Here is a 288,358-nt window from a genome sequence, read left to right on the forward strand (position 1 = left end):
TTGTAATTACCAGCCACAGGAAACCAGGGAGTCAAGAAAACTGGCCACTCTTGGGCTGGGGTATCCCTTGCTTCCAGGAATGAACATGTGTTTGTTTTCTACTTTTTAATACAAAATTACAGATGGCACAATTGTTATCATCAATTTCAACTTTGCTACTTTGTGGAAATAAAATTCTAGTTAGATCCAACCAGCTGATTTAGTTGGAAACTCAGTGGGATTTGTCTCTGCTGCCCTTTCTTTCTTTTGAAGATCCCTGCGTCTCTGAAAACATGAATTGACTTACATCTCCTTGAGTGATACTTCTCACAGACACTATGGAAATACTTCCTTGTATAACTATTAACTTTGAAATGATGCGTGATGTAATACTTATAATCCTTCAAACAGTTATTTCTTCAAATTCCTCTGCACTCTAAATGCTGAGACACTGGGGCGTAACTACTGATTTGAGCTGTTCACTGTCGTCTTTGGAAGCATGCTGCTGTGGGCTGCCATTATGTGGTAACAAATACAGTAGGACTAATTTTTATTCCACTTGAAAAAAAACCCCATAAAAGCGGGTACAGAAAGCTCATGGGCGATGCACAAACGCTTTGTAAAAATTGAGGTATAGCGCTTTTGCTGAAGATGCTCTTTAAGAGCAGATCCGTACTATTCTGATCTGAATGTGGTGAGGCTGGATTTGCATTGTTTTGGGTTTTTTTTTTTTTTTGAAAGCTCAAATCTAGAAGTATTTAGTGGCTGGGTATCTTACCTTGAATATGTAACATTATGGCTACTGTAGTTCTTCAGAGTTAACAAAATTGAGAAGGAAAAGAAACAAGTCTAATTATGTTAGTCTATGGTAACATTATTGCATAAATTAGTGGACATAATACAGCCAGTAAACAACATTGAAAAGAATAAACGTGATGGGAAAGACCATTCTGGACCACTTGTCTATCGAGTTAACATCAGTCAAATCAGGGATTTTGACTTTGATCTGGGACGCCCTTCTTCGTAAGCGTCCTTTGTTATGAAGCCTGTGCCTGTCCAGAGCACTCCTGCTGTAGAGGTCTCTGCTGGAAGTGGCTCTTCTGTACTGCAGGTTGGCACTGTCGTATGTGTACGTGGTGGCTCGGGGGTCGCGGGGACTCGGGAACACGTCTGAGCTGCTGACGTCATTTCGTATTTCAAGTGGGCTAAGCAGCATGTTTCCCTGGGGGTCAACCTGTATGCAGGAAGGAATGGGAATGAGATGAGTTCCTCAGCCAACCCAAGGTGTCTCCCAGATGGATGAATACCTTCTGGCTCTGCTGCTGAGGTGCTCCTGGGGCTGCAGTGACAGCCACATCTTGTACAGTGTTGACAAAAGTGAAAAGATACTGAATACGATTTCCTGACTAGCATGAAATTAGCTATTAAGCATCTAAGTACCGTCCATCCTGACCCGGCTCCTTTGTTTGGGACCTTTTAATTCAGTTAGTTATCTCATCAAGACTTCCCTAATTTTATCTCTAACTTAGATCATGGTCTTTATGAAATACTGATTTTTAATGTCTGGTGACCTTTCACCCCAAGATTTCACATACTCAAGGTGAAAATAAAATGTTGCTGTCTTTGCCCATTTTATACAGTTTTATACCGTAAATAGTGCTGCAGGTTAGTGTCAAAACCAGTTTTGTAACAATGCGTTCATCATATGAAGAGCATGTAGGTACATGCGCATTTTATCAGTTATTGTAGAATGCTTGTGTGAGAATTAATTTTGGAGAATTACTATAGGAGATGGAAATCCCTACTCCCCGCAGCATACCATTAACTTGCTCATGTGCAGACAGAATAATCCATTTCACTCCATGAAACCTTGAAAACTTCGGTTGCGTTTTTACACGTTGGTACCAGAAGCAGTTGTTTCAAATATGTTTATCACTTACTTTTTTTGCACTGTTAGTCAGGACACTGTTTTAAGTACCTAAGCAAAGAACTAGAAGCTGCAACCGATATGTATGTGTCTGGCACAAGCAATTATATATATATATATATATAAAAATATATATATATTTTAATATCATTTGCCTTTTTTATGTATGAATGTAATTAACCCCGAAAGGCTGCATTACTTCAAAGTGTTTACATATTCATTTATCTTTAGTTTTCTACATGTTTGTAGCAAAACCTCTTTTAGGAAAAGTTTTTTGGTATTTCCAGGATGACTCCTGACTTCTCCATAAAGAATTCCTGTTTCAAATTCCCAGATATTTAAACACCCACTGTAACTCGTATGAGGGAAATACACATCAGGAACACAGACCTCTTAAATGAAACTTTAAAGACTTCACCTTGAGGCTTGAGTATTAAAATTGTTTTTTGTAAACTGTGGCTTTGGAGTTACCCCAAATATATTACAATCCATACCATGGCTGTCTGGGGATGCCTTTATATCAAATAAAAAAAAAATAAGTTACTTATTGACAATATCTAGTCTTGTGAAGCACCAATAATATGCAATGCTTTGTTTGCACTCTGAGCTTTACATTTTTAGCAAGACATAGCAGAGCTAGGAAATGGTATAATAATCTACAGCAGGTTTGAAATGCGTTCAAGATAAAACTCCCAGCAGAGCACACGGGGAAACCCAGGCCCTGGGGGTTGTCGCAGAGGGAAGCTGGGAGCCCGAGAAAAGCCTCGGGTCCGCCTGGCAGTGTGGAAGATGTTCCTTCCCATTGCTGGAAGGAGAAAATGTTGGGTGGTGACTGATGGTGTATCTACACTGTGCCAGACTAAGCGCTTACTAAGGGAAAACAAAGAAGCGAAGGGGCTATTTGTACAAAACCCTCCCAGGAGAACTGTGGGGAAAAAAGTCTTCTCAATGGAGTAATAAGTCACCACAGATAGCAAATGCTCTAGTCAGGTCTAGTAACTGATTCTGTCCACGTTGGAATGAGCGTTCAGTGGGAACGCTCCAGTTCCCACCACTGTTTTGGTGGGAAAAGCTCACATATTCTGGGTTAAAGAGGCCCGCTGGTCACAAACCAGCATGGTGTTTGCAATCTTTCCTACTCTCCAGAGGACTGCCGTAACTATGGGAATATTCATTACTCCTAAGTTCTGACATTTGCTGTGGAACAAGCAGCGATCACAGCGTTGTCTCCGTGTAAAATGAGGTTGGTTTTTTTTTTTTATTTCTCAGAAGTTTTGGTAGTTTTCTTCCCAGTTTTATGGAATAGCCCTTTGAGCTGTCTTTGATTACGTAATCTAACATTGAAGCTAATTGACTTTAGTGTTATAATAATAGTAACAGTAGTGCAGGCATCATTAACCAGTTATTATGGCTTCTTTTTTGTGAAGACAACTCATAACTGCCTACGATCTAAGGTGATTCATAGGGATGTTTCTTAAACTAATATACCTTGTCAGTTTATTATAAGCCAAGCAGTGTATGAATTCCTGCTTTAAGGGTTATGAATGAACCTGTTATATCTTAAAATGAGTTTTGTTTAAATCATTTTAAGCGCGATGATTTGTATATGTCACGAAGCAATTCAGTCTTTGAATTACAGCCTTCGCAATTCAGAGCAAAGGACCTTACACTGATCTTGAATAAATTAGCTCAGAGAAGTATAAAAGCTCTTCTTAAGTACCTGGGTCAAATTTGCTGCTTGTGCAACATGAAGCTGGACCAATAGTTCCCACATAATTTAAAACCCTTTCAGAATTTGTTGAAGTTCACTCCAAAATATTCTTAAAATTTGTGCAGCTGAGGTTTTGTTATTGAAGCACAGAAATTCTACACGTTCCCATAGGAATCTGGAAAATGTGCAAATTGTTAAAGGATCCCCAAAAGAGACTTGTTATTGGTTTTGTTAATGTTAAAATGGATTAACAGCAAATGTACGCACAGTAAAAGCTGTAAATTTTCTGTGTTAAAATCTTTTCTCTCTCAGTTAATACAAGGCTACCTGGGGCTTGCTCTTGGCCCTGTGCTGGAGGAAGCCTGAAGGATCAGAAACAGCCAGCAGGCTTCAACTCATGCCACCCCGTGTCGCAGTGATGAGGCGCTTTCCCCACATCAGGTACGGTTGCGCGCAGTCTTTGACACGTTTGCGTTGGATGGCATGACAACAAATGGGGATGGAAGGGACAAGGCTCTGTCTACTCAGTTTTCTGGCCCGCCAGCTGGCTGCCTGCTTAGTCCCCTCCTGAGGTATGAAAGATGAGCTATATCAAATCCAGAGCAAGTTCTTCCTTGTTTGGATATAATGTGTTTATTCTTTCAAATACCACTTTGTTGTTTTTTAACTGTAATGCCCTAAATTTTACTACATAAACCGACCATTGCTCAGATGAAAACAGGATTTCCTGCTTAACAGATATTCTGAGCCTAAATGTGTGTTTGCATGAACATACGCACTCTGCCTTCTTTGTACAACACATGCATTTTGCCTGAAGTTGTAGAAAGCTGAAGAATTTTTTTTTTGTCTTTTGAGCATATCATGAAGAATATGTAAGGAGGATGTCAAAGCATCTAGAGCTGACATTGTGTTAATCATCTGGTATAATTATCAAAGTTTAAATATTCTTCAGATGCAGGTATGCGGTGACGCTTCTTATAATGACATTTGTAACTATATTTGGTCTGTATCTATATTGAGTTTATAGATTTTTTTAAATTTTTTGTTTGCACTGGAACTACCTAAAGCCTAAATCAGCACAGGTACATACATACGAATCTTCATCAGTGATGGAAAAGTCTTGATGTGTGCTCAGGAATCATCATAACAAGAAATAATAATCTGGTTTATGTGTTTACTTAGAAAATGAGTTCCCTGCTTAGGAGCATCAAATGATATTTTAAGTGTAAAATAGTTAAAGTGATAAAAAAAAAATCTCCAAAACAACAGTCCTGTGTTGACCACATAAAACCAGTCAGCTTTAGGGGAAGAGCGTGTTGGCATTCCTTGACAGAAGATGAGTCTCAAATGCTTAGTGCTGTCTGGAATGGGGTTTTACCTACCTACTTTTTTTTTTGTGTGTGTTAACTGTTGGGAGATAAAAGGTAGGAACTTTTGTTTTTTCTCAGTACAAAAACATCTTCTCTTTCTCTTAAGATGAAAGATTCGGGGCCATGTTAGTCATGCAAGCTGTCTTGTCGGAACAAATGCAGTAGTGTTATCACAAGCTGATCTTCAAAGAAACAGGTCATGCTCGGTGGGGATACACTCATTCAGGTGTGGATTTACTTGAAGGTTGAGCTAGTCGTGTGGTTACGTGATCCCTCCTTTTTCTCCTTCCAGTAGCTGCTGGAAGCTGGAAAAAAGTATGTTTTCCTTGGAGCCTGTGGCTGGTCTCTGTTTTTCCATCCGAAGCGTTTCGTGGTGCACAGAAGGTTTCAAAGGAAGGTGTGATGCTGTGCAGAACTAGGGAGCAAGACACCATTTGTCACCTGCCTTGTGTTGCCCTTAATGAACCCCTTGATGGCTCAGCCCCATTCCCACTCACCTTATGGTCACATCCTACCTCTTTCTCATGCTTAAGAGACAACTTCTTTGTAATGATTATTCACGTTTTAGTTGTCTGGGGAAACAGAAGCAGTTGCATGCAAGGACTATCTAAATATTTTCTTGCCGGGTGGTTTGTCCTGTTTATCCATAATTATGGTGGTTTCCTTAGTGACATCTAGCTTTGACAAATAGACAAGGAAATATAAATAGTCTTTATGTTTTATTTAGAGAAACAGTAAGATTTTTTACTACAAATTAATAGTTTTTTGCATACTAAAGAATGAAACAGTATAAATTGTGAAGCTGGAGAGGTTTTATTTCCACCTTCTTCAGCCTGTAGAGCCAGGAACAGCCATGTATGAAATGGTTTTATTTTCCATCTGGTCTTCTCTATCCTGTGTTATTATTGCAGTCAGTTTGCTGAGTGTCGCCATACGTCTAACGCTTTTGTTATCTGGTGAAGGAATTTGAACACTTTTAGTCATGGGAGTTGTATGTCAGAAGAGAAGGAGCAATATCTTCACCTGGCACAAAGAGAGGAAGCACTGTTACATATCTTCTGTTGGCTATATAGGTCCCCGTACGGGCGAGTGGTATGGATCAAGATTAAAAGGGGAAAAAAATATCCTATAGCTGTATATACTTACAGTTGTACTTCTTTTGTGCTCTAAAAAAAAATTTCCCCTGCTGAGGTACAGACATCATCATACCAGTGAAAAATCTCAAAACATGATGGAGAGGGGCTGGGAGATGTCTTCGCTAGAGATCACATAACCTTCCTGTGTCCCACTGCTCCGGTCGCGTGCATTCTTCCTGCCGAAGACAGAAATACGGCTGTTGGACATCAGCATTTCCGTGCTGAGTAAAACAAATGCTTGCAAGGTTTCACATCAGTGTATCTCCAGTAGGATAACAAAAACAAAAACCATCGATATCCGTACACATGTGTGTGTCTATGTGTTTATATATATATATATATATATGTATGTATGTATCTAAAATCACAACCCTGCACTGTACAGGCAGAAAGCAGCCTGTTCACTTAAAGCATTCTCAATCTCAGAACGGAATTGCAGTCTGAAGTGTGAACACTTACAAATCCTGGCACAATGCCTTCCATTTTCTGTCAGAAAAATGCCAGTTCTATGCATGTGGTGCCCTGAAAAGTTCAGGTGTGGTTGTAAATACTTTCCATCCCACTCTGAATACTGGTCTCAGCGTAATCTTTGCCAGCATAACATTTAGACAAAAGCTTTTAGTCATGAGTTAGGGCTTTTTGTTAGTTAAACAAACTCTCCAAATATGTAGGAAAAAGAGCTTACCTGCACTCTTATCCTTTACACTTTCTCATCCTCTACTCAGTTCAGTGTACTGGGGCCCATGTAGCCAAGGCTGACCTCTGAAGAAGTGTTGCTTCCCTCTTTGTCATGAACCTTTGCTGTGTTCCTTCTCACCTAGGCCAGGTTATCTCAGGAGCTGTTGAGGTGGCTGGTCAGAGTTTTTGGGTTTTGTTGTTTTTTTCCCTTCCTTATCTTCCACGGATAGACAGTGTCTGTGCACCACAATCTGTAACGGCGTGGCTTACCTCCTCTGCTCTGTGGAGGACAATACTTTGTGGGATCTTGGAGACTGCTGCAAACCTGGACTGAATTTGTGCACCCACTGTCATAAAGTATCTCCTACACATTGGGACAGGAGGCAAACGTGGGTAAGGACTTTTAACGGGCTCACGAGTTCACGGAAACTGCAGACGTGACGACTCTGTTAATGATATTTAGCTGCAGCGGTGTGGCTGCTGGGACACAAGACACACAACTCTAGGACTAATAAAATACCAGAGTTTCTGAAATCCACGTCCTGACATGTATATGAAATCGCTACCATCCGTCAAGCTGAAGTCTTACCTGTTAAGAGTTCTATGTGTCAGTCTCATTCTTCAAGCTGAACAGAGGGTTTAAATTAGTTTTGTCCAAATGTTATCACCTCAGGCCACAACAGTACAGAAGTTTATAGGACAGCCTGCGTAGGATCTCATTAATACTTGGATGTAATGTATTGTAAGAAAAGCAGAGAACAGAAGAACATTTTTGTCTCATTAGGGTAAGTATTTTCTTCTGAGTCACACTGGGCTAAATACACCTGAGGGAAGTGTTTATTTCTGAAAAACTGGGAAAAAACAGAATAGATTTATGTAAGTTTGCAAGTGCTCAGTGATGTACTGCTAAATTAAACTTTTCCCTGTTAAAAAATTGTCCATAGTATTTTTTTCCCGGAGTTTGTCTGGCTTGTTTTTTATGAGGGGGTAGCTGTGGTCTGCTTGAATTTAGCCTGAGGGAAAAATCCTGACATCTGTGAAAGCTGTTCTAGCCTAGCAGCATCCTCCTCGTGTTCCTGGAAGCTCAGTGGTGTTGGGCTTCATTCAAGACTCACTGAAGCAACAGCGTCTGTCTTTGTTTTCTATTTTTGGTGAAGTTTCTGTGGGTAAAGAGGAACTATATAATAAATATTTGTTCTATACCACCTTCTATAGCAAAGAAATATACAGTTGAAATGGTAAATATTTAACTTCCTTGTATTCGTTGTATTTCTTCTGCGCTGCAAAGAAATGCTTGTTCTGAATATTCATTTGCATTTTCTGTAGTTTCTTACTCTGTTTTCAGTTGAAGACGAAACAAACCATATGTTGCTGTAATCTCCTTAAAATATGACTTTCCCCTAGACAATCTTAAAGGCTTTTGCATATATGTTCAAGCTGCATTTGTCTCTGTCATCATGTACATCAACACTGTCACAGGAGAAATAATGCTTGAAAAGTTAACTTGAACATTTTACCTGGACTCTATTTGTTTCCAGTCTGCTCTTCTCGCCTGTAGCGTGTCCCGCCCTGCCTCCTGCCTTTTTTTGACGTTGGGGTCCTTTCCCAAAGAATATGTAGTTTACAAAGGCGTATTCCAGCAAGGCCAGGAACACAAACACAAAGCATCCCATCAGGTAAATATCTATTGCCTTGACGTAGGGGATCTTTGGCAAGGTCTCTCTGAGGTGGGTGCTGATGGTGGTCATGGTCAACACAGTGGTGATTCCTGTGAAAGGAAGAAAAAGACATGGACTAACAAGACTGGGAAGGAGGTTTGAGCATGAAAGGTGGCAGCATTGCCTAGCTACCACGCACTTCTCCTGTAGGTGGATTAATTATGGGATCAGGTTCTTAGCAGCCAAGGGAATGCTTTTTTGCAGGACTGGAAAGGAAGATATCCTTACAAGCCTGCTGTTGGCACCTTCCTTGGCTTTCCACGCAATGGAGGGTGAACAAAATAGCCTTCAAAAACCAATGCTATCTTCCCTTAATTTTTACAATAACTCTGTTAGGGAACGTGGTGTTAGCTGACCTGGGCAGCAAAGAGTTGATCACTGCTCTTTCTATGTAAGGAAATGCTTCTCTATTTACAGCAGTAGCCCTGCTTGACCCCATAGGGTGGCTTGCATTGCTCTGGGGAACTGGAATAAGTATCTAGCTTTTGAACTGAAAACAGAGGATTGAAAGGGAAATGGGAAGCTTTATGATGGTGTGCTGGTTTTTGATGAAGAGAAAGCGTTTGTACTAAACCAGCTTTTCCTGGTAATGGGGTGCTGGCAAGTAAAGCGTTTCCATCTCATCATGTTATCCATCACTGCATGATTATTTCTTTTTTTGTGTGTGTGTGTATGTGTTTTGTTTTAGCTGGATGAAATTATTTTTTAGTCTGCTTTAATCACAGGTCATTAACGCATCTAGAGAATAGCTCTAGGCACAGGTGTAATGAGCTGAATTTACAGAGAGGTGGGACAAAATGGCTTTCTGGCATTAGCATTCGAAAAGCATATCTGCACTAAGGCGCAGGCGGTGGCAGAAGGTCTTGGTTGTTATGGAAAGTTGTAGGAAGGAACATGGTACAGGAAATTACCAACTAAACAGGTAAAACAGGCTTATTTGGTGTAAGCTGGTTTATCTCCACTTGATGTCAGTAGGATCTTGTGTATTCATTCCAGCCACACACCTGGCCTGAGAGGATGCTTTTTAACATCAGTGAAATGTTGATGCAGCACAGTGTAGATACCCTTAGATACCTGAATTAGGCTTTTACACTTCAGTTTGGAAGCAAGATACTTTTGGCCTGATTCAAAGGCCATTATGGCAATTGGAAGCTGGGTTCCCAACCTAACTGTGGTGCAAGAACTTCAGACGTGGGCAAGGTGACACCTGCCTGGCTCCCTGACAGTGAAGACCCTATGCTGCATGAGTAAGATCACAATTAATGCTGCTGTCATCAGCCATTTGGATTTGGTGCTACTGTATTCAAAGGCAACAAGTATATACGTAGTTCAGTGATTTTGAAAAGAAGTTACCTAGAGCAACTCTGGCTGCAGAGGCATCGTAATTGATCCAAAAAGACACCCAGGAGAGAATTGTGATCAGCGTGGAAGGCATATAGGTTTGCAAAATGAAGTATCCAATATTTCTTTTAAGCCGGAAGCTAAGCGATAATCGGGGATATGCTCCTGAAAGAAAGAAGTCATTATATGACTAATGCCTAACAAAAATTAGACACTGATATTTCTGGGTTGAGGAAGAGAGGGGAGATTTTTTTAACTAGCTAGTACTTACCTGTTGTAAATTCCACTCTCTTTGATACCATCTTGTAATCAACGATAGAAAATTGTGGGAGCTCGATGTTATTAACTCCCGTTACTGCCGACTCTCCTCCGTTCCAGTAAAATTCAATATCATCAGTGGTGTATCCATCTGAAACAGAGGCGCAATTTGATTATTGATTTTTCTTTTTGTTGTATTATTTGACTCAAGTAGTTGTGGTTAAAGTGGAAGGAGCTGCTGTTAGTCAGGAATTCAGCCTTCTGTTGTGTGACATTTTGTTGCACAGAAGCCACGCAGCCTCCTCTGTACCCAGGGGAAGCTTCTCAATGTGGAAAGGGAGAAGACAGAAAACAAGGATGGTATTTAAGATTAAAGATCAATTTTTAGCGAGCTCTAATACTACTACTTTTCGTTCAGGCTGGAGTTGCTCAGTTCACCAACAGACTGATATAACACCAGTGAAACTTTTAAACTCTCTAAGAGGAGCTCTGACAGTAAAAACAGGTTCAGCTCCCAGCTTTGCATTTGATTTCCTATGCAGACTGTGACAAAATACAGAGTTTGGAGCCAATGGAGACAAAGACGATCCTAGAAGAATTCAGGTGGCTGTGCTATTACCTGACAATGTCTGTCGGAGCTGTAGGTATCCCTTTGATATTCATGCAGCATTTTATATTTTAATTAGACCATGCCATCTTTGATCTTCTGTTATCACAGAACTATTTCCTATCGACTTCAAAACTAGCACATTTCTTCTCTTTCCTTTTAACAGCGATGTTGCTTATTTATCATTTAATTAAAAATTAATTTTTCATTCTACCACTGGGAATTAACATTATTGTTACCATTTTGATTAAACTCAAAAGTGACTGAGTTTCAAAAAACATCTCACAACTGATGATATTTTTGAACTAATATTTAAACTGGTTCCAATTTATTGCATTTTACTACTTTCTCCAGAGATCTACCAAAGGAGAGCGCAAGATCTCATCTATTTTTAAACTTTTCCTCCAGGTGTTAGATTTAATCAGGTTTAAAATCATATAACACAGATCAAATAAAAACACATGTTTGAATGCAAAGCTTTAGAAAACCCGACAGTAGTTTTGCCAGCTGAGCCAACTGTAGAAGCCTCTACAGAGTTAGGAACTTATCCCTTCGTATCCACCAGTAATGCGATCTCTAGCTAGGGAAATTAGTCCTGAGGTGTCTTTTCCTGTGATAGTGCCTGGTAATCGCCTCATGTCTGGAAGGCTGACCCCATGCAGAACGGGTCCGTAGTTTCCCTGGTGACCATCGGAGAAGCTCTCACAATTCGCTGCCGGGCCCAAGGGACTGCTTGGAAAGTCTGCAGGTATTGAGCTGTTGTTTGATGCAAACACACAGCGACGGGCTGAACAAGGTGAAGTGTTCGCCTATCTTATTTGTGAACTGCTCAGTGCCATGGTTTGCTGTCTGAATTGCTCCCGAAACTGTACTAACCTGTGTAATATGGATCGCTGCTGTTCGCCTAAAAGCTGTGCTTCCCATTAATTATGCTAATGTTTTGGAAATGAACCATCCCGGGGCTGTCACGCAAGGCTCTCTGCATGCCTGGTTTTCATTCCTTCCAGGTAGAATCCAAAAGGTTTTCACTGCAAAAGGTCAAGGTAGCTGCTTGGTAGTGGGGCTTCAGTGGCTGCTTTAAAGGCGTTGCACACAAGCCGTGGGGCCAACATGAGCCACGCGTGGGGTGTCAAACAGAATGACTGAAGGAGGGGATGAAGACTGCTAAGTCTGTTTAAAAGGCCAAGACTAAGATTGCCAAGGAAGTGTTAACTTTGTTTTCTTGCAAATCTCTATTATTAAAAAACCCTCTCTTGAATGTTTTCCCTTTTTAAAAAGGATACAGGAAAATAGAAGAAATGGTAAACTGTCGTCTCATTCTGAAAGGGTGTTGATTATGTGTAGACTTGCCACCACACAGACATCCTCTACATGAGGTAGCAGTCATAGCTATTTCTTTATCATTAGGGGCTAGAATTAGAAAGAAGGAAGGTGCAGCACTACCCAGAAGTTTCACCAGTACTTGGTGCAAAGAAGGTTTAGATGTGGGAATCCTGGATTATGCTTCAGGGTTTGGAAGAGAATGGTGAACCTGATTCTTCTGTTCTCTGACGTCGTCACCTGGGGCCCTTTTCACACCCCTCCCTTCAGTTCTGCTCCAGTTGTGCTGCTTCCTTGGCTGGTGCGTGCTGGGACCCAGGGCAGAGAGAGGAGCCACATCCAGCGCTCAACAAGTCTTGACTTCATTTGTGGTCTCCTCAGGCAGCCTCTGCCAGCCTCTCTGCAGTTCCTCTGCCTTCTTGACAGAAGAGGGAATGGTTATTGCAGATAAAATTCCCTTCCTCAAAGGTGAATTATTCTAGATTTAGTTGTTAAAACCATAACAGTCCCAAATAAACCCCTGTGATATCACAGGCCAGATTTCAACAGGAAAACAGGCACACCTTCCTACAGAAGGATCGTACCGTGTTATTGGTACAGTGTGTGGTGATGCTGGACCTTTGCAAAACCAGATTATGGGAGTTTTTTAAAGTAGGCAAATGTGCTTGTCACTAGTCTTGGAAAGGTTTCCATGACTTTGGCTTCTAGATAAAAAGTAGAGCCACAAAGTTATAAAGTCAATTGACCAAAAGCAAGAAACTTGCATGGAAACTTTCAGCTGATGACAAGCCATGACCGCTGGCAGGCCATGTCTTTATCCTTTGCAAACTCAAAAAAGATTTCCAAATACTGCAAAAAATGGATCTAGCGTGAGGTACCGCTGTTTCTAATATGCTGATTTGTTCCTTGAATTTACTCTAGACAAAGCTGGGGGAAATTCTGAGAAAGGGATAGTGATGCCTTTCAATCAGGAGCATTCACATTTGTTAGCTCTCTTTTTAGAAGAGTAATTGAGCAGGACCATCTTCCTGTGGTTTTATATAGAGGGAACCTCAGCACAATCATGACTTCCTTGACAGTCATTGTAATAACTCTGCTAGACACTAACAAGGTGTAAACTCTCCCCAGGCTGTCCATTCCCTGGCGTGACATGATTTTTGTTGTGTGATGTCCTTCATTACATGCTTCGCACGTTGTGTGAGAGGCATTGCTTTCATGGCTGACGATGGTTCACAGGAGCAGGACTTGGAGGCCCTCATGTCCCACAGGCGTTGACAGTGCTTTTTGCTTTCCAAACTGGCAAACTCGAGAGGAACACAGTTGGCTGCAGTTTAAAGACTGGAACCAATCTCAGCTCTGCACAGGGTTAGCAGAGGACAGATCACTCCCTCCTTTTTGAAGTGGATGGTGCCTTCCAGTGAGGAGCTGTAGTGATGTAAATTAAGAAACGTTCAGTGTGGAGCAGCAGTAGCTTCTGGCTAGCAGGCAACGATAAACCCTCATTTCTGGCAGCGTGTGCCTTTAACACTTACAATAGAAGAAAAGCTATTTCAATGACAGAATAAGTGGGTCTAGTCTGTGCAGTGGCCAGCTCTAACATGCTGAGTTGTTCACTGGACTTATCTGTACTGCTTAGGAATTCCCTCAGCAGCTTTTTTTCCCATGTGATCCTTTTCTCTCTGGGTACATACCCATGTCACCGCTTTAAAGGGATGCCTCTGCTTTTGTGACAGAGAAAGCAATTCTTACAACTGGATGGTGATGTGTGAACACAAATTTCATAGAAGTCAAATATTGGGAGCCTGAAATATTTCAATTATGTTCATAATAGCTGTCCAGCGTGGTTGTAACTTTAACTACATGTCATAGTTTTGGCTGGGATGGAATTAACTTTCTTTTTAGCAGCTGGTGTAGTGCTGTGTTTTGGATTTGGGAGGTGAATAGTGTTGGTAGCGCACTGATGGTTTTGGCTGTTGCTGAGCAGTCAAGGCCTTTTCTGCTCCTCACACCATCCTGGCCAGCGGGTGGGCTGTGAGGGTACAAAAAGCTGGGAGGAGACACAGCCGGGACAGCTGACCCCAACTGACCAAAGGGAAATGGCCTCAAGTTGCATCAGGGGAGGTTTAGATTGGCTATTAGGAAAAATTTCTTCACCAGAAGTGTTATCAAGCATTGGAACAGGCTGCCCAGGGAAGTGGTTGAGTCACCGTCCCTGGAGGTATTTAAGAGACTGGTAGACATGGTGCTGAGGGACATGGTTTAGTGGTAACTTGGCAGTGCTGGGTTAACGGTTGGACTTGATGATCTTAAAGGTCTCTTCCAACCAAAATGATACTATGATTCCATACCATGTGACGTCATGCTCAGTATATAAAGCTGGGGGAAGAAGAAGGAAGGGGGAGACATTTGTAGTGATGGTGTTTGTCTTCCCCAGTAACGGTTACGCGTGATGGAGCCCTGCTGTCCTGGGGGATGGCTGGACACCTGCCTGCCCATGGGAAGTAGCGAGTGAATTCCTTGTTTGGCTTTGCTTGTGTGCGCAGCTTTTGCTTTACTTATTAAACTGTCTTTATCTTAACCCACGGGTTTTTTCCTCACATTTACTCTTCCGATTCTCTCCCCCATCCCAAGTGCGGGGAGCGAGCGAGGGGCTGCATGGTCCTAGCTGCCAGCAGGGGTTAAACCACCACGCTGCAGAAGTCTAGAATTATTTCCCTAAATATATAAGACACGAAATAAATAACATTTATCTGATTTAATAGCACGAGTTGATCTAATTCGGTTGTGCCCGTTCCCTGAAAACCAGAACCAGCTTCTCGGGGTGGCCGAGCTCCGGCGTGGCTCTCTCCCCGCTCCCGGTGGCCACCGGGGGTCGCCCACGCTCCGCGGCGGGGCTGGTCCCGAGCATCGCTCCCCGCGGGGCAACCCCGCTCGGAACCTGCTAGCCCCGCCGCCGGATTTGGCCAGGACACGGCAATTAGAACGCGTTAGAGGAGAGCCGGGTTTCGGGGTGGTGGTGTCCCTCATGTCAGGGGCTGCGTTGGATGGCTGGGCATCGTGCGGAGGAGGGGGCCTTGGGATTTAAACACATTTTCCCAGTATTTCTGGAGAAAAAGTGGCCTGGTTTCTGGGCTGACATCCCCAGCAGTCTACCCCAATTATCAAACAAATTCCCTAGGATTTCTGTGTGTGCTTTTCTTGACCTAAATTATAAGTGATTGCAAAGATTATTTTTTTTGTTATTAATAAAGCTCCCATGAAAATTATTTGAGCTATTTAAGCCTTTGTTTGCTTGCTAGATTTTTTCCAGCTTCAAAACCATTAAAATATGCTTAATTGCCCCTTGAGATATTAAACTTCTGCTTCCTAGAAAATAACGTCTAGAAATGATAATACAGTCCTTGATGTGCCAACACTGCTTTTTTTCACTTCTAGACCAGCAGCTGAGAGTTTAAGTGAGAACACTTAAGCAGAAATACCACAGATCTAAAAAGTAACTGGATTCAAGCATGGCAAGAAATAGGTTATGTATAAATCTTGCTCTTCACAGGCAAAAATACTTTAGAAATGTTGCTGACATTGTGATATAGCCGCGGTTAACAGCATATTAGATGCTAATGTCACCAGGCTGTTTTATTTTCCACCGCAGCATTTACCATCTCAAATACCTCTGGGATAAACAAAGAGCTGTATTACATTACCTCAAGAAATAGAGTCGTGGTTCTACTACTACTAACAATTCCACAGAGATGTCCAAACGGAGCCCCATTTTCCTTCTGATTCCCCAGGGCAGGCAGCTCCAAAACACCCAGCCAACAGGGTCTCTGCCTTAGCGATCTGAGTCTGAATTGGGCATTTCAAAAGAATATTTCCACTCTGTGTCCCCCAAAGAATTTGGCTTTGTGTAAAGACATGAGGCTGGAACCCAACCCTCTTCCACCACTACTGGATCATCCCTTTCCTAACAACTTAGCCTTTGTTGCCGGATATATTCTTACAATATCATTTTTCTTATTTCACCCAGTTATTATTCCTATGACTGTATTCAAACAGGAAGATAAAGCGTTTCTTCCACACACCACTGAGGCGGTCCATTTACTGGAGTGGAAAATTTGAATTTCCACTTCCATATGAGTGGAAAATTTATTGTATTATTTCGGCTTAAACCCAACATGTGAACGGGGCACCGCAGATCTGAAGATGTGTTTTGGAAAGCAATGTCACTAATTAACTAGTTAAGGTGACAGAATTGCTTGAAAAGGCTCCCTGCCACCTGTGTTCGAGTGGGTGTTTGGAGCTATAAGTGACTTTTTTTTTTTTTTTTTCACTGAGAAATACTTTCTATAGGCAGATGGCAGATTGTAACTGGGGATAGGATTCAGAATTTAGCCTAAGCAATAGTGACCCAAATGAAAACTTGGTTAGAGTGCTGGAGTACTACAAATTGTCAGTTATTTAAAAAGGTTTCTCAAATAAAAATAAATTTAACATATGGGGCAATCTGTTCCATCCCAGTTGGAGACATCACTTCCTATCCATTAGAAGCAGAAAAATAAATGTCATTACAGCATAAAGTCACTTTTGCAACAGCATAATCTAGTTCAGAGAGTGAGTTATAACCTTGCCTTACTCTGCAACACCTTTAATATTGGTTCATTGTTATCTGTTATCATTTTTTGCCCCTCTTAACTTCCTAAATCTCATTTGCCAGTGATACAAGGTTGAAAGTCCTTTGGGAGAGGAGTTGTTTGGTTTTGCTTAATAACTTTTTAATGGCTAACACAGCAGGATTTCTCAGTATCACTGTAGCTTCACTAGATGGAAACATTAAAGGTTTCTGGATAAGTAATCAGACTTGTACCGACAATGCCTTACTGGTTTATTTGTCTCCTTCTACTGGATTATGCCAGTGATGTCAAAGGACCTACTGAGCCTAAAATAAATATAACGCAGTGCACAATCAGAAATACACATTAATATGTTTTATCTAGTATGGCTTTCATGTGCAAGAGTACCTCTTATAAGGCATACCGGTATTTTTATGTTTTCTTATTCACTAGTAAGAGTTTAAATCTCATCAGCTGTAAAAAAACAAATGAGGAATTACTAGGAAAGGAAAGTAAATGCAAAATTCTTTGTTTGCATATTTATATGCTTTCCAACTCATGTTGTGCTATTTCTTGACTGTTATATGCAGTTTTCTTTCTTTCCCCAAAATAGCTGTGCTAACTTGGCTACAAAGAAGGGCCACGGTGATGGTTAAGGATAGACCTGCTTCCATTGAAGGAAGAACTGACCGAGTCATGTCTCTTCAGCCTGGAAGAGGTAAGGTGGCTGAGGGAACGTTATGACAGAAGTCTGTAAGATCCTAAGTTAGCACGGTGAGCTTGAACAGGACATGATTATTCACAAGCCCTCATACTTCCAGGCCAAGAAAGCAACAACGTGTTTGTCTAGTGGCTATCTTGGAAGAAATAAAGGGAAGTACAATGTACAGATAACTGCAGAACTCATTGCACGGCATGATGCGAGTGTCAGAAGTTTGCACTTGTTCAGAAGCTGTCATATATTCACAGAATAAAAATCTATCCAGGTTATTAAACACAATGATACCATTTCTGACTTGAGGTAGCAAAGGGCAGAACACTTACTTGAGGATATTACATGGGAAATATCAGCATAGGAAATATCCTATGCTCTGTTCTAGCTTCATAGACATGTGCTGCTGGCCACTGTTAGAGACAAGATGATGGGTGAGACAGATGTTCGATCAGAGGCAGTACAGCAGTTCAGGGTCTGAGATGTTCCACTACAGCCTGATTTGCCCAACTTGTGTCTTTCACCTTCACAACTCATATTTTTACTTCATCACTGGAGTGATGATTTTTGGCCTGATGTTGAGAGCCTCTGACTTTACACATCTTTGTGTAATTAGTGTAAATTAAATTGCGATTAGAAAACCCTGTTCATGCCCACGCATTTTCTGTAGCAATAAGCAACCTGCCCATAGTAACTCAGTGGCCAAAACGTCACTGAAAACTCAGAGGTTTCTTATATGCAAATGTTTAGCGAGCAGTGCCAGTGATTTAACTTCGGACTTGAGACATTTTGATGACCTGTTGTGTCAAAATTAGGAGCAATGAGATTGCTTTTTAAACTTTTTTAACAAAGCAAGTGTGCAGTATGTGCTCCTGACTCGTGTCTTCTTGTGTAAACTAGATACTTGTGTAATTGTAGGTGTAACGTACAGATGGACAACTGCCTTTAACGGATCAGCCCTGGGAAGTACAGCCATCATACATCAGTTTCTACAGACCTTTAGGTAGTTTCTCAGCTTATAATCTAATTTGAGGGGCTCAGAAGCATGAAGTTTTAAAATGTCACTTTAGTTACTTCGGTAGTTACAGCTGCTGAGGATCTGTTTGTCCAACTGCTTCCATGTTTCTCGCTTCTTTGCCTGAATCTTCTTCTGTGGGGTTGAAATCAGTAAAGTTCTGAAGTCACACCGTCGTGTTCTTGTCTAAAGGTTAGTCAGCAGTGATCAGGGCAGAAGCTATGCATGAGATTAACCCCCAGAGTTTCCTTGCCTTGCATCCAAGTTTACTTCTGCTGGTACCAGACTGTCCTTGAAGTTTGGAGTTGGGAAGAGGGGGGTTGTTTCTTTCCAGTAGCAAGTGTCAGAAATCCCAGTCATCTTCTCTTGCTTTCATTCTGCAATACCTTTTTCCTGTTTTAAGCCTTCTCCTTGTCCCTTTCTTCTTCTCCTTTTGAATGGACATTTACACTGGATACTGTCTATATCTCAACCTGCAGAAAGTTGAACTAAAGCTCCTGACTTCTTCTGGTGGGGTTTGCTTTGGTTGTTTTTTCCTCTTTCTTTTTATCTCCTACCCTTCATTCCCCCCTTGTTTGATGAGGAGGGATAAAAACCCCATCTTTGGGAACAGCAACACGCAGATCACAAATTGTTTCTGCTCCGGTTCTGGCAGTGCAGGCTGGGAGTCCCTGACTCGGGATGTCGAGAGGGACCTGACCTCTCCTGGAAGCCCAGTGGTGCAGTCCCTCACCTCTTTCGCTAACTCAAAGGACTTCCACACCTTCATGAACCAGACTAAGGTAACCTGCTTGCAGTACTGTCAGGAGCACATTTTATGTAGAGTTTTTAAGTCTGATGCAAATCACCCTTCCATTTCCTCCTCCTCCTTTGCCATCTAGAAGTGCCGTACAATAGATGGCTATCCCAGTCTGAGCTGTAATCCTGGAAGTTTTTTCTGACTTGAGTTGCTTTACAAAGTTAAAAAGAGAACAGCACTATTTATAAGTACATTATGTAAACACTAGCAACAGAGGTCCAGCTGCTTAGCATTCAATTAATTTAGTTCAGTCAATATTGCATGGTACATAGTTTTGTTTGCTCGTATTGTAAACACATCTTGCCCTTGAGCACTTATCTCATTTGACTAATTAAGATCTACTTCTAAGTGCTCCCATTTTGTTGCCAGGCAGGCTCCCTCAATTTCAGATACAGCTGTTGTACTCGGCGAAAAAGACATTTGAAATCCAGGTCCATCTGGTTTGTGCTCCATCGTGTCAGGCCAAAACCTGCTCCTGTTTAAGGCAGCAGGGCTGCTGCTTTCAGCAGGACTCGGACTGCAGATAAATGAGGATGTGTTGCGTTTCCTACTTATGCCAGCACGGCTTATGCAAGTACACCTTATATTCCTATGCAATATTGTGTTCTCCTTTTAAAATTGTAATTACTTAATTCAGGTGCTTAAATTTTTCAGAGGGGTTAACACAGATCTAAGCACAAGGCCAGTGTACTCGGGCTTTTTAGATAAACAATCATAGAATCATAGGGTTGGGATGAAATTTTCATGGTGGTCTGGGTCACTGTTCTGATGATGTAAGTAGCTGAATTTTCAATTCGTCAACAATTGTAGAATGATTTAAAGTTATACTGAGCCACACGAAAATTTTTCTTCAGACAAAATTAAGAGTAATTGCATGAAATAAAGTACTTTTCTAAACAATATTAATTTCAAATAAAAATGCCAACTATTTTGACTTTTGAAAACGAAATATTGACTCTTTTTAGAAAATATATTTTACAATGCACATGTACTGTGCATGTATTACGCTTTTTCTACGTGCATATTTCGCTAAAATAGTTACACATTACTGAATCGATACACTTCACTGGGGAAAAATCCTTGCCTGAAAAATACCATGTTGTTCTTTTTCACGTTGTCACAAGACCATGAAAGGAAATTTAGATTTGACTGTTGTTTTAAAACTTTGTCACCGATCCTCTTTACTTCTGTAACCATAGGTAAATGCTAATTCTGTACTGCCAAGAAACAGGAGCAAGAAAGTCCTATAAAGAACAAAAACTTAGGGAAAAGTACATCCATATCTGTACTTGGTAACAGATTTAGAGCTGTAACAGGAAAGAAAAAGGAGCTTCAGGCTGAATTCTAGTCTTGGTTCTACAGAAATGACTCCCATTGGTTATGAAGGTGGGATGGCGTTGGCTTCTGTGGGGGAATTTACCTCCACTAAGGCACTGAGATAAGCCACCATCATTTTCAACACCTTGACATACACTGCGGTTCACAGCTGGGCTAAGCAGTGCAAGCTCCCAGCATTTTTTGGGCTGCCTGTGCTGCTGAGGCTGATTTTGTGCTAGCAATGACTAGGAAGGAAATAGCAAAACTACAGTAGAAAATAGCAAAATTCTCTTACTGCTAAGCAAATATACACCACTTTTCATCTCTAGGCTTTAATGCTGTACAAAAACAATCCATCTCCATTTTGTAGGGAGACGTGAAGTGCCTAAAGGGGAAGTATAGAAGGAATATATCACAGTTTACCGACGTTGCATTATTAATTTTGCCCTATGTAGGGTATGCAGAGAAATGTTAGACCTTACTAGTGTGGTATGACTGTACAACTCTGGCCAATAATCAGAATTAAAAGGTTGCACGTTCCCTTGGGCGAAGAACAGGCTGGGTTCAGGAGCGGGATACAGTCCTGCACCGAGGAGTTGACTGGCTTCTTGGACACCAAGGTGTCCGTGATACTGCTATGGCTGCTGTTTTTCTTTAACCACTAAAGAATGAGCAGGGGATTTCGGCGGCTAAAAGCACAGGCTAAAGTCAAGGAAGAGGCTTTTTAGGTGGTTGATGTACAAAGTCTGCTTAGCGTCTGCAGCTTTGCGCGGAGGCAGGCATGCGGCACACACTCATTAGTGGACTAATATGAGGTGTTAACGGAAAAGCAGGTGCTCCACAGAGAGAGAAGGTCCAAGGTCTTACAATCAAAGGACACTGAATAATTTTCTGTGTGCCTCATCCTGTTGATACAAATTCCTGCCCATAGTAAGCGTGTGAAATGTTTGAATTACAGGTTCTGTTGCTTTGACCCTAACCGTGAATTCAAATAAGGCAGTCATGCTCTGTGTGGTTTGAATTAGAAATGGTAATATGTTAAATAACCATGTGTTTTCTCAGGAAGAACTCTCCGTAGGTAATTTAGCGTACATAGGCACTTATGGCATATAAATGAATGAGAATGGAGATAGATTGCAGAGGAGATTAGCCATACATTCCGAGTTAAAAGTAAGTCATTGAGAGTATGAGCCAAAATTGCGCCTCACCAGCAGGAACAGATATACTGGATAGCAATCTAGCAACCTTTAGATGCTGCTTCATTAGCTGGGATCTGTACATAGAGTTACTGTGCAGCCTTTCCATTTTCCCTGGCCATGAACACTCTGGCTATGCAGCCCTGATCCTGCCGCCCAGTGTGAAATGAATCGTCTAACTCAGTTTCCGCCCACATGCTGATGGAGAGTTGTCCCTTGTACAAAACAGGCTTGCACTCCAGCGGTAGCAGGTATTTGAAAGACAGAGGGAGGCAAACATGCACCTCTCTGCACGGATGGCTCCTGCGTGGCCAGGGAGGTCTGGGCCGGCAGTCTGGGAAACTTGGTGCTGCAATTTGGAAACCTGATGAACTGAGGACTGCCATTCACCGGAAAGGATAAATTCAGTGAAAAATCATATCAGTATGAATGAACTCTTTGAACACAACCGAAATGCTCAGTGTTTTCTTCTTGAAGTTTCCCACACACTGTGGTCTGCTCATAATGACCGTTTCTTTGTACAGGCTACTTAATGCTTGTTGCTTTAAGTTTATGAGGATGATAAATACATAAATAAAGCTGTTAGAAGTGGTAGCAGAAAGCCGATGGAGGAAGCATTAAGAATTTTTTCTGAAGGGATTCCATTCCATTCCCAGTTCTGCAGAGTAGATTCCTGAGGGCCGGAGGACTCATATGTAAGAATACTGCTGCTTAATAAAACTACTTCATGCTCATGTGGTGCCAGGTCAGGTAAGCAGTCTTTCCACACAGAGACTCGAGGCATTGTGTTTTGTCTATTTGTATTATTGCAATGCCAAGGAGCCATAGGTATAGATCAAGACACAGAATGGGCGTATATCATAGGCACTGAACAGAAAATTTCTGAAGATTTACAATATCTGTAAACGTGTATGTATCTGGGGCAAGGCTTCATTCTCACAAATTGAAATGGATCCACGAGTACCAGAATCTTCCGATTTGTTCTGGGTTTTGTTTGTTTTATACGGCAATTCGCACCTTGGCAGAAGACAAGTAAATACATAAAGTGTACTTATGGCTGTAACATCCTAGGACAATTGCATTATCTCAATGAACAATATGCCAGCTCTTCCAAAAATGGGATATGACCAGGTGCAGAGATTATTCTTCCTGCTGCTCTGACTGCAGAAATACAGACTTATTTAAGAGCACAGCTGTTTCCTAAGAAATCAACCCGTCCTCTAAACTCTTATTTTTAATAAGCAAGCCCAGCTTTTCCTTTTGCCATTCCCCTGGCCGGGGGCTGTCAGAGGCTGAGACCTGGTGAGGCTGTGCTGGAAAATGACTTGGCCCCAGCTTTCCTGTCCTCTGCAGTCACCAGGGCACAGCCTGGGCCTTGTATTGGTACCTCTGAGGCTCCTGAGATGGCAATAAAATGAGAAGAGCCGTTGGTGAGAATGACTCTGCGTACCTCTGTGTGCAACCAGATAGGTGACTTGGCTAATTTCATGTGGTCATGCACTGAAATTGAGTGTCAAGTATGTGCTATTAAAATCTACGCATCCATATGGAGGCAAGCCATCCATCTTTTTGAAATTAAAAAGGGAAAGTCATATAGTCTATACTATCAGCATCTGAGTAACTTCTAAATTTGTGTGCAGTGTAAAAATACATTGTGAAAGTAAAGTAACTGGTTTATAGTCCTCTGGGGAAAGGAATCTTTCCAAAGTGTGGAAACAGAGCAGTCACTGTGGCTTAACACTAGTGTAGTGTGAAGAATGAATTATTTTAGCTCAGTGACTGACTTAAAAGATGAGCAGTAAGGAATGACTTAAATTGAGCCAAAAATACATTTTCAATTTTGATGTGAAAAAAATGAAACATACAGTCCTATTTGGCTGATTTCTCAGTTTCAGTATCAACAAGCTATTTGTGAATCTGCCGCCCAGAGTATCTGAAACACAACTTGCTCAGCTCCACAGCTCTGTGCTAGTCCTTCTGTCCCCATCATGTTGAAATCTGCTGCTGTGGCTGCTTCTGCTGTAATTTTAAAACCACTCCTGTTTTGCTGTCCTCTGCAGCTCAAAAGGGTGGCATTTCGGCTCTGTCAGAAGTTAATGTGGATCTACAGATCGCTGTGTGCATGCAGAGTCTCCACGGGCGATCCTTCTGCGAGTGAATTTGCAGTGATACAAGCTCAGCATGTGTATTCTGCATAGGGTATACGGAGTGCCCTGGGGTGTATTATCTGAATGTCTTTAGAAATGATTGAAGTGTGTTTCAAATTGCAAAACGTGTTGCCCAGAGAGCAGTCACTTTGCTGTCCCAACGGGCAGTATATGGGATTACGCCAGCAGCCTGTGTGTGCTGATCTCCATTCCTGCTCTTGCTGGGATATTTCCTATGGTACTGTCTTGCTTGCTTTATGAGTGTGCTGCGATAAAGTGTGCTTTTCTGTTCTTCTAGTGTTAACTCTTCTTTTGCTAGGTTTTGCGGGAGCTAATTGCTTGAATATGGCATGTGATCCATGGCAGAGCCCTTGTGAAATAAGACGTTTTGTGTATGTCACAGAGCAAGCAGCAATGGGAGTACAGAAGAAGGCATGGATGGAGACCCAAATGGATGAATTGTGAATGCTGTGAATTGGATGAACTGCTACGAACCTCGTATCACTTATGGCTGACAGATTAAGTCAAGATGGGCAGGCAGGAACTCTTCTGTCTTTTGCATTCAGATAATCTCAGCCAGATCCCACTGTTTGAGTGATCTGAGTTTTGGAATGGATACCTCACGCTCTCTCTTCATAGTCCACCAAGTTTGAATGAAATTTAAGGCTGAGTATGTATTTCAGAGCAGTTAAAGGAATTGGCCAGAAGCAGAAGAGAGCTCTTATTCCCAGGGTTATGACGTAATAACCAGGGACAAGTCAAAGTGGAGAAAATGAGTTCCCCACCCCACCTGCAACGGTTTTCAGGGCCTGCGGGAAGCAACACATGTCGGGACAGGGGTTTATGGCTGACACGTCTTGTAGGAGAGCAGGGGAGCCCAACAGGCTCTTCATTTACAGATGTGGCAGAACCCAAGCAACTGTGGGGAGTGGGACCTGCCCTCATTAGAAACATCAGAAAGATGGAATCTCTTAAAAAAGGCATAGAGTTGAGCATCCTTTCAGCCTTTTTTTTTTAACAGGGAAGGGGCCCTGAAACTAGTTTTTAGAGTACTCTGAACAATGAGCTCCTTTGGGAGGGAAGAAACTGTGCCTTCTGTGGAAGCAATTTGATATGCTTGGTGAGAAGAAGCAGGATGAGACCAGGTGCCCTTTCAGTGGTTTTGGATACTGTAAGGAAAAGACATGAGTGGATCCAGCTCAAAGCTCCTGCTGCCTCAGGTACCAGCACAGTCATATTCATTAGTGAATTTTTATTGCCAGGCATGAATAAATTACTGGATATCTGGTGCCTGCAGACAGGCAAAGGAAAAGCTGTCTGGGAAAGCTTGGATTTAAGACAGGTTTTTCATCTCTAATAAAAATAGCCCTTTTCGTTTGAGGTGCAGGTTCTTACATCCTTGGTAGTTCAAATGCAATCATACCCTGGATCAATGCAATCTTGTCTCAAGCAGGGAGCTGTGATAAATCTGTTCAAATCTCATTCTGTCAGACCACTCTGTGCCAACACAGGTGATAATGAATGTTTAGGTCTGAACACAGTTGTTTTTTTTCTGGCAACAAACTATGTAGAGGTTCAAGCGGAGTATTTTATTGATTCACTTTAAGTTGGTTGCGCTTTCATCAAAGCATTACATATATTTAGTGTTAGGTCTATTTCTATGTGAAGCAGGGACAGCCATAAAAACAACAGAGTCAGTGCAGCATTGCCATTCTCTATACTGTAGCCAAATAAATGAATCTTCCTCTTTTCCCCAACTCGCTCTGTTCAGCTTTTTGTGGGCTTGTTCAGTTCTCTCCCAGACATGTGAAGTGGTTTCTAAAAGTGCTGCTGACAAGGCTAACGCATGGTTCGGTGTTGCAGCGTCGATCCCTGAATCATGCTGCAGCACCACAGTTGTCATAGAGACACAGACTTTTGAGACCAAAGGGACAGCTCGGATAATCTGCTCAGACCTGTTGTAAAACACATAGTAGCTTGGCAATGAGTAAATAACTTTGCCAAATTGGAGCGCAGCTGTGCCCTCCCTCTCCTGTGACAGTGGAACACATTTCACCTAGGTTTGGGGGATGCTGGAAGAAAAACCCCAAATGGGGATGTAATTTATTGTCAGAGTGGTGCTGTCAGCACATCTTTTTTCTGCTGAGTGAAAGCCAGGTGCAAGCATAGTCCACAAGGTCACACTGTGAGTGTGATACTGGTGACTTCAAAGGGACAAAGAGTATTAAAGTAACAACAGTGTCCCGTCTTATCTCCTAGGTGGTATGGCGCCGTCAGCACTGGTATTTGCAACGAGGGATGCTGGAGGGGGCAGCTGCGTGAGGTCAGAAGTCTCTGACAGACAAGTGCTGGGTGACTCAGCTGCAGCAGTTTGATGCTACTGTCCCCTGTTGTTTGCCTCCTCCTTTTGTCTGCTCTGTTATCAGCTGAGAGGCGTGTCTGCATCTCACCCATCGCCAGTCCAGAGCCTGCCACAGCTGCTGCCAGGGACAGTGGGCTTGTGCCAAGGCACTGGGTTGTGAATTGCCATAGCAGTTGTAGCCCTTGCCAGAGGCTACCTGGTACAGCTGAAATAACAGCTGGGGGATTTAACATTTTAAATTGCCAAGCTGATATCCATCAGAGCTCACGTGAGAGTGCCAAGCAGCCCGGGTAACCTCCAGCCAAGTATTAAGTCTCCTCTGTCCCAGAATATGCTAATCTGTGAGAAATGGATTGTTACAGATCCCAGCTCCACTGATGAAGCGGTTCCAGTTACAAAATCCCTTGATTTTATACACAGAAGTTTCCAGTGGCCATCACAGTATTAGAGACTGAAACAGGTGTAAAGCCTCTGATATGGCCTCCCCATCTGCCACTGCAGAATTTGGAATAAGGTGAACTGCTTGAGCAAAGCCATGAAAATGCGTGTGAAGGAACATGTGCAACCAAAATGCTCTCCTCCTCCTAAACGTATACATTTCTCTGGTTGTCAGCTATGCAGACACAGCTTCTGCAGTCCTGTAAGATAGCTCTGGGAAAGCTGGAAATGTAATTTTTTAATGAAAATAATCTGCTGGCTCAATATAAGCACATATTATCCCTGCATTGACTGCTCTGCTGGAGGGGTTTGATAATAGGGCAGCATTTGATTCTTTGTGCTCCTTTCCCATTCCTGTGTAGCACAGTAGTTTTGCTGCTATTTGCAGTGCCTAAAATTACTCACTGGTAAGTATTATTAAGGAATAACTCCTACCACTTTAGATTTTCAGGGATTGTCTTTGGCTAATTTCCACAGCATCCCTGTGAGGTGTAATGACTCACTGCCTTTCTGCTCATGAATACTGCTATGTTCATCTCTTCTTTGAGTAGCTTAAGAGCAATTCATCCGTGGGACTGCTTGGTTCCTCTGGAGTGTGCTCCTTCTGCAGTAGGAGTGAGTCTCCCTTTTTAAGGGAACTCAAGGGAGGGCCAGGTTGTGTGTGTGACAGTACTGGTGTGCTCTGCCACAGCTGTTGTGGATGCTCTGGGGAGCGCTGAGCTTGTGGAGGGGCAAATCTGTATCCAGCTTCCTGGGTTTAGGGCAGGACAGGGAGAGGACTCACCCACATGCCACCTTCCTACCACCTTTTAGGGATGAAGGAGATCCTGCAGCTCTCACATTGAGGGGGAGCACGGAAGGAAGGGGGGCAGTTTGCAGCAGCTTTCTGATCCACCCAGGGGCCAGCTACAGTCTGACCCTGGATGAATACGTGAGACTGAATTAAGGCAGAAGCAGACAGTACTTCAAACACAAGGAGACAGCATGGTGCAGCATGTAATGCTTATGAATCTGAGTGTAAAATCGTTAAACAACATGCTTTCCAAAGGATGCTGTTGAGGAAACCACTCGGCAGCCCTAGTGCCCTTGTACATGGAATTAGAACAGGTAGCAATCCTGATTTGCTCAGAAACTTCAAGGGTTTTTTAAAGGGGTTTTTAACAATGGTTTAAGGAACATGCAATCCATCTTGGCCACAGTCTAGTGTCTCAGCATTAGTTTATCTGTTAGGCTTTTGCTTGCTGTTTCTATTGCACAGTCATACTGCTTGCAACTGCACCTCCAGGTATGTGCCTCCCTGCGATCCATGCATTTATGTCTGCAGGAAAGTAGATCAATAACTACTGCTGCTTAAATGCACAATAGATGTTTTACATGCCCATGCAGACCTTTGACTTGGTATATTATTCAGCCTTTGCCTTTTTGCTTAAACTCCTAATTGTCATGTGCATTTTCTACAGGCATTAAACTCTCCCCATAAACATTTATCTTCATTTCTGAGTTAATTTACAGTGTTTCTGCTGATCAGCTCTAATTTAAAGGGTGGGGCTGATGAATGGGCCATCCACTTGGAACAAACATTTGAAACCACTAATAAAAAAGCAGACCGTGCGAGTTGCGGTGGTTTAATTGACAAAAATGGAGCCGTGCCAGTTTTCAGTAGCTGAAGATCAGACATGTTACTCCTATGTCAGATGACACGCTGCTGAGAGCTACTAGATTTAGGGCTATTAGTATTGCATAGATTTACACATCCATACAGGTCTTTTTGCTGTCTGTGTGTCCAGTTTAGTTTATTTCTTTCTGCATGCCTCAAGCTTGCAGCATTACTGGCAGCACCAAGTATAAAAATGCTGTTAAGGAACAAAGTTAGGATTAAAAGAAGGTCAGTGTTACTGTTATTATATCCCTGCTGAAGCCAAGAAGGCTGTAGGTAGCAGAAGAAGAAATTCAGTGGCAATGGCAACTTAGAGCACATCTCCTCAAAGTAGCGATTATCATTCAGTGCTGGTTTCCATGAACCGTACTGCTCTGGAAGCTGGTGCCACACGGGTTACACAGTATAAAAATGAACAAACCCACTGTCCAGTGCTTTGGAAATGGTCTGGCAGTGCACATAGCGCACAGTATCTCTCTAGCGGTGAGAGATGCTGCTTGCTGTTACACAGGCAGTTCCAGGATTGCTTAGTGATTACAGCACCACCTTCCCTCGTCCGTTTATTTAAGGAACACTTCTGCCCTGGGGTTTATTTAATTCCCGTCTCTCCCAAAATTGAGGTAGATAAGCCTTTCTTTAAAAGGAATATTTTTTAACCAAGAAAATGTTAACGACTTGATTTTCATCCTAGCTCTTTGAAGATTTGTATACTGGCACAACAGAAAGCTGAATCGCTGAAGTGCGATGCAGGAGCTGGAAGGAGAGGCTGAGGGTGGGAATCTCATAAACTGGTCCCATCATGGAAGTAAACGTCACATGCCGAATGCATGTGGGACTAACAGAGAGGCAGTAGTCACGGTTATCACCTCTTTATTCACCCTCTCCACTCTGCCCCCTGGTAGCTTTCAAGGGGATTAACAGGTACTACTAAGTGCTGAGGAGAATTGGCTCACTTGTACTCAAATGCCTAAGGGAGAAGTAGGCAGCTCTTCAGAACCCTGTTCTTCTGCCAGGTACATGAACAGCAACTTTCAAGGGTTTTAGACATGCAGGGAAGAAAAGCTGTGGTGCATTAGAAGGTATATTTTAGGTGGAGAGTAATCAAAGATGCCAGTGCTCCTGAGACATCTACTACCTGTGGGCTTTTGGTAGCTGGTAAGCATGTTTGTGCTTTTGGGAAGTCGCGCAGTTGTTAGGAGAACTCACCTAAATACTCATGAGAAGTAATGCACTCTGCCAATTTTTGGCCTGTTTGCAAATTGTGAATAAAGATTTTGTTGATTTCTTTGGATCAGCTCAACAAGTATTAACAAATCAACATACATATATTTGGAGACATGAATCATTTATAGCGAGTGTTCAAAAGGTCTGAAAAGCAATTTTCTTTTGGGGATGTGTAACTGGCCACACGGGTGATATGGTATTCTCTCATCCCTGATTGTGTTAGCATTTTAATTGCTTATTCCTTCTGATGTTCATTTTGATTCGTGATGAGGTCTCAGTGGTAGTATCTCAGTCCATTCTCACTGAGCATTCATCCCTGCAAAGCTTTGTTTATGTGAAAGCCTGGGAATAAAGAGGTATGAGCCGGCCAAGTACCAGCCTAGTTTCATTATTTGGGCTGCTAGCTGACAAATGCTCACGTAGGTTGATCAGCTTTAGTCATGATTGGGCTGGAGACTTCAAATCAACTATCTCCCACCAAATAAATTCCAGCATGAATTCAGTATGAAGGCAATTTCAGTTTAAAGTCACCCATTTTGATTGCTGTGGTACTGTGTATATATATATCCATTTCCTCTGCTGATCAGGTAGAAAAGTTACTGAAGAGATGTGTTATGCACTTTATTTTGAAAATTAAGAAATGAGTCCTTCTCCAAATGCATCCATTCTATGTCCTGTTAAGTTTAAGCTGGAAGATGAGCAGAGCAGCAGCAAGCAACATCAAGAAAACCGTTTTGTGCCAGATAAGGCAGGGAACTGCAAGGCACAAGGATGAGCATGACAACTATGTGGCTTAAGGAGCGGCTCTGGAGGTCCCGTAAGGTGGTGGATTATGAGACTTGGCCAGAGTTTGCACTAGCAGAAAGTAACTGGGGAGATCAGTAGGGTGGTGGGAAGCGCTGGAAAAGAGGTTACGATTCCCTACAGCCTCTGCTTCTCAGGAATGAGAAGAAAATGTCTGTATGTGTGTGCCTATACAGGGGTGTGGGTTTGTGGTGCTTCAGTCAGCTTAGAGCAATGTAGGTACGGATGGGGCTGACTGAAAGCAGATGTACAGGGAAAGTTAATGCATATTGGTCTAACATAAATATTCTTGTGTTACGTGGACCTGGCCCAGCTTGCCACGCTACTGCGCCTGTTGTGGGGTGTTTATTATGGTGCATAACCAGTATGTCCTTCCAGAGACTTGTACATGTCCAACAGGGAACAGAAAATAAGCTATTGCGGTGACTCGGGATGGCAGCTACTGAGGTGCTTCACGGGGAGCCTTGGCAACACTATCTCCCCGCTTCTCTTTCTGAGATGTCTGCCTGCAGTGGCAAAACGCTAGGATCTTAAAAATAATAAACACCATTTTTGAGTCTCTGAAGAAATAAATGAGCAGGTTCTGCTCAGACAATGCTCTCTAGTAAAAATAATTTTCATGAAGCCTACTGTGAGTGTTTACTTGATTGAAATCTTTTGCTGGTGAAATAAAGGTTTGTTGTTTTCAACCTGGCAGAGAATTTCTAAAATCACTATAAAATGACATTCCATGAAAAGGAGCAAAAGCAAATAATTCTTGGGGAAACATTTCAAGATTCTTACCAAACAATTTAAAATCTAAATGAAAAGCTGCACCTCCAGCGACTTATATTAAGGCTGATATTGATTATGCACTTACAAAGAAAGAAAATACTTCATTATGGAGAGTAATTTTGAAGGTATGTGCCCATTTCAATGCTTTAAATAAAGCAACTTTCTGGTGCCATCAAGTAGAAATTATAAACAAGTATAAACATTGGGCTGAGAGCCCATCGTGTCTCTCATCAGTGCTCTAGAGTGACTATGCTTTTTTCAGTGCCTGACAATCGCCACCTCACAGATATGTTGAGATATATTACATTTATGCGTATACAACTGAGGAAAACCTCCTCAGTTCAGAATAAATTGAAATCTTTCCCAGCAACACTTCCTAAGGCTCAAAGTGATTTTGTCTTCTTTGGTTTAGACTCATTTATTTTATATTTGTGTTACAATACTATTAAACTATTTATACATGAATATTCCATTGTTTTGACACTGTGAAAAGTTTTTATTTGTCAAATCTAAGCAACTGAAGACTAAGGGAATCCTTTTGGAAACTGTGAGGTTTTGGGGAGTTTAACCTCTTTTCAGTCCACAGAAGAATCTTGTATCATGAGTTTCTGCACAATGAACATTGTACTTTCAGGACTTCTGAGAAACTTTTATTTCCTTGAATGTGATGTGCTACAAACAATGAAAATGTTGCTTTTGCTGATGACATAGGTATTAGGAAATTATTTTTCTTAATCCTGCATCAGCTTGTGTCTCTGTTTGTTTAGCACTTCAAACTATCCATCAAAGCAGAAGTTCAAGTGCTAAAATTGTTCTTTCCCTGCAGCAAACTGAACAGTGTGTGGGGAAATCTGCTGGTCCTTTCTAGAACCTCATACTTGAGAGAGAAGTATTATTAAAAAAAAAAAAAGATCGCTTAACTCTAGCAATGCAAGAGTGGTAATGTGAAAAATGGAAATTCTTCTAAAACTGTCTCCTGGTTTGGGGTGAGCAAAGCCAACCCTCGGTTCAGTGACAGGCCCTTGCGCACACTTGTTGCTATGGCAACCGGGGGTCAGCTGACTCGGGTGTTTACCCTGTGGAGGGGTCACACCTGTGGACAGGTCAGGTGACCCCAACTGACCAATCAGGTGTTCCATCCCGGCTGCCTGCTCAGTATAAAAGCTGAGGGACGCGAGGGGTCGGGTTGGCTCCTCTCCTGGGATTCTGGCCTGAGGGCTCTCCTCCTTTGGATCTCCTCCAGTGGGCTTTTCTCCCATGGGCTGGTTTTGTTTAATTTCTTTATCAATGATCTGGATGAGGGGATTGAGTGCACCCTCAGTAAGTTTGCAGATGACACCAAACTAGGTGGGAGAGTTGATCTGCTTGAGGGTAGGAAGGCTCTACAGAGGGACCTGGACAGGCTGGATTGATGGGCCAAGGCCAACTGTATGAGGTTTAATAAGGCCAAGTGCTGGGCCCTGCATTTCAGTCACAACAACCCCAAGCAATGCTACAGCTTGGGGAAGAGTGGCTGGAAAGCTGCCCAGCAGAAAAGGACCTGGGGGTGGTGGTGGATGGCCAGCTTAACATGAGCCAGCAGTGTGCCCAGGTGGCGGAGAAGGTCAACCGCATCCTGGCTTGCATCAGGAATAGCGTGGCCAGCAGGAGCAGGGAAGTGATTGTGCCTCTGTACTCGGCACTGGTGGGGCCTCACCTCGAGTACCGTGTTCAGTTCTGGGCCCCTGTGTACAAGAGGGACATTGAAGTGCTGGAGCATGTCCAGAGGAGAGCTGCCAGGCTGGTGAGGGGTCTGGAGACCAGGTCATATGAGGAGAGGCTGAGGGAGCTGGGCATGTTTAGCTTGGAGAAGAGGAGGCTGAGGGGAGACCTCATGGCCCTCTACAACTACCTGAAAGGAGGTTGGAGAGAGGTGGGTGTTGGCCCCTTCTCCCAGGTGAATAATGACAGGACCAGAGGAAATGGTCTGAAGCTGCGGCAGGGGAGGTTTAGATTAGATATTAGGAGGAATTACTTTACTGCAAGAGTGGTCAGGCACTGGAACAGCCTGCCCAGGGAGGTGGTTGAGTCACCATCCCTGGGAGGTGTTTAAGAAACGTCTAGATGTGGCACTTCAGGGCATGCTCTAGTGACAGAGATTGTAGGGGTTTGGTTTTTGGTTTTTTTGTGTGTGTATGGTTGGACTTGATGATCTCAAAGGTCCTTTCCAACCATGAAGATTCTATTACTGCTTCTTCGGTGGCTCTCTGTCTTCAATGACTGAAATCTGAGGAGGATCCCGTCAGCTCACCTGCCTTTTGATCCTGATCAGTGTGTTCCAGTTCCCATTTGTCACTGAGTCCAATCTGGAACTTCCCCAGTGCCTGCCAGTGACATTTCCCTGGGAGCTTGGTGCAGTTTTTGTATATTTATGTATATTGTATCTATTTCATTATTTCCTTTTTATATTTTATTATTAATATTTCATTAAAGTAGTTTAGTTTTTTTCTAAACTCACAAATCTCTTTATCTCTCTTCTTTCTCTCCTTGGAGCGAGAGGTGGAGGAGAGCATCTGTTGTCTTGTCATTGGCCAACCCAGCCCAAACCACGACAAACTGCTGCATTATTTTGCCTTGGACTCTATGTAGTCTTAACCAGTTTGTTTAGACAGACTGCTCTGTGGTCAGTGGCAGCAGCTGGTTTCACCAATGACAGAATAAAAATCCTTTTAAAAAACCTTGATAGGATTTCTTGGAAGACTAGCATCATAAAAAGTATAAAGACTATGTTAATGACAAAAATTTGCAAGGGCACACCTCGATCCTGTCCTTGTGGAAGACGACGGCAAAGCTCTCATTAACCTTGGTGCAGAAGGATCGAGTTGTTTTCTTTTATAACCTACAAGTGTTTTCGTAAGAGTAATTGATCAATCCTCCCACAACCATGTAGGGCAGATGTTAATCTTGATGTTAGAGATGAATGCACTGAGGTAAAGTAATTCATTCAGGTTCTGCAGTGATTAGGCACTGAAGATGGACAGTGCTCCGCTGTCCTCTGGTCTAATCATCAAGAAATGCTTTTCTCCCTTCCTCAACAAGAGATTTTGAAAGACATCTTACAAGCTTGGATCAACCAATATTCTGAATTAAACACATTTTGACTTATGTATTATAGAAATATATTGGGTATATTCAGTGTGCAAGCTCACTGGACAGAGTTTTGAACAACTTGCTCCTGTTTTATCTAACCTGTGAATGTCTTTCAATCCACAGCTGTCATTTGGCCAACCCTCTCCCTCCAGTAACTTACAACTTTCAATTTCTAGTGTGCAATTTTGTTCATCCAGAGGATATCTGCGTAGATCCATCATGCAAGCAGCTGTTGTTGTGATCCTGTAAGAGAAAAGTGAAAAAAATGATGAGGTTTTCCTTGTTTGAGAAGGCAAGATTTTCTACAGTGGCTTTTCTGTTTGTTTAAATACAGAATGGTTATGCACATGGATTCCTGGCATACAGGCTTTGCATAGCTTGTGAAGCGTGATTAAATAATTTATACAGCAGAATATACTGGTTACAGTATAAAGCATCATAACATATGCTGAATATTGTAGAGCAGCATTTTGACTGAAATCTTTACGTGCAAAAGCATACAGTGTTCTGAAGAACATTTAGTGAGATTTCTACTTGGACATCTTATTTTTAATGTTCTTAATTGTTTTGGAAATTGTTTTGCAAATTGTTTTATTTATAATTCGTACTGCTGATAGCTTCCTTTTTTCATTTTGTTGTCACCTACTGCTGTTTTAATTTTGTCTGATAGATATGTGCATTTTCATCCTTGCTGTGGAAATATTGGTAATATCTGATTCATTATTTTAATGGTTTTGTAATCAGTTTATCATTAACTATGATAATTGAAAATCATCTCTTAAAAATGGCATGATGCATTCCAGCACTTGTGAAATATAATATTGCACGGTGGTTACTTAATGAACAATGAGAGTAGCTATGATGTAGGCTGGATCTTCCAGATCATTGCTCCTTCAGGAGGGCATGTGAGTTGATATTTGGTATTCTGCTGAAGGTATTCTCCAAAGCCTAAGCTCTTTGGCAAGGCAGTTCCTCTCCTTTTGTTAGACCATAAATTAGAGAGCATCTAAGCAAATATTTGCTGATAAGCCTGTGACACTTGGGAGGAAGGATGAGTGACTGTGTGAGGATAGGGGTCAAATTATAGCTTCTTTTAAAGTTTCCTTTAAGACAGACACTCATAGTGGTACTTTCAAACTCACAGAAGTGAGTTATCACCTGCATTTGCCTTTTTTTTGTGATTGATGGGTTCTTAAATACTTATAAAACTTCTGAAGTTGTGAATGGGCAAACTTGGCTTGTAATCTTATTGGTGTCTCTCTCCCTCTCTCAAAAAATTCCTGAGAAAGGCAGATAACCTCTTTTTTTGATATGGATTGTTAATTAATGTCACAGGAACACATCTGGAGATTTTATTTTTGATGTGCTGAAAGTCAAGCACACGAACCTGCTGTATTGGGATGATAATTCTTGCTGTCACAGAACTGACAGAATTAAAAGAAAAAAAATCCACATGCTCATGCCTTTACTGTGACATGCTTCAAATTATCCTAAGTCTACAAAATCCATCTGTCTACCTGTGTATAAGGGCCATCTAGCAAGTGCTGTTGTGAGAACTACTCTAGAATATTGTGTAAAGTACTATGGAAATGGTATATTTATGCTTTTCCTCAGGCCGATTTTTGTCATGTTAAATTGAATTGCATGTGTCTTAACGGGTTTTGCATTTGTCATAGAAAAGGTTAAGGGCTTTAGCAGAGTTAGGACTTCATTTAGTTTAGCCATGTACCAAATATACCTTACTGAGAGGCAGTAATCATTTGTCAGGTGCCTACTTAATAACGCTTAAGATCATACATAAAAAGATGCTAATATTAGTCACAGTGAAATGATTTTTAATGAAGGTTTCATAGGGTAATGCTTTGTTCCCAATTCATAAGTCAGCCTCTATGGTAATTTAGTTTACCTATATCAACCAGATTTATTTCAGTCTGTACAGAAGTAGAAGCTGACATAGTGTTTCCTGGACCACAGAGTTACAGTGGGCAGCTATTTCCTAACAGCCAGTGTATCTGCACTGCTGACTTCTGCAGTTTTGCATATCCTACATAAGCTACATAAGCAGTAGCAATTTGTTATTCTTTATAACATCAATACAAAATAACTGTGCAGTAGTAAATAATGCAGTCGTCGTATACCTGAGATTTAAAGATTCCACATAATTATTTTTTTCCTAACATTGTAATTCTGACACCTGTATTGTCTTCTCGCTCTTTGTACAGTTTTTGGTGCGCTGGTTGGTTTGGTGTGTCTGATCACTGCTACAATCCGAGAACAAAAATGAATGTATGTTGTGTTATGACACTGCACTTGTAATTGCAGGTATGGTCAGGAATTAAATACTTGGATCATGCAGAAGAAAGATAATAAACCCTTAGTACTGGTTTCTGTTAGCAGTAAGTGATCCAAATCATAGAATCATAGAATGGTTTGGGTTGGAAGGGACCCCAAAGATCATCTAGTTCCAACCCCCTGCCATGGGCAGGGACACCTCCCACTAGACCAGGCTGCTCAAAGCCCCATCCAGCCTGGCCTGGAACACCTCCAGGGATGGGGCATCCACAGTTTCCCTGGGAAGCCTGTTCCAGTGTCTCACCACCCTCATAGTGAAAAATTTCTTCCTGATATCTAATCTAAATCTGCCCTCTTCCAGTTTGTCCTGTCAATCTGCCTAGCCTGTCTATTGGTAATTTTTTATCCTTCATCCTTGTTAAATCACTCCTTGTGTCTATGCTACAGGGAAAGGTAAACCAGAAGCACTTAATCTATGTTCTCTGCTTCCCTCAGCTCTGTTTTGCATTCCCTGTAGGTCCTGTAAGGCAGTCTCCGTACTTTGGGGAAAGTCAAAGGTGGTGGTGGGGAGCAGCTCCCCCCGCCCTGACTCTTTTAACCCTGCTAAAGGTTAGCCCTAAGGCTGCTGCAGCTCTCGGGTGCAACAGCAAGCAGTTGCTTCCAGGGAAGAGGGGAGTGACAGGGTTTTAGCTGAAGCTTGCAGAGACAAGATCTGCACAACATGAGATGGGAAGGACAACTGGAGACTATTGTCAAGCAGGTAGTGGAGGGCAGCTGCCAAGAAGCCTGAAGCTTGTGGTTTCCAGCAGCAGAAGAAAGGATCCTGCTTCATCTGTAGATCCGCAGCTTTGGAAGTGGTACAGAGCCCTGGGCAGGGGGAATGACGAACAAGGATTCGTCCAAGGATTTTTCAGAGCCAGCTGAGCCTGGGCTGCCCGTGTGAATGGGAAAAGGCAGGCGGTACCTGCTGGAGGCTGCTCGCTGAAGGGGAGGGAGGCACCAACCTGCCAATACAAGGTGGTGCCTCCTAAAGCTGGAGGTGCTTGAACTTTATTGGGAATCTCAGGCTTCCTTGAAAACAGCTGCTTGTAATTGCTTCAGGATCCAGCAACATTCATTACGGGTAGTTCATAAATCTACCTTTCAAGCATTGCTTTCTCCCTCATGATAGATCTTAGCTGTGTAAAATTTTTAATGGCACTATGCTCTTGATAACCATGAAACTTGTTTGAGGAGATAAATTAAACCCAGATGCAATCATGATAATTGCTGTCTCGATTAAAAAAATAAAATCTGTTATTATAAATAAAGTAAAATCCCAAACCTGTTACTGGCAGCACTTCCTCAGTGGAGAGAGTAACTGATGGCTTGCACATGCACCAGAAGCTTAAAAATGAAGACATTCAAATGCAGAATACAAGGGTGTAATGGCAGGAAGGGGAATGCAATAGTCTGAAGATAGGGCAAAGCTGCAATAAATCTGTGTTCAAGAGGATTAGTCCTGAAAATCCCTGGGCACAAGCAGTTTGTGGCAATGGTGGAATGTCATGAGGCTCTGTAAAAGTTTAAGTGGAGGGCTAATCCTACCCTTGAAGCAGAGCTATTTATATCTGAGTAAGATATGTGCTTCTAGGCTTTCCATTTTTATATGTTTTAAGTTATGTATTTTTCTGGTGTTGGGGCTAATTTTTTTGTTTGTACAGTGTTTTTTACCCTATTATCCTTACACTCTTTAGATTCTTTTGAATACAAATGATAAAAATGGCATTATGCAAAGAAGACAAGTAGTTAGGTGGAGATACGTCATTATGCAACTTAATTTCATTGATGTCAGTACTCAGACATTCTCAGATGAAGTGAAGTCTGAACTGTTAACAGGTAAGATAAATAACATTTGCAAAAAAGCAAAATTATATTGTGGTTTTTTTCCCCTTAGTTGTGGCTTGGGGCTCAAGTTATCTGATCCCCTGCTTAGCTTTTATTTTGATGTCTGACTCGCTGAATACTGTATTCTTACTACATAATCAAGTGGTTTTTTGACAAAAAAAAAAATACATGAAAGAAAATACTGATGTCCAGTATCTGCAGAACTGATTTCCTTAAGTATCACTGTCAGAGGATTCCCTGCAAGGCAGCAGGTCTTGTAGGAACAAACAGTGAAGTCTAATATTTTGGGTTAAGTCAGCAGGGGGCAGTTAAAGTAAGTTCAGAATGAGTGCAGGAAGTGGAGCTTTGGTTCAGTACTTAGAGAATGTCATCAAAATGCTGTCAAAAAACTGTTGCTCAATTCTTGAAGAAGAAATAGAAGCAGTGTTTAAAACAGCAATGACAACTAAATGTGGAGATGATCAGAGCTAAACAATGCAAATTCTGTTGTGAAATGTTTCCTCCATTTGGAGGACAGGTATCAAATTTTAATATGCTCGTTCTTTTTCTCTCAGTCAACACACCATAAATTATAAATGTATATGAATATATGAACTGGGGTGGACTAATTTTTTTCCCCTTAAAAGCAAAATAAAATCTTCAAATCAAATAAAGAATAACCATGCTTCTCTTAACCACTGCAGAGCTGGGGATCTAGTACACACTGGGAGTAGACTTTCATATGCTAGGTAAAACATTGCTTTTATTAAATCAGTGTTAATTTAACTTCAGTTGTATCAGGGAACTAAATCCCATAGCAACTGTTTGACATCAGAACCTGGTCCCATATCCCTGGTGTAATTGGCCTAATTTTTATGAAACTTGGAAGAATCTTGATGTTTAAGATTTAATGGGATGCTTTGTAGGGAGAGTTATTGAAGGAGTAGTGGAAGGCAGAGAAAACGTACACTTGAAGGCAGAAAAATGTACATTAAATCTGCAGGATTTTTTCTCTGTCCATGCCTGTCCATGTAAAAGCTTGTCCATGTACAAGGTCTACAGTTGTCATGCCTGCTGATGCTGTAAATTTCCAAGCAAAGCCCGAGTGCTTGTCCCCGGGAGAAAATGTCACTGAACCTGCAAACATGCCCAGCTTCTAGTGCTTGGAAGAGCCCTATTTACAGGAGGTATATTTGAGCGTTAGCATTATTTGGGTTGGTATAATGTATTTCATATAATGTAGTGTGTACATGAGAAATCTGTGCTCAACAGTCTTGCTTGTCTGGTCAAATTCTGTTAAAAGACAAGTTACACATGTTAGTAAAATTGGGAAGGGCTAATAGGTGATAAAATAATAACGCTTTCACAGATCTCATTAGAAATTGAGAGAAAATTGGAATATTGGGTCCTGAGCCAGATGCAGTAAAAGATTTTGATACTTAGTTTTGGATTTGAGTACATTATCATATAGAAACCATATTTTTTAAGGTTGGAAAATGATTATAATTTGGCTATATATTTTTTCCTTTTTTTTGGTTGTTGTTTTGTTGTTTCTTTTTACCCCCCACAAAATCAGTAAGAAATATATCTTTGACTCTAGGGAGAAAAGCTGTCAACTGCTGGGTCACTGCTGTAGACTACGTACATTGAGATAACACTCAAGCTTATAAGGAAAGATTTTGTATGGATTTAGGTTAGCAAGTGCAACACACATTTTCTTCTCATCTTGCTCAGAGAAACAGAGTTGCATAAACATGGAAAAAATAAAAAGAATCTTGAGGAACAAGTGTGAAGAGAAATATACAGCTCAAAGAGTTAAAGCTGTAAGCAAGATGGGAGCAGGGTCTAGCATGAGAAGGGACCAACAACCTTTGTTATACCAGTGACTTGTTATAAAGTGACTTGTTCTACTTAAGTCATACAAAGATGAGGCCAGGAAAGATGTGTCAGACTGTAGGCTTTCTACTGTGTTTTATTGATACCCCGAACTGGTGTTTTCTTGATTTGCTTCTCTCTGGTCTTTGTTATTCATTGAGAAAAAAGAATCAAAAAATGGATTAAAATTCACAAAGAAGAGAAAATGTTGGTTTTTTTTTTTTTAATGTGGAAATCCTGTGATGTGCCTTTCTGAAAAAGGTGTATATTTATATATGCATGTAGGTATATGTGTAAATAAAGATGCTATTTATATTTTGGATTAAGCAGAGGGATTTGGATTTAACACACTGTAGTTAAATAAGCATTAGGTCAAACCTTTCTCCCAAGATGGTATTAGAACTTTGTTTTAATTATTTTAGGCAGAACTGCCCAGCCAGCCAGTGGTGCTATGGCGATCGGTCACCATAACCTACAGTGCAGCCAGCTTCTGGCTGGGCAGGAGCTGACCTGACATATAGTCTGTGTCCTGGCTGTGGCTCCCACTGTCCTGCCAAATTATTGCTTCTTCCTCCCCTGCCACCATGTTCCTTTCATAGAATCATAGAATTGCCTAGGTTGGAAGGGATCTTTCAGATCACAGAGTCCAACCATCAACCTAACTCTGACGAAAACCATCACTAAACCATATCTCTAAGCACTACGTCTACCCATCTTTTAAATACCTCCAGGGATGGTGCCTCAACCACTTCCCTGGGCAGCCTGTTCCAATGGTGATAACCCTTTCAGTGTAAAAATTTTTCCTAATACCCAATCTAAACCTCCCCTGGCACAACTTGAGGCAGTTTCCTCCAAGTCTGCCCCTTTAGTTGCCCACACTGAATCTCAGATGAAATCCAAGCAGTGCAGCCGTAAGTTTAGGAACCTCAGGTACCAAAGCGATGAGCAACCAGGGCAATAATATCTTGAGCTAGCATAGCTGCAGCCAGAAAGGGACACGTGGTCGAATTCTGCAATGCCTTTCAAGGGCTGAAGCATTGTTTTCAAGATGAAAAAAGCTGCAGTGGTCAGGAAAAAAACAACCAACCTACTGAAAAAATCAGAAGAATTAACTATAATAGTACTGCTGGCTGGTGCTGTAGTACAGTAAAGGACTGGGATTCATGCTGAGACCTGGAGGAATCATTCTGAATTCGTTGTCTATCCCTGTGTATCCAGTAGCATTCCTGAGAGTGAATACACTTGTCAAATGTAGAGGAGGAATATTCAGTTTTCTCTGAGGTACAAATACAAATGTATGTTTCCAGGCAAAAGACAGGCACGAAAAGTTAATCTACAGGGTGGCAAATCAATCAACTGCATTGGCTTGAAATAATGTTAAAAAAAACCCCAAAACCCCTAATAAAAACATTACTGTCCCTACTCTCTTTCCATTTGTGTATGCTCGTCTCCCCAGAAGCTTCCGAGCTGCCTGCTTGGGCTGCCATGCTGTCATGTAGCTCTCCTGAGACACTCCTTATCCTGTTCCTTTTACCCCTCAGTCATATCAATGTAACAGCAGAATTTGCCTGAGTTCATTATCGTTCTCGTTAGGTTGGTGTAACATGGATCAGTTCATTGGTTGGGCTCACTGCTGGTCCCCAAAAGTGGTTAAATGGCATTGTCTTTGAAGAGAGTATTGATGATGAAGAACTGATGAAGGCAGTGCTGGCACACAATGAATTTTGTCTATTCTGTTGTCAGTGCTATGCAGCAGCGGATTGTGAGGTCAGCCTGTTGACGGTAAGCTGCTTGAGCTTTGTCTCAGACAGAAGTCTGGAAGAGTCAGAATGCAATTCTTAAATAATGTTTCCTGTCCATCTCGGCAGTAGAGCCTAATCCTGTGGGATGCATTCAGTACGTCTTAGGCAGGGGCAAGCCACTGATTTACCGCACAGTGTGACATCCATCTAAGAGAGAAAAAATGGTTTGTGTGTATCTTTATGTGTCCAAATGGTTACCAGGTCTGATGCAGGAGATGCTGGTTTGCAGTAAGCGTGTACCTGGTCTTATTGTTGTGGTCATTTCTGATGTGGAAGAGTTGGGGAAGGCAGGTAGTGGGAGAAAATGCCGGTAAGAAAGTATTTTGCTTTGACTGAATTAGAAACTTCTAAAATCAAACCCTTAAGCCAGATACGTACTTTTAATAGATAAAGATTTTTTTTCGGTTTAATACAGTGTCTCAGAAGTAATTCAGAGTAGAGTAAAGATGAATGACTTGCTAGAAAAGATCTAGAAATACTAAAACCCAAAAATCACTAAAATGTTACAATGTAACTTTTTAAATATTAGCAGGAAGCTCTCTCTCTTTGATGCTTGTAAGCCACATTTCAGTGCAATGAGAATTTTTACCACACAGCTAGCTATAAACCCATGAAAATAAATTTCATAATATAAATCCCAAGAGAACTATAACTATACCAGGGCAAACAAGATACTTCAATAAAAAGTGCCTGAGAGTTGGCGCTGAAATTTACTGCAGAAAGTAATTTAGTTTGACAGCGCAAGTATGTTGCAAGCCAAAAAGAAAAAGAGAGTGAGCCAGATGGGAAGTGCTTAGGATAAAGGAAGGTCCAAGAGGGAAGTAAAGTCTGATAGCTGGTTTTCAATATGGTTTTAATAAAAAAAAGTGGTGCTAAATCTGTAACTTTTTCAGTGTCTCTATACAAACCTTCTAAAAGTGACTAAATGCAAGAAGAGTGATGTTACTACTGAAATTCCTAGATGCAGGTAATATCCACAGACTGAAATACCTTGCTCAGGAGGGAATAGAGGTCTGCTAGATGGCAGCAGTGATGTTAGTGTCATCTGGTATCTTCATTTTTGTTTTGTTGTTGTTTATTCCCAAATAAAACCAAAGCAGACACCAAGATGTGTATTGTGTGCGCGTGAAAGAAAGACATGCACACGTTCAGATGTCTCCCCTTCTTTGGCAGAAGAGGAATCTAGGCAACTTCTTCCACGCCCAGCTTGGTTTGTAGTTGGAAGGCTTCAGGATGTGTTTGGTCAAAATGACTGGCAAAAACCACATTGTTTCTGGGATCAGGCATGCTCCTTATTGACCCATTGCTATCTAACTTGTCACTAAGGAAGCTCTTCCTGGATTTTGGAAGAAGGGGTGGGGGCTGGAAGAGAATGCTATCATTTCCCTGTAGGTGCCGTGGGACTCTTCAGGAGCTGTGACTTCTCGTGTAGCTTCTACACGTCAATATTACCGGTATCAGTGCATCTCAAGCAGAAACCTGCACTCAGTGGGGGTAAGGTACAGAAGCAAGGATCAAAACAATTTCTTGCTTTCATATTTCTTGCCTTCATCTGATGCTGGCGTGTTGGATTTTCCAAGATAGGAGAGTCTGCTCCTTTTACAGCAGTTGTAGCTTTACCAATGCGCTGGAAAAATGGGCTAAAACCAGTGGCTTCAGTACTAAACAAACTTGGCTGAGAGACATAGAGATCTAGCGGTTTTAAATGAAGAGAAATGAGGTATTACAAGCTTTCATGTGTGGCATAGAAACTCCTTCATAGTTGAGAAGCTTAATCCTTTCTTGATTTTTGTGAAACACAGGTGAGAAACAGAATGATTTTAAATGTGGTGTGTCCTCTGACTCTCTGTTATGCAGTTACTATTACTAAAACCGCAGGTTTTCAGCCCTTATTGTTGGTTCACAGCACCTGTGTGGGCCAGCAGAACGGGCAGGGCTCTGAGAGAGTAACTGGGAGCACCTGGGGAGGTACCAGCCTCTTTTCGTTGGTTGTGTCTGGCTCAACATCTAGCAGCTTCTGGAAATGTGAACTGAATGAGGAGCTGCTTTGGAAAAAAATGGTAGAAAATACAAGTGAGTGCTATGCTTCTGTGTTTTTTGTGGAAATGGGTGCCTGACCAGGCTAAGTGTCCGTTTAAGATGTGAAATCCTAGGCTTTTTGCTGAAGGTAGGTGAGCCCTGCTTTTTTTTTGTTTATGAGGAAGAGGGAATTAGTAACTAATCAATTGCAGAGAAATTTGATTTTAGATTTTTAGGACTTCGTGGTCCTGTGTTGTTTGAAACTACAGTCCCTGCTCTTAGGAGAGTGCAACAGGGAGGGAATGCAGCCTTTTCTATAGAGTTCTGTGGAGAAAAGAGGGTAAGAGGCAGGAGGAACCCTGATGCAAAGGAAAAGAGGCTTCCACTTGAATCTGTAGTTAGTTTTATGGCTGCACTTCTTTATAATGAGCTCACCTATGAAATCTATTAATGACATGTATCACCTAGGAGAGATTGCAATAGCAGCAGTAAGCGGCTTCCTACAGCATGACATTGTGCTGCTCTATGCTTGTAACTTCCTGCCAGACCTAATACTCATTAAAACATACTTTTGCCGCTCATAGCAAAGATCTCAAATTATCAAGCCTTTACAGATCACCTGAGCAATTCTTAATATAAAGTGTGATTGATTTCTGAAGGTTTTTCTCATGTCTTTGGTATTCACTGTTTTCCCATGTTCTCCCATCCTGACCAGACAGTAAGTACACCTCATTTGTTCTAGATAGGTAGCTGAATGTGGAAACTAATAATTCTAGTCAGCGAAGCTGGCAGCGTAATTATGTCTTGATACATATGTTGTAAGGAAGCTCGAGTGCATCTGAAGAAGCTGAGCTGCTGCTGTTAATCAGTGTGGTGACTAATTTCGTTGGAGAACTGAAAGTGAAATGAAAATCTGACACTAGAACCTTAATGAAAGGATCTTTGCATTTGCCAAAATACTGACCCCGCTGGCACTGTAAAGTGTGAACAAAGGAATTGGATTGCCATTTTGTACACCTCTGACATAGGAGGAACTCTGATGTGATTTTTGTCTAGAAAACTGATTGATGATCCTAATTGGAAAACAAGATAGATCAGAGAAGAAATTAATGTTTTCATTGCATGTGGCCCAAGACTGATTCTGTGATGGTGAATCAGTTAAAGGCATGTATTACTTCAAAGAGATTTCTAGTTACAACAGTTTACTAATTCTCATAACTTTTTGAATGAGCATAAATTAATTATAACGTTGAAACAAACTTGGGACAGTAAGGTGTTTCTGTTATTCCAGTACAACTTTTCTGTAGTTCTTACGCCTTATTTTTCTTTGTGAATTGTGCTGTTGTGTCAGGTATAACAAACATAGGAATAAAAATTGTACCCTGCCATTCATTTTAATTTGAAAACAAGATTTGGGACACAGCAGGAAGGGAAAGATCTTTGGGTCGTTGTTTGTACTACTGCAAGTACCATCTCATGATATTTCTTTCATAACCTGATCAACATCTCCTCTCGGTATGTCTTTTGCTGGGTTGTCCTTGTTAAGCAGATGTATGTCCTTTCCCAGCTGCAGCAGCACTAGACAAAGAGGTTACCATCCTCTAATTTATCCCCCCCTTCCCTGGAAATTAAAATCCATTATTATCTACTGGCAGAGCTACTGATGTGAAAACACCTGGAATAGTCTTTGTGAATCTGTATTTTGTTGACTGGTAGTTAAATTGGGTAAGGCGATAACTAGCTCGTAGTTACTGAAATAGGTTAGGAGGTGTTCACTAAAGCAACCTTAGTTAGCATCTGTAAGAGAGCTGTCATCTGTAGCAGAGAAATGGTGATGGGTAACTTGGGGTAGGCTGGGAGACGCCTTTTTAAACCAGCACAGTGTGAATTAGGAGGGAGTTTACATATGTGTGAATGTTCTGTCTGAGCTTGTCCTTTTCACCCAGTTCTTCATCTGAGCTTGCATAAAATGCAGCAGGTTAACAAGCCCCAGAGGGCGAGTGGCTTAGTTATACTTAGAGCATTTAGTTTCTCCTGGCTGCCAACACTGATGAGTCATGTGCAGATTTCGTCTGAGTGGGTCACATCTTTGAAAAGAAGATTGGGTTTGTGCCAATGAGATATTTTTATCCTAAAAGATCTGTTAACTAAACCCAATATTGGTAACTTCGAACTGGTAGGGGGTGGATATTTTGTATTTGAATGTTTTGGGGGCAATATTTTCACCGTTTCTGTCTTTTAGTAGTGCTAATTGTTTTACAAGGCGTGCAGCAGTTGTTGATAACAAAAAATGTCTTATGGGGAAGAAAAAGGTACAAAAATTGCAAGTAGATCTAAAGCATAATATGTTTGTTTATTTAACTTCACTTATATTTTAATAGGGGTGAGAACAACTTGCTCCAATGTTGGAGCTTTGTCTACTTTACTTGGTTTTAGACTTTCTTTATATTAAAAATGTAATTTCTTTTTACTTTTAAACAATGATATCCTTAGTGCTCTCTTATATTCACAGAATACTACATGCACCAGTGATCCAGCAGACTGATACGTAGCTGTGTAGCATCTTGAATGTACAAAATCTGTCACCGCTTCTCTGTAAACTGAAGATCCTCCATAAACAGAGCATACAGGCTTGTTATAAACAGTGTTATTTCAGGAATTAAATATATATTTCATAATTTAAAGAAGTGTGTATGTCCTATGGGTAATATACTTGTATAAAGGCTTTCCCCATGATATTTTGGAAGACTTTATTTTGTCTATTTGCTTTCTTTTCAAATTTTTTTTAAGTTTTTTTTTTTTTAATTCCAAAACATACACATTGCTTTCAAAAGTGTCATAAAAAGATTGCCTGTTTATCCGAGTTAGGCATTGAAAATCTGCTAACTATTCTAATTTCTTCTTGGCACAGAACACTCTTCAAATGGATGAAATACAGGACAGACAGAGAGGTGGATCTGTTCAAGTTAGGAGAGGAGAAGGTCCAACTAAGTACTTAAAGTTCAGGTTGTCCACTCCGTGCCTCATTATGCGGTATAAACGTACTTTTTGATAATTAGCATTTCATAGGGCTGGCAGGTTGTAATTAAAACGGTGCCAATTTGTATGTGAAATCCAAGAAGCGGTTTCAATGGAATCTCATGGTACCTTTATACATATACATTTTGACTGTAGAGCTGCGTTTAGGGTACTCGCATAGAAAGGCTGGCTAGAGAATACTTGATTTATGACTAAAATCATGAAGCTTAGCTCCCTTCTGAATGGTGGTGTGAATATATTTGGCAAGACGACATGCACTTATGAAATGTGAGGAAGCTGGATGGTATGGGAACGTGAGGATGTATTAACTATTGGCTCTTCCGGCAGAGAGAATCAAAGCCTTGATAAAAGAAATAGAATGAGCGGGTTTTACAAACCAAAGCCATGAGCTGAATGAGGGCAAGGCTTGTCTTCCTCAGCCCCTTAAACATGAGGACAGATGTTTCATGTACTTTTGAGTTTCCTGGCTCAGGCTCTGGTGTTGCCCTGTATCAGGCCGCCTTCTCACCTTTCTCCTCCTGCCTCGAGTAAGCTTTAATTTTTTGCAAGCTTGGACTTTGCAGGCTTTTGTTCTCTCTTAGAAACACATCTGCATTTGATTTTTACAAATAGCTGAGAGATAATTCCTCACGGTCAGTATCTATTGTTGTGCCTGTTTCTTCCATCTTTAGCTTTAAGAGCACAGTATGATAGACTCTGTTTAATGCTGCTGCACCTTTTATTCATGACACATTCACAAGGGCAGAATAATAAGCAAAAAATCTCCATAGACGATAGAGATGCGCTTTACCGTAATGTTAAAATACTGAATTAAGACTGAAGCTTATATGAACAGACAAATTCTTTTCCACTTAAGTTTTCTGATTAATTAAGGACAATTTTCAGATAAAATCAGGTTGTTTATGGCGTTTAATTCTCACTTTGTGTTGTTTTGTCACAACCTTGCTGTGTTGCATGGGTTCTTGGAGCCCCAAGAGGTTGTTGGGTAATTTTACTTGTTTTTTTTTCTCCTAGGACAAGAGAGAAATACAGTAAGATACTGCTGCTTGACTATCGTATTTTATTCTGGATTTCATAGTTAAGCAGTTTTTCCCTGAGATGTTCTATTGGGGGTAGCCATAATAAATTACATGGGTATTCTTTCATCAAGGTAGCTAATGAAAATGTAGGAAAGTATGAAAGACATCATGCCAACCTGTATTGTTTTGAAACTCCTCCTTCTGCTTTCCATCCTGTATAACTTTTTTTGCTATTATTCTCATGTTTAGTAGCTAAATAACATGTTATTGCTAAGACTCAGTGTTCGGGTAAGCCTAAAGAAGTCTGCTCAGTGGATTATCATGAACTCCAGATTTTCAAAGAGCAAGATGGCTTATCGCAAGATAAGCAAAGAGACAGTTCCTCTCTTACCCCCAGCAGATCAAGAATGCAAAAGGAATATGTAATTTGTAGGGAATGATTTACACTTTGGGTTTAGTCCCCCCTTTTTTTTTTTCTGTTTCAAAATTGTCTGAGAAAGCATGGGTTCCTTGGGTGAAGAGGCTTAATGTTGCTTGCCTTTTTTTTTTTTTTTTTTTTTTTTTGCCTTCTGTTATGTGCTGCAAGTGGTGTTCTATAAGGAGCTGTTACACTGTGCTCAAATTCTGTACCAGTTATGCTGTGGTTTCACAGATTGATTTCTTTCCCTTGAATGGGCACCTTCTTTTTATATTGAAGGAAGGAGTTGGGAAGCTTTGCAGGAGAGGGGTCTAAAAACAGGTTTGGAAATGTTATATTTTAAACTTTATATATTGAAGTATCTACTAGTTTAATACATTCTTCCTGGGTCTAATTTAAGGCTTCTTAAGAAGGCTTCTTTGGAAGGAGGAATATTTACATATAAATTTTAATTCCTGTTACATTTACACCAAATAAGTGCATGCCTGGCATAGTGGGAAGAACTATGATAAGGTTTGTTGTTTTTTTTTTTTTTCATTTGCACATTTAACTCCCCTTGCTATGGCCAGGGCTGTCTCTTTTGAGTATGCTAATAGCTCTTCAATTTGGCAAATAATACCTCACTTATACTGATAAAATTTCTGACTTGTACTCACTTATACTGATAAAAATGGCAGAAGATTGAGTTATTCCCCATGTGAGTGAAAATTCATGGACCGTGCTATGCAGTATTCACGCAGCTTTACTTATCTTGTGGCCGTGCAGGCCTTTGAATATTTTTCAAGAAAATGCTTTGATATTTTCACTGGCATCTTAAAAATAAGCCTGACATTTTGCCACTAAGAAATAATAGAAAAAAAGGAATTAGAAATGGAATAAAAGATCACTAGTGAATGAAAGCTCATATACATATCAAACAGCCATCATTTCATTGCTCATAAAAGACAGATGCTCCCATTGCCATTGAGAAAACATTTCCAGTGAAGCCAGCTCTCCACCATCAACGTCCTGAGCTCATAGGGACACCTACAAAACATCCTCAAAGATGAATCTGGAAACTAAGCTTTGTGATTGTACCCCTTGTAACCAGAAGAGTGAAATGATATGGGTACAAAATACTTGTGGAAAAAGCTGTGGGTAGTTTAATTGCACAGCGCTCTGAACAGCCGTACGTGGTGGAATGGAGGAGGTAGCGACTGCAGTATGGGTTGAAATATTTTACATGAGTTTTGTCAGGAAATAAAATACTGATGGATCTGTGAGTTCAGAGCAATTGTTCTAAACTGTATTTAACCTGAAATTTGTTGCTTTGGCTTGACCTAAAGAGCAGTTTGTGTGCCTGAAAACTTTCCTGAAAACTTGTCTATTTTTTTGTAGTTAAATCAGGTGGTGTAAATAAAAAACCTATTCTTCCATAAAAGACAAAGACGAATTTTGGAATTTTTCTTTTCCTGCAGTCCTAAAAATATTTTAGTAGGTTATTTTTTTTGTTGTGGCTGCTTGTAGGGTTGGTTTTCTGTGGGTTTTTTTTTGTCTTTGTTGTTGCTAAACAAACTGAATAAGCCTAATTCTGTTTATGGCATCTTTCATGATAACCACACAGATCATCCACCAGTTTGGGTCCTTTACACCTAGCACACAGGCTGTCCATTTGAATCTTCGTGCCTTTCCCAGAAGTAGGAATATTTTAAAATATTTTACGTATTTAACTAATACCAACCAAATGCATTTGTTATGCAGAGAAAAATTATTTCTTTTTCTCCTGTGTAGTCATTTGCTTATGAGAAATTAAGCATTCGGTGACTCTAAGGTTGATAGTATACCATATGTAGAGTAATTAAATATTACTGAAACATCTGTGCCATACCTTCAGAACAAAACTCTTCTTTTTGCTTGTTTTCTGAAGGCAGAGTCCCAGCAGGGGGCTCCCAGGTAACACTGAGAAATCTTTAGTAGTCTTAACGCACGCTAGTTGCCCACATGTGGATGATAGCTGTGTATTTGAAAACTTTCTAGAATTTGAGTTAAATTACTATTTAGCGTCTTTATTAAATTTTTTTTAAAGCATTTTACCTAAGGAAGGTTTTGGTTGCTAAACTCTTCTGGCTCATCTTAAAGTGTTTCAGGGGAAATTGCTGTTCTGTGGATCCAAAAGTAGATGGTGAATAGCTGAAATTTTTGCCTTAGATCTTTTAAAAACCTGGCTGGTACATGTCTTGTGCCAATTTAGACTTAACACCATCTAGAATCCCAGAGTTTGGAATTCTTATACATTTTAGTAATTTTCTGCAAACAGAATATATGTTCTGTTTCTTCTGTATATATATTCTGTATATATATCTTCTGTATATGAAGAAGAGGCAGCATTAATTCTATTGAGCACAATTATCAGTCACATGTAAAAAAATAATTTAAAAAATGAAAACGTGATATATCATACTAGAATCCTGCCCGCTCCCCCCGAAGTGCTAATTTTATATCTGTTTCACTTCTTTCAGCCAAAGACTCAACAGTTGGAGACCTTGTAACAAGACAAGTAGTCTGGTAACTAACTGTATTTCAAATGATGCCAGTTGGGGTCAGTGGAATAATTCTTAGGAAATAATTTGACATTTTTTTCTTCTCTCCCCTCCCTTCACTTGCAAAATGTCTGACTAGAGGTTCGTGAAATGCATTTATTCAGATTAATTTCTTCAGATATTGAAATATCTCTTGTAGCATAGTTTATGAGCTAATAAAATAGAAATGGAGGTTGTTTGTTTTTTTTTTTATTGGACTCCAAAGGTGTGTTCCACAGATGTTTTCTGACAGAAGGAAATAATGGGAAATGGTTTAAGACATTATTTGAGCTAAATCCTTACCAATAAAATAAATCAGTGCAACGTTGTTCTTTCCCTTGATCAGTTAGAACATACTAAAACTAATAAATACAGCATTGGTGACATATAGGTGATTTACTTGGATAACTCTTAGGTCTGTTAAAAACTCTTAAGTATTATCTCCCATTTTACCAAAAAATACATAGCCTTAAGAGATATAGCCTTTCCTTTGTAAAAAGGTTTCTCATCAAACCTAAGAACAAGTTTGAGATAACCCACCTCAGCTAATAAAACCAAAAATACTAAGATTTCCACCCCAGATTTACTTTCCAGGTTCTTCATTTACACAAATATATTGAGAACAGGAATGGAAGTAGATTTATGCTTCCAATATAACCACTTGATCACACTGTCTTACGTGGTTTACAAATCCATCTATCTAAAGATTATGAAAAATGCTGTATTTGCAGTCCCTTGTGAGGTGGCTAGAGCGGCTCTGCTAAAAGAGATGTCAGCAGCACGCATCGGAGCATCAGATAGTTAAATTTCCCAGGCCTGAGAAGTGCCAAGGGGTCTAAACTCCCCCAGATTTCTTCTGCTTGTGCCATGATGCATGGGAGATGTCAGCTTACCCTTTACATGTAACTTATCTTCTTGGATGATAAACTTTTCTGTCCGATCTGTAGAAATGGTGGTAATATAAGAGGGTCTGTGTGTATATATCTTTTTGGAAGATGATTGGTGTCTTGTTGGACCAAGCCTGTTTTAGGCACACAGCTTTGAAAAATCGGTCCTTGGCATTTTTTTTTCATGAACGTGAAGAACTGGACACTTTTCATGTGTGGAAAATACACAGTTTTGCAAAAAATTAGCACAAATAACTTGTACTGGTTCTGTTTTGCTTTTAGCTGTTCTTTCCAAAGAGAAGCTAAAGTATATCCTCTTACTAGCCTGAAAGGACCTGTGTGTGGTTTTTTTTGTTTGTGTGTATGTGTTTTGTTTGGTTGTTTCAGGGTTTGGGGTTTTTTTTGGTTTTGAGAGTTCTATTTGTTTGGGTTTTTTTAATGGAACTTCAAGAATTGGAGCCAATTCCTTCTGTCAGTGGAACATGTTGTTGGTAGCATGTCCAGAGAGGGGCAACGAAGCTGGTGAGGGGTCTGGAGCACAAGCCTTATGAGGAGCAGCTGAGGGAGCTGGGGGTGTTCAGCCTGGAGAAAAGGAGGCTGAGGGGAGACCTTATCGCTCTCTACAGCTCCCTGAAAGGAGGGTGTAGCCAGGTGGGGGTCGGTCTCTTCTCCCAAGTAACAGGAGATGGGACAAGAGGAAATGGCCTCAAGTTGCACCAGGGGAGGTTTAGATTGGATATTAGGAAAAATTTCTTCACTGAAAGGGTTATTAAGCATTGGAACAGGCTGCCCAGGGAAGCGGTGGAGTCGCCATCCCTGGAGGTATTTAAAAATCAGGTAGATGTGGTGCCGAGGGTCATGGTTTAGTGGTGGCTTTGGCAGTGTTAGGTTAATGGTTGGACTTGGTGATCTTAAAGGTCCCTTCTGACCTAGATGATTCCATAGTACTGAGGTTGGTGGCCGTGACTGCTGTGTTACTCTGGCTTGTGAGCAGGTACCTCAGCTAAGGTGAAACCAGCCACACTAGGTGTAGACAACACTGTACCTGGGCTGGAGGAGCTGAGGCTGATATTGCTGCCTGGTGATGTACCCAGAGATCAAGAAATAGTCTGCAGTCAGCTCTGACTCTAGGGTAGGTCACTCCTATGTAAACGTACCTATTGTAGGTTTAACTGCTGAGTGAGTTTCAAGTTGCTTTGTCCATGCTTTTGACTCTTGCTTTAGACTCCGAGTAGCTCCAGTACTTCTGATACTTCTAGATTTTTCCCTGAAAGTTTATGTCTAATTGTATTTGTAACGCAATCAAATATGTCATCCAAAGCTACATAAATTGCATTTGCAGTACCTACCTCCTCGTGTCTGCTCAGGTTGACTTCTCAGTCTAACAAAAAGAGGTCAGACTTGCAGTTTAAGGTGGGATAGTATTTATTACTAATGCTATAGTAGTACTTGGTAATCTCACCTTATTAATGGCCTAATAAGTTAAAACATTCTAGTTGTCACACATTCTGCCTCCTAAAATGAGCACATTTTGGCCTGGCAGTTATGAGACCATGTATGTTTATGCTACAGCAAAAGTGCCGAATAGAGGAATGTACTATTGTATTTTATAGAGTAATTCATTTTACATTTTATTCTGCTCAAGGGTTGGCCATTTTCTAGATTGTAAATTCTCTTGTAGCTACTTCTACATTAGGCCAATGATATTTGAGAAGAAAGGCTAATCCTCTTTTTCTTTTAAGTGGAGATATTTGTAGAAGAGTGAAGGTTAAGGAGAAAATATATTGCTTGAAAACATTATTTTTTTTTTAATGCATGATTATTTGCATTTTAGCATGGTACTCTAAAAAACAGTTCTTAATCTGTGTTAAAATTACTTAAAACTGCTGTGTTTAATTGCCTTAGTGAATTAATCGAGGCAGGGTTGCTCTCAATGCTGACACCTTTAAACTCTTGACATGGTACAAGCCAACCTTCTGGGTGGTGCAGCACAGAGCAGGAATGGCCTGACAGCTGCGAGCTTTGTGAGCAAAGGGGATGTCGCTGGGAAGCCGCAGCCCCCACAACGTGGCACCTTTTATTAATTTTCCATTTTCACCTTGTGTGTCGTTAGCGAATGGGCTGTCCCAGGCACTTGTTCAGGATTTAGGCAGCTTTAGGATAGTGTTTGTTAGGACGGCTCTTGTCTCTTAGAGAGAATGCCTAAACGAAGACTTGTCGCTCTTGTGGATCTCTGTGCATTCATCGATCTGGTGCAGGTCTGGTAAAATATTTGCTGCCTCCCCTAGGACCTTAATTTACCTGCCTGATACTTTTATTGCTTAGAAGAGGTACAGATTTACCCCACATTCCTCGCCCCTCTGATTTTGGTTGAACTGGTGCTTCACTGGTTTCACTGATCGATATAAATGAAATCAGAGTGGGGTTGGTTTTGAGCAGCTAAGAACTTAAGTTTTCTCCTTAAATAATAATTGTTTTCAGCACGCTTGAAATGAATAGCATGCAAATTGGGAATCTGCAGCAAAGTACAACTTTAATTACTGTCCCCTTTTTTTATTATTAGAGGGGAATGGATTTGGTTTTTAGCAAATGTCTTTTTAATGAACTTCAAGATGTGGAAAACATACATGCTGTGGTATGTATCAAATGTATGTTTATATGCAATGTACTACTAACATATGTTAGCATATTAGGATTCAGCACAGATCTCTATTGTTATGTACTTTTAGACAGCATTATATAAAAACATATAGTAAAAAATCTGTACGGCTAACAATACATACCAGCTCTGTAAGTGAAATTGCAGTGGTTTTTAGAAAAGCTTTTTCCTTTTTCTTTCAAAAATACAAGTAAGTGGTGTAACTGTATATGTCCGTTCAGTGTTGCAAAGTATCTGCAGCAAGAAATGTATTCAAAATCTATTATTTCAGGGAAAAAGCAAATATTATAAAGTTATGCAAACTTAAGTGCTAACTTCCATAGAATCATTTAGGTTGGAAAAGACCCTTGGGATCATCGAGTCCAACCATCATCTCCACTCTACAAAGTTCTCCCTTACACCATATCCCTTAACACCACATCTAAACGACTCTTAAACACATCCAGGGATGGTGACTCCACCACCTTCCTGGGCAGCCTATTCCAGTGTCTGACCACTCTTTCTGTGAAGAATTTTTTCCTAATGTCCAGCCTAAACCTACCCTGCTGCAGCTTGAACCCATTCCCTCTTGTTCTATCGCTAATTACCTGTGAGAAGAGACCAGCACCAACCTCTCTACAGTGTCCTTTCAAGTAGTTGTAGAGAGCGATGAGGTCTCCCCTCATCCTCCTCTTCCTCAAGCTAAACAGTCCCAGCTCCTTCAATTGCTACTCATAAGATTTATTCTCCAGGCCCTTCACCAGCTTCGTTGCCCTCCTCTGCACTCGCTCCAGCACCTCGATATCTCTCTGGTATTGAGGTGCCCAGAACTGGACACAATACTCAAGGTGTGGCCTCACCAGTGCTGAGTACAGGGGGACAATCACCTCCCTCCTTCTGCTGGCCACACTGTTTCTAATACAAGCCAGGGTGCCATTGGCCCTCTTGGCCACCTGGGCACACTGCTGGCTCATGTTCAGCCACTTGTCAGTCAGAACCCCCAGGTCCTTTTCTGCCAGGCAGCTCTCCAGCCACACTGCCCCAAGCCTGTAGCGATGCGTGGGGTTGTTGTGGCCCAAGTGCAGCACCCGGCACTTGTCCTTGTTGAAGCTCATTCCGTTAGCGTTGGCCCATCGGTCCAATCTATCCACGTCTCTCTGTAGAGCCTCCCTATCCTCATGTAGATCAACACTCCCGCTTAGCTTCGTGTCATCTGCAAACTTGCTGATGATACCCTCTATGTCCAGGGTATGAAGATGAAATATGTGCTGCTGCAACTGCCCACGCTGATACAGTAAGAGTTACACGGTTCACTTGAGAAAACCTTGTGGGGATTTTCTTTCTGGTTGCTCAGTTATAAGATATCTGTGCACTTAACAGGTTATCAGGCGTGAGCTTTTGTAGCTTGTGAGAGGAGAAAGCTGAGATGGTAAATATACAAAAGCTCTTTTCTCATCTGATACCTAACCCCTAAAAGCAAGTAAAGAAAGAAATACTCGTAAAAAATTACCTGTAAAAAATTACCTATGCTATTATTGAATGAAGTGATTCTTAGAGTGTATATAAATTTACTTCAAATTCTTCTTGATCAAAGGTACTTCAATCTTAATCTCTGCCATTAAATTTATTTTGACTTAATTTCTGTCTCCCAATGTGTTTGGGACAACTATAAGTAATAGCATTATTTACACACACTAGAAATGAGCTTTGCTGTGAATGCAGTTCTTTTAAAAATAAATAAATGTTAAAAAAAAAAAAGACTATTATATTTATAAGTGCAATTTTGACGCAGATTCTGTTGACAGTGTCAGAGTAATAATTCCAAAGTATTGGAAGACGTTTGCCCTTCTGATGTGAGAGAAAGGGAGGACTTGCTCAGATTTAGTAGGCAGAACATAGTCTCTAAAATAGAGGATAAGAAAATCATCCAAAACCAATTTATTCCAAGACAGCAAGAGATGATTACATAGAAAATATGTAATCCATACTTTGCAGTGCTCTTCAACTTTAAAACGAAACATTTGTTAAATGTTGTCTTATTATTTTTTAATTGCTCTTTGGATAGTATCAATGTGGTTAAATAGTATTTTAACAACATTAATGTATTTAAATAGGTGACATAATTTCAGGAATCTGAGTTTGATCTGGACTCTGCTTGAATCAGGTGGTCTTTGAATAAAGCCTAGTGGGCTTTAGTTCTACAAAATGCTTATAATTCAGTTCTTCAAAGTGCTGTACTTGATAGCCACAATCAATTACAGCATCTAAAGCTTGGGTTTAAATTCAAGCCTGTGAAGCCAGTTGTGGCTCCACCAGATTGCTTATGTACTGAACTACTGATTACAAGAGCCACTGCTCACATATTTAACGTTGAGTCTGTGTTAAGTATTTGTGGTTTGTGGTTCTTTTGTTGGTGTTTTGGTTTTTTTTGTTTTTTTTTTTTACATACTCTATAGGACTCATTCCATCTCAAGTATTTCCCCACCTTCCCCAGGTTATTTTCACGTTAAAAAAATGCTACATTAAAATGTAATAAAAATTAATTTGGATGAAATTGTTCCAAATCAAACACATACACTTATTTGACGGTTTGGTTGGAGTTTATGAACAGTCGCTCCCCACAGAGCTGCATGTTTTTGCCACATCTGCTATTCACTGGGGATAACAGAGTGGTGAGATTTGCCTTGCGCGCTGCTGGAGGGGTTTCCGTCCATGTGCTCTCGGTGGTGAGGGGTTTTGGGATTGGTGCGACCAGTGGTGACTCCTTGCTGTTTGTGAGGCCATTTGTGCTAAAGGAAGACAGCAAGGATGTATCTCAGTTACGCCTGGGGCTTCCTACCCTGCTGGGACCCTTATAGTTTTCAGTCTTCTATTTCCATTTGTCCTATTTATTAACTACCAATTTACCACTTAATTTTACCAAGCCTGCGGGCTACATTTTGTGCTTGACACTGAATAAAACCTCAGTGTTTGGGAAATGGTATTTTTGGTTTGCACATAGAAGCCCATTAGCGGTTACAGGTTTTCTGCTTTGCCTGCAGTAGTAAAGGTTTATATAAATCACGCCTCATACGCTTTAAGGGCTGTGTTCACTTTTGTCTTAAATTTCATCGGTTTGGCCTGTGTCATTTCAGTTATAAACTATTAACAGTGATCTTGGTCTCAGGTATTCTTCATCAAACAGTGTTAAAAAATTAACAAAACCCTATGTTGATTGGTATCTTATATTACATATAACAAATTTGTGAGTAAAGTAGTAGTGAGATTGCATTTCACTGTGTGCATTACATGGACATAGCATAAAAGTCACAAATCTAACCGCTCCAGAGCAAAGAGGTGCCTGAACTGAGGTTGTCTCTCTGATTTCCAGCCATGGCATTAAGCAGTAAAGAGCAGAGCAGCCTCCAGGGATGGGTATAGAGCAACATGGTACGTAAGAGTTTCCCACCAGTGCCCAACTAAATGCTGGAGAAGTAAAACAATGATGAATTAAGCGTCATGCAGGGAATGGACTAAATGTGCTGGTCCCCCACTGATTTATCATCCTTATCATCCTGTAGCACTCCGTCCTTTCCAATCTTTGTACATTAAGTAGGGGGATAAGAAACCGCAGGCTGGGCACGAGGAGCGCTAGGAGCAGCTGGAGGCGGCAGGTTTGGGGAGAAGCACTCACCCCTGGGGAGGAGAGTGCAGTTAAGCTGGCAGGGAGTTGTAAATGCGGATTTCAGCACCTAAACCGGAGAAAAGGCTGGCTGGACCTGAAAAAATGTTTCTGAAATGCGACAGGCCCAGTGGGGAAGCAGAGCTTTGTGCTGCCCCTGCCGCGTTGCCAGCTACTGGCAAGTTAGAGGGATGCAGGGGACACCCAGCCTGGGGAGGAGACAACCATTAAGAAAACCAAAATCGAAAAGTGCTTTTTATTTGAATTAGGGTAACACAGTGGTTGGTTGTGGGGCTAGGTTACAGTTACTTTATTCTTGCTATTTTTTGTTTGGTGTCTGAATATAATTACATCTCTCTTTGCATCTTAAAAACAAAGCGAGCAAATACAATTTCTGCAGGATTCGCTTGTTCTGTTCCACATTTTTTTTCCCTCAACTAGAACACGTAACTGTTCTTCAGTTAGATTTGCTCACTGAAAATGAGTAATGCTGAAGTGTCTCGTTCCCTGGCGCTCCTTCACCACTCTTGCCTAGAGCTATGAGACAGGCTACACCTGTACTGCCTCCTCGTGCTTTCGGCAGGATTTAGACAAGCACATCCCTCAGCGTCTGTGTGAGAAATAAGCTATATTTTAGTATGCCGGTGCCTGCTTGTGTGCTACCGTGCTTCATGCAGTAAATTGTAGGCTGTAGCTGTATTGAAAAGATAATATATACGTTTGGGTTTTTTTCCCCCTCAGAATGTGTTATACAAACCAGTTTACAATCTCTATCAAATTAACTGCAGTGACCCAGAACAGACTGTGTCAAATTAACCAGTTTTGCACGTGATAAAAACAATCCTGAAAATATATTTTTAGCTTACGGCAACATCACATATTGGTGGTGCTGCAGCTCCCAGGCAAATACAGATGTTTTCTGTCATGACTTCATAAACATGCAGGCTGGAGGAGTCCTTGCCTAAGCATGAGAGAGCATAAGAGAACTTCGGTGCTTTTTTCCCCTCTGGTCACTGCCGAGGGTAAGGAGTAGCTCTTTCTCCTACAGCTACTGAAGCCTGGTTAATAACGGCAGCTGTACTCCATGCATGGACTGTTGGTGCCAACTGCTTTCTCCCCATGGGTTTAGGGACTGGTCATTGCTCACCCATCTCCTTACACCAGCCACACCATGCACAAGGGCTGGGTTATGGACAGAGGAGAGGACAGTAGGTTTGACAGAGGAGCACAGACAATTCAAACAGTCTTCAAGCAGCGGGAGGGACAAAGAGAAAAATCCATCTGTTTAGGATCAACCTGCTGTGTCCTCTTCCTCTCCTTTTTTCCTTCTGAGTTAAATAAATGCTCCTAGCAGTGCATCTCCTGCGATTAGGGGCCATGCTGGCTGCCCATCAGGCACGTTTGCTCGTTGTAGTCTGTTGGAAGAAAGTTTGCAGCAGGTCCAGCATGACCTGTGGCAGCCTGAACCGGCATCCTCAAGGCACATGTGAACTGCCCCCCTCGCCCCAACCCCTTCCTAATAGCTCTACATTGAGGAATACATTAATTTGCCTGTGAAAACTGAAAACTGACCCTCGGAGATGGAAAAATTTTGGGAGGTGGAAGAAATGATAAATCTTTGATTGACTTATTTTTGCAAAGTTCCTGTATATGTTCAGATTTCAAAAATATAAAAGAAGTCCCAATTGGTTCTTGTGAACTTTAATACCAGGTAACCACATATGAAAGCTCTAAGTAGGAGAAAGTAAAGTTTCCTGTGTCAGCTGTGATCTAATGTTTTGCTCTTCCTTGGATTCTTTATTCCAGCATAACACTCTTTTTAAAAGATGCCTGGTGCTAAATCTTTTGGCATTGATACATGGAAGAAATAGCTGTTTGTATCATTTTCAAAACTACTCTATCACCTGATAAAAAAATGCCTTATAAGTTGTTCTGCATTTTTCTGTAGAGTGAAATAAAAAGTAGCTTTTCAGTTAGATGACAGCAGTTTTTATCATTTAGAATGACTGCAGTCTCTTTTTTGGCTGCGGCTGTTCAGTAACACAGGTGAGGACAATCTATTGAGTACCAGCATAAGTAGGCTGCTTGTTGTTATGATGGGATGTCCTCAAAAGGACCCAATAACCGACTCTTTAATAAAATCCATGAAGGTGTGCGGAGAAAAAACAGAACTCCTTAGCCCCAAATCATGGCAATACAATACCGATCCACAAAGCAGTGAAATTTCACTGTACTAAAAGATGAAATCCTGGCTAGCAAGTTTCTTTAGCAACACTCTCAGATATATCACCAAAATAGAGACAGTCAAGAAGGGAAATTTACACTCGGTTTTACTTTAAAGATTGTATTTAAAACCAAAGCATTCTGCATTTAAATAGAGCTTTTCTTGCACTCAACCTTTAGGATATGCTGGATGGGCTTCCATGGATATTGCATGAATAAGTTGTTAGTAAATCCAACGTTACGTGGGTCAATTCACATTTGTGAACTGGGGGGAGGTAGATGGATGTGTCTGACAGCGTTTACTTCACAGATGGCCTTATTTGTGCAAGAAGTGGTGAAATAAGTCCTTACATTGAAGGCAAAGATCATCCTTCTGCCCTGCCCTGCTGCAGCTGTAACGGTGCCTGGCCAAGGGGCATCCCCTGCTGCTGCTGTATAAAAATGCATGGTCTCACTAAAACCAAAGGTTGTCGGTGGTCCAAGCCAGACCTCCACATACTTGTCGCAATATGCTCAGTTCCCCTGCCTTGAAATAAAGACCTGCTCTAACGAAAGATGGGTTTGTGTCTGAACATCCGAAGGGAGGGAAATCTGTGTAAAGGTATCGCTGAAGGTATGCTGCACTTCTTGACAACGAATATTTTGGAAAGATACGCTTCTTTCACCACACCAGACGAAATTCTGCTGATGCTTGTTTTGAGGCAACGTCATGATAAGAGAACAGATGTCTTGGGAGCAATAAGATGTCATTGTTCTGCTAATGAAATGCTGAGAAGAATTAAGAGGTGGCATAAAAATACTAGGAAAGGACGATTTAAATCAGACTTCCATTCTTGACATGATGACATAAGAATTTGAATATGGAATTCAGTACAATAAATTAGTAATGTTTCCTTAAATATCTTAAAGGCAGACTACACCTCGATCTTACCCGGGAAAGGGAGAGAAAGGGCAAACAAAGGAGATAACAGCATGTGGTGGCTCGAGAATGGAGAGCTTGGGGAGAGATTTCTAGAGAATCTTGCCTGAAAGGGCAATAAAAGTAATGAGGGATACTGCTAGTGCCAAAAGGGTTATAGCTAATGGGACCCGATGACCTATTAAAAATGGGAAAAAAAAAAAAAAAAAGAATCCAGTATTTTACCAGCTGTACTGGGTACAGGCTAGAGCCGTCTCAGACGTGAGCCTCACAGTGCTGCAGGTTTGCACATTGACTCACAGGGATTTTTTTTCTTTCTCTTCAGAAGCAGGTGGCTACACCACCGAAAGTAATAATAGCTGCCGGTGGGAGTACTTGATAGAAACTGAAGAATCATGCACTTCAGGTACATAATACTTAACAGTGACACTCAGCACCCCTGGTATATTTGAAATGGCATTCAGTGGCAGTATTAACGTGGAGTTAAATATATTTATGTGTGTTTACTTGCTTGGGCAGTAGGATGAAAGAGTTATTGGGTTAGCAATGGTATGCATTATTCACTACTGTGAGTAATTAACAGAAGTAGCATTTGCAGTAAGAGACATAGCAACAATGCACAATTTTAGAGGGCGGAAGGTTTAGGAGTATTTTGTGTCCGTACAAGTTTATGTGCACACATTGTTCTTTAAACTGTGGGGATATAGCAGCGGAAAGTTATTGGAAAAAATAGCTAAAGGGACTGTTTGTTTCATCATAGAAATAATACTATAATGGAGACACACTGAAGTGATAATCCCTTGCTATATGATCTAAAACCAGTCCAGTGCGTTCGGTGCATATTTCCCTTGTTTATTCATCTGTAAAGCCAGACCTTGTTTTATTTTTCCTCAACTCTGTTGAGACTGAACATTGCATCAGTGCCAAACTGCCGAGTACATGGATGCGAGTAAAGCAGGTTATTTAGAGCTCTTTTGATTGTTCCAATTCCTGTTTAAGGAAGCCAGTAAAATTTCATATCTGAGGCCGCAAAGAAACATTTAACTCTGGACTGAAAATAGGAAATTTGTGTGGGGAATAAGAGGCATTGGGGGAAAGCAAGCATTTTAATCATCCTTGAGAGATGGTTTAATGCCCTGCCTAATTTGCTGGGAGCTCAGACCCTGGTCTGCAGTGTAATTGGTGTTGTCTGTCTTGTTCAAGTCACGCCAGGCCAATGCTCCATCTTCTGTAATGAAAGTAAAACTCCCAGGTCACAGCTTCTCTGGGAGAGGTTTGGTGATATCGTCTTCACACACTCTACTGCGTAGAAGTTAGATGCGAGATAATAGGTTGCAAAGTTTCTTCTCTACCTGTGAGACTAAGATTGGAGCTGTGCTCAATTTTCTAACAAGCGATGTTGAATTTTACCTAAGAACATCTTCTGCAACATTCTCTCTTGTTTTATTTCTTATGAGGCATGTGTCATCTGCTGTATGAAGAAATTGGTTTGTGTGATCTAAAGGTAATCGATAGGCTGACAGAAGCGTATTTATTACCATGAGAAGACTGACCGCTAATAGATGCAAACAGTGCGGTAATTGCCATCTGTTGTGTGAAACCCGTTTCAGTGTCTCTTAACTTCATTCTTTCTTCTGCTCGTTTGTTTTCTCTGTCTTGGATCAGATCTTTCTTGTGGGATGGGGACATTACACGTGTTTTCGCTGGCAGCTGGCAGACCCAAATCTGCTCACCACATATGTCTAAGTAGCTGCCTCGTCCTTGGAGGAAACATGGCACATCAGCTTGAGCTGCGAAAAAGACCCGACAGCTGAGCATCTCTTTCTGCGTGTGGTTGGTGATGACAATGCTGTTGGTGGATATAGGGACATCTGGCAATGCCTGGTCCTGCTGCACCCTGAGCCCCTGCTGCCTTCTCTGGGGTGAGAAGGTGGGGGAGCCCAGAAACCTGGGAGAGACCCAGGTTACCCCTCTGCCAGCGTGTGTTAAGGGCATGAGTCAGGGATGAGGGAGAAGGGAATCGCCCAGTGTGTGGAATATAGGTTGCCCTTCATATTAGTGCAGCTTTTTTTTCCTGTTTATTTGGTTTTTTGCTTCCGTTTGGTTGTCCTACTGAGAGCAGTGGTATTGGAGGTATTGGATGGGGTATTAAGTGGCGGAGCTGCTGCTGCACAGTTCAGAGCTTCTGCCTAATTCCAATTCCCCAATCCAATGTTGACGGGTATTTAATCATATGAGCCAGCAACCTCGTTGTGTGAAGGTGACCATCTCTGCTGTTGCGCTGGGGGTCTGCCTGAGCACCTCTGAGGGGAGGAGCACAGGCCTTATGTTCAGGCAAGGTCACAGCTCCTCGGCCAGGCTGGTGGATGAAGCACGTGAGAGCACTTGCAGCAGGTTGACCAGATGTCACAGCTTCTTTTCCTATTTCTGCTGAAGACAGGTATTGATACCAGACGTATGGCATGCGTGTGGAAGTACGTGCATGGCATACGTTTCTAGGTGCAGTTTATATTGTATACAACCTGTATACAACTGCCTGTGAGGGACTACTTGGCTCTAATGCACGTTCTTGCCACTGTGCAAATCCTGGAATGTACATAAATTTAGTTCCTGGCCTTAAAAATCAAAAAAAGAAATGTTTTGAAAAGTTCTCAGGCCGAAAAGTCCTCTGATGATAACTGCCCTGCTACACGGATTTTTCAGGAGTCAGTTTGATTGAAAAGAACTGCAGGAGGTCTGAATGCAATGGGAGAGATGTATTTTTCAAATGCTCCGTTTAGCAGGCAATAACGACAGCCTGTAGTCTATCACTATTTCCTCATGGGTTCCTTGTTTTCTCGTTCACAACTGAAGTGGCAGTTTTTCTGTACCAGAACAGATCTGGCTGTATCAAAGTGCCTGTGTTGTCGTTAGTAGCGACTGATGCACTGCCTGCAAATCTGACAAGTTCAAAAGAAAACTTATGATGAACCAAAATAATAATTTTTAAATTATTTTTTTGTTTCTTGTGAAGCTTCAATTGATGGGTTGGAAGGCTTTCTCTGAGTGCATGAGTAGTGTTTTCTTTTAAAAGGTTAAGTTTTTATAAGCTAAGAGGTTGTTTCCCCAAATATTATTTTCATTTTGAATTGCTGAAGCAGTTTGGTTTTTTTTTTCCCCAGTCCTATCTTAGGTACAATTTTGAGGTATTTCAGCTAGGTTTTATGCTTTATGGCTTTTTTTTTTTCTGATTAACTGAAGTATGCTTTAAGCTTTATGTTTTCCGGATGTTATTTTCACTGTTGAATGATAACGGCGATCAAAGGTTGTTTCAAGCAGGCAATAGTTTGGTGGTGTTTTTTTTTTGTGTGTGTGTGTTGTTTTTAAAGCAAAAATAATGCAAAGCCTACTCAGGCTCTGCAGCAATCTCAACATAACAAATAACTTGGTTTAGTTTTAATTTTTCACTTGTGTGCCTTATTACAGTGTGTCTGTTCAGATTTTAGAATATATTTTTATCTACAGGTGGGAATATAGGTTGCACTCTAGGAAGAAGCAGTTGTGGTGTGAAGAGGCAGCGATAAACCAAGGCAGGTTAAAGGTATACAGACATACTCAGATGTATGTATAATCCTTAAATAATTCATGTAAATTTACAAATGTTCTCTTTTTATTCCCTACCAAATGCTGGTCGCATTTCTTCAGATGACTCCAAGTTTATATTTTACATTGTCCTAAAGAACTGCTGGAGAAACTTGAGGAGGAGGGAAGTGTTTATCTAAGCTGTGATTGATTATTAGGTGAGAACCATAATAAGAACTCATCAGTAATGTTAATATGCTCAGAAGAGCTGAAAGACACAGAGGTGTTAGGCTTTGTTAGTTATGGTTATAACTTTTAAGGTAGTTTTGATGCCTTGTGGAAAATACTTGGCTGTATTGTGGTGGTCTAGATGGAGTATATGCTGACTCATAAAGCTGCACTGAGAAACCAAGAAAATGGAGAGGAAAGCAGCGTTGGTACTACCTGCACTTACCAATCTCACCTGGCGTTCTGCCAGGACAGCTATATATCCAATTAAAAAACCCAACGTACCGTAGGCCATAAAGGACTGTCCCATCTGGATGGAGTCGAATCATTCGGTTTTTCACCGTCACCCCATGGACAAATGACTTCTTGTCGTTTTGGAAATACGTGTCCGGCACCCAGAGCTGGTCAGCCACCCTGTTGTCCAGAGTTAGGTTCAAAGGTATTCCAGAATAAGAGAGCCTTTTATCCCGCCAGGACTGCTGGAAGTACATGGTCAGGGTGTAGTCCTAGGGAAGTAATAAGACGACATTTTTGTATTTTGCATACTGATTAACTTAACAGAAGTTTATCTTTAGATAACTCTCAGTAACTGAGTATCAATAGCAATAGGAAGTTTAAGGATCCTTAAGACATTGTCATTAACCATGATCATAAGTCTTGGCCTGTTCGTGTTAATGTCGAATTTCACACTACTTGCCAATGGCAGTGACCACCACCAGTCACGGGTTTCAAAACCCCCCCAGGAGAGAGAGAATACAAAGTGCATTTGGGTCTCCAGCCTGTGGCTCACACTTGTGTGGTTTTTGACAGGTTTTCTTTATTGTGAAAAAAGCAGGGTTTAGCTGACCTCAGCCAAACAGCATTGTGTACTGTTGAGGATGCTCTTTTGATATTCCCTGTCTTTGCCCCAAAAGATTATTCCCCCACAATCTAAAAAATCCCTAGACCTCCTAGGAAAGAGCAAATATGGCCTCAGAACGTATAATGGACAACTTCTCATTCTGTCTGATGAATTTCCCAGATGCAGTGACCTTAGATAGCTGGGCACGTCTCAGCTCAGCCTGGGGAATCAAATATTACAGCATAGAAAATGAACATCGTCTCTTGACTGTCACATTGTACCTTAGTTGAAACGCCATTTATGCAGTCCTTCAGCTTTCACTTAGTCTGAAAAGAAATTGTTCTAGATGGCTTCTGGTCTGATTTACTCTCTCTTACCTGTCTCTGAGAATTTGGTGATTTTAAAGGCAGTCAAATTTTAAAAGTGGAAAAGACCATGTACTTTGTATCCGGTAGAGTTCTTAAAAGATGACTGGAACGACACTATGTGGACTATTAGTTTTCTCTTCCTCATCTCCTCCCCCAGGCCCCTTTTCAGGTGGCAGGCCATTTTGTGACACATTTTTATCGCAGAAGTGCAGCAAAATTATAGATATTATTGAAAAAATGGTCAGGGGTAAGATTTTCTTTTATGTGAGGGAAAGCTTTAGTTCTGTCATTTTCACAAGTCCTAGCCTGGACTGTAATTTTTGAAGAAACAGAGAGCATAAAAGCTGTCTGCTGTGATTTGCTCACTTCATCTTCAGTCGCTTCTTAAAACTGTATCATTGCCATGAAATCAAAGCAGAGCTGTTACCTTTCAAGAAGCCTTTCTGCCTGAAATGTTGCATTTAGCAGAGCTATAAACTACAGACTTATCAGTAAAAGAAGTTAATGAAAATACTGTTCTTGCTTGCCCTGGGCTAGTAGTAGTTGTTTTGTATGGAGGAAATGTCATGATTTGGTGATCAGTGGTTGTGCGCAATAGGATGATTGCATCCATTCTGAGCACCGATTTGCAAGGATTTCATAGGTAACAGTTGAGAGTGCTGCCTAGGTGATGGTTCTCAAAGCTTAACCAAGAGAGACGAATAGCCAGGAGAAGCTACAAGAGATCTTAAAGGATGTGATTAAGTGAAAAAAAAAATAAATTAAAATTCTATCTTGTGGCTATGGCTACTAGAAGAAAATGAGTCGCTATTTTTAGCATCACAGTCTGCTTTAGAAATTTTATTTCATCCAGCTGTGCTACATACAGAATGCTGCTGTTGGTAACACTACAGTCGAGAGAGTGATCCTCTGCCCTGCAACTGCGCTATGCTATGTAGAAATACATGGCAAGCCAATGTTAATGGGGAGAAAAAAATCTGAGCTTCATCCTAAAGGAATCTCAGTGTTTCTTAACTCAGAAAGAATGATCTATTTTTTCCATTCCCCAGAACGTGGGGGTGTTACTCATTGAATATTTTAATGAAGAAAATGAAGAGTCATATGTCGTGGTTTTGAGAGTCCCTGTTGCTCTAACTGCTTACTTTAAAAAGCATAAGTCCAGGTTAATTTAATGAAAAGCAAATTATTTTCTGAGCTATAATAAACCAAATTATACAGTTATACATTCTCTATTTTTTTTAAAATGCAACATAGCCTTACCTTTCTCATATTTCATCAGTGAAGAATGAAATGCTAGCAAACCATATGGCTAGCCACATCTTGGAGGTTTTTGTATTTTTTTTTGTTTTTATTTTACAGTGGTGTGAGTGAAGTGAGAATTTAATGACTACTTGCCTTCAACACTGTAAAATTTGCTGGGGATTTTTTGGTTGCAAGATCCAGAGTGTATGAATAATTTCTGATTCTTTCATATCTATAGTGGTGACTGGTTGCAGAATTTTTTTTTTAGCTTTTTATGACAGCTTCCCAAGATCTCAAGCATCAGTCTAGATAGGAAAATAAATCAGACTATGTTTGACTTTTGTATTTAAGAATTTCTAATCATGAGTTAAAAAAGCAGGGCCCAATGTAAAATTAAAAAAGAGAATCTGTTTCTGTAGATAACTGTTCTTTTAAATGATTTAAAAAAAATCTTTTTTTTTTTTTTAGAAGCACACTGAATATTTTTTTGCCTAACTGTACTTCCTATAATAAAAGAAAAAGCTGTAATGCTGACAAAAAATCACGATATTTCAGTAGACTTAATTGAGCTGTCTGTGCTTTCCACAAGCGTGTCCCTGCTTTCCCAGGGCACTGTCAACCTTCCTAGTGGTAAATGTCTAAGCACCAGTGATAAAGTTCTCTTGATGTGTATTGATTATTTTTTTTATTATTAATTTTTTAACGTGATGAATGCTGATTTGTTAGAATGAGATAGATTATTTTTTTTTCTTCCTTCCTTAGTAATTATGGGAATTTCTTATTTCTTTGTATCAAACTGGCAATGAGTAAGTGAGCATGTATAGACGTGTGTATACATATATTAGTAAACATGTAAGTCAATCTGCATATTAAACGTTATTTTAATAAGGTGCATTAAGTAACTAAGACAAATACTTACATGCTTGTCCTAGGTAAGACAGATTCTGTGAAAAAGTAAGAGAAACTAGCCTATTTTACTCAAAATGGCAAATTATTTCTTAATCTGAATTTAAGCAGCCTCATAAATAAATATTGGCACCAAGCATCACAGTTTGCTTGGGTAATATACATTTTTTGTGGTAAAGAAAATGGACGGATCACTGATCCATATTGTGCTTGAAGTTAAAAGAAAAATTCCAGTAAGTAATAGACTGGAGAGTTTTCATATGATACTAAATTTACTTTTTATTTCTATTTTTTTGGTTCCCTAATCTTTTTTTGTGCAACATGCATAGATGATGTAAGGGCAATAATGGAACTTTTCCTTCCCGAGAAACCTCTGTAGCTCTCTGAAACCGGTAGAGACGCACTAAAATAGCTGGGTAATTTGAACGTGCTGGTAATTTCCATGGTGTGCTTCACCAGTTCAGCACAGCAGAATATAACGTGGAGTACATTGTTATGTTATAATCTAACCGTCTGGGAGACAAAGAACTGCTCCTTCACCATGCTCAGCACTTGAATTAGGGACTCTGGTGGAGTAAAAGATGAGCTTACGTGTCTGCTCTACTGGCAGTTGCTTCATCTTTCACAGATTCCAAACATGTATGTTTTAAGGGGAAAATACGGATTCTTTTAACTAGTAGTGTTCAGCTTTGTGATCTAAAACACCTTTTGAGTTTGTTTTTTCTTTTTCTACATGTGTTTCATGTAATGAAAAAGAGCTTAGCACATTGTGATATGTTTAAGTAATAACCGAATATCAAAGCACCCACCAAAATTCTTACCAGCTAAAAATTAAAAATATGGATGCAGTTCTTAGCAAAAGTTAGTAAATGGAAGAATATTTTGTGACTATTTAGGCGTTCTCGGTCAATTCAATATCAAATGTTAAATCTCCAGATGAATTTGCATACGAAGGCACTGTGCAGCAAAACAAATACATGAAATGCATCTGTGTCATACTTTTAATAGATAACAGTGTATATTGATAGTTGGGGGATGCATACTTGTACACTCAAATGATCTTACATTTAAATGATATTCTCGGGAACCATCCAATAATTAAATACCTGGCAGCATCACAGAAAATGAGAAGCAATGCAATTCAAATATAGTGTAACTTAATCAAGACAAACATAACTGAAATTGCAATTCCAAATTAAATATGAAGCGATGATCAGAATACTAATATTGACTGCAATAAGGCCATAAATGTAGAACAGCAATATAAGTAAAATCTGCTGTGACTGCAAGCTGTTATTAACTGGAGAAGACTATTTTCTGTGTTTATCTGATACCAACAAGAATGGGAAGGGCAGAGTTTTGAGACAAAGGTTAAGTGCTGAATTTGTGAATTGGAAAAAAGGCATAATCATTCATATGTTGTAAGCTTGCTAATACATCAGAAGAAGCTGTTAGCATTTGTTTAGCAACAGTTAGCTGTCTTGTCTTGGAGCTCCTAGGGAAGACCTACACCCTCACCTGCAAAGGAGTTGTTTAAGATAAGGGAATGCAAATGGTGTGATGTGGTTTTTTTTGTGGTGTGGGGTTGGTGTTTTTTTTTTTTATTATTTATTTTAAAATCCTGTATGATTTCCCATATATACCTAGTGCTCAATTCCAGAAACGGCACATAAGTTAGGGAAAAATATTTTAACCCAAATTATGGAGGAAGAAAATACTGATTCTACTCATGCTCTTCTCTAAAAACGTCAGGGCAGCTACGTCTCTTTATTAAGTCTGCAGTCCAGCCAAGCAAGGAAGCCAGGGAGTTAGGGATGTGCACGCTAGTGGATCAATTGTATTTGCCTTCCTTTAGAATCATAGAATCATTTAGGGTGGAAAAGACCCTTGGGATCATCGAGTCCAACCATCAACTCCATCTACAAAGGTCTCCCTTACACCATATCCCTTAACACCGCATCTAAACGACTCTTAAACACATCCAGGGATGGTGACTCCACCACCTCCCTGGGCAGCCTATTCCAGTGTCTGACCACTCTTTCTGTGAAGAATTCTTTCCTAATGTCCAGCCGAAACCTACCCTGCTATCCTTTCTAAGGACATAGTTCAGTGTTCCTTTTGGTTTTGTTTTCAATGAGGACTGATGCAGCATATATTACCCAGCTCCCCTCTTCCGCCCAATGCAGCATTGGGAGGGGGAAGCAGCATGTACTCAAATTATTCAGTGCACTGGCCTGGCTCACAGGAGGCTGTGGTTCTTGTGAGCTAGACTTCTGTCAGGGGAAACAAGATGGGAAGCTCCATTGACTCCAGGACTATAAATAAAATCCTTCTATTTTCCTGAGAGAAGGTGTTTGTTTTTTTTCACAGGATCAGAATTTTGCCACAGTGAGTTTCGGTTTTGCAGAAATCACGTTTTCAGAAAATTGCAAATCATTTGTAGATGTGAGACTTCTGTAGGAGGAAAACGGTGTGCAAGGTATTGTTATTTTGTTTGAACCAATTGGTAGCTCTAGTTTCTAGTGAAGTGCCTGGCATTTTTGTTTTTTTTCAAATGTGCCGATAATTACCCAGAGAAACGTTTCATAAACCTTGTTGGCATTTATAACCTCACAATTAAATTAAGTACGTGGCATCACAGTTGTGTCTTACAGAAAGAAGCAGAGATCTGGCAGGAGTCCGCATAGCTGTAATAATGGTGCTCTTTATTGCTCAAAGCACAGCCAGGAACAAGATTAGACTCATTATAGGAGCAGCACGTTGGAAATGAAGGCGCTCATCATTACTGTATTGGGATCCAATATTACTCTTTGCAGTCAAGGCGGAAGTCCCCTTAACTGCAGCGGGATTGGAATGACCTCCAATGTCTTCAATCATTACTCAAAAAGCAAACCGAAAGGCAAAACATTTCTTCTGTGTGGTGGGTTGACCTTGGCTGGATGCCAGGTACCCAGCGAAGCTGCTCTATCACTCCCCTCCTCAGCTGGACAGAGGAGAGGAAATATCACAAAAGGCTCGTGGGTGGGGATAAAGACAGGGAGATCAATTGGCAATTACTGTCATGGGCAAAACAGACTCGACTAGGGAAATGAATTTAATTTATTGCCAATTAGAAGTTAGAGTAGGGTAATGAGTAATAAAAACTAAATCTTAAAACACCTTCCCCACACATCTCCCTTCTTTCTGGGCTCAACTTCACTCCCAATTTTCTCTGCCACCCCCTGCTGAGTGGCGCAGGGGGATGGGGAATGGGGATTGCTGTTAGTCCACCACAGGTTCTCTCTGCTGCTTCTTTCTCCTCATGGGGAGAACTCCTCACACTCTTCCCCTGCTCCAGCATGGGATCCCTCCCATGGGAGACAGTTCTCCATGAACTTCTTCAACGTGGGTCCTTCCCAGGGGCGGCAGTTCTTCATGACCTGCTCCAGTGTGGGTCCCTTCCATGGGCTGCAGTCCTTTGGGAACAGACTGCTCCAGCGTGGGTCCCCCATGGGGTCACAGGTCCTGCCAGCAAACCTGCTTCACTGTGGGCTCCTTTTTCCACAGGGCCACAGGTCCTGCCAGGAGCCTGCTCCAGCGCAGGCTTCCCATGGGGTCATAGCCTCCTTCAGGCATCCACCTGCTCTGGTGTGGGTTTCTCCATGGGCTGCAGGTGGACATCTGCTCCACCGTGGACCTTCATGGGTTGCAGAGGGACAGCCTGCCTCACCATGGTCTTCACCACGGGCTGCAGGGGAATCTCTGCTCTGGCACCTGGAGCACCTCCTCCCCTTCTTCACTGACTTGGCTGCCTGTGGAGTTGCTTCTCTCATTCCCCTCTCCTGGTTGCTGTTGCGCAGGTTTTTCCTCCTTTTTTGATTATGTTATCCCAGAGGTGCTAGCACCATTGTGGATGCCTTGGCCAGTGGCAGGTCCATCTTGGAGCCAGCTGGTATTGGCTCTATAGGGGAAGCTTCTAGTAGCTTCTCACAGAGGCCACCCCTCTACGTCCCCTGCTACCAAAACCTGGCCATGCAAGCCCAATACACCCAGTTACAACAGCAGACTATGTATTTTGTTGCATTTGGTTCAGTGTTTTAGTAATAGTACTTAGCAGAAGTATTTATTACTGCTTCTGGCATTTAAATGGGTCGTTGGGATGGTTGTATTCCAATGGCTTGGCATTATTTAACATAGAAGAGGGTAAATTCCCGATTTTATCTTGTGTCTTCTACTTTGCCTCTTGGGGAGAAGAGGAGTAAGGACTTCTGTACTTTGGATCAATATCCCATTGCCTTGCCCTCTGCTTTTTGTCTCTTATTTGAGCTTTGCTAACCTGGGAGGCCTGAATGTGCTACTTGTTCTTTGTATAGAAAGAAAAGAGATGATATACTAAATACTAATATGAGTTGCTTTGATTAGGAGTGGACTTGGCTAAACTTAACAGGAAAGTAAGGTAGCAGGTAAAGCAGGCTTACAGATATGTGGCCAGCAGGTCAAGGGAGGTGATTCTGCCCCTCCATGCGCTCCAAGGAAAAGAAGTTTCAAGCTTTAACTTACGCTACAAAACATTTCACACAGCTTGGACTGGAAGCACCAGCATGCAGGAGTGATACTGGGCATTTGGGAGGAAATTGTACTTGGCAGGTTCTTGTGTGGACTACGTGGAGAGGGCTCCTTACTGACTGGAGGGCTGAATCCTAATGAGGTGGGCACAGATCAGCTCTGAGGGTCTGCAAGATGGAACGTGGCGTGAGAAGTAAAGCAAATGAAGAAAAAGATATGTTGGAAGGATGCGGCACTTTATAACGTTCCCATAACGGCAAAACATTGTGGAAGAGTGAAGAATTAATTAAACCACACTTCCCTTGCTACTATTAGCAAGATAATTGGGAAAGCAGACTTTTTTCCTCACAATAGTTGTTTCTGAAGCACTTGATTTTTTTTTTTTTTTTCTTTGTAATTTCCAGCCAGCTCAGCAGGGGAGAACTATGAAACCCTCATGAAGTGCACTGAATGTCTAAAGAGGATGGCACAGTGCTAAGAGCTCAGAAGAATTCCTCGTGGTCTCAGTGCACAGCGCTGCAGGCGAAGCTGAACCGATTGCTCGCTGAGGAGCAGATGGGGGAGGTTTGCTGAATTTTGTCTTGAACGTTACTGTGTAAGCGATAACAGTACCAGACATCATAAGCACTGGACAGAAAGTTGAAGAGAACAAAAGCACAAGAATATCAGCAATGTCAAAAACGAATCACAGGATGAAGCAGCTGAGCATGTACAGTGAAAGAAAAAGCCCCACAACCCTTAATTCTGTGTTGTGCAGGGACTTACGTTAAGCAAAGCTTACGCGTTAGGAATCAGTAGTGAAGACAGCAAACCATGGCCAGACTCCTTAGCTCCAGAAGATGGTGAAGAACATAGGAGGAAAGTCACCTGTATCTTAATGAGTTTGGGCTACCTTTGTAACAACAGCTACTGATTTTCTTTTCTTTTTTCTTTAATGCCTTAACATACATATATATGTAATATATTTTTTTTACCAATTTATTTCTATACTAATTAGGTAGGAGTTATTTCTAATTCTGTGGGTCTGGTGATTGAAATCTATTTGATTCTTCCTGCCTGGTTCTCAGTTGTCATTCTACTGTATCAATTTTCTTTAGTTTCGAGAGAAGCAGATGGAGGTTGAAGTGACGTGCTGTGAGTCAGTGGCTCTACCTGGAATAGAAACAGTAATCATTAGCTGCCAGATCTTTAGACTTGTATATACATCACTGTGGTTTTTTGCTGTTTTTCTTCCTTGTTTTGTTTGGTTCATTGTTTTTTTTGCTTTGTATGTAACTATTGTTTCAGGTTTGGGTTTGTTTTTTTGTTGGTTGGTTGTGAGTTTCGGGTTTTGGTTTTTTTTTTGTTCTAAATTGCTCGGAGCTACTTTGTTTCATTGTTCATAATGCTTATGCTTGAATCGCATTGCGTAAAATGGTGATGATAATGAAGACCGTTATGTGGCTGGAGAGATTTTTCTGTATGTTGTTGGCATCCTGACTGCTGTACGGAATTCTAACGCATAAATCATAAGGTCAGACTATCTCCCTGATACGTTCGAATGAAGGACGGTAACATTTTGTGCTATGTCTGGAAACTGGAGATAGAGGAGCATCGTGATATTTCTGCTTTATGATATCTCTCAAAGTTGAAGGTATTTTGCACTTGGATTTGATAACATTAAGGGTATTAATGACACTGTCATAGCATGATAAAACTGCAGACGTGCTGGTTGGAAGGTGCTCTGGGAATTTGTAATCCAATCTCCTGTTTGAAGCAGGACCATCACCAGCCCTGTCTCGGGTCAAACATCACTTTCTCTTGCAAACCCTGAAGACCCCCAAGGATGGGAATTCCACAACCTCTCTGGGCAGCCTCCTCCAGCACTGCCTTTCTGGTGAAAAAAGCTTTCCACCCTGAACCTCCCAATGTGCAATTAGTAGCTGTTGCCTTTCATTATATCATTTGCCCCTACTCGGAGTGGTTTGATTGTCATTTTCCCTTCAGGCAGTAGTAGGCTGCAATGAAATATTCCCCTGGCTCTTCTTCTGCCAGGCTAAGCAAGCCCAGCTCCCCTGCCTCTCCTGATAGGTTATGTACTCTAGGCCTCGACTACGTTGATAGCCCTCCACTGGACCCTTTCCAGTTTCTCATAATCCCTGAGGGGAGGGAAGATACGGGGCACACTGTGGGCTTTGAAGCGATGCTTTTAGGTTGGAAGGACTTGTCTGAGACATGAAAGTCAGAGGCAGCCTTAGGTGCTGTCCTGAAATCCAGGGCTGAACCCCACCATAGCACAGTCACTGCAACTAAGGCTGCCTCTGACTTTCACTTCTCAGACAAGTTCTTCCTTGCTTCTAACTATGAAGTTCAGCAGAGCACCTTTTCTTGTTGGCTTCTTAGTTGCCTGTGCTAGGGAGCTGTCATTAATGTGTTCAAGAATTCTCCTAGATTACCTGAACCACGCTGATATCTGGCAGGTTATCAGATATTGGTTAAGGTCTGCCATGAAGACCAGGACCTGTGAACATGAGGCTTCTTCCAGTTGGTAGAAGGCAGCCTCATCTACATCTTCCTGGTCAGGAGTTCTGCAGCAGATGACAGCATCCATGTTGGTCTGACTGCTAATCCTGATCCATAAACTCTTGGTTGATTCCTGACCCATCCCAAGGCTGAGCTCCATGCATTCCAGCTGCCTTCTCACATAGAGGACAACTCCCCCTGCTCACCTTCCCAGCCTGTTCAACAACAAATAATTCTTAATTGTTGATTTTCTTGCCAGTTCTGTTGCCTTGCTTCCATCTCCTGTACACTCTCTTCTGTGTTTTAGTTCACTGAGAAGCTCCTGTCTTATCCAGGCCTTCTGCTGAAATTCTGGCCTCCCCACACGGATGGAGTGGATTGTTCCTGCTTTTCTTTAAAAATCAGCCTTCATCCTTTCCACTTGATGACTGCTTGCTGGGAAATTTTACTTAGCAATTAGCCGAACAAACAAAATTAGATCTACTGTCCTAAAGCCCAGAGTCCTAGCTCTGCTGCTCTTGTGGTCCATCTTGTGGTCACTGCAAACCAAGCGTGCTGTAAATATTTGCTTTGCATCTGGGATGTTTCTACAAAAGGAAGCTTGAGAAAAAACTTCCCTATGTGATTTCTCATGAGGGGCATAATTTAAATATTAATCTACTTACACGATAATCTAACATCATCGTTGATGAGTTTACAACACTTATGTAAATTTTCTGTGGAAAAACTTGCTTTTGGCTTTTGCAGGGAATCGGTGTGCCTTTGGACACATGTATCATTGACAATAAATCCTCACAGCAGAATCCAGAGTATTTTTAGAGTGTTGATAATAAAGGACCTTGTTTTATTTTTATCTTACTAATAGTATAACCAATTGGATAACTAATTTAGTTGGCCGATTTAATATGATTAATCTGATTTAAACCCTACAAATCCAGTGCCGTTGCTCGTTTCACGGGAATCCACATTTCAAAACATTTTATAGTACGTGTAGGTGTTTTAGGAGAGAGAAAAACAAGCAAGAGCAAATAATAACGCATCAGTCGGTTTGAAGGCATGCGGATAATACTCCTGAGTACTGACTGGGATATGCAAGTGCAGCCTCTCTTTCCTGCAAAATAAGTAACTAGGGAAAACACAGGAATAGTAATTATTTGGAGAATTGAGTAGCTTAGTGCAGAAAGTTGGGATTGGTGCCAATATACTGAAAATTTTGGAAAGCGTGTTCTTGCAAATTACATTATGAATAAAGCAAAACCAAAAATCGGTTTCCTTTAATGCTTATGGCAATAAAACCTCTCTCTGACACCAAAGTTTCAGAAGGCTTTCACCTCACTGAAGCCCAAGACAACAACTGTTCCCATCCCTTCTCGTGGGTCAGCACATATTTGAATAGTGAGTTAGGAAGCAGACGGAAACGATGCAACTTAGAAACCAACTTTGTCATTATTCTGTGTGATGCTTTTTTTAGTTAGACAAACTCTCTCATCCTGTCCCCACCGTGGCTACCCAAGCACTAATGCTGGGGCAGGAAAGGGCAGCTAGGAGCAAAGGGGAAAGGCAGAGCAGCTCAGAGCAGTTGTGAAACTACAGTTCTGGAGTGGGTTTTACAGCCTCAAAAATGAGGCAAGAAAAACTCAGGGACTTGTGAAAGACCATAAAGCACACCTACCCACGTTCCCAACCAAGGCAAACGCCATTGCATTTTTCATGTTTGCTGGTCAGAGGAGGCCAGGAGGAATGAATCAGCAATGTGGTGTCACGCATGGGGCTACAGCAGAGCCCAGGTTTATTAGCTGTGGAAAGCTGTTCTACAGCTTCAGGTCAGAGCAAGAGAAGAAGCTCAGCCCTACTGCCAGGGCTGCACAACACCAGTGAAATGGCACTTAAGGTGTGCGTGTTGGTATCTGGTGGCCTACCTCTTGTCTTACGTTGTCTGTGTAAGTCATTAGTGTTTCCACAGCATTAAAGTATCATAGGAACTCAGTGGTCAGTTGGCTGTTTTGGTAGTATCTTGCCTTTGTTTGTTGTTACTTATTAGCAGGAAAAAAAAATAAATTGGTATCCAAACCATTTGCTGAAGCCAGAAAAGCCAGGCTGATCCTTTAGCTTTTCCTTGCTTGGTAAGGCCCATTACTGAATGTCGAGGTACTGTTGTAAAGCTTGTCCTGCGTGGTGACCTCTGAGAGGGACAGACTGGATGCCTTGCTGAGAGAAGTCCAGTGTTGCTTTGGATTTTTTGTTTTCTCCCCCACCTCTTTCTGAAATATTCATTTTCTTGGTCCAAAAAGTCAGCAGAAGTACACGTAGCAGTGCTCTTGCACACAGCTTCACTTCCCTCAGTGCTTTTTAGGGACAGCTGTGTCACAGTATGAAGGGTGAAGTTTAAACTCCTCACAGGGACTTAAGTGTGATGATCACTGACACAGAAGGCATAGATTATTTGTGTTCTTAATTTATTGTGCTTGACATTATATAGGCCAGAGGGGGTATTGGGGGCTGAGGGATCCTGAATCCATGAATTGTTGGCCAGGCAATGTTTACTTCTGTGACTTTAATTTCTGGTGTCATTGCGGTGCCTTAACCACATCAACTACAAGCCCTCGTGAATTTTTTTCCATTTCAAAACAAGAAAAAACCTGCTTGTTACTGCTAAGTTTTCACTGCTTTGCAAATTAGACAATTTCCATCCCATAGAAGAATGGAAATCCAGTGTGTTTTCAGGAGTGAAAATTGTGCCTATGCTTTTATTCCTCCTACAAATACGACCGCTTTTCTGTTTCTTTTCCTTAATGCTTCTACTGAGGAGAAGGACTCATTTTCCACTAAAATCCACTTGTTTTCAGCCAGAAAAGTTCTACATGCAGATGGCCAATCTATGTGAAGCCTAGTTTAAAGCTAAAATGGAATGTTTTCCCAACTACTGCTTTTTGCAGGACTGGCTGAGCTTATTACAGAGCCAATCAAAGGTGCTGGTGTCAGAGGTGTATGGAACAGAGGTCCAGAAGGCTTGGCATTTCTGGAGATAACGCTGATAAATGGGTTATTTGTGGACATGAATGGAAACCAATGTCAGTGAAGCAGCCTGGCTACAGAGCAGTAAGTTATGGGACAGCTGTAGCTCTTCTGCACCTGCAAAGCTGGTCTGTGGCAAGGAGCAAGAACTGAAGCTGGGGCAGGAAACCAGCTGCTTGGCAGTTCTGGTGTATGGCAGAGATGACTAAGTCATGCTGTTGTCCATGACGTGAGTAATGACGGAGATGATGGGGAGGTTTTTCTTCTTTGTGGTAACGGTAGTGAGTCTCACTATCCTTCAGTATGATAAAATGGCTCTGCCTGGTGACTTCTAGACAGAGATAAAGGTGGTCAGGTAAGTGATGCTCCAGCTCAAAGTAGGACACAACACCATGCCATGCAGCAACAGAAGCTTTGAAGCAATATGGCAAATGACTGCAATTACGGTTCCTGGTTATATGGTGTCGATGTAGTCAAGTATGGCTTCAGTGGAATGAACCTTTTCCATATATTGCCTGTTATTTGCCTTACCCAACTGCATAAAGCTTGTCTGAATAGTTAGAGAATTAGTGAGTTTGCATCAGTAGACACTGAATGCTTAGAGAGAAACATTCTGTCTAGTCACAGGACCTTCCAGATGGATCTGTTGTATCTGGGTGGATGTTCAGTTTTTCATTTATTTATAGCAGGAATGGCTTTTGTATTACAGTACAATAATAAATTTCCTGAACTACCAAATAATATATTTTCCTGCCTGCTTTCAGCTGATCATAACATCTCTAGGTATCTCAGGATAATATGAACATCTGTTCCCTGGAGATTGACTCTTCACAGACAATAATCATAAAGCTAATGAATGGAGTAGAGAATGGTGTTTAGGAAACAACTAGGGACAGCTCTGCCTCTCTTTGCTAACTCTCACCCTAATTTTTCATTCCTTTCACCAGATTGGCTTTCCGAAACTCCCTACAGCAAGTTTGCCATATGCAGTAGTCCGTTCTCTTCAGAGCGGGATAGAAAATCAGATAGTGACTCTGGGACTCGAACAGCTTGCTCTAACGATTTATGTTAGCAGATCATCGGAAGCGGATAGTCCTGCCTCCTTTCCCACCCGCTCTGAACCCTAGAGCACAAGTCCAGAAGCTGGTCTCACTCACCAGTGTTCTCAGGGAGAGATCTTCTCCCGTAATTTCTCATAATTTAAGGCTAGTGACATAGATTGCTTTCCTGGTACGCTTTTCAGTTTGCTATTTTTAATAATAGAAGTGAATCTGACACCTAATTTGCCCTCGTTAAAACAGGCCTAGGAAAATGGGTTGTAAATAAACTTTGGGACAAATATAAATTAACATGGTTCAGGGTAAAATAACACCGTGGCAGGGTTATTCTACTTCTGTGTGCTGGAGGATTCTTGTATTATTTTTTTAGTAGCGTTTGATGTTGGTCATCGCTGGAGACAGGACTTGAAATGGACCTGAAGTCCTAGGCAGCACGACAGCCCTGTTGTTCTAAGGCAGCCAGGTGAATGTGAACTCTTGGGTCTCTCCTGGATTACAGACCGTGGTAAAACAGGCAAACAAATGTCTGTGTATCAAGCAGTGAAACAGCTTCAGATGAGTGAGAGCTCGGTAGCTTCTGTAAGAAACATGGATATAGTTAATTCGGCATATATAATCTTACTGAGAATGTACAGGGCGCAGGATGGGAGAATAGCTTTGTTTTGGCTGTAGCAAAATGAAATTCAGTATGCCTGGCAAAATATTGTACGTCGTCTGCTGTAATGGTAGCTGCAGCAGTTTTGTGACATGGATAATACTCTTTCGACATGTCTCATCCCAGGGGGCAGCTAAGAAAGCTTAGTCACTGCCCAGCAGTTGTTCTTTGTAATTTTTTTTTTTTTTTTTAATACCCTCTCCTGTGTCACCAACCTGATGTTTGGGGAAGAGCTTTTCTGTGATGGGGAATCTGTTAGGTGGAAGATAAGTGTTCTGCGTGGGAACAGTGTTTTTATTTCTCCCTTTTTTGTATTTACAGGAACAATTCCAGTTCTTTAATCCTGTTCTTAGGCAGTTTTAAACTGTATTCCTTCTTCAAATTCTGTATGCAAAGATTGCTTGTCATAAATAGACTTATTTTCTACAGCATCAACATAGGTTCAGCGGTAGGTGTCTGTTCAATATTGGGTGAACTGTTTAAATCTCTCTCCAAACCTTTTCCTTCTCCATTTCATGGCAAGTCAAAGTCTAGCAACTGAAAGGAAATCACTATGGTTACAGCACCCGGTTCTACCAATGAGTCTAAGATTTAAGTCTTACCGCTTGTAGCAAAATATATATATTTGAGACACCCCCAGACACTTGGGATCGTGTTTGCAAGTGTTAAAACAGACATTGACAGTTTTAGATAATTCCATTGCAACGCTTTGCCTGCAAGACAGTGGTCTGCTATTATAAACGGGCTGCTTACATAAGAGGCGAAAGAATAACACTAGCTTAAAACACAGCTTGAAGCAGAGTTGAGTTTTTAAAGTCAGAAACCTGAGATTTAATCACCACCTGGTTAGCAGTGTGTGTCAACACTGTCAGCCAAAAAAAATGAATGATGGAAACTTGGTTCCATCCCAGCTGCAAATATTACCCAAGACATCACTGTGGGCCATTTTTAGTCATTACGAGAGCAATGAACATTATGAAGCACCAGAGTTTTCAGAAACCTACATCAGATGACTTTATGGCCCAGGTGGGTTGGTACTTCCTATGTTGAGGTCTCTCACCCCAAGTATTTCAATCCAATTGCTTACAGATGGTGGAAAATCACTGGCCTACCACTGCTCTCTCTAGTAGACAGGTATCCATTCATAAACCAAATTAACAACCCAAGACCAGGATCAGATAGAGAGATTTGCATAGCATCACGTGTGTAAATTGACTTCAGGGTGGCTTGTGCATGCAAAGTCAGACTTGGGCTTAAATTTCTTATGGAACTGAAATTAGAACACAGATCTGTGCTTTTGATCTTCAGTTGTTTTAATCTGCCGAACCTCTGCAGGGATGGAAACTACGTTTGTTTGTACTGGTGCTGCCTTGATTGGTAATTCATTTAATGAATTCAAGCGCTCCAGTGTCCTCACTGAAACAGAAGCTGCTTAAAGGAACATAAATGCCTGGGTGCTGTCAGAGCAGTACCTGGGGGCTCTGCTTAGGGCCAAGCCTAATGATAAGATCTGAACAAATAATGCTTTTACACTGGCAAGTGTCTCTTCTGGCTGCGGTTCTGGTATAGGAGTTAATCTGGATGGGGAATGTCTAATCTGGACCGTTCTGTTCTTCAGGTCAATAAAGGATTGTACAGGGTTGTCTTTATACTTAATGGATGGGAAAAGAAGGCTTAGAGTTACCCAAGAAGTGAATTTCAAACATGAGTACAATAACTAGCGTAGATCAAGTGACTCTATATCATAAAATGTGACAATGTGTTTTTTATAGCTTTCTCACAATGGCACTAATTGTTAATCTTGAAGGGCTCGTAATCCTATATCTATTCTCTAGATTTTTTTTTTCTTAATGAAGTGGAGAGCTAATTACAATCTCTAAGCAAATCCCACATATAACGTTTTTCTACATTACAGTTGTCAATGGCACACACCATTTTTCCATTTGATATGATTTTTTTTTTTTTACTTTATGATATTAATTTTTGGAGTCTTTGAAATATTATATCATGTTTTACCATAAGTAATCTTTTCCATTTAGTGACTCATCATAATTGTGGTGGGTTTTGTCCTGAATCTGTTAAGTATAATATTGGATGTAGAATTTTCTCCAGACAGCAAGTCTTTGAACTTTATAACTGTCAACTGTATCTCAAGCAGCTAGTACATATTTACCATGTTTTTTTTTTTATTTTTTATTTTTTTTTTGTATATGAATTAGGAGGCAACTGCTGCTGCTATCATTTGACTTTTTAGATTGAAGATGTTTGAAAGATGCGTTATTTCAGATTAAGCTTCACTTGTATATGAGGCCTGAGATGAGTAATTGCTAAGTCTCTTTGCCCTGGAGTTTTTTAGTTTTGCTTTGCTAAGAGGAACCTTAAGAATGACATTAAGTTGTTGGTTTTGTTTCTTTTTTTTTTTAATACCACAAGGGACAAAAGTAGAAACAGCTGGTGATGGAGTAAAATGCAATATGTGCTCAGCAATTGTAGATCATGTCATTGCTTGTTTATTCTCTGATAACTGGTTTCCTAGATAAAAGAAATGTGGTAGATTGCCACTAATCTGATGTTCAGCAAAAATCTTTGATTGTGTGATTTAAATTGGAGAAGATAGGAATCAGTACAAGAAGAGTAGAATGGTTAAGATACTGGGTAAAAGGGGATGTGCCAGTAACATGCGCTGAACATAGAAGAAACATGCCAAGGTAGATTACAGGTGGAAATGCTCAAGGATGAGATTTGGGACTAATTCTTATCTTCTTTTGTATTTTCTCTGTCACACACACAAAAAAAAAATGTGTCAATGAAACTTGCAGCTGATATTAAAGTAAGCAGCCACTGTCAAGATCACGGAGTGTCACAATGATCATTTGGAATGTTGGAGGAATAGAAGTGGGATTATGTTCAACACTGAAAAGTCACAGAGTAGGAGACTAATGATAAGAATTTACTTTATAAGCCAAGATTTTGTTGGGGAATGGGATGAAAAAAACAAGAAAGATGAATATTTATCAATCTGATGTGATACCCTTATGCCGATGGGATAGAAGAAACAGGATCCTACTGTGCACTAAGCGATGTATGCCGGATAAGTCAGGGACAAGCTAACCTTGCTGTCCATGAGCAAGCGGGGCTGGTGATGCTGCGAGTTGTCCCCATCATTCCCAGAAGGACCAGTTAATCACTGAGGAGATGAATTCAGGCTGGGGCAGTTGCAGAGAAGGGCTGTGGCAGTGGTCAGATGAAGGGAAAGGGGGGTCCTGAACTCCAGGTCCAACCTGGCATGACAGCAGCAGGCTTGGTGAGCTGGAGCTTGAGAAATCTGCCTGCTACCATACGGGGATCCTGACTTCCTCTGACCTGAGCTGCTTGCTCTGCCAGGTTGTGGTGGGCTGTAAAACCTGGACTGACTGCCATGCAGGCAGTCAGAGCACACTTCCGAGACACCCTGTGGGCTTGAGCCTCTCAATCTGCTATCACTAGCTGAGACCCGGCTGAAAAATTCTCTGAAAGGTGTGGGAAATGCACATCACCAGCCGTGGCTTTTAAAGGGTGAGCAGTTCCTCCCTCCTCCAGCTTCTACAGTATCCTGATAATGCTAAGGATGCCTACAAGCTCTAGCGAGGCTGGGAGGCGACGGCAGGAGAAGACAATTTAGGAGAAAGCAAGTTCAGTTTAAGTTGGATGGCAAAGATCGGGGTGTGGGGAGGCATCCTTTGGTAAGGTGTCAACAGTAGGGTTGTCTGTAGCTGTTTGATTGGAACTGTCATTCAGATCTTAATCAGGGTTTTCTGGGGAAGGTGGTGGCTGAAAAATAGAATAAAGGCAGGAAGGTAAATGTGGAGAGGAGGTGGAGGGAGTGTGAAGTACCAGGGCAGGAAAAAGGAGTCAGCGAGGGCTTGGGCAGAGGCTAGCTCTTCAGAGATCAGAAAAGTGATCTGGAGGGAGCAGAAGGCAGTTCAGGAAATCAATTTTCTGAATAATATTTTAAGTGAAGTCAGGGAAATGCATTTCCTTCTACAAAGCTTTCGCTTCTAAGGAACAGGAAAAAAAACAAAGGCAACATAAGGAGTTTAAGCAGCAATTTACTGGGGAATCCTGGGAAAGAGCCAAATTTATACACTTGTGCATCAGGGAATAGTAGCATCAGAAGGAGGAATGGGGTGTTTATGGCTTGTTGTGTTCTGTTGGTTTGGGTGTTTTGTTTTTTTTAGGTCAGCAGACAAATGGAAAAATAAAATCAAAATAATTCTGGATCACCCAAAGCTAAAAACTTCAATTTCCTTGCTGAAATGAAAATTCCTCTAAAAAAAAACCCCCACCAAATGTTGCTTAAAAACATTTTAAACAACTTTATAATAACTAATTAAGTATAGATGAATATACTGCAAAAATATAGTCTTGAAAATCAATATATCAGGCAGTTGATACAGTACTTTTATGCTAGAGAGGTTGAAAGCCTTCAGAAAAAGGTAAGAAGAATTAATGAACAGTTTTTTAAAAATATTTCTGTTCTGAGACCTTTCCAGAGTTCCATCCAAATGACTCGAAGCGTGTGCGTGTTCAGTCTGTTTCTAAGCTATACCTACAAGTTTATACGTGAATTATGGAATCATGCAGGTTGGAGGAAACCTCCAGAAAACCTCCTCCAGCTCGAGATGAGATCAGGCTTTTTGGGGCCTCGTCCAGTTGAGTTTTGAATATCTCTGAGGATGGAAACTCCACAACCTCCCTGGGCAACCTCTTCTGGTGTTTCATTACCCTCATGGGGGGAAAACTTTGTCCTTATGTTCAGTCACAATTTCTCACGTGCCGAGTTGTGCCCCTTGTCTCTGATCCTATCCCTATGATGTGTGTACGGTTAAATACAAAGCAGCTCATGCTTATGTACTGAACTGAAAATTTGTTTAGAGCTGATTGTTAAAGATATTACATGATGATATTGACTTTTGGTTTCTTCTTATATATTCATACATGATGTTTTAACATTATTTTTTGAACAGGAAATTTCTCAGCCTTTAAAATCACATTAAAATACAATTACATGTGACTGTGTAAGACAACCTGTGGTTAAAAGCTTCAAGTGTCGTGTAATTATCTCTAAAATATCTTTTGTTCCACTGAGTTTATATTTGAAATTTTGGCTGCAATGCTTAGCTTTAAATATGCAGAACAGAAAATGAAGTAGATCAAAGCCCTATTTGTAATTTCCTAAATCTTCACCTACAGGTGAAGGGAAAGTTCTCACAGACATGGGTTGGGTCAGTGATTTTAAACCCTCAGCTGGTGGGGAACGTCTATCTCTCATTTACGTGAAGGTAAGCCAGAAAATTATTTTCACTCACACAAGGTATTGATCTGATCTCCTGCACTATTTTACCTGTGATGTTGTAGTGATAGCATGCGTGTACTTTTATGATATTTTACTTTCCTAATTAAAATGTGTCAGGAAATAATACTGAGGAATAATTTTTTAACCATGAAATGTTGTCATGCCTCAGCATGACAGAAAAATGACAGAAACAGAACTCAGAAAGAATTAGTCTAGAATATTTTACTGTGATTAAGTTCTTATTAGTAAAGAGGAAGAAAATAATAGTGAAAGGTTTGATTCACTTTGAGTAATAGCTATTGAAATTCAGGTGTGTTTTAATTTGTTTTAGATTCTTGTCATGTTCTCAAGTGTGAAGATAACTGAGGGAAAAAAAGGAAAGAAAAGCGTCCTTTGCTAGTAAGCTTCTAGCAAAGATATGTTGGGAATCAAGTTTTGTAGCTGCTTAGAGATGCACAGGTGATTTGAGAACGCATTCAACGTTTTCTTTAGCTGGTATGTGCAAATAATATTTCTTTCTGGCCAATGTATTTTGATGTTTAAGTATCTACCGTAGAAATAAGAGTGTAGCTCACGTAATGAGTCTGTAGAAATGCTTTGGTGTATATCCTGGTGTAAGAATTGGCTTCTAGCTAATCTTTTCATAATCATCTGCAAGCTTAGACAGGGGTGGTTCTGACATTTGATTTTAGAACACTAGCTCATTTCCCTTCCTTTTCTCTGCCAAATGCAGATCATATTTCTTTAATAAAGAAGACACATTTCCCTAGTAGAAGACACTCTTGACGTTATGATAAAGGAGCATAATGGAAACTGTAGGGACTAAGACAGCGCTTGCATTACTTTCTCATCTGTTTGTAAATATTCTTTAATATCAATTTTTACTTTGATGTGGCTGTTTTTTGTGTGGCTATGAATAATAGGATACGTCCTATTCAAGCCGGGGTGTTCTATATTCTCGGTTCTCCTCATCTCCTGAACATATGCTGTAAAGCCACTGAAGGAATCGGAGTAAAACTGGAGCCTCTACAAATTCTGGAGGCGGTGCTTCCTGCCTCTTGAATTGGCCAACAAACACTGCTTTGGTTAGGTCAACAGGCAGCCTGGCTTTTGCACAGGCTTACAGAGCTTTTACAATCAGATTGTGAAGGCTACAGAAGAGTTCGCTGGTTAAGGGAAGTACAACACTTGTAGGGGGACAGAGAGAGAAAACTCAAATTAAATTGGAAGTAAAATTGCCAGTGGAGATGCTGGGAAAGAGGAAGATGGTATTTCAGAAAAAAGGGAAGACCTTGTTTCAGTCCTGGGAAAATCTGGCAGAAGAAATTAAAGGAGAAACACCATAAGATTTATTGTAAATTTAGGAAGGTGTGTCTTACAAGAATTGTTTCTGAGCCTTTTGATTTTTATGTGTTGTTAGTCTAAAATACTGAATTGCTCTGTTAGAGCTTCACAAGTGCTAATATACACTTCAGGGCTGTTCACATGAACACATAATTTGATCTACTGAACTTTAACACTAGTTTTCTCAGGTACTTTCTGTAACTTTTTCTTTTTGATTACACTCTCCTGTCACGAGGAATATTCAGCCTTGATTTAAAACAAAACTTTTGTCTGCCACCACTCAAACACAAGCCACTGAGCAAGGTGTTTCTTCGTTTCCTTGACGGAATTTAGAAGCAATGGGACCTGGGTCCAGGTCCTTTTCTCGAAAGGAGTTACTGTTCCCGATGAGCGAGTCGGCCTGGAGAAGAGAAGGCTCCAGGGAGACCTTATAGCCCCTTCCAGTACCTAAAGGGGCTACAGGAGAGATGGGGAGGGACTCTTGATCAGGGAGTGGAGTGATAGGATGAGGGGTAACAGTTTTAAACTGAAAGAGGGGAGATTTAGATTAGATATCAGGAAGAAATTATTTACTGTGAGGGTGGTGAGACGCTGGATCAGGTTGCCCAGAGAAGTTGTGGATGCCCCATCCCTGGAAGTGTTCAAGGCCAGGCTGGATGGGGCTTTGAGCAGCCTGGTCTAGTGGGAGGTGTCCCTGCCCAGGGCAGGGGGGTGGAACTAGGTGATCTTTGAAAGGTCCCTTCCAACTCTCACCACTCTATGATTCATGAACTTTGTCATGTCCAGCAGAACTGGGCTAGAGCGCTCTGTCTTATCCACTCTATGAAGGTTTGTAAACATCTGAAATACAGTGGAGAGATGTATATAATACAGCCAGCAGCAAAACCAGAAAATTTACTATAAGAAACTTAACGCGGCATTCACAGAGCTCCTTAAGCAATGAAAAGTATAGTAGGCTTACAGAGAAAAATTGGTAAGGGCAGGTGGTGATGGCCTTTGGAAATCGATGCTCTTTTCTGACAAACACATTAGTATGTAATGGCTGGTAGCATCAGCTGTGGGCAACCTCCCTGATCTAATAAAGACAACTCTACATCTTGGTGTCTGTGAAATGTAAAATTTGGCTTTTGATGCCAGACTGGATCAATGTTTTAATTAAAGGAACCTATAATCCTTCCTTTAGCTGCCACTTGCCACTGCGTGTGGCCACATAAAGCTTTTTGTCCTACAGTGAAGAGGTAATTTCCAGAATGCTTGCTGAGAGACGAATAAGTAGACTTTTTAGGATATTGTTGGAGAATCCAGTGCTGAACCCCGTGTTCATGCATACTAGCCACTTGATCTGTGTTGTGAGGTTTCTTTCTGTGCTTCTATTGCTAACTCTACGAAGTTAAGCAATTTTTATGTTTATTTGCTATTCCTGTTTATACGCATTCAATTCTGAGAACTTTCAAAACCCTACTTTGCAGTTGAAGCAGAGTTAATTAGCCCACCCTAAAGTTCAAACACCCTCATCAATATCAGCAGTCTGGGTTAACTAGTTACCAAGGATTACTGAATAATGATCACACCAAGGAAAGTTAGAATTTGTATGCATGGACTATGCAAAGTGAAAGAGGCAGAATTTGCTGAATGTTTTGTTCACAAGAAACTACACGTTAATTAAGGATGGACCTATGCCTGACAAGGCCTTTTAAAGGAAACAGGAGAATCATATTAAATTCAGAGATATGCTCTTGCTGTCTGTTTAGCTGTATTTCTGGTAAATTGAAAGGTCTGTGAATACTGCTTTGACTATTCTAATAACCTGAATTTTGAAGCAATTGGCCTGAATTTCTGGGAGTGTTTCAGCTTCTGTTATTTGCTTATTGTGTAACATGCAAGTGGGTTTTGTTTCTTCGTACTATTGATACCTGCCTTGTAACAAAGGTCACTTATGAACTGACTAGTTTTGAACAGAACAGAAGGAGCTTCCACTATCTTAGAAAGGAAGATTTCGAATTATCTTCCATCATGGGAATGTGTTTACAAAGACAGTATCCAAGAGGCTTTGTTTTGGAGTACCCCCTCCGCCAACAGCCCACCTTATCAGTTCCACTACAATATAGTATTTTATCCTAAAGCATGCCACAAATACTAAAAATCTCCCTCTTTAAGAGCACATCACACATGAAGGAAAAGAGAATTCTCAACATTTTCTCAATACATCAAATATGTACTTGCCACAGATATTTCTGCAATAAGGAGGAGTAGGATTACTATCAAGATAAAGATTCTTTATCCTTTTTCATCCAAAGAATTTTCTTTCTTCTGAATTCCTTTTTTCTTTAACTTTTTTTCCAAATTCCTCTCTTACAGGATAGTATTATTCTTCCATTTTCAGCCTTTTGCTATGTTGATGTAGAAATACTCCTATGTCATAGACATTACTGTCTAGTGACTACAGAAATTACCAGTATGAAACTCCAGGCTGTGACAAGTTCATTTATATAATTTGTTTTGTAACAAACTTGATAAAAGCTGTTTTAGATGGTGAAGGGAGAAGTAACACTACAGAGAAGTGATAGGTCAAGGTTAATTTCATTTAAAATGAATCTATAAGGAACATTATTTCTTTCCATAGAGCAGAAGGGCAAGTTTTTTACTATTTGACTAATCCTTCCCTGAGGAAAGCTTCACTGATCCTGAAAACTACTCTATTGGCTTTCCGAAGGATTTCTCTTTCCCATCAATGACATACGTCTGGACCTTTAAAGCATGAGGATTACTTCAGCATATTGTTTTAGTTTTCTTAATGCACATTGCGATATGTTCCTCATGTAAAATTTCAGGAGTTAAATTGTAGAAATAAATACTTATGATTTAGATTAAAAAGGGCAAGATTATTTTTTTTTAAACCTGGATTTATTTCTATCCTGTGTGCAAATTTTCATTGACAGGTCCTTATTCAGAAATCTTCCCATACTTTTCAGCACGTTCGGGCTAGCGTGTGTGTATTTTTTTTTCCTTCCCCTAGATAAGAAAAGTCTAAAATCCACAATCTGCTAGATATATGCTTTAACACGTAGCTTGCTTGTAAGAGCCTCGTACTTTTCACAGAAGTTGGAAGACGCTGCATGGAAAGGGTACCTGTAGCAGTTATTTTCCACTTGCAGAAGGAACTACAACAGGCTGTGGAATTCAAGGGAATGAGGTTTCCATTGTATGTTCCTAACTCGCTTTCCTCCACTGCATCTAACATACTTTAGCAGTCAGTGTTAGCTTTAGTGGATAACAGTAATTTCTCTTGAGTATGAAAGTAGAAAATGTTTACATTTCCACCAGTTTTGCCTTAAGTCTAATTTATGTGATGCTCAAACAGCTAGCTCTTCTTCCTGCTTCTTATGTCCTCCTAATTTAATTCCAGCGTCATCTTAATGGGAAGCATTACTATGGGTAAGTATAATGGAGTCCACACTGTGTCCTGGCCCACAGTGGACTTCCAGGTGAAACTGAAGGAACAAGTACTAATGTCTAGAGCTCTAATGGGCAGGGATCTGAAATTTTGCCTTCTTGTGCCATATTGTCACTGGTTCAATCTACATGGAGCAGGTGTGCTCTGCTGTACTCCCATTACTCCTGGTCTACCAGTCATCTCCATTGGAGGATCCAGTGAAACAGCCAGTAGCTTTCATCTACCCGCATCCATAAGTTTCTTTGGGAGGAAGCCCAGATGAGCTGGAGAAATGCTGGGTCAGCACGATCTTCTTGCAGCATTAGCAGGTGGCAAAGGCCATTTGTGGCCTGGAAAGCAGGGTGAGCTACGGGGTGCCCATGCCCCTCAGGCAGGTCTGTGCAGCTCTGCTGATGACAGTGGACATGCTGGTACATCTGTGATTTGTTGGAGAGCCTGCTATAGGAAGGGTTACTCTGTGAAAGGTCCTTGGTACAGGGACATCACCCCAGCCTGCTTTGCTAGCCTTCTACCACACCACGAAGTATGTCTCCTCTTCATCACGCTGAGGGTAGTGGCTTCAGGCTTGGAGTTCATTTTTGTGAGTAGTCTTCAGAATTTTTGTATGTTTTGATCAGCAGAGGATGGGCAAACATATCTATATTTCATGAATGCCATAAATAATGGAAGCAGATTATTTGAACTGAGCAGCTTTGTGGTTTCCTGGAGGAAGTGAGTCACTGCTTTCATGCTTTTTACGTCCTCATATGGCATTTGGGGAGTCCCAATCGCTTGTTTGTTTTGTAATATTTCAGAGCTTTTGGTAAGGGTTCTACTTTGCTTTGACAACACACAAATTACTTTGTGGGCAAAATTTTCTTTTGATTTATGACTGGGCTTTTTCTTAAATAGCAGTGTTGTTTAAAAAAAAAAAAGTAAATGTTTGACTTTTTTTTTCTCCTGTTGTGCTTTTGCTGCTTTTGCATCTGCCAATTTATTCTTCCTCTTTGGTTGTTTCTAGCTGGATGCAATAAATACATGCCCAAGATATCTATCTCTGTACCGTGTTTCTCACAGTTGGTCTTTCTGAGTTTATACCAAGTTATTTCTTAGTGTGTTCCTTCAGGGACTTCTTGGTCAGCTGCCTGAGAGCCACAGGGATGCTATGGGAGTTGCTTCTCCACTTTGTTCGATACTAATGAATGCTCTGGTGGTGCTGGGTAAGAAATGCTTTCTGAGACTCAGGGACAGGAATACACACTTTTAAAAGAAGTTTAGAACATTAAATTTTATATTTAAGTCTAAGAGTATAATAAGGCTTACCATGGTGTTCAGTACATACCAGCTTGATTTATTGTCCTTAGTTTGCATTTAGTTAACATCAGCCCCTGGTGTTGGTAGGACAAATTGCCTCTTCAACTATGTGGCATGAGAGTTCTGTGTTTTCATGTTTTCCTGTCTTGATGTATATTTTCAACAACCCACCAAAGGAAAGACCGGTTTTGCTCACTCACTTGTCCACAGTAAGTAGACCATAAAGAGTCTGATTAAAATCCTGTAGCTATGTAGATGGGGGAAGCAGCCCTGAAATAGAACAGAGTTATGTAGCCATCTGAGATGAAGCATGTCTGTAAGAAACTGCTACACCTCAGACAGATAAGTAGAAGCCCTGGCTGTTATTGAGTCCCTGTTAGAACAATGATTACTACTGTGTCTGTATGAGACTCAGCAAATTATCCCTACATGTCAGTTCTGGTCCAAGGACTGGTATGGAAGGAGAAAGAAGCTTATTGTCTCTCTGGGGTTTCTTACAGCTCCAGGAGAACTGGGAGAAATGACTGTTAATCTACAGGTGGTCCTTTCCCCCTTCACTCAGAAGTGGTAAGATATTTTGTGCCCGCTTCTCGATCCTGTCCAGGTCTCTCTGGATGGCATCCTGTCCCTCAGGCGTGTCAACTGTGCCACTCAGCTTGGTGTCATCTGCAAACTTGCTGGGGGTGCTCTCAATCCCAATGTCTATGTCATTGATGAAGATATTGAACAATACTGGTCCCAGTACAGACCCCTGAGGGACACCACTTGTCACCGATCTCCATCTGGACATTGATGGTCACTCTGGATGCGACCATCCAACCAGTTTCTCATTCATGGAACAGTCCACCCATCAAATCTATCTCTCTCCAATTTATAGAGAGGGATGTTGTGGGGGACTGGGTCTAAGGCTTTACAGAAGTCCAGATAGACAACATCCATAGCTCTGCCCTTGTAGTCACTCCATCATAGAAGGCCACTAGTTTGGTCAGGCAGGACTTGCCCTTGGTGAAGCCATGCTGGCTACCTCGAATCCCCTCCCTGTCCTCCATGTGCCTTAACCTAGCTTCAAGGAGGACCTGTTCCATGACCTTCCCAGGCACAGAGGTGAAGCTGACAGGTCAGTAGCTCCCAGGGTCCTCCTTTCTACCCTTTTTAAAAATGGGTGCAATGTTTCTCTTTTTCCAGTCCCCGGGGACTTGACCTGATTGCCATGGCTTTTCAAACATCATGGAGAGTGGCTTGGCAACTACATGAGCCAATTCCTTCAGGACTCTGGGATGCATCTCGTCAGGTCCCATTGACTTCTGTATGTTCAGGTTCCTTAGGTGGTCACGGACCTGATATTCTCTTATAGTGGGAGGGACTTTGCTCCCCCAGTCCCCATCTTGCAGTCCATCCTCTCAAGAGGTGTGGGGAGAGAGGTTTCCAGAGAAGACTGAGGCAAAAAATTTGTTGAGTACCTCAGCCTTCTCCTCGTCCCTTGTTACCAGTTTGTCATTCTTGCTCATCATGGGGGGGTGCGCTTTCTTTGACCTTCCTTTTCTGTCTGACATACCTGTAGAAACCCTTCTTATTATTCTTGTGTCTCTTGCCAAGTTCAGCTCCAGCTGCACCTTGGCCTTCCTGACTCCATTCCTATACTACCGGACAGCGTCCTATACTTATCCCAGGATACCTGTCCCTGTTTCTACTGCCTGTGCATCACTTTCATGCCCTTTAGTTTGACCAGCAGGTCTCAACTCAGCCATGCTGGTCTCTTGTCCTCCTTTCCTGATTTCTTACACCTGAGAATTGAGAGCTCTTGCATTCTATGGAAAGTGTCCTTAAAGATCTGCCAGCTCTGTTCTGCTCCCTTGGGGTTTCCAAGGGGGTCCTACTGACCAACTCCTTGAAGAGCTGGAATTTTGCTTTCCTAAAATTCAAGGTCCTGAATTTACTCTTCTCTTGACCCATAGCCACCAGGACTGTGAACTCCACCAGCACATAATTGCTGCAGCCCAGGCTGCCTCCAATCTTGACATCACCAATTAGCTCACTTGCACTGGTGACCAACAGGTCCAGTATCACGTCTCCTCTGGTGGGGCTGTCTATTACTTGGCTTAAGTTATCTTTGATGCATTCTGGGAGTCTCCTGGATTGCCTACAGCTCACCATGCTACTTTTCCAGCACATGTTGGGGTGGTTGCAGTCCCAGAAGGATGAGAACCTGTGAGTGCAATGCCTGAATCTGTAGCTGGAGTAAGAAGGCTTTGTTGGTTGATTGGGCGGCCTGTAGTAGGCACCAACCACAAGGCTCCCTTTATTGCCTGGGTCTCTTATTCTTCCCCATAGGCTTTCATGACCACATGTCTACTGGAAGGAAAACTAGACTTGCCAAGTATTTGATTAGTGAGGTCTCAGCGAGGGTTAACTGATTTAGGGGATGTTTTCTCTTAACTAAGTCTTGGGTTTGTACTTGTGCTGGCCAAACTCCCAGTAGCTTCATTGAAAGTATGAATTTCAACACTTGAATGAACAAGCACACAAAAAGGAAAGAGTTTAGAAAGGACCATCTATAGAACCAGATGACAAAGTCTAAAGGACTACATGGCACTGTGAGACTTTTACAAAAGCCTTATGTAAATAGGTCATCTGCCCTGCTGAGTGGTGGCAGATGTTAAAACAACTGTTTTGTAACTGAACTCTGCTCTACGCTAAGAGCTGTCTACTGAGATTTGAGTCAAATCCCTGTGATAAATATCTTTGGAATGGGCTCATAAACATTGTGCCAAGCAAATGGGAAAATAATTTTCAGAAAAATAGGAAATTAAAAAGATACAAAAAAATTAAATTGGCACACATGTGAATGAACGCTATTAATTTGGCTGTTTTGCAGAATATGATGTTGCTAATGCTTTGATTAGCATATGACTGAGACAGGCATTTTTACTTTAGGTTGTCAGCCCAGTTATACTAAGGCTATTATTTCTTTCTCCAAAGGACAGTTTTCTGAACAAAACTCTCTGGGCAATCACATCAGGAATCTGACGTGTGATACCAGCAGTCTCTTTTGCAATAAACTCTCTAAGGCTTCCATCGTTTGGAATGTGAAAGTTGAAAAATAATCCCTGAAAAATGTCCTGGTAGAGATTTGTTTTCTTTAAGTGTCTTCTCTCTGACATACTATGGAGCTTCATGTAGACTTTTACCATGGTGTCAACTATTTTTGCCTTAACTCACTGGACTATTAACATGTATTCTGCAATTACACCCAGGACTTTGAGTCAGATGAAAACCTCACATATATGTCAGATGCTGAAACAGTCCCACAGAGTAGATCTCTGGGTTCTATCCCTTTTTAAAAAAATCAGGCCATTTATTCGAATTCTTCTTAGTTAAGTCTTTAGAAACAAGGAGTGAGACTGTGTGAAGGGGGAGAGACGCCTTTTATTTCTACCCTTTTCTATGGTTTCAGACTTGGTTGGAAGTCTCCAGCTGTAGTCACGCTGTCCCTCCCAAACATACTTGTACAGGTGATAATGAGAGATGGTAGGCAGCTGGTGACACCACGCTGTGCACATTCAGCGGGGACTTGTGTCAGATGTCACTGAGTCAAGTTGCTGGTGACGGATTCCCCAACACTTGTGAGCTGGGCTGGACGGGTAGTGATGAGTCTCCCTGGAGTCTCCCTGTTTGTAGGTGGATTAAAACTATGCAAGGGTTGTTACATCCAACAGAAAACCTGTCTGGTTGTGCCTTAGTAAATCAGGAAGAGAAAGGCCGGTCTCTCATCTCAGTTGGCATGAAGATGAATTAAACATGAGGGTTAATAGGGACAAAAGACGAGAGGAGCAAGGATGCAGCGTCTAGATCGGGGAGACTGTTATCTGTTTCTAGAGAGGACATAATGGAACTAAATTTTATCATTTGTTATGTTTTATATGTTACAAACTGACTCCTTATGCATGACTATGTATGGTGCCACAGTATTAGGGAAACAAAAATAATTATTATAAGTTTTAAATCAGACTTGGCTAGCATGGATTTCTGTGTTTGCATAAGGAAAAATCCTAGAAGGTGCTCACACACTGTACAACTGCAAGGATCAATGCTGCGTTATTCTGCGAGTTTAATAAAGGAAGAGAGTGAAACATAAGCTTGGTTGTACTTTATGACTGAACATAAAAATAATTAGAAAAGGCAAAAAGACAATCAGCCAGCCAGCAGAAGGTTCCTGAGCTGTGCTCACAGGGGTTGTTATAGGAGGTGAATGAAACTGCTGACAGGTGAGCAGGTAGCTGGTTGAATGGAAGAGAGAAGAAAGGCTATAGGGCTGCTGGTTGCCATTAGAGCAACAGGCTACCAATTCTAGAATCTAAGTCAAAACTCGAAAGGCCAATTTTAGGGTCCAGAGTTTTGACATCTGAGACCTCTTTTGAACCTGAACACAGCCTTGTCCATACATGAGGACACACTGTATCGTTGATGCTAAAATTACTGGGAAGAAATAAGCATGTTATGATGTGTTTACACAGTGCTTCATTGAGGGTGCTAGGAGGAGTGCCGCTTGTCACTGGTCTCCACTGGGACATCGAGCTGTTGACCTCAACTCTTTGAGTGCAGCCATCCAGCCAATTCCTTATCCACCGAGTGGTCCTTCCATCAAATCCACGTCTCTCCAATTTAGAGACAAGGATGCCAGGCAGGACAGTGCCAAATGCTTTGCACAAGTCCAGGCAGATAACGTCAGTTGCTCTTCCCTTATCCACCAAGGCTGTAATGCTGTTGTAGAAGGCCACCAAATGTGTCAGGAATGATTTGCGCTTGGTGAAGCCATGTTGGCTGTCATCGATCTCTTTCTTATTTTCCATGTGCCTTAGAGTAGTTTTTATAATCTCTGTGCTAGAGAGCTACAATGCTAAGATTGAGCTCTGTTAAGAATAAGGAGTGTATATAATGGAGGACTGGGGACAGAGGATTTAATGAGCTTGCAGAGAGCCCACAGACAGCCTCCTCTGTACCTTCTTATTAAGTCATCTTATTATGTCCTCTGAGGCCAATGTGAGCGATGATGGAGGCCTCTGCATCATGAGCTGTGGATCTGGTAGCTGTCTCTCCATTGCTGTACTGAGGTAGCCTCGAAGCTAAATCGCCTGCCTGTTCCACCTCACCTGTTGGGCAGCCCTTAGAGCCTGTTTCTGGAACAACCTGCCTAGCATTTTTTGGGATGTGCAAAGGCCTTTAGTTTGCGTGCAAGCACACACACACTTGCTGATGGTCATTTCATATACTAAAGGCTTGATTCAGTTTCCTGCTTTCAAGATGTCAGAGAGCTTCATATGCCACCTGAACTTTCGAAATCATGGGGGACATCTTGACCACAGGCATGGGATGACAACCAATGAGGCACTTGACAGCCTAACGATAGCATTTGAATAGTAGCAAAATTTTGGGCACTCGCTAGTGAAAATATTGGTACCTATTGGCTCACTTAAGGAAATTTCTTGAATAACTCAGCTGAAAGCAGGCTAGTGGTTTTATTTCCCTAAAATTTTACGGTTCTGGTAATTTATTGTTTCTAAAAACTACTTTTTCCTGGCTCTAGTTGAGTGTCTTTGTACTGGTCCCACTATATTTTGAAAATTTTTGTAGCTTACCCTTATTTTTAAGAAGTAAGTATGCACTGAGTCTTCCTAACAGGTTCAGATAGGAAGCCCCAAAGTATTGTGTATGAGAGGGTTAGTTCAGAGAGGCTTCAAAAGAGGTGACCAGCATTTCCTGACGCTGGTCTTCAGGAGATAAGTCATTTCTCTGATAGTAATCTGTTATACCTACTATCAGTGTGACATGCTGAAAATACTTATTCTTTGTTTTGAGTATGATGGCCTCTTTCTTGTAGTACTTGCTAATCTCCGTTATTGGTCAGTTCATGTATTTTTGCGCAATGCGGTGATCGTTTCTGCCTCTCAACTCTGATATGTTTCTGCTGTTGAGGCTTTCTCATTCTTTGCCTGAGTTGACTGGTTAGGAGAGACTGGAGGCACTGGCACAGGTGAATACCTGCTTCCAAACTATGGGCTGTCTGTTGAAAAATTCAGCAAGCCCTTTATAAAATGAGCTGTCAAACAGATCACCTGGAGAGAGTCTGAGATGCTGCAGCAGAGCAACACCACATGATAAATGCAGAACTTAACAAGTGAGGGCTACTTAAGTTAGTGGCCTTTGAACTCAGTGATAGTGGCCCTGGACTCATGAGTTGAAGCTGCAGGCTGTGTAAAATAAATGGGATCTGTGGTCACCACCTTCCTTAAAATCCAACCTTGTTTTCACGCTTCCTATATTATGCTGTTGCCAAGTAATAAAAATTCAGTTCCTTGTGACATGAAAAGCACTCTAGCCCTAACATACTGTTGGAATTTTAAAGAATACGGTTTATTGGCAGCTGCATCCACTGTGCTATCTTTTACTGTTCTACTTTATATGTGCTATTTAGACATACCGGGGGTTTCTTTACTATTTTACTTATTTATAACATAATGATTCCTTTCATGCTTTCAGTGGCTTGTTTTGCAAGACATAGGTTAGCCTTAGTATAGATTTATTGCTGCTAAAATATGTCATAAGAATAATCGGATTAACTGTACAGGTGACAGGCTGATTAATCTATCATCCTTCGCCTTAAGCAGTTTCAGAAGTTCATTATTTTTATTTTCTGAATGACCTTCATAAGCTGTCTTATGACTGGTGTCTTCAGATGCTGAAAATCCAGACCTTCAAGCCATATGCTACACCCTGGAGGGAGGGGGGAAATAAAAGCGGGAGGGGATTATAACAGACTATTCAAGACCAGTATAAAGCAATTATCAAACAATTTTGAATGTTGTCTTGCAATTAATAAGCTGTTGAAGCCAAGTAGTGGAAACCTACAGTATCTGTGCAAGAATGATTGTGGTGAGTTCATACTAAGTATTTCTTATGTTTCTTGTTGGTTCTCTATGCCTCAGTTCACTCACCTGTAAAATAATAAATCTCAGCTATTTCACAGAGCTGTTCTGAGGCTTAATTAATTGTACTCTTTAAAGAACTATAGTTATTATACTGTGATATAAAAAATGTCACACTGTAATTGGTGTAAGAAATGAAATGTCCAAATAGCTATATGTGAGGAGAAGGGGTATGCCTCTTGAAGGCGCTTTTACCTTTCTTTTTGAGGAGGAGAAAGGAATGGAAATGAAACAACAAATCAGTAGAATGCTTCCTGTGATGCCAATTTTGCAAGATCTGTTTAAAGTGGGAATGTGTAGACTTTGGAAACCAGAGACAAACCAAAAGACTGCACAGTGTCCTCAGCCTAGAAATGAGAGACTGGAACTCAAATACTGAAGGCATTTTGCTAATCCACCACCTACTACGATATACCGGCGGAATCCTTTGGAAAGCTATGACTAGAAATGGTGTCTTTGTCGCATCTTTTCTGAGACCTTTTTTTTTTTTTTCTTTTTTCTTCAGAACCAAGGCAAAGTCTATTTGTCTTTGCCTGGGGAACTGCAAGCACATGGCTTCTCAGAAGGCCCACAGGGTTTTACTACATTTCAGCTTGGATTTTTGGTAGACTTGCAATCCCAAGCGAATTTTGGATTACTTAGGAAGGAAACTGCCTTTTTGTCCTTTAAAGTAGTTTGGATATAGCAGCTACTCACAACTCAATTAGAATATATTACTTAAAACACTCCCTGCAGCTACCCTAGAGTAGACAATTAACATTTGGTTAAGAAATATGCAATTCCTTGATGCAAATCACAGAGGGAAATACACATACACACACACACATCCATATATATACACACACGCGTATATAGAAAGAGTGGGTTTTGATACCTTACAATGACACCCTTTGGTTTAAATTGATGAATGCCCCTCTAGAAGGAGGAGGTGTTGGAAAAGGTCTGAAAAAGCCCGGGTGCTCATTGTTCCATTGGGACAACAAGAACAAGGTGCCAGGAATCCTAATCATGCATAGGTACCATATTGGTCTGTAACAAAAGGAAAATATAGACAAGGATATTGGAAGATTGTGGTCAGGTAGACCTCCCAGGTGATGACTTCAATGTTATTTATATTGGATCTGTGCTATAGGTATGCTGTAACTGAGGGGGATAGTCTATGCTTTGCCCTCAGACTGGCATAGAAGGAATCGGAAACATGGGGAATACAAGGGGAGAGCAGTGGATATGGCCTACCTGGACTTCAGTAAGACTTTTGATGTTCTTCCTTAAGATCGTCATAGAGAAGGTGATGAAATATGGGCTGATGAGCAGACAGTGAAGTGGACTGAAAAGTGGCTGAACAGCCAGGCCCAGAGGGTGGTGATGATTGGCACAAAGACTAGTTAGAGGCCCGTAACTAGTGCTGTACCCCAGGGGTCAATACTGGGTCATGTCCTGTTCATCTTTGTCATTAATGACCTGGATGATGGGGCAGAGTGTACCCTCAGCAAGTTTGCTGATGACAACAAACTGGGCGGAGTGGCTGATATGCCAGAGGGTCATGCTGCCATTCAGAGAGACCTCAACAGGCTGCAGAACCTCATGAACTTCAATCAGGAGAAGTACAAAGTTCTGCATCTCTGAAGGAACAAATCCCTGCACCTGTATATGCTGGGGGCCACCCAGCTGGAAAGCAGCTTGGCCGAAAAGGACCTGGGGGTCCCGGTAGACACCAGTTGAACATGAGCTGGCAACGTGCCCTTGCCGCAAAGAAGGTGAATGGTATCTTGGGCTGTGTTAGACAAAGAATTGCCAGCAGATCGAGGGAGGTGATTCTTCTCTACTCAGCACTGGTGAGGCCACACCTGCAGTACTGTGTCCTTTTCCGGACTCCTCAGTACAAGAGAGACCTGGACATACTGGAGAGAGTCCAGCAAAGGGCCACAAAGATGATGAGGGGACTGGACTATCTCTCCTATGAGGAAAGGCTGAGGGAGCTGGGACTGTTTAGCCTGGAGAAGAGAAGGGTCAGGGGGGATCTCATCAATGTATATAAATACCAGAGGGGAGGGCGCAAAGAGGACAGAGCCAGGCTATTTCCAGTGGTGGCCAGTGACAGGACAAGAGTCAATGGGCACAAACTGAAACATAGGAGGTTCCTCCTGAACATCAGGAAATGCTTTTTTTACTGTGAGGGTGACTGAGCACTTGCACAGATTGCCGAGACACGTCATGGAGTCTCCATCCTTGGAGATACTCAAAAGTGCTCTGGACATGGTCCTGCGCAGTGTGCTGTCGGTGGCCCTGCTCGAGCAGAGGGGTTGTAACAGATGGCCTCCAGAGGTGCCTTTCAACCTCAATGATTCTGTGGTTTTTATCAATGTATAGTCTGTTAGAACTTTGCAGTTTTTAAGTGGTTTAAATCCTGGACATTTGTGCACAATATCCACTGAGGAGAATTTGGCCTTTCTGATTTACGTTATCACCCTTCACCAATACATGTTTATGCAATAGATGGAACTGTTTACTGAGATCACCCAAAAGGTGAATTAGGTTTGAATGAGTTTATCTAAGCTGTAATGCTTCACACATTCTGCTAACACATTGCATGCCACATTAGCTGCTTTCTGCCTTATTACCCTATAAAGCTCTAAATGTTTTGGGACTTCGTTATTGCAGAGAATTGGCTTTCCACATCTGATACCTCTGCTGCTGCAATTAGCGGTAATGTGTGAAGTAACAACCAGTTTTAAATAGAGGGATAAAGCAGAAACATTTCATGAACAGTATTAACTCACATACCTTTTTCCTTCCGTATCACAGCAAGCTGGGAAGTGAGAAATGCAGGCAAACAAAGAATGTGACCCGCTCTGGGGCCTTTGAGCTGACATATGGTATTAAGAGCTGTTTATTATAAGCAAGGGAAATTTCCAGGAATGCTTTAGGAAGAAATGGAAAATCTTGAAACCTTATCTTGCAAGTGGTTTTGTTCATTTAAATTCTCAGTGAAATTTCTGGGTACATGACTTGTCTCCTTCCCCCCGCTTTTGCACTTTATGAAGTCTGTAGCTCAAAAGTTCAGTGGAAGAGATGTTCACTGGAGGGGTACGCTGGGCATGCAGTGAGCTTAACTAGCTAAAACAGTTCCTAGGGTCCCAAGCAACTTCCTTTGACCTCTAATATATAGAGGTTTGGTGTTTGTTGTTTTTTTGGTTTTTTTCCTACCCAAATTTCTGTGGTTTGGGTAGAACGATGGCAATCTGCATAGTCATTTTTGTTTCTGGTACTGATGTCTATTGAAAATGATGCTAGCTCTGTTCCTGTGCCTTATAACACAGGCTGTTAAAACCAAGCATCCACGTATGTGTCTAGGAAGCCTTTATAAGACCCATTCTGAAGCGGATTTGATATAGAGACGACCAGCTCCAAACACTAGTATGATAAGAATGGAACTCACTCACACTGAAAGGGAGCTTAATTAGATTTTTGTATTTACTTTGAAATTGTAGACATCAAATTTATTTCAAACCAGTTTAAAAGTTTTTTAAGTTTTTAAGGCCGGGCTGGATGGGGCTCTGAGCAACCTCATCTAGTGGCAGGTGTCCCTACCCATGGCAGGGGGTTGGAACTAGATGATCTTTAAGGTCCCTTCCAACCCTAACAATTCTATGATAAAAATAATGGAATGAGCGGATTTTTTTTTCACGTGGAATATGTTGATACACAAGGCGGATGACTTTATATTCTGAAGCGTTGGTTTTGTGGTGCTTTCTTGCACGGTTAATGAGTAAAGATCTGTGGTAATAAAGAACTGTACTGAGTAGTCTGATACTGAAATGAGTACAAGGAAGAAGAAATCTAGTGCTAATCAGGTAAGACATATCAAAACGATGTTCCCTAATCACCTGTTGTTTTACTATGAGCAAAGTCTAGAGAAGCCAGTAGTGATCACTGAAGAAGACTTTAATGTGTAATATCTATCCAACAGTAGGAAAACTGGGAATTTTGTTTTAGGATTTGAAATGTGTGCAAAACTTTTTTCAAAAGAGAAATGGGGAGTACAGTACCTAGTTGCCCAGGACAGTGTGCAGTTGTGTCAAGTGAAATCTCTGCTTACAGGCAGGGTACTTCAAGACTAGCGTCTCAAATAGCTCACAGCAGAACCTACCCCAAGAGTGGCAGCTGATGAGGGACCATGTAATACAACAATGAAAAAAGAGCACTATGGCAGCAGCGAGCATCAGAAGAAATCTACAGCTGTGATGGATAAGAGAAGTCTCTGGTTTCTTTGAACTCTTCCTTTTGTCTCCAACTTCACCTCTGAAAAAGCTTCAGAGAAAAAAAATCCGTTAAGAGTATTCTTTCAGTTACAACAGTAGCCTTCGTAGTTAGAAGGAACAAATTCACACCTTCCCCCAGAGGACAGAAGATTTCTAAACCATGTCACAACAGCCTTTAAAAAATAATGCATTTCCTCTAGGAGGAAAAGGTGTGGTTGGTATGCAAATGCTTGGTGGACTAAGTTGGTGACTAAGGAATTGGGCACTGGAATGGGGGAATGTGTGTGTGCAGGTTCAGGGCGGCACTATAATGTAGTGAAGGAACATCCCAGTATGTCCTGAAGGACTCTGACTGGGTGCTACTGGTTATAAAGGTGTGACAGCCAAGGACGCTGCATGTGGTAAGTTGAAAAGTCAGGTGTACTCTGAAGAACTGGAAAGATCCCATGGCAAAGAAAGTCTTTGTGTGTTGAGAAAGATGCTGAAATTAACTGCACTGAAAAGGGAATTTGCAGGGGGGAAGGGGCTAGTCAGTCCCTGAATCCATTTCATGCCTGCAAGAAGTTGAACTTAACAAAAATTTCAAGGAAATATTATGGTTTCGCAGTGGCCTGATGCACCATTGCCTTCTACTTCATTTACTATGTACCTCTCTTATGAAGAAATTTTAATAAACCAGGTTCTCAAAGAGCAAACACCGGTGGCAGTAGGATGCAATGAATTACCTGAGCAGGACAACCCTGGCAGAGTTGCGAGGCTCTGCCTTGGGAGGTGCAGACACAGCGTGTCCTGGGTGGAGGAGGGCTTCTGTGAAGGGCTTACTCTACACCCTGGCCTGAAATCATGGCATCTAATGACTGCGAAGCTTTTATCTTGGTGAAAAGCAGGTCCCTGGTCTACTTGGAAAGAGCACCTGAAACACAAGTGAGGGAGGTTTGAGATTCACTGGAACTGTGGCACTTGTTGCAAAGGGTGTAAGGCAACCTTGAAAACCCTTGTTCGCCTTTGGAGAGTCTTTAAGATGGAGTCATTACTTCTAGATGGTACAAAGAATGCTTATGGCAATACACTGAAAAAATAAGAAAACGGCCAGAAAATTATGATGATTACTTCCAAAAAGCTGTGGTTTTGAGAATTTTTGGCTTCTAGCTGAACAGAATTTATTAAGCTAATAACTCTTCTCCTGGCTGGAACAGATTGAAACAGCCACAAGCAGGACACTGACACCAGTGTCAGGAAGTCTGGGATCACTCTGTATCAACCTGATACAGTTTTGTTTCCTGCTATAATGGATCTGACCGAAGGTACGTGGCCTGTAAGAGCCCTCTGCATAGTAAGATGGGGCTATTTCTTTTCCTCTGGCTCTTGCAGCCAGGTTTCTGTGGCTTTTGCCTGCCCCGCTGGGAAATAAAGCATCACAGTGAACAGATGGGGCAGCCGAGCTGCTCCTTCAGAGACCTTGTGTCCACCTCGGACACGAGACCCTTGGGAGCTGCTGTACCAGCCTGCTCCTCGGAAGGCGACTTTTTAGCCTTGAAATTCTAACTCAGGAAGATGATGATCTATAATGCGTTGCTTACGCTACTTTTGAAAACCACAGGAAGGACAGAATGCCACAGTGAAATGAAACAAGGGAATGGGTAAGCCATGTTAACGGGCTTGCAAAAAAATAAAGCCCAAGAAAAGCCATTGTCAGTGTCAGAGTTCTTTGGCTGTCATAGTCAATCGTACAAATCCCAGTGATGTTATGTCTGCAGCAGATGTTTTTTATTATTTACGATGGGCTGTGGGGAATTTGCCTTTAGTTAGATTTGTTTTGGTGCTACCATGTTTTTTCCCTTAGGCTGTTTCAGGTCTTCTGAGAGCCCTATTGCAGAGTGAGTCTTTTCTCAGATGGTCCATAAACTTAAAATTCACGTTCCTGTATCTGCTGTGATAATGCTTATTTCGATCGGGAGCTGAAATCAGACCAAACGTATACATTGAATGCAATACTGTATGTCATGTTTTCTGTTAATGAAGTCGGGCAGAGGGGTGAGCCTTCTGTTGTAAAATTTCCTTATTGGTCTTCCAGAAAAAGTGGGCATTCAGAAACAGGCTGTGATTTCCCAGAAATACGAAGAGCTGTGTTTGGTGTAAGAGTGATGGATTAGGCAGACTATTAGAAAACTGGCAAAGGAAACATTCTGTAAATTAGAGAGATCAGCTCAGATCTGTATTCATTTAAAAATCTCCGTACGCAGAACTTTTGAGCAAGGACATCAGGCTGCAGTGTCGCATCATGAGAACAGATCATCACCGCTCAGCGGTTGTGAGGACAAGACACTGTTACCTAGCAACTTCTCAGGGCTGTCTTTTATAAATCTATCCTGTCATGGATGTCACGTATATGCCACAGTTGGTCTTTACAAATTTTGTGCCGGGTAGTACTGCAAAATATATCTTCTGAGCAGTAGTATCCTTGGCAGGTATTAAATCACAACAGCCCAGGTTGTTCTTGCTCTCCCTGCTTGCACAGCAAGGCAAGGGCTGTGGATTAGTTCTTTGCATAAGTCACCAGCCTGCCTGGATTCCGAGATGGAGCAGCCTCTGTGGGAGCTGTTACTCAACTCCCCTCCTTTCTTGGACAGATTGAGAAAGAACGGACAATGATCTGTGTTGATTCCTGTGCCTATAAGCTGTTCTCCACCCTTTGTTGCAGGAGGTGATTATGAGCTGTAACTTAGTCTTCTGGAGGTGAAGAACCCTTACTCTGGCTCAGTATTAAAATCTGAAATGAATAAGTAGAGATACTCTGAATTTTGGCCAAGTGCTGCCTTCCCATACCTCTATACGGTTCTCAGACATAGAGGATTTGGTGTTGGATAGAGATTTTGGATGTTACTGGATTACAGATATTCAGCAAGACTGATTTAAGGCCTTAACTTTTCTTTCTAATCTGTGCCTACTCATCACATTTATTTTGAGATAATGCAAGTACACTATTGTTTCCACTGGCATTTGAAGTTGGAATGTGGAAATTCCAATCTTCGTTGTATATTTTACTCCTTGGGGTATTTTGATGTGTATGCTGTAGCGCTGTAAAAAGGGGTTCCTAAATATTACATGGAAAAAATAGTGTGCTGATTCCTGCGTTACCATTTTTAATTGCTTTCCGTTCATTCTGTTATGAGCAGATGGAGTTCAGCATCTCTTGCTTCAATAAGTAGTTGCCTTTAATTTGATGTTATGAACTTTCTCCTTCCCTTGGATTCTGTTTCTCTTTCTCATGGATTCTGTGATAGTAAAAGTAGTTCAACAAGCTAGGCTTTCTCTGTAGCTCCTAGAAGCTGGCAGACATCACATCTCAAATGAAGACGGCATTCAAAAAAGAATTTCAAGTTTTGAAGTGACCAACAGTAGTTGTAAAATATTCCGGCCTGTGACTTCCTCACGGTTACTTGAGTTACATGGTTACAAGTGACTTGACAGTAACTGGAACTTGTAAACTCAGTATCAGAGACACTGAGAAGAATGAGGTCCCATTCTGGCTTTTTTATTTTTTGTGGCTTCTCAGCGTTCTTTCTATGGGAGAAAATTTCACTGGAAAGTGTCACCTTCTGTAAGAACCTTGTATGGAGAGAATAAGACACAGATTCACACAACAGTCATGAGTTCTACCTTAAACATGTTTTGTGATGAGGAATCATTATCTTTATCTTATTTTTTTCCAGATTTTTGTCTGTAATAGTAGCAGTGATGACTGTAAGGACAGGAAAGATACTATTAATGCATTTTGCAGGCTGCCCATTGACTGGGACACTTCAAACAAACCAGTGTTTTTTGTATTGCACACGAATCTACATTCTTGACCCCGCGTGATAGGAAACAACTATTATGTTAGTTTTCCTTCCCAAAACAGATGACCTGGACAGTTACGATGAGATACCTTTCTCAGTTCCATGCAGATTTCAGCCCATGTTTCAAGCAGCTCAAGCTACGGAAGCCAGTAAAAGGCTTTTCAAACCTATTTTGACAGGTACATGTTATATATTTTCTTCCTCCCAATTTAATTGATGGGATTATTCAGAGTATGTTAGCTTTGAGTACAGGTGCTCCTGTTTTATTTGAGTAGAAAATGGGTGGGTAAACACCCTGACAAAGCAATGTTGAAAGTATCTCACTTCAAGGAAAGTGATTTCTGCTCTGTTTTCTTCCTGTAGCTGTCTTGTCTTTGTGTCAAGACCTTGATAAACTCAAGAGACAGTCTGAAAAAGTGGGATGTGATTCAGTTAAGGATGCATTCAAATCCCTGTTTACACCCAACAGGAATATCGAATGTGCAAATACAGGACAGGGAATAGGTAACAGCTCTGAACAAAAGGATCTGTGGCTCACAAGATGAACGTGGACTAATGTCAGGCTGTTGCAGAAAGGAAAAAGGCATATGCTGTAGTGGGATGTGTAAAGAGAAAGAGAACCTGCAACATCTTGTGTTTAACACAGAGAAGACATAGAGGGGATGTGATATCAGTCTTCAAATACATGAAAGGCCGCTGCCAACTTCAGTGGCTAAGTCAAGACATGATGGATTTAAAATGCAGCAAGGTGGATTTCAGTTAGTAAGGGGAAAAAATTCTAGTACCAAGGATACATTTTGCATCAGTTGCTTCAGGATGTTACAGGGAATCAGTCACTGGCAGTTTCTAAGTGCTTATTAGCCAAATGTGTGATACAGGTACTGTACCACCACTAACCCTGCCTTGGAGCATCCAAAGAAATGGACTGTGTGACCTTCTTAGGCTTCACAGAATCATCATGGTTGGAAAGGACCCTTAAGATCATCGAGTCCAACCGAACAACCTACACTCTCTGCCACTAGAGCATGCCCTGAAGTGCCACATCTAGACGTTTCTTAAACACCTCTAGGGATGGTGACTCAACCACCTCCTTGGGCAGGCTGTTCCAGTGCCTGACCACTCTTGCAGTACAGTAATTCTTCCTAATACCTAATCTAAACCTCCCCTGCCACAACTTCAGACCATTTCCTCTGGTCCTGTCATTATTCACCTGGGAGAAGAGGCCAACACCCACCTCTCTCCAACCTCCTTTCAGGTAGTTGTAGAGGGCCATGAGGTCTCCCCTCAGCCTCCTCTTCTCCAAGCTAAACATGCCCAGCTCCCTCAGCCTCTCCTCATATGACCTGGTCTCCAGACCCCTCACCAGCCTGGTATTCTCTGGGATTATGCCAATATATATAACAGTTTTATCTCATTATCAGGATAGTACTTGATAAGAGGCAGGAAGAAACAATTATTTTATTTTACAATTACCCAAATATCTATTTATGCTAATTCCTAACATCCCAGTATTAAAAGCTTACAATAACATGTAAAGAAAGGGTCCTAAATACACACAGAGTGATCTCCGTGATACAAATCGGCCTCTGTTACCAGAGCTGCAGGACCACCCCTCAACACCTTTATTCTCTTATTACCTCTTAACTGTGGAAAACTTCCTACAGACAATTCCTTCAGCCTCCTTTACCATGACACACACACAGTCTTTCAGTCTGGCCATGGCACACAGTAAGTTTCCATCAGGGCCACTCGTAAATCGTGTACCCAGGGTGATCGATGGTGAGTGGAGAGAAAAAAAATTTGCTCTTTAATATAAACTGGATTCCTACACATTTTTCTTTTGGCTCGCTTGCTTTATCCAAATATTAAGTCTTGTGATTTAAAGCCTTTGAGTCAGAGCTTCCACCTACTGTTTGATTAATGTCTTGCACGTGGGTTTTTCCTCTGAGTAAAGATGGCTGCGGTCCCTCTTTGGTACTTCCTCCTTCACCCTTCACTTGCTCAGAGTCCCTGAGACAGTGGATCAGCTTAATAACCAGAACGATTCCAGGTCAAGTAATTGCCAGAAATGTGAGTAGGGCACTCATTCTCGAAACGGCCCTAAACAGCAGAGCTTAGTTAATTGATTAACGTCTGATTTCCAGTTAAAGATTTAATAAATCTTATCTCTTACGCTATGTTCTGCACAATACGTGGCATATGAAAGCGGCCAGCTGGTTCAGATGCACATTGTGCATATTGGCCAGCCAGCCAGCCAGTCTGCAAATGAAGCGAGCTGCCAAGCTGTCTGGGAGGATGGGATACCACAGGGGGAAAAAACCATAGGGCATGTCAGAAAAAGAAGGTAGAGGGGAACTAGTAATGATGGAAGAGAAGGGAAGTGTTTTAGGAGCCAGGGGAGGGGGCTGCAGCCGTTGCTTATCAGGTGAAGCCTTTAAACATTGAATCCATTTTTTCTGAGTCGATTACTCCTGGTTTACCATCCTGGTTTAATGCATCATATATTAGCTGTTGGTGCTCTATGTGAAGACAGAGGCTGAAGCCAAGATGAAACAGTTTTGCTCACCAGTTAGCTGCTGGGCAAAGTGAACTGAGCGCTAGCGAAGGGTTAGATCACAGCATATGATCATCTTGGGGAAGCTGCTCTCATCCACAGTAGAGGATTAATTAATTAGAAATGCTTCTTTCGGTCCAGTGAACTATACTGGAAGAAAGCAAAAATTTTAAAAGGTGATTCAGAAACAGTAGTTATTGAGCAACCAGAGGGTCTCAGCAGGAAAAGCAGTGAGATCTGTCAGAGGTACGGACCTAAAGAAGATTCTTGGAATAATATTAGTCCTTGTAAAATCCATTATGAAGTACTCAGTAACATAACAGAAAAACAAGCTCAGAGCAAATGGTATGTTTCCTACGCGGAACATTTATCATTATTCTCTCTCTGGCAACTGCTTTATGCATTGATCAAACTATTTTAAAGAAACCCCTTGTGATAACACATACACACACAGTCTATTCAGTCCAGCCAGGAACCAGACTTGGAGAATCTGGCATTTTCAAGCAGAAATGCACATACCTCCCTGTTTTGAAACTTTATCAACAGAAATGAAGTGCTGCCACTTGCACCATTAACAATTACTTAAGTATAGAGAGCAGCAAGGTGCAACATTTTTTCCTGTCAAATATAACTTCATTAATATAGTCCTTTTTTATATTTTTGTGTTTGCTTGACATAGGCACTTTTTTTTTTTCCTCTCACAGAAAGTTGTAGTTTTTGCCTTTCTATAATTGGTATGTTGTGATGGGTCTCTCAACTGCCACCCTTCCTTCAAATTTCAGCCTCTTAAGCCTTGACTGATGTTTTCTTCATCTGAAAGTAATTGTAATTTGAAACACCCACAGAAAAACAGTATTTTATTTTTTTTTTTTAAACTCAGCAGTGCAAGTCTGACAGCACCGGCTGCCCCTAAGACCTAGTGCTTCTATGACTTAATTACACAAATAAAGTCTAGAAATTAAGCATGACAACATCTGAAATGAGTGGGAGTTGTTCCATCTTCCCTCGACTGTTTCCACGCTTGGGAAATCAAGTGCGTGGGCAGGGAGCAGCCGCACTGTGCTCCTGTTCATCCCCTGGATGCAGTGATGGGGACGCAGGGGCTTGAGGCCACGGCATGAAACGCCCCATCCCAGCACAGGGATGGGGCCTGCTGGGAACATCGAGGCTGGGGCTGCAAGAAGGGGGTGTGAGGGATGGGTGTAAATAGGAGACGTGGGTGCTAAAGATGCTAATAATGAATGGCAAAATTTAAAATGGGATGATGGCTGGGGAGTTTTGGATACAGTGTTCATGAATTGTTCAGTCCTCCTCCCTTTTTCTATAGGTACCTTTCAGAAAACGCTGTTCACTGAAATCCTAAGTAGGCTCCAAGATGTTGTAACGGATTGATGTCTGTTGAAAACAATCTGGAAATAATTCTTTTGTGCTCGTTGTAGCAGCACTAATAAGAGTTACTTCATTGGCTTTTACGTGGATGGTGCAAGTACTTCACCTTGCAAGCATCAGCACGGATGAGAAAAGCCCTTGAAGGTCATTCACAGATCTCCCCTCTTTATACCACCTATGTTCTTACAGGAATACTTCTAAAGTTCATGTTGTCTATTTTAATTGTATTCAGATGAACATATTTTAAACTCCACAAGAAAGATGGCTTTAGTGATGCTTTACTGACGTGCACAAGGAGGCATGAAATTAGCTGCGATACAGAACACTATTTCTTTCCAAGAGGCTTTAATTGTTTTATACTTTTACACGACTGGGACCCCTCTGCGTGTGGGTGTGTGTTTAAGTGCACATCACTGTGTTTCTGTCATGCCATTTCCAGATGACAAATACGGAATGGGAGAGGATCTCCAAGCAGCCTTCGCTACAGCCACTCACGTTGCTTTAAATTGGGAGTGGGGAAAAACGTCACGTAACATTTGAGACTGATTCAATTACCCTAGCTTGTTGAAACATTTCATTGTTAATTCTTGATTTAATTTTCTTTCCCTTGCTCATTATCTCATGTAAATCACATGTAAATCACCCCTTCCCCCCCCCCCCCCTTTACTAAACCACTTTTTATTTTATGTGAACTGTCATTTCACTTGCAGCAGAAGAACCTCATCACAACTTTGACAGACATCTTAGACATCTTAGAATGGGGATGAACTGATCGATAACCTGCTGGGCAGGCACGTCTTTGATGACAGTAGAAACGAGCTCACATGACTGATTTGGACCAGATCCCTAACACCTAGGGGGCTGTGCTTTGGCCTGGAAATTTCCATCTTGGTAGAACACAAATAAGGCTCGAAGAAGGTGAGTAGTTTTGTTTATACATCTTGGGCCTTCATAATTGCTCTTCGATAATCTGAAAGGGTTTTGGCAGGTAGCAGAAAAATGAAGAAGAGCCTATGTAAAAAGTTAAATTAGTTTTAAATCATTAATAGTTGCAGCACATTCTCTTCTTGAAACCAAGCCTAAGCCTGTAGGGAGACGCTGCTTTCCTGGGATCGCAGATGGTGGGATCAGTTCAGGCTCTTGGTTCTCTTGCAACCTTCTCTTTGGGAGACTGAAGTGATTTTTCAAGGATGGGTTTGAGAATATTTGTACAGGCTTCTTGTTCCTTCAGGGCTAACCAGTCAAAACCAGTGAGTGAGAAGACCTCTGAAGTTAGAGGGTAGGTTTTAGGGAAATTTAAGCATAGGAAATTTAAGTATATTTGATACGTAACTGCTCCTTGGTCCTTATAGATTCATCACAGTGAAGTCACATCTTGTTAATTATGGAGGACACGTTCAATGATAGCAAACAGATTCTCCTTGTGGCAAAGCATGCTGTGTCAAGATCTGTAGCCTTCTGCTGTGAAGAGTACATGGAAGATGCATCATGAGCTGTTTTGCATCTGCCCACATAGTGAGCTGGCTGCAGCCTGCGTATCAGCGCAAACGCAATTAAATATTACTGCCTTGAGGATGAAGATAAAATAACGTCCTCATTTTGACAAAATTCAGTTTCACAGCCACAAGAGAGTGGCTCTGCCAGGCACCATCTACCTACGTGGGCTGGGAGCAAAGGCTGAATGAGCTCCCTCTCCTGACTCTCGTGTCTGTTCCTGTATTCAGTTATATCTGAAGCTGCTGCTGCTTCCCCTGCTGGTGCTCGGGCTGATGCCCAGCCCTTGCCCTGTTGTCTGGAGGAAGGTGAGAAGGTGGCCAGCTGCCCACCAAGGCAGCTTTACCTCTGCAGCCTTTTCCCTCCGCACTGGCAAGCAGAGCATGGAGTCTGGTGTGTTGCCATTCAGAGATGCATGGGGAGAGGGCACTTGAACGAGCTGCTCCTGCCAGACAGCTTGAACCCGGTGCAGGGCTGGGCTTGCTGCCCTGAGACCTACAGGATTTCCTTCCTGTGCTTATCCCTACAAATTTGCTGTGTCCAGCACTCGGTTGTTTTAGGTCACCGCTTATTTGGCTCATGCCTTCACCATCGTTCACTGTAGCCTTCTGTACTGTCTGGGAACTGCAAGCCAGTAGGGAATAACTGCTGTGCTCCGGAATCGTTTGGTGATGCAGTCCCTAAGGAGTCCCGACCTGGTGGGACCTATCGATTTCCTGCTTTCCACCCCTTCTTAACACATGCAGCCACAAAAGAGCAGGATGCTGCACATGCTCCAGCCTCTAATTCCCAGTACTGACAGCTCCCGTGGAATTCCCAAGTGTGTATTTCAGTTACAGATGCTGTGTATTTTGATGATGAATCTGCTACAAGACTGGAGAAAGGTAAGAAATTAGTTATCGCCAGATGCATTCCTGTTTACAGTCCTTGTGGCTACTGCTGTATTGCTGTTAGATTTTAGCACTTTGAGCAACCTGGTCTAGCGGGAGGTGTCCCTGCCCACGGCAGGGGGGTTGGAACTTGATGGTCTTGAGGCCCCTTCCAACCTAAACCATTCTATGATTAGGAAACCTGTTGCCTGAAAAACAAAGTCTGTCTGCGTGCATTTGGTACAGAGGGATTTCAGACGTACAAGCAATCTTCTAAGCAGGCTTCTTTTCTCTTTCTAGGGAGGTTTTAGAACTTCACTGTAAGGAGATTCCTGAAGAATAACATATTACTTCTTAAAAAAAATAGTCTTTATTACTTAGCTCCTTTGTTATTCTTACATCTACTGAAAATGTTGCCATGTAAATGCTGTGCACTGGAAGTTAGTAATTTGGGTTCTTGCATAGACCTACAGAGATTTCGAGATGGGGGGAAGAAGCCTCAGCCCAGTCCTTGTTCCTTGCTGAGGCAAAGAAAGAACTTTTTAATTCTGAGTTTTCATACATTCCTATTTTGTAACTTTGCTGGATTTCTGCTTAGTCCTGGGGAAAGAGAATCCCCACTAGAGCTGCATAAGCAAACATTTTTGTCTGAAATTAGTGTGTATTTAGTATGAGGCATTTACTCTGATAGGGCTATACCTCAGATATGTTTCCTCTCATGTTTTCTTACTCAAAAACATGCTATAGCTTCTACAGGAGCAACTCAGCCCTGCACCAGAATGACTTTGTTCAGACTGTTCCTCAAGGAGGTGTGAAATTGGTTACTCTAGAACAGGGAAATTGTACTTGGTGTGACTGCTCGAGCCTGTAGGCAGCCAAGCGAAAGGGAAACAGTACTGTACCTTCCTCCTCTGTGAAAACGCCTGCCTTGGATGCTGACACCACGAGCATTCAGAGTTAGGAAGAGGACTTCTATCTGGCTAGGTTAGGCTGATCTCTTCTTAGTGAGCTGACCTCATGCTTTGATTCAGTGCACATGTGTCATCTGCTGGGGTCTTGGTACAGGCAACCTAAACTGCTTCTGACCCATGTCTGTTCTGAAATAGAAACAGTGCAGCTACGTTTGTGGACGCCAAGGCCAAATTAATCGTTCCTACTGAGTCTGGACTAATTATTTTGGCCACAGTGCTGCAAGACCTGGCTTCCCTGCTTCCAGACTTAAACTGGTATCTTCATGTTATCCGGCATGATGTGAAAATACAAGCCAGGAAGGGTATTAGCTTGATGATCAGCTTTCACTCCATCACAGGATGAGCCATTGTCTTGGACACCTCGTGTTCTCCACGTATGGTGTAGAACATGTCATTGAGGAGCGCAGGTGCCATCCACCTACTCAATCGTGCCATTGCAAATGAGAGACAAAGCACTGCTATTCAGACTTGGTCTCGCGAAATAACGTGGAAAGAGCAGAGAACGAGGCTCTAAATTTAGTCTGTTTAGAATGACACACCACTGACTGTTCCCATCTATTTTCAAAGACGCAATAAAACAGCATGGCAATACTAGTAAATGTCATTAGCTCTTTGAATTAATAGAATTACTGTTGGCAGCCAACGGTAATAGATTAGAGCAATTCTCATCTACTACATTAGAGTAATTCTTGGCAATGTGAACATAATGAATCTGAGGAGTTTACAATACAACCCTCCAACTAAAACTTGGAATATAAATTCTCAGCCTGTAATCACTTCCTTTTTTGCCTCTTTTCTCTTTATTCAAGGCAGTGTGATTTTTCCTTTCAGTCAGAGTCATAAAATTTCTGTTTAAAGTTTTTACTCGTTTTCAAAGATGCAGTTGATTGGTTAATGTGGTTTAAAAAAAGAGTCCTTCTCTTTTTAACAGAGGACACTTTCAAGCTTTAAGAAATTTACCTGAAATCACAGGGTTTTTTTAGGCAGACAGATTATAAATTTTCATTACACAAATATTAAAGTACCGATCCTGTTCTATAGCTTCTTCAGTAAAAGAAAAACTGCGTCCCAAGCTTATCAAATGTGTAGTATATTCATTTTTTCACAGTGTTTAATAGCTGTATTGATAAAACAGCATCAGAATAGCATCAGCACTAGGTAAACCCTTGAGACACTACAGTCCGTATATTGCTTGAAAGCCAATATTTTGTCACTATAGTTCTTAAGCCTGATACCAATTTCTCTGTTGTTGGTATAACCCCCTCGTATAAGTGGCGTTATTGTTGATTTGTGTGGAAGAAATATATCCTGCTGAGGTTGTTATTGCTGGAATGGGATTGGGAATGGGATTATGGTTCCTTCTGTTTGTGAACTGGTCTTTGCTGTCTGGGCTACAGTCCAAACACTACGTGAGCGACAGAGCTAAATCTGAAGGGATTCAGAAACTCTGAAGCGGTTGAGAAAATAGTGTGCTTTGATTCTTCAACTATCTGTGCTAAATTTTGAATAATTTTTAAATAGCTATACTGAAAAGATAGAAGACAGTGGCTCCTTCTACTTGCCTCCAAAGAGATGCTGGTAAAACAGTGAGCAAACGCTCCCTGCCGCCTTTTAACAAACGAGTTCAACTGCTGAAGAGGACCATTGCCACCTTTTAATAACCACATCTTTGGTTATCAGAGGCACTGAAATATGCTGATGGCTCTAATGTAGAACAGCACCTATGTGTTGCTTGCCAGAAGAATTGATGTATGTGGGTTACAGGTTATCAGATCTGTACAGATACTGAAAAATACGTTCTGTGCTCTTTCCCCAGTGGCAGATTCATGGGCAGCTAGCAATTTCCTCAGATTCGAACACAGAGCAAGTGTTGAACCTAATGGCTGCACTCTGGAATGATTACTGACAGACGATATCCCGCACAAGAAAGGAGAACCACCAGTCACAGGCAAACACGCCCGAGACCATGATGTGTGTGGAGAACCTGTCAGTTGGCTCCTTACGCTAAGTGGTGAAAACCAGGCTTTTTTTATGGAAAGTTGAATCTCTCCATATAATCTTAAAAACATGCTTATCATAGGCTGAGCACCATTTTTTTTAAAAATTTATTTAATTTTCCTTGCTGAGCTATGTATTTTTGTTTGTCTAATACTTCACCTTGACGGCCATCACTAAAGGAATGCCCATGAAGAACTGAACTTAGAGCAGTATTTATGCATTTAGAGTAGTACTGAAGCGTTAAACGTGCATTCTGTTTCTTCTTTACAACTAACCTTCAATACCACTGTAATGGAGAAGCAGAGTTTATTGTAAGCTGAGCAAAAGGAGTGCATGAAACTTTCTCCACTGTTTGACCAAGAACCAAGGTAAAAGGAAAAGGGAAAAAAAAAAGATGTACAGCAATGTAGAGATAGGGAAGCCTGGTGTTTCTGAAATGACCAAAATTATGCAAATGATAAGCAATTCTGAATCTCTTTCATGCCCTTCCCTCCAGTTTTCATCATTATACTGTTTTCCGTATTATCCGATATTCTGAAGCAACCAAATAGCAGTCTACACCGGGAGAACTTGCTAAGGAAAACGACCTACTAAAAGTAAAGGCAAGACAACACTGTGACTAAGTGTTGTACCAACAGATCTTGCCCTTCTCTGTCTACATCGGACAGCCTTCCCTTGGCTTAATTCAGGAAGGATTTTGACTGTTATTGCTTCCAGTTGTTTTCATTCTGGAATGGATAGTGAATGGAAAAAGAAAGTAAAAACCAATTATCTCTCTGCAGTCCACCATAAAAGCAAATGATATCACTGGTTTGACAAATGTGCCAGACTCACTCAGTAAAACCAAAAAAACCTATTTTATTCTTGCTGTTCTGTAATAGGTTTATAGATTCCAGAAACTTATAGAAAAAGACAAACATTCAGACTCGAAGGCTCCCTAAAAACGACAAATTTTTTTTGTGATGTGTGTAAGTCCAGTAAATACTGTTAATTTAATTCTCTTAGGCTTATAATCAACAGGACAGAAGAAAGTTTGTATGGAAAACTGCATCTTTGTAGGCATTTTCTTTCATAAAATAATCCTCTTAACCAATTTTTTTTCCCAACTGTTTGAGCAAAAATGAATTCTCAAGTGATTACTAACTTGAATTATGAGCATTCAAAGAAACTCCTCCATGATCTGAAAATGTTGGAAGCAAATCATAGTCACCTAACAAAATATAAAAATACACAGAGGCAGAAATATATCACACAGGGAAATAAATAATTCTTTGTGACTAATTCTTATGCTGTGAAATTAATTTAGATAACTCTGCTTTTAAAATGAAATCAGAGATATCCTAAAATATCATAGTGAATTAATAACCCAGAATTTTAGTAATATATCTGTTGGATGTTGTCCTAGCGGGTCATGTTGGAAAGCTCAGATCTTCAGCAAAAGGAAGTAACATAGGTAAAACGTAATTGCAACTCTGCAGCGGATTTAGGAATTGAATTAGGCTATCTAGAATCTTAGCCAAAACCCAGCTTTCCTTTCTAATCCTGGTTCAGGGAAGAACAAAACTGACTTTTACAAGATCCCCAACGACCTCACAGATAATGTCCTTGATCGCCGTCCCGTGCAGTTTCTTCTTCTCACCTAACGTTTCTCTGCCTGACACATCATTTTGTCAAAGCAAATGTTTAAATAACTGTGACCAGCCACTCTTCTCTCTCTTAGGAGTGGTTTTTTTTTTTTCCCAACACCTTTTTTTCAGAGGTTGTGTTGCTTGGGGGAGCTCTGTGCAATACACACAGTGTTCTGTGACTGTTGTATTCTTACAGTTACAAACAGCTGTTGTGGAAGGCAAGGGATAGATTCTTGGGTTTTGGAGTGTTTTTTGCAACGGATTTTTGTACACTGACAATTTTTCAGCAGGAAATGCCAAGTGAAGAAAGCTCCAGAGGATCCTAAAAGAGAACCAATTATACCCATTTCAGAACATCGTTTGGCACGCTAAAGAAACAATGGCTGACACAGGTATAGGAAGAGCGGTTTACAAAACCTACAGGATAAAACTTGGGTATCTGCACTGCATTATGTTTCGTTTACGATTTAGTCCACAGTGGGAATCCATTGTTTTTTGCCACAGAACACTGCAAAGGGAGACAGAAACTGAGTCATAGTATTTTGATTAGATAGAAACTGAATCACAGTATTTTGATTACAGTTACTCTTACATTTTTAAAATCTTGTATCTGTATGTAGAAATAGTAGCAAAGCAAAGAATAAATTTTAGAACACTCCGCTTAATATCATGCTCTGTTGTTGGTACTGTCTGGTTTACGAAACAAGAAGTTGGCACTGTCTGTTTACAAAACATTTTCTAGAGCAAGGCAGCTCTAGAGTAGAGTTGTGAATTTGTTTCAGTTCCAAAGCTAATACCTTCTGTTCACAGTCATGGTGGAGCACTACAGTTTTGGTTTTCATCTTTGGGAAGATTTTGGCAAATTTTGCTTTTGCAGTACCTATTTAGCAGTAGAGAGTATAGTGAAGCTTTAGATTATCCCATTCCATTCTCCAATGCTAATGCCAAGTCCCCAGCGTAACCTAAGCCTTTTGCTGACCTTTATGTTAACACTAATCACTAAATAAATAAAGGAATTTATGAAGCACTCTTCAGGATGGTGTTTTCCCCATCATACTTCTGCCAAAATCCTCCTGCTCAGACTCCGAACTATGCAGCTACCTGGGCTGAAGACCTCAGCACCAGTTTTTGAAACACAGGTTCTGGCTTTTTATCATTTGCTGATACAGCAAGGAAGGGATGGGGGTGGGAGATGGGAGCCATGGGACAGCAGAGTGCAGAGAGCTCTATTTTGAAGCGAAGTCTTCTTGGCCATCCTTTCCCATTCAGCTAAACACAGACAGTAAAACATTTCATAAAGTAAAAACAACTTGAAGTGAGGCGGAAAATCAATTTAAATTAGAATTATTTTTTTTTTAACAGGAGTTGAATCCTACATTTTGTATTCCTCTTCAGATTATATTGTGCTTACAGATGTCCAGGTAACAGAGATTTAATCTGTTAACAGAGATGGATGACAAAGCAATTGGTTTGTATTTCATTTTAAACGTTGGATCTTCTGAGAGATATCTTTCCTCAGAAACCATCTTTCACTTTAATGAAAAATGTAATTTGTTTTTTAAAATTTGATTGTACTATGATAGATTGTATACAATACACTGTCTAGTATTTGTATCCTGTTCTGGCATGCTCTAGGTATATTATTTTATTATTTACATACAGTTTTTGTTGATCATTTCTGAAATACATTTCACTGATCCTCTGATATGCTTTTATCATTTGACTCTGTGAATGCAATTGTCAATAAGACTGTCTGGGTGTATCAAGACTACAAGGAAACTGAGAAATTGCCTACATCTGCTATCAAGGTATTACATCCCCCCTTGCTAAGGTGAGAAACATATTCTTGCTTGATGCTTATACTCCACTTCAGAGGAACATACCTTCCACCCTCACAAAAATCAGAAATGTGCTGGAGAGAAGATGTTTTTTGGTTTGTTTGGGGTTTTTTTTGTTTTTTAAGCGCTGTTGTTGATCCGGGTCTAAGCTATGCCTCGCTGTCTGGACTGAAGGCTCACTCATCATTTGCTTTTCTTGCTTCCAGTGTCATTTTAAAATGTCATAATTTTCTACCTGGAACTAGATAAAAACTATCGAATGCCATCCAAAGTGACTCTCAAAGTGCAGGCCAATTTCAGCAAGTGCATAACTAAACTCCAGCTGGGTATCTTCCTGCTGTCTGCCAGAAGTCTCCCTTCTCATCTGCCAAGCAGGTGTTCGATTTGCTCACCTCTATGATAACGAATCAGACACCCGGTGTGCCCTCAGCTTGCCTCCCCATCATGCATATCTCGTGTGTCAGAAGATATTGAATCTGAAAAAAAGGTTATTTGGTGACTGCCTACTGCTGCACGTTCAATGGAAAACCCAACTCTAAGAAAATGAGCCGGATTGCCGACATCAGAAAATGGGTGTTTATTTATCTTCTTGTAACATATTTTCACTCAGCCTCGCATGAAAATTCATTTGTGGCACTGATGTGGAAAGCAATATAGAAGTTGCCTATCTACTAGAAGTCATACTGTGGAAAATACACTGCCTCTCCAGGAATTTGTTTGTTCCAGGTCTGCAATAATGCCCAGGTTGAATGGTCAAAGCATTTTATCTCCGGCCTTATCTCAAAGACATTGGTTAAAAACTTGCCTCAGGTGGAGTATCTGGGAACTTGATGAGAAATAATTTATGCCAGCAAAGCATCTTGTGTGATAAAGCATCTTGAACCTGTTTGTTTACTCCTAGCTCTTTTCAGAGAGGAATTCAGTTTAAATCATTTACTGTTCTTCCCTTAGCTCAGTGTTGTTCAACAGCTATTTATGGCACATCTTTGCAAGGTGTTGAGTATCCTTGAGGAGGGATCACAAGGCTCAGTTATTGATGGAATGTACAAATGTTTCCACAGGTGACCTCTGTGAGAAGGCTTATTTGATATGGACCCATCTGTGGGCCCATAAACAACCAGAAAGGTGAGTGAGAGCATGTATTAAAATAACCAGGATGCAGGTACATTTAGGTGAGATTACTTAGGTGTAGATAAGATTGCTTAGATGTAAAAACAGCCAAGATAACAGAATTAATAGAAAATAATTCACAGCATAAAAAAAACAGTATGGCTATGCTGTAAGGAGCAAAAATTACAGAGAAATGAGGAGATTTGGGAATAACACTCTGAATTACAATTATTTTACATCCAACATCCGAAAGATGCTTTGTTCTGGAATGATTATATATGCAGAAGTTGGCTTTTGAAAATACACTATGTCTGCTTGCCCTCTTTCTTTCATCTGGAGCTGGCTGGCTTGATTTCAGACTGGTTACTGCCAATTTATAAGTGTTGGTGAGCAGGGGTTCTGATCCAACATCAATGTGTAGTGAAAAGTATGACTCTGAATTGGACTACTTGCATTACAAAGCATGACATTACTCATCAGTTGCTAAGTTTTCTCAGCGACGTGTGAAAATACACCCAGGAAGCAGCAAGGCAGCCATGCATGCATTTCCAGACTGCATAAGGCGGATCCTTATACAGGTTGGTACTTGGAATGACATATGACATGCTGTTTCATTAACTTGAAAATAAGTAAAATGGCCATTGAGTTTAAGGGTATCATATAAGAGAATAACCTGAGGAAAAAAAGGATTATGGGATGTAAAACAAAGGACACAAAATGACTTACCCTTATGTGAAAGGAAGTAGGTATTTGGAAATGTTGTATAAAGTCATATAGTGAATATAGGAGAAATAATGTCCTGGAGACAAGAGGACATTGCCGAGGAGCAATTTTATCCACCAAACCACATCTAATATCCACACAGTTTTTAGGTGGCTCTAAATTACTTTGTGCAACTGGTCTGGTAATGCTTGAATTGTGAGGCAAAGGACTGCTAGGGGAAGAAGTGCTCCTGGTTTTAAATTTAAGGAGTAACAGATTATAAAGCAAGGTCTTCATACTGACTAACTTTATCTTCCTAACCTTGGAGAACTATCTGCATAGGCTTTGTATGATAGCATTAACGGAGAGATAGAGAGATGACAATCCTTCAAACAAGTTATTTACAGGAGGGAGGGAAACTTTCCTCCTTGGCACTTTAAGGAACATGCATTACCTCCCTGGTGAGTAGACTCTGGTACCAACCAAAGATACGTGGCACTACCATGCTCAGGTCTCATTACAGCACATCAGTAGCAATGTTTTGGAATCGAAGTACTTGACCCGCTCACCCAGGAACAAAAGCTCAGTATCTACTTTCTTGCCCCCCCGGGATGGCTGACTTTAAAAGTGTTGCTCCCAGCACAAGGCGTAACTTACTCAAGAAGCCAAACGGCTGAAACTGCAATGCAGAGTTGTTATGGACATTTTTTTTTTTTTTTTTTAAGAAGAAGACTGGGCATGACACTGACAGAGAAGCCAGTGAAGTAAGTGTCCACTCTAGGAATGAGAATGGCAGGTCTGGGAAGACTTCTTCCACTTAGAATCTGCACACTTTGCATGAAGGCTATGATTTGTTAGGGTGCACTAAAACTCTTCCACAAATACGTAAAGAAAAAAATCTTTTCCGCAGGAGGGAGTTTCTGCTCATGCTAACTGCCCTGGTAAATATGTGAGACAAAACCCAGAATTTGTGTCAGTTTCTATTGCTTCTTCCTCCCCAAACATCACCCTTACAATTTCTTGCAAAAGACAATGAGACCGTGGAAGGATACATATGAAAATTTGCCCATCTCTTTTAAACCTCAGCAGAGCTTTCTACTATTGCATGTTGTCATGTTTTCAAAAACCTGGGCAAATAATGATCTGAAATTTGATGAAATTAAATAGCCTATTTACAGAATAGTCATGCGTGTTGCTTACCTGTTATGCTACTCGCAAGAAACAGGCATTTAGTAGCATCAAAGAGTAAACAGAAAGATAAAGTAAGTTTTCTATTCTGACATGCCTGATTCTTCTGACAAATTAGTATCATTGTATTCTCCTGTGAATCCATTCTGGAAACAGTATGTTCTTAAATATTAAAGTGAAAATGTAAGATAAATAAATAATGAATACATAAAGTTTTCCCAAGCTAGCCCAGAACCATGTGTTTTGAAAGCTAATGCTGACAGAGGATGCACGATGCTGTGAGGTATGCGGTAACTTGCCTTTATTCTTCCATTCACACTATGTTCATCTGGAAACCTACTGTATTGGGCAAAGTCTACTGTGCTGACTCAAGTTAAATTCACAGTTGCCTCTTGATATATCACAATATGTCATTCAGTAATCCCACTGAGGAAAATGTAATTACCATGCAACATGTGCTGTCTTGGGATTTCTCACTAGGTAAGTAAGGAATAAATTCCTGTCAGTACTGCAGGAATACTGTTGTAGAGATGTAGGAACAGACCAGCTGGGTCATAAGCCACGATGCTGTGTTGAAATTACTGGTCACAGGGGATATATTCTTTTCTTAGCTGCAGGCTGTATGCCTTTTCTTTCCATCCGAGTATGCAGAAACTTGCCCACTGTCCAAATGAACTCTAATACAACACATTTAATTTTCATAATACCCCTGTGGGTAGGAATCATAACAGAAGAGGAACTGAGAGCCAGAGGAATTGCTGTGTGTCCAGACTCGTGCAACAAAAAAATAATCCAGGTCAGGAACAGAAATTGACCCTATGATTCTACCTAGGACCTCACCCTTGACACTGTTGTCTTTTCTTCTATAATGCAACAATATATACCCGCTGTAGGCGCTGATAGGCACTGAACATAGAGTGAAATCTAAGGTGTCTGCACTGGCCTCCAAAATCCTTTCCAAGCGTGTCCCAAGCCAGCTGCATCGCTGCCTTTTCCTTTGGAATTGGGACCTCCCTTCACAGCTTTATTCTGCCACTACAATGACTGTTACGATCGCTGGGAGGAAGAATGATTAACACCCACATACTTCCCCAATTTCACCATTAATTCAAAGCTCCTATTGTGGGCCTATTCTGATTTCTTAATTTAAAGACAAATATATACAAATAAACTCAAAGTTAGTTGATCGCTCATAGCTACAGAGAACAGAAGAGATTCTCACTTGTGACTTCTAAAGCTTGCATGTCATTCCCACAATGTAGTTGTGGGTGGGAATAATAAAAAAGAAGATACCTAGGTAGCTGTTCACATTCATTTTGTTTCCACTGGAGCTTGCTCAGTGTAGACTAAGGAGACTGAGATCTCAGATTACTGTCAGAAAGACTGATAGCTTCTTATACCAACATTTAAACATTAGGTTAGGATGGATGAATATAGCAGCAGGAAAATTGTAAAAAAACTGCAAGGAAAACCAAGTTGTGTGCAAGCCAAGACTCTGGAACAACGGAGGATAAAGGGCTTCTTATTTTAAGAAAAAAAGCTTGCTCATTTTCATTTGTATGCATTTTGCTATTGAGATCTTCTCAGAAGCTTTAGCATTGAAATTAAGCATTTTGAAAAGTTTTTCCTTGATGTCGGTGTGCATTCAGGACAATTCAGTTTGTCTTGTGTTTACAAATGTTACAGGCAGCGTTTTTACAAGAAAATGCAATTACTACAGGAAAGTATAATTAACTTGAATAAGGTCAGTCTGATTCATTACTGATGCATTCTCAGTGATTTCAGTGGAACCTAACCAAACCAAAGGACGATGTGGGCTGAACGCTTCTGTGCTCCATGTGATCCAGGAGAGCCCTCTGGAGCTTATATTCAGCGGAAGAACAGCTAATAGATGGGAATAACTTTTTCCCTATCTAGATTTCAAATATATCTATTTTTCTTCTACATAATTTCTGTAAAAGATGACTCAAGAGCAGATGGATATAGGTAAATATTAGTTAATTAAAGAACTTCAACCAAAGTGTATTTGTTCCAAATCGGGTTTGGCTTATTAGTGCCTAAAGTTTTCCCAGGTTCCTGTTCCAGAGTTCTTGAATATTGCAATATGTTATGGTAATCATTTCTGTAACTGGAAGGCATGGGAAATACTGACTTTCCATTTGCTTGCACTATTAAGTGCAAAATTATGCATCCTAATGAGTGTTTATTGGATTCATGTTTTCAGTACAGAGCTTCTATTTTTTAATCCCTTTCCACAATATTGTGCTGAACTCTCCATCACTGTAATCATTTGAATGAGAAAAAAACCTACAGCAACTAAGGAACAAATACAGCAAACCTGAAACTTATAAAAAATGTTGACATATAAAAAATTTGAAATTTATAAAAAATGTAAGAGGTTCTGTGTAGTCCTATGAAAACTAATCTAAACCACATTATTCCCATTTTAAATATGGTGAAAAGAATTAGCCATCTGTCATGACAGCAGCGTGACCTGATGGGCCCTGCAGAGCAGCAGTGAGATCAGCGGGGTCCCTGCTGAGCCAGAAGTCCTCTCCTGCAGCGTCAGGTGCTGACGTTGTTCCCTGAAACAACAGGTTGTCGTCAGCAGGTCCTCTTGCACTTGTTCTCTATGATCTGGAGCGCCTGGATTTCCAAATACAAGCTGTACAGAAGTCCCTAAAAACATCAGGTCCTGCAATAAACCCATGTAATACGCCCGCCTAAATAATACATGTCTGAATCATCTGCAGATGATTGAAGTTTAATATTTAATCTTTTTTTTAAAAGAAGTATTTGTTTCCAATAAAATAGTAGCTTAATAGCTATCCTGCTGTGGGAGGAGGGAAGGTATAAGCAGAAGTATTACCTCAAGAGAAAGAGTGACTTGTAAACCAATTTAAAAAAAGAAGTCAATTTTCTCTTTCCTTTTGAGAAAGAAAAATAACTTTTAAATTGGACAACTTAATGAGCAGTGTTCCTGGGTGGTCCTTTGTTCTGTGTTACCCTCTGAGAGGAGGAGGCAGTTCAGGAGTTGACCTATTATTTTAATTGCTTCTGTCTTCTGCAGATGTGAAAAGCAAACACTTGATGCCGAGGACACTGCTGGCTGCTCTGCTGCTCTTTGCCAGTGCTGCACTTGCTCTTAATGACGACCTGAAGAATTAATACTAAAACCTCTTTAAAAGTAATTTACGGTATGTATTTAATGTCTATTTTTTGACTAACTGGAGTGCTTACGGGTACTTTGAAGGCACTAAAATAAAATAAAAAAATTACAATCCACAGTGTTTCATAGTGGGTGGTGTAACAATACTGTACCCATGTCACACTGCAAGATGTCCAGAGGCCAGCAGTGACAGTGCAGTATCGTGTTATTCATGAGAACAGACTTGACTCACGCTGTTTCTGCCTCCTCTTGCCTACTCCTGTTCTGGAAGCCAGAGCAGTATTACTTACAAAGCATCCCTGTTCCTGTAAAAGATTAAGGAGATCAAACCCAGAGAAGGACAGGGGTTGGACATGGGCCACGTTTCCCTGTTTTGTCTCTGGCAGTGATATTTCCCTGGTGCCATCTAAAGGGCAGAACAGTGTAAACTGCATCTAGGATTATAGGGTTCTGGGAAAAGAACAGTGTAAGATTTCTGTTGCAGTATGTTTTCAGTATTGGTGTGATGAAAGATCCACTGGGATGAGACACTCAAGAATGAGGTGGAATTTTTTAGCTTGGTATTTGAAATTGACTCACTGAATTGATCCAGTGCAAAAATTTCCTCAAAGAGCAATTTTCTCTGATAGACCATGTCATATTGGTGAGAAGAGACAGGATGACTGTTGTGAGTTGAACGGTTACTGCTTTGTTATGTTTGTCTTTATATTTTCCTGAAGTATGCTAGCCCTTCTCATCTGCTCTGAGCTCACTCTGAGTTTCTACTAGGAATAGTGAGAAGGAAAAATAGTATTATCTGGAATATAAATATTCCTTAAGATCTCAGAAGTTCATACCACTAGTGTGCTTCTGGAATACAAACTTATTTCTCTTGACAGTGGCAACTGAAAAGATCTATATTCAGGATTCATTTCCAATTGACACCACAACGGCACTGTATTTGTTCCCTATTAGTTCAGGAATCCAGGAAACTTTTAACAAGCTGTGAAGTCTGTCATTGCAGATTTGATTCCCATCATGTTACTGATGTTTTGCAGCTTACTTCATTTCTCCCTAGTTGGTCCTGGCACAGTGGATAAAATAAACCCAGAATTTACAGGTGGCTGTTAATCCCATGTTTTGTTTCCTTCATAGGAAGCCAGTGACCGAGCTGCACTGCCTGTGAAATGCAATGTATGGGTGAAGCCTCTGAACCTCATCCATTCCTCTCCTTGACCGGTGCATTGGTATTCAGAGTGAATGGCTCACAAAACAACTGGTTAAAGAAAGAATAAATCATCGTGGAAGAACACAAGGTGGGAGGGTATCATTCAAGGCTTGGTTATTCTTTCAAGTTGAAGAGTAATGACACAGAAAATTACAAAGAAACAAAGGTTTAAAAGTGATGTAAATCACAAAGCTGGGCTGCTCCCGCAAACTGCTGAGCTGGTAAAGCTAATATGCACTAAATTTTACTAGGATAAGAAATTTTATCCATGAGCATACTCATTGAAACCAATGGACTATCAGCATCTTAGTTTTCCTGGACAGGACCAGAGTCCTCATTGCGTTGTGGGAATTAGTACTGCCTAGAAGTTCCTGAGAGACCCAAGCAGGAACATACCTACCTGCAGCAGACTGCTACTCATTTTACTTCAGCTATGCTTAAGAGTCTTTTCAGGTTAAAAATATGCTGGGGAATTAATTGTACTCCTCTTTTAATATGATTAAGATCCTGAACAATATTTAGACACCATGTATCTGTTTCAACAGTTTTAACTTTGCTATCTCTTCAGTTCTTTCTACAGGCAATTAAAAAAGACATGACTGAAATTCCTCCCATCTCAGCCAAATGGATTGATGAATTTTAATGGAGAACATTTATCCCAACCTTTAATTAAGTTTGGCAGTCTGAAATCATTAATCTTTGCCTTGAAACTATGTACGCTATCATGAGCATTTAAAACCTTACAAATCAAACTTGCTATAGGGTGGATGTCTGTGTGATAATGCGGCTTTCTAGAAGCTGCCTTTGTGCCTTTTAAATTACCTTTCCATTCTTCATGACATAACACAAACCATCAAGCATTTGCCCCAGCAGAGGATGAAGCAAACCTCAGTGTGACACTGCTTTGGCCAAAAGCAACCTTTCAATCTTGAAAGGATATTGTAAAGGTTGACAGGCAAGAAATCTAATCTACCCTCTCCAGCCCACGTAAATCTTAATACAGAGCTATAGCTTAAAGAAAGAATGGAACAAACTGCATTATCTGGTGTTATTCTGCTAGATTGTTCAGTGACTGCTACTACAGATTTCCTTGTGAACATATTTGCAGTAGTTTAGCCGTTGGGGTGGAAATAATGTCATTTTAATATGCTTTTTGGAGCACTGCCAGAGCTACAGGCGGTATTGTATGTGAGGGAAGAGGAATTCTACAAGCATGAACTGCATGTCTTGAGATCCAGAATTCTTTTTCTAGGAGAAAAAAAAAAAGGGGGGGAGTCTCAAAGAGCATTAAAGTATAAAATCTTTCTGGTAGACATCTTGGATTCTTTCATCACCCTCAAGAAGCCCTTACAGATAGGTTTTTTTTTCATGCTTCACTTAGATGGATGGGAGATCAGACACCCCAGAGAACTCTTCCCAGCAGCTGCTGTTTGGAATACAGCAATCAACAAAAGACATCAGCTGGGGATACTTCTGAATGATGGTAATCTCTGGGTTTGGTTTAACAGTTTCAGCTGTTGTCTCATGGTACTCGGCATCCTGTGAACAGGAACAAGTCTTTCTGGTGCTAGCTTTGGAGCTTGTTACTGTTCCTCCCCTGAGGCTAGGACCTTTTCTCACCTCAGGGTGAACTGGTGTGTGACGGTTCCCTCTCTTGATTGCACAGCTTCAGCTCCAAGTCTGTACTGAACGGCAGTTAGAAGAGGACAGTCAGAACAGCCTAGAGGAGTTAAGGAATACTTTTCAGGCAAAGACTACAAAGTAAAGCTGATTTAAAAAAAAAAAAAACCCACTAAGTTTTGCAGACTCTTGAAAGGTATCCCCTAAATCTCCTTATGAAGAAAAATGCCTAGTGTGAAAGATTCTGATATTCTTTCCAGAATCAGAAGTAAAAAGGCAATGCAACTGGGGAAAAATGAAAACACAAGTTTTTAATTAAGTCCCTGCCCTGTTGTACACACACAAGAAAAGAAAGGTCTTTCAGGTTCCTGGAAAAATATAAAATTTAATTTTATGGATTTATTTTATCTTTTTAGAGAGTGCTTAAGTTCAGGGAATGGGTCTTTTGTGTGAATTGTTGACTGTTCCATTATTAAAGAATCATTTGGGACCCAGAATCATTTGGAACCCACAAAAGGTTTGTGCCACTGAACTGTTGCATGCTAACAGACCACAAGCTGGAAGTTTCCAGTGGTCACAGCACAGCCATGTTGTTCAATGCAGGTGTGCCAAACAGGCAATGCTGGGGAAAACCTTGGATTTTCTTATCCACATAATGGAAAGGCACATCTCACTGCAGGTATACACCTTATTTAGTGAAATCCTAGGCACGCCAAACTGGGTGCTAAAGCTTCCACTAAACAGTGGGAGGGTGTCACCCCTCCCATTTCAAATATACCACTGCCCACCACTGTGATAGGATTAACTGTAGACTTCAGGAACCAGACCTGGCTGGAGAAGAGTTTTAGGGCATGATAAGAAAATGTGTGGTTCTTTCCTTTGCAGGTGGTCACTTGCTCACTCCAATGAAAGAGATTTTTTACTGTTCATCACAGTAATACCATCATATTTCAGACTTGCAGTTGTTTCGAGTTGTTTTTTTTTTAACTTCATGCTCAGAAGAAACAAGAAGGTAAGAAGCAGCTTACCAAGAAAATGATGTTAAAAATTCAACTGATTCTAGTATAATTTTCTGTCCTTTGCGCTCTTCTGTTGCATTCCTAGAATAGGTTTTAAACAAATGGGAAGTGTGACCTCTTTATTTCTTGTTTTCAGAAATGTGAACTCTGCACAGGTTATATTATCTGGCTGGACTACAGATGTGTCAGGATGCCCTGTGGTGTCAGGTGTAAAATCTGGGCTAAAAGATGAAATACACAGGTCAGAACTGAGCTTATCAGCTCTTGAGAAAAGCTGGAAAGTAAAGGTAAGCCAGCTGCAGTGACTAGAAACAGAAACAATTGAGGGAGTCAGGGGAGTTGTCCTTGTGAGAAACTGAGTTTAACATTAGATAAAAGAATTACATCTTTTCTATGAAAGGTGTTCATAGCTACTTTATTTAAACCTTGAAATTGGGTAAGTATTATGCCTATCAGGCTAATAAGAAAATTTGGAATACAGCTTGTATCAACTCTGAAGCTGGTCTCAGGTTAGTTTAACTTTTGAAAAATTAAGATATACGCACTTTCTGCATCACATGAAACAAGGTTTAAGTTATTGCTTTATCTTTTTTGCCTACTTGTTACTTTTGTTGAAGAACCGCTTATTCATGTAGTCAAATGAAAAATAACCCAACAAAACATTCAGTAATGGTGACCCAGCCGTTTAACCTCAAGCTGCCTATTTCTACATTCATTCTGTGTTTTACTCTTTAATATAATTACTCCTGTTTGGAATAGACAGTGATGAAATGATCTGACCTTTATGTATTATTACTTGATTAGTTTTTCCATATTTGCTGGAAAAAAATAAAATCAGTTGCTGAACATTCTTATTAATATTCATTTCGAGTGCTTTTTCATGTCCTTCCTGCTCAAGAGAGTTGCCATATAACAGAAAAGTACTCCTTTCCTCTTCTGCACTACAGCTAAGCAAATTTTCGTTAATAATTATTGAGTTTTATGTCTTTTTTTAAAAATCAGTTTAATCTGTATGAACATCTTCAGGCAAATACATTTAGACCAAGGATCTGCATTTATTATCATTGTGACTACCCTGATCACTTCTGTTGCCTCACTGGCTGAGGAACCAGACTTAAGACTAAAAAATGAGAATTGGCTGCTGGGATGCAAAGAGCTACAGAGATGGGGTTCATAATGCTGATTTGGTTCCATAGCGCAGAGTTTGTTTCCTAGATTGAGATTCACAACAGCCACCATGCTAAATTCTCAGATGCGTAATCCAGACAGGGAAAATGGGCAAGATGATGCGTGAAACTCTGGCTGTGTCTAATAAACGTAGCTTAAGCCTCCCTCAGTCAGCAAAAAGTGCCTTAAGATAACCTGCATCATAACCATACATCAAAGTCTCTCTACCATTTCTAAAACTGAGGTCCAGTGCACGAGCACTGGCCTGCCAGGATTAATGGGCAAGCTTTCAGTGCCTTGGTTCGAAGCCTTACCCGGCCTGAGTGTTTAAACCCACAGATTTAGCTTCTCTTGACCAAATGCCTACCAGTGTAGGATGCCACAGCCACCTGGGCTGGTGTCAGCCCTAAAGTAAGGGGAATCTCTTCTGTTCTTCTAGGCCCTAGAGGCATCTGTATCCTTGCCTTGGATTTACAGACGAATTTTAAAACTCATATGTATATATATATTTTGTCAAGTTCATCTTGTGGGATCGTCCCAGAACTCTTGAAATTAGGCACAGCTGACTATTGGTGAATGTTTATTAATATTAAGGGGAGTTCTGCCTCCTGAATGTGTTAACCAATTATTATTTTATAAAATAGAATAATTCAGCTATGAAGTCATACCAGGTTGCTCAGTGCTTGATCCAGTCAGGTCCTGCAGACCAGCAAGGATGGGGACTGTACAACCTAACCTCCCTCGGCATCCTGCTTCTCTCCTGGACTGTCCTCAAGAGGTAAAAAACCCTTTTGCTTACCTATCATCTGAATCTCTTTTGTTTCACCTGATGTTTGTCATCTCTTGTCCTCCCACCATGTTCCGCTGAAAAGCCTGACTCCATTTTCTCCCTAACCTTTCCACAGGTCCTGGGAAGCTGCCTCTGAAGCCATCTCTTTCCAGGCTGAACAAGCCCTGCTCCCATAGCCTCTCCTCCCAGAGCAAGTGCTCCAGCCACAATCAGCTTGGTGGCTCTCTATTGAACTTCCTTCTGTTTAACACCCTTGTGTTGGCTGGGGGACAAACTCAAAACTGGATGCAGTAACTAGATGGGGACTAGTGCATCCCAAGTAGAGATAATCAGTTCCCTCAACTCACTGGCTTCTGTTTATGGAGCTCTGGACACAGATGTCCTTCTTTACTGCTCTTTATACAACTGAACAAAAATCTAATCCTCTGTTTCAACCAGGAGAGTGACATTTGCTCAGACATAGACTGCTTATTCATTTGGCTTGGTTCTGATGTTCAGACTGTCTGGAACATATTCTGTTGATTTCTGTCATTTTTTGAAGGAAATTGAGCAGTTAGACTGGTGATAAACAGCAAACATAGCAAACCTGTGCAGATCCCAAAAGAAGTCAAATCCATCAACACTGTTCTGTGGGAAATGACTCTGTGAATGTTCAAACAGAAAAAGCATGAAGTATTCCAGAAAGACACACTCTGAAGGACAAGAAGATTCTTTCTAGAGATCATGTGGGGGGAAGAACACAAGTTTGTTCTTCATTTTCCCACACTTGCAGAACTGTTCACTACCCAAACTGAACAAAGATGCTCTAAACTAACTAATATAGTTGAGCCTTCAGACAGAGAACTCTGGGAGATCAGATAAATGAAAGAGCCGTGAGTAAAAGTGACTTTGGATGCAGAGAAGCTAAAGAATTATACTTCTCCTGTCAAAAAATGATGAAACGTTCTTTCTGTGTTTTCTTTACTCTCTTTTTGCTGGGACACAAAACCTTCAATCTCTATCATATAAACCAGATGTTCATCAGCAGTGTAAAATCAGTATGGTAGGTCAGGAACAGTGTTGCCAATATAAAATAATAGCGGGGTTTTTTTTTTTTCCTTTTTGGTGTCTCTTAACTGCTCTATAAAAGGTTCTTTATCATGTGCACTGGTTTTCAAAACTTCAGAACGTGTGCAACTATCTCTTCCCCGTTACAAAGGTCTGACCACCTGCTCAGTAGGAAATACATTTTAGAGAAAATTATGTCATGTACTGCATGTGAATTTTTTGTAGAGTCCAGCTACTTCTTGACTGTTCCCTAGTAGATATAGCAATACGCTATTTGTTTGCTTGCTTGAAGGTAGTTACCATGAATCATGCTATCCACGTTTATTCTTGATGTACAAGCAGCACCTTCTCTTAACCACGTTAAAGGCATCAGAGGAGCCCAGACAATTCACATCACAGCAGCTTAACAGATTTAGTTGTAGCATGGTTCTTAATGAACTCTTTATATTCGTGTAAACGTCTGATATACTTCTACAGGAACTCTGTCATGGATGAAAGTTAGCTGAACAGTCATTAACTGAGACAACGCAAAGAGGGTCACCTTGTACCTTGGGAAGGGAATGCTTGCAGTTACTGTAGCAAGGATGTGAAAATCTCATGGAATGCATTAAAACTTATCTCATTGTACATTAGGGAGAAAGCATGGTTAGAACCGGGCAACGATCATTAGGACTTTTACATTCTACTTCTCCTGCTTGTTCGATGTATGACAAGCTCTTCAGCTTATTACCTGCAAAAATCAATGTGTGACAACATATCTGATGACAAATGGGAGAGCCATGAGAATGAATGCTTCAATTAATCCTTCTGTAAAAGTTGCTATAGGAGCTCACTACAATATTATTGAACTACCAAGTAGCTATAAAACAATGCAGTTTAAAGAGCTGAACAGATGAGGACCAACTATTCAGGGGAAATAACAGAAAGGTTGACTTCAAGGCTGTGTAAGTCTCAATTCACTAATTGAGTAAAGTATTTTACAATAGTTTAGTATATTTGAAGAACCCACTACAACTAGACAAGCTGCTTGAGCAGACAGTTATTACCAGTGGTATTCACAGAATTCACAACAGTTCTGTGGCATATATTTCAGCTGTTTATCTGATGACTGGATTTACTTGGACATACAGATCAGCCTATTGACTTAGCAGGCAGTCTACAGTCATGACAGATTCTCAGCTAATGCACCTCCTTCATAGCCTAGGTATAGAGTGTTGTTTTTTTTTTTTTTTTTTTAAATCCTTACTCTTATTTAAGCACTGAGACCAGAATAGAAAATTTAACCCTGCCTGTAGGTACCAGGATTTGGAATAGCTGCCTCTGTCATTCCAGAAATAAGGTTTCATGCGCCTGAGGAGAGCCAAGGGATGAGACAACTCCCTCTATTACTGCCAGGGTGAGACTGACTGAATGGAGTGCCGGGGGAGTCGAACCAGATTCTCGCGTCAGGAGGAGCTCACGCGATGAGGGCATTGCTCTCACCTTCAGCAACTAAACTGCCCTATAGACAACAGAAGCTCTGAACTAGCATCTTCTGGTAAACATTTCTGTCTCTGAAGCCACAGAATGGTAGCTCTTACTAAACAAAGGAAAAAATAATCTAGAAGACAACAGTTTAAAAGAGAAGGTGAGCGATTCACAGGTTGTTGCAACATTAAGCATTTCAAGGCTGTGATTCTCAGAAAAAGTACTAAAGCATTATTTTGACTAGGTAGAAAAATTTTTCTTCAGCTGAGATATTGATCCCCTCATTTCTGCAGTGATGGATGAAATTATTGATCACTGTCCAAAAGACTATCTAACAGTCTCTAGCAACACAATAAAGACCTTGACTTCAACAAAGAACACTCTAGACATGGGTATATACAAGTAAGCACTTGTGATATGGGAAAGCCCCTTTCAGATTGACTCAGAATGGAGACTGTTTTTTCCATATTTTGCCTCAAAGAATGGGCTACTGGCTATACCTGGGAATGGCCACTTCCTTCCACTGCAAGGGATGTGGCATTTTAGGAAATTAAAACACCTCCATACTACTTTGACCAGTCTTAGTTGAGCTGCCCCCCAGGACATTAGTTAAAGAATCTAGCATGCAACTTTCCTTAATTAAAACCCAGAAAGCTCAAATTATAGTTTCCCAGGCACTGTGCAAGGGTTGAAATGGAGGAGGAAGTTGCACGTTGGATCCACCAAAGCTAAGCAGAAATGATGCATGCTGGTGTAATGCAATTAATGCCCTGTGACATTGCCACTGGAAACCATCACATCCACTCCCCTCCAAATTAACAGTATTTCAGGTGCTGAGACTTTACAAGATAAATACTGGACCTTTCAGAGCAGGTATTTTGGTGAAAGAAATTTTGGTGAAAGCAGAAATCCTGTTAAAAAGTGGTAGGAAGAGTCTGGAGCTGGAATGGATCTGTTCTTTGACTATTTTGATAAGGTCTATGTTCTGTTTTCTCTGCCTCATCTGCATAGTCCTACCATGTTCCTCCCTGAAAGTTCAATACAAGGACAGAAACTCCAGGAGCTGAAACTTGCAAAACATTGTGTGGTATTAGCACTCCCCAGAGCCTGGTATGCTACACACAATGTTGCAAATCTCCTTTCCTCCCCATTCTGCCAAGTATATTCATAAACAAACATAACAGTTACACACAAACGAGAACTGTGTATATATAACAAACAACAGAAAAAAATAAATATGAAAATAAAAACAATCTTTGAAAAGATTGTTTTAAATGACAGCTATTAACTAATACACCAAGGAAAAATCCCCACTCCTGGGTAAGTTACTTTGGACAGGCAAATATCACCTTTTTTGACTGAAATAAACTGCTGATCAGGATGGAAATGCAAAGTTTCTAGCTTCTTTTAACTAAATAGGTGTTCCCTTATGGAAAGAAAGCATCTTAGATTTTCATATGAAACCAAACATAAGAAAAGAGAGTGAGAGCAAAATGCCCACGGTGCGTACTAATCCAACATGATTTTGTAAAACGTTCAAACTTGTAACTGATTTTTCATTTTCTTCTGGGAAAAGGCTATCAAACGAGGCAAGCACTATACAGACACATTTTTGCTCTTTAAGCCTGCATGTCTATTAACATTCCTTCCAGCAGCAGAACTAAAATCAAACGCAGTGTGTTTCACACCTGTAGCTAGAAGACTTTTCTGGTTTTGATAGCTGGATAGACAACGTCCTTATGATCTGCAATGCTAGGTTGTGGGTTGTTTTTTTTTCCTTCTACAAGAAAGAGAGTGTTTTCTAGAAGCTCTGTTTTCGTTTTGCACCTTTTACTCAACACTCGCTTGCAAAGCAAAATGCCTTAACTCTTTAGATCATTTAACATCAAAAAATGCCCATCTGTCCAGCTGAAGAAACAGCTCAAGAAACTCCCACGTTCCTGCAGACAGATGTTGACTATGCAAAGGGCAAACCAGTGCGAGCGGAACCCAGAACCTCAAACCGCCAGCAGGTATTTCGATAGAGGCAGGGAGCGCTTCTGGAGCGCCAGCTCAGCCATGCGAACCTTATCTCAACAAGGCAAATAACTTTTCCTAGCAACCGCGATGCGCTCGGCTATTTCACAGCCTTCGCTGCCGCTCGGCAGGCAGCTCCCTCTGCGGCCGGGCAGGTGACACACGGCCGGTCCCCGCGGGGCGGGGGGGGGGAACAACCGTGGAGCCGGCGGCAGCGCCCTCCGTCCCGGCCATCCCCTCGGGTCACTCACCATGTTGACTTCCGACACCACGTCGATGCTGGCGATCTCTATCCGCATGCCCACATCCACGGGCGCACCTGCCGGGAGTGGGAGGCGGCGTTAGACGGCGGGAGGCGACCGGGCCGGGGGTCGGGGGGGGACTGGGACGCGGGTCGGGGAACAGCGGGCGCCTCACCTCCGAAGTCGGGCCGGAGGCGGATGTCGTAGCCCTGCAGCAGCCTGTCCACCGTCTCCTTCACGTAGGACATGTTGCTGGGCCCGTCGGCGCTGCGGGAAAGGAGCACAGGCGGGTTAAGGGAGGCGGGTTACGGGAGGCGGCCCCTCCGCGGCCCGGCGGCGCTCACCTGCGCGCCGCGCACGCCACGGCCAGCACCAGCGGCAGCGACAGGGCCCGCGGGCCGTCCCGCCCGGCCACCGCCGCCCGCCCCATGCCGGCCCCAGCCGCGCCGCCGCCCGCCTGGCCGGGGAAGAGCCGCGGACTGCAACTTGGTGCGGAGCGGTGCAACGATTCCCCTCGCAGCGCCACGCATGCGCGGAGCGGGGCGCCGCGGCCCCCCGGGGAAGCACCGCTGGCCGCCGCGGCCCCTCTGAGGCGGACCGGACCCGACCGGATGGGGTCGGATGGGAGCGGACCTCGCCCGCCGCCGAGGCGCTGAGGGAGGTGGCGCGGCAACAGGTGCCGGCGGCGGGGCCAAGCGGCCGGGTGGGCACAGAGGGACCCAGAGCGGGACCCAGGGCCGGACCGAGAGCCCCTGGGCTGCCGCGAGGGGCCGCCATGGCCGGGTGCGCCCGGCGGGGCGCGAACTTCTCCTCAAGAGACAATAAATAATGGTTGAGGGCACCTCTCTGTGAAAATTCACACTGACAGGCTCGGAGGTTAGCGATGATGTAAAAGGGAGTTGGCAAATGCGGAAGAAATGACACGTTTTGGTGCAAATAGTATTTTGTCCAGCTGGGGAGGCTTGAGGCTGCACTGTGCCTGCATCCATCGTGCTGCTCCTCAGGCGGGTTTGTTGCGGGAGGTGCCCCACAGGCCTGTCTGCTGTGGTGTGCGTGGGAGACCGCAGCTTTTTATCAGCTGGGTTATCAAACATTGGAACAGGCAGCCCAAGGAAGCAGTGGAGGTCGCCATCCCTGGAGGTATTTAAGAGGTAGACATGGTGCAGAGGGACATGGTTTAGTGGGGACTTGGCAGTGGTAGGTTGGTGGTTGGACTCGATGATCTGAAAGGTTCCTTCCAACCTGGACGATTCTGTGATTCTACGATTCTATATTTTTAGTTGCTACTTTTCAACCAAAGTAATTGGTCTTGTGTTTAGAAGGGGATTTTTTTAAAAAAAAAGATTCTATGAATTGATGCTCTAACGTGGCCTGACCTCTTAGGGGCAATATTACACACTGACTAATCGGGGCCCTGTGAACAATTTATGACTTTGTCAGTGCCACTCTGTTTCCCTGCACTGTGGCTCAGCAGAGACAACATTTATCTCTTTCAAATTCAGCCCCCTCATCTGTGCACTGTACAATCCTGTGCATATTGACCTTGGAATATGCATTTGAGGCTCTTACAGTGTCCTGCAGGCTTATTTCTGAGAAAATCCAGACTTTCGGTGATGCTTTTGTGGTTGAAATATGCCACGATATTTGAGAAATACAGGAATATTGAAATACATTGTTTCTGACACAAATTGTAATGGTAATTTTTAACGTTTTAACTATGTCTATTTCTATGCAAATCTGTCACTCGAGGAGAAGGAGCCCAGTGTGCTTCCTGAGAGATTACAAGAGCCTCTCACCCTCACAGGTACTTCTTGTAACCTTGACAATACAAGTTTGTGAAAATTATTATTTTACTAGTAGTTTATTACAGTATAATGAATACTTTCAATTGGCTTTGAGGACTTACACACTGAACATACCTTTCTTTTCCTCTTATTTTAGTCCTTTCTTTCTGAAAAATGTGATTTCCAAGCTCAACTCAACTTTAGCATTGCTGTTTGGAAAAAGGTTTTTAAAATTTACTAGTCACAATTAATATATTTTAGTAGCGTTCAATTATAATTGGTGCTGCTTGGGTATAGCAGCTCATAGAAGTCCACCAAAAGGTATCTTTTTGTTCAGAGTTGTGTCAAATATAGCCATAATAAAGTTACCTGGTTCCTCTGAAGTACTGGATTACGATTTTTCATGGGACTATAGAGTTCCATTTTACCCCTTGAGAGGATAAATCCCCTTTAGAGTCCCATGGTGTGCAGGACTATATCCTGTAGATAATTTTAGCCTTTTCATAAGCCATGTGAAAGTCAGATATGCCTGTATCAAAGCGAGACCACTGCTCTCTCTGGCTTGCCAAAATCTGTTTTAAGGCACAAGTGCAGGGGTTTATTCTATATGTATTCTTCATTTTCTGTACATTTCAGGGCAGTTTTAGTCTGGCCTAACTGTAGTCCAGTCCCTGGACTGAGTGCCCATTGCTGGTTGAAATGCTTTAGGTGCATTTCTGGAGCTTATCATCTGGTCGGAGCTAAGCCAACCCTGCAGGTCTCCTGCTGTTAGGGATGCCTCAGCCCAACAAGTGTACTGCCAAGGAGGGTGACGATGTTCTCCTTGGCAAGTCCGTTCCTCTGAGAGGTTTCCCAGCTGAGCTGTCCTGGCTTCTGCAGACCAGCGTCCAGTTTCCTCCACTGAGCATCCCAGAAATGAGACTACTTGTGCCATTGACTGTTTCCCGAAGGTGGCATGCTGTGGAAATTCAACTGCATTTTGTTCAGCTTGATCACTGCAGACATCTGAGCTCCAAACTGGGATTTTGAAGCAACTGCAAATATCCCACTGTGTGGAGATAATGCTGAAAAGATCCCACAGCAGTTAGGGTTGGGAACAAAGAGGTCTATATGGTACTTTCAATAACTGCAAAAGGGAGGAGCTGCATGGCATGACACTTCCACAGCAGGGCTGGTAAGAAGAATCCTTTTTGCCCCACGGGGTGGATGATGGGAACATGAGTGGGACCTGTTTTCCATTGCTTCCAGGACTGAAAAAGATAAATTACTAACAGCAGGACTTCCAGTCTGCCACGTTACCAACTGAAATGCTCAATAGTTTTATCTGAAGTTTAAGGACTATTGAAGTTCTGCTTTCTTTGCAGAAAATCTTTTTCTAGGAAAATATAGCATGCTTTTCCAGGCCACCAGTGTGGAAGAATCTTGTCATAATTTTGATAAAAATACTCCTTGTGACATAATTGTTGTTTTGGGCAGCTGTTTTAACAACGCCTTTTTACAGAGAACAGGTGACATCCAAAATGAGTGACCATGGCAAAGAGGCTAACTTTCAAAGCCCAAATAGCATCACTATTGTTCACAGACATTTTCTAAAAGCTTTTACAGGTGATGAGGCATCTCATGGTGTGATTTACGAGTGTGGCTTACAAACTGCAGCTTCTTCTGCAGTCAATAAACTTGATTCAAAATACACTAGTGTGTCTTTCCATCCCCTCCAGTGGGGTTTGCTCACTCACTCAGGCTGGGTGAAACCTGATGGGCCCCCAACGTGGCTTTTAGGCATCTTGGAATTTGCTGAGCGCCCCAGAATTTAGGCACATAAGTAGGTATGCTGCTTTGCAGTTTTGGAAATCAGGCTGCTTACTGCCTAAAAAAACCTAGGAGATTAATTTGGCGACTTTTGCCACTAGTTTGCAATATTATTAAAGAAAAACAGACTTCTGTGGTGGCTTCAGTTTCTGCTCTTATGGTCTTTTCTTATGGTTATTTGCTCGTATTTGTTGTTCAGTGATCTCTTTTCTTTAAACCATTGCTAGTGATAGCGACAGATTCCTTTCCCATTCATTTCTATGCTGTCTATGAGATAGACATCCATCTTGTAAATAAGTATTTTCTAGGCTGTGTTAATGAAGGCAGACTTTTTGGGTGGGGAATAGTTTCATCTTGATTAAACATATGTAAACAATAGTAAACTAAAACAATTGAAATTGACTAGTTCTAACATAGTAGCCATGACTTTTTTTTTTTTTTTTTTATATTCTGAGGCATGTCGAATGCTTACTAGAGGAAAGACAAATAATATAATTGCAAAGCATGATTCATAAAGCCATCCTGGTCCAATTGCATGCTCATTTTTCATCATCATGCATAAACTTTCAGGAGGGAATCTTTTTTTTTTACACAAAGTAATGTTTCCAGTTTATTAAAGATCTTTTTTGCAATGCTCATTTTCATTTGGATTTAGAAAGGGTACACAGAAGGCCTGCTCAGACAACGTTGGCTACTTAAAAAGAATGCAATATCACTGAAAAAAGGGAAATTCTTCTTGTTTCCCACTGGGTAACATCTGTAGGAAGGAAGACTACAACTTTTAATGAAAATAGGGGAAAGAAATTGCAGAAGTGGTGACTATGCATCTCTCTCTAGTGGTACTTTGTGCCTTCTTAAATGTGGAATGGGGGAAGACTTGTCTTTGTGATTCTGCTCAAAACAGAGAAGGGGAGCTGTATGCCACACACTGCGCTCTTTGTATGTGGAGGTGATGACTGAAAATGCTGGTATTTGTAATACTGACTGATTTGAGTATTTGGAAGTAGGGACTTGCAGACGCAGACTCAATAATCTAAGTGTCCAACTGGACTTGCAGTTTTCCAGTCAGTGGGGAGAACTATTGTGGGAACAGGTACACTGGCCAGAAGCAGGACTGGTGTTAAGTGTGAAAGCAGCATCATTAATTAGCAAAATTGTATTACAGTGTAACACCGTGCCCAGAAAATGGAATGGGAAACAGCTCAGGATCTTCGGATTATTCATTGCCGGACATCTGTACCCTGCTGGTTGCTTGGCTGTGTGGTTTGTCAGACTGCATACACCCCAGGTAAAAGAAAAATGAGAATTAGGATGCATATACATTTTTTCTTAGTTGGCACTGAGCAGGTGATATTTTGCAGTAACTATACTGATGAGGTATATTCAAAATTTTAGATCAGATTTTCAAATTTGTAAAAATTAGGCTAAATGGTTGGGTTTGAAAACTATGAAGTGAAACCTAGGAACTCTGAACTACATTTGCGAAAAAAAAACCCCACCAAAAAAACCCCAAATAAACAAACTCTTTTAATATTTATACTTAGAGAAAGAGGCAGGTAATTAAATATGTCACATATTTCATCTGCTTAGTGATAATGCTATTGTCATTTTATACCTACAGTAATCCCTTGAGTCAAATGCAGCTTGTGAGCCATCTTCTCGGATGGCAGAAAATGGCAAGCTGGAGATAATTTTAGTGTGCTTTGGGGATTTCAGTGCACTGGGAAACTGTGCAAGCTATCGAGAAGAGCTGTGGAGTGTCACACTGAACTTGCGTGTTATCGTGGCATCTGTAGATGGTGGGATGCTGCCCCGCGCTGAGGAGACCACCTCGCCCATTCCTTTGGCTCTCTCAGTAAGCCTCCATACCCTCGCCCTTCCCTCCAGAAATAAAATAGGTACAGCTCTAAACTCATGCCCTCTTTGTGCCCCATTTTTATCTCCTCTCTTTATATGCTGTAAAGGTCAATTCAGATCTTCAGATCAGTGCAGGTTCTACTTGCTTTTAAGAGCTGTAAAACACTTAGGACAGTGCTTTTAAAGAATTAATACTAAAGTCAAAACTGTGAATTGAAGTTATTCACCTTTAATAATCAAAGTGAGAAGAGAATCTATAGTAAGACCTATAGGATTCTTTCTGTTCTTCTTGTGGTTTGGGCTGGACTGGCCACTGAAACCAACGACAAATGCTCTCCCTCACTTATCTCTCCAAGGAGAGGAGGGACGGAGAGAAAGAGAGTTTATGAGTTTAGAAAAAGTAACAAACTACTTTAATGAAATATTAATAATAAGATAAAAAGAAAATAATGAAATATATACAAGATATACAAAACCATGTCAGGCTCCCAGGATGACGATCATGTCACGGGCAGGCACTGGGAAAGTCCTAGTCTGGACTCGGCGATGGAACTGGATTCTGGATCTGGAGCCAGGAGTGCATGGGTTGGGGTCAAAGGCAGGTGTGACCCCTCTATGTTTTTCTGCTTCTGACCTTCCAATGTGGCAAATAACAAAGTTAGATGACCTTGGTTGTTATAGCAATAAGTATAAGCAGGAGCCTCTCTGCATACCATTCCATGTCATAAATTAGAAGCAATCGGGTCTTATCTCTCTGGTCGTGAAGCGTCTGGACAATATGACACTATGCTGTTAATTTCAAAGAGTTCAGGTAGTTAGAAGAGGCATAGCTGCAAAGTAAAATTACTGAACAGAAAATTGGTTCTGTTTTACCTCAAACCAGGACAGTGCTATAATATCTACAGCCAGAAAAATTTAGTGAGTCTTTAATCATGTCAGATAAACATCTGTAACACTCATTTGAAATGCCTTTTTAGATCACTCAGCCTTGTGTCTACACCACTCAACCAACAGCCTTAACATTACAGAATTTGCTTCCTCTCAAGGCATGTGAGTCCAGCACCGCATGCCTAATGACAGGAACCCCCCTGGCAGTACATTTTCTTTGTCCTGCCCCTTGCTACCTGTGGGGAGCAACTCTGCTGACCTTCCAAGTCCTTCATCCCAGGTGTGGGAGACTCACAAGCTCCTTCTGCTTCTGATGCTAGCTCAAGAGAAGTAGTAGAGGCTGAAGGTTAAGGTCTTTGTGCCAGATGCTACAGAGATTATCAAAAAAGACAATCCCAGCTTCAGAGAACAAACCATCCAGGATAAGGTAGGAAGACATTCAACAAGTGTTGAGACAGACATGAAGAAGGTGAAGGCAGCAATTTGTCTGCATTTGCATAGTTTAATGGCCTCAGTGGACATATTGACAACAGGTAGCCAGTAGTCTTAAGTGTTGCTGAAAAAAGGCAGGCAGTTGTAGACAGCACTGCAGAGGCTGGTTTTAAGGAGGTGTTTAAAGAACAGAGACACATGAAGTGTGATATTGTTACGATTCCTGTTAAAAGGTATTTCAGGTACTTCCCTTTATACTGGTCCTAACAACTGAGGTTTGTTAGTGCTGGTGAGATGAGTGAAGCTGGACAGAAAGAGTTAATGCCTGATGTATTATCCTGTAGATACTGAGCACACATATACCTTTCCATTGCAAGCAGCTCCTTTGATTTTAACAGGCTGATGCATACCATGGCTAGTTGTGTGTATATTTGTAGGACTGAGACCTTTGCTTCTATGTTTTTTAGGCCTGGTCCTGTCTTTATTTATAAGGGGATTCTTTTTTTGGAATAAGAAATGAAACGCTGTTACTGGAACGGCCCAGAAATTATTTTTCTGATAAATGGAGTTAATTTTCTCCAGCTTTGCCTTTTCATTGTTTTCTGAAGCAGCTCACTGCAAAACCCTATTTAAACTGTCAGGCTAAATAAGTCCTTTTAAAAGTCATGAGTAGAGAAATACGAGTAGTATTGTCATACTCTGAAGTATTTTACCACACTGAGCCACTAGAATGCAATGTGCCTCTTTGTCCCATTTCAGTGATGTGATGCACTCGCTATGTACGCTTATGAATCTGAGTCACGTAAATAAGAGCCTAGCTTGTTTGCTTCTAGCAGTAAAGAGACAGAATGGCTGAATTCAGTCACACAAGCAACTTTTCTGGAGATATTTTCACATAAGCATGTTGATCAAAGTGCTCCTTCATCAGGAAGAAGAAAGAAAATACTTAATCAAAATGAACTTTTCTTTTATGAAAAGATAGATTTCTGCATTATTTACTCTCAAGAAATTTAAAATTAAAAGATGCTTCTTTCAAAGCCCTGAGCAAGCTGATCTATCTTTGAGGCTAGTGCAGCTCAGAGCAGGAGCTGAGCTTGGCTCTGAAGTTGAGCAGGAGGTAGGCGAGGTAACTTCCACTTCTAATTTCAAGTGTGCTGTGATCTTGTTACTCTAAAGGGTGGTGACATCGCTGTCTGCCTCTACGTATGGTTTGCAATTCTTCCATGGAAACTGTAGTTCCAGTTCCTTTGTTGTCTCCGGTAGCCGCTGCTCACTTGCTGTGCTACATTGCTGGGGAGATTGAAGGTCCTAACTAGATTTTCCTCAAAGCTACTTTTACATTAAAAGTTTCGGGTTTTTTAATTCACTGTGATTTGGGATGAAAATTTGTGCTAAACACTGGCCTTTTCCATTGGCCGGTGCTTCCAGTTTTAAGATTAGATCTACCCGAAAATGTCCTTCATGCATTGGAGACCCAGCCTCCAAATGGCATACTCCTCAAACAGCCAACTTCAGTAAGAAAATAAACAAGACATTTTGATTGAGATTGTATAATACTTGTTTTTTTAAGAGATCGTGCTTGTATATGGTAAGACTCTAAAGAGTAAAAGCCAGAACAGAGTGAAGAACTGTCACTGCAAATAGAAACTATTCTCTATCCTCTTGCTGTTGCACCTGCCTCACAAAAGGTTGGCATTTAGTATTTTCCACTCATTACCAAGGTTGTCTGCTGCCTCCAAGGACAAAGGCGACAAGAATGACAATTTGCATTATATTTCAAGAATACGTTTACAAAATATTTCACCTCTCACATTTAAAAGTGAGTATTAGAAAAACAGTAAAATATAACAGTAAAAGCTGCCAGACCGAAAACTTACGGACTGATTTAGGAAGAAATTCTTTACTGTGAGGGTGGTGAGGCACTGGAACAGGTTGCCCAGAGAAGCTCTGGATGCCCTATCCATGGAAGTTTTCAAGGCCAGGCTGGATGGGGCTTTGAGCAACCTGGTCTAGTGGGAGGTGTCCCTGCCCATGGCAGGGGGTTGGAACTAGATGATCTTTGGGGTCCCTTCCAACCCAAACCATTCTATGATTCTATGATCCTATGATTTCTTTGCTGATGGCAAATTCCTCTGAAATTCTCTTGAGTAGATTTACAGCCATGAAAATGACAGCATTAGATATGTATCGCCATGTATAGTCATACCTACGCTGGGAGAAAACAAAGTGGGCTTGATTTTAACAAATGCAATAGTCCTACACAACATCTGCTTGCACACTCCTTTCTTGTCTCAGGAGCACATTTGATGAGTGATGCTTCTTGCTTGCTGAAATAAAGAGCACATGTGAATCTTTTCAACTGGGAGTCACTTTGTCAACAGGGAGGTGTAAGACAACAAGTAATTTTACTTATCTCTTTAATTGATGCAGGGGTGCAGGTCTAAAATCCATGATTTATATATGTCGTGTGGGCTGGCAGCAGTCACTGGAAGCAGTCCATAAACTGAGAAATAGATTACGCCCTGTCATTTGTGCTGTTTTTAGCTAGTTGAAAAAGAATCCTAAAATAAAGGCTACAATAAGTGCAAAGATAAGAATTGGAAGAAAAAAAGAAATTGAACAATAAGAAAGAGAACTGGCAAAGATGTGAGATAGAGGTTCCTCGGCCAGACCACAAAACTGGGATGTTACTAGTTGTGCAGCCCCTGTTGGTATCTCTCCCCACTGCAGTGTTGGGCACAGGGGCATGGAGGTGGTTCCAGGGATAACTGCTCTGAGAAGAGGCCCATGGGAGGGATGGTTGAGCAGCAGGGGTTATTGGTGCATGCATTTTGGAAAAGACTGAAGTGTTTGTGGCTGCCTTCAAACCCACCTCGGAGGGCAAAATCATCCTGACTGCTCTTTTAGGGCAATCGGCAGAACTTGAGTGCTCAGGAAGCAGTAAAGGGTGAGATAAGGGGTGGGGGAACATCCCCTTGTTCCCCTGAGCAGCAGCAAGCATTTGTGTGATGTCAGCACTGTTAGCTCCAGATATTTTCCAATACCATCTCTGGACAGAAGTGAAAGAGGTTGAAAGAAGGCTTAGTTTCATGGACAGAAGAGGCCAAAAGAAGAAATATCAAGAATATATCTAATTTTCTAATTTGGAAGCACTTCCCTCTCATCTCTTCCTACTGTGAGGGATGATTTTTGGATCCTTCCCATGAATTAACTTCTCTTTCTTAACTTCTCTTTTGTGTCTTCCTTTGTCTTGCCAAGTGTCTTCTTAAGTGACTCATTCCTTGGTTCAGAGAGTTTCTCTCCCTTCACCTAGCACATTAAGGCTTAATTTTTTCATTTCAGCTTCTGGACATTGTCAAGATTTTCACTTCAGAACGTTGTATTATGTGTTTCAGTATTGTCTCTGTATTAGACCAGTCTGACGGGCCGGCCACAGGAGTGGCGGCCAAATTCCTGTCCACCTCCCTTTGATGAAAGCAAAATATCACCTGCCCGTCTGTCAGATGGGGAACTGAGGAATTAGAACATTTGTATAATAGGATAAAAACAATAACAATGAGGCCATAAGAAAACAAAGTATTATAAATATAGAGAAAAACCCAACACCATAGGAACTCAGATTGAAAAACGCTTTCTGGTTCTGATCCAGAATCCCCAGGGTGACTGACAGGTTTTTAGTTTACTTCAGCAAGTTTTGGTACAGGACCTAAATGACCCTGGTGTCTAAATCATCCGTAAGTCAGGGTAGATTGGTACTTCATCTTTTTGGGCTGTGAGCTGAACCGTGCAGCAGGGAGAAGAGCATGTATTGCTCTGGAGTAATAAGACAGGGAAGACACAGATGGTTTTCCATGAGATAAGAAAGAGTGCTCATGAGTGCAGACCTTATCCATCCTTTTAAAACCATTCATCTTGTGAAGCCTGCCTCCTGGAATTCTGTATTTGTCTCTGTAAAATACTCCACTTCCTTTTTGTCCCCTGGGTTTTCCACCCACTCATTTTCCCCATCAGCAGTGGAAGTCTTTAATTTCTCATCTCTAAGTGGGCTCAGAGGTCAGGGAGGTGACTGCGAAGGCCTGTTCATGTAGACAGTGTATTGGCTTAAGGAGTGTTTATTTCTCAGATAGTGTTAATCTCATGTACTCTGATGCCTGTGTCCAGCACAGAAATATTTAGAAAGCCGATTATGTATTAAACGTCCAAAATGAGACACAAAGTTGACAAAATGTCTAAACTAACGGGGACATGAGTATCGGTTAAATACTGACCTATTTGATAATAATACTTCGTACTTATATACTTCACATTTTTAAGCCACTGTGATAATTTGAACTAATTAATACTTCAAATATTCCTGTAACATATGTAAGTCTCCTCCACAATTTACAGAACAGGAAATTCAGACACAAAGGTCTGGGAATCAAAATTTTAAATGCAGATTTGGGTATTTGGCGTCCGCAAGATCTGGGTCACTCTTACTTATAAAAGCCTTCATACACGTTTATGCACTTAATATTAGCTGCTCCTGTTGGGAAGACTTGGCCTAAATGACTAATCCAAGGGCACAGAAATCAGTGGCAGAGCTGAAGAGTCCATCTTCTTTAAATGCAAAAAGCAACTGAGCCATAAAACTATTTCTAAGTGTATTAGGCTTTTTGAATTTTGTAATTACAGTAATTAATGTATTTTATTTCACGCTGTTCTTGAAATCTAGTGCATGAGACAAGAGATGCTGTAGCTGCACTGGATCAACCCCATGGTGTATCCAGACTAGCAGCACCCTGTGTGACTGTGGCTAAGAGGTTATATTTGTATTGTTGCGAAATACCTAGGCTGGACTTGTCGTCTTAAGGTACTTTCTTCTTAGGTGATACCAGTTATCTGTTGATCACACACTTAGGTAAAAGCAAAAGGGTATTGTACTTAATTTACTCAGTGTAAGAGCAGACTACTCTCCTTCATAAGAAATACTCCAAGAAGATTGAAAAGGGTGAGGACCTCCTCAGAGGCCCTGAGCCACCTGATCTAACTTTGAGGCTAACTGTACTTTGAGCAGGAGATTGGACCAATGTCTTCCAAAAGTCCCTTTGGAGCTGAATTACAGTTGCCCTTTGACGAAACCACTGGGAGGAAAGGGAAGGAGACTGTACAGTGGAGAGCACGGACTGCATGAGAAGATTGTTAGCTCCCCATATAGCTGTAGAATGGGATTATCTTCCTCTTGCTTACCACAGAGGACACAGGACCCCTGCTAGGATACCACTTACAAGATCCTCTCCGGATAAGTAGTGAAGGAGATCTGGGAGCTAGTTATTAAAAATAGTTAACAAGATACCTTATCTTGCAAAATGGTCTCAGCTGCTGTTGCTGTCAGTGGGAGGGAACAGGGCACTATGCTTGACAAGCCTGTTGCAAATGATATTCAGGTACAACTTAAATTACTTGATGAAATGCTAAAGTACCACCAGATGCTTCTTCATTTTCTCTTCCCTACATGCTCATTTTGTCAGTGTTTTCTGGGCCTGATGGCCCTGTTATGATGCCTGTAAGACAAAACCAGCCTCCTTGTGCTGCCCACTGCTGCTGCAGCACCCTTTCCTTTCTGGTGGTGATGTGAAAATTCCCCTCAGTAACTTTTTGAGATGTATAATGCCAGTCCATGTAACAACCACCAGATGGTAATGAAGAGCAGACTGGTTGCGTGTCATCTGCAGATTAAGTGTATTACCTCAATGGCAAGTTTTGCCTTTGCGAGCAGAGTTTACAAGTACATCTCTAACTGCCAGTTTGCGCAGTGGTTTAGAGACCCCTGGGCCACTGCAAAAGTCTGTTTGGCATCTCTATTTGCATTAAGAAATTGTTCTGTTTGCTTTTATACTAAAACATTTTAAAGGGAATATTTTCTAAGTAACACATGAATGCTGATATTATTTAGTACAGAGATATTATCATTATAAGGAAGGTTTTGACTATAGTTGGTATACAACTATACAAGCTATTCCTTGTAAGAAGGTAGGTGCAGAACACCTGTAGGTGACTGTATGCCTTGCTCCTTTTGAAATCATAATATTTCTTAAAATATCACGACCATAAAGGATGTATCTCTTCCAAGGTAGAAAGGAAGGTCTTTCTGTTAATGTGCGTGTGCTTGACATCAGGAAGGAGAGCAGCGGTGGGAAGTGAACCAAACCGAAGCAAAGTATCTCTTCTTTACTGAACATCATTGTCAGTGCAGAGATGGTGCTGAGCACGGCTCACCCACCGCCCAGCATGGCAACGGGAGGGAAGAGCAGCATAAACAGAGCCTCATCAGTACTGCTAGCACCAGGCTTGAGAATCAGAAGTCAGCCCTACAGGGGTCATGAGATTCAGCAGTCTCAGTTTTACTCATCTGCCTGCAGGATTTTGGGTTTTTTATGCAGTACCTTGTAAAACACCTAGGTCAAATGTTCGGGTTTTTCTTCCCTGTTGTACAATCCAGACTTCGCAAACTCTCGTGCTCCCTCTTTTAAAGAAAAATAAACTCCTCCTGCCTCTGAGAGACCCAGGCAAGCCAAGCACCGTGAAGGCAGGGAGGAAATCACTAGGGCTGATGCCATGGTTTCAGTGTGAGTCAGGAGCCAGACCTATGGCTCCCGTGGCATCCTTTAATTCATTCCCCAGGCATCTGCCCATAACTGGTATACTTCTGGGATTAATAGATGTGTAATGACTGGGAACATGAAGCCTTCCAGGGAGGCAGTTTGTTGGTGCTTCTGCTCTCTCCCTCCCTCTGGAAGCAGGGGCCAGCAGCGGGATGCAGCTATCTTAAAACTAGGCAGTATAGTGTGGAGGCTCTGCCTGGGAGCAGGAACCTGAAGAAGACTGCAAGCAGGAATGCCCAGCCTTCCTCCCCTCTCCTTCTGAGCCTCGGCAGCCCCGTGCCCCTCTCCGTCCTGCCTGCCGCCTCTGAAAGCTGCAGAAGGCTTACTACTGTTACTTGGGGCAACCAAAAATTTTGACACATTTTGCATTAAACTCTGAAGCCCTGACAGGGGAAGGCAGGGCATGGGGCAGTGGCTTCCCAGATTCCTCCCCAAGACCCTGACTGCCATGTCCTGCACCTCAATGAAACAGCCAACCTTGTACTTCTTTTTAGAAAAATCTTTATTCTCCCCACATGAAGAGAGCTTCTTACCGTATTTGCTGGGGACGCCCATTTTAGATACAGAAATCACGAGATGTGCTTTATTCCCCACTCTGCCACTGACGAGGTGACAGTGACCTACCCTGGTTGTCCCTGCACCTCCAGGTGCTGCAGTGACGTGCCTGATTATATGAGTATGTGTGCTGGGAAAGCAGTGGGGTTAAACAAGAAATGAGAGATGGAGGCATAGGAATTCTATAACACTTCTTGCTGAGAACATTTTTTTTGCCCCAAATTGGCAGTTCCTGCAGCCAGTGCTTCCACAAACACATTTCCATTGCGGTGTGTAGAGTAGAGGTCCCCTTAAATATGAAGCTGACAGTTTACCTCCTTAAACATCCATGTGTCAATCACTAGAAGAATCCACATAAATCCTATTGCAATCAGTAACAGCAATATATGTGTGTGTGTGTGTGTCTGTATATATATATTTGTTACTCAAAGGATTTTCTTACCTTATTCCAAGCAATCAAGGACATGTGTGTTAAAATAACCATGGTACTGTAGAACAGTCTGGTAAATACCATATGTCAGAGGAAAAAATACACGGCTAAATGCATGTCGGCATCAGTTCCTGCAGTTCCGTAGGAGTTCTGGCCATGGAAGTGAAGCAAAGCTGGGCCAGCTGAAGGTTCAGTTTTACACAGAGCTTATGCTGTGCTTTGACGAGACAGCTGAGGTGGTGATTAGAAAACTGACCTGGGACACAGCAGACTTGAATTAAGCTCCTGTTCTGCTGCAAATTCCTTACATGGTGTTATGGTTTTGGGTTACAACTTAGGCTTTCTGCATCTAATTTCCCAGGAAAACAGGAATAATAGTACTTTATTGTGTCTAATCCTTACTTAGTCTTACCCATCTAGACTGTAAGTTCTTGAGACAAGGAGTTGCATCTGGTAACATATTTGCTACCAATGAATGCAATGGGATCCTTTTAAAACTGGAGGTAACAACTTTGTGATCAGATACTGAAATAAGAAGCTGTAAAGAAAACTACCAGAACTACAGTAGGGAGGGAAAGCTGGACCGGAAGAAGAGCAGGAAAGAGCTTGAGCCATCTATATTACTGCTTCCAGAGCAGCACTTAAATTGCAGTCAATAGACCCAAAGTCGAAACTGCCTAAACATAACCACATTGCTAGAGGTGCAGTCAAGGCCCACAGTAGCCTGGTGTCCCCACCAATGGAAAACGCTTCCCTGAATAGGTAGTTCAGGCTTCTCCTGAGCTCCAGATCAAAGTCTTAATAAAGCCCAGGACAAGTTTGTATTTTGTAGGTCCCCATGATCTCTTTAACATGTGTGGATGCAGGAGAGAAGGGGAGTGAAAGACCCCTTGCACCCTTGAGAAGGTGTAAGGAGGGAAGTGAAAGACCCTCTAGTTAGCTGTACAGAAAAAATTATCCGTATCTTTTCTTGGTCATCTACCAAAAATGGGGTTGGGGTATATATTCTCTAAAGAATGGATATTCAAACCCCTGACCTTTAAAAAGAACATATGTGAAGACAAGCCGTCTGATCAAGACTGTAAGAAACTCTATTGATAGGGGCAGAAACTGCAAAAAGTCCAAGAAATCAATGACTTAGCTATTCAGATAAAGAAACATTTATGTGCTTGGCAATGACCCCAGTTTTATCTCTTCTTTTCTAAGTGTTAGAGGCTTTTAACTGTGCAATATATGGTTAAGCATTAAGGATTTTCACAGTCTTTTCCGTATAAGCTTGGCTGTCTTCATGGATTTAATACCAGGACTAAAACAGGTCAAAATCAGCTGAATAATGAAATCTGCTGGGGAAAAGGATGTAACTTATAATTTGCCTATATGATCTGTAATGTTGGTGAAATCCATAGTTTACAAAAAAACCTGGAAAGGCTAGATAATGCCTTCCACAAGAAAAGTACCTACTTTCTTTTCCTTTCCTCTTAATCTGATGGTTAAGTAGAAATGGGAAGAGTGATGAAAAACTTTTCTGCTTCTCTGTGTGTTGTGATAAATAAAAAATGATCAAGCTATACTTGAAGATCCATAGCTTTGAATAAAACTGCTTTTTGAGGCATGGCCAGAATGTCTGCTTCATCAAAAATCATTAGGAGGATGCATCAGCATAGGGGCAGTAAAAAAAAAAAAAAAGTCTATTTAAAATACTCAAGTGCTTTCTGAGCATATGGAGCTGGGCAAAAATAGTTCTTTTCTTACAATAGTCCACGATGGGTGAGATTTCTTCCGAGAAATCTTGGAAGAATTGCTGGTAAAAGCTGGAGAAGCTGAGAAAATGCCAAATTCAGCATTTTTAGGGACCATCAATCCATCCTGTGACCACTAAATCCTTCTTGGAATCATCACTACTTCTTTTAGAGAGATGATATAATCCAGAAATTCTTTGAAGTGATCAAAGACCATTTGAAGCAGTATTTTTAAAGCCAGGATACATCTGCTGGTGAAAAAGAAGCACCCTGGGAGGTTCTGTATGTGCCTATGCTACAAATACATTACAAAAGAATCTAGAATATATCTTAAGATGTAATTTCAAAAATGTTGAAATTAGCCAGGGCAATGCATTTATCAAAAGGTATAGAGCAAGGACTCAGAAGTGATTTATCTGGCTTACAGGACTGTTAGCTGTTACTTTGAACTGTTTTATGTTCCCTTTAAGCCTAGTTTTGTAAAATTTTCAGCAATTTACAAATGATACAGTTGTTCAGATATCAAGGACAGCAGTCTCTGTTTTCAGTATTAATATTTCTTAATTCTTGATAGTCAGTGCTGGATCTAAGGGAGATATTAACCAGTGATAAATTTGAAAAGTGCTTGAACTCATTTTCTAGATTTAGAGAAAGTGATTTCTCATTTAGTTTTAGCACTTGGAGGGAGTAAATGCAGCCAAGTGGCACCTGGATCCTACACCAATACAACCTGCGGCAGGGAGGGTGGGACAGGAGGGCACCATGTCTGCTTTTTCTTAGAAAAAACAACACAAGCATCTTCTTAGAAGCCATGAGTACTTCTTGCTGGTGCCCTGGCATGGCACGTCCACGAATCTTTCAACCTGACATTACCTTTACTGAAGTACCTTTCGTAAAGGGACAAAAGATATCAGTAACATTATTCTTTGTTCTAAAGAACCTGGGAATCATGCAAAGACCAGCTCAGTTCCTAAAATTGCTGGAAGGGGGATAACTGAGTGAGTTTCTTTGATTTCTACCTGCAGCAGAATTACGGGATCCATGTTCCCTGTGACTCCACGCATGGATCTGAGAGAGGACCGAGTGGTAACATTTCTCAGGACATTCATGTGGGGAGAACATTACTGGTGAATACCACTTGACTTTGCGGTTTCAGTTCATGCAGGTGTCTGCACATACGCTTAAGGTAATAAAACAATCCAAACCGAAGCGTGCCTCTGGCTCTGCCAGGGCACTGTTGGCTTTCTTCCACGGCAGCTGCTAGAAGTGGCAGTGCTGTGGTGCTGCGCTTTGCTCTGTGTCTGTGAGTAGCCAGCAGGATTCTTCCCACTTCTCAGTCACTATCTCTTGCCTTTGCTTTAGTTTTGTGAATTTGGCTTCTGCCAGTGAAGTATCCTAGATTAGCTAATCTCATTTAGAAATATCTTCAATGTTCTGCAACTGGGGATTACTTTTTCTTGCAAGGGACAGGAAAACTAGAGATTATCTTTACCAGAGGACAGTCCTAAGTGTCCCTTTGGCATAGTCCGTGCTACAGCAGAAGACTGGTCCAGAAAAACAAATTACATCACTTTACGGAAGATGAAAAGTGGCTGATTAACCCAGGCAAATTTATCTGATGCGGGGAAATTAGACTCCTAAAGAGCTGCTAGTCCATCCTTCTCTCATTCCTGATCAGATTGCTAATGGAGCCAGTGGGCTTTTGCTGGCATGCTGGTTTTTACCTGTGTGTGGAGTTAAACAAGCTGCTCCCAGCGTCTCATCACGGGAGCTGGCGTGACCTTGGCGTGACATCCCACGTTCTGCATTGTCCGGGCTCGTACACACTGCATGGAGCATGTCTGTTGTCCATAGGCAGGCTGCTGGCTCTGGGAGGTTTCGGTGGAGCTTTCATCCTTCCAGTAAGGCAGTCAGGAGTTGAGGATCCTGTCAAAACCTCAGGAAGCAGACTAGTAATCTGCAGAGGCCTAAATAGGGCTTTTAAAATTGGAAGCAGAACTGACTGCCGAGACAGAGTTTTTTGAAAGATAAACAGCATCAGCCAGCTAAATGGATTTCAAGCACAGCTTTAATTGTTTTTCAAAGGAATCAGCAAAGGGCACCCTAGCTGGAACACGCTCTGAAGTACAATCAGGGAAGATTTCAAGTGTAGAGTAGTTTTGAAGATAATCAGGCATTTCAGTGCTGGGAGATATTGTAGCAAGTAATGAATAAAGCCTTTTTATGTCAGCATTGACAGTGCTGTAGTCTCGGAGTCAATTACAATACCTGCTCTGTGTGCTCCTGCATGATGAACTTCACCATCCTCATTAAAATTGACACGCGCACTGATTTCCAAGCGCAAACAATTGTCCCTGCAGCACACTTGATCAGAAGAACAAGTTGTTTATTGCCAATACCTATTGTATGGCAGACGCCCCCCCCTTTTCTCTTCATTTCCCCCTCTCTTCCCCTCTCCACCAAACCATCCCAACAGCCTGTGACAGACGAGCAACACTTCTGAGTGGATTTACTGTAATTGCTGCAGAATCCCTTGGACCTTGTGTAATGGAAATTATTTGGGTCACCAAATCTTGTTTTCTAATTATAGGAATGAAAAGGGGTGGGGGGGGGGAAGAAAAGATATAATGTGAAACCATTCTTTTATTCTAGCATTTTATTTGTTTTTTTGCTTTTAGAAACCCGGCATAACCCCCTTGCTCTCCCATCCGTTTCGGGATGCGCTCGGTTTTAACCTTGAAGTCGGAGCTCTCTTTCCTCTCCTCTCCCCCCAGCTCCTCTTCCACCGGAGCGGGGAGGGGGGGGACGGACACCCTCCAGCTCCCAAACTCTGGCGAATTAATCGCTTCCACCGCCCGCCCCCCACCCCCCCCGTGGTTCTTTTCCCCCTACCCTTCCTCTTGGGGAGCCGAGGTGATGGGGACGAAGGGAGACTTCTCCTCCGCGACCACCCCCCGCTCCCAGCCACCCTTCCCGCACCGGCACCGGGGCGGAGCGCGGGGCCGCGGGCGGGGCGGGGCGGAGGGGGAGCGGCGGGGACCGGCGCCTGTTGCCCCGAGAGAGTTAACGGTGCGGGGAAACTCGCCTCTCCTCCGCCCGTACCGGGCGCTTGGCAACCGGCGCCCCGCGCATGTAGGGCCGCCGGGGGCTGCCGCCGCCACCCGCCCCCCCCCCTCCCCTCCCGCCCCCGCTGGTCCCCGCGTCCCCCTCCCCGCCCCGGACAAGGCGTTTAACGTGCCCAGGCGTGAAGTATGGCATGCAAAGATGGTTTCTGCCAAGGAGCCAGCCATCGCCATGTCCTCGGGTCTCTCCATCGCCCTCCTGCACTGCCTGTGCCTGGCGACGTGGTGAGTACCCCCGGCATCCGCGGCGGCGGGGGAAGAGGGGGTCCGGGGCGGCCGGTCCCGGTGCCGCTGTCCCCGCGGGTTCCCGGCGGCTCCGCTCACCCCTTCCTTCTTTGCCTCGTAGTCTCACCGGGCCGCCGGGGCAGAGCAAAAAAGAGGAGAAATTGTGGCCGGAGAATTTCACCAGCATCCTGAACAGCCTCCTGGATGGCTATGACAACCGGCTGCGACCGGGATTCGGGGGTACGGTGGCAGCGGGGGGAAAGGGGAAGGGGGGCGCCGGGTATGGGCGGGGGGCGCAGCGCTGGCCGCTCGTACCGACCCGTTACCGACCGAAAACGTGTGTGTCCTCCTCCCCGCTGCAGGGTCCGAACCTTCCGGGGAGGGAAGGGCCAGCAGCGAGGCAGCCGCTGGCCCCGAAAGCTCCGGTGGGGGGGCGGCTGAGCGACCCCCGCCGTGGGCGCCCCGCTGGGGCGGTCCCGGGGCTCAGCCCCCGCTCCACCGCTCTGCCCACACCCGGGGCTCGGCTGCTGCTGGTGCGCCGGGGAAAATAAGGAAAAGCCCTGAAGCCGGTGTGCGTTGGCTCGGTGAGGATGGAGGGACCTGTCTGACATCCAGATTCTTCTGGTTCTTGGCGGTTTTTGACCCCCAGACGCCACAGATAGCGTCCTAATAGAAACAAGTGCACTTTTACCAGCCTGGGAGGTCAGGTCTTTAGTGGGTTCTGTTTCACTAGTTACGGAAAAGCAGAGCTCAGGTGCATGAGCACATCGGTGCTTTGCCACAGTTGCTCGAATTCCAGCTTTGATTTAGAAGTAGTAGACTTAATTGCTATATAGGAATTAGAAGTGGAGGAGTCTCAAATTTGCCTTCACCTGTGATCTGCGTGTGAGGGTTTTGTGCCCCTTTCGTGCCCCAGGCTGCTAAGATGCAGTTTTGTGCTGCTGAAGAAGCAGCCAGACTTGCTGTTCTTTATTGGTGTTGATGTTACCGTGTAAGGACTTGGAACCAAAAATCGTTAGGATCCAGATGAAATAAAAGTTTATTTTGTAATCTGGAATCAAGGTATTAAGTATACAGATTTGAAAGCAAAATATAAGATTTAAGAAGAAATTATACAGCCCTTCTCATGATGCACAAAACTATAACGAGTGTTTTATAGGCTGCTTCCTATACAGGATTGAATGAGATCCTCGTGTAGGTTTATGTTGCGAAATACTTTCTTCCTCCTCTAAAAGTACCTTCTTCATACACGTGATCCATCTACACTGACATGTATGCCAACACGTTCCCCACATGCCATATACAGTGCTCACATGCACGGTCGTGATTGTTAAAGGACAACACCTGGCATCGTGTATCACCCCTTTATTATTTTGAGTGTAGGGAATAAATGAGGCCTTCTATAAGTTAGCATTAGATGGGAAGGAAGCTAAATTTATTAGCACCCAGAGGAATCATTTGGAACTGGTAGCCTTTTGCAATTTAGTCTCTGTGGAGAGGTTACAGACACTTCTGCACGCGTACAAGAGATCTTCTATGTTTGGCATCATTTTAGGTTGAATGCCAACTAATTAGTCATCTAGCGAAGATGCTTTATGAGCATTATCAGATTTCCAAAATTAAACAACTACTAAATATGTAATATGACATACAGTTTATGTCGATTTTTATTTTAATACAGTTGTTTTTGCAGGATATTTTGCAAGAGTAGATCTTTTTCCCTAGTAAGTGTTGCAGACTTTCAGCAAAATGCTATCAAGGAGAAAAAGTTCATTGTATCTCCTTGAACTTCCATAACAGCAGTATTGAAGTAAATGATAGAGGCAGGAAAAAACCTCTCAGATTTCAGCCTAGGGAAACACTTCTGGGTGAATATTTCACAAAATGGATATTATATTGCTTCTTGCTTCTTCCTTCCCTATAACATCTAAACCACTCATCTTTGAGTTTTGAACTTCTAAGTAACACATGGGGGGGAAAAAAAGCCTTTTTTTTTTAAAATGATTCCTGCCTCTCTAGCTCCTTACAGTAAAAGTTGTCTTCACCTGATTTGACAAGAACAGCTTTCAAAAAAAAAAACCAAACCAAAACCAACCAACAGATGAAATGTCTGCAATTGGGCAGATTTGACTTTTTGACATAACTCAAGAGTAATAACTATGGATTAGTTATTAAAATAGACACTATCCAGATCAGATTTTCCCTATATTTTGCGGGTTTTTTTACTGATAAATCTCTCTGACAAATGGGACTTCAGCTTCAAAGTGGGTCACTCGCTGGTTTGGGAATATTTAGAGATGGAAAGTATAGTGTGTTTTGGTAGCATTAAAGCTACGTCACTTTCTGATGAACAGCAGAATACTTATTTTTGTTTTATTCTTGAAGCTGATTCACCATCTAGTTTTCACATGGCTCAAAATGAAATGAAGGTTTTATTTTAAGAACAAAAGGCCGCGCAGAGGTCTGACTGATGCTGATTTTAAACTTCAAATCAATGAAAACATTTCTAATTCGGGCGCAAATGATTTTTAAAATCAGACTTGGGGAGGTAGCCAAATTCTGAATTTTGCTGGCATCTTCCAGAGTTGCCACGATTAACAATTCATGAAGATTTTTTGCACACAGAGCGAAGTAGAAAACATTGGATTTTGGATATTTCCTAAAACCGGATCCAAATTCTCCACGCTATCATTAATTAGCACAATTTTGGGTAGTTACGGAGGAGAAGTTAAATTGCCTGAGCATGCTTGCAAACGTGGAAATGGTCTCTCAGGAGGGTTTTGAACCCCAGCGGAATACATGGAGGCTTGTCTTGGTACTTCTTATGCAGGAGCGTGGCATATGTTAAGGTTTAATAGAAGAATGAAGTTCCCCATGTCATTGGATTGACACCCTGCATTCCAAACTCGCTTTATTAAATGGATTTAAGAAAACTAAAAAGTTGCTAAAAAGTCACTTACTAAGCACTGTGAGGTTTGGTAGTGTAATAAACAAAACCAGAAGGGTTTATGAAAAAGGTTTTTAAAGACCATTTAAGTGGTAGTTCCCATTAAGTTGGGGGGGGGATTATAAAGAGGCGAGAGAGAAGCAAAGAGACTTCACCTAGGAATTTAATGAAACAAAGCAGAATGGGCTTTGTGTGTAGGAAAGAAAAAAAAACCCCAAGTGCTGTCAGGATGACTTTAAATGCATCAGAGTTTTGAATTTCAGTAGAGGGAAGGTATATAGGGACTAATGAATAAAGTAATGCTGTATGATGTTTGAAAAGAGCGTGGTGGAAATGAAGTCAGTTCCATTCCCTACACTGTATGCTCCATTATATCATTATCCTGAATTTCAGAATGCAATTTGTAATGCATGTGAGTTTTCTGGTCAAAACCACACTATGAGAACAGGGTGTTTACAGAAGCCACTTGTAGGGTTATTAATTAAAAGCATTACCTGCTGGAAAACTTCAAGAGTGTTACCACAGTGCTGTTTTGATTTAGCTGTAAAACTTTGAAGCAAAAGCATTTCTAGTTAAACCCTGACTCCAGTTTTCACCTGCTTTTAAAAATTTTGTATATGACACAAAGGGAAACTACAGAAAGTTGCAAAAGCTGGATTTTCCTCTGAAAATACCCTTGTTATCTTTTTACTGGTGATTAGTTTCAAAGTGACGGTAGAAGTCCAGAGACTTTTTAAAAGGAGTGTTACTTGCTTGAAGTACAAATACTTGGGTCTGATTTGCTATTTTAAAAACTTGCATGGTTTCAGACTTTACCCGAGTAAGTGTTGACATAAGTAGGGGCCTGCGAGGTCAGATTCAAACCTGTATTGGATTGTAACTTTAAAAAATGTTCCATAGTCTTTGAAACTTCCATGATACAGTAACGCATCAGACTGAAGCCTGCACTTAGGGAATTAAGAAGGAATAGAGGGACTGAAGCTAGTGAGGGCAGCATCACTTGTGTGCTGCCATTTATCTGCTAATTTTAGTGAATTGTGCCTTTTGGAGAACATCTCATCTCTGGAGTCTTGCTTTTAATGGCCAGTTGTATGGGCAGGCCAATGAAAGAAGGTGCTGTCTGACTTGCCTCCTGCCCAAGTCTCTCAGCTTGACTGCGAAGCCCGCTGACGTTAGCTCTGAACAAGCTGATGGTATCGCCCACAGCATGTTGCTGGCTTGCAGTGGTGTGGCTGCCCGTCAGTGAGAGCTGGAGCTCTCTGCCCTCTTGGGTTCTGTTTATTTGTGTGAGGTAGAGTCTGGCATGAGCTGCACATCTCACTATCAGCCAGCGAAATGGTGATGGCTCTGTGGCTTTCCATTTGGAAGTTGCCATGTACGCTGGCTCTTGAGTCGAAGGAACAGGACCGTGTTCGTTCACTTTCCTTTTTCTCTTCTTCCTCTCTTCATATTCTTTCTCATGATCTCGTACCTGTGAAAGTGCAGCTGAGTACATGGTGGAATTAAATATGTTGGCCATTGTGTCCCCTAGAAGGAGCCCCAGGAGAGGGCTTCTCTGCCCTTTCTCGGCTGTGAGATGTTCAGCTGATGAACAGCATTTCTGAAGAGTTTCATTTCCTGTCAATGCAAGAGGAGCGACTTTAGTCAGAAAATAAACACAGAATAAATTTGCAGAGCAAAGACCATTTTCTGTTTTTAGAGAAAAGAAAAATATCTCTGTGATTATCTGCTCTTATTAGGAACTCATGCATGCCTTCAAGGTTCCATTGCTCAATGTAACAGATACTGTAATTTATTTTTATTTTTAGATTGCAAATGGACTTGAAGTGAGCATTGTAAAGTGAAGCTGATAATTTTTTTTTTTTCAGGCAGTTGTCCAGTCTTCCTCAGCTGGTGAGAGTAGATGACTCAAAGGCTTAACAGGATATGGTGTTAGATACCTGTAGTTGACTGATTTGAATTTGGCCTGGGTTAGTAATGCTTGAAGTCATTACCATCTGTCTGTTGTTCAGTGACCTGTATAAAATTAGCTGATATTCTTAGTCCAGTTCTTAGTAGACAGGTGTCCACATCGTGAAAACTGGCACCAGTATCAAGCTTGTTGGCTGTCTCAGCAGAGATTATCTGCTGATGAACAGGCAAAGAAACAGTAATCTCCTCATTTCTGGAGGTACATTTTTCCCTTTTCAGGGTTCAGACATGCTGATGGATGAACATACTTAGAGACAAAGGTTATCGTGTGCTGCTGGGTTTATTGTATTTGTCTTTTGGTAGAGAATGTAGCCCACATGTTTGAATTCCACATTAATTTTTTAAAAATGCCCTACCTAGCTGTTCTGGCTCCCTAACAGAAATCTTACATATAGCTGGTGTCCTCAGCTGTTCTTTCTGATAGAATGAAACAAGAGAACATGCTTCATGTGATGGCTTTTTTTTTCTTTTTTTTTTTTTTCTTCTTCACTTAAAAGATATCAACCCTATTCAGGCAGCAAGAATTTGGAAAGAGAAATCACCAAATCTTTCACATGTAGTTATATTTAAAAAAAATAAATCTGTAGCAACTCCTGGGTTTTTTTTTTTAGATGTAGCTGTAGGAACTGATGTAATATAATTTCATGTAGTTTATGTATCCTGGGACTGATCTCATAATAGCAGCAATAACCGCAGTTAGCATTTAAATTGCATTTTGTATGTTGAAACCTTTGTACAGACTTGTTTGCTAATGTTCCCGATTGGCTGCATGACTCTTGATGGCAAAATTTGCACCATACAGCAAGCCTGTGCAGGATTTGACGGTTTACATACAGTGGAGATCTCTGCAGTGACAGTTGCCTATGGAGACGCGGGGATAATGGAGCCCAAAGTCTTTCGCTGGGAGCTGTGCTGCAGTTCAACCCATATGTTGGCATAAAATGCATGGGAGAGCTGTCTTATGTTCCTCTTTGCGGGGTTAGGGCCTGGCATCGCTTCTTCAGCCCACATGTAGCATCTCCATCTAACACTGAACTATTCTGGCTTTTTGCAGGGGTTGCTTTTAATCCTGCCTGAGCTTCTTTAAAGGATATTATCTTGCAAGCAGTGATTCAGACTTAACTGTTCCCACTGCAGTGTGTAGGACTCTCTCCTCCTATTTCATTGACATAAAAATACACACCAGTATGTTATAAATAGTTCTTCAGTATTCCTGAAGATTTATGGTGGATAGATGCTTTCTGAACATCCATTGAGGGATAAGCCCAAATGGTCATATTTAAAGTTAATTGGCCTTCTTACAACTCGCTGCATTTTATTGCCAGTAATAGAGTGTTAAGGATTCTAATAGGATCTTCTGCTTGCAGAGCCCGAGTCGATTAAGTGATGCAACACGTTCATTTTGGAGTGTTGCTTAAATCACCAGTAAAAGTAGGTTAGGTGACTACAGATCACCTCCTCGTTGTCAGGAATTCCCATGATTAATAATAGTTTAAAAAAAAAAAAAAAAAGGCAGCAGCGTGACTCACTATTTGTACCCCCGCTATTGTTACCAACTGCAGTTAATGTTTTATTCTAGAACAAAAAGAATAAGGGATAGGTTTTGGTGTCGCCATAGATACTTCTGGGTTTGCATTAACTACAGGGATGTGCTTAGAAAATCCAAGATTTGGCCTTAACAGTTGAGAACTGACAACGTAGGTGGAAGACGTGGAGCACAACAGGGCTGCAATTGGAGAAAAAGCATTAGGGAGATAATCAGCCTCGCTGTCCCTTGCTGCTGTCTTCACTCCTACCAAACATTTAATGTTTGACCGAGGTTTTGGATGCAAAGCAAGGATTTGCACATCAGTACTAGCTGGATAACTGTTACGGTGCCTAAAATATTTCTAGATCCTCATTCGTCTGCCACTTTCTAGTGGCCTAAAATGTGATTTTAACATTTGTTTTCTCACTGTACTGCCATTGTGTCGGGCAAGCAACCAAAAGTAAACTTTAATTTCAACCTTATTTTGTGGCTTCATTATTGTCTGAAGAGTCCCTGTTTCCTTCTTGCTCATGGGTCCTACTAATAAATACAGGTTTGAGAGCAGAATCGCAGTTACTGAAGAGTGAACTCAAGCATAATTTTAGTCCTGTGCTGCTGCTATAGGATTTCTAATAGCATTCAATCGTAGGCTTGCTGATTTGGAGATTAGCTTCTTGGTCTAAGCTCTCCCCTTCTTTCTGAGAAACTCCAAAAAATAAACTAAACTTGCAAAAAATCTCTGAAGCTTATTGCCCGTGAAGCTGTAATCATTTAATAAAACAAAAGAAATCAATGCCTGAGGAGAAGCAGCTCATGCCTGTGGGGAAAATCTGTCCCTTTGCCTAATTTGGTATGATTATAAAATTACAGCGTTCTGAGAGCTAAAGAAAAGAAGATATTGCCAGAGGAAAGCAGTTAAAGGTTGGGTTTTTTTTTTTTTTTTTTTTTTTGAGGAATATTCCTGTTTAGTTTCCTAGAACTAACAACTAAGGTGGTTCCTGAAAGGGATTTAGGAACAGTGCAATATTCGGTTTACTCTTATTACTGAGTAACAGAGACTAATTCTTACATTTTCTTGTTAGAGCCACGTGGGAAAATGACTTTTTAATTTCTATAGAACTTTGATTTCAGAAACGTTTCAAGTTCAGGTGAAATAAATATTTATATATTTAAACCAACTCCAGATAAATTATAGTCTTGTGATTATGGGAGGTCAGATATGATTGGATCTCTTCTATTTCTGCGTACGAGTAGGATTGTGCTGTTCTCCCCTATTTTGTAATGCTGCAGACGAATGTCTTCACTTACAGTATCTTGACAGCTCTAGTAAGACTTTTCCAATCTCTGGGAGCTCTTCTGCTCTCCAGAAATAATTATATCAGGAAATATCACTGGACTATGTTGTCAGTAAAATGTGGTCTAACCACTCAGGGATTTCTGTGACTTAATGAACACTTTGTTATTTGTAGAAAGGGGAGCAGCTTCCATTTGATATGTTCAGAGCGCAACGCGTTGCAAAACAAACAGCGTGGTGTGAAAGTGTGTTACCTGGAACTCGGGAGTTTCTTCTTACAAACTTTTCAAGACAGATATGCCAAACTACCCAACTTCCCAGGGACCGCTGAGCTACCAAATATTGTAGGGTGAATTTTCTTTAGATTTTATTGCGAGAAAATGTCCTCCTGTGAAACTGTTAATTTCCAGCAAAGTCATTTTTTTGACATTTAGCTGAAAAATTCTTAGCTGTTCTTCTCTACATAACTTGCAAACTGTTTAGTGAAATAATTTTACATGGTTTTATTTTATTTGTTGTTCACAGTTTGACACTTGTTCTAGGTGCAAGAAGTATAGGTTTCATGTTTTCCAGTTGCTTATTTCTTTTTCTCCTTTTAACATTTGATTCAAAGTGACGTCTGTGAACAGTGATTTTTTTTTTTAAATTGTTTTTTTTTCTTTGCAAGAGGGACATGTTCCTCTGCTGCTAACAGTCTTAAGTCTTTCCTCCTTCCATTTTTAGATTGCAAGTACTATGATAAAACCTGAATTAACAGACTCGAGCCACTTATACTCTTTAGAAATTTAAGTTGTAGGGGTTTAGAAACTATGGTTGTGAATTTGTAGATCATACTTTTTTTTTTTTTTTTTTTTCCAAACAGATACTTTTTGGTAAGACCATCAGTAGATTTTTTTTTTTTATTTTTTTTTTTTAATTTATGATGTGAGTTAATTACCTGAATTAAGCCATTAGCTAGTGCTTTGATCACAGAATCATCATAATAGCTGGTAATGATTAGCAGCTTCCTAGCCTTTTACATTGGGAACAAACCTAAATCCCAGTGAAATTAGTTAGTGCATGTGTTCTTTCATTTAAGGGGAACTGTAGAGCGTACTGTAGAGTGGATGCCCATCTGAAACTTCACGATGTTTTGTCCTGTAGTAAAGGAAATTATATGTTAAAATGAAACTGCTTTCTCTGCTGATTGCTGTGTGGTACCCAGCTGTAAGAGTGCAATACCTCTGCTCGGGGCACTGTTTTAAACAGTGTCCTAAGTATCGCTAGTTCCTTCAAGGCGGGCTTTGTCGTCCTGTCTGGAGCTCAGTTCAGACCCTCAAAAATGCTTAGATATCCAACTTTTATTTTGATGGTATTAAAGCACTTAAGTGCATCTCAGGATATGGATGCACTTCTTGATACTTGCAGTACTAAATTGCCCAGTGCATGGCATGCTAATATCTGTACTCCAGTTATTACCAGCAGGACTGAATGTTAGTAATAAATGCCTCGGGGAATGTGGATTTCCCGAATTCGGTGCTTGCTGTTAATTAGCATGGTGTTTTCAGTGTGCCTTTTAATTTTTTGGCATCTGTTTTCTTATCCGTTGAGTCAACATTGGTTTTCTGAATGGGGGTTTGCATGGAAATGCTGCTTTTCATTTATTTACATGGTAAAGGTAATTGAGCAGTGCTTGTTATTAGAGACTTATCTGAAATGACCTGTATTTGCATTTTGCTCTTGCTCGTCCACAGAACCCTCAAAGCGATAACTGTTCATACGCCAGGATCATTTATGGGAATTGTTGACCTGCAAAATTCAAATTTTCTTGCTCACTTCCTTTTCATACATTAGGTCCTGTTACTGAAGTCAAAACAGATATATATGTCACCAGTTTTGGACCTGTTTCTGATGTAGAAATGGTATGTATTTCTGGGATTAAAATGCCATTTCCTGGTTCTTAGAAACCATGAACTGCAGTAAGGAGTGGATGCTTCATCTGTACTGTTCTGTCAATCATGCAAAGTAGACAAGATTAGTAACAGCTTAATTTACAGGTTATAATTAGATACATCAGGCCTGATTCTGGTCACACTTTCACTGCTTTTTGGCTGGCTTAAGGAATTAGCTTCATAGAATTTAAAACAGACTGTCACGGTATAGAGGCAGAATCAGGCCTTCTGGGGAGCATCTAAGTCAGTCTACTGTGGGGAAAATGTGTAATATCTTTGAAATTGCCTTTTCTTTCTGAAACCTGTGTTATTCTCAGGTGAATAATAATGGCATCATTTCACAGATACTTGTTGACGTTTTCATTTCAGATGAATATCCTTTACTGATCTTTGTGCCCCTTTTAGCATCACTTTCAGCAAATGTTTGACTGATAAAAGTTTTCCTAAGTGTCTGCAGAAATTGAATGTCAAAATGACGTGCATGAAAGTCACAGAAGAGAAATGTTACATTTGCACATACTGTTATTTGTACCTGAACGGCATCTGCATTCATTTGAGGTCAAATCCAGCATAATTCTCATCATCATCTATAATCTAGTGGTATGCCCTTAAATTACACAATAGTTTCTCTTTTTATAAAATGTCCAAGAAATCACATGGAAGTAACACAGCTATATGTACTGAACTGAACTACTTTAAGGGAAAGGCAGTTTCAGGGCAGTAACTTTCTTCCCATACAGTGCTGTCGTGCACGTTGTGGTGCACCTAATGTGGTTCTATCATGTGGAAAAGTACGTGATAGCAAGGTATTTTTCCAAGGGCTAAATTCCTGACAGCAGTCTCATGCTGAAACGCATCTTACCCCTGCAGTGGTTGTCCTGTACAGTGTGATGCTGTTCAATGTGACAGGGGGTACGAGAATCTGGTCCCAAGGAAGTCTAGTTATATGTGCCTCAAATCTAAAATAAGGGCTGCATGGCACCTCTCTGGTTTCATTGAAGCATTTGACATGGTGCCACATGGGAAATTATTATTTGTATTGGAGAAGGCAGGAGTGAGAACAGGGACTGGAGGTAGGTAAGGAACTGGCAAAAGGAGGTTTTACAGGAGATGTTTCCCCTTTCATCATTAGGGATTAGTTAGGAGGATATTCAGGGATCCAGGAATTGGGTTTGGAATGGTTTTTAGTTAATGTATCCATTAGTGACCCAATGTAATCTGAATATGGCCGCACTCATAAAACTTGCTGAAACAGTGAAGTGCGATATAATCTCGATACAGAGGATGACCAGGATGTCGTTTTAGAGCTGGGTTACTTTGGTACCCAGCGTAATGAAAAGGGTTGAAATCTCATATTACAAAATCTGTCACGTAGAAGCTAATAACAGAAACTGCTAGTTATGAGCTATGAAGTCACCATCAAGAAATGACACTGGAAAAGAGACTTTTCATAGATTAAACCACAGTGGAGGATACAGACATGGAAAAGACGACAGGCAGAATTCTAAGACACTAGAAGACATGCCTCCTTACCCATGCGAATAGATATGGCCGTACATGTAGTTTCAATGGTAACATTATGCAGAAGAGTTTGAAATAAAGTCAGAAAACATTGTTTGGCTTAACAACAAAATGACAACTGTAAAATTAGAAAGGACGTAAAGCTATCTGTGTTACCTTTTTCAATGCCACATGATACTTTTTCCGTGAAATGCTTTAGCTTCCAGAGATGAGAAATACATTCCTTCATCCATTCATTCACATATGATTTCTCACGATGTGCCTGCAGTTTTGCCGTTGTTGTTTGCATGTTTTCTCTGGGGCATCTGAATAGCTTTTCTGAGGAAGTTAATGGGATAGTTACATAGTTCAAAACAAATGTGTACATACGCATATTTATCCATCTTTTGTGGGCTTGGCAAAGGAAATATTTAGCTTTCCTCACTTAAAAAAAAAAAAAAAGCTTACTTTCCATCAGTCAAAATTAAATTTTCTTTCCTGACTTTAAAGTGGAAGTAGTCATTTGTCCTGGTATTTTTAATTTAGCCAGCAGCAGAAAATCCATGGATATCTTTTCTTTAAAAATCTGTTGACACTTATTGTCAGAGATCATTTTGTTTCCAGTTATATGCTTGACTACAAATTCAGTTGCCTGCTTCCTGCAACCTAATTAGATTAATTATTCCTTAACGATTAAATATGTGTAGCAATTTATTGATATGACTAATGTGAGAAATTAAGCTATTAAGGAGTACACAACACACTTTAATTGGTGGAAATATATTTGCGTAGTGGACTTAGCATTTTCTTTACTGCTGATTTCTTTGCTCCTGAGGGATTTCTGTTTTTTACAGGAGACACTTTTACATGCAAATGCGATCTTTGTTCTTTCTGCAATTTAATACAGGAGTATACAATGGATGTCTTCTTCCGTCAGACATGGGTAGACAAAAGATTAAAATATGATGGCCCTATTGAAATTTTAAGACTTAACAACTTGATGGTTTCAAAGGTGTGGACTCCTGACACTTTCTTCAGGAATGGGAAAAAGTCTGTCGCACATAATATGACAGCCCCAAATAAACTCTTCAGAATAATGAGAAATGGCACCATCCTGTACACGATGAGGTATCTAACTTGTTTGTTTAGCTTCTTACAATTACTGTATGCAAAAAGTTATACTGCCTAGACAAAATGGCAACCAGAGACTATTTAATTTGTTCCATTATAGGCTTACAATAAGTGCAGAGTGTCCCATGAGATTAGTGGATTTTCCCATGGATGGTCATGCTTGTCCTCTCAAATTTGGGAGTTGTAAGTTGCAATTATGAAATTTCTTGTAACTACAGAATTTTAATAGTAGAAGTAGATTTTGAACAATTACTGAACTTTCTGAATATTAGCATTGATACACAATCCTTATGCAGACAAAACTCCTGTTAATTTCCTTGGGAATTTTACTTAGGGCCTGAAAAATCAAACCCAGGCTGAGAATTCAAAAGCAAGGAGTGATTCAGCTGTTATGTTAAACCCCACTATTCTGGCTACACAGTTGCTTGAAATACATTTTTTTTTTTTCTTGGTTCTTAGGGAGAATTGGATAATCAGGGAAGTGAGAGATTCTCTGGAGAAGACAAAGAGGGTGGGATCCATTTCAGCTTCCAACAGCCAGGCAAAAGGCACCAAGGGAAGCAGGTTCTCTGACTTTCTCTACAGTCAGTGGAGGCACATTGACATCCTGTTAGATGTGTAGATTACGAGTGAAGATTTGATCCTTTGTTGTATTTGTCTATCATCTCCTATCTCTTGGCCTATAACAGCAGTCTGCATGGCAAGTTTAGTCTAGATAAATAGTTTTTAGACTGGTGAGAGGAATCATAGTGCTGGCAACTTTCCTTTTCTGCTTTGAAATCAGATGCAGATTTTTGGATAGTCTCCAAACTTTGTCTAGAAGGAACATTTTGGGACATACTGCACAATTAATGACCAAGGGAGGTAGTTATGATTTCCCTTGTTTGAATCCACAGCAGAGACCTCTGAGACCACCCGGGGATGGTTGGTGCACTCTGTTAACTATTTGGTTACTTTTCTAAGCCCCCTCGGTCGCTGACTTCTCTGCTTTACACTCAGATGTAGTCAGTGGCTGAACATTAATATGTTTTCCTTGACCCCAGAGTTCTGAAGTTAGGAATGGCCTGAAGTTACTCATAGTCTTTCCTTAGCATAAACTTAGCTTATATGGCTGGGGATATTAAAAACACTGTTCTGATAAGGGTTTTCATCCCTGTTACAGTGAGACTGGAGACCAGGTGCTGACAGAATTGGGTTTGGTATCAGCTGTGTGATAGGGGAGCTTCAATAGTGGGGGTTTCTCGGCAGGCATATGTCTACAGGCAGAATCACCAGCCAGCAGAAATTGCACTTCACACTAATCTGATATCGACCTCAGTAAAACTTGAAATAAGATGTAGCCATTTCAAATGCAAGACCGATTTAATTTAATTTTAACAGGAGTTTGGGCTGTGTAGGGATTGAATGCTAGCCCTAAGTTATGTCTTTTGTATTAATTGTAAAGTACTTCTTTGGTTGTGCTTATTTTTGGGGTGTTGTGAATCTTTTACTGACCTCTGGTTTCTGGCAAATATTTTAAACATAAGTTTAAAATACTATATTTTTTAGTATAGTATCATTTTTAGTATAATCATTATTTTCTGTAAAGAAATGTGAGCCCAGTCTCCAAAATGTATCTTCCTTATATATGCTCTTTTTTATATACTAGTATATTTTAATGATTAAAATTTTAGATAGAAATTGCCAAAATAAAGATAGGCTTTACATGCCCCATAAGGGCTGATCCAGAAAGAACTCCTGTTTAGACTTCACGTGCAAACATGAATTTGTGTGTGATACTTGACGTATGACCTGAGCTGCTAATTCTTGTCCTCTGGGGGTGGCTTTTGGGGGTAACTTAACGTGAAGGGTTTCTAAAAAGCTGTTAGTGTGAGTCTTGCCGTTTGATTTCAGTAGGTTTGGAGTGTGCTCTTAGTAGGGTATGAGCAGAAGTTTCCTATTTATGCAAACCGATGCTGTGTTGTAGATGCTTATCCAAAGAGTGAAATGATTTATACCTGGACAAAAGGACCTGAGAAGTCAGTGGAAGTTCCTGAGGAGTCTTCCAGTTTAGTTCAGTATGACCTGCTTGGGCATACGGTATCCACTGAAACCATTAAATCAATTACAGGTAGGAATCTCGTCAGTAAAAATCAACGTGAGGTAAAACTAACCCTATAACATTGCCCGAGGCTTTTTTTCTTTCTTTCCTGTAAGGTATTCTACTGAATGTCATAGGGTATATATTAAGGGCTGAGAGCATACATCTGAATTAGGTTTCTCTCCTTCAGATTTACATTTGCAGATTCATTACAGTAGATTGCGACGGTCTTTCAGAAAGCTAGAATGAGATCATTACTCCAAGGGACAAAATGAGCATTTAATCACTGCTCAAAATGCAGTTTGAAGAGTCAAGAGGATGCCTGGGTGAGGAAGTAATTTCTCAGCACTGTATCCACATTATGTGCAAAAGACTTCCTTTGTTTGGCGGTGCAAACAGCTCAGGATAGAAGTACAGCATGCAGAATGGGTTATTAAAGCCATAAAAACCCTCTAGTCAGATAAGGATAGGCACAAATGTATTAGTCACAATAGATACTTCTGCTGATTTGTGCTGTAAGAAATAAGGCAAATGGCAACTACAGGCATCCGAAATGAGTGAAGTATCACTGATGAGCAACGTGGTGATAAACAAGCATATTCCCAAAATATTTTTAAAATTTGGAATCATTTTCTAAGCATCAGCAAGTTTGGGTGTTGCGAGATGGTCAAAATGAAACAGATAAAGCAGATAGATATATTTGATGTATTGCTCTGTGAATGTTTTTCTCAAAGATAAAACAGCATTTTGCAATACACTAGAAATTTACTTCTCAGCATATTGATTATTATGAGTTAACAACAGAATTTCCATACTATCCCCAAAATTCTCATTCTGTAGTACTTTATTTAGTTTATTCAGTTTATGGTAAAACTGAGATTATTATATTTTTTTAATATGAATGATAATATTTTAGATAAATTTACAGTATTTTCAATTCTTGCCAATGATTTTTGCATTTGTTTCATTATCATAGTGATGCTGATGTATAACCCTAGTAAAAAGCTGAGATGCTTCCATGTAATTCAATGTGCATCATTGTTCTTATTGTTTTATTTGGCAGGTAGGTACCACAATGTTCTGGATACTATGGTAGGTTGATAGCTTGTGTCTTGGGAATCTCTTCTTCAACAGATACCAAAAGAATTTTATAAATCGTACTTATACTGTAAAAAGTGATCCATATTAGCTGTACATCTATGGTATTTTTGATAGCAGCTTCTGAATGGCACTGTAAGGACCTACTACTACTAGAATTTTTTGTTTAAAACTTTGTTTCATTCTTGTCTCTAAGGAACGTATCTTTCTATACATGTTAAGTGGTATGAATAGCATCATTTTAAACAATCTTAGTTGATAATCTGAAACAGTTATTCTGCAGCACACAAATTTTATGCCCAGCCAGAAAAATATTTTCTTTCTTCTTTTTTTTTTTTTTAGGTGAATATATTGTTATGACAGTTTACTTCCACCTCAGACGGAAAATGGGTTATTTTATGATTCAGACCTATATCCCATGCATTATGACTGTGATCCTTTCTCAAGTTTCATTTTGGATAAATAAGGAATCTGTTCCAGCTAGAACGGTGTTTGGTAATTATTTCTTCTATTTTCGTACTTCCTCTTTTAATGACTTTCACTAGAATATGCCTTTTTAGTGCAAGGGGTATCCTGCCTCTGTGCTAGTGCAGAAACAAGGAAATAATGTAAATTCAGAGGAATTTTTGCTATCAACGTATGAAGAATGTATTATATCAGTCCTTCGAATCTGAAGAGAAACTTGGAATATTTAACCAGCAGGGTGACATAGTTGCCTGTGTTGCACGCAGATGTACATCCATGGGTATTCTACCTGCATGGGGGAGCAAATTGAGAAGACCTGTCCCTGAGTAATCCAGGCAAGTCCTTTGCCTACATCTGGAGCAGTTTTATCCTCCAGTGGACAGCAGTGTAATTACTTGAACTCACGCCTTCTAAAATCCTTTTAAAATAATTTGATTGGGAGTGCATGAGATGTAGAGATGTCTTCTTACAAGATCTCTGTGTTATCAGTGGAAGCTTGGTATGAGTAAGGCTTAGATCCTGTTACCGTAATTTCATGTTTAGTGCTCTTCTCTCCTTTCTGCTGTTGCCATTATGAAAATTCATTAAAAAAGCAAAACGATCGCAAGATATTAAAATTGCACTCATCAACATACAGCTTGAATGCGACGTTACAGTGAACTCTGAAAATAAAAAACAAGAAAAGCTTATATGGAAGCCAAAGTATAAGAAATTAAATGGAAATATGATTCTTAAGAAAGAAGTAGGATAAAAACATTTTTAAAAGCAGTCTTTATAGAGCAACGTCTTGACTTTATAATACACTGTAGTCTAAAGCAGGACTAATCAGGAAGAGAATGTTCTACAAAAAGCCTTTCTATAGATAGAGAGATGCTGGCAAGAGCGATAGAAATTAATGTTTCTATGTGACGGCCCATTCAAACATATAACTAGAGTCTGTATACTGTTTAGTACCACAAATTAGACACAGTTAATTATTGGTACAACCTGTGCACCTAGTAAGAACCCTAGTAGCTCTCAACTCAAGCATTATATAAGGCAAACGAGTATATCACTGCACGTGCCTTTGCAGTGATGTTGAATAATGGTACTTTTTTGAAGGGAGTTTGCCATGAACTGGAAAGGTAGAATTAGTATTTACAGAAAAAATGTGATAATTGAAAATGTACAAATTATAGAGCAATGCACGCAATATGTGTCATTATATCCACATATGAAGCTGAAAACAAATAATAATAATAAAGTTTAGACATCCACTAAGTTAGAGATAAGTCTCTAAAATGCCTTTGAAAGTAAGTGGCTTAAAGTATGGCTAAAAGTATCTCTCTAGTTTTCTGCCAAATTCCAAAGGGAGCCTGTTTTCTAAAGGTTTTCTTAAAAAAGGTAGAAATGTTTCAGGCAAGAGACAGTAATGAAGCCAGAATACCTGCATGGTACCAGCTTTCTAGAGGAACTGTCAGAAGAGGCTAACCAAAAGATCTTTCCATCAGACGCTGCGTGTTTAGGGAAAACTTGGCAAAGGTAACAGAGGAAGAATACCCAAGGAATGAAGGTACATCAGGTTGTGATTTCTGCAGTCAGAGCTTCAGACACCTGAATCTGATGATTGTGGGAGAGTGTGGTTTCCTTAGAGGAAAGACAGCAGTACAATCTGTTTTTTAAAATTAATTTTTCTATTAAGACACTCTTAATATATTTTTATATGGTTATGTACATTTCTAATCAGAAGCTTGCAAGTATTTAGCTCTGGGTACTTACAATTGATGTGTATATATAATATTTTTTACCAGAACTTAGTTCCTTACTCTGTAAATCCCTATGGCACGTATCCAAGAGCAGTTACAGTGGCAACTGCAAGTCTCCCAGATAAATGATTTAATATGGGGGAAAAAATGATAAAGACTATGGCAGTAAACAATAATACTATCAAAGCCTCCCCTCTTCCCCTTGCATTTGGGGAATGGTTGGTCATTCAAGTCACTTCAGCCTATTCTTGCATCTATTAAAAAATGTCTTTAAAAAGACAATTCAGACAAATTATTTGCTTGAAGCGGACAAAGGTAGAATCAGGAAGCATAGGACAAAGCAGGGATGGGTTTCTTCCAGGAAAAAAATAACTTTCCATATTTTTTTTCTCAGATTTAAACATTTTCAGTGATGTGTTTTTCAACACCTTCCCACTGGAGAAGGTTTTGTGAGCTTTCATCTGTGTTTTTATCTTGCTGAGTTTGCTCTGAGATACTCTTTATGCTTTTATGAACTGTTTTTTCTTTTTTTCTTTCTCTCTTTTGCTCTTTCATAGGAGAGACTATTGTGTCCTGTTCTCTGTATGGCAGTGTCTAGGTGAAGCTTTTTCATATTAGATCACCCAGATAGGATAACACCATTTAGGGAATAGGGGATGTCAGGATCCTGTTGGAAAATGTGATCTTAATTATTTAGAATTCTTCTCAGCATATGCATCTTATCTTGAATTAAATTTGGTATGGTGTTCTTTACGTGAGAGTAAAGACATCTCCATTTGTAGTCAGTCTTTCTTGAGGTTATCGTGGTAGGACTTAAGCAGTGTTCCCTATATACTCCTATTTTAGACTTGTATAATATTTTTGATGAAAAAAGAAAAAAAAACCCATACCTTGGTTTTATACAGCATATATTTACATTTGAAGTATTACCGTGAAGTGGTCATATTTTGAGCTTAGTGTTCATGCTTGTACACTTTTTAATTAAAAAGTTGTTCTTTCAGAAGATGAAATTCTAATTACATTGAGTTGATCAAATAGTAGCAGAAGGTCTTAAAAGATAAGGTTATGGTTTACTAATTAACAGAGTTGTTCACGTAATATTCTAGTTTTCCTTAGCACCAAAATAATTTGCCATGATTTAATGGCGCCTGGATTACGAGTGGGATAAGAGGAACAGACGCAGAGTAATAGGTGGGATTCTGAACCTATTACAAGAAAAAATCATGTTTTTGTTGCAGTCTGATGAGGAGTCCCCTATTTAACAACTGAAGTTATGTTCAAATGTTTAGAAAATAGCTTGTGAGAAATTCTACTGAACTTGACATGATACAAATACGAAATTAAAATTTCCATGTTTTCTTCACGTGAACTGTAGATGGTCTGCTGAAGTCATGGCTTCCATACCTCCTTTAAAAACTGGTTAACTGTTTTGTGTGCTTAGCTGCACACAGACAGATGATGGTTGCCGTGACTTAAATCTAATGCGCTATTCGCAAGCAGAATAGAAGGACTCCTAAGTGGTTTAAAATTCTTGCAAGCTGCTTGCCTATTCTGACTTTGTTTTACTCAGATTCAGCAGAGCTTTATTTTATTTCTTTGAAGGAATAACCACGGTGTTGACAATGACGACGCTGAGCATCAGTGCAAGACATTCACTGCCAAAAGTATCCTATGCTACTGCCATGGACTGGTTCATAGCGGTCTGCTTTGCCTTTGTGTTCTCCGCTCTCATTGAGTTTGCTGCTGTCAACTATTTTACTAATATTCAAATGGAAAAAGCCAAAAGGAAGACAGTGAAATCCCTCCTTGAATTTCCAGTTGCTCCAGTACAAAGAGAAAGAAGTACAGAAGAGACGCTTACGGTATGTTTTCAGCTTATACAAATATTTTCCATCTTTTTGTAGTGTTTCTCAGTAAAAAACAGGCCTTTAACTTCCTCCCAGGTTCCCTCAGAGCTAACGATACAGCGTAAGTCAGCATAATGGCAGACCAATGCGACACTGTATTCAATGATAAAATCTTGTAAACCAATATTTAATTTTTACTTGCAGTATTGGATTAACCTGGGGGAGAGGAGGAGGTTGTGTCCATCCATACCTGCAGTCTCTTCTATATTTAGTTGTGTTTTGGTGAAGGTCACTTAGGATGGGTATCTTTAGGAAACTCTCTTTCCCTTTGCACGTTGATTCTGATTGGACTGATTATACAGACCAAGGTATTACAGATTATAAGGACGGCATGTTATTTTATGTGGCTAGTGTCTTTAATGAATTAAAATATGCGGTTGTACCTCAGAGCATTTCCCTAGACACCACAGTTGTCCTTTCATTGCGTGTATCACCTATCTAGACTTTTTTCTTCATCAGGTACAATTTCAGGTGTCTTTTAAGAATGCTGGATGAAACCTTTGTGTCCACCAAAGCACAGGAGCTCACCTCAACTCCTGAGCAGGTTTTGGGGATCTTTAACAAAATGCTTTCCATCTTTCATAGTGCTTCGGATTAAGTGTGACTTGCGTGGTAGCTATCTTAGTGTGTGGACCAGTTAATAAAGGCTCGATCTCATTTCCAGTTGATCTGACCAGTGATTCTCCTTTCTTCCCTTTTCCCATTCCCATATGCCTACTCTCTGCTGCATCACTCCTATTTATGAGACACCTGGATAACAAGGTCATTACGGGACTTGCGCCGGCCACGCGGTCAGACAGTAATTCCCAGCCATGGCTTACTCTTGGCAACACCACTCAAGAAGTAAGATGCTGACAGAAGCATTGTAATTTAATCTTCCTGTCAGGCTGACTTTGTAATTTCCTTTGGCTGAGCCATGATTTAAGAACTGCTGTTTTAGACTAACTCTTGGTAATTTTGTCTTCTGTCTCTTTTCACATCCCATTTGTCTCCCTCCCTATTCATCTGCTCTTTTTTGCCTTCCCACCCCTTCCATTTGCTATCGCTGCTCAGCTGCTGTCCACCCACTTCCATTTTTCTTTCTCTTCTTTGCTCTCTTACCAAAGATCATTACTGTTTTCAATCTCCTGGCTGTGTTGTTCTATTAGCTCCCATTTCTGCTTAAAAGGATAGATGTTCCCTGGAAGGTTTTGTTACTCATCACTCCGGTGACTGCTAGTAAGAGATGGCAACAAGAAAAAGTTTGTTTATAGTAGCATGTAGTTCACTTTGTACATAGAGTACATTACTTTATTCTTGATAGTACAGCATGCAGTTTAGTAGAGTATCTCAGGCACTCCTGAGGAGTGTTAATAAATACTGCTTCTGGTGATAGTCAGGTTTTACTTGGGTCCAAAGGAAAATAAATTATCTAACAGTTTCATCTTGGGTTTATTTATAAGATTTGATTAAAACAAAAGTAAAAATAGTAATTTTCTCAGGTAGCAATGATGGAGGCTTAATAAAACTGTTTTGAATCGTGGTCAGAATTGCTGTAAGTCAGTCTTGTATCATGCTTAGCTATTTACAAACCTGTTTTGGAGAAACTTCTCTTTCTTTTTGTTTTTTGGTGTTTGTGGGTTTTGTTCTTTTGGTGTTTTTTTTCTTTTAACAACAGAGTCAACAGAACACACAGTTCTATTCCACTGCTTACTTAATACCTCTGTGATAAATGTGGTAGTGTGCTTATGGGTTTGGCGATCTTGAAAGCACTCAAGGGAGCAATCTACTTTTTTGAAGGGTTACACATTAAATGTTATGAGTACATCAGTGAATGATAATGTTGATTGTACCTTGAACTATTATATTTTTTTATGGCTTGTTCTCCAGTTATGCCTATGCTAAGATTTGAGTCTTTGCTCTTCCAGGACAGGCGTACAGGGTGAGCCCTCAGGTGCTGTTATAAAGGCGTAGCTGTGGTGTAGTCCTTTCCATGACTAGAGGATGACTTCTGTTCTGGTCTCCTCCTGCGCAGAACAGAAGCTAATACAGCTGTTCTAATTCATTAGAAGCTAATATCATGAAGTTCAACAAGACCAAATGCAAGGTCCTCCATCTGGTTCGGGGCAATCCCAAGCACTGATGTAGGCTGGGCTGCGACTGGCTTGAGAGCAGCCCTGAAGACAAGGACTTGGGGGTGCTGGTAGATGAGAGGCTCAACGTGAGCCATCAGTCTGCACTAGCAGCCCAAAAAGCCAATCGTATCCTGGGCTGCATCAGGAGAAGCATGGCCAGCAGGTTGAGGGAGGTGATTCTCCCCCTCTACTCCACTCTCGTGAGACCCCACCTGGAGTACTGCGTCCAATTCTGGAGCCCCTACTACAAGAAAGATATGGACGTGCTCGAATGTGTCCAGAGAAGGGCCACGAGAATGATCAGAGGGCTGGAGCACCTCTCCTATGAGGACAGACTGAGAGAGTTGGGGTTGTTCAGTCTGGAGAAAAGAAGGCTCCGAGGAGACCTTATAGTGGCCTACCAGTATCTTAAGGGGGCCTGCAAGAAAGATGGTGAGGGACTTTTTAGGATGTCGGGTAATGGTAGGACTAGAGGGAATGGATTAAAACTAGAGATGGGTCGATTCAGACTGGAAGTTAGGAAGAAGTTCTTCACCATGAGGGTGGTGAGACACTGGCACAGGTTGCCCAGAGAGGTTGTGGAAGCCCCATCCCTGGAAGTTTTTAAGGCCAGGCTGGATGGGGCTCTGAGCAACGTGAGATGTTGCTGGGAGCATGTACTGGTAGGTGTCCCTGCCCGTGGCAGGGGGTTGGAACTAGATGATCTTTAAGGTCCCTTCGAACCCTAACAATTCTGTGATTCTATATGTCTGTTAGACTCTGCTTTCCAACCTGACATGTAATATAGTCCTCTGCTTAAAACTTTTAGTTTTGCTTATAAACAACTAATCTAGAATTTTCTTATGGCGTATTATGAATCTGATTTTTTTTTTTTTCTGCACATATACAGTGCCGATTTACCAGAGAGAACAGAATTTCAGCTTTCCTATGAGTTTGTGGTGCACAGAATAGCCTGACTGTAGCATGTAATCTGTATGTATCGTTTCTTAACATAAAGACTAAACATTTTATCTCCATACCTAAGCGATAGGCTTTGATTTCTTAACCCAGTTAGTGTTTAAAAAAAGTCATTACTACATTGCCACTATTGTACTAGAAATTCTGTTGTTAGCAATACAATTGCCAGAGCTCAAGGAAAAGTTTTAATTTTAATCTGTCTGAAAAAAGTTTCAAGTTTTTGCCTAATCATCTGGTAAATTTGCCAGTCTCCCAAAATTAAAAATTTTCCACTTACTCAGGGAGGAAGCGTGCGTAAATTGGGAAAGAAGATGCCTAAATACCTAAACCCTATGGTTCTTTCTGGTGTGTATCTCACCATTTGCAACCTGCTTTGGATCTTCTGTTAATTGGAGGGGAGATCCCTCTCTTATGGCTGTAAGCCCAGTCCTTTTGCCTGCCTTGAAATGGCAAGGAGCTGGCTGAGTTGGCTTTTCATAGTTGAGGTCCCATCTGCATAGGTCCCCTGAAAACAGGAGAAATACAGAGAAATTGAGGCTGTTAAGGGAAACAAACAACTTGATATTATACTTTTAAATGAGGGTTTAATTTTATGGGCTGTTGATTGTGCGTTATTCACTGGATGGTTACGTGCATTTGATTATTTTTTTTTTTTATTTGTTTTTTCTCCAGTAATGTGTTGGGAGTGTCCTAGAGGGTTCTAGGAGGGAGCAGGTTGGGCTATGAAACTGGATTTCCTATAGAACATGGGGATTTTACTATCTGATACTACTAGAGATTAAGCAAATTAATAGTAAAATTTAGTAAAATAAAGATATGTAATTCAGAGTCCTTTTTTGACATGTACGTGTTTGACCAATTTCTGACCATAGAGTTAAAGTGGGTTTTCTATATTGAATCAGTTTTAGAATTAGAATTCTTGGTGGTGGATTTTTTTTTTAATTTTCAGTCAAAAACACTTTTCCAGTTGTCTTGGATCAAAGGCAACTCCTATCATTATGATCAAATGATTTGGGATGTATTAATTCATATTATGCATTCCCTCACCACATCTGGTACCTCTTTACTGTAGCAAACATGGACTATATGGTTTTCTAAGCAATTCTCTTGTGCAATTATATTTAGTTCTTTGGAGCCACATGGTGGGTGTGAGTGATCAATATATTGATTACAGTAAGCATTAAATGAATTTCCAAGGCTAGCCAAGTAATCTGAACTGTGTTAATTCCAACAAAAAAATACCTTGTTTGAAGCTAATTTCCTGGGCTGGGAAAAAAGGCTGGGCTCGCAGGGGCGAGTAGACAGCCTTTGCAGTGCCTGCAGATGCAGCGTGTGCTCCTTTATCACTTGATTTGGTTTTAGCCATGGTGTTATTCAACTTCTTTTTACCTTCCTCCCCCTCCGTGTCCCATTTCAACTCTTTCTTCTTGTTGCCTGTAACTTTCTGATAGAAATTTAATGTGTTTGCATAGGGAGGAGTGCAGTTCTGCAGTAGGCATCCCATGAGTAGGACCCAAGTTTGTTTGAGATCTGCCTTGAGTTCTCAAGGGACTTGGACAACCTCACTCGTCCCTTTTGTAAGCCACAGCAAGATAGTACTGGAATCTGTCTAAGGCAAGACAGATGGCTGACACCATGGTCTCCTGTGATACCCTGGTCTTGGGAGCAAGTTAAAATGCTTTCATGTTAGAATGAATGAACCTGTCCCAAAATGTTCTGAACTTTCTTCAGTAAAAGCAGAAGTGTTGTTGCAAGTCAGTGTGTGATGGAAATGAATGATTTATAGTTTGTTATTGGACTCCTGAGTCTATTTTTGTGCTTCTGCACTATTTCCTTTTCACTGTATTCCTATGAAGTTTATTTTTAAAGACCTACCCAATTTTGGAGATGAAGAATGCTACTGAAAAATAGTCTTCAAAAATAGGTTTCTAAACACTGCTAGCATGAGCTTCAACCTCAGCTGTTTGTTAAAAGAGTGTTAAACTTGAAAAAACAGGTCAGGCTCGAACAAACCTTTTGAATGGAATAATTTCTTCAAACTCGGTCACAAGTAGATGGTAGCTCTCGAACTTTCTTCCTCTTTTCTGAAGCCACTTAAATGACACATTGTCTTAAGCCCCGTAGCATCCAATGGAGGAACTCAAGGGTCAAACTTTTCAATGCCATGGAGATGCACACTTCTCACCAGGAGGATCCATGCTAGGGTGATGCGTGACTGATGTGTACCTGACAAATTTACAAGAAACATGGTAATGTGGACAACCTTTGTATGTGCTTTCATGAGATTAAGATGTATTTTCTGTGATGTGGAGTACTTGTCTCTTAGTCGTATGATGGACACAGCTCAAGTTACATGATGGGTGTGGGGGGAGGGCAGGGATCCTTTGGGAGTATTTGGTTAAAAAACATCTGGAGAAACTCATCTCTCTGCCCTGTGTCCCGTCTCATGACTTCCAGAGGAAAGATTGGGCTCTATGAATTGTTCTGGTGGGCTGGATACAATCCAGAGGCCATAGGGTGGATAATTCTCTGTTTTGGTTTGGTTTGGTTTTTGTGTTTGTGTGTTTGTGTCTTGTGTCTAAGGCCTAGACTGTAAGTGAAAGCGGAAATTTTAACCTTTGAGCCAAAACTTCTTTTTGAATATGTAGACATATTCTGTAATGACGAGAGGTGCATAAAATGTACCATCTCTGGAGTAGTACTGGAAGGTACTGGGAAATGCACTTACCACTTAATTTCTTTGCTTTTCCCTCTGGATTAGTAGGAAAATAGCTTCCCCTCTCCCTGTAAATAGGGAAGTGGAGTAAACCCCATTTTTCATATATGTGGAGGGAGTTATCCGAAGAGCAGACAGATCTTAATGGCGCTACTTGGACCACAAGGTGATGGTCTGTCTACGGAACTCCTTATGTGGATGCATAGCCCACTTCCTCAGTGTGACTTGAATAGTCCTGTAGTTGGAGCAGCATTTCAGTTTTTAAATGTAATAATAATTTTTTGCAGCTTCACTACTTCTACACTGCCTAGGGCGTTATGGTTCGGGTTTTTTAGGGCAGTGGCATTTAAAACTCCAATCCTAATGAAGGACTTTGGGCTCAAGAAATGCATGAAGTTCATGCAAATATAAGGACAGGACCATACAAAGGGAGGCTGCTGTGCCACATGAATAGTTTCTTTGACAGGTCAACAATTTTCTGTCGCTCTAATTTCATTAGTCAACATTTCTTCTGTCGGTGATTTACAGTCATAATATGCTGGCATCGTGTTTAAGTAGGATGAGAGTGGATGCAGGTCATAAACAACTGACATATTTCGTACTGAACACTATTTGAAATATAGGAGAGAATGACTACCTGGTGTTAGGTGGCAGTGATTTAGTGGGAACTTTGAATGTTTGCATACCAGAAGATAGAATAGATCCAAAATGGTTCTTACAATATTTTATTAGCTGTGAAGCTCAGGTACAATGTTTTGTAGGTTCCCCCCCTCCTTTTTTTTTATTCGTATTGTGTCTTTGGTTTTGTTTGGCTTTTCGGTGTTGTTTTTCTTTGTTTTTTGTTTTTCACTTGGTTCGCTAGACTTAGATAGTCCTATCCAGCAACTGGCACTACTTGCAATGTATAAAGCTAAATATACGCTCAAACAATACGATTGGCGCATAAATGTGGGGTGTATAATTTAAAATGCTTTTCTTAATATTTCACATAATATGTCTTCCTAAATAGCACAAAGTGGTATATTAAAAAATTTGGTCTCTTTCCAAGAACCTGATACTGCTCTACCTTTAACATGGTTGAGTTGTGGAATAAATTTACACTGAAAGTAGAAACATTTGTCTACTGCAAAGTGAGAAGAGTAATTAGTGGAAGTAGGCAACGTAGTATTACGTTTGGGGCTAGATTCTGACCCAAGTTAACTGTGATGTAAACTCCACTGAATTTCAGAATTCAGTTATAATGAAGGTAAAAAATGGCTGGGTATTGATAAAATGAACAAAAGTGTTGGAATTCGAAGTTGGGGAATGAGTTTTTTACTTATTGATAGCGGAAATGTTTTTTTGTTTGGGTTTTTTTTGTTAGTTTGTGGTGGTTTTAGTTTGGTTTTGTTTTTTTGTTTTTTAATACGCACAAAAAAAGCAGGAATTAAATCAGGTGTTGAAATTAATAACTAAACAAACAATCCTGCTGGTGTGCTGTCTCCTCCAACCCTTACTAGGAAATGTGGTAATTGCTCACTTCTCAATTTCTCACTTTCTGTAACTTCTCAATTTCTGTAACTGTTATAATGACCTGCCACAAGAGCAGGGAAGGGAATAGGAGGCTGTTATTCATCTGATGTCCAAATACCTGACCGTGTTTATTGTATTTACTGGAAGACTTAATCTAAATGGTATTAGGATAAGGCTTTTATTTTGGAAATCAAAGCATAGCTCAGTAACGTCAATCTTCCAAGTGGTTATTGTAGAAAATACTAAACTCCATTGTTTTTAATTCTAAAAATACGCTTAAATGCCTTTCTCTGTCATTGTGCTTATCTACTGGAAAAAAACCCACCATGCTCCGAAAAACCATATTTCTTATGGTTTCATCATTAGAGTAAACAATATGTGTTCCTGTTTAACAATAAAGGTTATTATCATGCCAATATCAGTTGCAGGCATTGAGATAGATCTTATATTGATCTAATTGCAATTTTTTTTTTTCTTTTTGTAAAGGCAAATGTTAAGTACTCAAAAAATAAGTGGTAGCATTTCAGAAACATCAAGTCAGAACAAACCTGCATGGTGTCAGGGGTAAGACAGATTGTTTGGCATCCTTTATAATGCAAATTGTCAGGGAGTGTATGGATTTCTCTATCATGATTAGTATGAAACGATGCCTTTGACATATTTTCTGCCTAAACCTTTTTCTGTATTTATATTTAAATTTCAGTTTTATTTCCCTTCCACAAAGAGTTTTCAATACTGGTGAGCCCAATGACACCAAATTGCAACTGAGTTTCACAGCTGTGTGTGAGATTTCTAGCTGACTTCATTTTTACACTGGAAAAATTGGAGTCAGAAGAAATAAATGTTGAGAGGCTTGGGAAAATCTACAAGGAAATGCGTGTTCAAGGCATTTTCAGCAAACTACTGAAGCAAATTTAACTAAAGCTTTAAGGTCACCGAAAATTGAAAGATACAGAAAATAATGAAGGGCTTTGGTCCCTAATCAGCTGTTCTTCTTCCTTTCGTAGATGTTATAGAGAGTACCTCCACCATTGGTTAACACATGACCTATCCTAATAGATTTATTTCCCCCCCCATGTAGTTATGTTTTCAGTTCTTTCATTTTTGTCATGATATAAATAAAATCTTTAAGAATTGTGCACTCCAGTGCTTAAGAACCATATATGTTTGTACTTACAAATACATACATACATTTATGCATGTATATGGTTCTTAAGCACCATACAGGTGGATGGGTTTATTTGGCGTGAATTTGGCATCTGTTTTTTGAAAAAAGGTTCTTCTAATTTTTGTCTCTTTAATAACCTTAACTTTTCTTCCACATTGTGCACTTCTAGGCCTGTCTAGTGGTGGAACATAAGATGGAGTGCTCTTCTTACCTCTCCTGCCCTCCCATCATATGATTCAGATCGCAAAATGAGTAGCATGGATGGTGGACTGGCTCTTACAGCTTATCTCTCCTCATTATTTTTCCTCTCCAAATAATCTGGATTGCTCTTTGCACTGCTAAAGCTATGGACTAGTATTAATTGTATTTTGTGGTAGGTGGAGCTTTTACTTGATCATATTCCAGGGCTCTGTAAGGCAAAACAAAATCTCTAGTACCATTCCAGTAAAATTTTGATTGACTGGCTCTACAACATAATAGTAAAACATGGTAGATTTCTCCTCCAAGTTGTGCATTTGCTAGCAGCACGGCAATATGGTGACTCAGTGGGATTTGGGACAAGCAGCATTATTTACACTGATGACAACATGCTACTTCCCTGGTAAATGTCAAATGGTGTGAATTTGGCAGGCTATATAATGTCCTCCCAGAAGAACAGACTGTTTTCTTAGGAAGGAATGGTAAGGATAAAAAACACCATGGTAGAACTGAATGGGAAAATATTACTAAATTACCACACAAACAATTTTCATGTTGCAGCTAAACAGTAAGTAATGCCAGACTTTGGTTGCTTTGAGGCTTCCAATTTTTGCATAAGTTTTTGTTTGAATTAATTGAGATCTCCCAGTTTGGGAAACCTGTGCTTTCATATACGGCATCACTGACCTTCCCGTATATTAATTTACCTGCATCTTGTCGAAGTTTAATAGCGCTGTCATGGAAGGCTCTAATCTTAGTCTTGCAAAATTAACAGCGAGGCATAAAGGTGTTTATTTACTGTTCACTTTTCATTTCATTATAGTAAGACGTCTTTGTTATATGCTTGATTATTCTAATAAACAATTAAAATTCTTCTGTGAAATTTTAAAACTGCTTTGATTGTGGCACCCTTTTCGGGTTGGGTTTTTTTTTTGGTTGGTTGTTTTTTGTGGTTTTGTGTGGCTTTTTTTTTTTTTTTTTTTTTTTTTTAAACTTAGGGAGATTAAGTATCCAAAATGGTGATTAGACACCTAAAAGGCTTAATTACTAAATTTCCCTGGGTAGATATGTACTGAACTGACTTGCTGCTTCCAAAGTGTTTCCCATGCATCTTAGGTGGAAAAATATCTATTCCGTTTCATCTGAATGGGCTGCGTGCATATTAGATAGAGCCTCCCACAAACCCCACGTGGGAGTCTGAGCAGTGTGGAGTCCTGCCCCTTCTCTATTGCAGAATTGTGTTAGTAACCAGTCTGCTAGGTAGTCCGCAGGATGTGAAGTTCCTACTGAAGCTGCTCTTGTTATGTTAAATAATTTATATGGGGCCAGGGAGGAGGAGAGGAATTGATTCTGGAGCCAGCTCGTCTTTGCATGCACTTCAACAGCAGGGTGAGATTGAACTGACCAGAATGCAACATCTATAACAAGGAATGTGGACCACTTGTCCTAGAATATCCAGTGGCCTTGTGGGGAAGCGCTTGAGATGTGGGAAGCCTGTGGTGATATCCCTGCGGCAGTCAGGGCAGACTTGAGAAGAGGTCTCCTATCACCAAAACCTGGGCTCCCATCCTGGTCTTAGTGTAGACGAGGACAGAGTCTTTTTCTGTGGGTCTTTTCAGTGTGACTTCGCTATCTAGCTTTATGAAAGAGCTCAGAGCTGAGCGCGCTGGGCAGAGTTGGATGGCTGCTTCTGCAAAGGCACGTTATTTAGTCTCTGATGCTACCCAGGGCATTTCTCTCCAGCTTTGGCAGCTGCTTGCTGGATGTCGAAGCATTAGCTCTTTCCGCTAGGACTGGTACCAGATGGTGGTGTTGTGACTTGTAAATTCTGCTGCGAATTTATCCCTGAGAAAGCAGAAGCTACTGCTTTAAATATTGTACTGCCTCCATCCCAGAGAGAGATACCACTTTAGTGTAATCCTGTGTGAAAGATCTGCAAAGGATCCAGGAAATGCATTGGCCTGCATCGACAAACAGTCTGTTCCAGTAAACAAATGGTACAAAAGCAGCCCTGGGACCTTGCACAATGCTGCTGTGAAGGTCTGTCACAGGATGAGGCTGACACAGGTCTTCTGAAGTGTCAATGTATCCAACCCCAGGACTGCTGAAGTATTTTCAAGGAGTGTTGAGGCAGATTAGAAGAACAGCTCTGAGTTATATTGCAAATGCACGGCCCTAGTTTTAATGCATAGAACTCCTGGTTCTCTGTTAGCTCAGGCAGTAGGAACTGCTTACTTTGGATTTGCATCCCAACAGAATGTATCCCTCATACAAACTATGAAGTAATTTAAAACTGCAGAGACTGAGTTGAAGCTACTGTGGAGAGCACTAACAGGCTACAGGAAGATGCTCTTGACCTGCACGAAGAAGCTAACTCCTTACGATGCTGCACCAACACCAGCATTTCTCACAGCTTACAGTGTTCTCGGTGCTTACGTTCTTAAATACAGTCCTCAGGATAAAGTTGCCCGATGCCCTGGTACTCACTTTTATCATTGCTGCATTCTCCCCAGGACTTATTGTGTGACTTTAAAATAATGTTCTTATTTGTTTTACAGATTCCAGGTTGGCCCTATCATAGGGAATACGCACTGGGGTTGTTACCAGCTCTCTTTGTTCTGTAACAAGATGACTAAGTTTGTCAGTTTGGTATTGTATATTGCTGTGATGATGATCCCCTTCCCATGAATCTCAGCTCAGCTGCTTCACGCTACTTCAGTTCATGCTAAATTTGCAATCTTGACTTCATTGAAGTGCAAAATCGGCTTGCTTGTCAAAAACTGGTAATACATACAAAACAATCCAGTACTTTATTTTTTTGGCTTAAGTCAAGGCTTTTGTAGGCTCAGAGAAAGTTTCAGAATTTCCACATTATGTGAGCAGCTGTTTATAGTGTGCAAACCTGGTTAAATATTGAACAGCTTAGATTGACTCATATTTGCACATCATTTTAGTGCGGTAGTAAACAGCAGTATCCATCAAAGTTAAGCTTAAAAGGAAAAGCAAATGATGTGCAAACTGAGTTTTTTGTGTTAGATTTGTTGTTGGTTGTTTTTGTTTTGTTTTATACATTCTGTCATAGAAGCTGACCACCAAACTTGCTCCACAAATCTGCTACAGTATTTAACAATAAATTGTATAGATTTATCCTGAAGTGTCCTGACAGCATCGTTCATTGTATTATTCATGGTCAATTGCATGTGAATCCAGTTGTCAAGGGAAGGATACAGCATTAATTACCACACTTTACACATGCCTGCAAGGAGGTTGGTTTAGTTATCCTATCTTCATGCCAAGTAAAATGGACTCTCTCCTCTGGGACTAGCAAAAGGGCATCGTAAATCAGGAGTTTTTACATAGGAAGAGTTCGTACTGAATGTGTCTTTCCCCACTCCAGTTCTTCTAAACAAAAACCCCATGTAAAATAACACGTGATGCTTATAATTATAGCAAGATCTCTGTGCTTTTTCATATGGTAAATATTTCAAAAGCTTTTTGCATACTGCGTGCTGTTTTATTGTTCATGATAAAATAGTTTCCACCTTGACTCTCAAAGCTACAGGGAACGCAGCTATCCTCTACGGAATAGAGGGGTTAGGTTATTTTATTGCAGACTTGTTGCCTTTTTAATGAGTTTAGTATCAAATTTAGTGGAAGTCTATTATCACCTCACATAAACTAGAATCATAGAATCATTTAGATTGGAAAAGACCCTTAAGATCCGGTCCAACCTAACACTACTAAGTCCACCAATTAGAATATGTGCCTATTATTATTATCCAGGGTGGGCAGAACAACCAAACGCCAGAACTACAGCAGTTCTTAGCTGAAGTGCTAGGAATTACCAGTCACTTCTGTGACATGCTTTTGCACTGATACCTCAGAAGGCTACATCCTTGCAAAGATCTGACATGCTCTGGTCTGATCTGTAAATCACCTGACTGCACCTCTTGGTTGTAAACTGAAGTGAGGTTTTTGCTTGTTTCTTTAGTTTTAGTACGCAAACTAGTTGCCTAAAGAACTTGGATGTTGTAAGACGTTGTCCACAGACCTGGTGGGATTTCAGTCCTATGTACAGATCCGCCATCTGACGAGACCCAGGTCTCTAAGGGAACGATGCTGAAACCTCAAATCCAGAATGCTGAATTCCACCCAGATGGAACACTATGTGAGAGGGCTTGGGATGTGTAAGCCTGGCCTTCAGGAGATGCTATTTACAACCACCCTGCTCCAGCTGCTTTCAACAAATAGGGAGGGAGAGGGGTGTCCTATACTTAATGACTGTAACAGTTCTCCAGGAGATGGAAGATGTGAACAGATTCAATTATTTCCCTGTCTGACAGAATTTGAACCTCCTGTCTATCCTCTGGCCCTCTGCTTCTCCAGAAAGTATGCAAATGTGTAGGATGGAGCTCTCTAAATCTCTTGTACTGAGCCTTTTATTTTTCCTTTTTTTTTTTTTTTTTTTTTTTAAACTTTTGTATGGACTAATGAAATATTCATTTGGACGGAAAGGAGTGAAAAAGAATGGAATCTGCGTTTCCCTATGTTTGTTAGTGCAATCACCTATCTACCTCTGGCATGTTGTACCTTTTCGTGTCCCTAAATCAAAGTCTTGGTGATAGATGTTTGAAAACCTATGGAGGCTGAAACTTAGCTTTTACTGTTGCCAATCTTGGCTGTAAAAATCAAGTAGGAAATAAGTGCTCTAGATTCTTGGCATTAATGTATCCCGGCTAACCATAGAGCTTTGTCTAATGAAGATGTCCTATGATTATAACAAAAATATTTCTCTTGAGAAACTTGCATGGACGGGAATTGTGCTCTGGGATCACTCAGGATTTTGAAACTTTCATCCGTAGGGTTTCTGCCAGTTAAGGTTCAGAGGCTGAATGCTCCTGACAGGATAAACAGCGAGAAGGCTTCCTCTTGAAGGGAGGATATAGCAAAGCCAAGTACTTACAGCTTCTGCTTTGGTGGTGGTTGTGAAGTGTGGAGTTGGTTGGACCAAGTCAGAATGATGGGCTATTTCAAAGGAAGGGTGAGGTGACATTTACATAAGCAGCAAGCTGTTGTGTTTACCAAAAGTCAATCTTTATTAAATGCATTAAGGCTGGCATTGCACGCTGTAGTATACTGCATTTTATGGTAGCTTCCAGGCTCATATTTTGTGTTCCTGAGCTACACCATTTTAAATGTCTCCCAAAAAATATCACTGAAATATCTCCACAAAATCAGGTCCTTTCTCAATCTAGAGCGAGAAATGTAAAAAGTGTGGACTCAGTATTTCCCGTGGAGCCCCATCTGGAGTAGCACAGCATCCCTCTGTTTGCTTAGGATAATTGAGTGGTTTCCTGACTTGCCCTCAGAAAGGAGGCTTTACTTGGATAATGCTTTAATTTCTTGGGTTGTATTTAATTTAGTTTTCATCTGATTTTCATATTTTATTTCTTGTTTTCATGCCTCCAAACTAAAAGCCACCAAGAGGCAGTAGGTTTGTGTTTCTTGCTGTTATTTTTAAAAAGATGAAGTAAAATAATTTTGGGAGGCAGCAAGTGCTTTACATATGTATATAATTTTTTTGGTCAGATTGTCATTATCACAATATCCTTTTACTAGGGGTATGCACCATAGCTGAAATGTCTCTGGAATGTTTTGCTTAGTACAATCCAAATGTCGCAATTTACTGTGTTTTGCAATGTAGTGGTTAGCCTGACTTCTGCTGATGTCAACAGAATTTGGTCTGTTCAGGCTTGGCAGTGGAATCAGCCTTTTAAAATATTGTTATTAGTGACCTTGGCACTAATCTTCAGGTGATGTAAGGTTGTGAGATATCATCAGTACTGAGGAGCAATAGACTAATGTAAGAAGAAATGAATTATCTTTGTAACATTGAATAGAGTAATATATAGGAATCATATAACCAGGTGGTCCCTATATGATGATATGTAACCAATAATAAGAATTTTTGTGAGAAACTTTACAACTGGAGAAACCAGAAAGGAGACACACCTGAGTGCTTTGAAAGAGGCAAATGAGCTGTTGCCATGATATAGTCTTGAGTAAGGCAAGGGCAAGGAAAGGGTATTTGAGGGGAGGCAGTGGGCAATGTGTTGGTGAGGCCACCCTGGCAATGAGCGTTCATTCTGCGCAGCTTTGATAGGGCACGGAGCTGGGTGCTCACTGCTCAGTGTGATACAGCTGTGCTGTTAAAAAAAGGGAGCAATGAGGCAGGCTGCCCGCCTCTTGTTTTCCTGGGGCACGCTCATTCTGCAAAACCTACTGGGGACAGGAGTCGGCACGTCTTCCCCTTCGGGCTTCTGGGGTGCGTAAGGTATTGGAGCTAAGCACTGCCCCAAGGATTTTCTGTCTCCAGTATTTAAGTTGCTCCCAGCGCTGTTAGAATATCAGAGGTTAACAGGCTGCTCCAGTGGTGGCCAAAGCCCCTGCCTTTCTGTGTGTAATGTAACATCTCTGTCCCTGGAATGTGTTTGTTTCAGTGCGTTTCAAGGACGCGGTTCAACTCAAGAACACAAATACTATTACAATGACATCATGCAAGCACAACCAGTTTTCTGCGATGTGTTATCTGTGGAGCCATTTCTAACTTCCCTTCTCTGAGCACTTGGAAGGTGGTTTCCAGAGAATTAACAAAAAATGTACCTGTATTTTGGAGGATTGTTATGCAGTGCTATGTTGTGATGTTGTACGATGTTATCTATTTGGCCTTTATGTGTACATTGTAATACTTATGAGGAAACTGTGTTTCTCTCTAAACTTAAGGTTCCTGAAGTATTGGAAGTTTTGTGTATCAGTGGCAGGAAAGAGAATGCTCCGTAGACTTCTAAACAGTTACACGTTTTGACCATTTGAAATAGTATAATAGGTAATTTTCATAGAATCATAGGATTGTCTGGGTTGGAAGGGTCCTCTCAGATCATCGAGTCCAACCATCAAACTAACACTGACAAAAACCATCGATAAACCATATCACTAAGCGCTACATCTACCCGTCTTTTAAGTACCTCCAGGGATGACAACTCCACCACTTCCCTGGGCAGCCTGTTCCAATGCTTGACAACCCTTTCAGTGTAAAATTTTTTCCTAATACCTAAAAAAATTTCCCTAATATCTAATCTAAACCTCCCCTGGTGCAGCTTGAGGACTTTATTCTAGAATAATCACTGTAAGGGACGTGAGTAGTGGTTAAATAGCAACCGATCTTATTTGGTCACTTAGATGACAGACAAAGTGGGGAGAAGACGAGGTATTATGCAAATGTGTCGATGGAAACAAATTGCCCCAAAAGAAATGGAGATGACTGGAATGTGAGAAGGAGCGTGGTTGTTACCTGCCTGTTTTACCAGTGTCTGTGGTTGATGATGCACAGAAGGGAAGGGCAGTAAGGTGGCCATTGAAAACAGGTGACAGTAGAAGTGAGCAGGAGAGTTAAACAGAGCCTTTGTGAATTGCACTTAATTCTCTGTTCTGCTCTTGGGACAATTCTGATATGGTTGCGCTTGGAGTGATTGGGGCTGTGGTAGTTCTGTTCTCCAGCAGCACCACCTCTAAGCTACTGGTCGAGTGTAGGCAGAGAGCAGGAGGGAAGCGAGACACGTCTTGCTTCCCCTGCAGATCTACTTTGCAACCCCTGCCCCAGCCTGTGGGCTTTTGCTCCCCACACAGCACTTGAGAGCTTTATGATGGGAGAATCTTACTTGAGCAAAGCCAGGTTGTCCGAGGATCTGCATGTAGAAGATAAAACTCGCCTCCTCTCAATGACTCATAGTGCCAGCTTCTCCATAGCACAGAGCTATTGTTTTGGACAGTGAACTTCGATGACTTGCATCTGCTTAGCTTCGCAAGCCTTCAAGTGACATGGGGTACTCCGTCAGGTGTTATTACCAAGTCTCTAGTAAATGCACTCCTGTCCCGATTGTATTTTATAATTTCAATTGAGCAGTCTTGAAAGCTGCTTTACTATTCCTGGGTTATTAACAACCTTAGTGTGAAAGTATCCAAATTGCACACCTGTGTGTACTTCTGCACTTCCCCAAGAGTGACTCAGGCTTCTCTTTCAAACAGTAAAATTAGTGTTTCTTTCAGGAAATACCAGTTTCCTCTGGTATTTATTCCAGTCCTCTGCATCTTTGGATTGTAGATGCAGAAGAATAAATAAAAGGGATTGACATGCTTCTATGCAGGAAGGAACACTATAAAACCTAAGAGAGACTCTTTGATATATCAACCATGAGCTGGCAAATACATCAGGCATGAACTGGCGTATATCTTGACAACTTCAGATAAATTCAAGCCAGCAGTATTGCCAGTGACTGATTTGTACTACAATTAACAGGATTTGGGACCAGCATTCTGGCCATGATGGGAGTACTGGAGATTTGATTTTTTAAAATATTTTTTATTTATTATTTTTTTAGATTTTATTTTTCAGCTCCCATTTCTCTGTTTCCTTGAGCAAAACAGCTAAGCACAACTGGTGCAGCAGACAGACGTGGTTGTCACTCTTCTCACTTCTTAAGGTACTAGTACCTTGAATAACACCTGAGTTGTTCTCCGTTACTGCTCTGGCACTTAGCTGGAGAGAATTGCTGTTGGACGAAGGAGGGAAGAGAGATGGCTGCCCGCTTTCTCTCCCTTTTCCTTGTGCTGTCGGTTTTGGGAGGGTTCTCTGGTAGGGATGAAGGGAAGGGGAGCCAAAGGCACAGTAGGTGTGGTGCAGGGCAATGCTTGGAAACAGTACCATCATAGAGGTACAAAACATGTGATTTTTGATTGGTCCTGCCTGTATTTAGACCTGTATTGCTGCTGTGGAGTATATGTACCCTTGTCTGCCACTAAATCTTTGTCTTTTAGAAAGCAGCGAGCCTTTGCACGAAATATATTCACATATTATATCTAAAATATAATATGATTTATATTATACTTTAGGTGCAGGGCTGAAGGTTCAGAAGTCTGTTCTCCAGGTACCCTTCCAGAAGGAGGCTGAGGAGATGTTAGGCATCCTCTTAAATGCAGAGAAGAAAGGCAGAGCCTGAGCCCCTCTCCCAGAAGTCAGTAAAATATTAAACTCTGCTGGATTTCTCATCTGTACTTCCTTATCTGTATTTCAGTTTCTCAGCCAGCCTAATAAGTACTATTTGGCTTAAGTATATCTTTCAGAAAGACATCCAGACTTGCCTGAAGACATCAAGTGATGGAGAATTCACCACTTTCGTGTTAATTAATGGAAAGGAGTAGTTGATGAAAGACTGATTTATTCACTGGTTCAGTTGCAGCTGGAGAATTTATTGCCTGTGGTCAATGTGAAAAAGCACTGCCTTTATTTCTGAAAGAGCACCAGTGTGATAACTTGGTTTGGTAAATACCTGCATTTTAATAGCACCTACTTTAGAAGACAGACTAGAGTTCCTAATATATGGTAGTTACTTTCCTGGAGATATAAAGCCAAAGTAAACCGTCATGGCTGGTAAGTTGCATCTAGAATGTTTTTATATCATCGGAGAAATAGGTAAATGTCAGAGAATTTTGTTTTGAGCATAAAGCTGGAAAAAATCCCTGACTAACCCAAGAATCCTTAGCCTCGTGGTGTCAAGTTTACATAGGTACCACATTACATGGAGTGTCACGCATCAGATGTGTTCACCCTGGTGTTCCACCCACAGGTAAAAGGAACTCTTGGTTATCGCTTTATATGCTATTAAATCTATTCTCATGAGCGTGTGGTATCTTTGTGCTTCAGGATCAAGCTACTGGTTATATTTGTGAGTATTGTTCTGATAGTGCTTGGTTTCCATTGCTTCTGTTTAAGTGTTTATTTTAAGAACAACTACTAGTTGTTGTTTTTTTTTTTTTTAACTTTGCAGAGTACAGATGCCAATTCAAATGTGAGGAAAAGAACGAATGCCACAGTACAGTCCGAAACTGATGGTGGGAGCCGAATTGACACAAGGCACAGCTCCATCCAGCCTCCCTCTGTAGCTCAGGGGTCTTCTGACGTTTCACCCCACTCCCTTTCTGCATCAAGTCCCAACCCTTTCACACGCATCAATGCATCAGAGACATTATCTTCTGCAAGAGCCACCCCTCCAGCTCCTCCTTCTACCCCAATTTTAACTGGATTTGTATCCCAGCATGCCACAGCTGGATCCCCTTCCATTCAGCGCTTGCTTGGATCTAGACTGGAGCAGATTCAGACCACCACACCTAATACATTAGGAGCATCTGCAAAGCCATCTGCTGTCACACCACCTGCGCCCCCCGCCTCCCACTCTGGCACGAGTAAGATAGACAAATATGCACGCATTTTATTTCCTGTTACCTTCGGAGCATTTAACATGGTCTACTGGGTGGTGTATCTATCCAAGGATACCATGGAAAAATCGGAAAGTCTAATGTAGTTTTGCTGCTATGTAGTAGTTCCTAAATTATACTCACATTTGATGCAGAGTTTCTTCTTTTGAAACTATTTAAAAAGGTCAATAATTCTTATTTATAAAAGCTGTGTGCTACTTTCCCGTTGTAAAGGCTGGAGTTATTGGGGATAATTAGTTAACTCCTGGCAGAGTAATGGGTAACAGATTTGTCTTCCTCCCTTCAGCTAGCAGTGAACCATCACTCTTCAGAGAGACTACTCTGGCTAGACAGAACTTGCCTTTGGGAGGAACACGGACCCCAAACAAATCAAAGGCAGAGGTGCACAGCTGTGCAGAGGAACACATCTTGACTGCTAGAATACGCACGCTGGTTATTACAAATCCCTGAGGCACCCAGCACTGCTGTCTGGACACAGCATTGCATTCTCCGAGTGCAAGGCCCATGTCCTGAATATTTTGACAGTGCTTGCTAGAAAGGGACTTCCCCTGCTAGATTAAAACTGGCAGAATGGGGGGGGGAAAAAATGAACCGTGGAAAAAGAAAAGAGAGTCCAGCCTGGGAGAGTGCAACTCCAGAAAAGTTATGCAAAGGAGTTGTAGAGCTCCATATATTTTTACTAAGCATTATTTTGCATTGCAACCTGGGAAATTCTCACTCCAAAATAAGAATGAGTGAACCTTGTAAAATCTGAAATCTGACGTAATTCTCAAAATTGGAGTTTTTTGTTTGGTAAGGTGATCTTAAGTGTATGGTTCTTCTTTGACCTTGCTGACCAGCTTGAGTGGATTTATTCCGAATTTACATCCGTTGTGGTACAGGAGGACCAGGCCCACAATGTTCAACTTCTTAATCGAATTCTTTGTTCTTTCCTTCGGATGCTTTGGGTTGGTGGGTTTTGGGTTATTTTCCCTTCCCTGCCCCCCCCCGCCCCCCCTCGCCCCCCCCGCTCTTTTTCAGTCACACCCCTCTGATTTCCTTTGAACACGTATTCCCCTCCACCCCCTCCTTTTAGATGATGTTTGAGTCAGGTTAAATTTTCAACACAGTTTTAAAAGTGGCTTCAAAGTTAAGCAAACCAATTTTTCCTGTGCTTTGATAAGTGTGGCTATGGCACATCTTTGAGTGAATGAGAAACACCCTTTTGTGAAGGAAAGCTGTGACATAAATAAGAAAAGAAAGTTTCTAGGTGGAGCCTGGGGGGAACACACAGTTTATTTATGGTCTGTTTGTTTCTCTTGCACTATGGCATAGATATGTGCTTTTCTTAGGGGTTCAATTTGCAATATGCAAGCAGGCAACTTTGTTAAAGAACTGAATGGATTCAACCTGATAGAAATCTTGATCAGAAATGTTTTTTTCACCAGAATAGGTGGAAGATACACTGACAATAAATCTAAAAATGTTTGCATGGATCCATCTGGCTAAGCAAATGGTTAGTAGGTGACAAGTAAAATCAAAATGACAAGTAAAAATCAAAAACCAGATCACACATTCTCAGCTGTGACCTGGTTGTGCCTTTAAAGAGTCTGGAAGTAGTCGAATCTCCTTTCAGTGGAGTAATCCTTAGCTTCAGTTGGTTGCAACAGCAGATCGGTAGCCCACGGTCAAAGTTTTACGCCGGGGGGCAAATCAGTTGAGTGTTGAGTGCCCAAGTAATGATAAAGTGACTGATGGAGACCACGAGCAGATGGAATAATTGAGGACATGTATGAGACTGCCTTAGACTATGTTGGGATGAGAATCAGAGTAAAAAGACCCCAGAATGGTGAAACTATGACTGTATCTCTGTGCTTCTTTCTGTCTCTCCAAACCTTCTAGCCAGTTCGTGGCGGAGAATCTGACCTTTAACTTATGGGACCTGGGAGACTGCAAGAGATGTGTACTGCATTGTGTAGTCTGGATCCCAGGCTGCTATTTCACATATAGCATTGGACTGTCAATGATAGGATGCATTGGATGTGGGAACGTCTTACATGACTTTATGATGGTGTGTTATAAACAATTACCTTAGTCTTTTTTATACTTAAGCGATGCTCTCACGAGGCTGGGTACGGTCCTTTCCTTTTCGCCTTTTCCATCTGGAAGAAGCCTGAGAATACAACCCTCCTCAGAAAACCATTACACGCGCCATAGCACAGAACTGGAAATGGAGCCCCCATAAATATGTCTAACTGCAGTAGTTTGCATCTTTGAACGTATCTCTAGTTGCTGTAGCTGTTTCTTCCCTAATTTGGTCACATTATTGCAGATTGTCAGAACAGAAGATAGCCTACAAGAGATTGTTTATTTATTTTGTTAAGCAAGAAGAAACAAAGCTAATCCTCTGGCAATTACTGATCATAATTGCACAAATGATAAAATATTTCTAGTATGAAGAACAATGGCCTTCTCTGTGTTGAGAACCTAGTGTTTGTGCCAGAAGTTACTGAAATGATTCTTTGCTTTCCTCTTTGATGAAAACCAAGGATTCTTTCTCTCAGGCAGAGCTTTAAACGATTCACTGGAAACAGCTGTCTCTTCCTTCCACCCATCCCCATATACTGATTGTATAATCAGCTTTTTCAGTGCACTGTTCAGTAGGATCAACACTGGTTCAGGCTGTTTGACCAAGATTGATCTAAATGGGCTACTTTGATTCATTTGTAGTTCCTGATTCATTTTAAAGACTTACAAGGAGTGAAAAAGGATTGCAAAAATTAATAGGTTCCAAATATTTATTTCTATACTTCATTTTGGAAGAAAATTTTAATGATCCCACAGAAAAAAAAATCTATTTTTAATCTGTCAGTGTATTTCTGAAGTACCTTCCAACGCTTGCATGCCTACGTTCAAAATGAGATATAAAAAAAAAAATAATCTCATTATGAGTCTAGGAGTAATTTATTGTACTGTGCTACATTTTTGTGTTACAGCAATGAAGAAATTACCATAACTAGCTTTTCAAAGTACTTGCAGACAATGTAGATAGGAATTTATTGCTAACATTGGTTCGTCATTGTATTTAATCTCCTTGTAGAGACATCAGAAACAGTAAAGAGCCTGCAGTGTGCTCAGTAATACTGGCAGGTTCTGAATACTGTGTAATTCAGAAGCACAAACAAAAGCAGGAATATGCTAAATATAGTGGCCCAAATGTTAAACACTGCTAACTAAAATCCTAAGGGAGAATGTTGCAGGTGTCATTTCAGTGACCAAGTGGCTTATAAGGGGTGGATTTGAATGAGATGAACTCTACAGGGTCTGCTTTTATTTTTTTTTCTATTGGCTTTGTCGAACAATCTTTTTTTGACAGTACCGTAGTGATTTAAAACTAACCAAACCCTTCAGATAGTCATCGCTATGAACAGGAAAGGAAACTGGATAGAAAGCCAAAAAACCTTTATCAGGAAACAGAGACAGCTCTCCACGGGCTGCTGTTTCCTCGGAGACATTGTTACCAACAGCAAAACTCCCACAGATTGCAGGGATGGAGCCCCAAATGGCAACACACTCCCTGGAGAAAACCAGTTTAAAAGCTCAGTTCAGGAAGGTTGTCTTCGCAGGAACTGAAGTGTACTTTATCGTCAGCTGTGAGCTAGGTCAAATTTCTATCAGCCCGCTATTAACAGGTTTCACTGCAATTGCGAAAATAATGAAGCCAAGGAAGGAGGCAAACCTAGACCCATGGTGACCTGAGCTCTTAGAGCTCATCAGCAGAACTGGAGTCTGTTTCTGCTCTTATGAAATGGACTTGTCTCCATCCAATGGATGTCAGTGGTGCATTTCTTCTCCCACATGTCTTTTAAAGGAAAAAAAAAAAGTAGATTTTGTAAACTGTTTAGTCATCCACTCTACATTACCATGCAATCAGGCAAGTAGACCATACGATAATTGAATGAAAGAGGTAAATAATTTAATAAGGCACGTGACTAGAGCTTTTCTGTTAACAGGAGCTAAAAGTTACTGATTACTGAGTCTTCAGGTGTAGCCTTTGGCATCTCATCATCTTCATCGTTCAGGATGGACCTTGCAAAAAATTGGGGAAACCACGTAACTGTATTTAATAGGATTTAACCAGTATTTCTACAGAAAAGTGAATGAACTTAGATTTTCAATATGTGCAGAATTCTGTCTCTTTCCACTTTCTTTTGTACTTCCTGTATGTCATTTGGCCACATCATACCTTATGCTGGAGTGCAGTGTCTGTGTGCCATGTGCGAACATCAGAGCATACCGTGTAGGTTTATCCAGTTTATCCAGAGCCTAACATTCCCATCTCCCTTATGCTATTGGAAGCGGAGAGAAGGCCAGAATGGAAGAAATGACCACGCAGCTTGTGTAAGAGACACATACTGGCTACCTGGGACGTTTTTCCATAAATGCTGCAGGAGATTTCCTAGGAGAATCTTTCTCAGTTTGAGAAGCTGGAGCACGGTTTCTGCTGTAGCACACTTTTTCCCCCAAATTCCAAAAGCTTCCAAGAAATCTGTTTAGAAAGCAGAGTAGATCATTGACTTTGCACACTGCGCTCCAGAACTTGTGCTTGACCCAAAAGATTTAGGAGCAAAGAAATTTTGGTGAGTTTTTCCTTGTGTTCCTGGGACTTGCCAGTAGAGCTTGACTGCACTAAAGTAGGTAGGTGTTGTGTGGCTAACACTGGTGTGAATTGCAATACAGACCGCTAACAAAAATTTGCCCTTGTTTTTTTTGAATCCTAACATTGACTAATGGGTTAGGAAAATGGCAACTGTAGTGTTGAGAAGCCTAGGTGAAGTATAATGTTTACTGATGATACAGATAAAACCAACGATGGTCAAAGTTGTAGAAGTATTACAGAACTGCAGATCTGAGTAGCGGTAGGTTTGCAGCAGGTCAGTGGGGAGGATGGCAGGTGCTTCTCTTCATAGTCTGACAAGCATAAAGCAATACAGCATCAAGCCGGAGGTGCAAAACCCTATAAGTAAAACTTCTTACTCGGTGAAAATCCAAAGGATATTAAATAGCCTTATGGAGGTCAGTATTAATGTGCTCCCCTAACCCACCCAAAAACTAGGAAAAAATCCAGGAAAAAAGAAACTGGTTAAATGACAACAGCATCTTTTCTCCCCAAATATTTTTTTTTTATTTCTCCAAGACCTTATATTTCATGTACTGTGTGACTCCAAGGTAAGTTACTTATATTTATATTGTTGTGAGGACCTGTACTGCTGTCCACTGAAATCAATACGTGTTTGTCATTGACTTCAATGCGCTTTAAACAGGACATTTACAGGAAGGAAAAATGCACCATTTTGGAAGAGTCTGATATGCATTAATTTGTACAGTCTTCATTTGTAGGTCTCTCCTCAGAGTCAAGATGTAGCTTTTTTGGAGAATCTGAGTGCAGTGAGCACTTTCGGCATGTTCTGAGTAAATCAGACTCTGCAAGTAAGTTTTTTGCCACATCCCAAGCAAGTGAGAGTAGCGTGAAGTACAGAGCATGCTGAAAAGGTCTCTCTTTGCTAATGTTATGTGCTGTGTTCTTAACTGGAGGGAATGAAAAATGCGATTATTGTAAAATTGGTAGAATATTTGAAACATACTTTTTTTTCACATGAATTAGAAAATGTGGTAGGTATTTATTTCAGAATTGACTAGCATTGCCTTCTAGTCTGTAACTTAGTGCATCTACAGCTATCTCTTAGATTTTCTTACGCTTTTTATATTATGCCGATAGAAAGGACTTCAAAGCAAACCAGTTACCATCCACTGCATTTCATGACATTTTTTTTGGTCATAATTCTATTTTCATTTTCTTGTGCAAGAGAAACTGAGAGTGTGATGGCTTCTTTGAAATAAAAATAACAGCATCAAAAATAAAAAGCCTTGGAGATTCCCGTTTTAGAAAACCATCCAAACTCCCATCAATTATTGAACGCTCTTTTTAAATAATAGCGTAGTTCTAGCATTTAAAAGTACTAATGTGATCACAGCCTGGAGATAGATAGAGAGATATATATATATCTCTCCATATATATAAATATATATATAAACAACATTCAAATAATATGAATTCCCTGAATTGTAAGGGAGGCAGGCTCCAGAAGCACTCTTAAGCAGTCTTGTTTTGCAAGACTACTTTTCTGGATGGAAAGCACAGTGTGAGGTAGGTATTTTTTTAATTATAATCTTCATATCTCTATTTTCAAGAAAAAATATCCTGAGGAAAAATACTCTACTACTGAATTAACCCTCAACTAGGACAGAGATCTGCTGGTGGTCTTGCTGTTGTTGATCTTCAACATTAGCTGTGTGGTTTTGTGAATGTTGTATCCACGTTGCTGTTAACTGACATAGAACTCTCTGGATGATCTGATGGCATAAAGAAGCATTTAAATAAATAATTGTTATTTGTCAGTATGTTTTCATCCTTGGAAAAAACTTAACTGGAGGTTGGTAGAAGAAGCAGGTGACAGTATGAAGCACTCAGCTGGACTTCTGAGCTCGATGCATTATAAAATTTAGTCAAGTGCTGCTTTGTCTTGCCTCATCATCTTGTGCTCGTGGCTTTTCTCCATGGTAAGTAAAGATGCAGAAGGATGGAGGACTCAGAAGTCCAGAACATGTACAAGTATTGCTTCAGAGTGCTTTCAAAGTATAAGATAGTTAACCTTATTACTAACAATAACTTCACACTCTGCTTTACGTTTGCAAGCTTGAAAATCTCCAGTTCTGCTAGAATGTACCAGGTCATCAAATGAATAATAACGTATTTTTCATAAATAGATGATTCTGTATGTACATGCATTTCATTTTTTATTAATTTGTGGCAACGTTCCCTGGCACCAGACCAGTGGTGGCAATTTGAGGAATTTGAGATAACCGGGGTTCTTATAGGATGACATGAAAATATCATTTTGTTTTATAGATGCATGCCCTTGCAGATCAATACCAGCAGCACTTTCATGGTGGAAATGAATCCACTTGTGCAAAATCCTGACCTGCAACATTTAACCCATGTTTGAAGGGCTCATGAAGTATATTAGGCAGGGCAGGACTCAGGATATGTTTGTGGTAAAAAGCTTCTGTATTGAAGCTGGTTTGTGTCCTGCCAGCCTCTGAATCAGTCTGCACCAGACACACCACAACCAGGATCTGTGTTTTTTTGGGTTTTTTTTGTTTTGTTTTTTTTTTTTAATTTTTTTAAGACCATGATTACTCCACCATAAAACTGTATTACTGATGAATGTAGTGCTCCCACCTTCTTCCTTGTCTTGCTTTGTGTGGCCGTGGCGAGCTGGCTGAAATAACTTGTCTAGCTAAAAAGGAATTTGTCTTCCTGTCTTTTGGCTGGTTGGTAGCCAGTAGTTCTCTGATCTGGCTCCCTGTCTTGATGGTGGTGCGAAGGAGTTGGTGAGGATGCTGGGACTGATGTTTTGAGCTGGGTTAAAGCCAGTGTGAAACCACAGCCCGAGGATTTTAGTCCTGCCTCCACTGGCATTAAAACAGGTGCTCTCAGGCTTTTTTCGAACCTCAGGTGCCCTCTGTCGTCATTTTTCCTCCATAAAGGTGATTTTTGGAATTACATCAATGACAACTAATGGAGAAAAAAGAAATATAAACAGGTCAGAATTTGTGACAGAGCCCAAATCAAAAATCAATAAAGTTACTTGAAGAGAGAGAAAAGGAGGAGAAGGGAAAACACGAATAAAAAATTCAGTTTCTTGCTCCCAAGCAGTTATTTTAAGATATGTCCTATTAGAGGTACTAGAACAGCATCTGGCAGGAAACAGCCTAGAAATAATTATTTCTTCATTATAAGTATAAAGAGAAAGTAATAAAGAAAATAAGTTGCTAATGTCCTCTTAGAAACATTTGTGTTCCGTTGAAGTTGTTCTCATTAAAAAAGGGTATTTTCATCATCAGTCAGGAAGAATTAGGAGACAGAATGGTAAGGGAAAAGGATCAAGTTTTATTAAGTATTACTGTTTCCCTCTGTTTTAGAGCATTTGTCAACCAAAATTGTAAACAGTAACAGTTTTTTTTTTTAATTTTTCTCCATATATTTAATTTTCAGTAATGAAGCACTTTGGGGCTTTTAGCATTTAACTTGCTTTGTATTTAAGAGGCTGAATACAGCCTCTGATTTAATTCAGTTGTAGAAGGAGAGGGGGGAAGAAAAAAAAAGTTCTTTTGGAAGTATCATGCCTTCCTACTAAATCGGAAGTCTTCATTCGTGGTACCTGAATTCACAGGAGCTTTTTAGTGCTGAGCATTTCTGATAATCCGGTCAGTACTACAGCTTGCGGCTGCGTTTAAAGTACGTGTGTCTGAAAATGTACATCCACAACGGCGTGAATCCCCTGAAAGGCAAAGATGCATTTGTAACCCACCGTATGGCGGCATGAGAGCTGCTGTGTTGCTGATGCGGGAGAAGGTAGGATTCTATGGTGGGAAGTAGATGGGGGGGAAGGAGGGTGAGACAGTACAGCTCTTGTATTGGATTAAGCCACTTCTGAAAATGCCCCCTAAACTCCTTTCCGAGTAGGCAGCTTAGGCACCAGCTGAGCGCAGTGTGGAATTCAACACCAACTGCAGATCCTGCCCGAGGATCAGCACAGTTAATCTGTCCTAAGGTTTCTGATGCTGTGACTAGAAGACTGGAGAGATGTGAGCTCGCAGCTGCTGCCAGCTGGGATGCATCCACGTTGCTGTGCCTCCAAGCTGTACCGCGGGGCATCGGGGCCCTCGGAGCGCTGGAAAATGCTTTCTTGGAGTACAAAATAGGGCAGACTGAAGCTGAAGAAAACTCCGCCTTCAGCTCAGCACTACTAACACGGTAACAACACTGAACATCCCAGAGGAGGATCAAGGTGTGTTGCAGTCTTCTCTTCTTGCACAGCTGCTAAATGCTCTGCTATGGAGAGAGGTGGGAGCGACAAGTACGCGTACAGTAGTGAAACAGCAATGCTTGGTGCTGCTGCCTGGTGAGCACCCACGGTCTCTGCTGTGATTGCCGTTGCCCTGCAGTCCTAAATGCATCCAGCCATGCAGCCTCTGCTCCTGAAGCATGTGCCGACAGTTTGTGGGCTTTCCCAGAAGCAGAACTGCATCTCTGATTTCTGTAGGTACAGTTATTATGCCCCTACCGCTTCTCCCATAGCTTAAACATTGCAAAAGGTGTTTTCTCTGATGCTTATTTCTCTGTTTTGTTGTGTATTTATGAAGACAAAAAATCAGGTTCGTTTATTAATATATATACATAAAAATAATATATATATATATATATAAAATCAGGTTTATTTATTTATTTTTTAAAAAAGGTTTCCTCACCTGCACACATGTAAATCACAGCCTCTATTGCAAACTTTGGGAAGGTAGCAAACACTCCTAAGCTAACTTCAGGAGAATCTCTAGGTTTATTAAAAAGACAGTTTTTGTTTTCAAATAAAATCTCTCATTTGGAGAGGATTTAGTTACAACTTTTTAAATGAGCTGTAGTTTATCAAAATGTTTTCTCTGTACTGAAAATGTGAATTTTATTTGTATCCATTTCACTTAGGAAGGTAAGACACAATGAACGTATGTGGTATTTTTTCTGTTAAGCTAGTTAATGTCTCTCATGGTGGGAAAGATCCGTAGCCACATGATATTCAGTAGCTATTTCGTAAATAAATGGATTGTATGTTTTTTCTTTGGAGAATGTGAAGATCATGTGTAAAGAGAAGGTGGGAGAATTTTGTAGAGCAATTTAAAAAGTCTGCTTCTCACTTCCTATCTGGAGATCATATGCATAAATACAGTGAACTAAGGTAAGAGAAAATATGTGAGTAAAAGAAAAGACCACCTCTGATCTGCATGCTATCAACTGTTCTTACTAAGTATGCGGGTTCATAGAATCATAGAATTGTCTAGGTAGGAAGGGAACCTTTAAGGTCATTGAGTCCAACCATCAACCTAACACTGCCGAAACCACCACTAACCCATGTCCCTCAGCACCATGTCTACCCATCTTCTAGATACCTCCAGGAATGATGATTCCACCACTTGCTTGGGCAGGCTGTTCCAGTGCTTGAGAACCCTTTTGGTGTAGAAATTTTTCCTAATATCCAATCTAAACCTCCCCTGGTGTGTCTTGAGGCCGTTTCGTCTTGTCCCATCACCTGTTCCTTGGGAGAAGAGACCGACCCCCACCTGGCTACACCCTCCTTTCAGGGAGCTGTAGAGAGCGATAAGGTCTCCCCTCAGCCTCCTTTTCTCCAGGCAAAACCAGTTAACAGTTTCTCTATAGGTTTTCCCTCTGCTGTGCTCTGGGGGAAGTGCAGAAGGCAATGCCTTTTCCAACAAGGCTTAGGAAATTTTCGCTTCGGTTCATCTGTCCGGTCAGGAGGGCACTCAGTCAGTGTCGGCCTTGCTGAGCGTGGTCTCGTAGGTCTAAATCTAGTCCTGGTGGAGCAATCTGTCCAGCAGGAGAATGTATCTCAGTTCCGGGTAAGAACAGCTGAGACTGAAGACCGTTAACCGTTTTGCTGAGGTAAGACATGAGAGTTGAATTAGGCTGAAGAGCTGCTCGTTAGCTATTTAAAACCCCCGAAGTGTACAATCTAAAATCCTGCCTCGGCATGTCCTGCTACTTTTGCACCGTTTTCATTCACTCCGGACCTGTCCCCGGCTTTGCTGCCATTGCCTCACTGCTGAGCTGGGGGTGGCAGCTGCTGGGACGGTGTGGGATCCGCACGCCTTCCCCTCGGCTGCGGGATCTCTGCGCCAAGCGTCACCAGGGCGGATGGCGGAGCCTGGAGAGGGAGCGTGCCCGGATTAAACCGTCGAGGTGCAGCGTGGATGGGGTTGGAGCACTGAGGCAGTGGTCTTTAAAAATCACCGTGAGGGTTTCAAGATCCAGTGTTAGCACGGTGGCACGAAGCACTTTGGATGCTCGAAGTACAAGTCAGTTGTAGAGCAGGCAGAAAATTTTCTGGTTTCTAGGTTTTCTGGATGAGTGCGAGCACTGCCAGCCCGCTCGCGCCGTCTGCTGCTGCGGGTAAGGACCATTCGGCTTGAAAGTATGTGAAGGGTGTTGCGTCGCTGGCAATTATATAGGGCAGCGGCAGTATGTTAAAAGCCTGGCTGCAGACGCAGTATTTACTTGCTGGTAATAAGTAAAGAAGCCATCTAATAGTTGCCTCGAGTTTCTGTGTTTCTCCTCACCTTTACCTACCGCCCTTGCGCTCTGCCAGTCCTGCCAGTTCTGATATTCCAAATTGCTGGGGCACTTCCGTGAGCTGTTAGAATCGGTCCATCTGACAAATTATGTGGAACATCCTTTCTCTTGCTCTCTCAGCTCCCGGTGTTGAGAGAGGCAGGCAGGGAGATACTCGCTTCTGCGCTAATTCAAGGCGTAACGGCTGTACCACCCGAGGGACCAAAAGAAAAGGGGGATTTCTGCATGACATGCAGCAGCTGCTATAGCTGTGTGCCCTTTTTAAGCTGAGAAAAGTAAAAAGCAGGAAGATGGTATTTATTGATATTTTAATTAACTCTAAGCTTGTCTTTTCCTGTGAAGCCCTGTCCATTGCAACCAAAGCATTTGGGTTTAAGCTTAGACACTGTAAGGAATAATCCCAGGGAAAAATATGAAGCTTTTTGAAGTATTTTAATCTTTGTTTTCTGCATGCAGAAAATACACATTAAAACAGCACAGTAGAAATGCTTCTTTAACACCCTCTTAGAAAAGTCCTGAATCCTCTACCTTCTCTGTCAATAATTTACTACTTCTGCAATATGTGACTGTCCTAGACCCATGTTGCAAGAGTTTCTGTGCCATGCCAAATTCTGATGTTTATCCCTTTGTATTGACTCATACATGGGGAAAAACTGAAAGGAAATCAAAGCAAGGGAAGCCTTGGAGTTGAATTCTTTTACACTATTCTTCGTGCACATTTTTGTTGCATGGAAAAATGTGGCTGGGAAGATTGGAAGAATCAGAGGTTAACTAAATTATTTGAATGCATATATTCAATGCTGGTCACCTGACTATACTAACAAAGGTAAAAGCTGGTTTGATAGCTGTCAATTTGTTTTGCTATTGTGCAGCTTAACTGTTACCTTCCTGTATTATGAACATCTATGTATTTGGAAAATAAATCCATCTTGCAAGAAAGATTGTGCAAAAAATTGTTCCTATTATACTCCAGTGTATATTGCTGATGTCAAATAAAATACAATTGTGAGAGTTCTTAAAACAGTTGTCTTCCTAATTGTGGCCTGAAGTAGGAAAAGGAAAGAGTATAGTGAACTTCTTTGATACAGATCCTCCTGCGGTTATTGCTGGAACGTTGATGTTAGCTAAATTATTCAGTCAACCTGATGCTTTATATATGAACAGATAAAGGGATGGGTTTCAACAGCAATATGATGAATGATAATCTGTTGTATAATTTATTAAGGTGGCACACCGGTCTCCTGATGCGTTATTGTCAAGATGTGTCTCACTATGTTAACTAGCTAAAAGCTAAATAAATTGCCTTGCCTCTCTCACAGCAGCAGAAACAAGTAAAACACCTACTGATGGTGCCCACTTTATTCTCTCTCTCTTTTTTTTTGTTTTTAATAGATTCCCATGAGGTAATGTAACAGTGCCTACTCCTTGCCTTACCTGCCAACAGCCCAGTTGTCAGCTGCTCTGCTTCATTACTTGACCTAAAGTGATTTTCTAGTATTCTGTGCTTGGGCCTGGTAAAGCTTCCATGCGTTAAAAGGCATGGACTTAAAAAAAACTGTGTTTCAGTAAGGATGAAAAATACCTAGCGATAAATATGTGTAGAGGGAGATGTATGGAGAAATCATTTTGGTATGTGCGGTGGCCCGTGCAAGGCAGGGAGTGGGGCACCCTCATTTCTTTTGCTAAGTGTGGCCAGGACCATCCCATCAAATCTTTTTGCAGGCTGGGAGGAGAGCTGTCAGAATGGCTTACAGCGCTGCAAAGCGCTGTAATTGCTGCTTGCTTCAGGCACAGATGTTGACGCCAAGAAATCTGCTGTGTTTGACAACCGCAGCTAGTTCGTAGATTAGGGAGACTCTGCATCCCTATCTCCTGGCTTCTGTGGGTGTACTTCTTAAGCCTGATGCACAAATTAGTCATATGTGCTGCTGCCACCACTTAATGATGCATGGCATGACGCTACCCCACATCCCACGCTTTACTAATGGCACTCATATTGATTAGGCAAGGAATGAGGCCTGTTTGGCATCCAAGGAAAGTTGCCATTGACCAGCAGATGCTGGGATCAGGTTTTATGCAGGTCAGAGATCCATCTGCTGGTGGTGTAAGAGGGATTCAGTCTGCAAGCTGAAAGCAATTAGGGACTACGCTCTGGGCTGGTGCAAAGTACCTCCTAAATTCATTATTCATACCTCTTCTTGTGCAGGGCTTTTGTGATCAGCATTTTTTTAAGAGCACTGGTAGTTCCTGATAGGAGCATGAGACTTCTGCTTCAGGTTTATCTTCAGTCTGACTTGAAGAGGAGAGCTGAGCCTGGCTTTGCTATGTGAGTGGTCTCACTGTGGGCCCGTGAAAAAGCTGAGATTGAGCTAGGGATGGGCGCTCTCAGTTCCCATTAAAATGTTCTACTTTTATAGGTAGCACTTCACACTTCTTATAAGAGAAAAACCATCACTGAGGAGGACTTGGCTAGAGAGGGCAGGTTCTGGCTCTTTGCCCGCCCCTCTCCTCTGCCCTTTTCCTCCTTCCTTTCTGCAGGGCTCAGTCTCACAGATGGGCTCTGGGATGCTCTGTTGGAATGGCCTTGGAGAAGCGATGGGTAAGTATGGTATTACTTGGATAAAAAGTCCTGGTTTCAAATGTTAAGTATCCTTTGTTCATCTACTGAGCAGGCTCTGACCTAGAAGGTATCAAAGGTAAAACCAGCTCAGCCCGTTAGATGGTCTGAGGTGGTAAGAGAAACCAAACCTGAGGACAGCTGCAGGTGTAAGTGAAGGAACACCTGGGAATGGGCTGGATGTAATCTACATGGCTTTTCATAGCTTATGCCAGTGTCAGGTCAGGGTGACAGCCAGCGCAGGCAGAGAGGCCGACAGTTGTATTGACTTCACCTCGGGAGAGACCACAGCTGAGGGAGGCTGGAGGAGAAAGTCAAGAGACGGGATGAAGGGTAGTCCCAGAGCGAGGGTGGGAAGGAACTGGTCACAGCCCGATGTTCTTAGGTGAGGGAAGATGAAGGCAAGGGTTGACATGATTAAGCCAGCAAGATTTAGAGAAATTATTTAATACATCAAAGACTTCTTTTTCAACTTTGTTGGAAAGTGGTGCTGAAGGGTAGTCTTTAAGAGGAGTAGAGGACCTATTTGTATTGCTGAGCTGGCTTTAATGCCTTTGGACTGGCGTTACGCTGCTGCCCCGTCGGATGGTGTGAAAGGAAGCTCGCTGGAGAACTAGCAGGCATGAAGCTGTTGGAACAAGATGTCAAAGGCATTCTAGGATGGGAATTGTGTCCAAACATACTCACTGGTATTTATTGCAGCTTTGGCTATATTTCCTGTATGACTTTTTCTGCTTCATCTGTGGAGATTTTTACTTTCTGAACTGAGAAAATTTCATTTCGACCTACAGAAAATTCATTAAAAATGTACTGAAGTATTGTCTTTTTCAGATGCCAAGAAGCTGAATAAAGATCTACTCTGAAGTGTTGTGCAGAGCATTAACAGAGCATGCCAAAACCAACACAAAAAACTCCGGGCTCCCCGGTGTTGTATCTGCTGGGTGGGGTTTTTTTAACTGATCACAGACAGAGGTAATTCTTATGTCCTTTTTTTACTAGGCTAATGGAGCACTTGCCCATAAAAGACCTTCAAAGACTCCTGCCCATTTTACAATTGTATATAGGTGCAAGTTTCCAGATGACATGACATAACTGTAACCATAAAGTGAAGTAACCATAACCAGTGGACCATTGTAGCAAAGGAGAAGCCTCGTGAGGTCCCTTGAAGCATACTGGAAGGTGTTTTGCATCAGAATTTTGTCTGTGGAAAGAGGTGCGTGATTCAGTTGCCATTTCAGGAGATGATTCTGGACACGTTTTTCACAGTGTTTCTGGATCCCTTGTTTGAGGAACCAATACACCCAGGGAGCCTTAGCACCAGGTCACATTGTACATGGTGTGCAGATAGGCAGGTGTTAGAGTGCCTGGATTTAGCCCTGAATACTGCTAAGGTACCAGCTGATAAAGCAGTTTATGGCCTTTTGCGATATGGGAACTGGACTCAACTGAAGAGGCCCAAGCACTATGTGGGTTTTATGGACACAGATCCAGCTGTAGGAGGACTGTTTTTCTCCAGGGACGCAACAGTCTTGTGAGCTCCATCCCAGCTTTGTGGCTGAATACCATACCGGTTGATACTTAGCTCAAAGAGAGACTTTGTAAGGGTGGAGGTAGCCAGGCGGAAAATCAGCCTGGTTGTTTACATGGATCTGGGCTTGTCTGAAAAATTTTTGCTACTGGATTATAGCAGACTATTTTTTTACCATGCAATTGACTGATTCCTTTATTTATTCTCCTTAGTAACATTCTTTGCTTTTATGGAAACCAATTACATTTGTCAATTTAGGCTGGAGGTTGTGCTTGTGTTTTTTTCTAAATTTCCAGCTCCTCTAAACAGCACTGCGTCTTTGTTACGTGATTTGCTGTGGGCTATAAAACACAGCAGTGCCTCGGAGACGGCGTGTGCAGGATCTGCTTCGTGTGTTGAGAGCTGAAGGTTCAGAAGGTGGGATGACCTGGGGCTGCAGAAGGAGGCCCCTACCAGATTCCCTGGCCACCACATGGGAGGAGGTGTTTGAGGTCTGCTTCCATGCTCTCCACGTGCCTCCCAGCCTCTTTAAGCAGCTCTGCTGTCTGAGAGTCTCTGTGGGTGGTATTACCCTAAACCCCTTTTCAGTATGTTTTAACTTCAGCATATAGGATTGCAATAAATATCACCTTTGGAGGGTGTGTGTGATAGATTTTATCCCTGAATTTGAGAAAAGATTATAACTGTTTGTCAATGTAGCTACATAACTAAGGAAATTGTGTATGTCTGCTCCACTTCAATTGGAAGCCTCTTTTTCTGTGATTTTTAAGACCTGGGATCCTATCAGCGTCTTGGGCTTTGATAATTTTCACATCCACCTAGATTAGCTAAAATGTCAATATTTATGCTTCTGAATATATTTAGTTGTTATCATCAAACTTGTGACCACTTGTAGATCGCTGTATCTGTCAGACCTTTTTCAATCAGTTCTTGTATAATGCGCATTTTATTTTGCCCTTCTTTTCACAGATTGTTGTCAATGAGCTGCATTCTAAAATATAAGCAATTAAACTTCTCTAGGACATGAATAAAAGACCATCAGCTTGCTATTGCAAGAAAAGTTGCTTGGCAGATTCTGAAATCTGTGCAAACAACATGTGTTTGCATGCTGAGGAAGGTTTGGAAAGATCTAATGGATCTCTAATGGATTGTTCGGTTCTCTGTCTGACGTATGTGTGGGCAAAACCTAAAAATTAGGTGCATCAAAAGCTGGATGCGAAAACTTTTGTTGGTGTTCTGTACGTGCCTTTTAAGTACTTAACCATTGAATGCTCATTGAGGTCACTGAAGCTCCTGCTTGGAATGCAAAAGCAGTGGACATAAACGCTACAGGTAAGGAAGAAAACTGCTGCCATGAGAAGCAAAAATACAGAAGCTGGGCTGGAAACATGAGACTTGCACAGCTATTTGAAAAAAAAAAAAAAAAAAAAGCACTTATGAGTTTTCAGCCTGGAGCTAACAAATGATAGGGATGCCTCGCTGCAAACCTGAGTGAAGCTGAAAGGAGGGGTTGGGGAAAGATTAGGATATGCCATCTTCTTGGTGTTTCCCTTCGAGCCACCTCAGGATAGTCCCTCTCTAGCATCCTGTTCTCTTGAATCCCTTTCTGAAACCCCCTAGTTCTCTGATAACTGTAGGATAAGGAACCAGGGATCCCACAGGAGGAGAACCAAGAGCCTCTCCTGTGAAGCTCTGGATTATGAACCATGGTCTAAGTGCTGGTCATTCTGGATTTTTAGATGTTGGTCCCCCTCAGTGAAATCCAACATCCATAGTAGAGTTTGTACCTAAACCCAAGCAGACGGCATTTCATGCTGATACCATTGCAAAGGCCTTTCTTCTTCCTGCATTTTTTGGCAGGAGTGGGGAGGAGGACAGAAGGGAAGATGACAGGAAAGTAAAGGTGGGCAGTGGATAGGAAGGAAAGGCAACGCTACTCTCAGATAATCTTGGCGTAATTTGAATAATGTAAAAAAAATATTTGTTTTTTCTAGGTACTTTAAGGTCTTCAGGTCACTGGTTTTTATGTCTTTTTTCTCCTCACAAGTATGTTGTGAAATGCAGGTCTTGCTAAAATGTTTAAATTTGGGTTCTGTAAAGACTTGTACTGAACTCCAAGTAAAATCCTTGGTTAGGTGTCCAGCCTCTGTGCCAGGGCACGCTGGTCTGGTTGTTCAATTGGACGGGCAGAAATGACCTGTGGCAGCCATAGGTTACAGGTGCTCAAAGGGAGAGCTGAGGGAATGAGCCTGAGCGTTTGTTCTCCTGTTGTTTCATGCAGCTTGATGTATTGTTACCTTGTTCACATGAAAGTCAAATTCATTCAGTGAATTATAGAGTGTGCGCATCTCTTACTTCTGTTATCATAGGAGCAGGGTGTGCTAAATTGAGCAAATCAACCAAATCATTGCTTAATCGTGTGCTTAATTCATTGTCATGGCTCTTCCCCGTGAGTATTGGTTTTGTCCTTGCAAATGCATTGCAGTTGCATTTCCCTGTAACCATTATTTCCTTTTTTCACTCTTCAGTTAATACATATTTCATTAATGTCTTTAAATTTCGGTGAGCTCACAGGTAGTTAATTCAGGTTACAAATAGCTTTGTGTTGCGTTATTAACATATTTGTTTAAAGAGTTTTCTAGGGAAACTTGTATAGAATAAAGCATTTTGCAAGAGTCATGAAGAAATGGGAGAAGTACAGATCTGCAGTATTTGTGCTGGAGCTACTGAAGAGCAAGGTACAGATCCCTACAATGGCCAAAGTACAGTGGCCCAAGGCCACCTGATTTAATCTCAAATCCATTTTTTTTCAGTTAGGCTTTGTCCCATATACTGTTTCTTTTCTCTCCTCTGCTTTTCAGTTCGTGCTTTCCTTTGTCCAGTGTTCCTCTCTGATCTCTCTTCATAACTAATTCCCTCAACTAACCTAATAATTGATTTCAATGGGACTTGAGGACGTGCTCAAGTGCTCTCCTGAAGAAGGATGCTCTAGTTAATCAGGACTGAAATTGTCGTGAAGTAAATAACACTTATGAAGAGTTTTCCGAGTTTCAAATAAATGCAAGAACAATTTGTTCATGTTCACTTTGTCACAAATTACTTTGTTCATAAATCGTTCAGGCAGCTAAATAAACCTCTCTCAGATATCTGGTGTGGAAGAGAAATAACCCCACTTACATATTTATTTAAATTAATTTAGGAGCAACGGTTGGCATCCCCCAGTGCAGCAGTTACACGCTGCGGTCCAGCGTTGGGACAGTGAAACAATGACATAGTTTTATTTCGTTCTTGCTTCTTTTTCTTCCTAAGTCTGTACTAGAAGTTAAACGCCTACACCGGTCTCTGGAGTGGTTTTGGCTTGCACCAGCTAACCAAGTGGTTTCTGGACACAGTTTGGGAGTTCCTGATGGGAGCTTTCTCAATACCTAGTTGCCCTCACTGGAAGGCAAGAGAAGTAAATGGTATTCCTCAGTGCTGTGCCAGCTGGCCTCAGCAGCAGGCAAAGGTCCTGGGGAGGTTGAACCTAGTAGCATGGGTGCAGCAGACTGCAGTGGGGGTAGAGAAGAGTCCTTGTGTTCCTTAAGGTAAAGGACAGTGATTTTACCTGGTCATTAAGCAAAAGCTGCAAAGGAGCTTCTTTGAGTTAAATTGTGAATGTCTGGAGGGATGCTGCAAGCTGTGTGTGTTGAGCGTAGACTTTTTAAAAAGCAACTGTACAAGAACACCCCACAAGGTGGTAAAAATCCTGGCTGAAGGTCAAACTTAACTACCGTTAGTGGCATTGTATGCCACTAATAACTGTATTTCAAAATGAAATTACATGTATTACTGCAATTTGGTCCTTTGCAAATGGTTTTCATTGTCTAGGAAATAACTCTAACACATTCCTTCAATTTGAGATAAAGCCATTTAATGTTTCAGACATCACATGTAAATGATCTTGCTGGTGCCATCACGTGTGAACTTTGGTGTTTTGTATATGGATAGGTCTAAGATAAAGGGTACTGCATGTATCAATAGCTGTTATTAATAATAGAAGAGAATTTAAGTTAGGAGGAGGTAGAGGACTGATAAATGTAGAATGACATTGCGGCTAAAGAATCGCATTCTTAGATGAGGATGGAGAAAGAATTAATCAGCTTTAATAGCAAAAAAATTAGCAATGGAGTGTCTTGCTAAGTCAAATTTTTAGAGAATTTTTTATATATGAGACAGAATTTAGAGCTATGGTACTAAAAAAATCATGAAATGCCAAGAAGTGTGATACAGTATGAAAAAGTGTGACCAAAAAATTTACCTCAGCTGGAGCAAGTGTTTCCTAGTTTGAACTGAATAGCAAGCATATCTATAACATACTATTGCAGCACACTGAAAAATATGTTAGTTGCCATCTGGAAAGTTGCAGTGATTGCACTTTTTAAAAATTTCCTTCTAACAAGAAGCAATTTTGCAATCTCAGCTGTGGCAGAAATTATCAAGATGAAACGCTTCTTTACCTTTACTTAAATGATACATTATGCAAATTGAAAACAGCAATTTAAGGAAACAATTACATAAAGAGAACAGCTTTTCTGATCCTCAAACAGGAAATGTTAAGGGATAAAAAAAGCCACCCCTAAATGCTGTTGACTTCAAGCTATTACAGGAAAAAAAAGCTCGATACCTTTCTTCATTTCAGGACTTCCTGGCTCAGCAATTGCCAATAAAGACAGTCCTTGTATAACATCCCTGATCTGAGGCCTTAAAAAGCTGAGAGCAATTAAGCAAAGTTGTACACCTGCTGAAAACTCGAAACGTGAAGATAGTACTATTGGAACGGCACAGGGGTAGTAAACAAGTTACTACTTCCAGGGCAGAAGTGAAAGCGGACTCTTACCCTGACCTAAATCACTGCACCGGCTCTTTGCTGGTAGTGGCAAACAGCCCAGTGCTTGCCCATCCCTGCCCATCACTAGCAATTTATTCATGTCAGGCTTAAAACTGAGAAGATGGTCAGTGTATCTATGGCTGGGGAAAACCAGGGATGTTCAGGTGATGACAATATTGCGTCTCACTTCACTAATCCACGCCCATCGTGTATTTGAGCAATTTTAGGCATAAGTTTACATTATGTTGACTCTTTTGATCGTCTGTATGTAGAAGATTACCTTTTGGTCTTCTACATTTTGACTGGCAACTCAGACTCATGAGTTGACATTCACACAGCGAGGGACACCTTTGATACCGGGAAAAACCTGCTGGCTGCTATTGTATTCCACTACAGGGCCATCCAGGGGCTTTTTGGAGTCTTTGTTATTGCTTTTTCTTCTTAAAAAAAACTTGTCTCAGAAATGTTTTAATACTGTTGGTCCTGCCTTGGTATGAGTCTGGATTAGCTTATCTCCTAAGGTCTATTCTTGAGAAAAATAAGGTGAATTTCCTTTATTCAGAAAAAAAAAAGAATTAAGTGGTTGGGTTTTTTTAATATTATTTTGATTCATATTTTTGTGAATATAGCTCCTTGTGTTTCTTAAGAGTTTGCATCTTTATTATGAGGACTCTTGCTACTATGCCTTTATCACACAGTGTGACTTGGCAATGGGCAGTTTTATATGCCTAGCCTTTTCCTAATTCCATTCAGACCAGTTTTCTAAGGTAAAAATAGAGAGTTTGGAACATTTGTACATAAACCAATCAAAAATATTAATTTTAATTTTTATCATAATATAACTTTTACAAGAACTTTTTTTTAGACTGTGGCGTTCTCAACATTGCTTTTAGTTTTTAACTGTGCTGCAGCTCAGCCTTACCTTATTGAAGTAATTACTTCTTTTCAAATTACCTTCTTTTCAAAAAGCTACAGCTAAAAGTTCCTGCTCTTCTCACTTTTCCTGCCCTCCCCCCGTACACCTTTCTGAATAAACATTCCAGCAGTAGAGTGATGGAGAGGGCTGTGGTGCGCAGCAGATGTGGTGTCAAAGAAGCACAAGTTGCAGATGGATTAAGAAGCTCTGTGTGACAGTAAAAAATGAATAGGAATGGTCTGAATGTTTGGGGATGGGGAATAAACCTGGACCCTGCTAGCTTAAAAAAAAGGCAGCTGTGATGTCCTGGGGTCACGGCTGCTAATTGCCTGCTGTTATCACTGCTGATATCAATATATACTGGACAAGAATAGGTCGGGTGCATTAGCAGCATATATTCTTGGAAATACGTTTAACTGCTGCACAAACAGCGTATGTTTTTAGTCAGGGTGTGTTGATTATTTTAGACCGTTACTGTGTTTGTATTTTCTTTATTTAGGGCTAGGTGCTAAATCTTAATTGTTGCTGAAAATAGATAGATAGTTGTTTGCACGTAATCACCTGTTCTTCTGGCTTCCCTCTATTTCCTAATATTATAATTCCCTGTGTCCCTGGTTGGACATAAATTTGTATAGAGAGGTAGCGTGATAAGCACTGAAAACATGATAAAAGATGTGGCGATAGAGAACGTCCTTAGATTGAATTGACGTATGTCAGTTCTCTTTAAATTTTGTGAGAACAAAAGTAGGTCTATAATTAAGATGTTCAATTTGCAGACTAAACTATGAGGTGCTATGAAAACTGAGCTGAGACAAATTAAACTAAGAAGCTCAGAAATTGATATGAAGATGATGCCTGGGGTTTCCTTAAGAAAAGAAAGGAAAGATCGGGAAACTTGGGATTCAGAATATTGTAGAAAAGATCTCCATATCTTTTTAAGTGAAAAAACCTCTTGGAAAGGATTTTGGGAAGTATTTGGACTGCCTTCAAGCAGCTGTACATTTAAGTAAAATGCCTTGGAGGTCATAAAATGAGTAGGTAAAGAGAATTAAAAGCAGTCAACCTGAGTTAGACATTGAAAGGGAATTAAAACAAATAAAGGGATTTTTGCTTAGTAAATAAGGATGAGATAATGACACATTACATACTGTATTTAAACAGTATGAAGACAGAGAAATAATAAAGGGAAATAATAGAACAATAGTAATAGAGAGTTGTACCAGAATGATATACAAGTGTAGGAGTAAAGTCATGAGAACAAAATAGCTACCTGTTAGCACGGATTGAAGTAACAATCTGTTGATTAATTTAATGTAACTTCTGAGTGTCAAAACTTGTGGGTAATGATGACGGAGAAAGCCTGGTTAAGGATGCTGTGACGTCTTTGTGAAACAAGAAGCAAGCAATGCAGCTTCATGAAGGACTCTGCAAAATTGGAGGGAGGGAACTTAAGCCATAGGTAAAAAACAAAGGAGACATTTGCAAGAATATTGAAAGCACTATTAAAACCAGCACAGAAAAGATAAGAGTAATAATGAATTGGTTTGGCTGAAACTAATCAGGTGTTAAAAGGATTTACTAACTGGACAAGGGTGAGAAGGAAAGGAAATGAGAAAAGTAGGACCGTTAATTTTTAGGAAGCTAATGGGCCAGCGAAAATAGCTGAGAATTCAGGATCTCTTTAAAAAAAAGAAAATAAGGATGTCGAGCTCCATAAAATAGCTTTTCTCATTTCTGTGTTTCCAAGAGAAAAATCAAATGGGATTAAGAAAAATAAAGCAACAAATGAGAGTAGGATATTTTGCTTTTTAAAAGTAGCTTAGAGACTGTACCAAATATAATGTCGGAGACATACCTGTTTAGAATTGAAAGGGCGGGTATCATTGCTTGTGTGTTCACCATCTCTGACTGAGAAGCTGGGTAATTGCACTAGGACCATGCTGTACGTGAGCTAAAAGCTCTGCTGGGACACGAGCCGCATGTTGAAAACGTGATCTCTGGAAACCTTCCCTCTGGCACGCGCGTGTCAAAGGGAGTAGTGTTCACAGTGTATCTGATCCAGGGTAAATTAGGGGCATTGCGAAACCTGTTTGAAACAGGCTCTTCTCAAGACTTTGGTGGAGGAATGGCTGACTTTGGCATCCCCTTGAGGCTTGGGTGGGAGCTAGATGCTGAACTACGCTGGCTGAAGCAGGCGTGCAGAAGAGTAAAAGGCAGCCAGGGAGGATTTTGGATGGTGTCAAGGGGGTTTGAGCACCTCCAGGTTTTGAGGGTTGGTTAATTTGGGGAAAAAACAGGTTGGCTAAATCCTGCTGTGGGGCCTGCCTACCTCTTCTTCAGTACATCCAACCTGTGGCTCAGATCAGTAGTTTCCAACACATCCAGAGCTGTTAACCTGAGTTTGTAGCGTTCCCTTAAAAACAAACCAACAACTCGTTGCATTGTAAGCTCTTTCAGCAGACTTAATTTCATTAGCAAGGGATGTCTGGTGAGAGATCCGATAGACCCTGGGGCCAGGAGTAAAATAATTACTTTAACACTGATGCATGCCACATAGCGGTAACCCCAGGGACCCTGTCTTGGTCGTGTTTGGTAAGATACACATGAAAAGGTAATCTTTGGCCCAAAGAACCTTATGAGTTTTTCACTAATTATTTGTTTTCATGTTGTTTAGTTTTTGTGCATGCTTCTGTAAGCTATTCCTCATCCTTAATTTTCGCTACTGCGCAGCAATTTTCCCCTCTGCAGTGCCAGTCCCTCCTCTTTCAGTGTGTCTCTCGTGCTCTTGTCAGTCTGTTCGCTCTGTCTTCCCCTTCCCTGTGCCGTGTCCCCCCCCAGAGTCTCGTCAGATGTAAGCTGATCATAGAAATCTTTATGTTCCTTTGTTCGAGGCACCTCGGCACAGTTCTTCACTTCTTCTTTCTGCCTGACAATTGCGTTCATGGCTTTGTCATCCCAGTCGGTGGGAGTACAAGAACTAGCAACATCCTGGCATCCTTTTTGAAGGCACTCACTGGATAGCTTTTGCTGGATGCTGTTCTGTCACGATGTTCAAAGCGAACATCTACTGCAATGCAGCTGTTTGAGCTCTGCCTGCGCTTGGTACTATTTTTGTTTGCAGTTCAATACATTTTCTTAAACCTCTTTTTGTAAACCCAGATACATGCTGCAAGCTGATAGCTGTTCAGGGAGAAGCTTAATCCCTAGGAGCTGCCTGCCTCGGCAAACATGCAAATACTTTCCAGTGTGTCAACAGGCAGTTGTTCAAGGAGTGTTTGTTTCCTCAGTTTGTATTAGCCGGGCCCAACACTTGAATAATTTTTTTTCATTTGCCTTTACTTAAGGAGACGGAACGAATGTCCAGAATGGTGAATTCGACAACTGTGGACCCGTGCAATCCCCAGGTCAGATGATTTAGTTATTCAGCCTTTAATGCTCTATTAGGATTATGTTAGAATACTAGTATTTCCAGGGCCAGGATCATGCAATTGATATTGCTCACACGAGCAGTCCCATATTCTCTAAACCCATGTGTTGGCATCCCTGAGAAGTCTTTTGCCTATCTTCATTAGCTCTTACTTCCCATTCCCCTGCCACAGCGCATTCCTACAAGAGCTTACCTCCACATCCTCAGGAGAAAAGCTACTGCTCTGCTGTTTTTTCCCAATCAAGATCATTTCAAATTAAAGCATCTTGCTACATGCACACCCAGGGCCTCGTCTGTAATCATCCTTCAAATCCGCAGTTTATTCTGTAATTAACTTGTAACTATATGGCTCCTGCAGTGTAGAAGTAATTCAGTTCCTTATGAAAAACGGTCTGCTGATTTGTGAATGGTTTAAAATATTTTTCTTTGGGAATATTTTTTTTTAATTGTTACAATACTGAAAGAAGTGGAAGATGCTTTTCACGTCTTAGCCAAGTTATAAACACTGAAAGATTAGAGCTCTCCACCTCTTTCAAAGAATGAGACCTGCTACAATGGGTCTTTTCACATCATGTCTGGGTTCTTTTTCTGAAGCAAAGTAGCTGTTAGAGAGCTTAAAATACTTTGATAGTGTATTATGAATACGTGCTGCAGTTTGGCATAGGATGATTACCCGTTTGATATCTGGACTTCTTCCATTCAGGCATCTACTAGAGATGGGGGCTGTCATTTGAATCTTTGACAGTATTGGTAGTAACATAAACATTACCGTTTAACCAAGTGTTGTAATACTAGCATACCTTTTTTGACTTCGGGGGGTTTTTAGAAGGCTGTGTCTCTTCCTTCCCTCCCTACTACAGTAACATCTCATCTGCAGCTGATGAGAAACTGCGGGAGCTAAGACTTCACCTTGAGATGCAGTGCCAAGGCCCTGGCCATGCTTCATCCTTTCCCTCCACACTAAGTTATATTTTCTTCTACTCATTACAGCAGTTTCCTCCACCCAGTCCCCTTTGGGGACAGCCATGCCCAAGGCACTCTGCTGCCTTCTGCGTTTTGCTGGGGATAGTGCAGGAAGGTGCAGGTCAGGAGAGGGGAAAATGCAGGCAGCTGACGAAGTGCAGCGGTCCTGTGATGTACAACAGAGGCAGAACATCCCACCAGCCAGCATCAAGAAGCAGAGGTGAAGGGAGGCAGCTCACAAGTTTGAAAGGCTCCTCTCTGCAAGGAGAGGAAGAGCTTAGAGAGGGAAGAGAGGTTTGGCATCTTCATTCTAGTCCCTCTAGGACTAGAGGGAATGGATTAAAACTAGAGATGGGTCGATTCAGACTGGACGTTAGGAAGAAGTTCTTCACCATTAGGGTGGTGAGACACTGTCACAGGTTGCCCAGAGAGGTGGTGGATGCCCCATCCCTGGAGGCGTTCAAGGCCAGGCTGGATGGGGCTCTGAGCAGCCTGGTCTAGCGGGAGGTGTCCCTGCCCATGGCAGGAGGGTTGGAACTAGATGATCTTTAAGGTCCCTTCCAACCCTGACAATTCTATGATTTTAGGAGGGATTTTTTTTTTTTTGAGGGGGAGAGGGGTGAATAAGAGTAAAGGAGAGTGTTTCTCTTGAAGGGTCTAGACTGGTCTGGGCTTCCACCTGAAGACGGGCAAGTGGTTTTCTTGTGTTGACTTTAACTGAGTGGAGCTGATCTGATCCCTTGCTTTTGGTGAAAAAGGAGACAGCAGGGGATTTTTTTAACTAAAGTAACTGTGGTCCTCCCTGAGCTGACTGGTAGGAGGCATGGACAACACATCCCTACTGCCATCTCCTTTCTTTACTGGCTATTCCCACAGGCCACCCAGGTGTCATTATCCCGCCAGTGGGAATAAGTGTAGGGCAAGGAAGGTGGAGGTAGGACCTGGGCTAGGAGCCTCGGATAACCCAAGCCTGATCTTGTGGACACTATCTATACCTGGCAATTTTGAAGTAACACTACTTTGATGGTAGCGTGGCACCTCTCTCTCGAACATGGCTATTTTGATAGCTTTGACTGTGTTTGCAAAGCTCTTGTATCTTAAAGAGCACAAACATCTAGTTTGTCTCTTTGTTTTTTCCCTTAGTATTCACAGTTTGCTCTGGGCACTTGCAGCATTTAGGAAGAATATCAGTCTGATTTGTTGCCTGCGAGAGAGTCTAATTAAAACGAGAGAGCAGGATGGGAACTGATGACACACAGTGCAGCTGAGCTGCTCCCAAAGCTGAACATGGCAGCTGCGGTTTTCGTCATTTGCAAAGCCTCAGCCAACACGTTGGCCCACAGAGTTAAAATAAATGTCTAATTACGTTGTTTAATTATTTCGGTTCCAAATTCGTGCTTGCAAAGTATCGCAAAAGATAGGAGAGAAACACTGCGAGCGCCACCATCATGGCTGTGGCCTGCCAATAAATCAGAGCTCACGGTGCTTTTTCTGAGGCCGGTTCCTCCCTTCTCCCTGCCCAGTGGTCAGGCTGCAGAGGAAGGTTTGTGTGTGTGTGTGTGCTTGAACCAGTCTCCATCCCTCTCCCCTCCCCTGTCACTTGGCACTGACTCACAGCACTGTTTTTCAGCATGACGCTAATTAGCTGCTGAGCAGTGAGATACTGGAAACTCTAAGAGAAAAGACAGGAAAAGACTTCAAAGATGTTTACCATTTTACTTTTTTTTTTATTATTAAAATATCACATTGTAAAAGTGATAAAAGAACTATTTGATCACCGCTGCCCTGATCCAGCAATTTGTTGTGTGCAGGGAGAGGTTGCTCCAGGTTATTCTGGGGTGAGGAGGTTATGGCTTTCTTCTTTGCTTTCCATAGAGCAGTTATTCCCAAGGAGAAGGAGCGAGTGTGGATTGCCATGTTAAGTCTGGTGGCTAAACGTGGATGTACTAGTATGCCAGGGAGAGGAAAATCGCTGCACCAAGAAGGACTGAGGTCCCCACATCAGGGCAACCTCTTGGGAAGTGAAATGTGTTAGGTCTAAAACCAGTTTGGGACATGGAGGGGCAAGTGGAGACCTTTTTGCCCACAGCTTAAGCAAATGCTCTTGATTAAAGTGATGAGGACAATTAGGTGCTTAAGACTCTTTGTAGCTTCAGCCCACACCCACAAAATTATTTGCCAGTAAAGAGTTTAATACTATCCAGATTAATGAGTCCACTCTATTTGTACAAAGGTTGTGTATCAGTTAAGCTGTTTGTGAACCAACTGTTCATCTAAATTACCTTTACCAACAGCAATGGAAATGAGGTGACGTTTCCACACGTGAATGGTTCCCACTGATCATGTGTATTTACTTAAGTGTTGGCCCACTACAGCTGTAATGTGTTATTCTTAATTTGCCATTCTTCAAATAGCTCAATAGCAGATGAATGTTGAATATATTGTCAAAAAGTAGGAAAAAAAAGTCTTTAAGAAGGACTCCTCATTTTTGTCTAAGTCTACTTGTCTCTTCTTTTCCTGGTGCTAAAGGTCTTCCTTTCCCCAGTCAGGGAAATTCTGCACCACATGAATGAAGTTTACTAAAATAGTCAGTGCCTCACTTGCTATTAATTTGTATGATGAAGGAGACATCTGAACGGTTCTGGGAATACTTAGAACACAGTTTGCAGTCATCAAACTCATGATTAATGCACCAAGACATTGTGACTGCAGGTAATGAGCTTGGTGAGCTCTCTTGAGAGCATAGTTTTGTTCTCGCACAAACTGAATCTCACATTTCTCATATCTCTACCAAAATCTCCTCTGTTCCAAGGTAGAAGTAATAGGAGGGGAAAATAAATCCTAGAGCACAGAGAAGCCAGGCCTATTCAGAATCCAAAGTTCTGGCCTTTCTTTAATGATGCACATTTTGCACTGCAAAGGGATTTACTGTAATAACGTTCGTTAATTATTGCAAAGAGAAACTGGCTGTAGAGGAAAAAGAATTGTCCCCAGAGTTTAGTGTCAGTTTGCTGCTGATCTCTCTTCAGTGAATGTGATATTGGTGCTGCAAACAATGACTGCATGCCATAAAACAGTCAACTGGAAAGCCGATTGATTGCTTAATACTTCTTTTGGCACATGTGGTCAGCTGTACTCTCATTTTTCCAGTCGAGGCTTTTTCTGATTTTAATTCTCCATTTCTTCCCCAAACTGTTGCTTTTTGTAATTGTCCTTACCTTTCTTGCAACAATACGCTTCAAATCTCTCAAATCTCTGGAGCTGTTGATGCGACATTTTAAGATGTCACAAAGCTCTGACACTTGGTAATTCGTTTATGGGTCAGGCAAACAAGGGCTACGTGCAGCCTTGGGACATGCGGTGGTTGTTATTAGGGTCCATATTGGACTTTTTGCTTTTCTTGCTGCTAGTTACTGAATTTGTCTTCATTACATACTGCTCCTTTTTGTCGTAGGGAGGGTTGAGAGGCTTCTTGATCAACGTTTCTAAACAAAATGTGTCATGATCTAGTTATTCAAGAGAGTCCTAAAAGGTTACTGTGGAAATAATCAGGAGATGAAACTGTGGGGGGGAAAAAATAGTCGTTCCCTGCCAAGAGAGACAAAGTGTTGCAATAATAAGCAATGCTGAAAGTTTAAATTAACACCTTGGCAATAAAAAAAACCTTCATATAGCAAGCTCCTCTATTTGACCTGTTACTGCATACCAAGAGTAGCATCGCTCAAAGGCTAAAACATATTTTCTCTGCGCACATTTTCCAAGAACCTTTGGATTGTTAAATCAGAGCTTTTTTCCCCCAACTATTTAAACTTAGAGCCTTACAAAAAAGATATTCTGGAAAACCTACACAGAAGAAAAAATAGGGTTTGGTTTGGTTTTTTTTTTGGTTCTAGTCTGGTCCTGTGGGGGGCTTTAATGTGATGATTACATAGAAATCTTGGTGCCCATCTGAGAATGGTAAGAAATTAAATGAGTGATTTTTATTTCACTTAACCTGGAGTTAGCATAAATTAGAATTTGATAAAATGCACAAATTAGAGTAAAATGAAATTACACTTCTTTTGTTGCTCTTAGGTTTCTAAACTATGCTGATCCTTTTCCTTCTTTGTTTCATTTGTTTTGCACATGCACATGTGTGAGTAGTATTTTATTCTTGCAGATATTTCAGGATTTATTCAGGTCTATTTTTTTTATTTATAGATGATCACTAGCCTTCATGCAGATATCAGCTAGAGTTCCTTTTTATCTCAGACATTATTTTCATATCATCCAAAGTAAATCTAAAACAGTATTTTGTTTTCTGCACCTTTTTCTATTTGTTTTCAACAAAAGGAGCTAAAACAATTCCTAGATTTTGTGGCAAGGGCAGAATCAGTGCAATTACTCAGATATAGAAGGATATTAAAATATACCATGATAGCTCCTGCCCATTAAATTACCCATCTGATCCCCAGTTCATACGCCGTTGAAGGGGACCAAAAAGAATTTTAACCGTACATTTCCGAATGTGAATTTCCACCTGGGCACGCAGAGGAAGGTCATTAATCAATACACCCCCTGCTGGTCCTCTGCTGATGAGGCCGCTTCCCATCTCTGTTGGTGAGAATGCACTTTCTTATTTTTAAAGGCTTGGACTTACCCCTCCCCACTGTAAATTAGAAGGACCAGAGGCAGCACCAGGCTGGTGTAGTAGGATGCGATGCTGTGATGCGTAACTACTGCTAAAAAGGGTGCTTACCAGGTTGCAGCTCATCCCTCTGCTCTATGAAAGCATGTTGCTCATCAGATGCAATAAGCACAAGACTACAAGACTGTTAGACCCGAGATTTCATTCTGCCACAGTGCCCAGAAAGGTAACCACGCTTCCCAGTGACAGCCATCTGCTTTCACCCTCAAATGGTCGTGCAAGGGAGGACCACAGTCAAGCTCACACAGTGCATGCATTGAAAAATACTCCATCAAAACCCATGTCAGGGCCAAGTTTTTAAGTGGAATATTATCCTGGATTTTCAAACACCTTGTTAAGCAATGGATATGTTTGCGTTCTTGCAATTCTAGAGCGGTGCAACCTTGACAGCTTGACAATGGAGCATCCTGCAAACATCAAAACAGCAACAGGTGAGATTTTCAAGGCAAGTACAGAATTAAGGTAGCAAAAAGGACAGCTTTCTGCATCACAATCCATGCTTCAAAATGGTGTGGATCATTTTTTTTTTTCTCTTGGAAGAGACTGCAGTAAAGTGGGAATGGAGAAAGAAAGGAAAAAACAGAATGCAGTATATGCAGGCTTCTTTCATGCCAGCCTGCTAATGCCTGTTGCCCTTAATACAGCTTTTCTTCTGTAAAAATTAAAAAACCCTCTCCCACTTCTCAGTGAAAAATTTAAAAGACTGGAACGGAGGCTTCTGAGTTCTTGCAAGATGTTTTTTTTTTTTTTTCCAGAGCATCTCCAAAGTGTCTGGTACCTCAGTGAAACCTTAAGCTACCCCACATCGTTTCCATTCCGGTTTTCAGAATTCCCCTCATGGGGATGGTCACTGGCTCTCCTGGCCCAGCGTGCCATCCAGTTGCTGAGTGTCTTTCAACCTTAAGCGTGTGTTTGCACAGGTAAATCAAGCGCTCTGCAAATGGAATGCTCAACAAAAATCCAGGCAGGAGGCTGCCACTGGTGGATGCAGTATTTCTCCTTGAAATCAGTTGCCCTCTTCAAAGAGAAATTGCCACGGATCTTCTAGATGCTTTATTTATCTACAGAGATGATTGGGCCAATCTCAACTTTATCTTTCAACTTAAACTCACGTGAGGGTGGCTTCAGATATTTCTGGCTTAAGTTTCTAAATTAAAGTGAAGATGTTTGGGAGCACCAGCATGGCAGCTGCGAGGTGTGCGGTGTGTCACTGTGAAGGCTGGGGTACCTTCACCACGGGGATGCCAGTACCTGCTTGTGTCTAGATACCACAGGGACGGACTTGCCTAGAAATTAGACTTTGCAGCAATTAGCTTGACCCTAGAAAGCAGGAAGAACTCTTAAAGACATCAACCTACTGGGATAAAGAACAATCTGGGTAGAGCAGCAAACTTTAGAAATGTTGCTATCTTGAGCTTTATCTTATTTTAAAGGTAGCCAGACGTAAATGCATGAAATTTTGGACAAAATATAAGTGTAATTACTAACACCCCCTGTAAATTTTCTGAATACATGGCTGAGTGAATTTCTAACTACATATTTTCAATTTATTTTTTTCGTAATTAAATGCCTTTGGATATTTTTACTTAGGAACATTTTTCATTCTTCAGTACTCAGTAAAGCCATGACCAAGGTGCGCAGTATAGCTTTGAACAGTCTATTTAGCAAGTTTTCTCTTTCAAGGTTCAGAGCCTTAAATTATGAATGAGCTGTCGAAAATTATACATAAACCTTCTGCAGAATGCCTGCCTTTATGAACTCCTCCTAGTTTATGTTTCTTTAAGATTATTTGTTATTTAAAACATAGCCTGTCTTGTTTTATTTAGATGCTTGAATTGTATGTTACAGTAGCAATAACACACTCCAGGTAATTCATTTCCAGTTGAGCTTCACTCTGCTTGAGCGCTTAAGAACCCATTTGGCTTTCTGTCTTGTACCTTTTAATGCCCCCCGCAGTCTGCAATAACCGTTCAAGAAATTCACTGCTTGTCATGGCCTATTGCTTTAATTTAAAAAGCTAAATTTGGAGACTCCACATGCTCTCCTTTCAGTTTTTCTGATGTAAAGCTGTCCTACCATGGGAAATTGGCAATGGAATTCACCACCCCTGAAAAAAACCCCCAGCATTAATAAAGTGGGAACAGAGAGGAAAAATACTTTGGCTGTGTCATACTTGGTGAAATGTAGTGTAGATATAAATTTGCAACTTGCCAAGGCTTCTAAAAAAACCAGGCTGTCTTAAAGCATTCTCTGCCTTGGGGGATTGAATGCACCACGGAGACCCTGAGGTGGGATGTGACGCTGCAACACCGGGCAGAGATACCCACACGAGTCAGGAGGCCCTACAGGAACACCAGCAGAGCAGCTTCCCTGTGGCAATGCGGTTGCTGCCTGCATTTCTTCCCATCTGGAGCATCTGAATTGTGCTGCGCGGTACTCCTGGCTCCTGGGGGTAGCTTTTGGGCAGACGTGTCCGAGGGCTGTGATGTAGACACAGTGATTCAAGAGCATCTGAAGTCTCACCATAGCGTTTGGACTTCAAGACAGCCCCCAAATCCCTTTTTGTTTGACTAGATGAGCTTAATGCGGTGCCAAAAATTTTGAGAAGAATGACAGTCAACAAAGTGAGCATGGTAGGTCTCATTTCTCCTGTCTAAGCCTTTACTTTATCTGGCATCAGAAAGGGATATACTTAAGTCAAGAACTGGTCAGTACTACAGAGGAAAGCCGGTTGGTAAAAAAGCGTATAAAACCCAAGGCTGGACAGAGTTGCTATCTAAAGGGTGGTAAGCAAGTCAGCAGGAGCTTCCCCCACAACGCCAGCACTGTGAACTGACTCTAGTTAGCACCGATGGGTGAGGTGCTGAATCTAGATGATCACACCTGTGGCTTGGCATGGTTTATCACCGCTTAATCTTGGCAGATCAGCTTCTGGTCCATTTGATGGGCAGCTTCCCTCACACCATCGTCTCAAGTACCACACAGACATAAGTTTACGTACAAAAACAAAATGTGGGCATTTTTAAGGTGTGCTTAATGGAAAGGATGTTGTCCCTTGTTATAACGTGACAGAAACCTACTTCTGTGAAAAGAGGTCATTTGTATGCAAAGGTTTGGGCACACCACTGGGATGAGGGAAGTCTAGGTTAAATACTTCCAGCAGATCTGTCCTGTCCCAGGGGAATGTCTGCCGGTGCCACAAAGTGTTGGGTGAGATCTCACCTCTGTTGGAGCTGTGCCACTGTGCAGGCACAAGTTAAAGGTTTACAAAGAGAGAAGGGTATAGTTTGGCTTTTGGTGTGTCTACTTAGTGTTTTGTGAGTAGAAGCAAGCTGGCTTTCTCCAGGCTTCAAGCTGGCTGAACGTGAGCCAGCTCTAAGCCAAAGCTGTGTAACTCCAGATAGCACATTGCAAAACCTAGGCTAATTAGCAATCTGAAACGCAGGATTTATTAGGCTGGGCCCAGTGCCACTCTAACACAACTAAACAGTATCCAACCCACCGAGAGAGCAGGCAGGAGCACTGCTTGAAGAATAAGGGCACCCAGCTTTGAGGTGTCTGGAGAAGGCCTTGGGTTCCAGTCAGCAACCTCCAACTTATTTCTGGGTTTGTAGCTGTTCTCCTTCATCTGTGTCACACAAATCGTGCCTAGTTTAGATTGATCACAGCATGATTAAAGCCACGCTGTGACAATAAGCAATTTGAGCTTCCCTTTTTGCTGTTCATGGTGAGGCCACTACTGAGCTTTTGAGTATTTATAGCTTTATAACTTAGTTACTTATCTCCAGGTCACATCACATGCTGTACATTGACTACAAGTATTGATTTTTGTGCATTGTGTAGCCCTAACTTTTTAAAGTAAAGCTTTTTCAGAATTATATTCAAAGGCCTTGCCTCTTCACTCAGAGGTAGCTCATACGCTAGATCACCTTTTTTCTCTCATGATGAGTTCAGCACATAAAGCTGTTACATATTTAGTAGACATTTTCATTTGCAGACTTTTTTTTTCTTTTTTAGAATTACGCGTTTTTTGTAAAACAGTGGAAATCTTAATATGTAAAAGATTAATATGTGCTTTCTTTTCAGATGGTCTGAGTATTAACATTCCATAAATAGCCCAATTTTCCCTCTGACTCGATAAGTAGTCAAATACTTCCACTAAGGACATTTTTACTTTATCATCCAGAATGTGAACAAATTTAAATTTAACTGGCAATTATTGGTGGTGAATGGAAGTTAAATATATGAGTGTTTTTCTAATTTAGTTTGGTTAATCTCATCTTCAGTGCTACTAAGTAATTGCTTGAGCAGCCATCAAGACAGAAGGCTGATGACAGGCTCATAGGCTTATATATTGCTGTGATATACCAATTCATGCTGCGTCAGCATCATTCATGAAGAACCAAGAAGAGATTCCAGCCTCTGATCTCAGGAACTTTAAAGTATTTTTTATTTGCATTAAGGAACTCTAAGAAATATATAAATGCAAATTCAGCCTCACTGTGGAATTTCTGTGTGTTCAGCAGCTGAAATGTCACCATGTGACATCTTAAAAATCATATGTAATTCCAGAAATACACACTCCCATGAGGCAATGTCTCATTTATGTTATATACTAAACGCTCAGGATCTATGCAACCATTAAAACCACCTTCCGATCTTCAGTTCATTTGTTGATGCTGCTTTTTTATTCTGTCGCTTGACTAACATGGCAAGCTCCGGGATTCAGGGGACCTCTTTCTGCAGTTCCCAGAAAGGTACTTATGGAGCCAAACCTTAAAGTTCAAAAAGTGACAATGGATAAGAGCGGAGGCCCTACCAGCTGGTATTCGAGGCATGCCACAGATAATTACAAATAAAAGCAGGATTAATAAATATTTGTACCAGTGGAACCCATCCTGGAGTGGGGCTATGTTGTGCCAGGCTATGCAAACACAAAGCTGCTTTCTCTACAGCTGCACTAACTGGATAAAGAGATGCCATTTGGGTGATCCAGCTGATACATTGATTTAATAAGCAAATTAGGACAAATGTTTGGTTCTCCTAGTTCTGTCAGATTCTTAAGAAGAGAATTAGTAGCACTACTCTATGAAACAGTGGTCAGACTTCATTCTGGGGAACAACCATCTGATTTTGGCCATCTAGTTTGAGGAAAGCTGAATTTGAAGCACAGCTGATGCAAAGTAAGACTACTAGTGTAGCTGGGGGATCAGGAGACTTCTTCATGACAGAAGCTCTGCTCGTGTGTGGCCCTGCCAGATCAAAGATGAAAGTCGACAGCTATCTGATAATTTAAGTAGTGTCTAATACATTGGAGATTAAATACCAAGTGAAGGAGAAGGTAAGTGACTGATGATTCTTTTCATTCACTTTGCCCCGAGTTTGATAACTTTTCATGATTTTTTTTTTTTTTGTATTTCCAATTCAATGACTCTTCCTCAAGTCACTGTATGTGGAAGACAAAAGGTAGAGAGTGTCTTTGTTTAAACACATCTGAGTTCAACAAAAGCAGACAAATAGCCAGTAAATAATAGTTTTATTTATTTATTTATTACTTGAAATATATAGAGCTGGTTTCTCTCTCCACTGAGCGTGAAAAAAGTCAAATGGATTTCAAACACTATTACATTACAGCTTGATTGTTGCTTACACAAGGGGCACTAATTTGCACTTGCATTTGAGCATATGTAAATGGTACAGAAAACTACTTGTGAAAAGCCAGGCACCCATACTTTTCTTATTCCAGAGAAAAAATACCTTAATCTCCTTTTAATTGTTTTGCACCTAGGGAAAGTAACACTCCTCTAAACATCAGACTATGAATAAAAATCTGTTATTTTCTATACTTGATAAATATGTTTTTCAGATTGAAATAATGAGACTATCAGGAAATTGGTCATTTATTGCTCCTGTGACTCCAAGCTTATTGAAGTTAGTCAAAGAAGCTCTAATGGGCAGTCTTAGGGTTCCTTCTGAAACTGTATTTTTCTAACGTATGCTTCCCTCAAATCTCTTTTCGTACCATTTGACAATGGTATATAATTAAAATTCATGTGTTTAATTTCATTAAAATATACATTCCTGTTCTATTGCTCAGAAGGATACAGGACTAAACGTGATGGACGCAGATGTACATTCCATTCTTCTTTTGCTGATGCACTTCCATTCTGAGTGCTTGGCTTTCTTCCTGAGATAATACCATTCATGGCTTCCTGAGAATCTGGATGAAATGAGCCAGGGTTTTGTCAGGAGGATTAAGATGAGATCTCGTGAAGCATCCACATTAAAAATAGCAATGTAGACTATCCCTGCTCTGGCCGTCACCTAAGCCAGGACAGCTCCAAAACTCACGCACTAGGTCACAAAATTTTCCTTAGTTTGCCTGTATAGGGGAATTCAGAGGCTGCTTTGTTTAAACAAAAGCTCCCCCACTGATCTGAGCTTCACTGTGGTCTCCATATGAGGTAGAACAGAGTTGAACCTCTGCCAATCTCTGGAGGTGACTACAGCCTTAGTTTAAACCCTTCTGCAGAGGAGGCAATAATTTTCTTACCTAAAGCAATTTCTTGTCTAGAATCTCCAAATTTTAAGCAAGATGCACAATTGGAAGGTGATGGAATTTCTATCTCAGATATGCTTCTACTTAAGGCAGAGAAGGTCATTTCTAAATCCTTTAGCCGAGTCTCCTGAGATGTGTAAGTGCGAATGTTATTTGTCTTAACATAAACCACCAGAAAACTGACTTTCGACATTGTGTTTGAGTAGTGAGATGGGGTGTATATAATGTATCGGTCTAAGCAGACAGTCCAGCTGTGGCCCAGTGTAAGAAATGATCTGGGAAGAGAATATCTATGGTCACTTGGATGGATGGTCTGGCAGTGATCAAGCAACTTCCCTACAGCAGGAGCTGTCTTTCCAAAAATTGCTACTGGAAAAGGAAAACGACCTCTTTAATTACTATTTAAGTGTAAGGAACCTTTAAACTCGTTAATTAAATTTAAAAGACAGTTTGGAGGATTGATACACCTCTGTGTAAGAGATAAGCTCGTTTGCACTTATTTGAAACAGAACTTTAATTTATATTAAACCCTGATGAAAGTAAAAGGATATTTTACGAAAAGGACCAGCGAAGGAAAAAGCTTTGAAGATGCTGTAAAAATTCTCTGCTATAAAAAATAAAGCCATTTAGAAAAAAACTGCATATGTATGAAGCCAACTACATATTCACAAACTGAGGCTGAACAGACATTGTGTGAAGGTGCTGAGTCAATAAAGGAATGACAGCAGCTAATTTCAAGTCCAGGCAAGCATATGAGAGCTTCATGTTTTCTTTTGTTTGTCGTCTTTTACTCTTTCAGAGCTGCTGAAAGGGTAGAGTTATGAAGCCATCTTTATTATACTAGCAGCTCCTTACCACCCCTGCCTCAGTTTTATAATATTGTGCTCAGATAATTGTCTCCCTTTTTTTAGTATTGCTGAGATTATAGATTTTCAAATAGATTGGGTTTATCAGTGCCATACGATTTCCTGATAAAATGTCCTACCCTGAGGCAGGATGTCCCTTCCTCTTGGCTACTGGGTAGGGGAATAAGGTGAGAAGAATCACCTGGTTTTAACTAAATGGCCATAACTAGACCAAAGAATATTCCTGTTGATTTCTGCTGTATAGGATGTTTTAGGGCAATATTTGTTTCCATTTTCCTCTACAAGAAACAGGCGTTTGCTGATGAAGAAGCGTGAGCAGAACTAGGGGACCTGCAACTTGATTTGTACATCACTAAGCCCAGAGTGAGAATTTGCAGATGTGGAAGGCACCTGATTATTCAGAAGTTACTGGTCTTGTTACGAGCTAACTGTCATGCTACTGGCCTTTTTTTAACTGTCTCACTGTGGAAATCACCATCCCTGTGGGTAGGAGGAGCACAGAGGAGGAGGTCAGGCCATCCCTCGGGAGCTGAGACCCTTGACGCCCTGGCAGGGGAGTGGGAACGCTGGTGTTACAAATGGATGACCTTAGGTGTGGTGATTAGCTGTGCTAACGGTCCTTTCACCAGGGCAGGAAAGAAGGACCAGGGTCTGCATGTGGCTGTGATTCGTGTTAATCTGCTAGCCATGGCAGTGGGGCCATTCGAGGTGTGAGCAGTTTGTGCTGTCCCCAGCAGCCTGCCGCGCAACGCAGTCGCCTGTTTGGTAGCCCCTGTGATTAAATAGCACCATTTGATTTAGTAGCCTCTAATGTTCGTCGTGATAACAAGAGGTACAGGACAATTGAGAATGAAATTGAATTATCTGCAAACCCAATGACCCACTTTCTATTTTAAATAGAGCAGAATTTGTTCATTCGCCTCGCAGATGGATGCGCCGGGAAGGAATGGTTATGCTGTGACAAACATTTTAACAAGGAAAAGCTAATATGATATGACAAATTATATGTAGAAGTGCAATGATGAAATAATTGATCTTCTGGAGATTATTTCAATTGTTGCGTTTTGTCTTTCATATGCAAATAGACAACTGCTGGTCTTATAAACTGCTTTACAGCTCAGAGGGGAACTTATTAGCTGCTTTGTTAGTTGCGTTCGGCAAAGTGTCATTTTCCCGATGTGGGAAATTTCTATAAGCAGGGTCTAGCAAAGATAAGTCTGTTATCACAGTTTAAGCTCCATATTCTTACATAATTGAAATTCAGAGAAACAGGTATAATAGCAGGTACAATTTAGATCTTGCTGTAGAAACAAATGTGTTTCTAATTCATTAGGTAGAGAAAGCCTCACCCTAGGATAGGATGATGCCACCTACTTTATCAACATGTTCACTATCTTTGTCAATTTGTATGGAACATAATTACTATTGTTTTAAGTAATTGCAGCTATCAGTGAGGGCCTTTGAACAAGGGAGAGCATATTCAAAGACAATAACCTTTTCAGGAATTAATGGTGCTATAATTTTCTTAAAATATCTTTTCTTTTTGTGCTTATGTAACTGTCTATCACTCTGGCTAATATGCACGTATCACACGCTGGTCTGAAAAACGCTTTTTTCCTCTTTTCTTGATTTGCTAAAAAAATAAAGATCTTAGCTAACAAGGGAAAATTATTTTTTTTAAAGAACATTTCTACGAAGGGCAAAGCGTCACTGTAGTTGTCTCCTGTTTCACAGTATTTTTTCTCATCAGTTACTTTCATCCCTTTTACTGCTGTGTAAGTAGACCATTTATGAATGAAAAAAACTGGGAAAAATACCAAAAGGTCTAGCAGTAGTGTCTCCCCAACTCAGCTCCTATCAGCGTTCATCATATCCTTTATGTATCTTAATTGTCAGTCCCAGGTGGACCACTCAGCACTTAGACTGCAGGCCTCCAAATTGAACTGACTAACCTCAAGTTTACCCTCAACAATGTCAACATATTTATATTAGTTATGCATGATACTGAGAAGGTGTTTTGGTTTGGTTTTTTTTTTTTCAACAAAGAATAGAGACGTTGAAGGTAAAACAAAAGAGAAGCTATTTTGCCTGTGTCTTGTCCTGAAGCTCTGTTCTGTGATGCTGTTCCCAAAGGATGTAAAAATCCCCATAGACTGCAGTGACTTTCTGCAATGACAGTTCAGTCATATTTTCGTCAGGTTTTATGGTGGCATTTCTTATGTCTGAGAACTAGCGTGCTAAATTTAAATTTATTCCTCCAGTAATAAAGGATTTGTTGAGAGAAGTCAGAAACCTTGGCTAAACTAATAACCATACTTTCCCTGTCTCAAATGCAAAATAATAAAACTATTTAATTTTTGTTTGCTTTTTAGAATTTCAGTAACGGTGCTCATTGTTGAAACCAATGAAACCCATTTTTTTTTGTGTCTTGTATCTGGATTCTTTGGTGCAGATGGATTGAAATCGCAACACTGTCTTTACCTTGGCACTTGCACATCTTCTCTTTCTGGCCACGTATATTTACAAAACCTAGTATCTTCACAAAGCTAATAAAAATACTAAGGTATAATTAAGAATATAAAGGTATTTAGAATGTGTTTAAGGTGTTAAAGACAAGATATGTCTTAATATCTTTATGGTATTTATGACAGTATATTCAACTCTGTCAAATAATGTCTGATAATGGCGATGGGTTCAAAAGAGGAAGAGCACACAGAGATTCAGACAAACATGTAGATATTCACACAGACTTGAATCCTTGGTGAATTTAAACCTCATTTCCTTGAGGCAAAGACCAAGTATGGGTAATTTCAGCTTGTCAGCTAAATTGAGGAAAATCTATGATGAAGCTTAATATAGCCCGTTTTCTTCAACATTAAGCCTGGCTATAAGTTCATCTAGAAATGTTGAAAGTAGTAACTTACAGAAGTAATAGATGTACATGGTGTTTAGGGGCATTAAATTGCATTTGTCTTTATTGGTTATTTTTTAGCTTGGGCTTATGCTCAGTAAAACATGCTGTCAAATCCGACTAACGCCACTGACATTTATCATTTGCGGTGCAGTGCAGAAGGATAGAATCTGAAAAGATAAGATACTGCATTTACTTACTGATATTAAATGGTCAGTAGCTGATTATTCTTCAGGTGACTCTTACCCACGAGTTAGGGTATTTGATAACAGACTCCTCCACTTCTTGGGGGAGTGTCCTGTTCATTAGAGAGGTAAAATGTACTGTGAAACTTGGTAGCCCTAAATTTCCCTTGTTGGTCCTAGTGTAACAGAGCACTTGCTCAGGGTGCTCAGGTATTTGTGCCCACCAGCCCACAGGTGAGATTTTGATGGGATGAGACTTGGTTTCAGAAACCCACCTGTGCCTAAAAAGGGCATTTGGCACCTATGTTTGTGCCCCTGAATCTCGTCCTTTTTACCTAAAGAAAAGAGCTAGATCGATCTGTGAAGGGAGGTGCCGAAGGCAGCTGGCAGATATTTTGAGAAGCGCAGCATCCGAACTGTTGGATGTGAGCCCTTCAATCCCTTCCTGGATTTGGGTCACAATTCATCTCCTGCTACTGTAAGACATAATTTCAGAGGGGGAGAAAAGCTAACATGTGTGCACATAGAGCCTGTGGGTGTCTTTAATCTTAGGAACTACTAAGTTTTGGGGCCTTGTAGCAAGCTGTTCGTTTAACACTTGCACATTTCACTTCTTTCCCCCCCCCCCCCATCTCTGATATTAAATTCAATGACAGGTGGCAATAGAAATGTAAAGTATGTACCTTCTTGGCAGCCTTTTAGGGTTTCTGGTAGCTGTGGTGAGGTGGGAAGTGTTAACCACTGCCATGGCATGGCAGATTCCTGACCATTATTAAACTCGACATTTCAGTGAAAATCCTACTTCTTTTCCCTAAGGGTTTGGGATTAGCTAGTCAAAGGAGGGTTAACATTGCTATATTTCTGCCTTCCCTTGGGGAAGAAATACTGTCTGGTGTGGGTGAAGAGGCGAACGTGCAAAATACTGATGTCTTGGGCAGAGAACAAAGTGATTAGCTCCTCATTAAAGGGACAGAGAGAGATATCGTAACTATAGTAACCACTGCATATATGAACCTCTACCCACCTCACTGTAACCCACTTGGTTACAACAAAGATTTCAAGCCATTGTTGCTTGTTCGTACAGCTCTTCCTCTAACTGAAGAGTAGCATCATATAAACTTGTCAAATATACATATATACATATATATGTGTGTGTTTGTATATTCACACACAGACACAGAGAAAATGAATTTCCTCATGGTTAGCTAGACGGGTAAATCCACCCATATAAATACCCATCGGTGGTATTTTTAATATTTTTTTTTCTCGATGACTAATGGAAAAGAAATGTCATAATGACTCAGGAATGATGTTAACATTTAAGAATACTTGTATTTGTGCGTATATTTCCATTCTCTGAGGCATTATATGTTTCATTTCAGCTGCTTCTTTCTAATAAAATACCATTAACGTTTAAAATTTGAGTAAATGGAGTATGTCTCAGAAATCCTGTCGCCTGTATCGGAGCCAGTTTCCCATCTCTCTCAGGTCAGCGATGCCATTAACCTGTTCCGCTGCGCTCACTTCACACGCGGCTAAACGCATTAATGCACGACGCCGCTCACCTACTTGGAATGAAATGACTAACATTTAACCTACTGATATGATCAAGCATAAATCTGAAAGACAAATAGCTGGCAAATGTTCTCCGTTCCAACAAGGTCGTATCGAAGCTTACAATATTCATCGTCCCCAAACTGGCCAAAATCTCCTGGTCTGTACTGAACTCAAAGGGCAAATGTGAGTTAAACCTAATGTCTTACTAGCTATTTCCAAGTCCTGTATTTTATGGCCTTTTAGCTAGAAATCCTGAGACCTCCTAGTCAGCAGAACTGAACATCTTTCTTTGGGTCAAAACATTATTGCCAAATAGCAAGTCCTTGCGTTTATTGGCGATAATGAAACTACTTTGCTGTAGTATTTCCATTGGCATTAAGGAGATCAAATTTCAGTCGAAGCCCACCGAGAAAGATCCTTTTGCTCATGGCAGTGAGGTGGTATTATAGCAACTGAAATGCCAGAGAGGATCAAATACGTTTCTACACAATTTCTTTTGCGATAGAACAGTGAAAGCCCACCTGCCTAGTCTTACAGTCATGTTCATACTTCCAGTCACTGAAACGTGTGGGGTTTATGGGTCATGGGATGTACTCTGATAGCTTTTTTAGACTTTTAGACTGGTTCAGTGGAAAGCACAGATGGGGTTTTTTTTGTACTCAAAGAAGCTCCTGCACATTTTCTGCCTGCCTTTAACTTTTAGAGTGAAAAAAATCCTTGTCCCCTCATGAAACATCTCCATTAGTCTGAGTACCAAGGCAAAATTTCAGTGAAACATGAGCTCCACTGACATTTCTTCTGTTTGCAATAAAGCACGGGTTTCCTTTCTTCTTTCCTGAAGAAAAATGGGACTCTGCAGGATCAGGACCCTCCTGGGCATGGGCTGCTGCTTGCCCTTTGTGGGTGTAGGGCCATGCAGGGGATTATCCTGGGCCTCACAGCAGATACTGGCCACACCGACTCCTGGGACTTCCACTACACTTTTCTTGCATGTCTCCTGATCTGGGAGCACGTGGAGTCTGCAATTTCTGGGTTATCCACAGCATATACAGTCATTTGCACACCATAATAGATAACTGATGTGGTTAACAGAGGAAAACCTGCACGTGTGAAACCTGCCTCAGGTTCCTCATCATCCTGGGGCTCTCTTAGGCTTGGGTCAAGGTGCCCTTGGTCTCCCAGAGTCTCCTCTTGAGTCTGTTGCAGGCTCTTTTTCCTGTCTCAGTAACTTCTTCCGCAGAGACACTTCTCGCCCAGGTGTGCAAGAACTCCGAGCAAGATGGCGCTGAGAGGTGACAAGTGAGGAGCCCCATAATGTCCGTCATTGAAAGCCACTTTGCAAAATGCTGTGAAAGAATGTATGGGGCCCACAATTCCTTCTCGACAGGGTACATCAGAAACATCCAAAGAAGCCCTCAAAAGACATATTGCTTTAGTCTCTCACCGCCAGTGACATAGAAAACAGGAATTTGTGATGCTCAGTTTTTGTTTGCTGCTCAGAATACCGTTGATTTGTAACCTGTCAAAATTATAAAAACGCATCGTGTTTCTATTATATCTGCAGCACAGGATGTCAACAGTAAGCATCTGGGGAGAGCTTTGTTTCTCTGTTACTCATTTATATAGATGTAGTGGTACTTCCAAGTGTCACATGAAGCACTAACAGGTATGCTCGTTTCCTCTCTTGCCTTTGAAATGGAACAATACTTTCTGCTGTGTTTCAGAATATACAACAGACATCCCTTATTTTCTGCAATGCTTTTCATAGAGAACTTCAATATATTTTCTTTTTTATGCTTCATGAATTTACTGATTTGCTTCTTCCCCTTTCAGACCAATGGACAAGTCAACACCTTGTACTCCAGCTGAGATCATGCCTGATGTCACGACCTAGTGTTATAGGGTGAAATTCCTTTTCTGTACAATATTCTGGCAGAGCTTTAAGTTCTGCATATCCCACCTGACACCAAAACCATTTGTGCAACCTTAGTCTCTTGAAACTGGGAACTGGAATGGTGTTCGTTGTGATTGTGTGCATGTGCAAAATGAACGCTTGGAGCAACGTTATTATGGAATCAGCTAGTCAAGCCTGGCACTTATGGTTGCATCTCTAGGGGTGAAACATACCACCTTTTCTTCCATTTAAAAAAGAAAGCCTGCTGAATTTCAAACCTAGTTTTACTGTCTATATTCCACAACTTAATTAGCCTTAAAGATTGTAATATAACTTGCTATTTACATCATCAAAGAATTTTCAGAAATAAAGTCCTTTAAGTTTTCTTTCCCAGTCTCATTTTGTGTGAATTGCTTTTTTATTGTTTTCTTTTTTTTTTTTTTTTTTTTTTTTCCCCTAGCCATGGTCCCTAGCTACACGCTTGCACTGTGAACTCCTTGTTCATTGCCAGACCAAAGAGCATAGGGTGTGCATGTTGGGACAGACAGGAGCTGTGAGGTTTGCCCTTGGGCCTGCTAAAGTCATATCCTCAAGCTGAAAACACTGAATATAAGCTTAACTCCAAGATTTGCACAGTGACAGACGGGAGTGATGTGATTCACACTGCTGTGTACATACACAGATGTTTGCATCTTGAGACCTGTAAACACCTGGCCTGAGGAGTATTCAGAAAAGGGATGGATGGATGGATGGATGGACGGATGGATGGGTGGGTGGATGTGTGAATGGATGGACAGATGGATTGACTTAGAAGGAAATGGACACACAGAATAAGCTGAGCGAAGGGGAGCTAACACTGCGCTGACTGGACCAATTCTGCCTGGCACCTGAACACCGGTGGGAAGTGGGAGTTTTGACATTGCTGCTCCACAAACCAAGCACTTCTGGCCTCTCCTAAGGAAAAAAAGTTTGGAAAGGCATTCAAAATTTTATAATTTAAGAGTATTTTAAACCATCTACATAGTGTCACTATACTTCTGAGAGGTGCACCATCTTTGAATAATCTAAAACATGGACCATTGATTGCCTTTTTTTGTAGAGGATTAATAATGTGCAGAGACAATTTCACCTTTTGGACAGTGTATTCTGTTTGGTTCAGGTTAATAATGACCAAAAGTAAGTAATTAGTCTGGTAGTCTGCGTAAAACAAAACGGTTGTCTCAATCTCCAAAGTACGTGTCACAATAACAGAGAAAATAGGAAACCAACACTTTTTACATCAGTATCTTAAGTCCTTTACCCAGGTTTCCCTAGCTTAAATGCTTCATTCAGCAGGCTGCATAAATAAGAAGACTTGTCCTTGGTTTCCCTTGAGACAAGCACAATTCAGCCTCTAGTCCTTTATTTCTTCTCACCTCCAACCTCTTCTTTCAATACTCTTTCAAAAAGCAATCAGTCAACACTTACTCTTAAATAACCATCACATTCAGATGGGAACAAGATCCTAATGGAGTCTAGAGTTTAAAATACTATTCAGGAGTCTCATTTTTTATACTACAGATATGGAAATGGTGAGATATTGAGGTGAATCTTAGCAGTAACTCTTTTCCAGAGTTATAACATTCCTCCAGACCTGTTCTCAAGAGTATTTAATGCCAGTTTGGGATTCTTGCTGACTATTCCTCAAATCAGAGTGTCTTGTCTTTGCTTTACTTAAGCTTCACTGTGGTCAGAGACCCTCAGCAGCTGTGAAATGCTACTGTTTTGGGCAGAATCCTGGAAACTATTTTGAGCTTCGGCTGTTATTCGTGGTCCCTTTGCCCTGCCGGGGTGCTGTTCTGTTTGCCATCGCTGCAGTTCAGCTGCGTTCCCTAACTGCAAACGACCTCCACCCCCTTCACCGCTCCTTTGCCAAGTGGGAGGTAGCACCCCTTCACAACCCAGAAGCCCAAACTCTGAGCTGTGTGTTTCCACGATGCTTTTAATATCAACTCTTTTCTCTCCCTTCCCAAAAGGTGGTGTAACTTTTCAGCCCACTGAACATTTTCAACCGGACATGACAGAAGGGTGGAGATCTCAAAGATGTGAAATTCCTCCTAGTTTTGTAGGTGGCTGGTGAGAAGGGAGAGATTTAGTGCTCTCTCCAACAGAAAGTCTGTAGCTTCTGAGGTCTAGCCTTTGACCTTCTGCTTGGCTTACTGGTCGCCCAGTACAATGTGGGAGAGCTCAGACATCATATAAGCATGAGCTGCTTCTTTCTCCGTATACACAAATCCAGATTTCATGAGTTTTCCGGCTCAGTAATGATTTGTTCTCCACTTGAAGCTTTTAGTATTAGATGTCATTTTCTTAAACCAAAACCAAAGCCTATGCTTAAACTAGTAACTTCTTGGCCAGGTGTAACTCAGAGTGAATTTTCTGATACCTTTTTTTCTGAAGTCATGGAAACGTTCAGCTCAGATTGGCATAACGGTGAACAAGTATTAGCAGCAATGATGGCAGAGTCAGGGAAAGCCTTGGGAAACATGGATTTCACAGCATGAAATCAGAATATAGTAGGGGGAGAAAAAACATTACATCTGAAAAGAGGCTATAATGGGATAAAGTCAACTTTAAAGGGAAATTCTGATGATTGAGAACTTGGACATGTGCCTATTTTGGAGGAGAAAAGAAAATGAAGAAGTTTCACATGAGGCACTGTAAAGGTGGCAGAGGCTTATTAAAGAACAGTTTCAGAGAAAGCTGCACTTGGATTTTGGTAGTGTAACTACTGAGGCTACAACAATGATGGAATACTTGAAAATATACAGGAAGATTCAGAAGTGCACAGTTCCTAACTGGGTAGCAGTAAATGCTATACTACCCAAAATGGAAGAATATGGACTGTGTACCTACATATACCTTTTTTTAAAAAAAATAAATATGAAAATGTAATATGCATTTATGTATGCATATAATATGCAGTTTTGGCTAAGCCACTAAACGGCATAGGTGCACAGGGTACCCAAGCTAAGGAAAAAAAGGCGGGTTTAAACCCAAGATGTGAGGGATGCAAAAAGGGGAGGCAGGACCTGCCATTTCATTCTTTGCCCCAGCCCATTTGAACCATGCTGTGTAGGGTCCCCATTTGGGGGGCTCCGCGCTGGGACTGTACTCACAAAACCCAGCCGAAACATGTGTGTGCCATGAGGGTTAAACGTCCATCTTCATCAAAGGGCGTGACTGGGAATTAAATGAGTAAATAGAACCATAATGTTCTTACGCAGCAAGAGAAGGAATCATCATCCCCCAGGCGCATGAAGATTTTATCATTTTGGTTCTACTTTAATGCTCTATTTGTCTGGAATCTGACTTGGCCTCAGGCACATTTTTCTGTGATACTTTCTGTATTAAAAGTTTTGCCTCATTTCACACATTAAAAAATAGGAAAATAATTTTAGGCCACATGTCCTTCTCTAGCTTTACTTACAGTTTATTTTTAGAGTTTATTTGGTATGATGTGATCTAAAGCATACACTGTTTTTGGCCCATGATATAAAATGTTTAATTAGTTCTGTAACTATCTAATGAGATTTGAAGCAAGAAGGAAAGACTTTCAAAAGTCTTCTCTTTTCCTTTCTATAAAGAAAAGGAAAATGATTTGTAGAAATCATCCAAATCATCATGTATCTAGAAAGCATATCTCCTGGAGGTCCAGATATGCTAAAATATAAGGAAACAGACAAAGCTGAAGAACTTATAAAATATCACGTCACAGGGTGAAATATGAAAAGAATAAGTGAACAACTGTCAGCTAATGAGAAAAATGTTAAAGTATGAAAGGCAGTATTCCTATAAATGCTGAGTTAACTTTATTAAGACTAAAACTTTCACGCTGTAAGACGTGTACTAATAGAAAATAATACTGATGCGAAGAAGACAACCTAAAAGCTTTTTTATTTTTAAGCAAATGTAAGAATATTAAGATTTTGGAAATAAGAACGAACAAACTGTGTAACGGTTCAACATGAATTATGTAGCCTTTCTGATAGTAATGGACTCATAACGATGCACATTAACATTATGCATCATGCATTAACATTAGCATTTCTGTATTATGTTTAAGATGTTTACAAACTACGTAAAAAAGACATTTAAGCATCAAGTATTCTAGGGTTTCAGCAAAGTCAAGACCCGCTTTCCAAGATACTTCCAAACGCCTGTTTCTCAGCTGGTGTTCCTGGCAGTATCTGTGATGCAACATCAGCATAAGCTTTAAGGCAAGTGGCAAGATGAATTCTGTTAACTGCAATGAGTAGTACAATAAGTATAGTTTACAAAAATAACATGTATGTGCATGCGAATTAAATAATTTTACAGATTAAATAATTAATTATTAAGAATAAACCCAGCTTGTTTAAGGATTTATATTGAGGGATCAGTGAACTTGTTCAGATAAACGTTAAACTCATTTAAATGTACTTTTATATAAATACCTTCTTTGAATTATCTGTTTCATTTAATGTTCAAATATATGTCTTAAACGAAGCTAGGAGGCCCCCTGGACACCTGGGAGAGCTATAGTCTCCTACATTTATGTACACTATCATGATGCATGATAAAAGGTATGGAGTGAATGCACATTAAGTTTTTTCTTTCAGATGCACTCCCTTGTTTAACACTGCCTCAGGAACCTTATTTTTTATGGTCAGAAGCATAGGCATGCTAAACCTATTTTCTTCCCCCTGACCTGTACTAAAACGGTCCTAATTTGACTTTATACAATCTCACCATACTACCAGGTTAAACCTGTTTAACTAAATCAGTTACATTCTTAGTAATACCCATTTAAAGTGACAATAGAAGGCAATAATACTTCCTAATCCTAACTTCATAATCACAGTCATAACTTTTGGACTTTTAAAGTAAGCGTGACCAGTAACGCAGTGACGAAGCACGGTTGTTTCTCTCACCATATATAGCTGCAAATTTTACCTGTGACTGATGCGCGTGACTAGACAACTACTGCTACATCCACACCTGATCGAAAGAGAGCTCCTCGCAGTAGATCTGTGCTTCCACAGCCAACAACAGTCACCACACCCTGTGCTTGTGTGGGCTCCATTCGCATTCACAGCACAGAAAACTGCTTGTTTTCTGTTCCAGTCTGATTTAAAGCATGGCACATACAGTGAGCCGTGGCAGGAGTGAAGATTATTTCCAGTAGAGGAGAAATTAATATATCAGTGGTTCAGAGTTTTGCTGTTATTTCTTTATGGAAAGTAAAAGCTCTACCTCAACTCTAAATAACTGAAAGCAGAAAAAACAGTGGTTAAATGGTGCTTGCAGTTCTTGTTTTGACATGTTCTGTATCACACTCCCTTCCACAAGCAACAACGTTTAGATTGGCTTTTAAAAGATAAACTCGAAAGCATCTCTAATTATCTCTTTTGCTCATAGATATTGCCTAGTACAGCAACAATCACAGAGACTGAAAGATGTGTATTTGTTAATTAACAGCTTAATGACCTGCTCTCTCAGAAAGTTAATTAGGTCAGTCTTCTGGGTTACAGCCATTATTTTTAAAACAAACAAACAAAACCCATTGACAAATCTCTTTCTTGGAGGTTTCTTTGGGTAGATGTTAGATGGTGCTGCCAGGTTCAGCGCTTTGCACTTCTGCTAACGACGGCACTGGATAAGGAGGACACTAACAATTACAAACTTATCAGAGGCAAGAAATCAGCTGACCCAGCACTTGCAACTGTAATTAAACTGAGCCCACTGGCTAACAAGAAGAACGCGATAAACGAAGCAAGAAATTGTTCGTTGTCTGTTGTGTCCTCTTCCTTTTGACATTAATAGTTGTAGAAGGAAACAGTCACGAAAATCTTCTGTCACGTTCACAGTTGCAAGGCATTACAACCGTTACCATAATGAACAGGGCTGAGATTTGGGATGGGCAAATTGACTAGGAAAAAAAAAAAAAAAAAGGATAGTTGGTAATTATCCTTATCTGTCTCTAATCAACATAAAATTATCTTTCACTGCTAATCTGTTAATGGCCTCTGCCTTTACCTGCTGCCCAGCAGCTTCTGACCCTTTCTTCTGCTGCGGTCTGACTGGCAAGTGATTGTGCAGGTTAGTATACTGCATTGCTTTGAATCTTTACTTTGTATGTTTTAGCTCAAAACCAGATTTAATTGTGTGAGTGTTTAGGGAGAAGTGCTGCTCCCTCTTAATGCACCTGCTGTTGGATAACTGCAGACTACCCAGGTTGTGACTTTTGCTTAGGTTTGTCTTACGAAAGCTAATCAAGTCACTATAGTCCTCGTAATCCTTAGTTCAATTGTTAGGTGGTGTACGTGAATTATTCCACAGCTATCACGATGAAGTTCATCCCAGTAATGTGTTGAATAGTACAGCTCTGAGCATTAGGCTTGTTGGCGTTACCAGCAGTGAGCTATTGAGAGGAGTGAACACGTTCCCTCGGGCTTTGTGAAAGCCAAGATGCTTTGACAGTCAGCTCTGACTGAAAAAAAAACGCTGGGGTGGCTTTTAGGCTTGCTGTTTCAGTGGCTCATTTGTGGTACCGTGTCCTTCATCCTTAACTGACAATGACAGCTGCTTAATGACAGTCCCTGTGCCTCCTGCTCTGCTCTCTGAGCCCCAAAACCTGTGCCTGAGCCTGCGGACTCCCACTGGCACGACTTCCCTCTCCCCTTCTGAGTGATGCTATCCGGCTGCTCAGGTCGGGCGTTCAGAAACCGTGCTCCTGTATGTCTCCAGGCTTGTCTCGGTATTTTTAGCTTGGGGTGCTGAGCTAGCCCTCTTATCTCGGAGCTGCTTTAAGAGTGAATTGTACTCCTGCACAAGGTAGTTCCAAAACCTCTGCAAGCCTCTCTGGCGCATGCGTGTGTGTTAAGTACGCTGAAAATCTGCACGCCATTTTGCCTTATTAGGAGTGAGCCTTGATCCGTTCCTGCTACCCAACGCTGAAAAATCTGTGTGGCCTTGATGTTACAGTCTTCTGACAAAAATAACAAAAAAAATATTTTCAGCTCCTTGGTTCTTTGCTGAAAACATTTAAACACACTTCATCTGAAAATATTCTGGTCCATAACTATGAAGAGAATCAATTGTGGCAAGAAAGCTCTTAGATATGAGTGATTGATGACTAGAACCCCTGATGTTTTTTAATTATTTATTTTGCAAGTAGTAGGATTTACTTGTAAAAGCAGTAAGAGTGACAAAACATTTATCATAAACCTCATGGCACTACTAATAAGGCAAACTTCCTTAATGGCTTTAGAGATAAATATGCTCTTTTTATCTGTTTGTTTTATACGTGTAATATAATGAATGATGATAAATGCATCAGACTCTTTATGTTTAGCTCAGATTGCTTGTATCATCATACTAACATAGATTTTGAGTGATGGATGATGCTTATAGTATAATGTTTTCCCTAACCACAATTTCTCCAGCACAATTCTCTACACTCTTCTTGAGAAAGGACATTAAAAAAAAAATTAAATTATTAAACCATTTAAGAAGGCAGTCACTGCCACTGTCAACTGGCCTGGCAAGACATCTTTATCATCAAATTAGCCGTTAAGAAAGTTAAAGCTGTTATGTCTTGCCAGACTTCCCTGCTCCTCTAGAATTCCTCTGGAAATTTTCAGGAGAGATCCCTGAGAGGCTGCTGTGACAATATCCTGCAGCCACGGGATAAGTCCTGCTGCTCTTTAATACACTTTAGAGTTTTGCTAAAGTCAATGGCATGTGCTCTTACCAATTTAGTTCCGCCCTTCTACCCTGGTCAACAGTTTCCTCTTTTTCTCCACCTCTCCTTAGGGAATCTGCAGCATCCTAAGAAAAAAAAAATAAAAATCTGCTGGGTCAAACTTATTTGAGGTAGTGAAAAAAAAAAAAAAAATCTGCCTAGCGATGAGAAATAAGAGGCCATAATTTTTTAGTGTAGGTGAAAGGTCATTTGATCACAGCTGATGCATACCTGTGTTGGGAAGAGATTTCAGTCAGTAGAAAAACACATGAGAAAAAGTGGTAGTTTTAACCTCAAGCTGAGCAAAACTTAAAATGGAAATGAAGTCAACGGGCCCATTTGTAGTCCAATGGTTGTAGTTCAAGTAGATATGATAGGCTCCATAGCAATTAGTAGGTGACATACAGTGGCCTATTTATGCCACTGTATGTCACTATGGAGGCTTATAACATCCCGAGTGTGAAATTCTATTGAAATTAAGAAATAACACCGTTAAGTTCCTGAATTGAACACTTAATGTTATTTTATGCTGTGCTTTTGCTGTTCCATGGATAAACAAATGTTGAAATTATGCTATATTTTGCTGTATAACAATTGCTAAACTCTTAAAAGTAGAGCAGCCTGTAAAATAAAACCATTTCTGTCATAATTGTGCTTTGTTTTCCTTAAACATTTTGACAGTGTAATTTATCTGCTAAAGTGTCAATGTCCAGGAAAAAAAATAAATCTCTTTGCTAATCTTTTTAGTTCTAGGGTTTAATGTGATGTTAATAATCATGCCTACAACTTGCATAGATTTAGGAAAGGCATGAATCACAGTGCAATTATATCTTAGTGAATTGAAGAATTTGTAAGGGAGCCAAAGCACTTAGCAGTTCCTGCTGTAAAAGTAGTATAAGAATATGGTATAGTGTTTCCAGATGCAGTTCTATTACAAGCCGCACCAAGAGAAGTCAAGGGGAAATTTTCGTGTTTTTGTGTGAAAGCAGAGACGCTGTTCATGCGAGGGTGGTCTTGGTAGCCACAAAGTAGGTTACATTGAGGCAAGAACAATAGAAATGTGATATTAAATATGGAAATCCAGGAAATACTTATCTAAAACTAGTGATGCAAATTCATATTCTTTGAAGCATAATAATAAAAAAAAAAAATTAGCATTTGAAGGGTGCTTTATCCATATTGCACAGTAATTAATGGTTGCCCTATCTTGCTACTGCCTGGCTGAAGGAAGATTTACTGCCCTCAAGGACTGGCAGTGTTCTGGGAGCTTGTGCAGGCTCCCGTCCTGCTGGTGGGAATGGGGAAAGGCTTGGTGGAGGAAGAGTGGGGAGATGCTGCAGTATGCTTTGCTTTTCCTACAAAAAGGTTACTTGCAAGTAAACATCCAGATAAGGTTGTGTGTTTTTGTTTTTGTTTTTTTTTTTTTAAAAAACTTTCTAACTGCTATGAGAGGTAGGATGCTTAAAGGTTCCCTAAATCGGTTTAATCAAAATCAATTTTCCCCTGAGTCCTCAGAGTCATGTTTTTAGATTAGAATTTAAGTTTTAAACTGTAATTGCTTTGTCATATGCTAAAAAGTTGAAATGCTGTTTCTACCACTCCAGCTTCCTCTCATCTGAAAACTGTAGGGAACAAGGTTGAAGAACCTGGGGAAGCCGTCTAATCTGGTGCAGCTGAAATAATTTGGCTAGTGCTTTACATCTAACTGAGTTCCACTCTGGCTTTCCAGGTTAAGGAGGGGAAGGGAGTTTGCCCTGTGCCTCGGTTGCCATTGCAGGGGCTCTGGCCTCGGGAGTGAAGCAGGGAAACTTTGATCCAGCCAATTCCCCTGCCCCAAGCAGGACAAATTATGCATGAATATTTCCTGACAGAGGTTTGTATGATATGCTCTAAAAAACTGCTAGTGACAGAGATTTCTCCACTTCTATTAGGAAATCTATCACAATGCTTAATGCTGGAAATGCGTGTCTCGATGTCTAGCCCAAATCTCCCTAAGTGCAATTTAAGTCTGTTACTCCTTGGCCTTCCTGCAATGGACACAGAAAACAGATTAATCTCTTCTCCTTACAAGGAGCTTTTGTATATTAGAAGACTGTTTAGTCTCCCTCTTGCTTTCTCCTCTCCAAACTAAGTAGCTGCAACTCATTCAAACCTTCCCTATAGGACATTTCGTAGCCCTTGTCTCCCTCTGTGTTCTCTCCAACTGATCCATGGATTTCTTGAAGCTGGTACTTTGTGGGATGCAGCACTACTGGTGCAGGAGCAGTGCTGAGCAGAACAGGTTGGATGCCTTGCATACAACGCCCCGTTCTATTTTTTTTTTTACTTATTTTTTTCAAATATATACGTCAAGGCGCAAAGATAGCTTTTCAAGATTGACGTGGTTGGGTACTATTAAGTTGATCATCTTCCTTCTTGTGTTTTGGCAGGTGATCCCTTCTAAGCACAAATACAATCATTTCACAAACTTGTTGAGATAATATTGAATTCTCAAGCATTAATTAAAAAAAAAAAACAAAACAAAAAAACCCAAACACACCCTCCCTCCACTTCAATAGAATGAAGCTGAAAAATGTCAATCTTTTATACCTGTTGAGTTAAAATGATACAGACCCTGCCTTCCCGTTTCGTTACAGATTGAGTAATCTAAAGGACTGATATCTGCATTCCATACTTATGTGCAGTGAAGGCAAAAACCTATACCCCTGTTAGGCACCTTTATCATAGAATTGTAGAACCATTTAGGTTGGAAAAGACCTTTATGATCGAGTCCAATCATAAACCTAACACTGCCAAGTCCTCTATAATTGCTCTTGCACAACTGTACTTTATTATGTTCTGATATTAGAGGGGTTTTAATACAAAAGGCATATCATAAATATTCACCTAGATGGTAAATGTTGAAGTATACAGGTACAGAGAAGCCAGATAGGGTCAAATATTTGGCAAAAATAGCTCTTCTTCAGCAGATTTCAATAACTTGGACCAAACTCTGCAATCCTTCTTTATGCAAGTCTTCATTTGTATGTTTGTAAAGGAACTTCTTTAAACTGAGGCAGATGTGACCTTTTCCTGCATCTTGGCTTGGACTGTTATTTTGCTTTGAATGTTTGATAAAACTTTTCCCAGAGTCATACCTTACCTGTCACTTTCTCTTTACGAAGGTTCTTTCATGACTTCCTTGAGTTTCTTGCTCTGTTTACTTCTGTCTCTATAGTTCACTGCAATCTTTCCGACATTCTTTCAAACTTCAGGAAGCATCAGCACATTTTCATTCTTTTGTTCAGTGACAGTTTGTCTGCAGCTGAACTCAGATGATGTCTTTTCATTGCTGGCAATATTTCCATTGCATTAATCTCTGTTGTCACTATTTCTTTTCAGGTAGGCCACTGATAGGAGCAGTGTGACTAACTGCCACCACTAGGCATGAGCTAATGACAGTTAATGTTGACGTTGGAAACAATATTCATTGCATGATGAGTCAGAGAAATCTAGAGGTTTGTCTAAGACTGTAAGTCATATCCCATATATGTTGTAGTTTGTTTTGCTGTACATAATGATAAACAGAATAATTCTCTAATAATGTTAGGGTGGCTGTGGGATTTTTCTTTTTCTGTATGAGCTAAGATGGCATCAGTATTTTTCCTTCCTTTGTTGCCTAAGAGCTTTCTGGGAGCTTCTGTGTGTATTTAAGTTTGCATAAAAATTTACCCTCTTCTCACCTCTGTTATGTGTACTACCTGCAAAAGAAGCAAATAAAAACGTATGGGAGTAGAAGGGCTGCAGCAGTAACTTGGAGCTGTCTAAGGACAAATAAATTTAATTATGGTTTAGTACTTCAGATTGCTTTGTAACAAGGCTTTGTAATTTCACTGCTGAACCTGTAGTTCAGCAAGGTATCTGCGCTGTTTAGCAGCATCTTACCAGTCTAGATGGTACCTACATGCTACTAAAGGTAGTTGTAAAGGTGGAGTCTTCCAAAGTCCTCCATTTCTGCGGTTGCCTTGAGCAGCCTTGCGGCTGATGTGGCTGAACAGCAGTGTACCAACCATGCTTTGAAGTCTCTTAGGAGCCTCAGGTCACTCCACCCTCTCAGAAGTGCCCTCATGGGCATGTACTCCAAGTGCCCAAGTACTTCCATGGGCTCAGTAAAAGCCCCGAGTCCTATGGAAGTGTCTTTCATATTAGTTCTCTTGTCTGCAGTTTGTTGTTCCTCCCCCTCCCCAGTCATCCAGTGCTTATTTTATTTGTAATAAACGTTAAAAGGTAAGGAGATGGGAAGCAGGAAGAAGTACCTTCCTGGCTCTGCAGGGTTCCTGAAAGAATATCTCTGAGAGGTGTGACTTGCCAGTGTTGCATGTTTTCCTAGCTCTCAGTTTTAGTTGTTATGATGCATCCAATGCCTCTATTCAATCTTCCAGGCAAACCATGGAAAAAAAAAAAGGCATTGGATGACCTACATATAATTCACAGCAAATGATACCTAAATTGGATACCAGAGTGAATAGACCCTGGCTTGTAGGCAGGGTATCACTTCCCCCCCCCCCCCCCCCCCCCCCGATTTAATATCTGGTTTGATAACACAACTCTGAAAGAAAAGCTAAAATAAAATAAGCATGGATGGCATAAAACAGAAACGTAACAGGAATATGTAAAGCAGAAACACTCGACATTGTTTTTGTTCTTTAAATTCTCCCCAAAGATGTCATAACCCATCAGACTGCGGCCATTTGTTTGATTTGAAAATCTTTCCTTTCAACAAAAAGTGAAATGTTTCCATGGAGATCAGCCAGAGATAGCCAAATGACGAACTTCTTGGCTGTACTTTCAGTTTGGTTTCTATGGTTTCCAGACAAGGAGGGCGGGGGGGGAGTGAAGTTGCTGAGGTTCTCTTCCTTTCTTTTCTTGCCTCGTTTTTCTGCATGTTAAAGGTTACTGTAAACCAAATGATGGAGTTGAAATTGGTGTAGACCCACAACATGCAGAGGTAATTGTTGTCGTCTCGGTCCTTGAAAAACCTTTTACTGGTTGTATTGTGCAGTTATACATCTGCCCTCATTCTAGGGTACAGAAAACATGACAAAGAGATAAGACTTTCTTAGCATTATGAGTAACATTCTGTGTAGGGAAAATATGTTTATAATGATTAGACTTACCTTGACTGTGCACTATACAATGAGAAAATGGTAACAGGATTGACAGCGACCAGTTCTCTCTAAAGGATACAAAAGCTGACAATGAAACACTGCATCTTGGAAAGACCTTAAGGCCTTCAGAAAAAGCAATGCTGCAGCTCTTGCTAATAATGCTAAACTGGATGGAAAATTTTAGGTATTACAGTAGTGAGCAGGGCAGCTCATGGATTTCTGTACAGGGTCAATAGAACTCCATAATGTAAAATAAAACTCATCTTGACATCTAAATTTCCTCTCACCCATCACCTTAAAGTCATTTTTCTTGAAAAGTGTCACGTGGTTGTTTGGAACTGGTAAATACATCCTTTTTGTGCTACTTCACCGAATGTTGCACAGACCGCATTCCTTCTTCAGAGATTCCTCTCCATCCTGCCTCACTGCTTCTTTTTTCCTCAAGAACAATGGGGTTTTAATAATAATTTTTTTTTTTTGGTAAATACATCAGATAGAAACTTATTTCCACGTCTCCAAGTTTTTCAGGGCTAATTCCATTCTCCCCTAGCATCTCTGTCTTGTTTCTGAGAAGCTAACTTCTGTCTCTTGCCACTGATTGCATCCTTCTTTGGCTGGCTTCCTTGCAGAGGCAGATTTATGGTATTGTAGAAAGAGTCATAACTCAGAATAGAGTAAACAAGAAGTGATGGTATTGCTATGTGAAACTAGCTGAAGTGAAGATCAAGTGAAGCTTGAAGACCTGTGAAGCCTCCTATATCTGCCCTGTATGTATGACCCTGCAAAGTTAATTGCTCATGCTGTCTCCAGGCAATAAAATGATGAAAAAGGAAGCTATGTATATCACACAACTCGCTGTGATGCCTAAAAATTTTCTTTTTTAAAAAAAAAAAAAGAGAAAAAAATAATACCTAGTTTAACAATCCAAGCTACCCACTTCCCATTGGAATGCATGGTTAAAGAATTTAAGGAGCTGGCGATGGTCAAACTTCTCGGTTCTAAATTAAAAAAAAAAAAAAGTCTTGATATCAAGCACAGGACACAAGAAAGTTAATATGTAATGAAAATCCCTCTGGAACAGGCTGCCCAGGGAAGTGGTGGAATCGTCATCCCTGGAGGTATGTAAAAGACAGGTAAACATGGTGCTTAGTGACATTGTTTAGTGATGTTTTTTGTCAGAGTTAGGTTGATGGTTGGACTCGATGATCTGAAAGGTCCCTTCCAATCTAGACAGTTCTATGATTCTATGAAAATAAGACCACAGAATATGAATACATTTTGTCATAAAATACCTTATTTCCAAAAGCATTTGAAAAGTATTTGGTATCTCTGCAGAAAACAGATGGTTTGTGCTAGCAGAACAACAGAGAAAGTGTCCATGAGGTGTCACCGGCCTGACCACAGGAATTTAGTGAGGGAGGGCTACAATACCTTAAATGTGTGTGGGGCAATGGAAGGTGACAGGTACCGCTGCTTACAAGCCAATTGATTCCTGAGCACAGTTTTTGCTCTTCTGCTGGTGAAACGAGATGAAAAGATGGGAATAAGCCTTGTAAGAACTGTACAGGGAAGGGCCATCCCTTCCACTTATGGCAGTCTCTCCTTAAATTGTCCTGTGTATTACTCTGCGAGAGTGCAAACAGCAGCAAGAAGATAAAAGAAGCAGTGGGAATCTGGTGTAACGCTGCTCTCGGATACCCTCAGGTGAGATGCAGTTTGCAGAAGCATTACCAGGGGAATCATATTGAAATTGGTCTGTGTGGGTATGAGATCTGATTAATAGCAGCATTTAAAATATTAATTCATCCTTTAATTCAAGATCACTGTATGAATGAAATCTTTTAAGGAATGGAATTTAATATTGACCTTGATTAAGTAATAATGAAGATAGTTCACTGATGACCACTTGTAAATTATGACAAAACAGAGTTTTCACCTACGTAATGATTTTTAATTATGTGTGGTATATTAGAGCAGAACTTGTTAGTGGCTTGCAGAGTGGTGTCTTAACTCATGTAGAAAAGACTCTCCCTGATGGAAAATATTTTCCTGGAGGGTATAGACTCCGTGCTGTTTAGTGAATTAGCTTTCTTAAAAGACTTGTGTGTTGTGTTCATCATTGCCGTTACTCTGCTTTCCTTTAGTTACACTGCCTGTTAAGAACGATAGGCCGTTTTCCTAGTTTTTGTTCATCAAACCAGCATTAGTTGAGATACGGTTCGTGTGTCAGATGCCCTTCACAGTGACATTTCTCCCCTTTACAGCATGTTCCTGTTGCCATTGTCTGGGTGCATCTTGGGACTGTCTCCCACCCTTGCATCTGGGGAGGGGTCACAGAGCCAAAATGCTGCAGTGTCAGTCAGAAGCTGCTGTCGTTCCCTGGAATGATAGAATCATTTAGGTTGAAAAAGACTTTTAACATCGAGTCCAACCGAAAACCTAACACTGTCCTAACTAGTCCATCACTAAACCATGTCCCGAAGCACCAGATCTGTATGTCTTTTAAACACCTCCAGGAATGATGACTCAATGCCCATTTCCCTGGGCAGCCTGTTCCAATGCTTAATAACCCTTTTGGTGAAGAAATTTTTCCTAATATCCAATCTAAACCTCCCCTGGCACATCTTGAGGTCATTTTCTCTTGTCTATCACCTGTTATTTGGGAGAAGAGACTGACCCCCACCTGGCTACACCCTCCTTTCAGGGAGCTGTAGAGAGCGATAAGGTCTCCCCTCAGCCTCCTTTTCTCCAGGCTGAACATCCCCAGCTCCCTCAGCTGCTCCTCATAAGGCTTGTGCTCCAGACCCCTCACCAGCTTCACTGCCCTTCTCTGGACCCACTCCAGCACCTCAGTGTATTTTTTTGTGGTGAGGGGCCCAAAACTGGACACAGCCCTTGTGGTGGGGCCTCACCAGTGCTGAGTACAGGGGGGCGATCACTGCCGAAGTCCCCATCACCACACTATTCCTGATACAGACCAGGATGCTGTTGGCCTTCTTGGCCACCCGGACACACTGCTGGCTCATATTCAGCTGGCAGTCGACCACCACCCCCAGGTCCTTTTCTGCCAGGCAGCTCTCCAGTGCTCTGCAGCATTTCCCCTGCTGTGACCTGTCACGCGTCATGTGAAAAGCCGCAACTCTTTTTAACACATGCCAGATGTGGATCCTGTGACACCCGTGACCTGCAAGGAGGAATGCAGCAGTTAGCTGCTCTGCCTGCTCCCCCACGCTACAGTCCCATGACTGATGCCGCCACACAGCTAGGATGTGACTGTACTTTGGCGGGGTAGTGGATGCGCAAATAATCGTGACAGGAGAGAGGGATGGATCTTCCAGTGCAGCAGAAATAGATCTACGGCCACCCTCTGGCTGAAAGTGTAGGTGTCACTTCCCTCCTCTGCACATTTTTGATAAGTTGGAATAAAATTGCATACCATAAATTAACTTCAAAAATCCGTATCTCCTCAGCCATACCTTTCTGCAGTGATCTCTGTTGCTTAGAAAAGGAGAATAAACTAACAAGCATGAGGTTTTTTTTACCTCTGCTTGGAGCCCTGGGCTATCTCTCTGTTATCAGAACTTTGCAGGAAAAATGTTGGTTTTCCTCCTTCCGGGGAAATCTTTCCCACCTAAGCTCATGACTCGGCTTTGCCTGTTTTTAGCTTGGCAGAAAATGCTCCCCAACCTGAAGCTTTGCTAAACACGCTCCGAGATGCCTGTAAAAATACTTGTTGAGTTTGGTTCTGCCAATAGTAAATACAAGGGAAGACTTCTGTGATAAGCCTGAAAATTTGGCTTTTGTTTAAAACACTGGAAACAAACGGCTGTAGGTAAAACGAGCCTGACGTCATCTAGCTTAAATATAGAGAAGGTGACATAACTACATGAATTTGCTTAAAATTCCCAAAAGGACTTCTGAGGGAGAGATGGTGGTCAGTGAAATCAGAAGAGCCCATAAAGCTGGTGGATGAAAAAGGCCACAGTCTGTGGTGAAGGTAGATTTTTCTCAGAGATAGTTTGTCTTTCTGTATTTCCAGCAACAGAACTTTCTGAAGGAAGGGGGGTGGGGGGGTGTCAGAAAAGAAAAAGAAAGAAAAAAGTTCTTAAACCTGCTGAGAAAACTAGGTGATGTACTGAGGCACTCTTAGCCTGTCCTGTACATGTGCTACCCAACCTTCACCTCAAAATGTTAGATTCCTCCACAAATCCAGACATCTGTCTCCAGCTCAGCTTATCAGACCATTCAACATGAATAGTGTTGATAAGAAGCCAGAATTTAACGTAGTTTTAGCTGCCATTGGTACTCACAGACCTTTCTGCTTAGACATGGAGGAAACCGAGAGAACTTTATTGGGTACACAGATGCTTCTGAGTTCAAGGCACTACCCCTGTTGTTGCTGACATTAGGATTGATTTTGGGAATTCAGAAGTGATGCACTTCTCAGCACAAGAAGGATGTGGACCTGTTGGAACGTGTCCAGCAGAGGGCCACAAAGATGATCAGAGGGCTGGAGCACCTCTGCTATGAGGACAGGCTGAGGGAGTTGGGGTTGTTCAGCCTGGAGAGGAGAAGGCTCCGGGGAGACCTTATAGCCCCTTCCAGTACCTAAAGGGGCTACAGGAAAGATGGGGAGGGACTCTCTATCAGGGAGTGGAGCGATAGGATGAGGGGTAATGGTTTTAAACTGAAAGAGGGGAGATTTAGATTAGATATTAGGAAGAAATTCTTTACTGTGAGGGTGGTGAGACACTGGAACAGGTTGCCCAGAGAAGTTGTGGATGCCCCATCCCTGGAAGTGTTCAAGGCCAGGCTGGATGGGGCTTTGAGCAGCCTGGTCTAGTGGGAGGTGTCCCTGCCCAGGGCAGGGGGGTTGGAACTAGATGATCTTTAAGGTCCCTTCCAACCCGAACCATTCTATTATAAGGAAGACTTTGCATTTGAAATCACAGTCAATATCTGTGTGAGAAATTGCTGATTGCTACAGAACTTGGCAGACCTTAAGCAGAAGTAGGAGGTCTGCTACAGAAAAGAACAGCAAAATATTAACTTTTTTCAAAATGACTTTTTTAAAGTATGTAGCATGATGCAGGAAATGGAAGGTCTTGAGGTCAATGTTCTGAATCCTTTTAATATTGAAACTGAACAATGAAATTCAGGATTCTTAGAGGTTTTGTCTGAATGCTTCAAAGAAGGTATACTTTTCTCTTTTACTGGATATTATCTGCTCAGGAAATTACGTTGAAACATCCTTTGTGTGGGAAAAAATATTAATGGTCTGCTTAAATAGTTTTGTAGCTTAAATATTTATATGTACAAGCAGATATATCTAAATATCACAGTAAAAACTGTGTCCCAAGCAACCCTAACATGGCATCTCTTTTTTGTGTGGCAGTAGCAGGGCTTGGGCATCTTCATTCCCAGTTTGCACATCCTTCAGAGGTCACTAGTTTGCTTCCCCAGTTTTGATAACCTGTCCAACCCAGAGAATTTACAACATGTGGGACTGGAAAGAGGTGATTTTTTTGTGAGGATTTTTTTTGCTCAAAGGGCATGAGAAATGCAGAAAGGGAGAAACAGAAAGAAAAAGGGAATGGTGCACAAGGGATGTGTGTGTGAGAGGAAAGGTTATTTGGAAGTAAAGAGATATTCTGGAAACAGAAAAAGTATTATTCTGAGTAGAGGAACTGGCAAAACAGAGACTTGAAAGCTTGGTCCAGAGAAAGGAGTCAAATTGAGTGCAAGAAGGAAGGATGCAACAGTTTTGAGAGACTCCTGAAGGAATCGTTTTTGCTTAAAAAAAAAAAAAAAAACAAAAAAAAACCCCAAACGGTTATTTTTAATACACACCCCAATTTTCATGTAATCTAAATTGCATCTTGCTTCTAAACACGCAAACTGGCCAAATTGTGTAGCGGGCTGATAGCAAAGTGTCACTGCCCATGAGTTACAACCTCTGCAGCCTTTCTTTCAGTGCAGGTGACCTGATTTAGCTGTTGCTTTCACTGATTGCTATGCTTCATTTTAGGATTTTAACCCACACCAGTTAAGATACAAGTAAATGCAAGTGGAAAAAGTATTTTAATTCCCGTTGTTGACACGTTCTCAATGTACTGCAGATGTGTCGGGACACTTTGTGTCATCTCCCACCTTCTGCGTTGCTGCAGAGCGCACCAAGCCGTTCCTGAATGAGCCAGGACACGCGGCTGTTAACATCTAGTATCTGAACTCTATTGGAAAGCTCCTCCTGTGTTCCTACCGGGATGCATCTTTCCTCTCCGACGCTCAGAAGAGAAGGAGCTTCTTGCTGCCATCTATTGATAAAGCGGCGGAAGGGACATCCTGATTCACCGCCTGGGCGCAGCTCACAGCCTCTGCACCTGCGCAAACGCCTTGGCTGGTCTTGTCAATACTACTTTTTAATCTCTGTTTATAGAGGTAATGAGGTGGTGTTAGGCTTACTGACTGAATAAGCAACAAATGACTTGAATTTGATGCAAGACGGGTGAGGCTTCTGCATAACGGAATCTCAGCCGCGGGCTGCTGGGTGTGGGAGTTCGGATGCCCCCAGAGATGCGGAGAGAAGGGAGAAAGGGCTCTGGGGCTTTAGCCAGAATGAAATTCATAGCAAATTGCAGTAAGAGTTAAAAGAGGTGATGCAGAGATCATTGTAAAGCAATGATTATTAGACAGTTTGAGAGCATGAAAAATCCCTTTCCAGGGCTGTATTAAAGGCAGAGGACTGCAAAGGCTCATCTAGAACAAGTGGAGAGGACAATGTGTGGGAGCGGTGATACAGTAAGTAACAGGCACTTCTTTGTGACAGCACACCTCCCGGGAGTCAATGGGGGCTGTGTAAGGATGTCCCAGGGTCTGTAGCTTCACTGACCGTGGATAGTTTGCAGGGGGGGTGTCTGGAAAGTGGGAGGAAACTATGGGACCAGAGGCCTTTAATGTTGGATATTCACATCAGTAGATGGGGAAACTGAGTCAAAAGACTCAGAATGTTTATGTTGTGGGACTGTGTGCTTTGGGTTTCGTGCAAACACCTCTGCGATTTATTGGTATTTGATTCCCTGAATTGGTGTCAAATTTATTTTTCTTTTCCATATAGCTTTTGTTTCACACAGTGACTTTCATACACAGGAAGGTACTGCCTGCAGGAGATTTTTCACATTTTTTTCCTTCCATTTCAGGCAGTGGCTACATGTAGAAGGATCGATAGATATTTGATCCTTACTATCTTTGCTTGCAAACAGCCATTAAGGATTAAAGTGCCTCCAAACTAAGTTCACGGATGTTACATAAGCAGTATATGTGAATTTCTTGTTATTAACATAACATTCACGTGAAAATGATAAAATTAGAAAGATAACATGGAGTTGCTGAAAGGAAAAATTCTAGCTTTAAAAAAATTAAAATTTAAAACCAACACACTGAGTACTTGAGCCAAGTCTGGTTTTCTCTCTTACAGAGCTTTTATATATATATATATATATATATATATTTAACGTAATTAAAAGATCCTCAGCAACTGCAGTCCACATTTGGAAAAGGAGAATATTAATGCCATTTTAATTCTTGCACAAGTCGTTGGGGTAGAGCAAGATAGATATTGTGCAGGTTGTCTTCCTGTTGTGTTTATTATCAATAGAGAATGCGTGTAGGAAAAAAGCACGCTCTCAAAAATAACCCGGGGTTTATTTCTAGCAAGATATAGTTAATAACAGAAGAGTAAGAGTGTCTGCTTGTTAGGATCATACGGTTCCTCAAAGGCAGGGGTCCCATAACTGCTCCATTGTTCCAAGCCGAAGAATACTCTTGGCCAAAACATAGCTGCTGCTGCTCATGATGAGTAGCGCAGTCTGTGTGTCTGGGACTCACAGGGTCCCAGCGTCAGAAATGCTGGCCACCAGGAGAAGCACAGCTTTTGAATCGGTTGTGCTGCTCTCATCAACACAAGTGAGTGTTCTTTGGTGAATTTGGAAGGACACAGTCTTGATGGGGTGAGAAGACAGCCAGGCCTTGTGGCCACTTCAGCGGACACCTCTGGTGGTCATTTGCTGTCTGTCCTCACACTCCCATACTTCACCTGCAAACTCATGGCACTGGTGGCTCGGCCCGCTCTCCTGCACCAAACGTGTAGGCTTGACGTGTCCTCCTTACCGGGGAACACCTAGGCTGCATCTGACCAGGTAGAATGAGCGAGGTGCTGCTGAGGTATCTCCTTTCTTGCTGGCATCGTGAGGCTGGCAGTACTAAATTGCTCTTGATGGTCTGACTCTCGCTGTCCGTTCACCATCTGCCTCACCAATTTTCATAGCTCCTGGTTCGAGTGAGTCAATCCACAGAGCGTTTCACTTGGGTCCATTTGATTCAAATCAGGGAGACCAAGCAGCTGCTATATAATAATTAAGAGAGATTAAATTTTTAAGATTGCTTTTTCATCAGTCTTTTCACTTAAACTCCTCCAGAAGATGAACTTTTCCCGTAAAGCAGGGAGAAAGACTGAAAGAAGGGAAAAAGAGAATGTGTTTTTTAAAATGGGCTTCAGGGGATGTCAGTGAAAATTTGAATGGCTGGAAACTACATTGGGGAGCACAACAGAATGGGAAGGTTATGCTGAGAGAACTGAGACCTAGGGAGAAGTTTTGAAAAACAAATATCATTGGAAAAATGTCAAATTATTTTTTTCAGGGTACATCTTCCACTGACAAACTATACATAAGCTTGAGAAACATCGTCACGACTATGACGTTTGATGTTGGCTCTATATATTCTTGCTAATATCTGTATTCCCTTTGTATTTGGTGTTGATGAGATTACTGAAAGAACGCTGTGTTCAGTTCTGAAGTCCATAATTTACAAAAAAAAAAAAAAAAAAAAAAGGAGGTATTGGAGAAGGTTCAGAAAAGAAACAGAGTGAGAGAATGACTAGAAAATAGGCCTTTAACGAGTTCCTGAAGTTCTCACTCTATTTACCTTATCAAAGAGAAATTTAAGAGCTGAAGAGTCTATTTATAAAAGTGAGAACAAACTTTGATAAGACATGTTCAGTATCTGACTTGTGAAAGAAGAAATATTCAAACTTAAAATAAGTGAAGTTTCTTATTAAAAAGTGACTTTCCATTGCAATGGCTTGTCCGAGTGGAGTAGATTCCTCAGCTCTGGAAGGTCTCTAGTGATGTTTGGACACTTCTCTAATTAGTTTGAGTGTGTGCGTGCACTTTGTGTTTGTGTGGTTTGGAGTTTTTTGCCTTTTTTTTTTTTTTTTACTATGAACATTACCTATTGGTTAGCATTGTAATGTCTGTCCTAAGTGTTAACCAAATTTTAATTAGATGGATACTTGTTATTTCAAGATATCAGTGCTAGGAAACAAAATCTTTCTTTTTCAGCACGCAGGATCAAAAAACAAGGCAGAACTGTCTGACTGCTTTGTGCTCTCTGCTGGATTTGCAGAAACTTCTGATGGCTTTTGGTGTTCTTCGTTTAAACGCTTTTAGACTAGGCACTATATTGCCTGACTGTACAAGCATCATAGGTTCACAACACTGGGATCTCTGAGAACTACAGTACTAGAAATTTTACCGATAAACTAACTGGAGGTGTTTTAGATCAGAGAAGTACTATTTGACACTCTGTGTGTTCATGTTTTTAATTTGATCCTCATTTATCGTTACAATTTCTAAATAGCTCATGCATACATACTGATGATTTCACCTTCCATAAATTCATGAGATATGAAGGGGGTGATAGATGTGGGGTACCAGACTATTCCAGATGAGAACGGCTTTGTGCCCTATGAATTTTATCTGCAGTCAATGCAGAGAGCAGAGGACATGTCATGAAAATGCATATTCAGTGTAGCTAATGCAGTGAAGGTGTAATTGCTTTCACCTCTGGAGTAGGAAAGCTCTTGGAACATCTTTTGAATGTTAATTCAATCCTTAAACCATCTTTTTCTTAGGGTTCTATTTCATCTATTTAGTAGAGTGAAGAGGTTTCTTTTTTTCCTCTCTGCAGTGGCCGCAACATGGAGCAGGCAAATATAATTCAGTTTTGCTTGGAACAGAATTTGGTACAAAATGAGAGGAAAAACATACATATGCTTCAAGACTAAGTCTTGAAACCTAACCAGAAATATTCCGTTTTGGTTATTCAGCATTTTTATTTAGTCTTTATCTTTCTCAAATACATGAACTTTCAAAAAAAAAAATTGTCAAGTGTGAATTTATCCCACATTTACAGATGACCTTAATTCACTGTAATGCAATTCTGATTTTACTCATGCTTTACTTTTAAAAAATTATCTATTTGTCAGGCTGCCTATTTTTAAAAAAGTAGATGATTCTTAAGCAGTCTTTAACTACAACTAAGAACAACCTGTCAATAAGTTATGACTTATTACACTGGTATATACAACATTCTACCACTTATATAGCCAAGGTTCCATGCAATTGTATGAAGGCTTGCTTTTTAGAGTCAAAGTATCTGCAGGTGAACTTGTAAAATAAGTGAGAACATTTGATGTTTCAGCAACAACAAAAAATTTCCTATTTAAGCTGAAACATGAGTTATCCTGTTCTTTGAATGTATCACAAGTATATTTCTACAGTTAATACTCGATATTTGTTTTTGGCTTTTTTTAGCCAAAAGGATGGATATGAGAAAGCCAGGTGACATAGCTTTCAGCTCATGCAATATACGGTAAGCATCACCTCAGTTTCTGTGGTCGCTATCTGTTCAGGATCCTTCTTTTAAACAGGCAGATCCTCTTCTGAAGTGTAAGCCTGAGTCTATCTTTTTGACAAGTTATCTCTGTAACTCCCTGCTACCTTTACCAGAGTGATGTGTCCTGTATATTGAGAAGACACTCTATAGGTGTTTTGTTTGTGTTTTGACCAGATAGCTTTTAGATTTATAACCATTTCTAGAATGGTTATAACGGAACTCCTACCAAATGTTCCATACTTGGTATGATTCAGAGTACCGCTTTGTCTACATCCTTGTGTTTATTAAAAAAAAAAAGTTGTTTAAAAAGTACAGGATGTGAAGCAATACAAAATTTACAAAACTTCCTTCCAGAATCATTTGTATTTCTTTAGATGGAGTACACTTGGATTCAGAGCTAAGAGGTTGGGTTTCCTTTTGCTGCCGTTGGTAGAAAACAGATTATATATTAATTTCCTTAATTAGTTTAAATATTTCATGTCACTAGGAAAGTAACCACATGAGCAACTGCTCTGCAAGTGTTATGGCCATGAAATTCACTGGAAGGTTTCTCACAACCTAATGTAAAGGCAAAATCGGGGTCAAAATAATGGGAATTATATGAACAAAATGATCACTTTTATTCTCAATATTGAAGTCTGCCGATTGTACGCTTCCATAAAAGAACACATTTTGTATTTACCATTGACTCCTTATCACCTATATAGCATATGAAAGACAGAATAAATATTGTCACTTATGACAAACTAAAGGTAAAAGTTTAGCTCAGGAAAACACAATGCCCTTATTTAAGCAGGAAAATCTGATTTATTTAGGTTTTTTCCTCACATTTTTTGCTTAGTCTGTGCGTATCTGTGTGTGTGTGTGGGACTCCTGCAGCAAATCAAAATACACGAGATAAGAGGGTGATGTGTCTCAGAGATACTATTTGACTTATTTTAGGATTATTAACAGCTGGTCACAGTCCATAGGCACTGGCGAAGCTATTCATGTGCATGGTTGTCAAATGATGTTCCTCACCATAAAAATGGATATACTTCTGGATTTCTGGTTCCATTGCTTGTGGCTAGCTTAAAAATTGATGTAAAGGCTCTGAAATATTTCCTGAATTATTATAATGTCACTTTGACATAATTTAACAGAACTATTAAATGTGATTTATGAATCAAGAGACTTGCCCACTGGATTTCGTTGTTCACAAAATTAATACTTTTTAACTTTTTTTTTTAAGTTTTTAAAAGTTTCTCTGAACTGCTTTCTATTCAGCTTAGAATTTGAATGTGTTTTTGCCTTCTCCAAAAGCCAATGCTTACTGTGAAGACTGATAGCTTTATATGCCATGGAAGTATCCCCTCAAAACCAGATGCCCGTTATGGAACGGTGATGCTGGGAAGATACAGATGTACTGGGGCTCTGAGGGAGTTATGCCCATCAGCCCCAGGCACGTCTGGCACGTGCAGTCATGGTTACCTGATGCAATTTTAGCCAGGCAGCAGCGCAAAACAACTTACCTCCCTTTCACGTGCTATGGCTTTGCAACACACTTATGTGACAAAATGAAGTACTTCCTAATGTGCCTTAAGCTGAGATGTTTTTCTACGTGATAATACTACTTTTCATTGTTGCTTTACCGGAGAAAATAGAAGCAAGGTGATGTACAAAGACTGAATACAGCAATTTTAGACAGTCAAATAATCCATTACTGAAGTTAATACGCAGTTTTTCTTCTGTTACAGCTGTTTATGCTGATAGAGTTGCCTTGGTAGAATATCATCCTTTTATACATGAATGTCAGATCTGTCTCAGTAATTTCAAAGTTAGTATGTCTGCCAGACAGGAGACATTAAGCACTCCAGAAGTCTGAGAGCAAACTAAGAGAAATGTTCTTTATATCCTTTCTGATTATAAGGATTAACTGGATGCATCCTTCCCTTTATCTCCTACAGTCATGCTGCCTTGATGTGTGTTGTATGGATTAGCAAAACAGCAGAGTCTCAGAGCAACTGCGCTTTGCTGCTAAGTTTTGGGTGAATCACGTAGTGTGGTCTTTGCTGTTGGTGTCCTTCCTCTCATTTGTATTGAGGTGAAACGAAGCACCCAAGTGCCCTCTGATTGCCCGATGCTGGGAGAGGCTGCTGCTTTGTGCCAGGTAACACCACTGCTTTTTTTTTTTTTTTTTCCCTGGGAAAAATAGGGAAAACCCAAGTTATGGAACTGTGTGCAGCTTCCTCGTAGAGACCAGTCCAAAGCAGCCCAGAGATCTGTGAGCACATCTGTGGTGAAACACTTCACCCTGAGACACTCCTTAGAAAGAGTTGGGGAATGGGAAGTTACACTGGGTAACAATCCATTCTCCTTAAAGGAGATCTAGTTATTTATATGGCATAGATAATGGAAAGCAAATGATAAATGAAATAAAATATATAGTAAATGTTAACTGTAAAGATGGCTGATGAGACTGTGTAAAGGAATAATCAATGGTTACTTTGGTTAAAAACCACACAAAGATTCTCTAATGCATCTGAGGAATAAAAAAGCTTCAGTCAGAGACATAGGTATTATTAAATGCCGATTATAAATAATATTATTAATAATAACGCAGAGAGGCAACCCTGTTCTGAAGCAGGGTGACAGCTCCATCTTGTATGGTAGGTAGATTACCACTTGTAGCAAAGGGAGCTGTGAGACGTTATCTACAAAAATTAAGCATTTTCAAATCTGCAGGATTTTACAGCATATACTTAAACCTTTTAAAGGGACTTAGTAAGTGGATATTTTTTTTATTCCAAACAACATGTCTTCAGCCACAAACCCATGAGGATGTTAAAACAATGCAGCTGGGCAATATTAAAAAGGCCTCCACCAAACAAACAAAAAACTGCCCCAAACCCAACATTCAATAATGCTTGTGACCTGACCAAGAAGAAAGGAAAACACAATTGCTGAGAATATTATCCCAATCTCCACCAATGGGCCTCCAAGCCTGAAAGCATTCCCATCTTCATCAAAATTCAGGAGATGTAGGCTGAAATTAGAAACCTCCAATTTCAAACAGGCAGGCTCCTTCATATGAGGATAATTCAGTGTTTCAAAAGAGTAGCAGTGAAGGTATGATACTGCTCCACTTTCTGAAACCTTAAAACGAAAGCAAAATATTTCCTAAAATCATTAAAGCATTTTGTTTGAACTGGCCTAGATCATTATAGCACTTTTTTTACTTTAAAATCTGGGGCTTTATGAATTCTATTTTTTTTTTTTTTTTTTTTATTATTGTGATCCACAGATAAAATGTGTATTGCACTCAGCATGTTTTTAACATTTGCAGCTACATAACAAAACAGTAAGTAGACCTGAATCTCCTGCTTCATTTGAATCTCCAATGTCGGCTCATGCCTAGAAGGGTCTGGAGTAATTTACGCATTTTATTTATTTATTCATCTGAGCCTTCAAAACTTGGTCAGATGACAGGGTGAGTTAGGGAGGTTGTATTCATGTAGTTAAGTAATATTGAGAAACCTCCTCTTGGTGTCCTTATATGCTCAGGGTCACAGCAACCACCACAAGCATCTGGGAAGCTGACATCCCTAGGCTTGGCTGGCAGGGGTTTTGTCTTGAATCTGAAGGTAGCGGGGCTTTTGTAGATGACTTTTGGCTGTCTTGTTATTTCCTTGCCTTAGGCATTGGTTTGTCTTGTTTGTTGCCTGAAAAAATTTGTTTATTTATTCACGTAAGCAGTGAAAAACTTCTGCATAAGTCAAGTGACAGGGCGCAGCATAGGTGTGTCTGCAGGAAATTATGATGACCCATGACAATGGTTACCCAAGTTTTGAACAAACGCGCATCACTGTGAAGTTTTGAATTTACTTGTACTCTATCATGAAAGTCATAAAGAAATGAAGAATTTGTACATGTTGTTGTTTAGTAAGCTGTAGATCAGCAGTGATCTGAAGGCCAGACTCTAGATTTAGATAATGCAACGGCTTCCTCTTTGTTTAAGCTCTGTGAACACGGTAAGAAAATGGAGTTTTCTTTCTGTCTTTTGTTTAGTCATTTCCATTTTTATGTTGGCTGCTTCCTACTCCTATGTCAGTCTTCTTTATTACCCTCCTTGCCATTGCAAGAGATTTCCGTATCGATAACTAATTGCTATTGGTAAGAAAATTTGCTGCTCAAGGACATTCTTTCAAATACTCCTGTTAATATTCTTAGACAGCAAAGGAAAGTGACTTCCTGAAAAAAATTCATTTAATGTCTTGACACTTTGTAGAAAAAACAGCACTGAACCACCTTTGATTCTAAGCGCTTAGTTTTTAACTTAGCTGTAGCGTGGGTGGAGGAAGGCATTGAGAAATACTTATTGCCTGAGAGACAAGAAAATATAGGAAAAGCTGTGATCTAGTGCAAAAGTAGAGAACATGAATCGTGGTGGTTTGTTGTTTTCCCCCGGAGTCTAGTATGAAATAAGAGAAACCAGACAGTCTTATTGTTGGAGTCTTCAGGTAAACTTCTTCCGAGTGCAAGGCTGCTGGGTAGTTCTGTAAAAATTACTATGGCTTGAAGAATGAGTGGAAACACTCCATGAGTATTTATGTATCTCATTTGACACAGAACAGAAAGCTACCCCAGAATGACTTCCCATCAATTACTGTTTATTGAGATGTTCCAGTTAAAAAGGGTGCATACAAAAAATGAGCTTGTCACTATAACAAAATATTGCCCTTTCTTATTACTTTCACTGTTCACTGAAGTAGGATGCGGTGAGGAGGCTGCGTAGCATCAGAGAGGCTGAGGAGGAGTTAGATAGCTGGTTCCAAGTGCAGTCTGCAGTGGAACCACAGCCTATGGCTGAAAAACCGAAACCGCTACAGTCTACAGTGGACCCACAGAATGCCATGGGATAAAGCCCTGAAGGGAAGAGGGGCCCAAGAAAGGATGCTAATACTCAAGGATCTCCTCCTCCAAGGTCAGGAGCGATGCCTCCTGACAAAGAGGAAGTCAGGCAAAAACTTCAGGAGGCCTGAATGGGTGAACGAGGAGCTCCTGGACAAACTCAAACAGAAAAAGGAAGCCTACAGAGGGTGGAAGCAAGGATGGGGGAGGAATACAGAGAAATTTTCTGATCAGCCAGGGATCAGGTTAGGCAAGCTAAAGCCCAGATAGAGTTAAATCTCACCAGGGATGTCAAGGGCAACAAGAAAAGCTTCTACAGGTACATCAGTGATAAAAGGAAGATCAGGAAAAATGTGGGCGCTCTCCAGAAGGAAATGGGAGACCTAGTTACCCAGGATATGGAGAAGACTGAGATACTCAGTGACTTTTTTGCCTCAACCTTCACCAGCTTAATCATATTTGAGAAGCTGTGGTAGTCCGGTGAAGTTCCCACGAACTGAAAAAGGGGAAACATATCCCCTATTTTTAAAAAGGGAAAAAAGGAAGACCTGGGGAACTACAGGACAGTCAGTTTCACCTCTGTGCCCGGCAAGAGCATGGAGCAGATCCTCCTGGAAACTATGCTAGGGCACACGGAAAATAAGAAGGTGACAGGAAACATGGCTTCACTAAAGGCAAATCGTGCCTGACAAATTTGGTGGCCTTCTACAAGGGGTTTACAATGTTGGTGGATAAGAGATGAGCAACTGATGGCAAAATCAGCAACTACCTGAAATTGTGCAAAGCATTTTACACTGTCCTGCATGACATCCTTCTCTCTAAATTGGAGACACATAGATTTGACAGATGGACCACTCGGTGGGTAAGGAATTGGCTTGATAGTTTCACTCAAAGAGTTGAGGTCAATGGCTCAATGCCCAAGTGGAGACCAATTGTTCCGTGAAAAGGGGCCAAGCGGTTTTGGCAGAAAATAAACCTCCTTGTGTTCTAACACTCCTTACCGAGGTGGGGAGGCTAGGTGCGGCTAGGTTTAATTTCTGAGTGATGCCCAATCCAGCACTATCAGTCCAACCGCGTTTAATATTTATTAAACTATTACGATTTGGATACACTAATAGTGGACTGCACCTTCAGTCTAGTCGTGCTCCTGAACTAGCACGGCCACTCTCGAGTCTTTGGCTGCGTTCAGTGAGGAACCGAGACGACTAGCTACTTAGACAGTGCAGTTTATTTAAACAACAGATACACAGGTTCTTTAGGACTGCCGGTGATAAATATGCTGTCTGTAAAGCACGTGCAAATGAAAGTATTGTTACTTATACAAAACGTGTGACAAAGTTATAAAAATACAGCCTGGCTATAAATGTAGAAAAGAGAGTCTCTAGAGAAATTTCTGAGTTTCCCAAGGAAGCACTCGGTATAATCTAAGTCTTACCCAAAGGCGTCCCTATGGGGGGGAAGAGAGGCTCAGCCCGTCGACCGATCCCAGAAGTCAGTGATGTAATTCTTTGCGATGGTGTCTTCCCTGGGTATCCCCCCTCTCTCGGGCTATTTTTATACTATTTGATATTTTCAAGGTGGAGTTTGAGTGACTTTAGTCATACATACTTTTATCATGATTGGTGTAAATTTTCCTTGCTTCACAATTAAAGGTATAGTTCATGAGAAATTCAGGGTGCAGACTCAAGGAGGAGTGGTCGCACCTTGGAGGCGGGTAGCCTTTGGGATGGAGGTGTGTTTTGGTATTATAATGACTTTATAATGAACAAAGTTCGCACAAAGGACAGCATTTCATCAAAATTTGACAAAATGTTGGCTCCGAGTAGTGTATATGCCGCTTATCTGTTCCGTAGTACCATCTTGTTCCCATACCTGCTATATGTCACAAGGGAAGGCCACAGAACAAGCGCGTTCTATTCCATCCCTCGTGTAGTTCCGCCATGTACAGGGGATCGCAGATGTTGCATTCTTTGCATGCCAGCTGTGGCTGTATTCTACCTCAGAAGCCTCTTGATTTTATGACTTTCCTTAATGTGTGAACAATGCTGTACTTTTGTATTGTTTGGCCAATTTAGTAATTATTCCACACCAATGACGAGTGGTGTTCCTCAGGGGCCAGTACCAGGACTGGTGTTGTTCAACATCTTTGTTGGCAACCTGGACAGTGGGATTGAGTGCACCCTCAGCAAGTTTGCCGATTACACCAAGCTGTGTGGCACAGTCGACACGCTGGAAGGAAGGGATGCCATCTAGAGGGACCTGGACAGGCTTGAGAAGTGGGCCTGTACAAACATCATGAAGTCCAACAAGGCCAAGTGCAAGGTCCCACACTTGGGTCAGGGCAATCCCAAGCACAGATACAGGCTGGGCAAAGAATGGATTGAGAACAGCCCTGAGGAGAAAGACTTAGGTGTGTTCGTTGATGAGAAGCTCAATGTGAGCCGGCAATGTGCACTCGCAGACCAGAAGGCCAACCCCATCCTCACCTGCATCAAAAGAAGCCTGGCCAGCAGGGCGAGGGAGGTGATTCTGACCCTCTACTCTGCTCTGGTGAGACCCCATGCGGAGTACTGTGTCCAGCTCTGGAGTTCCCAACATACGAAGGACATAGACCTGTTGGAGTGGGTCCAGAGGAGGGCCATGAAAATGGTCAGAGAGCTGGAGCACCTCTGCTATGAAGACAGGCTGCGAGAGTTGTGGTTGTTCAGCCTGGAGAGGAGAAGGCTCTGGAGAGACTTTATAATGGCCTTACAGTGCTTAAAGGGGGCCTAAAGGAAAGCTGGGGAGGGACTTTTTATTTGGGAGTGCAGTGATAGGACGAGGGGTAATAGTTTTAAACTGCAAGAGGGGAGATTTAGATTAGATATTAAGAAGAAACTCTACTGTGAGGGTGGTGAGGCACTGGCACAGGTTGCCCAGTGAAGTTGTGGCTGCCCCATTCCTGGAGGTGTTCAAGGCCAGGCTGGATGGGGCTCTGAGTAACCTGTAGTGGGAGGTGTCCCTGCCCATGGCAGGGGGGTTGGCACTAGATGATCTTTAAGGTCCCTTCCAACTCTAACCAATCTATGATTCTAAGTATGTTAAAGTTATGACTTTTTTTTTTTTTCTGTTGAAGGTGGTATTTGACATACTAAATTATGTAACTGATCTTTAGCTGGCGTGATTGAGTGTTTTGTAAAAATAAGTCTGCCAACTGTTTACGAGCTACTTTACCTTGCATGCTTGATTCAGATATATTTTAATTTGGGTACAGCTAAGGGTAACTGCTTGACTGCATCAACTCTAATTGACTGATGCATGTATTTATATTCCTGGATCACTGATCAAGGGCAGTTAATTACTAAACCCAAGGTCCTGCCTAATTTGAGTCTGAGAGTAAAGCATGGCGTGACAGCAAAGTCCTGCCCTTTGCTGTACCTCAGTGTGTGGCTGGAGCTGCAGGTTTACAGCTGGTGCGCAGGGGGTTGGAGACCCTCAATCAAGACCCTCTAACCAGAAGAGAAAGAAATTTTTCAGTCATTTCGGAAGAAACCTAACGAAGGAGGGAAACTAGGACTTGTGTGAAGCAGTTTTTTGTCTGTGAAATATACCGCATACTTGGTCTCCAGTGGCTTGGGTAGTAAATATTTTTTTTTTTTTTGGTAATAGTAGATAAAGGCCTTTTCTTGTGACACCAATACTACAGTGCCTGTGAGGCTGATAGGAAGAATACCATTGTGGCATCATAGTACAAGAACCATTTTGGTAATATTTAACTCTGGAGCCTATATGTTTATAGTTCGATGCAATGATGTTAGTGATATGAACTTGGTTTTGGGGCTCATAGATGAGTGGAGCCCATTCTGCAAAGCCGTCGTCTTCGTGAGGAGACCTCACCTTTGGCAAAATAGTTGCTTCTGTGAAACTCTGCTGAACTTGGGGGAAAATAGGAGCTTTGCTGTACTGAGCTCCTTCAGAAATTTGCTTTTTTACTCTTCACCAGCAGATTTAATTTTAAAGAAAATATCTGTTACAAATGTTTATTTATCCTTTAAGCACCAAAAAAGGAATCCAGAGGAAAAATATGCCACAACAACACTAAGGGTCTGATTAACCTTGAGAAATGCAAAGGTAAGACTCAAAGAAACAATTCTCATTTTTGTGCTCAAGTACTGTACCTCATCTAGTGTGCAAGATTTCCTTCCCTGATAGACCGTAACAGCTGCAATAGCAAACCTCTTAATGAGGTAAGGACTGTTTTAGCCTTGACTGTAAATGATTCTTACTTTATGCTCCCCTGCATCAGCTATATCCTTGAGATGCATCCTTTCATGTAAAAGAGGTTTAGAGAGTAGAATGAAAAAGAACAAACTATAAAATGTACATACTAACAGGACTTTAAATTTCAGCCTCAACTGTTTTGCTAGCATTATGGTTGATGGAAAGTTACACTTGAGCACTCTCACTGCAAAAGTGGTTTTTAACTAAACAGAAATTTTGTATGAAAATAGATGCTTTCCCCAGGAGGAGAGACTGGCCTACAAAGGACAGCTAAAGAATAAGGCACCAAATTTTCCTGGATAAGCTACAGCAGTGTTTCCAACCTTTGACCAAAATATTTGGATTTTTATACTCTCTTCATCCACGTGTATAATCCAACATTTGGGTTGTGGCCATCACCGACAAACTGAATTCATAGATTCACTGGAAAACTTAGGAATGAAATGTAAGGATATACATACACCATCAGAAATTAGGTAGCAATGAATTTCATTGGAAGTGACTGCTGTGCACAATACTTCGTGCATTCCTCTGAGAGGCTGTTGGAGGGCAGATCAGGTTTGATAGTGAAAGGCTGGAAATGCTCTGAGTGACAAAGCTATCCATCATGAGGATAAAGTTCTGGGTATGTGTCTTGGTCTGACTTAATAAATGGTGCCAGACTATGAAACTTGCTCCTGCAGGGGCTGTGATTTGTCACAGATTTCATTTTGCTTCAGTACAAATATATTGGGAAATTGGCTCAACCTTTCCTGATAGCTCAGGGCTTGTTCATCTTGTCAGATGAGTAAGAAAAGTTAGAACCTCCCTGGTGTTGGATGGGCTTTGACCAGGCAAGTCAGCTTTGATCCAGAAGCCATTTGAGCATTGGAATGGGGCTATGCTTATGTTCAGAGTCTGTTATTTTTGTCTTATCTGCTTCCTCATCTGATATTTTTCTGGAAAGGTTTTTTTTCACTCTTCTTGAAGACAGCCCTGTCCTTCTGGCATTCTTTTGTAGAGAAGCCAGCACAAATTTTCTGGGTGTCTCTGCAAATAACAGGAATTTGTCCCTTAGGAAGAGTTGTAGTAATGGCTTTAAAGATACCAAAAGCAGGAGCTGAAATTATGCTTTTGACAGTCAGGAATCATGGAATGGCACTGTTGATGATGTAAAGATAAGTGAAATTGGCTATTTACTGTAATGGTCCACTTCTTCAATAAGCTCAATAAGCAATATTCAACGATTACTGAATTAAAGAAAAGATTTTAATTTTTTCAGAAAGAAATTTTCAGCGAGTGGTGTTTGTTCACTGCATATGACTTAAAACTGAAAAGTCACAGACTGTGGAATCATTCTAGTTGTAGATAAGTGGTATTTATGCTGCATGGACCACTGGGAGGTAGACTAATCGAGGTGATTTCATGGGGTCTCTTTTACTCTTTCATGTTCGCAGTGCTTAGATGCTGACAGCAAGAGAACATTTAATCAGTTGAACATGAAGCTGGGTAAAAAATGAAATTTTTTTTTTTTTTGTACATAATTAAGCTCTACCATGCATTGCCCCAAGATATCATTGATCATTGCAGACAGATAGCAAACAGAAGTCCAAAAAGTCTTAAACTTTTGTATGTCTCTCCACAATATATCCCTTCCATAATTCCCACTTCTAATGTAACTGTAAATGAACATTCATACTTCCACTTGTTTGCAAGATGGGAAGATGAAATAAAAATTGGTTAGTTTCAAATTTTCTTTTTTTAGAAAACCATACGTCGTTCTATATGAGACAAATGCTCAAGGTCTGTGTGCCAAATTCTGTGCTCCTTAACTGAGTGATGGCTTTTGCCTGACAAAGGCCTATGGAATTCAGCCCAGTTATGTGTTGGTTTTTTTTTCGTGCAGTGCTGTGTGCTGTAAATTAGGATGCAGTAATACAACAATGCGAGTCCTAAAAAATTCATCTATTTTCATGGGTAGGAAATTATATCTCTCGCCCATCATTAACCAGCAAACAGCCGTTCAGTATTCTAATCACTGCCGAATAGTTCGACGCATCTTTAAACAGTCGTTTTAGCGTGTTGGGTTTAAAAGACCATGTTGCTGACAGAGCAATTGCACAGCTGGCTGCCTGGCTGTGCTTTGAGCAGTAACGTAGTTGGTGGAGTAAATCACGCAAAAATACTGACTTTTAAGGTTAGTCTGGTTTGTGACAGAATGAAGAACACGTTCCCATAAGTTTAGGAAGACAGAGATTTATACTGCTGCGATAGTACAACAGTACTAGAGTTCATGGAAGATCTACAAAAATTTTCTGTGATGAATGCTTTCAAACAATCTGTTCTGAATGTTGCTGATTTACACTACTGAAACGAGCAAATTTAGAGGTGTCTTGTATCCATAGTGCATCCAAGTACTGCACGTGCTGAGTACCAAATTCCACCAAAGACATCAGTGCGTTGCTTCTTGGTGAGGTGCTTTGCATTAAGCTTAACACACACTGCTGAGAGAAGGATTATTGTTGTTGTGAGGAAACAGTGTGGACAAATTGGATGGGGCAAGAATAGATTTTTAGCCCAGGGCTTTTTGTAAAGGGGAAAAAAAAAAAGTCAACTGTTTCTTAATGTACTATTTTGTAATAGAATATACAATCTGCCTTAGGCTTAAATAACTTTATATTTTCCAAAGTATGTAATAGTTTTGATGATTTTAACGTTTTCCCAGCATTTTAGCTAACTAAATTGGTATAATCTTTTTAAATCCCTCAGGGCTATTCCATCAACTTAGTGACTATCCCATGAATCAGTCAGGGAATGTGTGAAAATATACCCAGATTTTTGGAACAGACTGAAGCTCCCACTGTAATTTCAGAAACATCCTTCATATCTTGGGAAGTGTTCATGAGTCTATACAAAGACTTGTCACTTTTTTTTCAGTCTCATATCCTATTTGGAATTTTTTTTTATTGTGTTGTAGATGACCTAAAAGGACTAGAAATGGAAGGAGGTCTGTTATGCAGATGACATATGCCTCATGGTGCTGAGGACGGCATGCCGCCGGAATCTGGTTAGAATGCAGAAAAGTGCCCTGGAGGGCTCTAAACAGGTAATAAAATAAATATTTTTAAAGTGAAGAAGAAGCAAAAGTTTGTGTTGCACTTTTAAGCTTCCGTAGGAGTACTTTAGCTGTAGGAAATAAATGGCTCAGCCTCTGTAATTATTAGCCTGGAGAGAGCTGTCAGTCAGCTCGACTCCCTTGAACTACTCACTGCAGACCCAATTACAGCAATTGCCAGTGGTGTTGCCTACACTTTGGGGACATGAAAGGGATTTGGCTTAAAATTCATTTAAAGAGTTTTGCAATTTTTTTTTTCCAGAAGTATTCCCTTCTTTTGATTTGGGGTTTGTTGAGAGGAAAAACACTGTATGCATATCAATCTGGGGTCAAAGGCCTCCACAAAATCGTACTCAGCAAATACCTCGCAGCTTTCTAGCTGGGGCATCGTCTCTCCTTGCTGTACCAATGTAAAATTAAATTGTCTTTCACAAATAGAGCAACTGGCTACTATGAGCGGTGTAGTGAGAGCAGAGTAAGCCAGACAGCAGAGGAGAAAGGGAAGTTTCAGGAGAGTCAGGAAAGAGGAAAGGGGCTCAAAGTGAGGAGAAAACAAAGGGTATCTCCAGGGCTGGAATACATTTTAGCTATTCAGTTAAACGTTTGGCTTCTGGCTGCTTGATTTCTCACCAATAACACAAAATCCCACGCTTCTGTTGAAGACTGGAGACTCAGCAAGAACGTCTTTTCCTCAGCCTGTTCAGTCACCCGTCCTTCTGCCCGTGGCTCCTGAGCGCAGCAGGCTTGGAAATGCTCCTCTTCCCATGGGGGTGCCAAACACGATCCTGCTTTTGAAACCTGCTCAAAGAGAAATTAGAAGCAAGAGATGGGAGTCTTGTTTTCCTAACTGGCAGTGCAGAAGGTATGAAGGAGTGGTCATGTATTATTAGCTATTGTAATTATAAAAATTAACTGTAATAGTCGCCAAAACTCTGGTCTTCCAGCTAGAGCAGAAGAAAGCTCTTGTTTTTCCATAAGAGAACTACTGTGTGAGATATTGATGGATTTGGTTCATTTGTCCATACCTTCATGCCCTAACGAAACACAGTGCTATGGTCTGTAGTGTTATAAAGCACTGGAATCCTGGGATGAAGGTAGCCAGATAAACATTAAAGGCATTTCTGAAAGAGCCAAGTATTTCCATTTGCAATGGATGGTGTCCAGCATTTTGAAGTCATTTAAGAACACGACTGGGAAGAACATCGGCATTGTTAGGGTGTGAGGCACCTTTGACAAGTGTGGCAAAGAACCACCCTAAATGTAATTAAGATTTTTCTAAGCTCGCATGGTGAACATATCAGAAGGTGGAATGACACTGTACAGCACCTGTCTGCCTGACTTTGCAGGAGAGAGTAACCAAAGTCTAGCCAATGCCTGTATTTATATTCAACTACAAATATTTTCCCTTCTTATGTCTTAAGTGTTAGTACTTACTAAAAAAGATGTATATATTTAATAAACCTGGTCCATAATTTGTTTCTGTTGATCATCTGTAGACAAATAAGTCTTTTTGTAGACATAGGCAGATTAAATAATAAAATTCACAGCATTGAACAGTACCTGATATAAGATAGTTCCACCGTTGGAGTTATATAGGTATATTAGTACTGATAATTCACTGCTATTAGCTCTACCAGCAAAAAAGTCATTAGGGCTAAGAAGTAATAATTAAAGTACTCAAAGCCTGAATTAGTTTTATTAGGAGAGGAAAATGTATCATTACTGCAGGTGCTGAGAGGTTAATACTTGAAGTAGTGCAGCTCTGCACATCTTGCTGGAAAGAGAGGGCAAATCTGTCCCTAGAGATGGAAAACTCCCTAATAAATCCATTCTTTAAATTTGCCAATGACTGTGCAAAGTAAATGAAGTTAAATCAGTAAGAATTTTCCTGCTATTCAGATGAGATAAAGCTCATAACAAAATAAATGCTTGACACATCACTGGCTGAAAAGTGTCCAAGAGATTTAGACCTATCTTCCTGTATGTAGTATGATTTAATACCTTGTTTTGAAGTATCTTTTTCTAGCTCATTATTTCATAAAAATACTCTTTTCAACAAAAAAATTAAAATTATATTTGAGCTTAAAATGATAAGGAGTATTTGTTTTACATAAAGACATAATATTAGAAGAACCATTTTTCTTACAGAATTTAATAATTACACCCGGAATATGAGAATCTCTTCACAAACAAATGCTTAAGATCCTTAGTAAATTATATATGCTTAAGTTTTATAATATAAACCTAACTAAAATACATACGTGCTTTTCTAGTTTGAAATTCCTCAATATATCTAAGTGGGCATCTATTTTAAAATAAGGCAATTTGTGCTTTAATACTTCCAGAAACCTTATTAGTTGACTATGTCAAACTATTGAAAGAATTGGCAGAATAAGTGGAGGTAATGATCCCTGTAAATGACCTTGAATTGTGAAGCCATAAATAGAGCGTAAGTGCCATTTTCAAAATATGACATGAAGTTTTAGTCTCATTATACAGCACGCGTGTAACTCCCAGAAGTGGCTCAAGCAGAGATGATACATTCCCAACCTATACCAGCCTTACCACGAGCACAAGATGGGGAATAAATTATAGTTACTTCAGCTCTACTTCAGTCTTAGTTAGATATACATGATGAACTCATTTATATGTCGAAAACTTAAAGTGTTGCCTTGTTCCACTTATCACTTGAACTGCCAACACTTCGTATTTTCGCATTTAATGTTTTCACGTAAACTAGTAACATTTTCAGTAATCCCTACTGAATCTCTTTAATCACTATATGGAAGAAAAATAAAAATGTTACTTCAGAAAGAACTGATAAGGCAATACTCTTCGGTGCGGGTTTGAAACTTACCATCTAGTAACAATGAAATTTGTTTAATGACCATGTAATTGGACTTTGTTCTGGTAGCAAACAGTGCTTGGCAGGAAAATGCTGCCATTACCCTCGCAATGTGTGGTACACAAATGCTGTCCCTCCTTGGCTGCTTTTTGAAGCCCTCAGAAGAGCCGTAAGTAGTAACTTTTCCTTTTGGTTTTGCTGCTAGGTCTATACAACCTCGGGCCAGTAGATATTTCCATGCCTTTTTTTTTTTGGCTTGTCCTAAAATATGAGATGAAAGAGAGGTGCTGCATTCGCTGCAATGACTGCACAAAACTTGAGGGACCTCCACAGAAGGCTACAAGGGAGGCTGCATGTGAGTATAACACGAAGAAGAACAGGAGGAAGGGGAATTGTTTTCTTTCTGGACAACAAATGTGGGAAGGCAGTCTGCTCATGCGATAATTCAAGTGCAGTCCTATAGCAGTGATTTAATGGAAATCAGCAAAAAATGCTGGGTCTTGGTGTCTCAATTCCTCAAAAGTCACTGAAAGTTGTGGAAAACAAGGTATTGCAATGTTATGTGCTTGTTTCCATACCAGTACTCTGCTCTGACCATAGCTGCAGCAGCCTGCTCTTACGCAGCAGGCTTTTATTATAACTCTGATTCCATCTTCACATGGTCTCCCTCCTATATTAACGTGTCGATTCAAGTACTCTTTACTCTTGTCCTACATTTGACTAAAAAAGAAAAAAAAAAAGAGAAACATCTGGGCTACATAATTTTAGAATAGGCTCCGTTAGTATTGGTGACCTTGGCTGACCTTATTTTTTGTTTTAGAAATGTGCATGCCGGATGGTTGAGTGAGCTAAAGACCTATTTTCTAAGAGAACACAGAAATGAGAACGTACCGTTAGCGAAAGGAGAGCGAGTGTAATTTGGAATCGGTGCGTAACGTGCAGTCACAGAGGAAGGCTGGGAGAACAGGAGGCATGTGTAGTGCAGCAGGTGTGCCTAGTGACATGCTGTATTCAAAAACTTCTCTGCAGGTGGTATGGATAGATCATCTTCCCTTACCCACATTTCCCCTCACCTCACAATATATTGCCCATAGGGAGCGACGTGTAGCTCCAGTGCAATGACGGGACTGTACAGGGGAGAATTCAGATATGTAAAGTGATGTGAGTGTGCGGTGATAAGCAAGGCCCTCACGCTTGAGCACAGCGAAAGCAAGGAACCCCGTGCCTCCAAGCAGAGGGCTCTTGAAAGGATGCTCTATGGCTGGGGGAAAGGGTGAGCCAAACCTGCACAACTGTCCTGCTCCCACGTGGGAAAAGGAGCAGCAGGACAAAGAGTCTGCTCTGCCACTTTAGAATTCCTGAATTAGATCCCTGAAATACTGACCTTCCTATTCCAGGATGCTAAAGATCATAAAAGATATTTTGTATTCAAATGCAAATGATTGCTTTCCTGGTCCTCAGGAAACGATTACTATCCCCAGAAGTGAAGGTGGGAGGCACATCTTCAGAGCTGTGAAAAAGATTTTATCTGAGGATGAGTATAGAGGAACGGTTGAGGGTTTTGTTTTTGTTTTCCTCTTCTAAAGTGTCCCATAATCAGGACAGGGCTTAGAAATAAGAGGTAAACATAAAATCCAAAACTAATGCCAACTCCCCACTTTCCTAAATGTGGAGCTTCTGTTATTCATTGCTATGGTTTGTGGACTTTTCTAGGCAGCAGGCCACCAAAACGTGCTTCTGTACTGATGGGTGGGAGACTTTCATGCACTGAGAAAGTTCTGCCTTTTTCCTTTTTGAGTAACTTTAACCTTAGCAAGAAATTAGCACATTAATAAATGAAGAGGAGGAGTGAATTAATTATGAATTGAAAATGGCAAAGATTGAGATGCCCTGCAAAATTTCTTTGCCATATGTGCACACAAATTAGAAAGAAGGTAAGGTCATACAGAAGTAATTTCAGAGGAGGATGAGGGAGCAAGTGAGGAAACACCTGCAGTGGCGGAACCTGGAGGAGTTGCTGCTCTGGAGAATTTATAGCATGCAGTTTTGGGGAGAACACAACTAAATATATGTATTATGAGCTATTTTTGAGAAGCTGTAGGATCGTGCACACCAGGCATTGCCTACACATGGCACTGGGATCCCTGAGTACAGGAGTGGAAGTAGCTCTGCAGCCAGGAGAAGGAGCAGCAGCAGCCCCTGTCACCCAGTTAAAATTGGGAGAAAAATACCTCTATCTGTACTGATTCGTCAGTTGGGAGTAGGGAGGAAAGGGCTGAGGGGGAAATAAAGATAGTCATGGGACTTTCTTACATTTAATTTCTGCTTCTAGAAGCATAATAGAATAGTAGGGAAAAATATCTCTCTATACAGATATCTCTCATATACAAACACTTTGAGCATGAAGTATCGTGATTCTTATAAAAGTTATTTTTCACCAAGCACGTTTTTGATTGTTCTTTTACACTGAATGTACAATAGAAAATCAGTGGCTGTACACGCTGCACCAGATGAAATGTCTTTGGATTTCATTTCAGAGTTCTGTCTCATCCTGTGAAATCAGCTGACAAAAATTAATTCTCATTTACTTGAACAAAACTGTTTGTTCCAAAAAAAAGGGCTGAAAGACTACTAGGTGTAGTAAAAATAACAATATGTCAAACAAGGTAGGAGATGTTTAATGAGCTGCCTTAGGGACTAATAATTTGGCAGCTAAGGTAACATATTGCTTATGGAAAAGGTAAAGCATATCCATGAGTTTCAAGCGGGCAAAGTAAATGGTAGAGAAAACATTAATTTAGAGTCAAAAGACTGGATATACAGGCAAAAAAATATGAGAGTGCCTATGTGGAAAGATGTCTGAAAACAGGTGAAATAATTCTGTAGTTACAGTAGACACAGCAAAATACAATTTGCCCCTCTCAAGAGTGTCTTTAAAAAGCAATAAAGTGCACAGGGGAATATTGCATGGAAGAAAACCTGTGCAGAAACAGACTTCTCTATACATGCAATTTGGACCTTAGGGATTGTATATTTATTATGTTAATTCCACAGGATTTAGAGAGCTTTTTCCTAGAAGTGGAATGCTTTGGAAAAATATCTCTAGGGGTAACTGTGAAGTTTTCCTCTTCCAAACCGTCTCGCCTAAAGATTCCATCATGGAATCTGTCCTTACGCAGTTACAGATGAATCAGACTTTACTGGAGAGCAAATTACCAGATATATAATTGGCTTACAGGTGAAGAAGAGCAACAGAAATAGAAGGAGTGACATATGGAAAAAGATAAAATGGCGTTAAAAAATGCCTAGCTTGGCTTCAGAAATGACTTCGGCTGTGATGGGCTTTGACGATAGTATGCAGCTATTGAAAAAGTGTGAAATAAAAAGGAGGAAAAGAAATTGTGTGATACTTAGAGTGTTTTTGTTTACATCAAGATTGAATACAGCCATATGTTTTCTGTAGAGGTGGCTGTACATCCCTTTCAGCCTATATCCACTAGATTTTTAACCAGGCAGCTTGAGCTCTGTGAATAAAGAGGATGTACAGACCTAATATTTCACTAGCTCTTTGCCATCCCTATCTCTGTCCAGATCACACGTTTATAGGACAGGGAAGATCATTATCTTGATTTCACAGATAGGAAGGCTTCCAGTGTGACTGCAGGAGCATGTATGTATCCCAGTGCAGGCTCGTGTGTCACCTGCAGCGCCCCGTGGAAAGCCAAAGCTCTCTGAACCACGGACTCCTGGAAGGAGCAGACTTGCCTAAAGCGGCTTATAAAAGTTTACTCCAGAAGCGTGTGGCAGGGCGGGCAACTAAACCTGCTTGGCTTCTCACGCCCCATGCCAATGATACTGTGTCATCCTTCCTTCCTCCTCTTTAGTTTGACCTGTGGTTGAATGTAGGTCTTGGCATGATGGGAAATACTGTGGTGTGGAAAGAACCCTACCCTATGACCAGAAATATCACTCAGCTAAGCACCTGTAAAACAGAAATGGGTAAACAGCTAGTTGGAGGTGGCACGTAATCCTGCTCCTATGACAATACTTTATTTTTTCCAGTAGGAACACAGATTTTTTTTTCAGCACCTGGAAATCAGTCCATTTCACTGTGAAAGCCGCATTGCAACTACGTGAGGCTGTAGTCAAAATTGAATTAGTTTCAAATAATGTCTGCAGTGTGGCCAAGACCCTCCTGCAGCTCTACCTTCAGGCTTCCTCTCTTGCTGCTTTTTCCACTCAATAATTCTAGTAATTTTGCTGGTATGCACAACTGGCTGTTGTTTCCTTTTCAGCGGTGCCAGGTGGTCATCTCTGTCATCTCTCCTTTGCGGTAGTTTTATTCCAAGCAGTTGGCTTCCTGATAGCTGGATGTCTTTCCCCATTAGCTGGCTCTTGCCTCTTAATGATTGAGCTGCTGCTTCTTGTTTACCATTTTCTTTTCACAGCTCTCAGCTTGTTGCTTCGGTTGACGTGTCAGTAGACTCCCTGACAACATCAAGTATCTCCTTCTGTTACCTCTCTTCCTCCTGCTGCTTCTGCTTTTTGCTATGCTTGGCATTCTGGTTCTTGTTCATGGAGACTATTGTTTGGATTAAAAATCAGCATTTCCTTGCTGATTTTATTTCTGAGCTTTTACTTATCTATTGCTTTATTCCCTATTGTATTGTTGGCCTCAAGCTCTAGAATTTTGTTCAAGACAACTGGGCTATTTTTAATTCTTGTATTGCATATTTATTGTACATACTAAGGCAACAGATAATTCTGGACAGGCCATGGTGATTAACTTCTGCATGTCTTATTTGTGCAAATGCTTTGGACGTTTTTAGAGTTTCTGTTCCTAACTAGCTCTGTGTGAATCATAATGGTGAGTGGTGTTTAACAGAGACTTGAATTTGAGACTGGACTTTATCACCTATTTCAGAAATGCAATATAGGTAACATAATTAAGCTTCTTGTTAAGGAACCAAGGATCTGTTTTTAACTGAAAGATATAGGTTAATTGGCGTGGAGTGTGGATTGGAGACACTGAACAGCAAGGCTTTTGTTTTTCAAAATCTGATCTTCGGAAGTCAGTGTGTGCTTTTCTATTGACTGTGCCAATGGATGGATGGGTGAGGTGTTTTTCAAAATCAGACTTTAAAGTAGCCTGCTAGCAGTGTTGAACCGCTTAGAAAAAAATTGAACCCAGAGTATTTACCTCGGTGTAGAGCATTAGTTACACATTAATGGACTTCTCTAAAATTTTTTGTCTGTGTCACACGGTTCCATTTTTGTCAAAAGGGCTCTGACTGAGAATTCTGCCTACCCTCTGTGAGAAAGGTGTCACAAAACTATGACTGCTTTGTATTTGCTTATAATTATTTCTGTTTAAAGAGGCACATAATGAACATTCTTTGTGCACTAAACAGTTTTTGCCTTTATGTGCTTTGACCATGTTTGTGAGAAGAAATAATTTACAAACAGTAGCATAAGAGAGAATGCTCTGGGATATAGCGATTTTTTTTTAAAATTTATTATTTATTTGTTTGAATTTCATTAATATTGTATGTGTACTTCATTGTATTGCCACTATTTATAGTAATAGTGTGTCAGGAATGGCTTGTACGAAATGATTACAAAACCCAGGTTTACAAGATGGTCTGCGGTAGCAGGCTGATGTGGAAGTCAGTGCAGTCTCCACTGCCCGTTGCTTTCCCGGTCACCGTGTGCATGACTAAAAGGTCAAAGAGCATAAATTGTGTGACACAGAACACCCATAACCGGTGCAGCTGGTGGGACCTGGGTGACAAAGCCACCTTTGAATGGCTGAGTCTCAGTTTTGACTTGGCCACTAAGCCGGAAGGAGCCTTGTGACTTATGCTAGAAGCCAGAGTGGTTTTTATCTTGAGTTGGTGGGTACCAGCCTGTGATTTGGGCATTGGATGGTTGTGTCCCTCTCACCTTTTTGTGTCGCTTCTCATGCTGCAGACTGCTTGGCTCTTCCCATCCTATGAAAATTAAAATCTCAGCTACTCTTTTGTGCTGTTCCAGCGCTTTACCAGGACACAGGAGCTGTCAGAGCTGTCTGCAGTCATTTGTGTGGGAGGTGTGTGAGGGGACTTATGCATTAACTGTGCTGAAGTAATTACTGTATTTGACTTGACTAATAATCAAGTGATATTTGTTGCCAAAAAAAAATATAATTCTGGACAGGGGATAGAGGAGTATTTTACTCATTAAACTCTGTGCTCGATAATTCCACAAAGAGGAAAAAATAAAATGCTTTGATGAAAAGAAGCAATTACTTTTAAAAGGCGTAGGAAGCACTATTTATGAAATAGGCACCGTTTGTTATGATTTTTTTGTTCAAAGTTTAAACTCAGAATACTGAAGTCTTTGGGGAATAAAATGTTAAGTAATTCTGCGGTCTTAATTTTTTTTTTTTTAGATGCTGCAGTTTCCCTGTGTTGCCATGGTAACATACTTTCTGTATAATTGCCAGGCTGCCTTACAGTGATGCAAATAAGTAAAGAAGTTGTCATATGGCATGACCCAGGCTTATATGTGAGTAGAGATTTATTGCCCACAGAGCAGCAATAACAGGGAAGATATCTGTCACCTGCAGGATAAGGAATTACATGTCGCTGAAGTGCTGCAGAAATAAATGGCAGCAAATGTGAAGCGCTGGGCCTAGATGTTATGCAGGAGGACCAGAAGCCCTCCCTTAAGCCTGCTCCTGCTGAGCTTATTTTTACTCATGCCTTACGTGAGTGGAGCGTCAGAACTTCTACAGCTAACCACCAGCCCTAGGCACATGAAATTTAGGCATTTCATTTGTCTTGGAGGTACAAGAAGATTGGAGGAAAGAGATTTGCAAAGAGAGAGCAAGTCATAGCTCTGACACTCACCAGTAAAATCGGTTGCCTCCTCCAAGAGGAATTAGTGTTGGGATCCAAAGAACCCCTCTCAAAAAAAGCAAAAAAGGGGGGGGTTTGGGGGGTGGGGAAGGGTGAAAAAAGAAGAGAGGCTTTAAAGTTTTCCTTAGTTTCTCTTTGACAAAGGCAGCTCTTACATCTTGCATGCTTCTTCAGGATATTTTTGATGTGAACTGCAAATCCCAGTGGTTCCTGGGAATATCCACTTGCAGGAATCCTTCTCTTGGCCGTGCGTTCTCCCCTCGGCCCTTGCTGCATTTTGATATGTTGCTCCATAAGGAAGAAAGCACCTAGGGTAATTTCATAGTGATGAGCCCTGGGCATTTCTGATGAGCAACCTGAGAGTGCTCATCACCACGTTCAGTTCAGGCTGAAAATGAGATGAGTTTCTTGAATACAAATTTTAAAACAGTCAGAAAAGAAGGAAACAAACAAACCAACCAACCAAAACCAAAAAATGCAGTTCTGTGTCAGTCTTGGCACTGCAAGGATTTCCTAGTTGCTCCAAGTTACCCAGTGTGGGGACGCAGCAGCTAGCTCAGCTGTTGTTATACCACTTGCTCTGAGGTCTTCCTCTCTTAGAGATCGTCCTTGTTCCTCTGTTAAGGACGGATTCTGCTGAAGCTCCCTCTTTTGCTTCTTCAGCATCTCAGCTAGCATGGGTGCGGGGAGATTACCTCATTCTTCCCCAAAGTACTGTTTTTTATTCATTGGTGTGGTGGTTTTGTTTTCTTTTGGTGTTTTTTTTTTGTTTTGGTTTGGTTTTTTTTGTTTTTAGCAGCTCTTTCTATAAGACCTTTTTCGGTCTTTGTTAAAACTATAGTGTCCCTAGAGTGAATTTTTCTCTTTGCTCTCGGTAGACTTTCCTTCTTGGTTTTCTTAAATATGGTTGTGAAGTTACTTTTCCCTTGTGAGGCTACTTGGACACTTGTAGTAAGCAAGATTCTTTCTCATGCCTTCAAATTCGCCTCTAATTAATTAGACTCGAAGCAACCTCACACAGATATTTCCACTGTGTTCTTTAACTAGTCTTTCTGGCTTCTGGCTTTTTCTGCAAATTGTTTTAAGGCTATAACAGACCTTTATCTTCCTAGATTAGGAGCAGGATTCATTGCTCATGCAAAGCAGAGGGCTTACGACTTCCAGCTTACCATTAGTTTCTTTCTCAGAGACCACGTGTGACAAAATAGTAGAAATAAAAAAATCTGACATTCAGAGTCTTGTTTTTCCAAAGTTACTCTCTCATGCTTTTGTCTGTCTGGGAAAGGTTTTATCATTGCAATATGTGGCATTGTAAATTGTGAGTTAGTGTGGACAAACCCTGACTGTTTTCTCCATATGAGAAGCATTGTAGAATACAATAATAAAAACAAAAACCAGGGGAGCTGCCATCCATAAAATTACAGAATAGATTCAAATTACGTATAGCTTATAGCCTCACAGGAACTGTAATAATCTTTTTTTTTTTTTTTTTAGTAGAAAAGTGTAGCAAGTGAGTGGCCATATTTCAAATCGGGATTGGATTTCAAGAATCATTTTTTTCCTTCACAGTATGGTTGTCTTTGTTCTGCCCTTCTTGCAGGAATGGACCATCAACAAAAAGCAATGTCTGAGCATATCTGATAGAGAATATTACCCAAGAAAACCTGTTAGCCATCACTTCTGTGCACAGGACCAGTGAAAGCATCACTGTAAACGTCCTGAGCATGCAAGTTGAAGTCCATAGACTTATACCACTGGCACTCCTGGCAAGATAATTAATATTAATATTTAATATTCAGGACACTCAGCTGTATCAAAATCAGATTTTTCCTTTTTATTTGTCCTAGAACTCTCATGTTTACAACAATGTTACTAAGTGTCGCTGAATAAAAATTACTATGTCCATATTAATTCTCTACTGTGCTTGCTTTAAAATTCCAGCTATTTCAGATGTAAGAATTAGAAGAAAAAAATTCTCTCTGAAGGTTCTGTGTGTGCCACCATTCAATCAGGAAAATAACTGCAATTCAGAATAGTTCTCATTATAACATTTTACACATCCCATTAAAAAGAACATGTAAGTTGTTTGAAGGAGGAATGATTTTGTTGTTGTCTTTATAATGGTATGTTGGTCTATTACTCCTACCCAATGGTAGTAATAAAAATAATAGTCTATAATTGGGATGTCCAATAAAATGCTTTTAAATGGGAGCACATAAAATTATTGTGTCAAGGCAATATCCTTGGTAAGGTAGATGAACGCTTGCTTATATGAGTCTTTTGGGGAAAAAAGGAGAGTATTTTGAATATATGTGATACAGAAATTTTAAATTACAAGGTATGTTTGTTTTCTTCTCTTTCTGATTATATACTGTTTTGTCCTTTTGCACATTCTCTGTTTTGTTTTCCATTCTTTGTTGCTCAAATCAACCACTGATACTTAAAATCTCAAGGGAAAATATGAGACATTTTCCACTCATGTCAGCTCTTGTCTCATCCTCAAAACAGAACTAAAGAAATACTCTTCTATCCTACTATTTCTGAAAAGAAAATAATTTGTTACTTTTTTTTTTTTTAATTGGTGAAATCAGCCTAAATGTCCATTAGGCATAGCATTGAAAAATGAGATTGACTCTGTTAGGCAACAGAATGCCCAGACACACAGACAGAATAAGTGTGTGTGCTTATCTCCCGTGTTGCTCTGGTTCTGCCGCTTTTGACAACGTGAACCCAGAATCTAAATCCAGAACCTCAGGAGTTCTTGCCCTGCCCTTCCTATCAAAGTGCTATTTAGTCTTGGGCACATTACAATGACAGCTCGTTTCCACACTTGTAACCCCTTCTGTAAACTCAGCAGGAAACTGTTTCTTACCAAGTCATCTCCCTGGGGTGTCCTAAGGATTAATTGCTGTAAGTGCCGTTCCTGGAACACATAAAGTTCCCTATAAGTATCCATTATTAAATACTATATCCCCTCAAGTACTTAGTCACATTAGTTTTCCTACTTAAGTAGCCCCAGTGACATCTGTTTCTATTAATTATTTTTACTATTTGCCACTCTCAAACACAAGCTGAACGGCTTCGGCTGTGGGAAAGCAAATTCACCAGACAGCTGCTGTATTCTGTATTTAAAGTATACATAGTACTTTCTCTTTCCATTACTTTATTCACTTACATTTATCTTTGCCAATGGATCTTTTACTCTGGTGGTTTTCTCACTCTATTTTCCTTATTAGGGGAAATACTTAAGAATATTGGAAGTAAAAAAATGCTCAACCCAAGAAATGCAGAGAAATAAAGTAGAAGAAAATGAAGAAGCATCATGCATCCTTGCAACTTGCAGAGGTCTCACGATTTCTGCAACAGTCAGAAGCATGAGAAAGGAGGAGACAGCAATGAAGATTTCGTAAAGCTATGACTGGAGCTGGCATGCAAAAATAGGTATGTTTTTAAAACTGATTCCGTTAATTTCTAATTAGCTAGGTAACGGGTCAAAAAACTGCTCAGAAGGCTGTTCTCAAAACTCACGTTCCTTATCTGCCATTTTTCTGCTCCTTCCATTCATGGAAGCTGCCTCCTCTCACCATGTGTAGTCTTACATAGGCAGACATAGAAGTTCTCTGTCCTGGAGTCCCTCCGTTTCCTGCATTTTTCTGATTTCCTGCTAGCATCCCTAGTGTATTTACAAAGGTGTCTAAACATTATTAAAAAAGTTGACAGAAGTAAGTTGACTCCTCTTCTCTCCGACACCTTTTCACTAAACAAACGTAATGACTCCCTCCATTAGGTAAATAGAACTTAAACTACTCCTTCAGTTTAATTTGTTAGAACAAATAGGTGGAGAGACCTAATGTGATGACCTATATGAATTCTTCACCGACAGGGAAGTTGCTTCATTCTTTCTGCTGATGTGGTTGCATTCTTATCTTAGGGGTTTTCTTTGTTTCATTTTCCTTAATAATTTATTTTGCAGCAATAGCAATGTCAGGGTAACTCCAAATTTAGGAGTCTTGTCCCGCTCCTTATTTAAAATTAATAAATACGTAAATAAGTGTCACCATGAAGCTG

General features: G+C 40.9%; 2 protein-coding genes across 4 annotated transcripts; one reads left to right on the forward strand and one right to left on the reverse strand.

Annotated features, from left to right (window-relative positions):
- Positions 1-865: 865 nt before the first annotated feature.
- On the reverse strand, positions 866-136,788 carry GABRB1 (gamma-aminobutyric acid type A receptor subunit beta1). Of its 2 annotated transcripts, XM_054204073.1 has the most exons (9): positions 136,703-136,788; positions 136,534-136,625; positions 136,368-136,435; positions 65,517-65,737; positions 34,387-34,469; positions 10,132-10,269; positions 9,873-10,025; positions 8,319-8,569; positions 866-1,213 (listed from the first exon to the last, which is right to left on the reverse strand). In XM_054204073.1, the coding sequence occupies exons 1-9, from the start codon at positions 136,786-136,788 to the stop codon at positions 866-868; spliced, it is 1,440 nt and encodes a 479-aa protein (XP_054060048.1). The 2 variants fall into 2 exon arrangements, with proteins under 2 accessions (XP_054060048.1, XP_054060049.1); XM_054204074.1 differs by lacking the exon at positions 136,703-136,788 and having other exon boundaries at positions 8,325-8,569; positions 136,534-136,636.
- An 18,964-nt stretch (positions 136,789-155,752) lies between these two features.
- On the forward strand, positions 155,753-194,523 carry GABRA4 (gamma-aminobutyric acid type A receptor subunit alpha4). Of its 2 annotated transcripts, none has more exons than XM_054202862.1 (9): positions 155,753-155,781; positions 155,965-156,083; positions 165,417-165,484; positions 167,922-168,142; positions 168,246-168,328; positions 170,112-170,255; positions 171,666-171,818; positions 175,136-175,395; positions 193,990-194,523. In XM_054202862.1, exons 1-9 carry the CDS (start codon positions 155,753-155,755, stop codon positions 194,521-194,523), a joined length of 1,611 nt encoding a protein of 536 aa, XP_054058837.1. The 2 variants fall into 2 exon arrangements, with proteins under 2 accessions (XP_054058837.1, XP_054058836.1); XM_054202861.1 differs by having other exon boundaries at positions 155,761-155,843.
- The last annotated feature ends 93,835 nt before the right edge of the window (positions 194,524-288,358 follow it).

Source organism: Rissa tridactyla, chromosome 5 (genome assembly GCF_028500815.1).
Source record: "Rissa tridactyla isolate bRisTri1 chromosome 5, bRisTri1.patW.cur.20221130, whole genome shotgun sequence".
Taxonomy (NCBI): Eukaryota; Metazoa; Chordata; class Aves; order Charadriiformes; family Laridae; genus Rissa; species Rissa tridactyla.

What these genes read in the sequence shown, in the direction of transcription:
- GABRB1 (XM_054204073.1), bottom strand. Translation starts at nt 136,788, where the DNA reads ATGGGGCGGGCGGCGGTGGCCGGGCGGGACGGCCCGCGGGCCCTGTCG. An exon ending in CACACTAGAAATTGAAAGTT is followed by an intron (nt 10,270 to 34,386) that starts GTAAGTTACTGG and finishes CCTCTGTTTCAG; the next exon opens with ATGGATACACCACTGATGAT. An exon ending in TGCAGCCAGAGTTGCTCTAG is followed by an intron (nt 8,570 to 9,872) that starts GTAACTTCTTTT and finishes TTCCTTTCACAG; the next exon opens with GAATCACCACTGTGTTGACC.
- GABRA4 (XM_054202861.1), top strand. Translation starts at nt 155,761, where the DNA reads ATGGTTTCTGCCAAGGAGCCAGCCATCGCCATGTCCTCGGGTCTCTCC. An exon ending in CTGTTTCTGATGTAGAAATG is followed by an intron (nt 165,485 to 167,921) that starts GTATGTATTTCT and finishes AATTTAATACAG; the next exon opens with GAGTATACAATGGATGTCTT. An exon ending in TCCAGCTAGAACGGTGTTTG is followed by an intron (nt 171,819 to 175,135) that starts GTAATTATTTCT and finishes ATTTCTTTGAAG; the next exon opens with GAATAACCACGGTGTTGACA.